Source organism: Acipenser ruthenus, chromosome 22 (assembly GCF_902713425.1).
Source record: "Acipenser ruthenus chromosome 22, fAciRut3.2 maternal haplotype, whole genome shotgun sequence".
Lineage (NCBI taxonomy): Eukaryota > Metazoa > Chordata > Actinopteri > Acipenseriformes > Acipenseridae > Acipenser > Acipenser ruthenus.
The window spans coordinates 7,949,763-8,238,120 of NC_081210.1; the positions used below are offsets into that span (position 1 = coordinate 7,949,763).

The following is a 288,358-nucleotide window of genomic DNA, read 5'->3' on the forward strand; positions in this document are numbered from 1 at the left end:
ACTCGGGCTTAGATTCGTTTAACCGCCAGTTTACATGGTTATCATCCAAACACTGGAGCTGAGACAAAGCCATTTTTAAAGTCTGTAACTAAAACTTGGAAGATTCTGTAAGTAACGACAATAGAAAATCCTATTTAGTAAAATCCAGATGTTTCCCACAGAGCCTAGATTTAATATATATGTATATATTTGCAATTACTATATGTATAAAAAATAAATAAACAAATAAAAACCTTCAGACTGACTGGTTTCATGTACTTGTATTTTTTAGTCGTGTTGTTATATAAGAAAATACACGTTTTCTCTCCAATCTTTCATATTCAACTGGTAATACCAGAGTTTCCCTTGTTATAATTATAATTCAACAATTATTATTTTTTTTTTTTGGTTTTCCCAGTTCCAAAGCGAGCATGTAATCGTCGGTCTTTCCAGTATGATTCAGTAAACTTGCCTCTCACTCACACTAGTGGGCTTGCTGATGTGGACAGGTATGCAAGACAGCCTCGGAGTTGCTGGTCCCTCCTGCTGCCTCGCCCTAATCACATGACTGCAAAGAAATGTCCTATGTTCTGACTCGGCGCGGCGCCTACGGGCATTCAAACGCAAGCGGCTTATTCATTACCTCATCATGCTTAATTATTATTATTATTATTATTATTATTATTATTATTATTATTATTATTATTATTTATCTAAAATGTAGGACAAAATGTAGAACTGCTTGTTTAATAGTCATTTGAGGCACTACTGAAAATAAACAGCTATGTAAGCACATAGTATGCCCTGGAACATAGAGGGACTGGCAAACATCCCACAGTCTGCAATAAATGAATGCTGACTCTGGAAGCAGAGTTAAATATACAGCTGTATTAGACCATCATATTTTTTAGAATGTATCTTTAACAACTGTAAAAAACAATAATTATTTCTGCTGTATTTTTATTTTTATTTTTTACAGACACATTCTTTCCTGTAATTTCAGATTCGGTTGCCTGTGTTGATCCTGAGGAGTGTGTCAAGGTGTGCGGTGCAGAAGTGGGATGCTCCAACATTGCTTTCCCAAAGTTGGTTATTGAACTCATGCCTAGTGGTAAAAAAACTAGTATTTCTGTCCCCTGTAAACATTGAATGGTACACTAATGTACACCTCTCTCCCCACCCCATCTCCACTCACTGTAAATTTTCCATAAGTGGACATGACCAATTTTTATCACCAGACTTGTTTATCACGTTGAGCTAAAGTGCTTCCCTCCACACACACTCTTAAAGGTCCTTTCTTGCACACACTCACTTCTTGTCTCTCTCCCACCATCGGCCCCCTTACTCACTATCTCCCTCTGCTCTGTTCAGGCCTACGTGGTCTCATGATCGCTGTGATGATGGCGGCCCTCATGTCCTCCCTCACGTCCATCTTTAACAGCAGCAGCACGCTCTTCACCATTGACATCTGGAAGAAGTACCGCAAGAACGCCAGCGAGCGGGAGCTGTTGCTCGTCGGGAGGTCAGTTCAGGCACAGCTCACAACATGATCGCCAGGCCCTGAAAAAATTATTTTATTTTTAAAGTTTGTTTTACCTGATGGGTCCATGAAATCTAAAATCATTTATCTGTAGTCTGACATTTAGCCTGAGACTTGTGCATTTCTTTTGTAGGATAGTCACAGTGATCCTGATTGTTGTCAGTGTGGTGTGGATCCCAATCTTGCAGTCCGCCAACAGCGGCCAGCTCTTTGTCTATATCCAGTCTGTGACCAGCTACCTCGCCCCTCCTGTCACTGCAGTGTTTGTTCTTGCTATTTTCTGGAAGAGAACGAACGAATCAGTAAGGCTCTTTTTGACATATATTTTTTATAAATTGCAAACATGCACAAACCTTTACTGCAGTACTACTGTAGTGCCTTGGGCATTATAACTTTGCAGAAGTTACACTTCTGTGCAATACTGTAATATACAGGAAGTTATTGTAAGTATACTGCATACTCACTGCATTATATTTTTGTTAGTGAAGATGATAAACAAGGTGATAAATGCAGAACGCATGACGAAGTGTACAAGTACACTTAGTTACAGCTAATACATTATTTGTCGTTTGTGTTTTTAACATGAAGGTGTGTTGCTTCCACTTGAACAGATGGAGTCATTGAGCAGTAGTGCCAGTGAATTGCAGGCTCTGCTTGAGTCTTTGTGTTGTTTGTTGATTGAAACTGTACCATATCCTGTTAACACTGGATAACAGGATTCGGGATCCAGATGACAGTGAATGACTGAGAGAATGCACTGTATGCAATAAACTGTATGCACCACCATATATATTGATATTGGATAAACAATAAAAGGAGAGGTGAAAAAGCAGCTATACCATATTGATTTGATAAATGTAATCTAGTGTTCAACATAAGTCTGCCCATTATGTCATCCGCACAGTTCCAGGCTTTCATTGAAGCAAGGGAATCTGTACTTGCTTCCAGTAGTATACTCTGAATACTCAACCAGCAGTAAGACTCTATGTAAACAGTGCTGTCTAACTTGATCATTTTGCAGATTTTCAAGTTAGCTATAACATTTCATAAGTAACTTGAACTCTGCAACTTTTAGGAGCTGAGAACAATTAAAAAGGTCTAATTAAGCAAATTATTAGTTCAATTAAGGGGCTAGTTAAGTAATTGAGAGCTCCGTTGGAATGAAAACCAGAAGACACATGGGGGTCCCCAGGACCAGGGTTGGGAAGCCTGGACCTAGAACAAACATTTCCTGGTCCTTTTATAGCATGTGGCCAGGGTTAATTGACAATCAATAGATCAATCAACACCTGGCCACATTCCACACTTTCCCAATCAAACATTCCACACTTTTCAATGAATCAATTCAACATTTAAACAATTAAACAATTAAACATTTCCCCAAACCAATGTACAGATGGTGGCTGTGCAAAGGTGGCCATCTTGGCCCCAGGCTGTTCATTCCCTTCTGAGCCTTCATGTTTGCATTCCTATATTTGTGGGGACTTTTTACTGACTCTAACTATATTTTTATTTACTATTTCTAACTCCAGTCAGACAAAACTCCACACAGGGTGAAAGTCGACAACAAACTAAATATTTTTTTTCTTTTTTTGGAAGGCATATTTAATTCTTAAAAACGTGTTTTACAAAGTGGGGAAGTCCCCACAACGTTGTTTTTTCAGGAGTTACTATCTTTGTGGGGACATTTTCTCAAAATTTGTCCACACATTGATAGTAATACCTGCCCACACACACGCAGCCTCTGCTCTTCCACACCTTCTTATAACATTTTCTCCTCCATTACTCCCTAGTAATTTCACTGACCCCCTTTTTAAGCATTTACTTCTCGCAACCTGTAGCTGAATCAACACTGAGCTTTGGCAGGATCAGACAGAACTGCCAGAACCCAATCCAAAATGCGTGACTCAGTCAACACCTGGAAACATGCTGTTTAGATGTGGCTAGTGGTTAAATGCCAACCTTCAACCTAGCTGCCTTTTCTTGCAGTTTTACCTGAGGAAAGTATGTAATCTCTCATGCAAAATTCAGGTAGGATTTACCTAAGCTGTAAACTCCACTGTATATAAGCAAACAAATAATAAAAAAGTCAAATGTCTGTGACTTTAATTTGAGTTGAGCAGCTCTGCTTTTGCATAGAGAGATTCTTTCCAACTTCAACTTACCAAAACTAAGGTTTATTTATAAAGTAACAATTGTGTGATTTGAACCTTTTGAAAAGTAGAAATGCCCTGCATTCATAAACAATGAGAAACCTGAACCTGTACCTAAGGTTCCTCTTTAAATTAATGTACTGAAAAAGGTTGCACAAGTCTACAGATCTGAAGAGACTAAATGTATGTGCACTATATAGTAAATGTATCATGCACTTAAAACATTAATATATGTGTTTTTATATATATATATGGTCACAGCTGTAGCTACTTTAATTGTCTGTTTTTAAGTCAGAACTCTCTACCTGTGCAGCAATGTTGTGCCATGCTACTGTCTAAAAAAAACACAGCTTCAGAAAAGTTTTCAGGACAACAGAGATGGCAGTTGGCAGTGTTTGGTTCAACGTGAAGAACACTGCATGTAGCCAAACAATTACAGTGTTTCACTTTTAACATGTGTTTAAATTACATATCAACTCATTTTAATATGTTTTAGTTTCTTGTTAGCTTTACATTTTGTAAAAGCCATGCTCATGAGCATTCACAATGAGAAATAAAATAATGAACAAAAAACTAAACAAAAAAGAACATTTACCAGAATGACCAGTTAAAAACCTGTTATGAAAAAAAAAAACCCACTTCTGTTTGAAATGGCCTCTACAAATACTCAAGAATGGGCGTCATTCTGTCAGTGAGGCTGTGATGTTACTTCCTTGTTTGCAGGGTGCATTCTGGGGGCTGATGGTGGGGCTGGTGATCGGACTGACCCGGATGATCTTGGAGTTCATCTACCCTCCTCCACGGTGTGGCGTGTTTGACCCACGGCCATCTGTCCTGAGGAGTGTCCACTACCTCCACTTTGCTATCATCCTCTGTGCACTGACCGCAGGTGTTGTCGTGGTGGTCAGTCTGCTGACAGAGCCTCCCACTTCAGCACAGGTAAGGGAGACAGTCCAGAGGGAGTTACAGGAGCAGAAAGATAACTTAGACCAGTGGTTCTCAACTCTGGCCCTCCAGATTCATTCCAATCAGGTCCTGTTATTTGCCTCTTAGCAGTTAACTACATTAGAACCTGCTTGGAGTAAAAACCTGGACTGGATTGGATCTCGAGGGCCAGAGTTGAGTATCACTGACCTTGACCATTGCATGTCCTGATATCTGGAGTTGAGCATCACTGACCTAGACCATTGCAAGTCCTAATATCTCCAGGTTCTGTTGGGTGTTTGAAGGCAAGTGAAGTGACTGGGAGTATTTATAAACATATTTATTGCTTAGATCTCTAATCTAAGGGTGTCCTATTTTAACATTGCCTGCCTGTCTTTGTATTAGAATATCTGTTTATACAATCAAACAGAGAATACAGTGCTTGTTTAATGTGCATATTGCACCACAGTATCACTGCATGATGTTCTTCATTCACACAGTACCTGATTTTGCAGGTTGACCCTGTCAGACTCAAACATAAGGATTGTTCGCAGAGCACATGTTGGTATAAGCTCTTTCATTAAACAGAGTAAGACAGCTCTCCTGTTAATAACCATTTGTTTTATTTTAGATGAAAAACCTAACTTGGTGGACCCTGTCTGTAGAGAAAGCCACTCCTGAAATCCAACTGCAGAAAATATCACCGGCAAACGTACCATCGGAGCGAAGGAAAAACAGTACGTGTTGTCATTTTATTTACTAGAGTTGGGCTGGAAATTCAGAGTGGACTAAACCAAGATGAAATCCCAATTGAAGACACTGCCGAAATATGGAATATTAAAGGGTACATAAGGACCTTTTTATTTTACTGTGTTACTGTGATGGGGTGCTAGCTCGCCCCTATAATTTGTGTTGTTGTTATTGTTATTTTTACTGTTTTCATTATGTTTATTATTCTTGTTTGGTTTGGATCGGCATGGAGGGGGTTAAATTCCTCCCTGTGAAAAATACATGTGAGAATGTGGCTGGAGCCTTAAGTGCTTAATTGTTAATTATTGGTTAATTGGGCTCCAGCCACAGACTATAAAAGACAGCTGAAACCCTTTTGTTAGGAGAGGATGATTTGGAGTGGTTTTGTTCAAAGAGACACAGAGTAGGTGTTTTCTGTAAAATACTTGTTTAATTTGATGTGTTTTGTTTGGAAGCCTTTGTTTCATGTTTTCTGTCCCTGAGTCTTCCCTCTGCTGCTATCCTGCCACAGGTAGTGTTAGAAGTGGGATGACTCAGGGACAGAAAATGCAGTGAAACCAAAATATTTTAATTGACAAAAGACAAATAAAAAAGGCACAATAGCCAAACAAAAGGTTTCCAAACAAAACACATCAAATTAAACAAGTATTTTACAGACAACAATTACTCTGTGTCTCTTTGAACAAAACCACTCCAAATCACCCTCTCCTAACAAAAGGGTTTCAGCTGTCTTTTATAGTCTGTGGCTGGAGCCAAATTAACCAATAATTAACAATTAAGCACTTAAGGCTCCAGCCACATTCTCACATGTATTTTTCACAGGGAGGAATTTGACCCCCTCCCTGCCGAGCCAAACCAAACAAGAATAATAAACATAATGAAAACAGTAAAAATAACAATAACAACAACACAAATTATAGGGGCGAGCTAGCACCCCATCACAGTTACATGTTCCCATGTGTTGCTACAACTGTTTACGTAAGGTGTGTGTATTGTTTTAATTTTTCTTTTCTTTACATTTTGAGCAAAAAAAAAAATTAAAAACAATACACACACCTTACGTAAACAGTTGTAGCAACACATGACACAATACACAACCTTACACGATAATTATCATTATCAAAATGCAACATATGCAACATAGATATTAATACAGTTTTTTTTTTCAAAGTAACAAAAAAATACTTTTTACATGGAGGGTTACAATTACGTATTTTAAATTTTCTAATATTTAACAGATTCTCTGCATGCTGTTACTATTCCCAGCAGGTGAAAAACATGTTTGTCTGTTAACTGTTTTGCTCCGATTGACTCTCAGGTTTAGAACCAGAAGCCCAGGATCAGTGTTCCTTGACCAGCCTCTTCTGCAACACTCAGCCCCAACCCGAAGAAACTCCTAAACCCAGACCCGTCCACAGCACCTACGAGAACCCGTTCTGGTCGCGGTTCTGCTGCGTCAATGCTATCATACTCATGTGCATTAACATTTTTTTGTATGCGTATTTTGCATAGCATTGCATGTTTTTTTTTGGAGTGTCTTACAGTTTTACAAATTGTTCAATAGAAAAAATGTCCAGATTCCAGAAGGGTGAAAAACCACAGATTAAAGATTGTTCAAGAAATACAGGTGTTTTACCAAAAATTTTACAGAAACTACAGGAACGCCATCATTTTGAGTTTACGCAACATGCTGTAATGCCATTGTTTAATATGTTTTGTTTAACCCCTTATATACACTGGAATTTTTAGGAAATAAATAAAATGTATGACACAAATAAATACAATCATATATGTTTATCATTTACACATTTTATAGTTTATTGCCTACACAGTAAAATGAATAAAGCAAGTAAAGTAAAACTAAGGGTTTTAAGTGGGAAATTAGTCTGCCTAAGCTTAGCTTTAGCTCAGATCTCATCTCTACTCTACTTTGCTAATGAGTGCTCTAGTGCAAAATGAGAAACAGCATGGATACCCACCAGGGACATTAACATTTTGAGTTATTTGTTTCTAGTTTTCAAACATTAACAGATGACTGGTACATAGATTGCTCTGGAATAAACCCTTTGTACAATAATTCATCCCCAGTTTCCTTTCCTCGTCATTTTCACAGGTGAAGAAGCACACTAAGAAGAGTATCTTCATTCTCAACTTAGTTGTGTTTCAGCAAAATATTTACATGTTTTACTACAAATATGAGTGAACTGTTGGAAAGATACCTATAATATCTGGTTTTGTGTGTATCCTATAATATACCACACATAGAAAATATCCAAGGCGATAATGCTTTTATGGCGATTGCCAGGCCGAGGACAAGGCCAGCTTGGGGTATTCTTATTGCAAAGCAGATTACAAAACAAATGAAAAAACACAGTATCACCCTCTTGGGTAAGATTTAGAGAGAGCTATTTAGTGTCTGTACATAAGGAAAAAACAACAACACAATTTTGATACATTCAATAGTTACTGCTTTGAAGGCAGAGGCATCTGATGCATTATAGAAGGTAAGCGTCTCCAAGGTCTCTCAGCAAATCTAGGCTGAGCTGGCGTGGTAACTCTCTCAGTATTACCGTACAACACATGTTTCCTCTAACAGTATGTCTTGCTGTTCAGATGTCCCAATGTTCATCAACCTCTTGCATGTAAGATTTGGGTGTCAGGATTCGGCTTTGTGCACATTTCACAACAGATTTAAGTACTGATGTTTATATCTGCATGTTTTTGTAAATGGATTAGAGGTGCTAGGAAGTGCACTTTGAGTTCCAGTGTTGCGTGGTTAGTGGTAGGTAGGCTGGACGTATTTAGATGGGAATACCCCCACCTTGCCATGGCACCTCCCTTTCCAGCGGCTGGGGTCGGAACAGTCCAGGACCTCTATGACGTCCCCTCTGTAGAAAACCAGCTCCGATAAGTGCTGTGGGGCAAAGTCGAAAAGAGCCCGGGCCTGCTTTGGCTTCTGAAAAGGTGAGCAACAAAAAGGGGATATTGTCAAACACTGCACCTGCCTTCTTTAATATTCTATTGTGATTCATTACCATTTGCAACCAGTATACTTAGGGATTAACATAGAATTTATAAGCTGTGCAGCCTGGACCCCCTTACTACAACAGTCTGCTGCCTTGCGGGAGCCTTTGTCACACACACGACTGAGAACGTGGGCAGACTCCTAGAACGAACAGGAGACGACCTGGTAGTAGTCGTCCACGTCGGTAAAAACAACATTGGAAGAGACAGACCAAAATCCCTGCAAAACAAATTCAGAGAGCTAGGAATGAAATTTAAAGACAAGACCAAAACTCTGGTATTTTCTGGGATACTGCCGGCATCCGACCATCCGAATAGCAGGAAATAATCAATCTAAACGCATGGCTGAAATCGTGGTGCACACAGGAAGGCTTCACCTTCCTTGAACACTGGACCACATTGTACAACAAGGACTATCTATATAGACGGGACAGACTGCACTTAAATAAAAAGGGAACCAATCTACTCAGAGAAAGGATCCTCAAGGAGGTTCAGAAGCATTTAAACTAGAAAGGAAGGGGGGAGAAATCAACAAAAAACAGAAGGGAGACTACATCAAAACAAGGGTAACAACTCAGGTAAAATAGCTATTAAATGCATTTCTCTAAATGCTCGAAGTCTCAGAAACAAAATGTTAGAACTTGAGGCTACTGCACTAACGAGTAACTACGATGTGATAGGTGTTACAGAAACTTGGTTATCTGAGAGTGATGGAGACGCATATAATATTAGTGGGAATACACTGTATAGGAAAGACAGGCAGGACAAAAGAGGCAGAGGAGTAGCGCTATACATCAAAAATAGTCTTGAAGACAAAAATTCAAATGGACCGCCAAATTCAGGCAAAATAATCTGCTATACAATGACATTAGAAATGCGTGCCGCAAAGGAGAAGCCATATTAATGGGAGATTTCAACTTCTCCCATATACAATGGGAAAACCCAGTGGGGAGCACGACAGACAGAATTGAAATGGTAGAAATGACAAATGACTGCTTTTTATTTTATAAGAGCGTTTTTTTAATTTTTCATAATGATGGTACTATTTCAGTGCATGAAAGATTATTAACATCCAACAATGGGGCCATGCAGGTTCAGATTAGTTATGAGTTTTATGGCAGGGGAGGCAACTCATGTATTACAGTAGGACCTGGTTAGAAGTTTAATTGATTCAATTAAATAATCTTAAGAATGGGTGTGGATTAAAGACCGGAGGGCCTATTGAATTGATCTAAACAGCAATTTATTTGTATCGCTAACATTGTATACCAAGGTTATAAAACACCAACAGGGTACTGGTCATCTTCCCACTCCCAGTAAATAAGAGAGACAGACTGGCAGGTATACAATATACTCTTTTCTATTAAATGTTGCATTATTATACTACTCATGAGTTAAGTAACCTTCAGACAATGATTAATAATAATCATTCTATCTCACGCTCCTGCTGTTTGAAAACCCGATGCCAACTTCCTTGAGGCAGTGCGTTGTCTTAACAAAGGTTGTGCTGTTCACCTTGGGCTTGTGTTAACGATGGTTCAGAAATGTATTCATGAAGCTGCACTAAACTGCTGTTAAGCCATCTACTATATAGAATAGTTTAATGTATATAAAAAAAAGTTTTTATTTTTGTTTTTTTACATAATTTCTGTGTATTTTAAGTGAGATGATTTATTCATTTTCATTCTTAAAATGACGTTTTGGTTTGCCTTTTGTGTACATGGACGCAAATTCCTATTAATTCCATCTCCCCTTTCTTACTTTTTAGCTGGGATAAACCATTTGGGGAAAGTACAAATTCATGCATTTAACATGTCAGGCAATATTTATTTGGAGATGTAATTAAACTAAGCCATCACTGATGATATGTTCAGCTAAATATGTGTGGCTCCATGTTGCCACTGTTAAGATTTGCATGATGTTTGCTTCCCATTGAATTCGGCCAGTGTTGCTCTCCATGGCAGCCAAAGGAAATCTCAAGAGCTGATAAAGCAGCAGGATTTCATCTGACATACTGTATCAGTGAAAAAGTCTATTTTGTAATATTTGATTAGTAATTAAATGTAGCTGATTAAACCTGTTGAAACTTTGAAAACTGTGTTTTGAAATGCAGTGCTTGAATACAGTCTGGCGCCACAAAAAGGTATTGCACAGACTTGTTAAAGAACTAAACCATTAGGGTGGCTGACAATAAGTGCCTGGTTAATTGTTTGAAAATAACCTTCCAATTTATAGCCAGTTTTACAAGACTGTAAATAATGAATGGTCAGGAGCAGTTGCAATATCATATGTCACAAGTGACCCTAAAACCCCTTCTCTCTTGTACAAAGTGATGCTCCTTTTGAATGAAAGGCTTATGCTGCAGAAATGTATGGTCCTTAGATGGAACCAACTTCATTTCTTTGGGGGTTCCCCGCTGATGATGGAAATGAAAGTGAGGCATGGAAACCCATTGATCAGAATGAAATGCATGCACATAATAGTTATCAGTCCAGAACTCTTACTTCTTCTGGGAAACTCTCTCTGAAAAGGGGAAAAGCAGGCACATACCAAACCTAAAATGTGGATGTCAGAAGTGTAGAACTGGACTGCCACAAGCAGAAACAAAAACATGCCCAGCCTGTACACACATGGTAAAACATTGCAACATGTAAGGGTGCATCCGCGTGGAGTGCAGGATGCACCCTATAGCCTGGAGATCCAGGCTATGTCATTGCCAACCATGACCGGGGGATCCTAGGGGGCGGCACACAATTGGCCGAGCGCCGCTCGCTATGGGAGGACTTAAGTCAGCAGAGCAATCCTCGGTTCACAGTGGATTGCTCATTGTGACCCCTGTGGAGATATGCAGTGGTGCCATTCAGATCTGTGTTGTCCTCCGGTACAATAGGTCTGGTGGCTTCGCTGTGGATCTGTAGTGTGAAAAATGACGGATTGGCAGAAACACATTTCACAGGATGTGTGTTTCAGCCTCCATTTCCTGAGTCGCCGGGGGTTGCAGTGGTGAACCGGGATAAAAATAATAATTGGGCATTCCAAATTGCGGAGTAAACCGGGGTAAAAAAAAAAACAAAAAACAAAACATTACATTTGAATGCAATGATGTAAGGGAAAAAGTTCGGTAACACATACTTAGCTGGTCCGCCTACTGGAGATCTTCCTGCAAATCTAACTACTGGTTTTGTATTCAGAGCCTGTTAGTTTGGTAAGCATAATTTAAGCGTTTCAAAACAGCATTTCATATGCTATGAAAATTCATGCGGTAGCTTTTACGTTACAGAATCGTGCACCCACCTACTGTACCAGTTAAGACGTGTGTGCTGGAAAGCCTTGTCAGAACAACGGTCAGGTAAGGGCGCAGTGACAGCCTTACCTGACAATTTCCTGTCTTTTTCGGAATTGTCTGCTCTAACCGTCAAGTGAAGTGTTCCTGCTAAACAGCGCGCTCACAGATTGGGAGGGAGATCGTTGACTAGGATTCTTTAGCTCTCTGTCACATATCCCACTGCTCAGAGTGGAGGAGAAGGAACACGGCTGAATCTACTTTCCCCATTACACCCCCCTCCCGGGAAAAGTAATCCGCATTTTGATGATCTTTCCCTGCATGGTGTGTCATAAAATACATGAAAGATTGTAGTGCCAGATACGACCGAGTTATCCAGGTGTTGCTATCCTTCATTGTGCTTAACCATCTGATTGGGGCGTGGTCAGTGACAAGATTGAACGAATGTTCCAATAGGTAGTACCGTAAGGTCTGAGTGGCCCATTTAATGGCCAGACATTCCTTCTCTATGATGGAGTAGTTACACTCCCGAGGGAACATCTTTTTACTTATATAGAGGATGGGGTGTTCCACTCTGTCAACCTGCTGGGACAAGACTGCCCCCACACCGACATCCAATGCGTCAGTGTGGAGGATGAATTCCTTATCAAAATCTGGTGTGATAAGGGTGGGGGCTTGGCAGAGTCTTTGCTTAATAGTATCAAACACCCCCTGACATTCCCCTGTCCATGTAATAAAATTTGGTGTGGTCTTTTTAGTAAGGTTCACTAGACGGTTGACCACTGTGGCATGCTCAGGGATAAAGCGTCGGTAAATAACTGACCAACCCTAAGAGAGACCTCACCTGGGGCTTAGTTTTCGGGATCGGCGCGTCCATCAAAGCCTGGACTTTGATGGTGACGGGTTTCACCTGCCCCATAACAAATCCCAAATATTGCATCTCTACTTTGGCAAATGCACATTTACCCAAGTTGGCTGTCAGCCGGACTACCCTTAGAGACTGGAGGTCGGCCATGAGCCTAGCCAAGGTGGAGCTGTAAATAACCATATCGTCAAAAAATCTTTTTTTTCTGGCCCCACACTAGGTCTGCGCTTGAGTCCCACATGTCCGGTATATTGAGAGGGGCTGGAGTAACATCTGCCCTGGATGGCCCAGTAACCTCGGCCTCTTGGTCACACTGCATACCGACTCCTTTTGAGTGGCGTTTGATACCATCCACACTCTCTCCCACCAGACCCGAGCCTCGTTTCAGTGGTGCGCCTTCCCATTTTTCGGTCCATCTCTCTTTCTTTGTTTTTCTAGGATGAAAACGGGAAGAAAACAAGTCAGCTTGCAGGGGGAAAATCTCACCAATCGTTTTCCCTGCTGTGTCTGCCACGGTTACGTGTGTGGTCGGGACTGCCTTTTTAATTAATTGTTTGAGGTTCAAAAGCGACCAGGTATCACTCCAGATCATCCTCCGTTGTCATTTTCTGCGCCCGCGCTTTAGGGGGCGCCATCACTGGTCCTGTTGGTAGTGGGGAGTTGTTTCTGATGCCGATCCTCTTGATCAGCGTTGCGTACTTTTCCTTTCTCTTTCTCTCCATCTCCTCTCGTCTCTGGTCCAGTGCTTCCAGCAGCAAGGACAGTGCTGTGAGTCCATGATCCTGTTTCTGACACCATGTGTGGCAAAGTAGCTTGCCATACGCAACTGAAGTTGGTGCAGTGCTCAGGAATGACACACACAAGACAGTGGAAGTTCAATAAAACAGTTTCTTTATTTGGCTGGGTTGCGTGTCAACAACACTTGTTTTGCATCATTCCGTGCAAAACAAGGAAACAATAAAACACTAATAATTAACACACAAACACAGACACGGTCACTCCTCCCGATAGTGAGTGATCTTGTGCAGGTGTGGTGAAAGACAAACAGTTCAAGAAACAGTGCTGTAGTGTAGTCCGGGTTTAGTGCTGGCTTGTAGCGACAGCTCCCGGCTAGTGCTTAGCCATCTAACAAAGACAAATGACAAACAGTTTGCACATCAAACAAACAAAACACAAAACTCTCACGATAATTAATTACGTCCGTTTCCTTTTTGGTCAAATCTCGTAACCACATCAGAGGAGAAGATTTCATCGTCACATCCCCAATTATACCCTTAGTCACACCCCCTGTGATAGCTCGTCCAGTCACGTCTCCTCCAATCCATAACTGACACATCGCATACCGCTTTAGGGTGATGACGTCGGGCATTGTGACTCCGCCCCCTTCCTAGCTGGCTGGCTTCCGACTGACCCTGGAATGAACTGCCAGACCAATCAATACGAGGCACTCTGTTCCTGTTAAACAGCACCCTCACAGATCAGGAGGGAGACTCTTGACTAGGATTCATTAGCTCTCTGTCACAGCATTACTGATGAATCGTGAGCTTCGAATTCTAGGGTTCTAACCAGCATGCTGCAATTTTATAAACAGGGAAATATTCATTGAGACTCATAAGAAAGTCATGGTCTGTCTTTATCTGGAATCACTCTTTTCCACCCACCAGAGGGACTGAGTGAAATGGCCATAAAGAATGCTGGTCCTGAGAGCAGGATCTACTCAGTTATCTCCCTTCTAAATATCTTAAATACCTCAAACGTGCGCTCTTCATCCCTCAGGAAAACTGTCTGCCCCCTGGCGATGGATGTAGTTCGATAATAGTCCACCAGCTCATTGAGGGAGTTGAATTGTTCTTCCCAGATAAAATATCTGCCTTGTCCATTGTTCATGACTTTGAAATGCTGCACAAGATCTCCGTAGCTGCAAACAGAATAAAAATCAAGTTTGTTTTCTTTTTGTTTGTTTAAAAAATGACTTTGTACTTATAAATATCAGTACATTAACACAATAATGACATTGTAGTGACATTGTTACAATGCATTATATGGCAAGTGGTTACCAAGTGTATGTTTTTGCAATGACCTTTGCAGTATCAAAATAACTTTATTGTTCTTGAAAAAAAAACAAAACAATGAAGCCACAAGACTATATGCCCTTCTAATAAGAATTTTGCATCACCTAGAATTTTAGGATTGAGAAATTATAAAAAAAAAAATAACTATATGATTATGAACATAATTTAGATATTTTATTTGACATCATGTAATCGAAGAAACCACAAAATAATATTACAAAAGTCTACCAGAAGTCATAATAGTAGAACAGAATTTTGAATTATCAAATTTTTACATTTTTGTCAGTTTGTTAAGTAAATGGAAAACTATGTAATCAAATATGTCCCACTGTGGACAACACCCTAAAACAGAATCAAACCATGACGTTGATCTGTCATCACATCGGTAAGCTTCATATTGTACACTACCAGGAACTATTGTCAACAGGAAATCTCATGATCCAATATTTACTGTTTGTTTGTTTTTTTCTCATGCACTTTGTGTATCCGTACCTATTAAAAAAAGTGATTTATTTATTTGCAAATCAATCCAGCTATTATTTAAGTTCAGTAATTACACAACACATCACTCCTAGAGTATTCCTCTTTCCAATACAGAATGTTGACTCTGAGCTTTATACAGATTTATAAACTGTTTAAGAAAACAAGTAAAAAAAAGTCTAATTAAGCAAATTATCAGTTCAATTAAGTGTCTAGTGTCGAGCCACTGCCATAGAGCACCTAGCGTTAATGTCCTGCAGCTCCCAGGATGAATGAAATAACACCGTGCGTGTGAAGCAGCATTTTCTCTGTACAACCCATTGAGTAATGGGTTTCCATTGCAAATAGCATACGACTTCTACTTTACATTGTGCAATTAAACAGTTAAAACGGTCTCGTGAGGATTGATAGTTGGGTGCGGGGTCAGTAATGTGAACTTGAAAAGTGGAAGATTCGTGTAACAGATCAATTGTGTATTTGGCCAATATTTTGAATTATTTATTTATTTTCAGATTCTGGTACATTAATAATGACATACTGTATATTTAGCACACAAGCCTATGATAATGCTGATTAAAGTTGATACATTAACAATGTTATTTTCCTGATCATATCATTTTTTTTTGCAAGTACGTGTATTAAATAATGTAACACAGTGTAGCTACAGTATAATTCATGTACCAAACAGATTTAACTAAAACCAGTATTTTAAATATGAGAACAGTTGTTTTAAAATATATTGGATTACCAAAAGCGCTTTGTCAGCTAAAAAAGAGAAAAAAAGTTCTGACAACACCCAGTTTCTGCTACTTTGGAACATTTGGGCGTTTTTTTCTTTAAATATTAAGGTAATTAAAACATATATTAGTTATTAATGTGTTGGCTTAACATGGGCTCTGTGCGAGTGCTGTGCTAGAGGTTGTTGAAGTATAAAATACAAGCAAAAACCATCACCAATATTTAAATGTCATCTATCAATAAAAGGTGGCAATGGAAAAGAACACCATACAGTATGTCTACAGTAATGTGTCAATATATTCCGTACATTGGTTGTCTCAATTTATAATATATTGGTCAAGCTGGGGCTATATTTAATATACAAAAAAATACTTACTACAGAAAATCTAATAGTTCTGAAGTATGTTAGAAAGCTATAATTATCTTTAATATGGTGTTTTATAACTACAGGAAAGCTCCACTCAATTAAGAGCTTATAGCTTATATGATTAAATCAACACTGCAGACATCTTTCTTTCTTAAATAATATACATTTTTTTATTAATAATTTCATTTCTGGCTCAGTGTTTCTGGCTCAGAGTATATTTGGTGTGGTAACTTTCCCAAACTGGCTAGAATCCCCATTGTTAGCTTTACCACCGCCATTCATTATCAGATGACACTGAATGTAAATAGATTGCACATATCTAGCAGATATGTGCATCAGAGCTTTTCTAAATACTTTCTCTTTAAGATCTCAGCTGCTTTTTATTATATTTCACAATGTGCGGCATTAAGATACCCTTTTAAGAAGGTTAAAGGGGATAGATATCAGCCATGCCAATTGCCTCTTTACCGTCTTCCAGCTTCAGTGTATTTCATGTGCATGAAATGTTTAACAGCAGACTCCCCCGTCACAAGGATGTGGCTGCCACACCTGGATATTTCCCTTATAGGTGGAGGTTGCTTTTGCATGTAACGCCCCAGGCAAGAGGTGTGACTGAACTAACAATGGCAAAGAAGGTGGTTTTTAAACTCCACAGGGTCATGTTTTACTCCTCAGCACAAAACAACTATTTGGGACGGATTACACATTAAATATCTATTGCTGCTCACAATACAGCTCATCGTCAGTCATCATATTTAATCAGATCCAAACGGATTATAACTAATCCGTAAGACATAATTACTATTAACCATTGTACTTTAAGAAGCTAATGTTAATAAGCAAGGAAGCTATTCAAAATATATTATTCTTTAAAAAAAAAAAAGCAGTTGACAGAAACTGATATCTGATTACGCTAGCGAAAGAATTAAAAGAATGGTTGCCTTCAAATCATTGTCAAAAAGAAACTTGAGAGTACATAAATTCAGATAAATGTACGGTGTAATTTACACCTATGAGGTGAATTGTTTAACTATTTCCCAGGACTCTGTGCTAATTACCGAAGGCTTTTCATTCATAAAGGGTTAACGGCTGTCTTAAGGGGAGAACAGGAGTTCCTGATCGGATTTCGACCATATCTGCTTATTTAACCACCATTACTATTCTGAAGGGACAACTGACATGTGTCATTTAGCCCCTTCGTGAAGGAATATTTTAATCATCGGTTCTGAATGTCAACCTGCTAATCATAAACCTGAACGACAACAAAATGCTATGTGTTAATCTATGTGTTGTTTAACGCTTGGTGCGGTCAAGTCTAAACTAACGACAGCCTCATTTAACAATGTAAAGAGATCACCACTGTCAAAACAAGTAATCTGAATGTTTAAAAAAGGTCACCTGCCAAAAAAATGTTACAATAAACCATGTGAATTTTTTTTTAATACATATTTTGTTATTAGATTGCTGTGCACTGTTATACAGTTTGCTGTCCACGAGATTAACATTTAGAAATATTTAGAAAAATGAACAGTATAAATTGTCATACCGCATCTGTGTTATGCCAGCTTGGACCAACTTGCATGGATAGGTGGGGAGGCACTTCAGTACAGTACCGGCAAGGTGTGCCACATCACGACTGCATGTTGTATCTTGCACAACATTGTAGTCAGGAGAAGATGTGCCTTACCCCACAGAACACGACACAGCAATGCCAGCACCTGTTCCAGCTGATGCGAGCAGACAAGGTAGCACAGAAATACATTCTTTACACAGCTAAAAAAAAAAAAGCAACCAAACCAAAATATTTAAATAAATATCTGTTTATTTATTTAAATGTCCTGGATAATGTAACAGCGTTATTTTTTTATTATTGTTATTATTAAATGGGGGGGGGGGGGGGGGCGGGCATTACCTAATGGGAAAGGAGGACAATCCTGTCAACCAGCATTGCTTAATACAACAGATATATTATACATGGTAAATTCTAGACATTCTGTACAGTACAGCCTCTATGTCACACCCTATTAAAATAGTTAAGATTAACTGAACTTTAATAAAAGTAATGGCTGACACTGTATCCTACAAGATATACACCCAACCTCTTGGCTATTATCCTATTATTTAACTTTGTGAAGTTCAATCCACCAGTTCACAAATGACAGCACTGTCATTGATGTTAAGTTGTGTTTTTCTTTCTAGAAAATTATTTTCAGGTGTCAGAACTATAGCTGTGGAAATCAATTTAAAAAAAAATGATATCAAGGTGGTTCCCCGATTACATCAATGAAATGTGTATTTGCATGTTCAGTATCTGATTGAGGAACACTAATGGGCAGCCTCAGAGAAAAAGACAAGCCGCACATTTTTGCTTACATTTATTGATGCTTCAGAAGATTGATTATGCTGTTGCATCACAATGATTCATTCACTGTTTAAAGTTTGCTTTAGCCTGCTGATCCCACTTCCTGGGTAAGACTTGTTTGTTCAAAAGAACAGGTAAAAATAGATCAAATCTGAAACACGCTGAGTGAACGGCCTTCACACGATTCTTTGATTCAAGCCTAATCCTCTCACAGGCAAATATCTCAAATAAATGAACAGCGAAACCTAAGAAAAGAGCTGTGAGCAATCCGGGAAAATCTATCAATAACATTTATTTTGAATCCAACAACTGCTATCTGAGGTGATTTAAATATACTGCAAGGAGAGGCTGGCAAATATTGAATTTACTTGACATTACAAATGTTATTACAAATGTTTTTGTGTTTGAAGAAAAAATATTTTAGACTGGGGATCACTTGAAATGCAAATTTAAGTTAGATATAGAGAGGACGTCTTCTATAAAGTATTATAATATTTGTTTAATGTTATTACGCATGACTCCAAACTGAGTAATAATTTAGGCTTACATGAATCACCTGAGAACATTCACTTTCCTGAGTTTAATATTCATCAGCTCTAATGACCTCAACCTGCGATGTATTAACCATCTTATTATCACTATAATACAAACAATAGACCACCATTGGTGTTGAGTTAATTAAATTTCTCAGTTTTAACATCTAATTTAATTGTTTATTGATGGATTCTTGTGAAAGCATGTTCTTACATGCTTAATAACAACTGTAGCTTATCAACTGAACTGTGCAATGCTAAAATCTTATTAAAAAATGAAAGCCAACAATAAAAATGGCTTCTTCTCCAGAATGTACTTTCCCATCCTGACATCCTGCTCAGTTCTGTTAAATATGTGACTTGGCAAGCAGTTACCCAGAAACCACAGGGTTTATTGCACCGTTCCAAAAAAATGAAAAATTCCCCTGTTGGACTGGAAGTCTTAGTCACTCTGCTGATTTTGAAAACATTTAACTAATATGTTTGACAATAAAGAGCCTTCATTACAGTTGAGAAATGCAAGTAATACCAAATGATTTGTTGAACGCTGGCCTCTTTCTGTTCCATTTTGGAGGTCCATTCCTGATTCTGTCACTAATGCTTTTTTTAAACTTAATTTTGAAAGCTTGCACCTTATCAACACTGTGCTTTACAATTCTGAACCACATAAAACCATTCAAATTGGGAGCATTGTGCGCAGGTGTTGCGTGGTACAGGTGGTGCGTGGTGCCAGTTGAGTCATCCACAGTAATGTGGTTATTTTTTTTATTTATCAAAGGAAGTCATGATTCAAACACAAATATCATCCTTTGCCCTTTTAGGAGCTCAGCTTTACTCAGGTTTCTGACACCACATGCAACTCCATCTAGACACCATCTAACGACTCTACCAGGAGATTCTGAGCTTACTTTTACCAAAGTTAAAAACACATAGTTTACACTAAATCATGTTTTTCATTTCCTAGTCTTCTCTGAATGAATGCAGCTCGGTTTATTATAAGCCAGCCTTTAGGGGTGCATGTAATTAAAATATAGCCTTCCACTTGCAGGAAAGCTTTAAGGTGCAAACCTACCTGACGGACACAGAGAATTCCCCCGGGGAGCTCTCACTCTCCCGGACCAGGAACGCACCGCATTCTCGTTGCCGGGACAGCCTCTCTTCAGCAACATGTCTGGAGATCCGTCCAGCAAACCATCTGGCAAAACACACCCTTCTACATTAATAGAATTGCTTTTAGTTGCAGCACTAAGCAAAGTTACAGAGAATAGAAAACTAAACAGTTTCACTGTCATATACTGAAAAATACATTTTTTAAATGTACAGAAATATTAGTATAGCAGATTAGCTTTTTCTGTACTACTAGAGAACTCTGCAGTTCTGAGTGGAGTTATCTTTCTGAGACCTGTATACAGGGCTGCATTGTTGAAAAAGTGAAAATAAGGTGTTACAGTATTTGCTTCAAACTGTAATCTTCACCTTTGTATTACACTACTTGTTATTTAAAAATGCCAGTTAATTTTTTTTTGTAGAGCATTGTCTTATTTTATTTATAGTCAAAGATTATTATTATTATTATTATTATTATTATTATTATTATTATTATTATTATTATTATTATTATTATTATTATTATTATTATTATTATTATTATTATTATTATTATTATTATTATTATTATTATTATTATTATTATTATTATTATGGGCAGCAGTGTGGAGTAGTGGTTAGGGCTCTGGACTCTTGACCGGAGGGTCGTGGGTTCAATCCCTGGTTGGGGACACTGCTGCTGTACCCTTGAGCAAGGTACTTTACCTAGATTGCTCCAGTAAAAAAACCCAGCTGTATAAATGGGTAATTGTATGTAAAAATAATGTGTAAAAAATAATGTAATTGTATGTAAAAATAATGTGATATCTTGTAACAATTGTAAGTCGCCCTGGATAAGGGCGTCTGCTAAGAAATAAATAATAATTATTATTATTATTATTATTATTTAGTTAAAGGAATGTTGTAAATGATATGGCTATGAACTGGCTCTGACACATTAGCAAGGGGTTTGTTGAATCCTGTTAATCTGGGATGGGTTCAGTCAACACACAGTATTGTCTGTGTCACCACTTCTCAAAGATACTTACGGGTGTGGTTTTACTTTAATATAATTCTTTGGAATAAAGCCCTTCAGCCCTCCCAGCTCTGCTGTGAACCAGTTCTGATCATCTTCCATGTTTGTGATCTGGAATAACAAAAAGAATTGGGCCAGAATGTTATCTGTCTGTCTTTTTAAATAGGACTAGCGGGGGTCACAGTGACTGTTTGGGAAGTCATGTGTCTGTGAGTGTATTACATTTTTGCACTCTTCCGCACAGCACTGTGAATAACAAATAACATGAACCAAAAACAAACTGTGTTTGCAAGAGGCTGTTACAGGATAGTGACCACATTTATTTCCTTTCCCATTTCAAAGAAGTAAGCAAACATTTAGGTTAATCAAATGCTTATCATATTTATAATCTAGCCCATGGAGAAAATATTGACTTGCAGCTGTTTCCTGTGAAAACTTAACAGTAAAATGCTGCTTGGAAAAAAAAAAAAAGTACACTACATACACAGGCAGACGTCAATATGTTAGGTACTTGCATGATTATTTACTGTTACGTACGTACATACATACATACATACATACATACATACATACAAACATGCATAGAAATTCTTAACAGAAAAAAAAATCGGTTGGTAGAAGGATGGTATATACATGACTAATAATCACTAACACTATTGTTCTTTTATATTCTTTGTAAATGCATTTAACTTACCTTCAGTATATCCCCTTTTTTAAAACTGAGTTCATCATTCTCTGAAGCTTGAAAGGCATACAGAGCTACAGCTTCCATCCTTCAATATGCCAGCTTGCATATGTACAGAGAGGCTGGGGAGTAAAGTAGATGTATAGAGCTAATATATGTCAGCTAAAGTTTGCAGGAAGAGATCAATTCTAAATGTCGTGCCCCACAGAGCTGATTAAGTTCCCGACTCTCCTTTGCTCAAGCCCACACTGCATCGCAATCAGGATACCAATGCCATCTATCTCTGCAGAGAAGTGAGTTCTGCTGACCTACAGTCACTTCCTGTCAGATTCAGCCTCACTCAGTCAGGGACCCTCACACTTTGAGGTTTAGGATGAGAATGTGAACGCGCACAGGAAACATAGAAAAAAAACACACACTAGCTTAAAAATAAGTGTCACGGGCCAAATCTTTTCGCCTGTAAAAACTAACTTCAATAACACTTTAAGTTTTTGTGTTGAATCTGAGAATTAGGACAGCACAGTCACTGCTACGCTTTTTTTTTTGTTTTACTGACTTCCTTTCTGAAACTACGAGTAAAGCAGATTAGGAAAATGTTTATACAATATCTTGTGGAATACATTTCTAATGGTGACACTTTATAGTGAATTTAGGGATAAGAGGGGTAACATGTTTGTTTAGGGGTCAATAATAACCATTTCTGCAACGTTATTAATTAAGCTATTAAAAATTAGATTACACTTTTAAAATCGGTTTTAAGAATGTTATCATGTATAGTATTACAGATCCCTGTTACAGATCCTTAAACTTAAGGGTTACCAATGTAGCTTAGAGAACATTAAATTAAATAATAAACCTTTTTTTGTGTCATCTCTAAGAGATTACAGACACCAGAGCCCTCACAGACTGATCAATGTCTGAATGTACCACAATCACATGCCACAACAGCTTAAGGGCATTGCTAACTGCATAACTTAAGCAAGAGGTTTCTGGTTGTGAGGATAAAGTACCACACATGAAAGTCACAAGGGGGAAATCCTCTGAAGATGTGATATGTATACTTGTAAACAATACTTGCTAGTGTTTTATTTTAGCTGGATACGTGTAATAATTTAGTTAGTTAGTTATTTATTTTTTTTAAAGCTTTTTCTTGAGAAAGCTTTGTCCTCAAATACAAACTCCTGAGTCTGTGTGTAGCCAAGAAAAATAAAGATAAATCCTTTGCAGTGTTGACTGCAAATATATAAAAGTAATTCCATACATGTAGTGTGATTCAAATAAAACAAAAGTTGTGCACGTTTCTCTGTCCAAAAAAATGCAAGCTATGTAATTCTGACCAATCTTGGATGCTGGAGGTACAGAGAACTGCAAAGTACAGCTCATGACAAGATGCAGGAAGCATACTGTAACATTTGTGGGAAATGAAGGCAGGCTCACACAGGTATTTCAGGTCCTCAAATGCAGTGGTTTATTAAGCCGGGACTCTACACTTGGCAGTTAAAGCGTGCTGCTTTACCAGCCAGTGGTACAACTCCAGCTGAGCAGTGTAGTGCTACTCATACTGTGACAAGATAATCATATAAAAACACTGTTTTGGCTGTGTGCTACAGCCAACTAAGTGCAGTCTCTGGTTTCTTCCTTGATTCTCTTTAGACCTGCTTCTCTCTGGCTCTCCTTGGCTGTTTCTCTCCACTCTTTCTCTCTGTTCTTTAGCTCTCTTTCATCTCACCACCAGCTTTCTCAGCAGCCTGCTACATATCCCCCCCCCCCCCCGCCCAAGTCCATGTCAAACCCCCGGTGCACCCGCCACCAATCCCAAGCATACACGGCTTGCCGCTCTTGATCCCTTGTGTTACACCATCTTATCCCCTGATTTGTGACAACAATGTTGCAACCGGGTCCCGCTCTTACGCCAAGCCAAGCTTCTGATTGGTTATGATTCTCCCATCTCTGACATCCCTGAACACCTGCAGTTCAACCTTTGACTCTGGGTCACAGAGCCTTCCCAAACGCAGTTACGGCAGACCCAGGGTCATTACAATACATTTCCTACTGGTGTAGAAATCCAGTAATCAACTGACATGTACAGAAAAAAAAACATGTGTTTTGACAAGAAGTAAACATTCCAGGCTGCACTATACAAATTTAAATATCTGTTTGATGGAGATATTAAGTAGCAGAAAATTAAAGGAAAACTATTAAGGTTTCAGATTGTTAGTGTTTTACCCCTTTTTTCTACTCTCCTTTAAGAATTAAACTAATACCTTTTAAGCCATTTGTGTATCTCTATGACAACTGAAAAATGTGTTAATAGTAAAATTGATTTAATTTACCATTTTATTCTGTGAAACAACTAAATGGGCTTTTAAATCGGCCAAGCCTTATTTTTTTTTTATTTAAGAGCAGAACGTACAAACGAGATCACAACACATAGACTGATCTTTATTAAAGCTATAATGAACAATAAAGTATTTTATGCTGGACACACTTTATAACAATCGCTATGCGTAACTGTATTTACATTTAAAAAGATGAGTCGTGTCTGCTTTTAAATTAAAAACTAAGACTTAATAAATTAAATCAACTATTAACATGTTTCTCAGTTATGATTGAGATACACAAATGGCTTAACAGGTATCAATTGAATTTTTAAAGGAAACTAGAAAAGGTAAAACACAGAAAATCAGAAACCTAATTAATCTTATATTTTTAACTCATTGAACCAACTGCATCCTTTGCAATTTAAAACAGGGTATGGCTTCAGCAATGCAATGCACACCAATGTCACAACATGTTTTATAATTGCTCATACATCTTTGTAACAACCGCTTTTTAAAAATGATTTAAATAAAAGAAAATAGTTTCATGCATGCGTGTCATTCTGCAGCAGCTTTTTGTAAAGCAAAAAAGTTAAAATGTTAAAGAATGTCAACAAGACATACAAACAAAAAGCTTATATTGAGCTAATAAACTATATGAATTGTGCTGTTTCATTGTTACATTGTTTCAATTGATTCATATTGGATTACTTATTTGAATGTCAGATATTATTATCTGTAATTAACTTTGGAGGGAACTAAAAACATTTTTCACAGGATGTAAATGACAGCATATAATTCATCACCCCACTTACAGCTGTGAACAAGTGTTTTTTTTTTTTTTTTAGTTCAGTCTGCAACTGTCAAACAATTGTGTGCAAACATGTTTAGTTAATGATGTCTTGTCCTTTGTCGGTGAGATGAGATCAGAACCACTAATGCCTCTGCCCTGTACCTGAAAATGAATTTCAAAAACAGGAAAAAATTTAAACCTTTAAAGAAAGAGCTGCCAAAATCCTCTCTGGTGTTACTTCTAAACAAGTTCACTGGACTGCTGCCTAGCACTTCTGAGTATTTAAAATACATAACCTGACTAGCACAGATCTTTGATTAAAAATGTATCAACAAGAACAACACATACCTGCTTAATTCTCATGCTGTGTCCTGTCAGCAGCCAGCAGTGCTAGGGCTTGGTACATTTTTCAGCAGAAGAGTTGAGAGGTGCTAGGTTTGTGGTCTTTGGGGTTTGGGGTTGTAAATGTGCATGCAGTGAGCACAGCACAGCCCACACAACACTTTATTTTAAAGGAAGCAACAGAATAAAACAGACATTTTGAGAACAAATAAGGATGTTAACGTAGAGATAGAGATAAATAAAAGTTTTTAGTGCTTGATCTGAATTTACTCATGTGCAGAGTAAAGGGAGAGGACGAGCTTTAGAATCACAGGCGAATAGAGAATGATTTGAACTTGAAGTTTGGTAAGTGAGCTTTCTATTGGTCGTTCCATATATCTGCACACTGTAACAGGAACAAGGTGAAATGTAAATAATCAGACCAAAGCCCATACTGTTTCAGATACAGTGGGAAATTAATAAATACATCCTGAATCTTGGTATAGTCTTACATTCTCTGCTCTGCCTATGGTCAGGTAGGACACACATACATGCATACATATATATTATGTGAGACAAAAGTTATGGTTTAATTGAAAATATAAAATAAAAATAAAAACATTACGAAGGATACGGCCCACAAGAAGGATGACTGCAGTTCTATTTACAGCCCGACTGCCTGACACTGATGTAGTTTCCTATCGATTCAGGGTAGCTGCTGGTTCACATGCTTCTATTTTTTTTCCTCAGGAAGCTGTACTGATTAGCATGGCCTCTCAACCATGGAGGTGCTCACAGCTCTGCAGGGACAGCTGTCTGTGGTTCTGTCAGACTCCAGAAAATGGAAAAAGGGCTAAACGAACATGCAAGGCAGCGTTTGGCTTTTAAGATACTTTCTACTGCAAAAATGTGATTTAGTCAGCTTCAAGTTGACAACACAGAGCATGAAGTGGCAGTGTCTTTCTTTTTCCGTACTAACAAACACAACTTGGTGTCAGAAGTCGCTTGAACCAGCCTTCAAAGAAAAAAAAACGACAATGGAGTGCTTGGAGTACGTCCAGGGCAAAGTAAACTAAGAAAAAAACTTTTTTTTTTGGTATGAAACAAAGACATTATTAAAAATCTAAGCCAATGCATTTTAATGAAAAGGCCTCACTGCATGGAAGGACTGAGCTGCTGGAATTAGAGCTAGTACCCTGCGTTGCTAGGCAACGGAAAAGGACATATAAAAGGGAACACTTTAAAAGCTACCTATAGAACCTACAGTGTTTGTATTTTTTCTCACAATGTCAAACCACGAATCTCCTGCACCTCTGACAACATATCAGATAAAACCACCCGATGCTTTTGATTTTACACGACCAAAACAATTTGTTAAATGGTTTAGATGCTTTGAAAGATTCAGGATGGCTAGCAGCCTTGCTCAGTCCTCTGAAGTGCATAAAGTAAACACGATGATTTACTGCAATTTACTACAAAGCGGATTACATTTTTTGTGGATTTGGGTTGACTGAACTCAGTGTATTCAATACAACACAGTCATAGATCAATTTAAAGAGTACTTTACAGGGAAAGAAACAGCATATATGAGAAACAGGAACCAGACGAATCTGTGAATTATTTCATTACACGTGTATGCTCTGGCTGAACACTGCAGTTCTGGAAAACTCAGAAAAGAGCTAATCCGAGATAGAATTGTTGTTAGAGTTCAATGTGAATTTTCACCGCTCTGATAAATTCATTCTGCTTTCTGTAGACCACACACTTGGCATGTTAGGAGTGCAAGCTGGATGCAAACTCTGGATTCTGGCAAACTCGACTCTCAAAAGAATCTAAAAAACTAACCATATTCATCACTCCGTTTGGTCACTACTGTTTCAAAAGACTACCCTTTGGAATTTCTTCCGCCCCAGAACATTTCCAAAAGAGAATGTGCAGAATCCTGGAAGATGGAATTGTGTGCCACATGGATGATATTCTTATCTTTCGGCACACACGCGAGGAGCATGACCAAAGATTGGATGCTACAATGACAAAAGTACAGAGTGCTGGAATCACCTTAAAGGTGAAGAAGTGTGAGTTCAGCAAGACAGAGGTTCAATTTCTGGGCCACAGGCTAAAAGGAATACAACCGGACCCAGACAAGCTGTCAGCCATTGAAAACATGCCAAAGCCCACAAACATCTCAGAAGTGCGTAGCTTTTTATGAATAGTTAACCAGCTGGGCAAATTTATTCCAGATTTGGCAGAAAAAAACCAAACCCCTTTGTCAGCTTGTCACACAGAAAAATCTGCGGTCTTGGGATACTGCACAAGACCATGCAATCTCATCGCTGAAAGCAGAGCTTGTGTTAACACCCAGGTTAGCATTTTTTGATCCGAACACTAAAGTTGCAGCTGATGCCTCATCCTTTGGGCTAGGGGGCGTCCTCATGCAAAATCACCATGCACAGTAGAAACCAGTTGCATATGCTTCATGAACACTAACGCCTACTGAGTAAAGTTACGCACAAATACAGAAAGAAACTCTAGCGCTTGTATGAGCATGCAAGAGATTTAGTTGCTACCTCATAGGGGAAAAGTTCCTGCTTGAGACAAATTGCAAGCCGCTCGTAAGTTTGATGGGCACCAGGAGCGTCTCATGAAGTATTCTTATGACATAACACATATACCCTGCAAGGAATTCTCAGTGCCAGATGCACTGTCCAGACTGCCTTGGCAAACACCAGTAGTGATTAAAATCTACCAGCATCTACCTTCCAGCTTCACAAAGCAGACTGGACCAGATCCTTGAGAAGTTGCTGGAAGATCCCATCTACAAACAAGTCACAAGAGTTTTTCAACATGGATGGCTGCCGCATATTAAAGGACCATATGAACTGAAACCCTTCTGACTTGAGCGACACACACTTACTGTCTTGGATGGCTTCCTTCTAAAAGGAACCAGGTTAGTGTTACCACAGTCCATGAAAGCAGAGTTCGCATGGCACGGAGTTCCCAAGACAGTTGTGTCAAACAATGGACCACAATACAGCAGTTCCACCTTCAGCAACTTTGCAAAAGCATATGACTTCCGACATCTTACTAGTAGCCCACGACACCCACAGGCAAATGGAGAGGCTGAAAGGGGGCAGAACAAACCGTAAAACAACTGCTCTCAAAAGCAAATGATCCTTATCAAGCACCATTGGCTTATCGATCCACACCACTGGCAAATGGATACAGCCCAGGAGAACTTCTGATGGGCAGAAAGATGAGAACAACTGTTCTAATATTGTCAATACTACTCCAACCCCATCTTCCCAATAGGGAAACATTAGTGCAATTTGAAAGTTGCAGCAGAGCTAAGAGCAAGCAAGCGCATGATCACAAACAGGGAGCCAGATCCTTGTCGCCAGTCACCACATGGGACAATGTTTGGATTTTCTGACCAAGCAATCTCTGCAACAGTGATTGGACAACATGGTCCAAGATCATACGTAATGAGGACACCGCAGGGTGTAATAAGATGCAACAGGTGGGATATTGTGCGCTTAATTTCTGCAGAAAGAAAGGAGGAGGAGGAGGAGAGTGACATGGATGTGCCTTACCCACCAGAGGAAGAGCCAGCAATTCAGGCACACCCACATAAACCTGTTGATCTTCAGCCTCCTGTGCCAGCACAAACCCAGGTTCAGATGAAAGGAACTTTTACAAAATCTGTCCGTGCATCTGTTCCGCTCAAAAGACTGAACTTATAAAGGAAAATAGTTAAAAGGCAAGTGAACAAAGAGGCAAAATAATCCTCTCACTAAGAATGGAAGGCTCAAGCAGTCTACCTTGGCCTCCATAGTTAAAGGTGGTTATGTTTGGTTAGGATAAAAATAATGTTTTTTCCTCTTGTTGTTAGAAGAAGAGATGTAGTGGTAGATTACACCATTTATGAAGCCACACTCCTAGGGAGGGACTTCCCTGGGGTAAGTAGGCAGCAACAAGAAAATAAAGGGAATGGGAGTTACACAGAGCACAAAGTGGCAATGCCTTTCTTTCTCTGTACTAACAAACACATCAAATGTATTGCCCCAAGGTAATTTCACATTTTTTATCGTGTGCGAACATATATCTTAGAAAAAATAAAGACTGTTTTGAGGCAATGTGTTTTACACACCTGTATCCAATAATAAAAACATGCCAGCCACAGCCCTATATAGTAGTACTGCATTTAGGCTGGCTTTTCTATATAAAAAAAACCTTCCCCCGGGATAATGCCAAGTGTATCATATTGTATGGACTTTTATCTCTTAGGAAAAATTGTTGAGATTCGCAAACTACACATAAAGGACCTCACATTTGTGGATCTTTATTAGTGCATGAGCATAAACAGAACATTCTCAAAATATTATTGCAATCCATAACCCAGGTAAGCCTAAATGTTGACACGTAACTGAGAAATTTGCATGTCATACATTTTTCATTGTTTTCTCTTTATAAAAACAGTAAACAAACAAATAATCTAACCGAAAGCCTTGATTCAACACACTACTAGTTAATTTCTCAATCTGGACAGAACTGCCCAGACTGGTCACTAAAACAATGCAAAATGTCTTTAAAACTATACCACACATACTCCATCACTATAAATAGTTTTAAAAAATTATAATTGGCATATCTTTTAATCAATCAAAATGTTCATGGACAAACACAATCCTGCCCCATGAGGACACTAAATCAGTGAGAAACAATACCACACAATTAAAGTATGACAACTCATAATAATTATTATTTTTATTGTGTGGACTAGAGATTTTTCAAGACGTTTTGCATTGCTTAGTGCCCCGTCTGTGCAGTTTTGTCTTGGTGCAGCTTTTACCCTCCCCTTCTAGATCTGTGTGATTCATGTAGCTGCTCTTTCACCCCCCCCAGGTGCGGTTGAGGGCAGGTGTGTAAAACGCATTGTCCCAAAATATTATTTATTTTATCTAAGATATATGCGCACACACATATAAAAAGTGTGAAATTACCTTGGAGCAATACGTTCTTCATATAGAAATGACACCTTTAACAACACACTTATTGACATCATTGGTGACGTCATTATAATGCTTAATAGATGTAAATCATTTGCATTGCTCCAAACTTATGTATGTATTTTTTCGAAGAGACATTTGTCTTTGCCGTATAAAAATGATCAATTTTGGTTGGGCAAGATGTTTTTTATTGATAAATACAGCCTTAATTAAAAACGGTATATTGCCTAAAGCAGCGCTTTTCAACCTTTTTGATTCCGTGGACCGGCTTTTAAATTAGTCAACTCTCTGCGGCCCGGACCCTATTAAGTTCTTAAAAAAACACTTAACATAGCTTTGAAATACATTTTTATTTGCTAATCAAAAACAAACAAACTGTGAAACTTAACTCACCCTCGAATTCTTTGGTGAATTAATGCGAGCTTGTTTTCTTGTTGCTAAAAGCTCGATTCTTGGTTGAATTGTCGACAGAGCCACACGCAGAAGATTTCGGATGTCCACGCAGTTTCTGTCCTAGCCGTCATAGCTGAGAACCCAGCCTCGCAATGATATGCTGATGCGAAGATGACCAGGCTTTTCAGCACATTGTAGCTTAGCTCTGAATATTCAGGCTGCAGTCTGATCCACAATGCAGCCAGCGAGCTGTGTTGCTCGAAGGTTACATTCAGGCCGTTGTCATTGGACAATTCAATCAGCTTGTCACTCAATCCAGATGACAAAACCTTGTTCTTGTGCATGAGGAAAGGGTTGCGTATCCATTCGCGTCCGATGCCATGGTCTTCAGCTTCTGGAAAGTACTCAAGCAAGACGGTTTTATCCAGCTCAAGTGTTCTCCTTCTCCCCTGGCCTTAGCTAAGGTCGGAAACATATTATTCATCTGTGAAAAAATATCAGCAAGATACGCAACCAGATAAATTCGATCATCACTGAACATTTCTGTCAGGGCAGGTTTCATTTGTAACAGAAACACTCTGAGCTCATTTTGAAGTTCATAGACACGAGTGAGAACCTTTTCTCTTGATAGCCACCGAACCTCCGTGTGCAGTAGCAGCTGCATGTGCTCCACTCCCATCTCTTCGCACAGCCTTGCAAACAAGCTAGTGTTCAGAGCGTTGGCTCTGATAAAATGTATAACTTTGACGACATGGTTCAAAACTTCATAAAGACACTCATTTTCTTGGTGGCTAGCATTTCACGATGAATGAAACACCAGATCGACTGACAATTCAGAGCAACTTGCTTCACTCGGGTTACCAGGCCTCAATGACGCCTGGGTCATTGCAGCTGCACCATCTGTACAGATTCCATAACATTTTCAAAATTTCAAAATTATTAAAAGAAAAAAAAAAGAAAAAAAAATCTAAATGAACCAAAAAAGTTGTGTCTCCTCTCATTTACACCGTCAAACATACTGGCAATATCTGTCAGCCACAAATTTTCAGTTCTCTATTTAAATATATGCAATAGCATACAGTAGTTCAGGCGCTGTTGAGTCATAGTGGTCCTCAAGTAGGTCTTGATGCTTCATCGAGTGGAAAAAGTCCTCTCTACTGTTGCTATTGTTACAAATATAATGTTTTAAATTCATGCACATTTTTCATTGTTTCCTTAAAGCTTCTTCTTGTAAATCCTCAAAAAATCTAATATTTGAATATTATTATTATTGATGTTTTACTCTTCAAAGTAAATTATAATTAGAGGTCTACATGTTCTTACAATTTTACAGTGAAATACCTCATACTGTATATCCAAAAAAATGTTCAATTTGAAATGCGACAGAGAAAAAAATCCACACACATGACATTTTAAATTAACTTGTGACACTTACGCAGACACAATTTTGAGTTACTTGGGGGATTCCAGCTTCTCCTGTGGCAGCCGTCTGACTCTCTGGTGTGTCCTACATTATCAGCAGTGTTGATTTTGTGTTTAAAGCCAAAGATAAACAAGGTTTGTTGCACCCTCTCTTTGCTGCTGGGACATATTTCAGTTATCTGTAACAACATGTCATGTATGAAATTATATAATTACCCACAGTTTATAAAATGTAATGATCAACCCAATTACATTTTTTTCCTACTTCCCTCCCTCACAGCCATGGACAGCACAGACATGGCCACTTGACCAAGGTAGGCTTGATCACCTCTCACCCACTGAACAAGATTCATTCCATCAATCACAGTGGCAGAATTTTCTGGCATTTCTTCAGCTGGTGCTACATTCTTCTGCAAGCATGTGGCTAAAGCAGCTTTGTTGGTCTTTTGAAGGACCCTTTCTGGGGTTGCTAAAGTCTATGGCTTGATTTTCCAAACTGCAAGTTCTCTTTTCAAATTCTGGTTTTCTCCAACAACATCCTGCAATGTGACACTATCCGGTACAGCCAATAATTTCCCTTTGTTGTCTGGGAAGATATGAAGACTGTTTCCTAGCTCAGCTTCCAGTTTTCTATGGGCATGCTTGTTGGGTGATTCTTTCAGTCCCTGGACCCCTCTAGATTTCAAAGCATTTCAAGCTTTTCTGTCAGGGAAGTCACCTGGACAAGCAGTTCTAGCAGTTCTAATGTACTGAAACAAGTCATCATAGTACAAGGCCTGCACAAGATTGGATATTCTCTGCCTCTGTATTTTCTTCAGCTTTTGCTTTAACCCTTGTGTAGTTCTTATAGCATGATGCATGGTAATGTGCCTCATCAGCCACTATGTCCCTACCAGTAACTGCTAAAATCCTTGCATCACCATTGCTATCTGCACACTTGTGAAGCCTTTCATCAACTCTTAGCTTTGTAGTCTTGATACATTTTTCACATGTTGATGTTCCCTTGTAGCATTTTACCTTTTCACAAAATATACACTCTTTGTCATACAGCCTTGACTCTGATGAAGATCTCCTGGTTGGTCTTTTAATAGTAGAGCCACTGGTTCCAGCTTCATCGCTGAGACTTGCTTCTGCTTTTCCTTTTCAGAGTCTCCAAGTCTCTCTTCATGGTAAACAGGCTCCTGCATTTGCTGTGGTAGAACATTTGGGGGATCTCTTTGTCTCTCAAATTTTTAGCAATGTCTATAATTTGGGGCATGAAAAGTCTACCATGATTCATAGCTTTGTGAACTGGTTAAGTGGTCCTGTTTCTACCTTTGTTGAAACTTTGTGAATTATACACTGGTTATGAGGACTGTGAGATTTGATTTCTTTTGGTTTCTCCATAGTGAAACTAGAACCTATTGATACTCTACTAAAGTACTCCTACACCTACCTCACTACCACCAAGTTACCTAAAAACAAAAAAAGATTACTAAAGATATACCATAAATGCAAAATATCAACAAATTAAAGTTGATGTGTGCATATGGTAGATGATAAACACCTATTCAAAACCTCAAGATTAACCTTTGCCATTAAACAAGCAGATAGTACATAACAGATGTTTGTATAAGATAAAATAGCTCTCTCATGCAAGCATTTGGAAAAAGTTTTACAGTATTAGCAGGCTAGTGATGCACTTTTTCACTGAAAAGAAAATGGGAGTAGGGGTACATTATCCTATCACAAACTGATTAATACAGCACCCAGAAAATTAGAAAAAGGTCTTAAATTGACCCTGATACATTACTCAATACACAAGTGCACTAAGAACATCTTATAAAAGGAGCTGAGAGATTTAGATTAACTTTTAGCTTGGTTTGTAGTGTAAAAACAAGTGTTCGGAAATCTAATTTAAGATAACATAAAATAGAGAGACTGTCAATGGCAAACCAGTGAAGATAATTGAATGCTGTTTGTTACACTTGCACGTGCAGGTGCTTGACTAGTTTAGCTCTTAATTTTAACACCCTGACTGATTTTATAGGAGATTGATATGGACTAACAGTCCAGTGATACAATTTGCAGTTTTCTAATGTGGCAGTGTAGGGGCTGTGAAATGGCAGGAGAATGGATGTTGGTGTGGTTCAGTTGTGCGTACCATGTGAGAGATTTCTGGGGGCACGCCTGTAGACACATTCAGCTACAGCAATTAGTGAGTGATTGTGCCTTGGAGGTCTCCCAAACAAAGTTGTATCTGAGACCCAACAAACAAGACCATTTTTGCCAAGCTGAAACTATGGTAACATAGTTGAGACTTACAAACTCTTTACACATACCAGAGCGATACAATGGCTGCTATCCATGAAACATGCTGATTGAAAACAACACCCTTGTACAATAATCAGTCCCTCCAGGATTATGTGAAAGAAAAAGAAAAAATATGCAATATGTTTTACATGTTTTATGCATCACATATGACAAATTATGCAATAATTTATACAATATTAAATCTGTTTTATTATTGTAGTAGCATTTATACAGAAAAAGGGAAACATGTCTAGAATATTTATTTTTGGAAAATCAACAAATATGCCAAAAATGCTATTAAGTAGCCTACATCCACCAAATCTAAAAAGGAAAACTAAAAGTTTTTCAGTCAAAAATACTGTTTTGTGACTCATACACGTCATAACAACTCTAATCATCATTCTCATCATCACTATCAGACTTTTTACAAAAACTGGTGTCTTCAATAAAAACTTTTTTGATTTCAGATGGTTGTCAAGTGTCGATTCTCTGATGTGATCCACCACACAGTTGCACAGACAACAAAACAACTTCCCCATATCTTCATAAAATGTTTTTTTTATACTCTGTTGCGTGATGTTTTGCAGGGATATTTTTTAGCTGAATGGCTTTTGTCAGCACTTTTTCTAACTAACAGTGTATCCATTTCATAACTGCTACAGGTTTTCACATCAGTAACAGCTCACACAGTTCGGGTGCAATACGGTGTCTGTCACAGCAACAGGGCATGAGTGGCGCACTGGGGAAGGGAGGACAGAGGTTCTTAAAGGAGCTACACTTGTAATGCTAAAAATACTTAAGCGTCATGTCTTGCAAATGTTAAAATACAGTTTTCATACAGATACAAGATATGAATCATCACAATTTTCAAAATTATGTGCAGGACAACAAATAATGTGATTTATTGCATAATCACATAATCCGGGAGCGACTTAATAATCGCTGTTATTTCGCAGGCATATTAAATCACATTAAAAATAATTTAGTTTATAAAGGAAATCAACACTGACAGTACCCTTAAGTATACCAGTTTTCTCAGGCAGTCAAGAGCCTGAATTGAAAGACTGCTACCCAAACCTATTCAGTCATCCCTCCCAGTCTATCTCTGTCCAGTGGACCTACAGGGATGGGTGCTTGGTTAATTTACCAGTCAGTTTGCTGGTCGAAGGTGACATCATTGCTCTGAGACCAGGCTAGGAGGCTTCGGCATCTCTGAGAGGCACCCAGGTAGGACAATGATAGAATGACATGCTGTCCTTTGAAGTACTTAGATGTTCTTTTTAACCACAGCAGACGTACAATTATGAACAGGTTCAACGTGTTCTTTTTTGTTCGTAATTCATTTTAAGGACTGTTTGCATCAAATGTAATTTACTGATGATCAGGTTTACTGATTGTCTTTCTAATTTGTGTTAGGGAAATGTTATTAAATATGATGACCTTGTTCCACCATTTTAAAGCCTATCCATTCAGTCAGTTAGGCTGTTGGTCTCCTTCGTGTTCTTCTCCTCTCCTCCCTCTCCATTGGGCAGCGAAAGGCCACACCCCAACAGTCTGCTGTGCCCACATCTCTTCAGAGTGACCAAAACACTGGTCGTTGCCAGCGTCCATTGAGTGTGAACACAACAACACCAACACTCCTACCTGCCTGTAGTATAATCTAAACTGCATATTTTTGTAAAAAGAACAAAAATAAACTGTTCATATTTTCAAATAAATATCTTCTTTTTTTATTTCCCATTCTGGATTAAAAGCTTTGTACATTTTACACAAATTATGTTTATTTTCTTTTACATTTTCTACTTCTTCTTTTTCTTCTTCTTCTTCTTCTTCTTCTTCTTCTTCTTCAGAAATCTGCGTAAATAGCATTATTACAGAACTAAAACACACTGTATCTGTTTCAACATCAGGAAAGGCCTGGAAATGGGAAGTCAATAACTGTGCTGGATAACAAGCGCTTCGCTGCCCAGACTAACAGAGGAAGTTGTTGACTCATTTGGAAGATACAAAACCTAATACCGTTTAACACTTTTAACACTTATATCTTAACACTTTTAACACAGGTATCTTTTCATCTAAACTTAATTTTTGTCCACATGCATTGAAAGGTCAAACATTGCGAAAGCATTTTTATCCATGCAAATGACTGATAACCTATAGAGCACTTCTTATTTTAAAACGATGAGCTAAATACAGAGATGTGTGTTTTTGTGCCATTTCAGGAGGTACTCATGATTGTTAACTGCACTTGATATATCCTTGGTATTCCTGGAACAGGGCCCTGATAGGTAACACTGCTACAGTTACAAGTAGGTGAGAGTTAAAGTAAATTACTGTGAGGTTATCCAGACATCAGTACACTGAAAGCTCCACAGGTTTCTGTCTTCTTCATTTTTTGTTCTTTCTTTTACAAGGTTGTTTAATATTGTAACACTGCTATTCACAGGTTCACAATAACCTTTGCACAATGTACAACCCCCATTCTTTAAATTCATCTTGCCTTCTGTTGCTCATAGAAGCACTGTTAGTTGTTGTATTTTCATAATAGCACAAAATGGATGCTCATATTGCCTTTTTAAATTATTATTTTAAGGATGGAAACTTGTTACTACAGCATAGGAACATGGGACTGTTTCTTCTTATTAATAGGGAAGAAACAGCCCTTCTGGTGCTTAAAGAGACACATAAGGACTTTTTGACAAATTCAAATAAATGTTCCACTTCACCGGCTTTACAAGGTCAGCATACTATCAGACAATAAACAAGTAATAAACTGGTACCAACATCAACATTTGTTAGTTTAGAAATTGCAAATGTGCTTTTTTTCACTACATTGAATCAGATTTTACAGATTATTTACTGTAGTAAAATTTGAAAATAATAGCTGCTCTTGATGCTTACAAGCTCCTGAATCTTCAATGAACTGAACTAGTGTACTATAGTCAAACCTACCACCTGAAATGTATACAACTTGTTGGCTGTGATTTAATTAGGTCTATAGTCACCACCTGTCCCTGTTTTCTCTGGACCATCCCGGTTTTGAAGAAGGTGACTCAGGAATTCAATATGCCTTCCCGAGACACTAAATGCTAGTACCATAAATTGAGCACAAGTTAGATAAACCGGGATACAATATTAATGCAAGAGACACACAATAGCAATTGCTTGTCAATACAAAAGTAGTAATATTATCAATGTTTCCTATTGGATGAATATAGGATTTCTAAAGAGACTTTTAAACCCCCCCCCCCCCCCCCCCTCCATTCGAAGACCCCGTTTTATTGTACCTCACAACTGGCAACCCTATATGGGACACATTTATAAATGGGGTTACTTTTTATTTTTTATTATTTTGATCCATGTACAAATATTTTCTTTGTTTTTAATTAATTTTAACACTGAGAATATTTAAACGGGGAATGCAAGAATCAGTTCTGTTCTGCAGTTTGTGTTTTGAAGAGCAGCAGTTACACTTTCTTTATGACTTGTGTTCCTGTTCAAAGCCAGCCCTGAGGACAGGGCCTGGATATAAAGATCTGGCTGACGTTTTAGTGCTGCCTTTTTCTCCTGTCCCTGCTTGAACGATAATTATCACACACTGCTGCTGAAACCTACTGTACAATTACTCAGAATAGTTTGATTGTGCAAATGAAAAAAAAAAATCCTGCCGAACTAAGCCGAAAACTTTCCAGGAGCCGCCTCTGAACCATACTCTACATATAAGCAGTTTCCTGGGACTTCTTTTCACAGCATTGTGAAATTATTGTTCCCTTTTCACAAAGCTTTAAAAAATGTTTATTTAAAGTGTTTAATTTAGTCAAATAAAGTTAGATATTTATGAAACTGTTCTGGACTAATTCATGAATGCCAAACTATATTTCATTCTGTATTTCATAACTCATGAGCTGTGTAAATAGCTGCAGAAAGCTTTTTTACACTAAAAGGGGAAAAAAATCTAAAAGGAAAAGACAATAATTGCAATTGTCCTTTACTTTCCAATTAACAATACACTTTTCAACTAAATTCTTTAGCAATGGAATATTTCATTTTCACAGTAATACAATCTGAAAACTAGCATAAGAAATGTGTTCTGTGTGTGTGTGCGTGCGTGTGTGTGTGTGCATGCTTGTGTGTGTGTGTGTGTGTGCATGCGTGTGTGTGTGTGCATGCGTGTGTGTGTGTGTGTGTGTGTGTGTGCGTGCATGTGTGTGTGTGCATGCGTGTGTGTGTGTGTGTGTGTGTGTCAGCATGACCATTCGCACTGATTGTGAAGAAGGTTCATTAGAATTTTTTTTTCCAATGACAGGAGCAGCGCATTAGCGGCAGGAAGCTGTGGGTGTTTCAGTGGAAATATTCAAGGGAAAGAAACAAAACTTCAGAACGTTAACAATGGAAAAAGATAGTTCATCATAGGCTACACTGTAGATAAAGGTATGGATTCAGCTCTGTATATTGTGACTTAACAACAAACATATTTAATACAGCATATTTTGATACAGGTTTTTTGGCATAGTGGAGGCTACACTAATAATAATTACTATTTTCCTGCAATGGATTTTAACAATATTTACAGTACATGAAGCCCATGTTGTTCACAAACACAAACTGTTATAAACAGTGCAGGTGCTTCATCTCCTACAGGATGAACACTGAGACCCTTGTGTCTTGTAGATTCTTCAGGAACCCTACAGATCTTCTAGTATGGCTCAGTAGATGCAGTTCTTGAGGCCTGCAGCGAGTGCTGGGACAGGATTGGCATTCAACCACTATCCAGTTCCAAAAGGTCTTTATTTACCACTCACACTTTCATGTTTTAGTACCTTCAAATTCAAGCCCATTATTTATTTCTTAGCAGACCCCCTTATCCAATTGTTACAAGATATCACATTATTTTTACATACAATTACCCATTTGTACAGTTGGGTTTTTACTGGAGCAATCTAGGTAAAGTACCTTGCTCAAGGGTACAGCAGCAGTGTCCCCCACCTGGGATTGAACCCACGACCCTCCGGTCAAGAGTCTAGAGCCCTAACCACTACTCCACACTGCTGCCCATTGCATATATCAATCCATACTAAATCCATTAAAACAGACTTCAAACAAAAGAATCATGCTGAATGTGCCCTGGAGATCAATGGAAAGTGTATCCAGCTACCTCACGGCATGTGCCACAGTTACAGAGATCTGGAAGGTAAACCTAGTTTACAGTGATTATTGTAGGTCAGGTATCTCCAATAAATGCGTCTTCTTTGTGATCATCTTCTGGAGTCATAAGACATTCACTGTACCTCATGATTATCTAATGTGTTTCATAGGCTGCAAACAAAGATAACTCCTAGAGAGCTGTGAAATTGTTCAGGTGGTTAATGTTCGCTAGGGTAAGGGTAAGGATCAGTCTGTTTTCTTCATTGCTGATTTAGTGGTTTGCTTTTCCAGGAACAGAGTTTAAACACAGTGCAGGTGAGGAAGACCCTCTGCTTTCTCTCAATGAGCAGGTTTTCCTGGGTTTGGTCTCAACACAGTATCAGGCTAGACCAGAGATGGTGCATTCTGGAGGAGGAGGTGAAGAGCAAGGTAAACTGGGAATTTTGAACCTCACAGATTAAAAAAAAAAAAAAAAAAAACATGCTATTTGAAACATGCTGGAATAAATGGTAAAAAAGGGGCAAAATACTGGTAACATATTCATATTTCTATATGTCACTTTTAATTTGCAACTGATTGCAAATACTTTTATTTCAAAAGAAACAAGAAGGTTTTTTTTAAATGTTCTGAACTATATAGGCAATTAGGAAAAACAGGTAAAAAAATGTACCAATATTCATATTTAAGTCTCCACTGCCCCCTACTGGTAAATTCAAGTCATACTAGAGAGGAAACAATTGATCAGAGGGTGATCAGTGACGCTATGCGGCGAGAGAGAGAGAGTGATCAGTGATGCTGTGCGGCGAGAGAGAGAGTTATCAGTGACACTGTGCGGCAAGAGAGAGAGGGTGATCAGTGACGCTCTGCGGTGAGAGAGAGAGGGTGATCAGTGACGCTATGCGGCGAGAGAGAGTGAGCAGTGATGCTGTGCAGCGACAGAGAGGGTGATAGGTGATGCTGTGCGGCGAGAGAGGGTGATCAGTGACGCTGTGCGGTGAGAGAGAGAGAGTGAGCAGTGATGCTGTGCAGCGACAGAGAGGGTGATCAGTGACGCTGTGCAGCAAAAAAGAGGGTGAGTGTTAGGGTTAGGGTTATAAATACATTAAAAATACATTAAATTAACAATTCTGATATAAAACCTAGAAGAAATGGTAACACTTTACATTACACTTTCCAATTGGCTACTCACTCGCCTTCAATTTTCATGCAGAATACCGTGAACGGCCTCTGCTTGCTTATGATTGGACAGCTGCGTAAAACTTGGCAGATATTTGACTCTTCTATTGGTTAAACTTACTGTCACTACCTGCAACTGAAACAGACAGTTTATGTCCCACCCAGCTAACTTATGCTTGGGCTACCGTAGAGAAAATGCAGATATTCAATTGGTTGATCGTATCGCAGACACCCTTCAGGAAAAAAATAATATGTTGAGTACGTACAAGCACAGTATAGGCTTTTGTTGGAAAACGTGTTTAAAAGGTTTATTTATCTTCCCACGCTATGACCCGCCAGAAATATGTTCATGACCCATAATTTAAGAACAGCTGCCGCGGGCACAATGGCCTGGCTTCGCAGGCACGAATTTGCCCACTGGGACCACTTTGAGGACCACTGCCCTAACTCTAACCCTGACCCTAACTCTATTCCTAACCCTAACTCTAAACCTAACCCACCTAACCCTTTTCTGATACAATTGTGTACTTACATATATCATTCAAAAAGATTTACACACAAAGTATATTGTAACTATGCATGTAGAATTGTAATTATGTGTAAGTGCACATGTATTTACTGAGTAACTACTGCAGTGTGTAAATACACAGTAATTAGAGACGGTTTATGTAAAGTGTTATCGATGAAACTCACGTTAAGCAGAGATCTCAGCTAGTGCTGTCATTAACTTAGGATCACAAGAAGTCTTTTCAATGGTCACCAAACTACAACTCTACAATTTAAAAGATTAGGTAAGGCAACACATTTATTTTTCCCCCCAATCATTTTCATGCCTGTTTTTCTTTAATTTCACCAGAAGAGGGCAGCACAGTGCCAGTCAAATAATTTAGTGTGGAGGTCTCATTCCTACCCATCATGCCTGCACTGGAGAGTTCATGAAGGTTGGAGAGTGAAGGTCTAAAATATTCATCTTGTTTTCAGTAGATTCAGAAGGAGCTTGTCTGCTCAGTGATGGGAAACGGCAGGCTGGAATGGCTTCCTGGACAGTTAAGGGATCTGCCGGAACAGGGTGAGTTAAAATTCCTCATATTATATATTTAATAAATAAGTTTTCCTCGGTTTACCACAGCAAAAAAAAAAAAAAAACTGCAGTAAAGCACAAAGCAGGGTAAATCACAGAGAAGCTGGTAAAGCCCAGTAACAAATAAATAGCAGAACAGATTTGGATCAAACTCTGTATGGTAGTCCATGATACGATAGGATGCTATTGCTGATATTGTTACCTGTTCTGTTGGTCTTGTTTAGAACAAGATACATTTAGTAGCACATCTAATGACTGGAAGCTACTATGGAATTATTGTTAGAAAACATCTGAAGAAACTCTCACTTATAAATTGGCACAATAGTAATTTAGCATTTACCTTACTCTTCCCATGCTTTCAGTAGATAATTACTATGCTCCACTGTGCAATGCTTTTACCAAGGTATACAGTAGCAATGCTAGAGCTAACACAGCAGAATACATTATGCTAAGCTGTACTATTTGATTGTATGTTTTAACGCTGTGTCTTTTTGAAGCCATGTGTGAGAGGTTGCAACTTATACAGGAGTTAGGGGAGGTAGTGTGCTATCTGGAAGTGTCCTCAACTCTAAAAAGCAGGTTCTGGCTTGCTTGTCTCAGCTCCCCCCTCCCTTCAGAACAGACAACATGCTTTGGCTGTCCTGTATCTCTTTCCCCATCCTAGGGCCAGACCTCCGCTGTAGTCTACATTGTATATGGAGTAGAGACTGAGAAACATTTCCCCTCTTGGAAAGCCTCCAGACAACATCATCCTGAAAGTGACTACGGGGAAGAACCTCACAGTTTTACCTAAGAAGGCAGCTGGATGTTTTTTTGTCAGTGTTGATGAAAGATTTTTTTAAATTTGTCATGAAATACCAAAACTGATTATTTAACTACTGTATTTTCTAAGTTGTCTGTGTTTGTGAAATGTATATTTCAGATAAGTAGAGTACTAAAGGAATTACCATGTGTTTCAGACACAGCAGTTCCTCGTCTTCTATTTCCTGGTAAAGTTTGGATTGACCGTGTGCTCTTATTTGGCGTGTTTCGGCTTCATGCTACACCCATTATGCATGAAAACCCACCCCGAGAACGCCACCCTGCCACTCTTATGCACTTTAATGTGGGTAAAATATACGCAAGACTGCTGTGTGGCTGTAGGGAAGAATATTTTGAATAAAAAGTTTGTTTAGTCATTTGTATATAGTCCTTGGAGATACCCTGATCCCACAGAGGAGGTGTTAGCAAATTGTTCCACCATTGTACCACCATGTTGATTGCACATTATTAAAGTAGTAGGGTTTTTTAGTGGCTACAAAGACCACCCAGCTTTGCTATTTGCATAATTAAATTAGAAAAGGTGCCAAATTCAATTAACACTTTAGCCAGAGGGAAGCATTTGGTGAAGTTATTCCTCAAGCTATTGGGATTCAATTGACACATTCACTCCATTAAATACATGAACTAAAATTGGTAATTGAATTAGGGGCAGCAGGAAATAGTTCAAAGAGTTGACCAGACCCTTGCACTTTGTGCCTTTATTTTGTATTCAAACACAGGAACTCGACAGAGACCTCTCCTGCCTGGTATGGTGAATAATACAATGCTCTCCTGCTGGCACATAACATACTAGCATTCTTTATGCTTCTTAAAGCAAACAGCTTTACTGTTGGAGCCTCCACCGGAATCTAAAATTCACATTTTGATTTGCTGGGGGTCTCGTTTCAAAGGGACAGTACAACAGCTTGATTCAAGTAAACGCCCAGCCTCACATTTTGTTTGCAGCATCATGTGACCTGTGGTATGTTATTAACATTTTACAATTATACATAATGAGCTAGATTCACAGTTATTTACTCTAAATCATTATCTGCACCATTTTTTTTTTTCAGAATGGAAAAAACACCAATTAAACATCTAAAATGAACAAAAAACAACTTCATACTTCATTCAAGGTCCTGATTTAAAAGTCTTAGTTGTTTAGATCTGGTTTGGTATCTTTATTGGGTACGTTTCTCCTTTCTGAAAAAAATTGTGCTAATGACAAATTGGAGTAACTAGCTTTGACAATTTAGCCCTACATTTTCCTAGAACCCTATTTAGAGATCAGTTACATTTAAGAATTATAAATCAATTCTCTATGATCGTACAATTTTTTTCTCAGTTATTGAAAAGTCATTCTTTTTGGGATTATAGGCATAAAATAATACCATATTCTATTTAATGTATTTGTGTTATGTATTCAAAAAATACTGGCATATTGCTCTGTGTAGAGAACTGAGATGGACATTTCATGTTGCAGTGTGTACCTCTGTGAGCCACGTCCATCATTAAAACCCACTGTGGAGACAAAGCCTGCTGGTGGTGTGTGGCTGTCATCGTTACGTAGGTATCACCATCATTGTCATGATAATCATCACCATCACCATGGTTGACTCCATGATGTCCAGAACAAGACTGCAATTAAGTGACTATCTAAAATAAGTAACTCATAAAATGCCTGGTCTTTGCAGTTCTTGGTACGAGTAGTCACCGAATCCATGGAAATTCGATATTTCCTCGCCTCATAAGTTCATAAGTTCTACCAGATGCAGTTTATGTTTCATCTTGGTAACTGAATTAACTAGCAGTATTCAGTATTACCAGAGATTCTTATCATTCTGAATTTCTTGTTTTGCCCTTAGGCCGTCTCTCCAAGTCCTCATGGCCTATGTGGCCTACCTCCTGTGGAGCGATCCCAGCAGCCAACTCAACTTTCACTTATCCCATATCCCAGCAGCCACCTGGCTTCTAGGTTTCTTCTGGCTGCTGCCTCTTGTGTTAATTAATGAATCTATTAAACTCCATGAGATCAGGTGAGTATATACTGATGTACAAGCTAACATGCTTGTTTGAATTATTGCGTGTTTGAAGTTATGGATCAGGATACAGTATAACGAAGGTGTAGTGATTTAAGTGTAATTATACCTCTGTTAAGAAAGGGGAACAAGACTAAAAGGCTAAAATATGCACAAGAACACAGACATTGGACTATAGAACAATGGTCAAGGGTGCTTTGGACTGTTGATGGATGGACAACGACACCTGTGCATTCTGCCAGTTCTGTTGTCAATTCAACGCTTGTCTTCTTTCTATTCCTTAAGGATATTATCTTTAAGTATTGTTCATCCTTCTTAGACAGCTTTTTGGGTCTTCCAGTCCGTGGTTTGTCAATTACAGATGATGCTTCTCTGTACTTGTTGATTATGCTTCGGATACCACACCTTGAAAATCAAGTGATGCAAGCTATTTCACTGAATGTTTTTCCTTCTTTATGCAAGTCAAGGTTTTTATAATAGTAGAAAATACTAGTGGAGACTTTGAGTAAATTATTGATGCTCATAATGCATCAGAAAACTGCAACATGTCTAAAACTTTTGCACAGCAGTGTATTTGTAAGGCATTTCTTACTCTGGATTTTAGTGTGCCACAGTCAAGACAGTGTAGAAACTTGTTCTTGGAGTCAGTGAATGGAGAGATTGGATGACTTCCAGAGACAAAGAATCCCTTTTAGCCTATTGTGACACATATTAAGTGGTTGACTTTCAGGCGTCACTACTTTTCTGTATATATCACTGGTAGTAAATGAGAAACACCCCCTAACATACTCAAACAGACACTGAGAATGTCAAGCAAAGGTCATTTTACACATTACATGAAATAAAACAAGTGTTACAATAAATATGACAAGGTGTTGTTGACCTCTACTTCATCCGGTTTTGATTCCTGCAGCCTGTAGCGGTTTCAGTATTTTAGAACATTATTTTATTCTGAGTGGCCTCCTTTGAACCTCATTTCTTTAGTTTCTTGTAAAGGCTTGCAACAGCCATTAGGTGGCATGTGTCTGTGTTATACGTTGTGGATTGGGTTTGATGCGGGTCAGGCCACAAAGAGGTGTGAATGCCAATGCTAAATCAGAATTCACACCTGGCTCCTCCCCTCACTCTCCTGATACTGGGATGTCTCTAAGGTTAACAGTGCTGAGGGGTAATTGCTATATTTAAACACCTTGGCAGCACACAGCTGATCTGTCACAGCGGTCTGATCCCAGCCAGCCCAATGAGCAGCTGCTGAGTCACAGTGAAGCCAGGGTGAAACAAGCGCACCCTGAACTCGCCATTCATTGTGCTGTAAAAATAATGGCTTCACAGTACGAGACTGTGGTGCATTGTCCAGATCAAAATGTGACAGTGAAAAAAATGTTTGCTTTATATTCGCTTCTCAAAACATGAGAGATGTGTTTCCAGCCCTTTTTAAAAAGTTTTTATTTTAGCATCCGTGGAAGGTGAGGTGAGTGTGGCCAGACCTGGAGTCACCAAAAGTGGTTTAAAATACAAGAATAAAGATCAAATGACAAATAAATGTGTAATTGAACTGCAGTCGATCAATTATATGGTATAATCACAATTACAATTAAAATGATGCAGGTTCCAAGGTTCAGCTAAATGAATTACAAATTACACAATTATAATAAAAAAGGCCTATTTAAAAGCATATGAATGGTTTTCTTCTTGCTCTCCTCAGGTTAAAGGTATGGCCTTTAAAAAAAAAAAACATTCCACAGTTACAGACATTTCATACCCCATTCCCGATGTGCTTGTCAATGTATTCAGAACATTAAAAAAAAAAAAAAACTATATTACAGGGGCTTCTTGTGTCTTTTATAGGTGTGTTGATTCAAAATGTACTTATTTGCATATTCCAGGACATTTAGACAAGTTAAACACTTGCAACATACATCTACTAGGTTCCTAAATTCTTGAGTCTGCACTCTGTCAAGTACGATGAGATGTCATCCTTAACACCAAACAACAGACTTCACATTGTTTCTGTATCCGCCTTCTGAAAGCTGCATTCCTTAAAATCACAGGCCAGTGCAATAAAATACCAGCAGTAATCTCTTCCCTTTGAATGTGGCCACACCTTTCGGATGAATTGAGTTTGTTAATCTTCAGTCAGCAAATGGATTGGTGGGGCTTGTGCCTATCCCTGTTAGTGCTGATCATGTCATACTTATAAGAATGGCATAATTTGAGTATGTATAATTTGAATATCACAAAAGTAAATGTCGGAGAAAACTGCAGTCCATATTATATTTTGCATCGTATATACACAGTGTGTGTTGTTTTGGCTTTTTTATTAGATGGTAGAGCCAGCAGTGCAGCCACCATCTGCTTATTAGCTTTGGCTTTGCATCACAGTGTTAAGATTCTTCCTCCTTTCATTTTCACTATTTGGATACTTTGATGATCTGCCTCCAGGAAACAGTGTTATTAGGCCAACCTCTAATAAAAAGCAAGGTCTTGTGGGTGAGTATGATGGAAGGGGATGCCAGTATGAAGGTAGGATTTCCTATCAGCAGATTTCTCTCAACTCCTAACACATGTCATGAACAGGTTTCTTTGCCAGCAGCAGACTGTGTTTCTAGATTTCCTGGCAATGCAATCAGCCCAGACAGTTGACTCAGCTCCTGACAGTGATTGGGATAAGTGTCATTTTCCCCGAGGCTGAGGATGAACACCCTCCTGCAACCCAGCCCTTAGCTTACTCAATCAAGCGTGCAGGGACATGGATAAGGGAAGGATACTGTAGGTGAAACAATTCAACCTGCTGCTTAAATACCAAAACGCTTGAGAATGAGTGTCTTTTGAATTTGTTATTATATCCTGTTTTCCACATTTCTCTCAGTCACTATGCTCTTTTCTTGCTCTTCATAACAGTGCAGGCAGCACTGTATCTAACACCATGCAGTGCCAGTATTCCCTGGATATGTGGTGTGGCTCTAGGATTGGTCAGGAATTTGAGGAGATAACACTGTATGTATGTGCTTGCTTATATGTATGTATAGGACTTAAATTAGATGTTCAGAGTAAATTCCAGCAAGATATTTGGGAAGGTCTGTAATTTGTTTCTGAATCAGGCTACTTAGGTAGAAGCATCACTAGCTCCTCTTTCAACTGCATTTTGTATCACCTGACGTGCACAATAACTAAATTAATACATTGGTAACAACATACAATTCTTCTGTTATGACATTCATCAGCCACCAGGGGGAGTTTATTGTAACCCCAAACTATACATCTTTGGTCAGGTTATCCAATGTGAGTTCTTTAAACCAAATAATCTGCACCAGCTATGTAGATGTATTGCAGCAGTGTTTGTGTCTGAACTACTGTTTTTGTCAAAGCTTGCTATAGAACAATGTGATAAAATGTTACACTTATCAGATCACTTATACAAAAACAGACAATGCACAGTACAGCTAGATGCGAAGATGCATACAGTATTATTTCCTCCTATGCATTCCACATGTGTTCACATTACACCCTACACTTGGATTTCTACAAGAACACATAGCTCTTATTTTAAATAGTTACTTGATGTGTGTGATGGAATGTTGCATGCATTCATGTTCACTTCATAACAATTCAGTATGACGAAACCAGCAATTATATTATTTTTTAAGCTTTTTATAAATGGTTACAGAACCGGATTGGCAAGTCAAAGAGGTTTATCCTGAGCCACAAATAACACTGTAATAAAACTAATTGGCAGCAGCCAGAAAACATCGCTGGAATATTGCACAGCAACAGAATAAAATGCAAAACACAAAGCAAAGGATGAGTTGCAGTGTTCAACCAGCAGTCTGTGCAGATTAATACGATCCAGGTCAAAACGCGTTATTTAGTTTGCGTTTCAAATATTTATACGGGTTCTAATTTGACTTTAGTACGTGTTGTAATTCTAATTATTACACGTCCTAATCAGATCACTGAAAATTAAATGAGAACCAATTAATTTAAAGAAAATGGTATGTGTAATAAATTATCCAAGTAAAAGTCGCCGTACATCTGCCATTCCCGCCCAATTTGTGGCGGTATATAGACTTGGTATTGGGTAAAGCCTAATGAAATATAGACCAGGTGTAGTGTTAGAAAGTTGTACATCGTCAGAATGTGGTACGCTTACCAAAACTTGACCCATGTAACGTCAGAAAGCGATACATTGTCACATTGAAAGTGGTACACTCAGATTTTGGTACAGGTGCAATGAATTGCGATCTGATGGGTGTTTTCCTGGTGTCAAACAGAGGTAGATGTACCATTAATTATACTTTAAATTATATATATATATATATATATATATATATATATATATATATATATATATATATATATATATATTGCAAACTTACACTGGAAACAATCAATTTCTCTAAAAAGAAGAAAAATCATGACGAACAAGACAAAATAAGAAGTCCACCGCAAAATTGCACAAGTAAAAAAATGTACAAGACCCAATGTATTGCATATAATAAATATATGCATACAATTGAATTAATGGTGGAAAAAATATGTTAAATTACATTAACAACGATGTAAAAGACAGAAAGCATAACGTATCAGATTTGAATGGACACTTCGCTGCTTTCTTAGTGGAAGTTGTTTAGGCATTGTTTGAGGAAGCGCAGTGCACTGCATACCAATTTTACCGCGTGCCTGAAAATAACACTACACCGGACCCTCCGAGACAAACATCAACCCGCGGTTTGAGAGCCTTAGAAATCGCTTTAATTCAGTGGTAACCCCACTGTAATTAATATGTAATTTTAAACAAGTGTTGACGATCTGACATGGAATCTAATTGTAAAACTAAAATAAATATAATTAGAAAATAAAACATCTGTGCACATTGTTAATTATTATTTGTTTATCTAGCAAGACACCTTTATCCAACTTACACAGAGACTAGGGTGTGTGAACTATGCATCAGCTGCAGTCACTTACAACCAACGTCTCTCTCACCCGAAAGACGGAGCACAAGGAGGTTAAGTGATTTACTCAAAGTCACACAGTGAGTGATCAGGGATTTGAACCGGGTCCTCCTAATTACAAGCTTGTTTCTTTAACTACTGGACCACACAGCCGATCAACCGTATATTTTTTTGTAAATTCTTTGTGTGTGTTTTGCATTTGTATTGCCTGTAATATTTTATAATATTTGCAATCTGTAATATTGTGTTTAATTTCTGTAAGTCGCTTTGGATAAAAGTGTCTGCTAAATAATAATAATAATAATAATAATAATAATAATAATAATAATAATAATAATAATAATAATAATAATAATAATAATATCTGGAATTAAAAATGTGTTATCCTGAAAGTGACTGGCTACTCTTGCAATTACGCTGCAATTCTGTAAAATGACCAGCCCTAGTTACTTCTGTAAAATGACCAGCCACTACGTAGAACATTTATTTCCTTTTATTTAGAACACATAGTTTTTTTTGTTTTTTTTTTATGTTGTCTATCAATACGTGTACTAAATATTTAAAACGCGTACTAAATATTGCGTTTTTGACCAGGTTGGTTGGCCATCCGAGTCAAAAACGCATATCTAGTACGTGTGCATATATCTAGCGTGCATAAATATTACTTAAACTGTTTAGTTTGAATAGATTTAATCAGTGAACCTGATTTACCTGGAGTTAGTACTGAGAACTGGCCGTGGGGAATCTAGGAAATAATACAGTAATTCCAGGAAGTTACTGTCATTATTTTTTTAAATATGTGAATTAATTCATTATTTGTTTTAACCCTCCATCTAGTGACGTGGACTGTAGCAATAGTGTTACAATAATTAAGCTACATTCTGTGGAAAAGCGCAATTACCATGGCTGAGACAATAATAGTTTGTACAGATCATGTGAAAAAAAGTATTTATTTATGAAGTGTAAAAAATACTTTCTTATTTTGCCACAGGCTGTATCTTGAACAGAGAGGGTCGTTTGGACTGGGGGCCAGTGGTTTTCCACGTCGTGACCTCAAAACACAACCGGTGCTGGCCTGAGTGGAAATGTCTGGAAAAGTGTGTGGCTTTTGTAACAGTGCATAACAAAGGGGAGGGGGGGAAATCTTCCCAGCTCGTCAAGTCGGTCACACCCTACTCCGTTTACCCCCCTTCTTGAGTTCCACCCTGTCAGTGTCTGTCTGTCCGCCATGTTGGATTGTGTGGGTGTCACACAGAGACAGACCACTGCAACGAGAGGCATACAACAACAAAACACCGAGAAACACGCCGAAAACTCAAAATAAACCCCTCAGCCGGCCAGTCTCAGTCTTTAGCACCAAGAAGTGAAAACATTTATATCCCGAGCGCGAAGAATAACTCCTCCACAAAACCCAAGGAATGGTAAGTTTTGTGAGTTTTAAAATATGTTCATGTTTTTTTGTTTTTTTTTAACGGTATTTCAGTATAGTAGGTAGCTCCATTAATTAGTGGGATAAACAACAGCGGCCTGTCGAGCCCCTGGCTGGAGTGGGAGACCAAGACCGATCCAGGGACTGTTTTCTTGGTTTGATTCCTTAAAATGTACCTGCAGCAGATGCATTTCTTTAAACGATAGGAAACAGATGTGCCGGGTCTTTAAACGTGTAACGTTATTCTCTTGCATAACCCGTTTTTAAAAACATTATTATTATTATTATTATTATTATTATTATTATTATTATTAATAATAATTTAAAGCGGGTTGCTTGGATTAAGATGGTTTGGATTCACATTGCATTTGAACTTTGTGTTTGGCTCTACAAGTGTTGCCCCACGTTATATAACGAGTGTATTATATTGATGAGCGATTTAAACAATGACTTAGTTTTCTACGTTTCGGGATTGAAAGTTTGTTCATTCATGTGGGTGGGGGAGTATAGTGCCATTCTAATATACCGGTATATTTCAAAATACACCTTTATACATTTCGTAATGTGGACCCGTTTACTGTTAGAAGCACCTCTATTTTCCATTTTATGGTTTCAACTTCTGTTGAGGAGAGCTATACTGGGTGTAATTGATTTTTTTTTTTTTTTTGAGGTTTCAGTCGCAGATCTTTGTACAAATTCCCTTGCCTATTGTTTTCAGGGCGTGTGACAGATGTGGCTTCCGTATGCCCCCCCGAAGATCAGCTTTGTGTGACTTTGAAAGGACACAAATCTAATAAACCTATTGGTGATGTCAAGGAGCTTTACACATTGCACAATACAAGTTTTAGTTTAATTAAAGGGACCACACATCAATATGCAAAACTTTGTGTTGTATTTTAATTTTACATGGCAAAACCTTGTGTAAATTTAAGTCGGCTACTGTCAGCTTTTTAAAAATTTATATTAAGATTAATGGAGGTATAGTGGAATCATGTTGTGATTTCTAATAAAACAACCTACTTACTGGAATATTAGACTGCATGGTTTGTTCATGAAGTGGGTTTCAGTAAGTGACATTTCCATTACTGCTGTGCTGTATGTTGACTCAGTTATTTGTGTTGGTGAGGTTCTTTTTTTAGATTTTCCATCACTATCAGTGCTTACTTTTATTCTCTGATTACTCTGTTTTTCTTAAATGACAAAAAGCAATTTACTTGTTTAAACATCTCTAAACTAAAACATCTCCTTCAGTTGTGAAGTCACCCTTAAAATATAAAGTCACCCTTCAAATTTAAGAACCTGCAGAACTGAAATCGGGAATGAACCCCATTCATTTAGTGGAACTAGTCAGTAGTAGTTAATTTCTAGGTTTTTAAGTTCGTAGTGCCTTCCTCCTTCTTAATGAGGTGTGACAATCGAGTAAAGTGATGTGTGTCTTGCATCAGCTTGTCAAACCAGATTTTGGCGATTCTTTTGATAGGGGTTGGAAATCTTTAATGGTATGCTTTTTTGGGACCCAATTAGAAAGGCATGCTGTAGTCTCATTAAAAAAAACCAAAAAAAAACCCTGTTGGTACTAATTTGTCTTGGAAAATAACACAGACTTTACAACAGTTGAGAGTAAGAAGTAAAATACAGTGGTTTTCAATGTTGGCCAGAAAGGCTTTTGTGTGACTTTGTGTTTAGTTGTAATAAAAAAGGCCTTTTGGGTGGGATCAGGTTTGTAATTTCTCTAGATTTTTTATGTGATTTGGGGGCATTAATACCCTTCTGAAAAACATGCTGATCATATTGTATCACTAATTTGTCTATCATTTGGAATGTTTGTATTGATAACAATATCGGGAAAACATGTTGGAGCAGTACAGTATTCAAGAAACCAGACTGGTGATTGATCGATAAAAATAATGTAAATGCACACTGTAGGACTAAGCTCCTTCAGTTAACCATATATGATTGTTATACATGTTAATACTGTACTCTGTGTCTATTGTCCTGCAACCTATACATTAGAAATTGGCTAAGTCCACCAAATTCAGTATTTAATTATAATAATAAGTTTGGTACAATTTACAACAAACTAAGGTGGAACAACACACCTTTGCAGTGACTTTGCAGAGGCATGCATTCCATCAGCAAATGAACATCTGTCTAAACACAGCCAAAGTAAGTGTGAGTATGGATGGCCTGTTCCTGCTTGCCATATTATCAAGCAGATGCATGCATTCTACACCATCTGCAGACCATCTTGAATGTGAATGTTTACACGCACCATTATGTGTGATTGTGCAGTGGAAGAATAAGTGTTTCCATATGCCATAGGGTTCCACTTTATTTTAAACCAAGCTCTTAAATCTAGCTCTACAGTACTGTCTTCTTTCAAACTTTTACTTTACCATACATAAGTCAATAGTAAAAACAGCCTAGCAAATTAAATAAAATGCTCCTATTTTATAGCTGCAAAGATTTTGTTCTTTACTAAAAAAAAAATATCCTCAGTATGTGTGAGTTGTTTGTTCTGGAGTGATTCTGTACATGGCCATTCCTCAAGGAATATTGTCTTCAGGGGAGTCCTTTTTTTTTCCAGGGTAGTACATAGATGTTCAACAGCCTTCGTATCTGGGGATTGGGCAGGCCAAGTGAGATGAAGAAAGTAGCCTCAGTGTTCAGATTCGTTTGCATCCACTTGAGCAACGGTGGGATTTTGTCCAGAACATGGTCTGTGTTACAATCAGATTTTGGCTGACCGAGGCCTAGTATTACATTTGTATTCTAGTAAAAAGTGCTGTCTACTGTAGCTTGGTTACCTTTCGCATTCAGTGCTACTGTATGTTTGTGTCATAAAATTATTAAACCTGTTTTGGGGGTGTTTAGTAAACTGTTGAATGTGCTATAGATATGCAGGGTAATGGGCCTGTACAATATACTAGGGCAGTTGTATTTACAATATTCATTCTTAACCACTTCAACTCCAGATGTAAAAATGAAACCCCTTCCCAGGTACCAGATTTGAAAATAATAATATTTTCAAACCTGTAATTGCTATAAAATGTTAACATATGATGAATAAAACACAAATAAATGACCTAAACTGTGTTTTTCATTAACCCTTTATGCTGCTGTGTACTACATACCCATATTCAATGTAGATAAAAACACTTTTTTTTTTTTTTTGAACAATGAAAACAGAAATGCTGCTAATAACAATAATAATCTGTAAACAGTTATTATCAAATAAAAATCAAACAGCAACATCATTATCGATTTATTGAAATGTTCGATACAACAGAACCCTGGGTTGCCTTTGCAACCACTGTACATTGTTCTTGTGTCTTTTCTTTTGTTTTCATTTTCGTAGCAGACCCTGCCTGCGTCTTTGTTGCAGTCTCTTACACAATTGGACCCTTTCTGGTTTCGTCACTTTGTGCGAGAGCTGGTGGTTTGTGAAACACAAAAGGCTTGTGCGAATGACTAGGGTTCATAACTTTCACTTTTAACGAAGGAAAAATAATGCTGGTTGCCCTGTTAATCTAATCTGATGTGAAATGTTATTTGATAGGTATGCTTTTTCTCACATATTTTACAATTGAGGTGGAATTTTAAAAACATATTGTGTGTAAAGATATCGTTCCCATCAAAATGTATGTAAAATAAAAAGTTTGCTGCAAATAAAGAAAAAAGAGAGATGAGTCTCCTATTAAAAATAACAAATTTGCAATAATTGTAATCTTGATGGAATTCAGAACATAACAGTAGATGTGGCAATTAAGATAAGTGAAACAAGTCAGAGTTTTAGCTTTAGCTACATAAATTGAGTTTTTTGTGAATTATTAATATTATCATGGTACATGTGTTTAGACACTAAACATCTTTTTTTTTTTTTTGTTAAAGAATGCATCCTTATTTATCTTAAACAAGCGATTTGCAATGATGTATTTGCAACCTTAATATCTGAAATCTGTCATATTTCAATTTTGACAAAATGTTGGATTAACCAGGTCAAAGTGAACTAGTATTCATACAGTACATATTAAAAAACATTGCAAATCCGAAAGTCAATACATTGAACCCCCTGTGATTTCCCAGCACAGCACTGCACACTGCAGAACACTGCCTGTAGAGCTGAATTAAAGCATTCTGCAACACGTCCGTTGCAGGCAGAACTAACTTGGATGCTGGTATTTAATAAATGGTTCCTGTTTCCGAAGACGCTGCTTCCTGCGTTTGGATTGCAATGTTTTACTGTGTTCTAATATTGACTATGTATCTTTGTAAATAGACCCAACATTGCATCTCAACCTTCTGGGATAAGCCATAACAAAGACACATTTTCCAAGAATAATGTCTACATACAGGTGTGTTAGTGATATGAGCGAGTTTCTGAAAATTTGTTCACAATGATTTAATTTCCTGCAAAGGGTGAAAGGGCTATTTTAATGATATGTCTGCATACTGGGAAAACCATTTGTACGGAGTACCAGGAAAACAGTTGATTTTCCAAACGATTTTAAGAAACATATTTGTTTTTTTGTATTTTAATTACTTTCCCAACTCCCGGCTGCTGCTTGGTTGTCCGGTTACTAATATTGATGTTTAAACCAAATAACTCAGAACTTAATTTAGGTCCCATTCACGTGACTTAGGGGTGGTCGTTCCATAACATTAGCTTTATTCGGTGCAAGGATTAGAATCCTTGATTCGGTGCATGAAGACGCTAAAAAACTATACCAAAAAATACTTGCAGTGGAAACTCTTCCAGCGAGCATAGCTGACTGCGAAAGTGGGTTTGCATACCTGTCAATGTTTAGTTTTCAAAATAAGGGCACTTTTGTAAACTGAAATCTAATGGCCTGGATTTAAGTGAATGCCTACATAACACAAAGGCATACAACTATTCCACTGTATTAGTTGTGACTATTCCACTGTATTTTGTAATAATTTCAGAATACAGTATTTACAAGGCAATCCATAATGATTTGTGGCAAATCGTGATGTGGTCGCATTTTTCAAACATAGTGCATAACAATTATCGGTACTTGGTGATACTCGTAAGCTGACAATTTATATGAAACTGAAGATCTTGTTTGCACAAGGTTTCTGGAAAATCGCATGAGCGAAAACGAGGCCGCGCACAGTGATCAACTTTTCAGATTGATATCGAAAAATGTAAGCCGTTATCAGCAAAAAATGTATAGGGTTGAGTAGAAAAAAATAGGGACGGACGGGTAACCTGAACCACACATTTTTTTTTTTATTTGGCCTAAGCTCAAACAGTGGTCCCTGTAACCCTGCGCCCATGGATACAGACACTTCTTTATTCCTCTTTATGGCCTGGTGGAATTGAATAGGTGATTTAAAACAGCAGATGTTTCATTAGTCCCTGCTATATTCATGTGTACACAGGCTTGGGGTGTATGCAAACAACTGTAGCAACTCTGTAGGACAAGTAGAGTCACATTTCAGTACCTCATAATGAATTCATGGGCTATGCCAGCTCACTATATTTGTTGGGCAGATCCTGGCTCTAATTCTATTTACACTGATGAACAGGAAGTTAAGACTTGTGATGGCCAAGGCTCCATTGGCCTTTTTGGAATCTGAGGCACTTGGTGTTTTAGGACATTTATAAATCCATTGCATTGAACAAAGCAAATAGTGTGTCCTTTTTTATTTTGATTAATCAATTGAACAGTGCTACCAGGATTTATCCACTAGGGTTTAAAGGAATTGGAAACTGCTATCTTGAATAAAAGGGGTTCCTCCAGTTTAAGATGCTGGGCTGCTGAGGCTAACAAACCCAAAAGATTTCTCAACATGCTAATCTGCTTCACGCATTATAGGGTCACAAAGATTAGGTGGTCACATTTAGTATTCTGTGGGTGTGACACACATTCCACTGTACCCACATATGTACTGTACTTGTATTTCCAATACACTATGTTAGTACAGTTTTGTTTACTATTTGCATTTATATTTGCATGGCTTCAATAAAGGATTTGCATGTAATCCAAAATACATTTAAATCGCCTTCAAATTATGATTTTTTTTTTAAATTCTTAAATCGAATTTATACTGAAACCCTCGATCAATTTTTGTAGGACGACTGGTTTTCATTTGTTACAATTATATTACATATCTTTCACTAAAGGGTCTTTTCTAATACTTGCTCAGCAAAACATTACTCATTAAATAGGGTTTTATTACAGTTGATTAAAGAAGTGACAGATTCAGAATGTTTTGCAGGCTGTTACAATCTGTACAATTGTCTGTAACACAATACAGCTTTGAGAGTTTACTGATGGACCTAAATGGTTTTATTGTACTACCCAGTTAAATTAAAAATGCATATATTCCTCCTTCCAGGCATTGTTTCAGTTTTGCTCCATAGATAACCTGCAAGGCAATGTATAGTACAGTGCACTTGATTAAGTAGAAAACTACAAGAATGTTTACAGTAAGACTCAAACATTATTGAACTGTCATTGTTTATAATATTTAACAATAAACATTACAGACATTATCTGTATTAAAAAAAAAAAAAAAAAGATCTTGCACTTTTCTCACAACGTGTCTGCCTTCTATTTTACATGTATGAACAGGAGAGGACTACAATGAGATGATAATACACTGGCATGTAATTTAATATCTGTCATAAATCAACATTAAAATATTTTTTGTCTCCTTTTTACATTCTTGATTTCTTGCCCTAAAGGTAAAGACATACACCCAAATGAGCAGATGTATTTCCTGGCACATTTTTTTTTACAGAGATCTACCAGATAAGTGCTGCTGTTGTAGACAGAACCACTAGAGCCAGGAAGGTGAAATGCTAAAAGTTCAAGTTTCAAACTATTTTATGGACATGATTTCCATTACGTGAGAGTAGATGTTAAAACTTCATGCTGATTTGAACTCGGCTCTCGCCAAGATAAGCACCAACTAAGACGTAGCTTTACAGTAAACTAATGTGATCCATCTGCGTCTCCATCCATTTGCGTTTCCTTCCACCTGATGATATAGATATCCTTCTGCCTGGTGTTGATGGCTGAAGTGTAATGCTGGCTCCAGGGATCAGCTTATTTTGCCTCCCCAGCACATCAGCACACACAACGGCTGCGATGCTGGCTCCGGGGATCAACCACAGTGCGATCTCCCCAGCGCATCAGCATGACAACCATCTGGCTTGAGCTAAGTAGGGTACATCTCTGGGGTCTTCAAATGGGCACCTTCCATCCTCTGTGTGTTGTCGACTAGCCCACAACACCTCAAGAGGGCTCGACGGTGATTCTGGCGTCCCAGCATCACCCCCACTCAACACAACCCAGCTTACTTACCCGTACATCAGTGTTTCTTTCTTTCTATTGTGCTTGAGGTCCCCAACCAGAATCTTTCAGTCCACAGCCAGTTGCTGCTCCTCTGTGCTGATTCAGATAAATTCTTCACTGTGCGACGCAACTCTTAGCCACTGAATCCGATGTCTCTGAGAAACCAGGTTGTAGAGTGTGCCACAAGTCCTCTACAACCCACATCTACTGCGTAAACCCAACAAAGCTATATTTGCTGCTGTTTGATTTTTTTGTAAGTTATTACATACATTTAAGTAATGTAGATGAGCAGGGCTTAGAAACAGCCTCCAGCCAGTTATAATTACTAAGGCACTTTGATCACAGGGGAAGTCAGGGAGCCTTGATGAGAAGTACCCCCCACACCCACACATCTGTGTTACTTAACACATTTGTTCATAGGACTAAAACAGCACTATGTCATTACTATACACACGTGAAGTTACATAATATCATTATTTATGTAAGGAATGGGCATAAACTTAAGCATTTTTGCAATGTTTAGTTGGTTTTAACTGAGCTCCAGTTGACTGCAAGTGTATTGCATCTATGAGGCATTGCTGAAAGGACTGCTTATTATGCTGCTGTATTTAATTTATGGCAACACATTCTAAGGTGTGCAGTACTGTATTTCCCTTTCACCTGTGATATTTTTATGATACTTGGGAGTTTTAATTCCTTACAGTACATGGATTAATGTTGGCAGCGGAATGTTATATGATGCCGAACAAAAACAAGCTGAATGTTCTTTGTTTCTGTTTCAGGTAATGGTCGACCCTACCTTGTAGGATCCCTTGGCTGGGTGGAAATGGTCAGGAGAGCTTGGAAGTACCTTTTTAAAGAAAATACCGTGAACAATTAAGAAAAGCAAAACAATAAACATATTTATAAGTTGTACACTACTATAAAACACCAAAATGCAGACGTCATCTATTCGGCGACAAATGAAAAATGTTGTGAAAAATTACTCGGAGGCAGAAATCAGGGTGCGGGAGGCCACTTCCAATGACCCCTGGGGGCCATCCAGTTCACTCATGACGGAGATCGCTGACCTCACGTACAATGTGGTGGCCTTCTCGGAGATCATGAGCATGATCTGGAAGCGACTTAATGACCATGGCAAGAACTGGAGACACGTCTACAAAGCTCTGACCCTTCTGGACTACCTGATCAAGACGGGCTCGGAGAGGGTGGCTCAGCAATGCAAGGAGAACATCTTTGCCATCCAGACACTCAAGGACTTTCAGTACATTGATCGAGATGGCAAGGACCAGGGCATCAATGTGCGGGAGAAGTCCAAGCAGCTGGTGTCTCTGCTCAAGGACGATGAGCGGCTGAAGGGGGAGAGGTCTCAAGCACTGAAGACGAAGGAACGCATGGCTCAGGTGACCACTGCCGTTGGCAGTAACAACCAGCCCTCATTCGGGCGTGGATCTAGTCAGCCCAACCTCTCCACAAGCTACTCGGAACAGGAGTATGGCAAGTCTGGAGGCTCGCCTGCTTCATATCATGGCTGTAAGTAATATAAAGTCATAATTTTCAATACAAGGTGGGGTGGTTAGATGTCAAATGGATGTATTTTAGCTTGAACATATGATAAACTAGAACCAGCTGTTTACAGTATGGGAAGATAAAAGGCTGATGTTTACTGACCACATCCTCCCACTGTGCACATAAATACATGCATCTTCTAGTACTTTCCTTATGGTCTGTATACTCATGAGACCTTTGGTCAAATTGATTTATTTTAAGTGACTATTAAATAGTTTTTTATTGAACAGTAAATGTACCCGATATTTGATAAGACTTTTGTACACAGAAAGGAAAACAGCTGGGCAGATCACCTTATTTTTAAATGCTTTGATTTAGAAGCTGAATTAGTGACTTATCACATGTATCAAACTTTGAAACATGTTTTTTTCCCCTGTCGTCTTTTGTTAAGCCATAACATTGAAAAATCATTACACACTGGTCTTCAGGTCTCTAATGCTTTGGGGTGAAGCAGACGAGAAGTGAATGGACTTTTGCAGAAATCTGAAGTGGTTATTTTTTTATTCATTAACCTTATTTTATCCTGGAAGTCCCCATTAAGAATCAAATGTGAGATCTTGCCCAGAGGCTGGTAATTAAAGGTACAATTATACAATACAATCAACAGCAAACATCAAACAGATAACATGTCAACATGTTAACATAAATAGAATTTATTTTATATAAATAAATGTCTAAAAATGATTGATTACACACACACACACACATATATATATATATATATATATATATATATATATATATATATATATATATATATATATATATATATATATATATATATATATAATTAGACAATTTCTCTTTTTGGTTACAATTGTACAGAATTAGAATGATTAGTGTCTTGGGGGGAGGGGGGTTTGTACTGCAGCTGTGTGGCAGGAAGCCCTTCACTAAGCTGCTGATCAGATCCCTGGGCCACTATCAACTCTCAGGAAGGCCATTGAAACCAAGCCCCTTTGTATTCTATAGAATTGCTTGTGAAATGTGGAGCGTGACCAAGAAGTTACTTTCAGCTTAATCACGACTGCTTATTTTGATTTTTGTAATACAAATATCATTCTGTACTCTCCACCTCAACTGCAAATGAATGATTCCCAATATCTAGATATGTTTTGAATACATTCAGGTTTGTGGCTGGTCATTAACGGGGTCTCTTTCCCTTGATCTCTTCAGCAGCTCTGTAGCTCCATGATTAGCCAGTATCCTGTGGTGCTGCAGTTTGCTGGGTTTCATTTGTCAAGTATCACATATTTGCAATTAAGAGTAAATAGGGTTGGAGGTACCCAGCGACACGCCTATTAAAGCCATTGCTGGCAGTGATGCATGGAGTATGGTATTTTTTCAATGTCTGTGTGCCTAATCTCCTAGTCAGGAGGTTGACTGATCTGATTGATTCAGATATGGATGTTGACACAAAGTTACTGCAGGGAAGTTTGTAGCTATTTTAAAAATGTTGTCTTTCTGTTAGGATCAGGATTTTACAGTGATCTGGATTGACTGTACTGTACCATCTAGCCTTCTTGATGTATTATAATTTGTCCATGATACTACCACAATAATCCCTGAACTAACTGAACTGGAACTGAACTTTTGTAACGCATGGCAAGAAAGAGGTCCTACTTGAATGATGAACTGATTTATGGCTATGATTTCTTTGCACTTTAGTTTGCGTGTCTGTGAAAACATGGCATTGCATATAGGGCTACAGATTTCTGTCTTTTTCACCTACAGTTTGCTGCAGTTTTTTTTTTTTTTTGTTTGCACTACACCCAGCCAAGTTGAGTTAATTCACCATGTGACTTCACTCGCATGTCTCTCTAAAAACTCCACATGGCGACTGCACCAACGAAAATAAAAATTAAATGTTTCAACAAATGGTAGGATACTATTCTGCAAATGCTGCTGTCATTCGATTGATCATGTACGAGTCAATACCATTAAGATCATATTGGCAGTCATAAACATGTAGAGAACAAGAAAGCAAAAAAGACGGCAACAAATGCTGAAAAGCTCATTTAAATTATATTATCTGACGATGAAGAAACAAGCTCAAAGCTATTTTTCTAGCTATACATTCCTTAACGGAAATTGATCACTTTACTGTGGATGTAGTCACTACACTACACACCGTTTGTTTCATAAAGACATTCTGTCCGGAGCCACACCTCTTCCTAAATTTAGCAAATAACAAGGCAGAATTAGCAAAGAAACAATTGGGATTATTTGTTACGCAATAACAAGGCAGAATTAGCAAAGAAACAATTGGGAGGATTCGTTACGCGTTTACATTAAAAGGGCGCTATTTAAATTAAAATGGGGTGCACAGCAGAGAACCTGGGTAGCAACAAGTCAGTCAACATGCCTATGCCAGCAATAAGCTAAACAGGTCTCTTCAAAACACCTTCATTTGTAGAGTGAACTAGTGTCAGCGGAAGACTTCAAATATTATTCTCATAACAGTGCTGAACATTTGTTTTCTGAACTGTTGTAATATAATTAAGTTTTCCTGCTTATTTTAATTCCAGCAATGAGCCAAGGGATGTTTATAAGCATTATGACATGTATTGAAGTGTCTTCAGGTGCTTTACATACTATTACAGCAAAAAGAGTCTGATTTGAAAATCTTGGATTTAATAAGACGAAAAAAGAATTGTGGTAATATTTGTTAATTTACTTATTTTGAACTACCAACATTATATGTGTGCTCAAATGCCATGTTTAATTGTCACTAAATTGATAAAAAGTGGGAAACGGATTTGGTAATTTTTGAAAAACAGAATTTGGTATTCCCCAGGTTGGAAAATCAGTAGCCCTACAAATATCATGAGGACTGCAAATACCTCAGACAGCTATCTGCATGACCTTGTGGAGTATGAATCAGGGTTTGGTTTCTTCAGCACATAGCCTTTATGTAAAGTGTTCCATTACTATTCAGAACCTTAGGTATGTATTACTATAATTGTGTTGGATAATTGGGATGGGAAGTTTAACTGTATAAACTCTAAAGAAGTGATTAAATGTTGAATAATATGCTAGACGTATAGCCGGTCACGTGACAAATTTCACTAAACGCACATTGTTCATTTTAGTAATTTATCATCATGTACAGTAGTCCGTCATGTATCCGACTGCTGTGGTGCTAGAGTAAGGGCGGATATCATAGAAAATGGAACGGTTTGGCAATTGCCTTCAAGTAGTTTTTCTAATTGGTGCAATAGAAATATTGACACTTGGTTGGGTTTTATTCTCGGTCGATCTGGCACTTAAGTTGCGCACTCTGTGTTCATGCTGTAGTAGGCGTGGAATGGTATCCAGTCCACGTGGTAAGAAAGTTAATGACAACGTTTTTTCTGACATTGGTTATAATTCTTAATAAAATGGCATCTCTAAACAAAAAACTAGGCGATGCCACGTTTGGAAGTATTTTGAGGAACCAGATGAGAAAACCATGGTGTGTAAATAATTATGCCAAACAAAATTGGCGTACCACAAAAACACAAGTTCAGTGCTTAACCATTTAGAAATTACTGTGGATGGAGCTACTGATGGCAGTAAAAAGCAAACATCCATAACATTTGCTATAGTGGGCCGAACAGGGCATGATGACGTTAACCCTTATGAGGACAGTGTGTGAATCGTGAATGCAGCAGTTTTGAAATTGATGTAAGATTATCCCAGTACTGTGCTGACCCATAAAACAATAACAGCAAGGCTGGAAAAACTTGTGCTGCAGCTGTTCATCAAAGCTTTCAAATGTTAACAGTGTAACAGAACGTGTGTGTGTGTGTGTATATGTAGATATGGTTTAAACACTGACATTGCATGGCATTTAAACTTTCATAAAAAATGTACCAAAAGCACATCCCTAGTGGATAACTTTTGTAGAGCATGAATAGAGGAAAAGGCATAGAAGAGCACTTCTTAAGTAATGCGTTACTGTAGTATTAGTTTTGTCAATAACAAGGTAGTATAACGAGTTCGATTTTTAATGGCAGTAGTAATGTTAGTTACTTTCTGCAAAAAAAGAAACAAGTTCTTGTTACCTTTTCTCTGTTGTATACCTACATTAGTGGTCTTTTCTTTTTTTAACCCTGATGCGTCAGAATGTTCTGATATCTGTGCCTCATAACCAATGATGCAATCTCTCTTCCGGGATGTCTCACGGCAATAATAAGCTGTGGGGCAATCAGATGTCTTTTCTGAGCCTTCTATTTGAATAAGGCTAGGCACTAGGAACAAAAACAGTTATATCCCTACATACCAGCTTTGATGATTAACTTCAAAAACGTCATACAGGAAATGCCTCTACCACCGCATATTTTTAAGTTTAATAGGACAGGATTGAGAGGAGTCTCGTACTTGACTATACATACCACTTTTAGTTTTTCTATAGACCTTTTTTTTGTTTTTGTTTCATTGTTGTTTTGTTATTTGTGGTTTTATTGATTTTTAACGTTTGTGTGATTTTTCTCTTCATACTGCAAAATTATTTAGTCAGGAAATACAGTACATTGTCAAAAATTAACTCTGTACTAAAACATTTTAAAAAACCTGTTTGACACAGTTAATAAATGACCCCTTGAGAGTTCTAAATACTGATCTTCTCACTGTCAAGACTGTCTACCTAAAATCCAAGATCTTTTACTGTTGTTTTTCAAGCCTTTAACTGTTCTGCAGCAGAAGAACATGATTAAGGATACGATTATATCACGGTTTTGTGATTTGTTTCCACTCTCTGTGAAAAGAGGAATGAGCTGTACACGTCTTTTGAATTGGTGGCAGTGTAAAGTTAAAGTGGTTAGTAAACATCAAATAAATGTGAATACTTACTCAGAACTACAAAAGAAAAACTAAGTGGTGAAATTGAGCATAAAACCCGGATTTGCAGCTCTTGCAATAGTTGCCCTCAACTGTTTAACACAGTCAACAGTGTAGATGCAGAGTGTTCCTTTTAATCTCTTAACAATGTGCCCCGGGATGAATAACATCACGTGAAAGGTACTTTTAATGTACATTTGTAGTGCCAAAAGCACAGCTATGTTTAAATGGACATGAACGAAAAGGATATTGTTTGTAAAATTCTCAATTTGCAACCAGAACATTTATTTTAAAAATTTAAATTTCAGTGTTTATATACAAAAAAATTAATACAAGGAATACAATTAAAAGGTAAGCATATTCCTGTTCGGGATGTTTGAAAAGGTACTGTTTCCTTTAACCATGATGGAACTTGATTTCTCACAGTTCAGTTTTGAGATTTGTACTGAAATGGCAGTAACTACATAAGGGGATTCTGCCAGGGTAAATAATTGCTAATTAACCTCTTGTGTGCTACGGACGTACCTGGTACATCCAAAAAATCGCTTCCCCAGTGCTAACAACGTACCTGGTACGTCCAATTGAAATACATGGTTTAAAAAAAAAAAAAAAAAAAAAAAAATCTGGATTGCCGTTTTTTCACTCGGGGTCGCAAATCGGGGCGTTATTGTATAACATATTAGGTTGGTGACTGTAATTTCATTATATTATACGGTTAAACTATCTTTGTGACAAAGTTGCTAAATGTAACGAACAGCCTATTTCAATGGAACCGGCGCCCTGTGTTTGGCTTGTACTGTGACACATCAAGTGAATTAAAAAAAAAAAAAAAAGTAATCTATGCATAACTTTCGTTTCCTTTTAAAGATGGATTGATAAAAAAAAGTTTACCTTGGTTTAGTAGCTGTTTTATTGAGCTGTGCAAATCAGCTTTGAAGTAACATCTGACTATTTGTCTAAATCTTGTTTTGTTGATGTTGACGGTAGATACAGGAAGTATGTTGATACTTCCTGTTCCTGACTGATCACATGACACCACTAACGTATCAAGTGTGTGGGAGGTACTATAATTGCAATTTTTTTTTTTGGTCCAGTGCCGTAAATTCAGCGATCAGAGGGTAAAAATAAACATTAGGAACTGCATGTTTTTTGTATAGAGTTACTGTGTATGACACCTTATATCTCAGACTTGTTGTGTCTGGTTTGTTAGAAACCATTAGCATAAAGGTGCACGTATTTTGGCACTTTTGAATTCGGGACACATGGGGCAATTCGAAACCACTTGTCATTTTAACAGTGGAACAAAAGCTGTCAGATTCACAGGTCCAAACATAAGGAACAAGAAGTGATTTTTGCTATATACAGTGGCATTACCTCAAATTGCAGAAGGATTATGGGTAATACACCACTGGCATGCAAGGTCATGTTACCCGTTTCTAAAATCCTTATTTTGTGCAGTTTCAAAAAATGTATACTTGTGCCAGGGTATCTCGTTCTTTGGTGGTGTACTGGGCACATGAAAAATAGGGTGGGTGCTATGGACCGTGGGCTGCATATTTCGAAGTGGAAAGGTCAAAGTGGCATTGTGTCTGTCTAGAGCATGTAAACCCCCCAAAACCAATGCAGATATTTCCACATGGGCACAGACACATCCAGCAGCTTAAAAGTTTCTACATTTTTCATCAAACATTCATGTTATAGTTACTAAATTGTAAGTCGCCCTGGATAAGGGCGTCTGCTAAGAAATAAATAACGATAACGATAACTAAATGTGATGCAGGTATAGTACATTTTATGAAAAAGCAACATTTTTTTTACAATAATAGATGTATTTTGTGGTCATGTGACCACAAATAAACCACAAAAATTTGGCACCAATAGAAACTTCAGTCAGGAAAAAAAGGAGAGTCACAAATTCACAAAATGCCTCTAGCACAGGGAATTACCAGGGCCTTAGCACAGAAGGGGTTAAGTCTGGAGCAGACAAACATCCCTGACAACACATGAGAAAAATGAGTCCTGTTATCCTATTTGTTTTTTCAGCCACATTGCCGCATGCATCCTCGGAGCTGGAGCAGGCTCGGCCACAGACCAGCGGGGAGGAGGAGCTCCAGTTACAGCTGGCCTTGGCAATGAGCAGAGAAGCAGCAGAACAGGTAAAGGGCTCCTCTGCTATCAACCTCAGAAAGTAAACCATGATACATGTGTCAGTGGTTACAATGAGAGGATATGTCTGTGAATCGCTAGCTTTTCCATTGCTTCAAAACCAACTGAGAGAGTTTTGTTTCAAACACTTTTAATTAAGGTATGTTGTACGGTATGTTTTACTCCTTTATTTGTCATTTATATAGCACCTTATGTTATAGACCCCAAGGTGCTTTACAGAAAACATAATACACACAGCATAATAAAACATTAAAATAGCATAAAAAAGATTATAATAAAAATACTATTTTAAATGAAAGTAAACACAGAAATGTTAATAGAGTACCTGAATAAATTACAAGATGATATGTTTTTGCCCTATATATAAAGGTGTGTTGATTATACTAGTAGCCATATATATGACCAATTAAAGGATATACAGTATCTTGCTACAGTAAATACTAGGGGTGCACCGATAAAGATTTTCTTGGCCGATACCGATGATTAACTACCCATATTGGCCGATACCGATAATAATAGATAGTGCAGGTAAGCTGTTGTAAACTTATGCATAGACTGAGCATACACTGCTTAAAAATGCATCACAGCTTTAATTGTTGACTTAATAAGATATAATACAAATATAAAATCTCTGGTTATGAAACTCAGTCAAACTTAAATTTGTTACTTAACAAAAGACGGCACAATAATCAATTTCTGCTCCAAAATGCCGCCGAATACACCCGTAACCAATGCAAATTAAGCAAGATAAGCACAAATTACAAAAGGTAATTGTGAAGTACATTGTGTACTAATAATAAGTTAAACCATCAGTCAGTGCGTTTACATGAGCATAAGAATTCCAATATTTTTCGGAAAACTAATTCCAATATCAAAAGTCATGTAAACACAGTTTTCGGAAAATGTATCGGAATATTCCTTAGGTCAGTTTTCGGAAAACGGCACCTAGAAATTTCCGATTCAATTCCGAAAACGAACCAAATGTACATCATGTAAACGCACATTTTGGAAAACTTATTCTGCGTACTGCACAAGTGAAAACTTTGACCTTCATTCCTGCACATGGTTTTAGAAAACAGAGAAAATAATAATAATATGTAGTTAGTCTGCATGGATCCATTTGCTCCGTTATTGAATCGTATTTTGTCATGTACTTGTACTTGCTTGAACCGAACTCATTGTATTTTATCTTACTCTTAATTGTATTAATACTTGTACTGTGATTCTTGAAATGTATTTTTGTTTACGACTGTAAGTCGCCCTGGATAAGGGCATCTGCTAAGAAATTAATAATAATAATAATAATAATAATAATAATAATAATAATAATAATAATAATAATAATAATAATAATAATAACCATAATAATAATAATAATAACCATAATAATAATAAGTTAGGGATCAAGTAATATTTGTCGTCTTTTTTTAATAGCCCATATTGAAGCAGCACATGTTTTCCAGCATTAAAATTACGTGATAATTTAAAATAATGTCTGCAAAAGAAACCGGTAATATAGAACAGGATGAGCTGTTGGAACGACTGACTGCACATTGTGGGGAATCTGAAAAGAGGTATAGGATAGTAATCTTTGAATTTAAGACCTGACACTTCGATAAAGCACTTGTTATTGGATTGGTCTCCGTTCTATCATAGAAAAAATGTCTGGTCTGTTGAAATCGTACTTAGGGTACAGTACTTTGCATGCGAAAATATCCTGCGTTTTCCGAAAACTTCAATCCATGTATACAGTTGAATTATAATTCGACTTTCTATCGTTAATCATGTAAACACAGAAAAGTGACATTTTAAGAAACCTAATAAAAAAATTTAAAAAAAGCATCAGAATAATATTCTACTCGCAGTTCACCGTTGGATTTAATGTAGTATTAAGTCTGTTCTGCTGCACACAACTGTGTTCTTGCGTCATTAGTAAGCACACCTGACCAAACATTACATTTTGTGCTGGAAGAAATTCAAGCATGAATATTGGTGTATATTGTCAGCTAAATAACAAAAACATTTTCTTACCACTAAAATGACATTTGTAAGAAGATCATGAAGTTGATATGTTGTGCATCAGGAGCATTTCTTCATTTGTGTTGTGAGAAATGAACTACTTTAAAAAGGGTAAATTAATTGTATCCTTTAAAAATAGATGCAGAAGTTTACATACCTGTACAACCCTATCCAGCAATATCCTTTTTGTACAGTTCAAATATTTTCTTCATCCCTTATGCATCCTCCCCTTTCCTGATATGACAGCATAGAGATACTGTTAGTTGGACCCAAATAGTGTATATAGTTTGAGTATGACAGTGGCCAGTGCAGAGCATCATTCTGATAAAGTATCACTGTTGCTGTTTCAGGAAGACCGTGTGCGTCGAGGGGATGATTTGAGGCTGCAGATGGCTCTCGAGGAGAGTCGCAGAAACAGCCTGAAAACGTCCAAGAAGAAGAAAGAGGTATATCTCAACATTTAACTTGTTCTGCTGCTCTGATTTTTATTTATTTATTTTTAAATTTAGTAGTCGCCAATTAATTTTACCCCATTTTTCTTCCAATTTGAAATGTCCAATTGTATTTAGGCTCAGCTCACTGTTACTACCCCTGTGCTGACTTGGGAGCGGTGAAGATGAACACACGCTGTCCTCTGAAGCATGTGCTGTCAGCCGACCGCTTCTATTCACTCTGCAGGCCCACCATGTAGCCAACCCAGAGCTACAGCGTCGAAGGACAACGCAGCTCTGGGCAGCTTACAGGCAAGCCCGCAGGCACCCGGCCAGTCTACAGGGGTCGCTGGTGCGCGGTGAGCTGAGGACACCCTGGCCGACCTAAGCCTTCCCCCCCCAGGGCGGCGCTCTGCCAATTGTGCGCCGCCTCCTGTGAGCTCCCGTCCACGGTCGGCTGTGGAATAGCCTGGACTCGAACAGGCGATGTCCAGGCTATAGGGCACATCCTGCACTCCACACGGAGTGCCTTTACCGGATGCGCCACTCAGGAGTAAAAAATATATTTATACATACAATGAGAGTCAGCATCTTGTTCACAGGAACTCCTGGTTACCAACAGAGGGTATAGTTAAACATCGAAAATATTTTACAACACAATTTGGGCAGTCTAACCAGTCTAAATGGCCAATATATTTGAGAATGTGAATTTACACACAAACTGTTTTGAGTAACCTTCACTCAGGTAGATCATTTTGATACATCAACAAAATAAGCAACACTACTGTCTGTTTTTGAATTTTAAATGCTGATAACATTTTTACAAACGATTTGGAAGCCTGGAGGGGCCAAGGTACTACATGTTCCTTTATAAAGCAGACTAGACATTTTTCCCATAGAAATATATGGCTTGGTTATTTTTGGCTCAACCTCTGCACTATGCTTCTTGCTATCCTAATTTATGTTTCTTAGGGGAGTTCTGTATACATCTTATGAGTATTTCGTTTGAATGTGTTGTTTTGGGCCAAATGGTACCTGGTTCCCATATATACAATGTAGTAAGATTGATTAAAAAAGCTTGGAACACAGGCAGTTTTGAAACATCTCATTAGTCAGGTAAAATGAAAGTTTACCCCAGAACTACTGTAAAATGTCATACATCAGGCAGTGAATCTGTTGCTTTGGCACTGTGTTGTGCATCATGAAACTTGTTAAGGTAATGTTACATAGGTACAACTCAATTTACAGCTAAAGCAAGCTTACATTTATAAACAGATTTTTATTTTTATTTTTTTAAGACGGATTGGTGTAGTAGCAGTGTTTTAAAACGCTTCTTCTCCACCCACAGCCGGTGTCGATGAACCTGATGGATGCCTTGTCGACGACCCCTGCCACCCCAAAGTCTGAGCCCTGGGGTGCCCCTGTTGTTGCAGAGAAGCCGGACCCCTGGGGAGGAGGAGCTGCAGCAGCCGCCCCTGACCCCTGGCAGTCCTATGGTAAGACTCTTGAGTGGTGTGATTCTATTACAAAACCCATTTTCCCTGCTTTACAGGGACATCAACTCCAATTTAATGCTCAGGGTACACAGCAATCTAATTATAGATGTGCTCAGTGTCTGATTACAGTTATCCATTTTGGCAAAACATCAGTAATGAGTTTGCTATGAAGATCTCTGTACTGTATGTACATGGATTGACTTCAAATGTTTAAAATCTCCGTCGCACAGTTTGGCAGCCTGTGTACTTTTTGACAACAGATTTGACTAAATAATGAATGTGGATGATAACTGCACAAAAATAATCCAGAGGTTATCTCACAGATTGTTCCATACTTTGAATGTGGTGTTCAAAAATGCAATAGCTTTTATTTTGCATGGTATATTATACCTTTGTTCCATTTTTTATTTATTTATTTATTTTTTTTGTAAAGCTGCAGCTGTAGAAATGCCTTTTCACTTCACTGCTCTGTTTAGACAGAGCAGCAAGTTTCCCAAGGCTGAGATGAACATCTAAATAGATACATTTGCTAGCTGAACAAATTCAGGGAAGAGTCCTACCTTTTAAGTTCTACCAAGATGTGTTGCAAGACTGGAAGTGCTGCGTATTTATGAAAACAACAGAGCACATACAGGTGGAAATCAAAAACTGGAGATGATTTTATTGTGGAAAAACCCCCCCAAAAAAACAGGTTACACAGTTTTATTTAAGTATGTTTTGGGAGATAACCCTTGTGTATAGTTAAAACAAATGACCCCACAAGATGGTTAGTGATGTACCAGTACTTTTGGGGAGTTACACGAAACATTGGTGTTATTGAAGTGCAGTTAGAAACAATAACTTATTGCAAATATTTAAAGCAGATGAAAGGAGTGGGACCATGAACAAGAAACTATTGTTTTATATATTTTTAGAAGCAAAAATACTTTTTATTGTGTTTTAATTTTTTTTTCAATACACGTTTATTGAAATGTGTGGTTAGATTTTCTAATTGTTATTAACTAATTATAAGCTAATTTTGTATAAAGATTTACGGTTTGGTTTACCGGATTAATACAGTACTTCATATAGCACAATCAACATTTGGAGTATTAACTGCACATTTGAAAGCTTATTGACTATTTTTAATAAACTCGAATTTTAATATGCAAGATGTTTCTACATCATATGGTAGAAAGGCATATTTATTTATTTATTTTTTACTATTGATGTACATGCAAAAAAAAAAGACATTTGAGTGTTGTTCTGCTGTTATTAATCATGGTAACAGGCTGGTCCTGCAGTGTCTCCTCTGATGGGCTGGGAGGCTGTATTGTGGCTCTGCTTCCTATTTTGGGGTAATTTGAGACGCTTGCGTGCATGAGGTCCTGTGCAGTGAGATACAGAATCGGCTGCACAAACCACATTCCTTAGGCAGGAAGTGGGATGTACTGACAGGGTAGTGGGAAATGGGTCTAAGGTCATGGAGTGAACTGTATTTGAACTTGGTGCAGCAACATGACATGTAGTTGATCTACAAAAAACATTTTATAAAGCAGCATGTTATGTTTTTTTTGTTTGTTTGTTTGCCCCCCCCCCCCCCCCCATGACTTAATTTACAGATTAAAACATAGAAGCCTGTAATTGTCTGGTATCCAGCTTTAGAAGTGTTCTTTAATATTGTGTATATTTTTATGTTACAGGTTCTAAGCAAGTAGCCTCTGCTGATCCATGGGGTGCAACATCAAACACAGCATCCCCTCTTAAAAGTGTTGATCCTTGGGCTCAGAGCTCTGCACCCAAGTCTTCAGGAGACCCCTGGGCTTCTGGGCCAGGTAGCAGATCTACTGTTTCATCTGCAGGTGAGATAAATACCTGTTGACTTGTACAATGTGAAATAATGTTTATGGTTTTGCAGCAGCCTCTGCCTTTCCTTGATTACTTCAGTTCAGTTTAGTTTTTAGGTTTCAAAGGACTACTAATAAAAGACCAAATAAATATTCCAGATAAATGGAGGTACCTGTACGTCACACTTTACACAGATTTATCTAGCTAACTAACCAATTGTGATAAAACTTGGTTACAACAGTACTACATTGTTTGTGTTGTTTGGGGGTGGCCTGTTTTACACCATTCAGAATGCTTCCGTACAAAACGTACGGTCAAATTTAGCACTTGTGTATAACATTTTTTTTTTTTTTTTTTTTTTTTTTAAGAATTAAGCACTCAACAGGCTCTTCATAGTTAATTAGTTTTGCTTCTGACTAAGCTACAATTCCCTGATGGATAATTGTTTCTACTGTTTCTTTTTGTTTTTGTTTTTATCTTACAGCATGTACTTTGATGTTCCACAGCCAAGCCACTACTGCATATAAGTGGTGGTGTTGCTTATTGTTCTTTATTGCATTCTGAAGCTATTTTCACATTGCAGGGTGTGCAGTATTCAGTGATGCTACAATTATAGTAATTACATGAAGTAAGCTTTCTCTTTATTTTGTAATCAGTAAATTAACATTTATTGTAATCACTAATATCACTGCATTTATTTGTATTACTGCAAAATTGGTCATTAGTGAGGCTTATTTTACAGATCTACATGATTTTATTCCTGTCTACACTAATTTTATTTAAATGCATCAGACTTCAACATGAAATATTATTTTAATAATGACCTTCTTATTTTGATGCAGGAAATGCAAACTTTGATCCTTTCAGCACACTAAATGGTACAGCAAGGGATGACTTTTCTGAATTTGACAGCCTTCGGACTTCTTCCACAAAGCAAGGTAAGTGTGTGTGTGCAAACTGTGCATATTAGCCCAACCATGTAACTGCATTACTAATATGTTATTGCACATCTGTAGTTACAGCACATATGTGCATACATACCATTTAAGTTAAACAATAAGTCACCCAAACATAAATAAACACATTTCAGTTTGTGGGAGAGTGAAATAGTTTTCAAGGAAAAATAACTCTGCTACCATACTAGGTTATATAATTAAAAATGTAGGCAGCACTACTGATCATTTCTACATTAGTTTTACTGTTAATCTTTTTATTCAAAAGCAAACAATTAAGAGGTTGTGCCTGGTTACACTGAAAATTATATTCCCATGGCCAGCGGCTGATGTTTTACTAAGCTAATTTATTGCATCGTTAACCTGGTGATGCTTCTAGATTATTTCATCTAGCAAATATCTGTATGTAGAACAAAGGCAATAAGGGTACACTCTGGTCCATTGCTGTCTTTGTGGAAAGAGGTATTTTACCCATGCCACTTCTCACTCGCTCATTTACAGACGGCAAACTGGTCCTGCATGCATGCTTGCTCACACGTGCATTTCAAGTCATCTGAATAGATATAACTGCAAAATTGTATTCACTGTAAGTAAAGACAAGCAAAACAAAAACGTAAAAAAAATATTAGAAAGCTAACCCTGCTTCCATCTCCAGCTGTTACTGATACTTTGGACGCTTAGGAAAATATAGCATCTTCTTGCAAGGGCAACTTTTTATAGCGAGAGAAAGTATTTGGAGTAGTTGATTTTTAGATACTTTTGATTTGTAGGTAATGAATAGTTCTGGAGATTTGGAGTATTTTTTATTTTTTTTTGCAGTTTGTTGTATAAGGATTACAATACTTATTTTTTTTATCGGCTATGTTTAGGGTTTGGTAATTTTTAAAGGTTTGCAAATTCATGATAAGTGAGAGAATAATGGAGAAAGGATTTTTATTTTTTTATTTATGTTTTGGATCTGGAAGTAAATGGGTCCCTCACTGAACTTTAGACATTTTCATTTTTGTAACCAGTATACCCAGCATTATTTTCCATGGAGCCTGGTGGTTATTCAGTGAAGATTATAGTGAAAGTTTTTTTTTTTTTTTCATTTTTTTTTTTTTTTTTTTTTTACTTTAAGGTGATTCTCGTGGAAGTGCTGCACTGCCCTCAAGACCCAGTGGTTCCGTCAGTCCAGACTTGTTCGATTCCCAGCAGAACAGTTATGCTTCTGTTAACCAGAGCAGCACTGCTCGAAAAACCCCTGAGTCTTTCCTCGGTCCTAATGCAGCTCTGGTCAACCTGGATTCGCTTATATCCAAGCCACTGCAACAGGCAACTGTCTCTAACCCTTTCTTAGCTCCAGGTATGTGTTAAAAGTCCCGGTTAGGCAGTATCAACTTGTGTTGTCCTTAATAAAAGACCACTTATCTTCCAATGTACAATTATTGTTCTGCTTGACGCGAGATATTTATATCTTAATACACTGTAGTTAATATGAAGATTAATGTGAAAAATATGTTTCTATACATATACAAGTTTCTCTATTCGGAAATACATTTCTTTATTGTTAACATTGTTCTGGTGGGAAAAAATGGGATGTTCAGGTTGGTTGGCAAAACACACAATCAAGCGGTAAATTTCTATGGAAGTTCAAGTCCTTAATTAAGACAAAATAGTAATCTCTGTATGGTACATTACCACAAAAGGGGTTCTGCTGAGATTAAATCTCATTTTATGTATTTTGTCTTTACTTTTTTTAATTAGTCTTACACTTTTTTGTATACTGAACATTTGCCATCCTACTGTCCTCTAATATAACTTGGTATATGTTTAAAAAAAAACAAACAAAAAAAAAAAAAACATTTTTGGTGTAGTTTTTTTGTAACTTTTCTTTTTTGTTTTATAGGAGCTTCTGCTCCAGCTCCAGCTCCAGTCACAGCTCCAATCAACCCTTTCCAGATAACCCAACCGCTGCCTCCAACATTAAACCAGATGCGAGCGAGCCCCATGATGGGCATCAGTCCTCAAGGCTTCAGCACCATGCCCTCTCTGAGCATAGAGCCCATGCCCATCTCTGCCATGGCACCGCCTGTCTCAATGAGCATGGTCCCAATGCCAAGCATGCCAGCCATCGCACCAATGGGCAGAATGGTTCCTGGAGTAGAAATGCACATGGGGGGATCAATGCCCCAGTCATTTATCAGTACAGGGATCCCTCCAGCCACTGCCCAGGCAGCTAGTACGACTAACCCTTTCTTATTGTGAAGAAGGTTCTGTGATGACCTTCAACAAACTCGTCAGTCGTCATCAAAGACAAACACCTCTATAGTTTTTAATGGTCTGTTGTGTGTTGAGACTGGTTTTGTGGAGTGGTATTTCTTTTATTTTTTTTAATGACTTTGGAGTAGATTTGGTGTTTACAGTTTTGACTTTTTGGCAGAAAATCACGTCTGCCACTGGAGGTAGATACCCTGCAGTGATTTTATTTTAATTTTTTTTATTTAATTTAGTTGGACGCTCATTCAGAAATAGTATTTAGACACAAACTTGGTAATTACTGTGTGTAAGTGTGCTTTCCTACTACCCTTAAATGTATAGCAGCTCACCAAAAGCCAGAATAGTATTTACTAAGGTACCCTTTTAACACTTTGCTATCATTTCTTCAAAGGTTTAAAAGTAAGGAATCCCGCTCCCTTTGTTTTAAAGCGAGGCATTCACTTAATTTAATTCCTTTTTTTGAAAGTAACTCATTTTTTTCACTGCTTATGTACTATATAGAGTCTTGTCATAAGCATACACCTCATCTTAGATACTTATGACAAGTCTGTATGTATAAATAAATATAATTATCTATTTTTTATTTTATTGCTTGAGGTTCTACGGAGAGTTTTAACACATGTTTTTAAACTGTTTGTTCACCATTAGTCCTTAGCTAATGAAAAACAAGCAAAGACTGTTCTTTACAAACTGTGTGTTATCCATATCCGGTATAAAGTGTTTAGTGGCACGGTCTGCACTGTTACTGTTGGGACTTTAGTTATGCTAGAGTTTCTAGTTTTGAAAGATTTGGAACCAAAATAAATGGTGGTTTAATGTAGCAGGGAAGTTTTTGAAGAGTTTTTAAATGGTTTTATTTGTTAAATCTGCCATTGTTTTGGAGTATACAATCTGCAAAATTATGTTTATTGGGTAAACATTAAACTAATCTGGATTTGATAGTAAAATGCATACCGGTATATATCGTACTCTCTTGCGCACAATTGTTTTTATGTGTGACTCCATACTATAGTTTTATATAGACTTAATTAGCCTTCTTATATTTTATTATTGCTTAGTTTAATAGATCTTTGAGTCATGCCATCAGAATGAAATATGCTTAAAATCCTTAATAGTAGCTGTTAACTTATAAAGAAATGTATTCATTTTTATAAAGAAGTAACAAAGAGAATTAAGGGAAAAAAGTCTGTTAACACTAAAAAGGCCTGGCCTTTATACTTGCCAATTTTCTCATATTTTGTTGTAATTGCATCACAGACTTTATTTATATTCAGGTTTCTACACAATATTTAATTGATGGATTCAGTTCTACTGCTTTAACTCTAGTTGTTGATGCTAACAATGATACACTGTGTTTGTTTCAAGCCTAAAATGTTCCTGCTCAAAGATTGTAGGCTTTTCAGAAATTCTTATCAAGAATATAGTTTTGCTATAATCCGTCATACGTCACCTGTTATAAATTTATATATGCAATGTATTAGAATGTACATATTTACCTGACTGTTTACTAACAACAAATCAGATGATGCCAAAAGACTTCTTTGTGATGTAAATGGTGACACAATAGTGTAAAGAAGTAAACAATCAGTTGTGACCCAATTTCCAATAACAGCCTTAAAAAAAAAAAAAAAAAGGTTTTAGAGGCTTTTTTGGGGGTAAAGTAAACTTTGTAGAAAAAAACAAACAAACAAAAAAACTAACCCCAGAGGTTGAGAAAACATTGAATCTGTTCTAACTGAATCCTGTATTTAATTGTATTTTTTAAAACAGAGCAAGAAATAATACTTGGCAATGAGAAGTTTAGTGCTGTCTCATTTGTAGACATTTCTTGACGAATTTAGGGTTAATGCTTTTAAACTTTATCTGAAGTACAGAACATTTTTGTATGAAATATTTCTATGAGACATCTATTTGGTTACATCAGTGTTTTTGTAGAATTTTTCTTTCATCAGTACTGTGTGTTTTTTTTCTAATGTCATGTATGTGTCAATTATCACGTCCTTCCTTGGAGTTACGTTAAACAGGGGGTTGTGCTTTCTTAATCTTACTGACCATTACCCAGAGTTTTAAAAAAAATACTTGTTGGATTTTTATACAACTCCTCATTCAGGCGCTAATACCAAGGCATATGTTTGCTTATAGGACTTCACTATGTAAATGTTCAACAAAAACAAAAGCAAAATATTGATCCACAGGGCATGATGTGTTGCTTTAAAAATCAGATGAACAGACTTAAGTTATAATTGTTTAGTTACTTTAATATGATGGGTACGTGCCATGGTTGCATTGGCTTATTTGTAGTATTTGAGCATTTAAATAAACAATGCTTAAAATTAAGTCAAGGGTGGGAAAAAAAAAAAAGACTTAAGTTTATTTACCACCAGGTGTATGTAATATATTAAGGTAACTAATTGATGACCGTTTCTGTAGTTTGCTTTTACGGCTAATTAACAGTTAAATATAAAAAATATTTGAACAACAAAAATCAATGTGTGTCTTGGCACTTTTAGGTAACATCATTTATAAAAATAAAAAAGCAGGGAGATACATTGCCAATTAACCTGATTGGTCATTACAGATAAGACTATATTTGTGACTGTTACCATGAACACATTTATTATACTGAACCTAGAATTTGTATTGTTAATTATATTGATTTTAATTTTGGTGGCGGTATTTTAAATCAAAATATTTGTCCATTTGAGCTAATGGCTTGACCGTGGACCGTTTGTGCTACATGTGTAGTGCTACAAAAATGATGCAGCATGGCCACACAAAACCTACTCAAAGTTGTCAGTCAGTAAATCTGCTGTTGATGATGGGAGAAAAATGGCACAACACGAACAGCACTTTTAAAATCCAAGTATGGCCCTGTATTAAAAAAAAAAACTGTTCTGAAAGTATGTGATCAAAACAATGACTAGGCAGAAAAGAAAACAGACCATATGTGTTTCTCTATTAGACTTCCACTCCCAGTCTGTGTACAACAGTTCCCCCACCTGAACATAACATGGTAGTGCTTAAAGAGAGGTTCATCAAATTCTAGTTGTATTGAGATTCAGTTTATTGTACATTATCGACATTTACTCAGGCATTTTTTTTTTTTTTTTTAAAGCTTTAAGCTTCAGTTTTGGATTAGTGTATACTGATCTGATAAGGATTATAGAAACTGTAGGATCAATAGCTTTGAACTATTTCAGATATATTATGAATACCTGAAATATGTATATTTTAAGTTACCATTGGAAGGATAGTTATGTACTTAGGGGGAAAAAAAGCAAACATGTAGATGCAATGTTTTTAACTACATACAGTAACTAGCTCAATTTTCATTACTGTCTTTGCTGTAACCATTTATAATGTTTCACATACTGTTCCTATGTACTAATGCAATTATTGTGGAATATTAACATTTTCATGGCAAATATGAATAAACAAATTCATTTCTTCATGTAATTGTGTCTGTTTACCAAACTGTTTCATATTACTGGGAGCAGGCTGCTTTTTTATGGATTTGTGCTTGACTTGTTGGCATTATTACTGTATAATATAATTTATCATTTGTACTATTGTAACATATTCTGTATCTTATTTCTTTGTAATGTTTTTTGTAGGAAAGTCACAGTAGAAAAATGTGATTGTTTTAACATCTAAACAGCAGCAAATGATAAAGGCCCTGTAGCTGCAATGGTTAAAAAATAAATTGTATCGCTTAAGAACTTGCATTAGTTTTTATTTTGTATGCTATAATTGCAACTATCTGAAACCAGGTTTAATGAGGTGAAAGTCTAGTGCTGGGGTATTTACTTTATTTATTTTAGTGACTGTCCAAAATTCTTGGTTACAGCAAGGTCAAGGTCCGGAGCACATTTTCACTCCCATCCCATTTTTACTAGTCTGTCTTCTTTACCGACTTGTTACTGCGTAAGTTCTTTCCCTGCCATAACCATAGAATTGTATAGCTACTGTTTTCTTATATGTCTGTGTTAGCAGAGCCAAACACCGTGTTTCACCATTGCAAAAACAAAGCAAATTGTAGCAAACAAATCTAAAGCACAAGAAGAAAAAAACTGAACTGAAAAATCACTGTGCTTTCTCTTTTCAAGTGAATTAAAAAATAATAAATACAGTAATTTTACATTCAGCACATTTATAATCGGCTAATACTCACAGTAAGTGGAAGCAGTGGCAGGTCTTAAAGTTTCTTGAGTTACAGGTGAGCTCATCAAGAGCAATACAGAGATGCAAAGATTTACACGAATCCGAACAGAACGCTGATCTTAATATTAATAATGCTCGTCTTGGAGAACGAGTATCCGCACACATCATGTGATCTGCAGATACTTAAGACAGGAAACATTTTAACTGCATGTGTTGTAAGCCTGACTTGCAGAATCTGACCATTTTAATCGCCAATAATAACACCCCCTGTGTCTGCTGGTTTTCATTCCAACTGAGCTCTCAATTACTTAACTAGACCCTTAATTGAACTGATAATTTGCTTAATTAGACCTTTTTCTTGTTTTCAGTTCTAAACAGTTGCAGATTTCAAGTTAGTTATAACATTTTATAATGAACATACTCTTGTAACTAAAATAAAAACATGTATAGGTCATGTACACAAAATAATGATATACCTTTTAAACCTTGAAGTCTGATGTAAAGAAATCCAACTGTGGCAGTTTGCAAACATTCCTGGAATTTCCTTCTTCAGTGTAACCTACCTTCCCTTCTGCTTGGGCAACAACCTTGGTGTCTGTGAACTTGGGATCTTTCCATAAACCAGCTGAGGAAAACCAGAGATACAATCTTAGATCAATAAAGGAACACAACAACAATATTACAAACTCTTAAAATTGAATCAATTGTTACCGCATGTTTTTTTTTTCTTTCTTACTGGAAGCTGACTGCTATTTATCTAAATAACAAACTGCATTTTATTTTCTCACCTGGTGTATACAATGGGGGCAGACACGGGCAATATCATGATTTGCATGATATTATACATCACCTGAAGATAGAATTCCAAAGAAAAGCGTTTACTGACTTGAAAGTCCAGTATTTGTTAAAGGAAATGACCTGATCATACACCAATCTAACATCTGGGCATTTTCTTTTTCTTTTTAACTGTTTAAGCCCTTTATAAATGTAGAATAAAAATACAAAATATGTGCAAATACATACGTTTGAAGATGTTTTCTCATGTCTAATATAACTACCCTGTGAATTTCTGCAGCCTTGAGATACATTCAGGAACAAACATCGGAGTGGTTCTCTTGTGTCTAAGGATAATCATAAACATACATATTCCTCATATTCATGTGCTCTGCTACGTGGGGAAAGTGCAGCGGTTTTCAAAACTGGCTAATAACTGAACACTGCTGGTAAAAATATATATGCCATGCATAAGATTTGAATTCTCACTGGCCTGGGGTGATAAATCCTCAAACTACTGGTACATCATTCTCAAAGACATCAGAGCCGTATACATCTGGGGCCCTGGAAAGAGAGCGGAAACACCATAAAATGGTTCATTAATCAGCTGCGTACTTGATAACTGCATATTCCTATTGCATATTAACTACATCAAATTGTTAAATTAATTTCTTAAGGAAATGTGCATATTTATTCCTCATATTGTATAGATTAATTGGATACAATAGTTTGACAAAAAAGGCAACGTAATTAGCTGGCATATACTGTATCTTACAATATGTGGTACTTACAGCCAAATAGATTTGCTCTCTTTGACACACAGTTTTGCTGGCTGTCTCTGCTCTTTGAGATGATTTGAGATATTCCCTCTTCAAGGCCCTAAACATCCAGCAACATTACGATTTAGACTTTTTTTAGCAGCACTATATAACTTAAACACAGCTTAAGTCACTTTTAGACGTTTTCTTTTAAATAAAATAATTAGGTTGATCAACAGGATGTGTGTGTGTCCTTAGTCATTTTGTACATAACAAGATTATCTAACACTTTATTCCAAAAGAATGTTTGCACCACTACCACTCCCTCTTCCTACCTCCAGATGGCACCAAAGAACAAGCTATATGTAATGTTAAACCAAGTTTAAATGTACTCTACTGCATTGCAAAAATCTTCACCAAAATCTTCAGCTGGCAAAGATCCATAACCTCCTGCTGCTGCATGTAGTAGCAGGAGCACTCCTGTGTATTGTTGTGGCAGGATTGCATAATGGAGCCAGAGAGCCTGCAAAGGCAGCCACCTTTAGGAAATGTAAGCTAGCTGTAGATGGCACAAAGAGGGGTAAACATGACTAGAGTAAAAGTACCATTTTTAAATGGTAAAGACACAAATATATAAGAAAACTAGACTACAGGCAAATGGCTTATGACAAATATATATATATATATACACCAGGACAGATGTAAAAGTGAGATTCACACTGGATTTCTAAAACAGCAACCTGCTCTTCCTTTTGCTTTTCAGCAATTGGTGGCTTGGCAGAGTGGAGCCCTTGCAGAATCGACCTAAATGCACAAGACCAGAGGCATTCACTTGAACAACAAGGCGTTGTGCTGCTGGCACCCGTGGTGCGATGAGTCAGGCCAGTGTACAATACTGCCGGACAGTATTTTTAAGTGGTTTGTACACGCGATGCATATGGATCACTGTCACACCCCCTGTCAGGTTACTGTGTGGAATCCACAGGAATACAGAACACAGATTGACAATGGCAGCACAGGTCAGCACTACTGTTGTTGAGGAGAAATTAATAAGGTGCAGTAGTCAAGTGATGAAAAATTGTGCAGGAACACATGTCAGCATTATAAAATACATAAGAACATAAGAACATAAGAAAGTTTACAAACGAGAGGAGGCCATTCAGCCCATCTTGCTTGTTTGGTTGTTAGTAGCTTATTGATCCCAGAATCTCATCAAGCAGCTTCTTGAAGGATCCCAGGGTGTCCGCTTCAACAACATTACTGAGGAGTTGGTTCCAGACCCTCACAATTCTCTGTGTAAAAAAGTGCCTCCTATTTTCTGTTCTGAATGCCCCTTTATCTAATCTCCATTTGTGACCCCTGGTCCTTTTTTCTTTTTTCAGGTCAAAAAAATCCCCTTGGTCGACATTGTCTATACCTTTTAGGATTTTGAATACTTGAATCAGATCACAGCGTAGTCTTCTTTGTTCAAGACTGAATAGATTCAATTCTTTTAGCCTGTCTGCATACAACATGCCTTTTAAACCCAGGATAATTCTGGTTGCTCTTCTTTGCACTCTTTCTAGAGCAGCAATATCCTTTTTGTAATGAAGTGACCAGAACTGAACACAATATTCTAGGTGAGGTCTTACTAATGCATTGTAAAGTTTTAACATTACTTCCCTTGATTTAAAATCAATACTTCTCACAATATATCCGAGCATCTTGTTGGCCTGAACAAAGTAGTAGAACTGAACATTTAGAAATACTAGATGAAGAGGGATTTTATTTAATCATCACTGTGTGCACACTATAATTGAGGGTCCATTGAAGAAATATAGATGCAGGCTGATCTATTTTCTCCTAGACCAATTTAAATAATGTTTAGCCATGAAATACTTTGGCTAGATATAACACTTAAATGTCTTTATTAATCCAAACTGAATTACCCAGAACAAGTGTTCACAGTAAGGTTTGCAAATCATCTAGTTTTTAAGCAGACTTGAGAGAACAAAACTGGGAACGTGTTGCGGGTTTTTAAAAGTCCATGTTAAGACAGAGCAAATATTTTAATAGCCGTTAAAATCCAACTTGGATTTTTGCAGCCTTTAGGGAGTGCTACTGTTTTAAAATACAATTTCTTACCTCTTATACCCTTTATTAAAAAAAAAAAAATCACATTCCCTATTAATTGTGCTGACAAATCTTTTGAATGATCTAGGACTGAATGCTGTGAGTCTAAACTAAAACACATGAATAACACATTCAGTGTATACTGCAGCAAAACTAGAAATAAATAATGTACCGGAACAGAATGGTTCTTCATGTGTATGTTTTAAGCAGAACAGCCTGACAATCCTCTCAGTAGAGTGTGGTAACATGTTGAATTCAGGCACACACCACAACTGCCTAATGGAGTGGCAAAGCATGACATACACTATTAGGTCTAATATTATCAGAGAATTGAATAAATCAAATATTTTACTAGAAAACTGCTGTAGTTTGTTACAATATATCTGTAGTGCTGTAGATTGGCCTAGTGTTCAGGCATGGGTGATATCTGGATTTGGGCCCTAAGATGGGGTGGAACTTGATCACAGTGATCTGGGAATCAGATGAATTCTAATAATCACATTGAACTGAGAGTTCCTGTGGCTCAAAGCATCATTATTCATCTGCTGAGACTGAAATGCAAATGAAAGCAATGCCCATCAAAACCCTGTTCTTTCTTTATGACAGACTGAATTTGAATGTGATGCTCTGAATGTAGGATTCGAAAACCTTTCATCACATCTTTCCCCACTGAGGCTAATTATTACAGTTTAGTCCATAGCATTGTATTGCATGGGCTAAAGGTCTACCAGCTAGTGGTTGTGCACTGAATTTATGCTCCCAAACCTTTTCAGAAGCAATTCTACCTGGAATAGCTATAGCAGAGAACACACAAAATATGATATTAAAAAGGATAAGGATAATATTAATACAAATATTAAAGTACAATTGAGTTGAGTCAAGAAGAAAAACAGTAGCTGAAAATACTCATCAATAACACTTTCTCTACACAGTGATTGGAGAAGGGGTAAAAATTTCACTAAGAAATGGAAGTTTGACTAACAAAACACCTTTGAACATATTTAATTATGATTATTGGAGACATAGCAGTGTGGTGTAGTGGTTAGGGCTCTGGACTCTTGACCGGAGGGTTGTAGGTTCAATCCCCAGTGGGGGACACTGCTGTTGTACCCTTGAGCAAGGTACTTTACCTAGATTGCTCCAGTAAAAACCCAACTGTATAAATGGGTAATTGTATGTAAAATAATGTGATATCTGTATAATGTGAAATAATGTATAATGTGATATCTTGTAACAATTGTAAGTCGCCCTGGATAAGGGCGTCTGCTAAGAAATAAATATTAATAATAAATAGCAAGATTACATTGTACTGTACTGCACATCTGTAACTGCTGCCCAGCCAGGCCTGATTGTGAGACAGCCTAGCTTGACAGGTACTGCTTGTTAAAGGCAAGACCACAGACAGCACTTTAGATTGTGTTGCTCTGTACATTCAGCTGTCACTTGTCTAGCATAGCGCGTTGATTGATGATGATGATGATTCTCCCATCATGTCCTCTCAATGACATTCCGCTGTGACGATGGAGTTGCACTCAGCGGATTGTTGTTCATTAAAAGATATTTCACAGGCTGATCCTAATCCCCCTTTGGATTTCTTTTGAACCGATTACATATATATATATATATATATATATATATATATATATATATATATATATATATATATATATATATATATATACTGTCAGCACACAGACAGATAATGGAGCTAAATATATAATTATTTTATAGTTTCTTAATCTCAATCATTAGATCCATATTTATGTGTAAGACTAAAATTGAAACCTTGTTTTTGTTACTTTTAAAAATCCATAAATGCAATAAATATGTATCATTGAGTTTGTTGTAATACATGTTTTCTCCATGTGATGGCAGGGGTTGTAGCTGCATACATTTCTCCTAAATAGAAATATAAGACTCATAAAAGCTGAATTTCTGAAGGTTCTAGAAAAGACTACTACTACAACAACTATAGATTAATGAACAGATAAGAATTTAAATATTAAGCAAACGTAAAGCTGATGCCAAATATCCTTTCAACATAATGCTGTACACATCTTTCCAAAAAGCTGTTTCCAGACCTGTAGTCTGCAGTGAAGAGGGTTCCTTTGTCAACAGCCAGGTAAGAGACGTTTAGGAAAGAACAGACTAGCTGTCCCTGGAATATATTTGTGGACTCTTGCCACTGAGAACAGTTTTATTTTCAGTGCTGAGCTGAGACTGCTCCAAGCCTCTGACTTGATTGCGGCCTCAGGCCTGTACAGACCTTTTCAAACTTCTGCTTCACACAGTGTTAGGAATGTTTTTATTCCTAACAGTCTTAATGGTGTTTTTCTGGTAGTTATACTGAAATGGAAAACATTATAAAGGCCTCTAGTTTTAAATGCAATGCAACTTATTTTTTTATTTTTATTTTGAACAACTTTTGGTCATGTACATTATGACAGTCTGCACATAAACACAAAATACTTCAAACTAGATCAAACAGTGGCTTAAAGAGTAAGTAGTGAGGTTCCGAAATATATAGCATTATACATCCCATCTTTTCAAAATGGCTGCTCTAGTGCACTGTCCTCTAAATGACAAATGGGCAATAATCCTTACACTATCAGTGCACTAGAGCGGCCATTTTGAAAAGACCTTTGAAACAGACTTTAAAGTTATAAGTGTAAAACATTATCAGGATGTTAACAAATGACAGGTACGTTATTTAAACAGTTGTAGCAACACGTGGGCATGTGTGACATTATATTTTTTGGGAACTCTGCTACTTACTTGTTAAGCCAATATCAAAATTCTTAATAGTGACTATAAAAACCCACTGTAAAATGTGCCAGGTAGGATCCCAGAGTGGCTCACCTGGTTAAGGTACGACTGTTAGTTATACAGGGTGTTGTCATGTAGCCAAGTTGCCTATCTTCACTGGACATCCAATATAGAAAGGGCCTCTGATGAACTTGACTGGAACCCTGCAGCTCTGTCCTTCATCCTCCTGGGGGCTCTTGTGCATAACAAGACAGTTGACTTGGCGGTGGCATCAGAGGTCGTCCACTGCCCTTTAGTTCTCCTGAGCTGTTGTGGGGAGTTCCCACAGTGAGAAAGAATATAAATAATATTCTTTATGCAGTATTCAAAGTGCAGGAGTTCCTGGAGCATTTAGCAATGGACAAATCAAATCTATTCGCTTTTATTTTCCTGAAGCATGAGCAGTTTCTCCTGAGCTAATAAAGTATTTTTTATTTATTTATTTCTGTTTTTATGGATTGAATAAATAAACTACTGTATTTTAGCCTTGTTGGTTTATTTAACAACGGCCCAGAAGATGAACTTTATTAATCCTTCCAAACACAAAAATAAATGATGTGATCAATCTTCGTGAATGTCCAAACTTTTGATCAGTATTCTTCAATGTCAAGTATTGTGAATTAATTTCAAGATGCCCTCCGTGTGTCCCAGTTTTACTGGATTATCCACGCTTGTGGAAGTTTGGCACTCCTGGGTCTGGTGGAATGATGTTTGAAACCCTATTAATAGATTTAAACTACTTTCTACCACTTTGTTGTAATGTGAAAACTCTTTTGCCTTTTTTGCTGGGCCACTGTTACTGCATTTAGAATCAGATGGCACCAGTAATGCCGTTAATTAACTTGTTATTATTTTGATCACATCTGTTGACATTTACACTGGTATGCAAACTGGAAGTTATTTTTGACACATAAAAATATGAACAAAATGTCATGTGCCTGGGGGTCATCAAATATTTGAACAAATGGTTCACCTTGTAGACAGTATGCAATTAACCTATAATTGTTTGTCTTGAACCAACAGTAAAATGTCATCTACTGCACCAGGATCTGTAAAGTGTAACAATGCCATGCTTTGGTTACAGTGGTTCTAAATGAGAGCTGTATACAGAGATGGGAATAAAACTCCCATTACATAGCAGTTTGATCCATTCCTGGTTTTACTATGCATTTAATAAAACACACCTGAACTTGTTACCTATACACTGTGGCTAATCAAGATTGTAGTAAAACCTGGAATGAGTGATACTGCTATGCAACAGGAGTCTTATGTCTGTCCCTGTGTATAGGTAGAGAATGATTCCAGTGGTAATATACTGTGTGTCAGTCTGATTTACTAAGCTGTCCTTCAACTAAACTTTGATCCAATGTGTGTACAAAGTTTCCACCACTTGTTTCAGAGCAAGGTGAAAACAACTTAATTAACTGATAATTAAATAGGCCTTTCGCATACTGGAATGGTTTTGTAATCATTTTATAACTAACAATTACATTTTAAAGTTTTGAAGGATGCATAAAATAAATAAGCAATGTGGCTAGTTACAAATATAGAACAAACTGCTGGAACACTGTGAGCTGATATATACTGAAGGGAATTTCAGTTTTAATGAGATGTGTGCGAGCACTCAGGCTTCAGCTCTCTGATGTATATGTCTCAGGAATGTAAATAACATGTTGCTTTTATGCTTGTTTAATATTTATAGCTGCCATAATTAAACAAGGGATTCTCGGCTGTGTTTTATAATCTGCGAGCACACTGAGAGAAGGTCTATCTGCTGATTCTGAAAACTGAATTTGATTTTATAAAGTAGTCAGATGTGTAAATGATACATAGAGCTTCATTGATCATGTCATTTGTCTGTGTACAATGGTGTGCTGTGGCAGCTTGCTATTCAAGTTAAAGAGTAAGTAGCGGGGTTCTGAAAAATATAGCGTCAACTGTTTAAATAACATACCTGTCATTTTTCTTTTTATTATTAACATCCTGACAATGTTTTACACTTACAATTTAAAAGTCTGTTTCAAAGCTCTTTTCAAAATGACTGCTCTAGTGCTTTTAAATTTAGAAGTGTAAAAAGTTGTCAAGATATTAACAATGAAAAGAAAAATGACAGGTCCATTATTTAAACAGTTGTAGCAACACGTGGGGACCTGCTACTTACTCTTTAAAAGCTATTTTATTGAAAATTGTTTTGTAAGTCACATTGGTCCAGATGTGAAAAAGAAGTAACAATGTTGAAGTTCATTCCTTTTATTGGACCAACACTGAGGTTGAAAATATACATGCTTTCCAGCCTGTGTGGGTCCCTTTCTCAGGTATTAGTGGATTTGAGAAGAAATTGTGTAGATTACATTTTAAAGAGTTTTCCATTCAATTTGGCATCATCTAAATCTCTCTTTTTCTGTTTGTGTAATATCCACATTTATCAGGCCTCCCTTGTTATTTTAATGAATTGGTTACGGGATATATATTAAATTATACCTAATGCATTACTATACATTCTATAATTACTTTATAATTTACGACAATATACACAGAAGACAATCTGTGAATAATTAATTTAAAGGACACAGTTCTTCTGTGAAATTCATCAATGTTCCCATCCTTGGGGCCAGTTTACATGAGTAGTTTGTCTCACATGACTTGGCAATGCGTGTGCATGTTGGCAAGGAAAATGCCCAAAAAAACGGTTGCACCATTTTAACGGGAAAGTCTCATTTACTCGTGAGAATCAAAGAAATGCTTGTGAAATCAACGCCCACTTTTACATGGAAACACGAGTTTGTCATGAAAATGTTAATTAGCTCTCTCAAGTACCTTACCTAAAGTCACATGGGAATACCGAAGTTACCATGGTCTAAAGATGGCAGCAGGAAAGTTAATTTTTTGTTTGCAGTATTTCCCATATCAGATTGATGTTGCAGATAACCCCACTTTTTTCTCCATCTTCCCTAAAACTTTGCATAATGCAAATCATGCATGGATCTAAATGCTTTTGTAAAGTATCATACAGATTGTATTTACTAAGTTTCAGTTTACAACTATCACTAAAAATGTTTGATAAACTGCATCGTGGGCTTGTCAATTCAGGTGGTTACAGCTACTGTGCAGTACTTCAGAATACACTTGCAAATAGCTTTCCAAACAACTGTCAAAACTACTTTATTGTAAAGTACTACTAAGTACTATGTTTAAATGTGGATAACTGTACTCCCATCCAGTTTCTCCGAGTTATGTCTGAGCAAAATTCATGTCTACCTTCCACTTAAGTCCGTTGGAGCGATGAAGAGACTTGGGTGTTAATGTCCATAAGGGAAGAGGATATGATGAGGCAGCTTGATATAATGCCAACAAGAAAATTGTTTAGCCAAACTGTTGTGTCTGCCTTACTAAAATAGACCACTAGGTGGCAATGGATCTTTACTCTAGTTGCCTTTGAAAGGCAGTTCAGCTTGTGGGATGTATGTTCAGCATCTGGCTGATTGCAAATAAAGTTTGTACGAGTTCATCCTTTTACTTTTAGTGCTTTGTCCTTCAACACCACAAATTGGCGACGAGGATGGCCACTGCATCTGTACCTCTTCCTGCACCGTTTTTACCCAGCCCGGGTACGCCTGCGATACATTTTCAAACTTGGATGAAAATGTTCGAGAATTAAATGCTGGTGATAAATGCTACTGGGGATGAGTGGCCTAAAGCCTGAAAACGTGCTGTCCTGCTTCATTGCCTCAGAACTGAGGGACAGAGAATTTTCTACTCTCTTCCGAACACAGGTACGACATTTGCCTCTGCTGTTACTGCGTTACAAAATAATTTTATTCCGAAAGTGAATGTTGTGGCTGAGCGGCATAAATTTAGACAACGGGAACAGAGGACTAATGAAACTATTATGCAGTACCTCGCAGCACGCCATGAACTGATAAGCCTGTGTGATTTCAGGAGTAAAGAAGATGAAATGCTGAGAGACCAAATTGTTGAAAAAACTTCTAATTGTAGAATCCACGGAAGGCTGCTGCTCGAGTCAGACTTAACTTTGGATAAGACCATTCAGATTGCTTGTCAGATTGAATCAGCTGTTAAACATGCAACCGAACTCCCAAAGGGGGAATTGCTACCTGTGCAGACATTTCATGTCATGCAGTTTAAAAAGAAATTTGCGCAAGGAAAGAAGTAATCGCCTCTGGCTGGAAGCAAAGGGAAATATGCTAGTTCATCTGGGAGTCAAGCTTCTAGTAAATGTTTCCGCTGTGACTCGCCTTCTCATTTAGCAAATGCACCGTCATGCCCCGCATCTAAAGCTAACTGTAAAGCTTGTGGGAAACACGGCCAGTTTGCAAAAGTCTTCCGTTCAGTTCAGAAGCATCACGTCAGAGAGATCTTAGTACCAGAGCTCACTGTATTTTATTTGACTGACTCTGCCTCTAAATCAGATAAGATTGTCTGCACTTTGAATGTGGGAATGTCTACTGCCAATTGCCACAGTATTAAATTGACTGTTGATACTGGTTCATCTGTTTCGCTTCTGCCTGAATGTGTATACAAGACTTATTTTGCTGACTTGCCGTTGAGAAATCCAGATATCCGGCTTATTCCAGAGATGATCTTCCAGTACTTTTTTTTTTTTTTTTTTTTTACAAATATCATGCATGAGGGAATTTCTGCAGCAGCAACATTTTACATAGTGAAAGCAGGCACATCATTATTAGGAATTGATTTATTTAAAGCATTGCGCTTCTGCATCTCTGGCAACATAGTTTGCAGCTTGCTCCAACCACTGCCTGTGCTAGAAACATCTACAGCTCCTCTACCTGTCAGCGGCTGTGCAAAAGGCTTTGCACACAAAATGAAAAAAAAACAGACTGTGTTACTCAAGTACAGCAAAAGCTTTGAGACTGCCTCTTTTTGTCAGAAGTGCTGTATCAGCAGAACTACATCAGCTGTCAGAGGGTGGCATAATTGAAAAAACAGATGCATCTACCTGGGTTTCGCCAATTGTCATCACACAAAAGAAGGAATTCGAATCTGTGTAGATTTGCGAAAGCCAAACAAAGCGGTAATTATTGACAGTTACCCAATTCCAGTTACTGAGGATTTATTTACAGAACCGAGAAGTGCTACTGTGTTCTCCACAAACGACCTCGCTAGTGCATACCATCATGTGCCCCTGCATGAGGATAAAAGAGATTTGACTGCATTCATCACGCATGAAGAACTGTTTCGATTCTGTCGAGTGCCATATGGTCTAGCTTCTGCTCCAGCTGCTTTTCAGAAGATGATTTTAAAAGACCTACCTGGAGTACAGAACTATTAAATGGCATATTGTGTATGGACGCAACCCTGATGAGCACAATTCACACTTGTGCTCAGTTATACAGAAATTACTAGATGCTGGATTCCAGTTGACTAAAACAAAATCTAAGTTTCACCAGGAAAGCCTACGTTTTCTAAGTCACGTGATATGGAAAGACTGTCTGCTGCCTGACACAGAACACATTAGGGCTATTTCAGATGCATCTGCTCCTAAGGATGCTCTTTCAGTCCGCTCATTTTTTAGGCCTCACTGCTTGGTATGCCAAGTTCCAGTCCAACTATGCTACAGTTGTGGAACCAATGAGAGCACTGCTGCAATATACAGTGCCTTGCGAAAGTATTCGGCCCCCTTGAACTTTGCGACCTTTTGCCACATTTCAGGCTTCAAACATAAAGATATGAAACTGTAATTTTTTGTGAAGAATCAACAACAAGTGGGACACAATCATGAAGTGGAACGAAATTTATTGGATATTTCAAACTTTTTTAACAAATAAAAAACTGAAAAATTGGGCGTGCAAAATTATTCAGCCCCTTTACTTTCAGTGCAGCAAACTCTCTCCAGAAGTTCAGTGAGGATCTCTGAATGATCCAATGTTGACCTAAATGACTAATGATGATAAATAGAATCCACCTGTGTGTAATCAAGTCTCCGTATAAATGCACCTGCACTGTGATAGTCTCAGAGGTCCGTTTAAAGCGCAGAGAGCATCATGAAGAACAAGGAACACACCAGGCAGGTCCGAGATACTGTTGTGGAGAAGTTTAAAGCCGGATTTGGATACAAAAAGATTTTCCAAGCTTTAAACATCCCAAGGAGCACTGTGCAAGCGATAATATTGAAATGGAAGGAGTATCAGACCACTGCAAATCTACCAAGACCTGGCCGTCCCTATAAACTTTCAGCTCATACAAGGAGAAGACTGATCAGAGATGCAGCCAAGAGGCCCATGATCACTCTGGATGAACTGCAGAGATCTACAGCTGAGGTGGGAGACTCTGTCCATAGGACAACAATCAGTCGTATACTGCACAAATCTGGCCTTTATGGAAGAGTGGCAAGAAGAAAGCTATCCATAAAAAGTGTTGTTTACAGTTTGCCAAAAGCCACCTGGGAGACACACCAAACATGTGGAAGAAGGTGCTCTGGTCAGATGAAACCAAAATCGAACTTTTTGGCAACAATGCAAAACGTTATGTTTGGCGTAAAAGCAACACAGCTCATCACCCTGAACACACCATCCCCACTGTCAAACATGGTGGTGGCAGCATCATGGTTTGGGCCTGCTTTTCTTCAGCAGGGACAGGGAAGATGGTTAAAATTGATGGGAAGATGGATGGAGCCAAATACAGGACCATTCTGGAAGAAAACCTGATGGAGTCTGCAAAAAACCTGAGACTGGGACGGAGATTTGTCTTCCAACAAGACAATGATCCAAAACATAAAGCAAAATCTACAATGGAATGGTTCACAAATAAACATATCCAGGTGTTAGAATGGCCAAGTCAAAGTCCAGACCTGAATCCAATCGAGAATCTGTGGAAAGAACTGAAAACTGCTGTTCACAAATGCTCTCCATCCAACCTCACTGAGCTCGAGCTGTTTTGCAAGGAGGAATGGGCAAAAATTTCAGTCTCTCGATGTGCAAAACTGATAGAGACATACCCCAAGCGACTTACAGCTGTAATCGCAGCAAAAGGTGGCGCTACAAAGTATTAACTTAAGGGGGCTGAATAATTTTGCACGCCCAATTTTTCAGTTTTTTATTTGTTAAAAAAGTTTGAAATATCCAATAAATTTCGTTCCACTTCTTGATTGTGTCCCACTTGTTGTTGATTCTTCACAGTTTCATATCTTTATGTTTGAAGCCTGAAATGTGGCAAAAGGTCGCAAAGTTCAAGGGGGCCGAATACTTTCGCAAGGCACTGTACATCTAATTTTACCTGGACTGCTGAAGTACAGGACAGCTTCCACACTGTCAAGAAGCTTATCCATGAGAGCCCATCTCTAGCACAGTTTGACCCATCATTGCCTATCTTCATTTCAACTGATGCCTCTGATTATGGCATTGGGGGTGTACTAACACAGCTCCATCCTCATAATAATGAGCGTACAGTTGCTTTCGCTTCCAGGACCATGCCTGCGGCAGAAAGAAAGTATTCCACTGTCCAAAAAAAAGCCTTAGCTTGTGTATGGGCCATTGAAAGATGGAGAACATACCTGTGGGGTAGGTACTTCATCTTAAGAACAGATCACCAAGCACTAACCACTTTGCTAGCAACAAAAGGATTAGGTCGTGCTAGGATAAGAATCGCCAGATGCTTACTCTGCTTCACGTATGACGTTATCTACAAACCTGGATCACAAAACCAAACAGCTGACTGCTTATCGAGATTGCCATTGCCTGACTCCACACCTGTCAATGGTGATTCTGAACCTGAATTAGTTGCTGCTATTTTCACCTCATTGTGTGCTGTTCCTTTGTGAATTTACTTACGTCTGCAACACCTGCCCTGAGCTGACGAAACTTCGAGCTCAAATTGAGGGAGGTTGGTCTAAAACTGCTAAACACCTGGCTTCAGCTATTGCTCCTTACTTTCCCATTCGACATGAACTTACTATGCAAGACTCATTTGTGAAGTAACCGACTGGTGCCCCCTTTGCTGTTCGACCAAAGTTAGTGAACTCAGCTCATGAAGGTCATCAGGGAATAGTGCATACTAATCAGCGTCTCAGAGACCTTTACTGGTGGCCGAAGATGGACTCCTTAGTTCAGTCTGTCATTTCTTCCTGTGTACCATGCCAGTTGAATGATAAGACTGCAAGGACCGCGCCTGCTCCATTGATACCAGTACAATTGCCAGAAGGACCTTGGCACAAGGTCGCAAATTGACATTCTTGGACCGTTCAAAAGTGGCTCTTGGAATTGCAGATAGGCGGTCACTCTGCTGGATTATTATAGCAAGTGGCCAGAAGTTGCATTTGTGTTGTATGTCAACACTGAAACCATAATTTCTCTCTTTACTTCCATTTTTAGCCAGAAAGGGAATCCATGCTAGATTGTAACTGATAACGATCCTCAGTTTATCTCAGTGGTTTTGCTTCATTTATGAAAGAGAGAGATATCAAACACATTCACTCTTCAGTTTACTACCCAGAAGCAAATGGTACTGTTGAAAGATTTAACAGAGTGCTGAAAGAATGCACCTAACTGCAGAAAAGGAAAGCAAGCATTGGAAGCATTTCGTAACAGATTTTGTACAAAGCTATAGAGCTACACCACACGCTACGATGGATATTTCTCCACACAAACTGATGTATGGAATAAAAATGAGAACAAAGCTAAATGCGCTACCTGTCAAGACAGAATCTGATGTGATTGAACATGTACAAGAGACCGTGCAGAGAAAACAACAAAAGAAAAAAATGTACACTGATGTCAAAAGAAGTGCAGAGAATCCAACCTTCAAACCAAGAGACATGTGAAACGCCTAGTACATGTCAACAAAGGCAAACCAAAGTTTACAGGCCCCTTACAGATCCAAAAGATGAAAGGCACAAATACTTACCTGTAGACTGATAGAAGAATGTGAAATGCGTCTCATTTGTCAATATACCCTGACGTAGCCACGGGCCAATTAACTCTATAGGGTCCGCCCAATGTTAAATATCCCACCGGCAACCTGGCCCTTTAACTCTTTATACTCAGGCACTGTGAGAGACAGCCCTGCGTGCATCTCTAATATTGCTGTTGTGCAATTCTTGCTAGCGGCTGAGGTAGCTGTTCCTCCGCTTCGCTCACAGTTAGCAGCCACTGATGACTGAACACCTTCTTCTGGTCCCGGTGCAGTGCAGGATACAGCAGGCAGTACTAATTTGGCGAACAAACTCATGGTCAACTTTAGTACGCTTCAGTAGTATCTGTCACCGCCCTGCTCAACCACCACTCGGATTTGGCCCAGTTTATTATTAATAAAGATATAACCCTCCACAGATTATGTGTGAAAAGCAGTGTGGGCGACAACACTAAAACAAAGTATTAAAAAAAAACAGTCTATCCATCAGCAAATCGGATCGTTAATAACCATTTACGTCAAACACTATGACTCGTGAAACAGTTCTCTGCACATGTAAAAAGTATTTTGGGGACTTTCACGGTAAACATCACGAGAATTGAACTTGGCCTTACATATAGCTAATTAAAAATGACCCCTCACTCCCCCTTTCCTTCATTTGCATAGCGTTCGGGGAAAGGTTGGCATTCCCAGGAAAATGAGAGGCTTTACATGTAAACGCAAAAAGGTACCATGTCAATGTTTCTTTCACGAGACAGAAATGTCTCGAGAAAAAGCAAACACTGAAAATTAGCCCCATGTAAAGCCATCACTATTAGTAGGGCAGCAGTGTGGAGTAGTGGTTAGGGCCTCTGGACTCTTGACCGGAGGGTCGTGGGTTCAATCCCCGGTGGGCGACACTGCTGCTGTACCCTTGAGCAAGGTATTTTACCTAGATTGCTCCAGTAAAAACCCAACTGTATAAATGGGTAATTGTATGTAAAAATAATGTGATATTTTGTATCAATTGGATAAGGGCGTCTGCTAAGAAATAAATACTAGTAGTAGTGTTCCAAGGATAAAAAAAAAACATGTATTAAGACTCCTGAATGCAGGAGAAGAAATGAATTGGAAGGCAAGGAGGTGAAAGGGTGAAAAGTTTTTGTTATTTATTTCAGCAGGTGAGGATTTCTGACATGACCCTGGTGAAATGATTGATCCCCCAAAGTCAGTGCAAAATAGGGCTGTAAATAAGGTATTATTGACTAAATAGGATTTCCACAGGCTAGGTCTCAGTTAGACATTGCACCACCGCATGGGGAAAGCAAGGTGAAAGGGTTGTGGCACTGTGTGAGCTGTGCTTTGCATTCTGTGACCTGTGGCAAGTTTGGAAAATTGAGCTTACAAGACACACACACACAGAGGCAAGTTCTGGCTCATGCAAAAGTATTGAGAGTTTAGTCTGTCCGGAGTGATGAATGTAGTGTTCAGGTTGGCTTAAACGCAGAGACAATGAATTTGTCTCTGCTTCTTCACTTTGGTGACAAACAGGTGTAGGTGAGACAGAATCTCACTGTACTAATATTCAAGATCCGGCCTGAACTCAGAGCATCTGAGGTTTACTGGATTAACATCTTGGGTTGGTGGAACAAGGACTATGAACAGACAATCCATTGCCATCAAAAGCATGTAAAGATACACTGCACAAATAGAGCTTCCTTAGGCCTATTCTCAAAGCGTTTTACTGCAATTTCAATAATAATTTATTCTGTTAATCTGCTTTATCACTTCAAATTATTTTTAAAACATCACTAACTACAGAGACCCAGATAAAGCCAGATAGCTTCCACCCTGGCATCTTGCTAGTGACACCACTGTCAGTTGCTGACTTGGGGGATGTTTAGTGAAGTTTGCACATCACACACCATATGCAGCATTATACCTGTGGCACTGCCATTCTGTAGCTAGGCTGGAATATAACATTCTCATCAACATTCTCATTAGCAGTCTGAAGAAGTAGACAAACGTTTCTGCCAGTACCTTCATAGTGTGAGTTTTCCTGAGTTTCGAGAAAATAGATGGCACCTTGTGATATACTGTATATAAATAGGGTACATCACATGATCCTGTTACACAATGGATATTACTGAAACTGAAGATAGCTGTGTTTCCTTCCTGTACTGCATCTTCACTCTTTAGTTGAAAAGGAAAATGCATCCCTGGAGGTGCGCTCCACACCAGCAGATAATTACTCCAGCCACTGATTTAGTGCTGCCTATTACAGGCACAGATGAATAAGGTTGTTGCTTAAAAGGCTCTGGCTAATAACCACAGGTTTGTGAAAGCACAACATCCCACTTCAGCTTGTAGGGAAACAATGGCCTGTCTCAGATCGCTTGTTAGTCACTTTGCTAGTGACCTTTGCTTTCCAGGTTGTAATTTATATAAGGGGCTCCTGCTTGGTGCTGCTCCAGGCTCAGGGGAGACTGTAAATACTTTATTAATACCGTCTCATCCAGCTTTGCGTTTGCTGGCAGAGTGAAAAATGAATGCAATCTTGCAAATAACATGAGAGAATGTGCAGTTTTGAACAATGAAAAGACGTCAGAGGTACAGGGTTGGATTAGAAACAAAGATTGTTCGGAAAAGATTATTTGCTATAAAATGCACTTTGTCAAATGCATTAGAAGATTTAGCAAACTGCTAACAGTAAACAGTGACATCGCTAGCAGGTTCAATTGTTAAGTATACTGTATAGTTCCAAACCATATACGAGACAAGGAACACATTTAACCTTCACTATGTGTGTGAGCGCTTGTTAGACAAACGTCCTTCTAGTTGCATCTTTAAAATCAACTCTAGTGCCTTAATGCTGTGGGAGTCTCAACCTCAGCATTGATGCTGCAGTATGATGCTTTCAGTGAGTTGTTTTTTTATTTTGGGGGGGGAGTTCTGTAAGAATATTTTAGGACAGTCCAATGTCCTTTTTTTCTCGAGACCCTTTAAGGTAAAATATTTATAAAACTAAAACAAGATGATCCCAGGGGACAGCTGGACTTTGTAGCAGATTGTTTACACTGCCTACCCAAGTCCTCCAATCCACCCGACCTGTCAAATGCTTTTATTAGGTTTGGACTGCCGGTCCCATTGAGGTCCTGTCTTATCGTATTAGCACAGCTTTGAAAGCCAGACATAAACTCTCTCTTCACTTCCACTGGATTCTACACCATTTGTAAAACACAGCTGGTCAGGGCTATACTATGCATGTACAGTACAAGCAAAATGAAGAGCTTATGACAGCAAGACTCCTACTTGGTGATCAATATAAGATTTTAGCGACACAATATATATCACAATAGGCATGTTTTTAGGCGGTCTAAGTATATTGTATAAGTTTAATTTTGTAAGTGAAATGCACTGTATGGAATATATATACAGGCCTGCAGTTTGAAAAGGTAAGCACTGGCCATTTCCCTGATTTTTACATGTTTAAATTTAACAGAAACATTGACTTTGAAATTTCAACATAACATTTATTTTTTAATTTTTTTTTTTAAAGGAAATTTATCGCTTAGCTTTCAATTAATTATTTTAGAAGGATCATCATTTGAAGTCCACTTCATTTCCAGGTTGCTTAGCAACAGCATATGAGTTGTTAATCATTGGAGGGAATCTTTTCCACTGCACTTGTTTTGTTCTGAAGACACTGTGTCGTGTAACAACAGTTATTCCTTTAGAAGATTAACCTTCAGTGGATTAGCGTCCCTTTTGAAAGCCAGTCCAAATGGTACCAGAATTTGTATGAAAGCCACACAGTTTGACATGTCGCCATGGTTTTGAAACTGTTCTCATTTAGCATCACTGAAAACAGATTGAATAGGAAACTCAGCCTGCTATATACTATGTCTGTTTATATTCATTATCTATTTTGAACAAAACAATAATATCGTTCCCAGTTTTAGACATTTTTTCCTGGGCGTGCCTGCGCTTCAGTGCCTGGTTGATGGGAGGATCAGCCTCCTAATGTGGGATATGTGGAGGCAGGTAGGGAACATGTGTAGTGGTAGCTGGAGAAATACATGTTTAGACTGTTTTTAGTCTTCATTGCTGTAGTGTTCCAATACAGAAATAAACCATTTGCCCACCCACCTCAGAAAACCGCTGCACTGTATATGGAAGTGAAATGGTTATGGCTTCTCCTGGTTTGACCTGATGACTAATAGAATCGATGAGTTATTATTGGTGTAACGCTCCAGGGACAGCTTGAGGGGGAAGGCGGGCTGTGTTTTCACTCTGAGAAACAGGCCTGCTTTCCCAGGCTCATCTGTTTATCCCTTTGTGAGGTTTAGGGACCAAGGCCCCTGGAGGAAACATTGCAGACCTTTGTAATGCCAGGCTTGTTTCAAAAAGGTCATTTCCCACAATCAGCCTCTGAACCCTTGAAATCGCTATACGACTCACAGGCAGCTATATAAAGCACTGGGTTACATGCCTTCCATACAAGGAACCGCCACAGAAGGTCTTTTGCATTAAAGAAGAATACAAATGAGGAATGCCTGTGTAGCAAGAAAAGCCCTGCTGTTTAATCATATTGTTTGTTTATTTTTAGAACGGAGTCCCCTCCGCCCATGTGCAGTGTATTTTGTATTTGTTTTGTTTTATGATTTGTTTTATTATATTTGAATATATGCGAGCGCCGCAGGATTTATTATTGATGTATAGATGACAGCGTAGCCGTTTTATTTAGTAACGTGGATGGGAAGCCCCATCCACATGGTATTTAAAAACTCGTGCAGAAGGTGGCCATCTCCCGAATTAATTAGGTGATTTAATTTGTTGCTAATCGGGAGATGGTCACCTGTTATAAAAAGCATGCAGCTCTCCAACTCAAAGTGGGTGTTGTAGGTGCGGAGAGAGCAAGAGCGAGAGCGAGAGCGAGAGCAAATTAAAGCAGATATAGGTACAGTGAAGGCTATAGCCCAGCCTGACCTATTGGTTTTGTGTTTGTGACTTTATTTTGTTTAAACCTTTTGTTTTGCTCTGTGAGCAAGTGTTTTTCTGTTTAAATATTTTATTTGTTTTTGAATTAAAACGGCGCAAGCCTTTTTGAACTGCAGTAGCTGGTGTCAGTTGTCCTTCCTGCTCCTGCCGTGACGTCACCGCTCAGCCACCCTGTCACAGCCTGATACAAAACATATACAATTTACTAAAACGGGATTGTGCATTCTACTGTCAGGCTTTTAAAAATGTCCCTGAAGCTTCTAATCCCTCTTTATAAAGTAGAGCCATACCCATTCTGGACTGGAAATCGTATACTGTAAATCCTGTTCAACAAACCTTGTCAAAATAAGAATTATAAGAGGTTCATTAGGGACAGACTAAAATGCTGTTAGTTGGCACGTTTGACTTTTGAAAATACAGTCATTTAGTGACCTAATTCAGTTTTTTACAACTATTTAGCAACCTATTTTTTTTTTGGGGGGGGGGGGGGTTGCTCCTTTTAAATACCGTGCTGCATGCCACTTTAGCTTTATATTGGTGTGATATTTGGGGATGTAGTAAAAGAGGCTATATTTGGGGTTTTTGAAGTTACCAATCTGATCAACTGAACTTAAAGAGTAAGCGGGGTTCTGAAAAATATAGCATTATACATCCCCACGTGTTGCTACAACTGCTAAATTAATGTACCTGTAATTTTTCCTTTCATTATTAACATCCTGACAACGTTTTACACTTACAACTTTAAAGTCTGTTTCAAAGATATTTTTAAAATGGCTGCTCAAGTGCACTGGGGTTTCAGATCTGTCCTCTAAATCACTGCAGGAAGAGCAATAAAAAAAATAAAAAAATACATAACAAAAAGTGCTCTGGCTCTTCTGTTCCGTACCACATCATGGATCGTTATTGCTGTGTTAACTGTTTGACAATGTGGGCAATAATCCTTACACTATCAGTGCACTAGAGCGGACATTTTGAAAAGAGCTTTAAAACAGATTAAAGTGGAAAAAGTTGTCAGGATGTTAACGAAAAGAACAATGACACATACATTATTTAAACAGTTGTAGCAACATATGGGGATGTGTAATGCTATATTTTTCGGAACCCCAATACTTACGCTTTAAGATTTTATTTTACTTAAATGAATTGATATAGAGTTTCTTTAACTCTGTGCATTCTGTACCTAACAGACACATGACACGGCATGACATGTGTCTTTTAAATATTGTTCACTTGGGCATCTAAAGATAGTAGTATGTTGTAGGTTAGATTTTCACAGAGCAGCCATAGGCACATGAGACAGTTCAGTAGCAGCAGACTTAGATCTCTATAGCACCCTTCATAACTGTATATGGATAAGAAAATAAATGACACAATATCAACTTATTACACGGCAGTGAAAGGTCATTATATAAAGCTGTAGCCCTTGAGTCCAGTTCTTCTCAGGCCCAGAGCAGAGATACTCCTGACAGCTCCCAGCGGTTTGTTTAGGCAGCTGAGATGTCAGGTCGCTGGAAGAAACTTCATCAGACAAGAACAGAGCTGAATAAAACACCCTCTCCTTAAGCACTCCAGAGAGCTCAGATCTTGCATCTCAAATGCATTTTACAGTCCGTAAGCCAATTTACATGCTGCCTCTCTGTATCAAATAAAGAAAGAAAGAAATATACGTTTTTATATTCAAATCCAGCATTACATCTCCAGTGACCTAAACCTGATATCTTGAAGCATCTCACTGTTTTGGATGTAGCCTGTTTTATGACAATCACCTTCACAGGAAAGCAGCCGCAGTTGTATGACAATCAATCGCTCATTTAATGATATTGTGTCTAGTATTTAATACACTATCACCGTATATATTTAACAAACAACCATGGAAATTATTATAGAACTACCCACTCAAAGAACATCATAGTTGTAATGCCCTATTTCATTGACTGCAGGAAAATGTTGACTTCTTAGTGAATAGCTTCACAATCCACTTATCAAAGTTTCATTACTTCATTTCTAGAGACTGTTACATTTTATTTTGTGAAAATATTATTGTAGCTGCTTACTCATTCATTTACATCCGCTGGAATCGAGTGGTAGAGAACCAGTATTGGGTAAGCAGCACAGTGGTTTTCTTGAACAGATTGTTAGCTGTTAGACCTCGATTAAACTTTTTGCAATACCCCAAAGGGGCCAATTCAATTGACTTTTTAGCTGAGAAAAATATAATTCTATTCACTGTGGAGATATTAAGCAATGCACTTCATATACAGTCTGTGTAACAATGTATTTGAAAAATAAATACTGGTAAAGCAAATTAATAAGGAAAGCACTGTGCTAAACTGACCAATCCAGAAGCTTCGAGGTTTGTCATCACACCACCCTACTATCCCATCCATCTTAAGGACAGGCAATCGCCATCTCTCTGTCTTAGCTAGTGGCTGGCAGAGGCAGGCTGGGGCAGCAGTATAATGCCACCGCGCTGAGCAGTCAGGCAGGCTTCCATTATCTGCCAGTTTCCAAAGGTCACCTTAAACATGGATTTAGTTAACAGGGTCTGGGAAGAAGAAGGTGCATCTAGGAGTCTGCCATTTAGAGCATGTTAATTTAACAGGGATTAGGAAGCTCCCTGCTTCCCAGCGGGTCAGGATTGCAGAGCTGTATAAGGTGCTGTGAGAGGCATGGGTTTGATACACAATTCTGAAAAGCATTGCCAAATTTTATTCTCTCATGATTATTTTGATTTTGTTACCTTTAGACAAATAAAATAAACAACGCTTTGATTGTTCTATAACCCATACCGTAAATCTTGTTTCATCATGTCCCATATACAGCATGTAGAAACACAAGCACTTTGCCAAGAAGTCTTTATCATCACTCCATACGGTTATATGCTTGTGTCTGCAGATTTATCTAATCATTAGCGAATTTAAAAAAAAAGTCTTTTGTTGAAGACTTAAGTATTTGGGGGCAAAGAAGTGATCTTTTGGTTTTCACAGGCACAGCCTATGAGAACAAAATAAGGGATTTACTATGTGAGTCTTGTAACTGTCTCTCAGGAATTTCTAGTCTGTCTTCCGACTGCCTGACAACCTGATCGCCGTTTCCTGCTTTTTACAGTCAGAATGGATGACCCCCTCACCCCCAAAATGCTGGTCTCAGTAGCCCAATGAATTGTGGGTTTAAATCCTAGTTTTTTTTTGTTTGTTTTTTAAGTCTCAGCTCTATACATATTTTATACTGCTGATCTCTTTATTTTATTATTAGTTATTTTAGTATATTATGTACATTTTAAATCTTTTATATCTACAGTAAAGCTTGTTCCCGCGACCCTATTACAAATGTTAGCTGTGGTTATAAATTATTTTGAAATACATCACATTGCTTGCTTAAACAGGTTCATTGATAGCAGATTGCAATTAACATGCTTTTGCAAATGTACAGATTGGCAGGCCTTTGACAATGTGTTCCTGATTGATTGAATCCACAGCCTCATCAGTCACTGGGGGAATGCTAACTTCATAAGCACTTAACATTGTACACCCCATCGTTAGTCATTGTACATTTCCCGTAAGGCTTTCTAATAGCAGACAGTATTCTGTATCCAATAATATTGTGTACTTAACATGGCAGTTCTATCAACAGGTGAGTCTTAATACTGATGCAAGAAAGTGTGCAAAGGTCATTTTGTGAGGATAGGCCATAGATAGCAGCGTATGTTTCATTATTTTCTCACTTTCATGAATGCAGGTTTTCTGTACTAAGAGCCAATGTGCTATTTTCACTATTCCCCTGATTGTTATGGATTTCAAGTTTTTATGTTATGCGTTTTCAGTAGCTTTTTGTGGTTCTGGTCATGTCTATGGAGTTCTCTTGACTAGTGTGGTGGTCTGAATCTAAATTAAAAACTGCAACTGCACAACATTTGTGGGGTAGAAAATATTTAATTAGCTTTAGCTTGCGTATAATCATTCCGATAAGGCTGTTGGTATAATCACTCTAAATTTGAGTTGGCTTAAAGTCTAACAAGGCCAATTAAAAGTCTATTTGTATTATTAATAATACAGTTGGTACAATACCTGTTTAACATGAATATGATCATAAAGTAAGTGAGCTGCTATTTGCTGTTCATGTATTGTTTTTCTCAAACTCCACATGGCTCTACACTTCTTCATTAAAGCTTAATGATCCTGATCTTATTAGAGACAGCTGTAACTATTTCAATCTATGATGATAAATAGCAATGAAAATGCTGAAATCACAGTGATACTCATATAAGCTGTATTGGAAAGGTAATCAGTCCCATGATATAAATCAATCTTTTTTTTACCCCGTACCAACCCGAAAATCATCCATGATGATATGAGATGCACAGGTCCATCAGTTATCAAATTGAAAGTAACAAACTGTCAAATAACATACAAAAGATAACACTAGACCTTAAAGTAGTCACTGAAATCAAGGTTGCTCTTGAAAGTGAAATGATATTGTATGTGTGCTTTACTAGAAGTTTGCACAGTATTTCCTAACACAACAGATTGTTAGATTCTTTGATGGGTTATTAAGGGTTTAGGTTCTTGCCACCGGATTGGTAGTCAGTCCTGGCTGAGTGATCGTGCTGGGCAATACCTTGCATGCTGTTCTGAAGATAAGCCAAGGCTTCTTAATCCGTTTTAATTATGGCTGAACAGCTGATACAGGCACATTTAAGTCCAAGATTGTTCAACATTGTTCCACATTTCTGAAGAGTCTGAACATATGGTTATTATTTTAATAAAGGACAGATACAGGGTGGGAATGACAGCATTATATCTTCACACCGCACAGCAGAATGGGGTGCAGGCGTGAGTGCTAATATTAAACTGGACGGCACTCACAGGATGCTTGATGATCAGCAGGTAGGTGCAAAAGCAATTTCTCTTTAATTTGATCTTTACGAGATTTAAACATAATTATTTAATGTAATTCTGATTATACCACAGTGTGGTTTTCCATTCGGGTCCATTCGATTTTGCCTCATGCACATACATAATAGATGTACAAGCAAGGCATGCAAAATTTAAATCTGCTAACCTTGTGATAAAGGCAAAATGTGCTCTTTCTGTGCTCTACTTTATGAAATGCTTTTGATATGGTGCATACAGTGTAAAACATATAGCAGACTTAATGCACAGTATACTGTCCTTAAAGGACATAACCACAGAATGAATCATGTACTACTGCATTGGCAAGCTATTAATTAATAGAATTATGCACACTAGGAGGAAACTGTGATTGATTGTTGTCTGTGTTCAGAAAGAAGAAGTAACTTGTACACACATTTCTTTAATTATAGAAGCATTGTGGTATCTCTACACTGTAAAGCAACAAAAACATTTGTTTGGTATAATCTGGTTATCAGCAAGAAACCAAAATTCAATACAGAAACAGGCAAGCATTTAAGTTCAGTTACAGAAATTGTTCCACCGTTATACTGTATTAATTGTGTGACTCTAGAAATGTTTTTGCTAGTTTATTAGGACCACAGTGAACACCACTTAGGACAATTATTCAATCATTACAATAGTATTAATTTGAATGTAAAAATACAATTGAATAATTTAGTAATTTACCTTTTTTTTCTTCTTTTTTTCTTTCACTTCCTGGCCATCTATTTATTACAAACTGTATCTGTGATTATTGCACAGTTAACCTGGCTATTATAACAAGCTTATTATTATTATTATTATTATTATTATTATTATTATTTTATTTGTTATGTATAAAGAATAACTATGATTATTATTGCACTGGCTACTGCTCATTAGGGGTTTAATTCTCATTGGATTTCATTTAAATTACAAAAAAATAAATAAACAATAAGTAAGCATAGGTAGGCAGTCAAAGCAAGCCAAAGTTAAACAAACTGTTGCCAAATTAAAAATGCATTCAGTAAAGCACAATAAAACACGAACCAACTTGGATTTCAAATTGATGTGTGCAAAGATTACAGTTCTATATAAAAATATGTGCATATGAAGACATTTATTTTCTTCACCAATGCTTCATTTTTTTCTCTATTTTACACAGCAAGATATATATATATATATATATATATATATATATATATATATATATATATATATATATATATATATATATATATATAAATTGTACAGTTTGTTGCACTTTTTCATACTGTGCATCTGAACAATATAGTGCCAGTAAATAAGTACACATTTTAAAAAATGACAAAAAAACTGAACCCAAATCAATGTGATTGAGCTGTGGGACGGTAACCCCAGTTCCATTCTGAATTTTTTTTTTGCATATCCCATTTTTGTGCTCCCTTCATGGTAACTTATTTAAAAAAAAAATACTGGTAAAGGGGTTGGACAGGAGAACAGTGGGGTCCAGTAGTAACACCTTATTTGCTCGCATACAGGTTTTTGCCTTAAACCCTATGACGGCTATACGACTGAGCCGTCTGTGTCTTCATCCCTTGTGCTGACCATGCGGACGAGCCCGTGCTTTCTCAAAGGGCTTCTCATTACATTAAGCAATCCTTTACTGCTTGTTTCAGGATTGTCAGTGTGCTGAACTTTAAGGTGGTCGGGTTTCTTCAGTTCTGAGGCCGCCTCCGTTTCGTTTTTGGAGTCAAAGGAAATGGAGGAAGAAGGGGTGGATTGGTCACTATCAGACAGGATGTCCGAAAGGCTGCTCATAGAGCCGATGTCTGATTGGTCGAAGGAGAATTGGGGGATGGAAAGGTGCTCTTTCAGGCAGGAGATCGAGATCCGCTTTTCGGATTTTGAAGGTTGGTCCGCCGTGGGCTGAGCATCTAAAAGGTCCAGGGAGTCCCTGTAAAGAGTGGACTCGGAGGACGGTGTCCTCCTTCGCAACAACATGCTGTTTTCAGATACTTTGGTTAGAGACGCAGCAGGGGCAGAGTTCTCATTCTCTAAGGGAGGATCTATAGAGATACAGGGTGGGCTCATCTTTTTCTTCCTCCGCGTGCCCAGTGAGTATGGAGATTCTGATTGGCCGTGCAGAGAAGAACGCCTCCTATCGTCCGAGGACTGGTCAAAGACAGAGTCTCCATCGTCAATAGAGGGGCAGATCTCAATGGAGTGCCTGCGTGGGTCATCGGTCCATGATGGTTTAGCCAAGAACCCCTCGGTGTCAACGCTGTAAAACTTCTTCAAGTCCTTGTCCTTCATGTTAGCTCCTGCCAGGCTGGTGGCACTGCAGCAGTTCTTCAGGGGGACTGGCGACTGGGTGGGGGAGATGAACGGGGACAGGGAGTGGCTCCTAGCCTCTGACTGCTTGCTCCAATCTTTGGCTGAGCTGTTGATGTGCTGCACCTCCTCATCCGTTTGATCCACCGAATCGAACATGGAGCTGACCGGGCTGGCGCTGCTGGTCTGGCTGGAGGGCCGACTGGGAATGCTGTGCTGGCTGTACACCAGCCTGTGGGTGTGCACGCTGGAAGTGCGGCTGCGGCGGGGCAGGAGGGGAGACGGCTGAGGAGTGCTGTGGGCAGAGACCGCCATGGGCCGCAGAAATGGCAGAGTCAGGCTGCTCTGGACCGGAACTTTGAACTGTAGACTGTCGCTGGACTGGCCGTGAAGGTTGTCCCTCAAATCGTCGCTGTGTGGGTCAAAGGAGTCATGTTTTATTGCCTCCTGTAAAGAAAACAAATAGTTATTTCCTGGAAACTGAAATATTTTATAACTAAAATACAGATGGATTAACAATATACAGAACAGGTCCCTGTTGCAAATGCAATGCATATGCCGTGCAGAAGTCTACCTGTCTTTGCAGAAGCCTGTTGACGCTGGGAGATCGGGAAGCAATCTGTTGGGCTGGGATCTTGGGCAGGCTGCTTTTCTCATGGAGAGGAGATGCAGAGTTTGAGTGAACAGTCGTCACCGGGACCTGGAGCAAAGAATCCACTTCAGCTGCTTCAAACTGCATTGATATCACAGACCCTAAACAAGGAGAAGATTAGAATACTGAAATACCTCTATTGAATGTGTTTAGTTTACCTGGCATCAATCATATACAGGGTGGTGGTGGGGGGGGGGGGGGGAGTTAGGGAACTCTGCACATTAGGGTTATGGTTATAATTGTCCCTAGTACCTGACTGCAGTTCTCCATCAAAAGACTCAACCTCTGTCAGGGGGTAAGGGGTGTTAGCTGACTTCACCGGTCGGAACATGTAGCTATCGTTGGGCAGAGAATGCATTCTTGACACAGAAACTTTCCTCACAGATAGAAGATTCTCCTGCCCATCCTCCTTCCCTGGTCTGCCACACCTAACTCCATCCTGCAAATAAAGAAAGAAAATGAAATGTTTATTCTCCATTGTTAATGCGTTTTATGCATGAACCCAATCACTCCAAATGAAGGAAAATGAGGGTTTAAAAAACTGTAATCGTTTGCATAATTGATGACTTTCAGAGCTAACAAAGAATTCAAGGCTTGGATCCTAGTAGGAAGTGCCACACGCAAAAGGAATGCTCAATAACTATGGAAAAGGATTGTCATGGAAGAATGGAATGTGGATTTTAAAAAACATTTTTTTTGGCTTCATGCCTTTTAGGACAGGTGTTTAATCCCCCAAATCATGACCTTTCCCAAATGTTTAGCTTCCAGTTTGTGACTCAGCCTTGCCACACTTTTAGGTATTTGGTGGAATAGGAATGTTTACATTCTTCACTACGAAATGACTTACTTGTAACATTAGAAATATACTAATACACCATTCACTAGTACTAAAATAGAAACCACCCGCTAGTACTTATTCTAACATTGGATATGCACAGGATAACAAGAAGCTGTTTAATTCCTAAGGAACAGAACCAGGGACTTAAAAACTAAAAACCTAGGGCTGTATTCATAAAAGTGTGTATTTCTTTTAAGCATGTTTCTATTATTATAATCTGTACGACACACACAATTACAGTGTTTTAGCTAGCTAGTAAAGAAAATGGTAAAAACCTTTTAAACATATTTAAGACACCTGTTTATTTTAGAAAAAGTGATTTATAAGGAGTTAACCCCAAGCAGCTATAACTTCATAAAGCACCATTCTTTTTCCACCTGACTCCAAGATGAAGCTTAATGGTGCTCCCTCTGCAGCAGGTCCAGTGAGGATGCTGAACAATCCACTGTAAAATGACTCCGCCAGCAAACTTTTCAGAGGCAGCCAATTATATTACACATTTCCCACTGGGCCATTTGCTACTAGGAATCCAGCGCCTTGAATCCATCTGAAAAACTCAACGGGAGGTTCTCTGACAATCCACACATTAAATGTGCATCTGTTTTCATCAGCCTCTTGGAATGTTAACAGGAGAAAGGTACAGACTTCACATTCTCACAGTTGAATGTGTGCTTCGCAGGTAATTAATTAAGTTTATTGTACAAAAAATGGACATCACTGTGAAAGCTCAAAACCATTCACTGCACCATTAACAGTTAGAGTTGAGAGAGGGGTAGAGCCACTGAACTGAAACAAGCACAACCAAGAGTGTTGTTAAAAATGCAAGACAAACTGATCAGATGATGATCTCTTTTTTAAATTAAAAGTCTGAACTGTAGTGGCATTAAGAATGCACATGCACAGAAGTGCGAACCACTTGCATAATTCACATTAGCATAAACAAATCCAGGCACTTGGAAACACAAGTTATTCCACTATCAGCAGCAAGCCACTGTAACATGATTTCCAGTTTACCATAATGAGAGTGCCCTAAATCTGTAATTCTGAACACTGGGGTGTGAATTATCAGTTCCTGTATTGAACCTAAAGTCTTACTTCTGAGTGTTTTGATACACTAATACACTAGAATAAAGGTCTTGAAACTGTTGTCATGGCTTCTAGCTGCTCAATAAGCAATTATCACCCTACCTTCTTTACTCACCACAGTGTATCAATAGCTTTTCTAAATCTTGGCTCAGATGTCATTGACATGGACATTTCATTAGCTCTCCAGGCTAATTCACCTTGTGCTGTCTGCACAGCCCCCAGAGCAGTGGATGATCCAGAGATCAGAAGGGTTTCAGCAGGCAAAGGCAAAGTGTTTGTCAATCACTCTTGCAGTGGTGCTGCCCTGGTCTGATGCGATCTGTCAAGGAGTTCAGCGGCTGAACAACCTCTGAAAATCGACTATTTTCAAATGCATCAGAAACATCTGGCGCTGCATTTGGCCCTTTGCAAGCTATTGTTAATAAAGCAAACAAGTAGGAATCTGTACAAAACCTGGGAGTGGAAGGTAGATGCAGGTTGTTTTGCTGGGTCACAGTGTTAATGTTTCATTGGGTTTCAAGTTCAGCAGTTAGCTTGTAGTGAGGAATCTAGTTTTATATGTAAACAGGACTATGTTACTGGATGATAAATGGTTAGCTATAATGTGCCCAGTGTCTTCCTTTACCTGTACTGGGGAGTCTGGCCTTGGCCCCACGTAGCTGGCCCTGCTATCAGGGCCGAGCGGCCTCCCCCCTGTTGAGGCGCTGAGCCGTCTCGAAATCTCCATCTCGATCTCAGCGTCCATCTCTGCGTCCTCCTTGGCCTCCTTGTTGCTCTCCTCCAGGTGCTTCATGAGCACGGCCACCACCACGTTGACCAGCACGAACTGTGCAATCAGCACGAAGGTCACGAAGTACACTGGCGAGAACAGAGGCAGGTAGCTCAGGCAGTGCTTGTCCTCACTGCTGCACTCACGCAAGGTGTCCTGGGACCAGAGGAAAGAGAGCAGAGGTTCTGTACCTTACGGACACCACTGCATTCATTGTGTAAGAGGTGGGTGGAGAATTACACTCTAGCAAGATCTCTGGGCTGGGTCATGCTCACTCAGGGCAGACTCAGTTTTGAGTGTGTGTTGCATTCAAATTATCAGCAGTGTGCACTGTATTGTACATTGCATTGCTACATTATTTCATAAAAAAAGGATAAACGATGAATCACCATGTTTATTCCACTTACAAACTTCAATATTATGATAAAAAATTGGAAAGAGACCCATGGTCAGAAAAATCTCACATTACCTGTTTACAAGTAATGTCAATGAGCTGCCTCATAACACGAGAGGCAACGAAAAATAAAAGCCAAGTCAATAAGAAAAATAATTGAAGATTTAAATTCTTACCTTCATTATGCCGTTCCAATTATCCCCAGTGGACACCCGGAACAGTGTAAGAAATGCCATTCCAAAGTTCTCAAACGTAGCGTGTCTGCTTAAACCTTCACAAGGGTTTTCATCATTACAAACTGAAAGAAAAGGAAGAGTCATTTTTTAAACCAGTACACTGGTTTAACATTTGGGTCCTTGTTCAATTAGGCAGTATCAGCAGAGTTCCTAAAATGTCTGATAGTTCTGACAAAGACTTGAGTTTTACATTAAAATAGAATTTCAAGGTCAAGAGAGTTCTGGTATGTTTTTAATTTTTAAAGAATGACCTGCTTTCTGAATTGGAAGGATATTTGTCACTCTGCCGCCTTCACTGATCGCTTTTGTACTACAATGAAAAAAATGACTAGCATAAAAAGGACAGACATTTTACAGTAATTCCTGCTAGCATTGAATAGAGCACTATCACAGTTTGCTTCCTTTTACTGCACCCTTTGAACACCCCAATAATAATAGTTTAACCTACATGCTCAACACTATGGCGTTAGGAGGCAGTTTTAATTCCTTAGAAAAGCTCAGTGCTGCTGCCATTAGATTTATTTTTATACACAGCAGTAGCAGTGGCAGTGGGCTGGTTGAGCCTCTTAATTTTTTCTGTGTTACTCACTTAACTTCCCGAAGAGCTCCACTCCCAGAGCTGCGTAGATGAAGAACAAGAGCATGAAGAGCAGGCCGAGATTCCCCACCTGGAGACGAGACAACGAGGCTTAAACAAGACCAGACACATTCCTGCCTTTCTTTAGCTGCCAGCAGTCTATGTAAATAGGTCACTGTTAGGTGATTATGAAGAAGGAGATAGCATTTGAATGATTTGCAATTTGCTCAGTTCGGGAATGGAGAGGAAAAAACTAAACAAAATTATAAAAGTAATAACAGGGATGGAAATAAGACTCCCATTGCACAGCAGTTTGATCCATGTCTGGTTTTGCTATGAGTTTAATAAGACACACCTGCTTGTTACCTCTACAATGGGGATAATCAAGAACATATTAAAACCTGGAATGGGTGAAACTGCTGTGCAATATGAGTCTTATTTCCATTCCTGAATAATAATAAACAATTCTCCCAGAGAAGGGTGTAACACATATAATTCATACATAATACATTTAATTAAATTCATGGATCCAGGAAGATAGATGAGCAGATAACAGATTAAAGCAGCTATCCAGTACTTTGGTGCTATATTTTCATCCTTCCTTCCAGTTCCATAGTGACATCAGGCCTGGTTAATACAGTCTATGTTTTGTCTCGGTGACCTGACATTGATATTTTCTGCATCATGGTCCACACGTTGACATTTCAGCCATCCGTGTAAACAATGTGTCAATGTGCCTGTCAACAACAATGCGTCACTGGGAGCATAATCAAAGCTAAAATGTAACCTTTGTCTCAAGAAGCCTTAATAGAGTAGCACCTGCTGGGGACTGCAGAGTTGGAAGCCTTTTAGAATCAGATTTTCAGATACCTTATTTAATCATATTTCCAGTTACCGTGAATTAATTTAATCTTGCTGTTCATTATTCAACCCCCAAAAAATCAATATCTCTACATCACACAATACACTACAGAGGATGAATAGACAATAATAATAATAATAATAATAATAATAATAATAATAATAATAATAATAATAATAATAATAATAATAATAATAATAATAATAATAATAATAATAATAATAATAATAATAATAAAAAAGCCAGGTTTACCAGGATCAATTTCACCTCTGCCCAAAATAATACTTCTGTGTTGTGTTTTATTGCCAATAAATAGATGAAAGTTGGATGCATAAACAGATAAAGCTACATATGTTTCGTGTTTATTTAAAGATTTTGCATGGTTAAACTGAAGAATATAGCAAAGCCCGCATTCCAACGTGTGAGCTACAGATTCTGTAGATACATTCAAGCGATCATAGAGTGACAGACAAACACACCTTTTTCACAGAGCATGATCCTTACCTGAGGCAACGCCTGCACCACTGTATCCAGCAAAGCTCGCATCCCAGTTGCCATCTTTAATAGCTTCAGAACTGAGAAAACAGGAAATCAGAAATCCATTACTGCATGCATTGTGAAAAAGGTTTTTGCCAGGGTTTATGTTCACATTGTTATTTTGAGACTTTGACTGCTTTGTGCAAAACCAATCAACTCTGAGGGACACAAGTGATATACTGCCCAATTCCATCAGAAGAAATAATGATCAGAATGTGGCCAGAGTCAAATCAATATTATTATTTGCAATCGATTCAATAAGTATTCAACCCCCCCCAAAAAACACTTAATCATGGAGTAGTGCCCTGCATATTTAAAATGTAAAATTGCAATTGTTTAGTTATATCACATACACAAAGTTATTGCTTTTGTTTAGTTTGGTCACTCACTTTGTTAATGCTGTATTTTAAATATTAAGCATGCTTAAGTCAGTTAAAGCTCTTATACAATGTGTATTAAATGTGCAAGCAACACATATATTGATGTCAGTGTGCCATAATACAAAACTCAAATAAGGATGCCAAACAGAAAAATAGCAGATTAAAAGCTGTACCTCTTGCGATTCTTAGCACTCTCATGATGCGGATGATGGTTGGGTTAATTGGAAGAGAGGCATTCATTTCAATTTCTTCCAATGTAATTCCCATTATGGACAGAAGTACAATGGACAGATCCAGCTGGTTCCATCTGTCCAAAAAAAAAGAAAAAAAAGACTAAATGAAGGAAGCTAAACTGATCAATTCTACATACATGCGAAAATTTCCTAACATATTCAAAGAATCATTCAATAGAAAACAATCACTCCTAATTAATCTTACAAAATAAATAAATAAAAAAAAACATAAAATCCAAATCAAATCAATCAGACCGACACTGAATGGATCTGACATTCTCCCTGCACTCAGTCAGTGTGGCACTTTGGAAAAGGTAATTTCTAGGAATTTCTAAATTCAGATTATGCCAAGCGACGACATTTGAATTGAATTCTGAGGATCTTGGCTTGATTCCTAGTAAAGTCCATAGCAATTATACCATCATCACAACTGGCACGGAAATAAAATATACTAACGTTACATTTGCACCAGTTCCCTTCACCTTGGCCTGTCATTCACATGCTTTGTAAAGCAGCTTTGAGATGCTGCTGTACTTCAAAGGCATTGCGGAGTATTGAATTAGATTGCCAGGGCCACTCAAAGACGCCGCTCTTGTCATAGCTCCCATTCCCCCCAGTACCACTTTTGACCCGAGGTAATTTCAGACATTCATCACATTACTAATAACAGTCATTCTTGTCATTTTGCCCCCTCCATAGTTCTGAGCAAAATTAAATATATGGCTTTAGGGCAGCAACAAGAGCAGAGCAGGTATTATTATAAGCTGTCCTTTCATCTTGTCGCCCTGAGCTGTCCAAGATGGATTTCTTTACACTGCTATGAGCTGACCATGCCCAGGTAATGCAGGTAATACATACAGTACACTGGTTAATTTACTTTGTAATGTGATACTTTGTAACAACTGTAAGTCATCCTGGATAAGAGTGTCTGCTAAAAAATAAATACATAATAATAATAATAATAATAATAATAATAATAATAATAATAATAATAATAATAATAATAAAAACCCCTCATTTCCTCAAACAGGACAGCCCTGTAAAAAGAGCTGCATGTCGACTTATATGTCCTGCATAAATACATTCAAATGTTCTGGAAAATGATTTTTATATTCGTCTATCTTATTAACCTGTTGACACTTCTATTTCTCAATCAGCAGTGTTGTTCAAACCTGTGACATCACAGGCCAGCATGTTGTATGTGTAACTACACTGTGCACATGATGGGTGCTGGCATTTCTCATATTTACATTTAGCACACATGTATGCGCAGTTCAGAACAGAAGTAAGAGGATGTATGAATACATACACACACACACAGTGTTAAGAAATATACCATCCATCATGTACTGTACCATCAAACTAAAAATACATTAGTATAAACCCTCCAAGGGCACAAAGAGAGACGCCTGTAGTCAGAAGTGAGAGGCAACAAACTCAAGCCCTGCGAGAATATTTAACTTTCTTTCTGTCGTGATCCGAAGTAACTGTCAGTTCAGTTGAGTATGGCTGAGTAAGCATTGTGTTTTAGGCAACACTTTTATGTAACACTAGTCAAAACACATTATCTGCTTACAAATATATCTTATCTTTATACACTGTACATGGCAATTTAAAAAAAGCAAGGTGTCATATTTCTGACCTCTGGAAAACTGTGCAGTGGGTTGTTTAAGCCATGTTTTCCCCAGTAGGACGACTGAAAACAACTTAACCCAATCTGAACCCTTGACATGGATGAAATGTTTAGACCTTCAAATGCACTTCTAAAATGGCTCATAACTATAGGGAAATCTGAAATACCCTGTCTCCATTGGAATTGAAGGGGTCTCTGTCATTCACTTGTATTGAAAAATGATAATTCTGTTCCAGGATTACTGGTTGTTAAGCACGGGTGACTATAAACACAAGGACGTTCCTGGTATACATCAAACAAGAATAACCCTTCCAAATCATGCAGTGTTTATTGCTTGCTGTCTGTTTGACACAGGAGTATTAAACTAAAAATAAATCAATTTCCAAGGTAGAACACACATTTGAATTGATCTAATAAAGTGCCTTCCATGTACTGTATGTGTGTGTCAAGGCCCTGTGTAGATAACAAAAATAACGACAGCTTAGGTCACAGTAACTAGTCTTAAAAGCTGGAAAGAGACTGCTGAGGATCTGTCGGCAGAGTGTATCTCAGATAAGTAGTGTAAAAGGAAAAGCCCTGCTGCTTAGGGACCTGAGCTGAGCTGAGCTGTGCATTGGTGTGGATGAACTACTTTGGATGCCAAAATACCAAGGGCCTGAACTTACAAAGTTTGTAAAGAAGTTTACTCTAAACAAGCCTGTAAAAAAAAAAAAAAAAAAAAAAAAAATCAACCGGTTTACTTAAAAGAAAAAAAAAACCTCCTCCGATAACATAACATGACATTTTACCTGTCTTTAAAGAATCTTCGAAACCCAAATGCCACCAGTTTTAAGATCGCCTCGAACACAAACACTATGGTGAACACGTAGTTGCAGTATTTCAGGGCCTCATCCAGGGACTGTGGGGAAATACAAACACAAAAACTGTGACTGTACCAGAGAACTCAATAGCAGAGTATCAGTGATTAATCTGCATACAGAACTGTGGCGCCACTGGCATTTTAATGATTGCATTTAATGTCTATTACCCCCCAGTCCTACAATCCAAGCACACCTGCTGGACACTGTCCACATTAGATTTTGTCCTACTGCCACCGAAATGTTTGCAGGGTATGCTGCACACCGAATAATCACTACAGTCAAGCAGTGTCAGGGTTACAAGGCAGACTTACAATACATATCTTTAGGGCTTGATTAAAATGACCAGAGCTGGGATTAAAATTGTACATAGTTAGTACATAAAATAAATAGAATAAAATAAAAATTAGAATGGATGTATCCTTCAAGACATCACAAAAATGTACTGCCCTGAACAGCTGCTCTTTAAAGAGCTAAACCCTCACCTTGAACACTAATGAATGACCTGTCCATTGCTGAGGGGCTGTGGTAGTTTCTCAGGGGAATGGACTATGGAACAGGGTCAGCACCTCTGGCCTTTGAGAAGGGCCACCGGATCTTTAACATCCATAAAGCACACAGGGAATTAGCTTGACGTTTCATGTATCTTGTCAGGTCCCTCATAGACCTTTTGGATTGTTTGTTTGATTTGTGTTTCCCTTTAAATATAATCAGCACCTTTTCCATTAACTCACTTAGCCATGTTGCTAAATATAAATCCATTGGTGGTCAAACACAGTGGTTTCTTAAATGTATGACACTTTTAATTACATTGTACTGTGGTAAATCTGCATGCTTTACTGTGGTACCTTAGCTTGTTTTGCTTTACATTGCATTAGCTATATATGCATCATCTTTTCCTAAGAAACTGCCACAAAAATTCAATGATGATGTTTTAATGTAAACGGCTTGCCGTATGCTGCACCACGCCACATCACAGTTCACTTTTTCACAGCCCCATTTTCATGCAGTAGCCACTGCTTTTACCTTTGGCTGATGGTAGTGCTCCATGGACATGGTGACAACATTAATCCCAATGATGAAGGTGATGAAGAGGTCCAGGTAGTGGCTGGTACACAAAGTGTGGATGTAGAGTCGGGCAGGAGAGTAATTGGCATAGTACGGGCGGCGCTGGGCTTCTATAAACAAGAAGACACAGCACAGGACATCAGAAACCAGCAGTATACTGTACAACAGAGCTGGCTCTGTGACTCTTAACAATAAGCGGCTTCCCATGTGAATTCAGCTTACACTGCAGTTATTGGTTCTAAGTGTGGAATGCATCAGGATTTTCCTCAAATAGCATTTTGACTTAAACAAATTTGATGTACAAATTATCTGTAACAATGAAGTTCATCTTCAGGGTTTAGTTTGGGAATATTTTAGTGCCAAATTACTTACACAATAAAAAGAGACTAGCAGAAGATTAATATTATTATTATTATTATTATTATTATTATTATTATTATTATTATTTATTTATTTATTTATTTATTTATTTATTTATTTATTAGCAGACGCCCTTATCCAGGGCGACTTACAATTGTTACAAGATATCACATTATTTTTTACATACAATTACCCATTTATACAGTTGGGTTTTTACTGGAGCAATCTAGGTAAAGTACCTTGCTCAAGGGTACAGCAGCAGTGTCCCCTACCAGGGATTGAACCCACGACCCTCCGGTCAAGATGCCAAATGGATGGATGATTATATATATATATATATATATATATATATATATATATATATATATATATATATATATATATATATATATATATATTACGTTTAAACATTTCCTGCCCACTTATTGTGAATTTCCACCTAGCATCCAGCAAGTACAATTGGGAATATATTAATTTCACCACCTAGTTTAAAAAAAATAAAATAAAGATATGAATAGGCAAATCCTACAGCATTATTTATCACTTTGTTAAACTTGTAGAGATTGGTTTGTGATCCTGGGAATGGAAAAATAGAAAAACAGCTCATTGTAGTTTAAAAAACCCAAACTACCATAGCTCCTGACCAAAAGGCTACAGTTTTATTACTACTATTCAGCCATAATTTTAAATTCTATTAAGCAAAATCATTATTCAAAGCACTACTGTTTGTCAAATTTTCAAGCAAACAGGCCCGGGGGCTAATCAACTGTTGTAATTACTTTATTTAGATTCCAAAACAGTAACAATAAAAGTACATTAATCTCTTGTACTTATTTTTTGTTGCACCATTGCCTGTCAATACTTTCACTAATCATATTTGCTTTGCTACTTATTTAAAAGATCATTAAAGCATAGCCCAATCCAATTCTTATAAAGAAACAAAAATTTTAATTTCTAAAAAAGTTATTTGGTTACATGTTTCATGCATCTGTCCCATGCATTTGCTGCATTTGTTGCATTAAGGCATGCAATATTCAAATTAACATGCGTTGCTGCCTTGCAAGTTTAGGGCAGATGGGAATCTTCAGGTAATACAGTAAAAAATAAATAAATACATAAGAGTTCTCATCAACACTGAACACACTTCACAAACCATCTTTCTGAGTCTGCCACTTATAAACAGATGTTTAGAAAAATGCAATTTCCAAAAGCAAACACTATTTTTGTTCTTTAAAGTCAAAATCTACAGCTAATATACAGGATACTGTGGGAGGATGGACAAGTGATACACAAGACCTGAACTGCCACACAATACTACACTGTAATAACTGTTCTTTTACTATACTACTGTAATAATGACCATACTCAATCAGTGTTCACAGAGCTTTTTATACCACATTTATATTTTATTTGTTTTTTAACCATTATTTTTATTCATTTTCCAATTTTCTCCCAATTTGGAATGGCCAATTATTATTCAAGCTGGCTCACCGCGGCAACCCCTGAACTAACTCAGGAGAGACGAAAACGAGTGCCATCCGCTTTTTTTTTCACTGTGCAAGCACGCCGTACAGCCATATTATACTGCTTGTTTCTTTCAATAGACAGCACTGTTTCTTTCCAGTGCTATTGACTGCAGTGGTGGAATAACTCCTTCAGTGGGATGTATAGTGCTACAATGGAAGAGCCTATAGGTGATTAATTTATAGAATTAACTAAACCTGTGGCCAAAAGTTTTGCATCATCCTATAGAATTAACTAATTTTGCTTCATAAAGTTGAATGAAAACCTGCTGAATAATGTTATGTTAACATATTGAATTACATGCCGCTTTGTAGTTTTCCATATACTGAAAATCTAGCAAATACTGTACTACTGTTATGGCTTCTGGTAGACTTTAGCAATCTCATTTTGTAATTTCTTTGATATATTTCTATTTATGTTGTTTACCTGCTTCCTGACTCATCTAGGGGATTTCTCTTTGATATGTCAGTTTCTGTGATCCTAGTGTATTTCCTGGGGATGCACTGGACAGCATGTCTGATCATGATCTTCCCATGAGAAATCGACTAGCTACCAAGATGCAACACATCCTTAAAAAGTCCATCATGTACATTTGGACACCCAGATTAGCGTTAATCTTGGACTACCTCACCTAAAGTCTGTGAAACCATCTGACTGTATTTAATCCGGCACATTTTCTGCTGTTTTTTTGCATACTGTCTATATATGCTATAAAGCCTTTATACAGTCCTGATACCTGAAGCTGTTACTAAAGTGCACTGCTGGCAGATCAGCAACTGTGATGGCAGACTGACAGCTTCCAGCAGCCTGCTATGAGGTTCAACAGAAGCGATATTAAAAACAGCAGGGCTATGGGGATTCAGATACATAGCTTTTAGCTTTTTAGATCTTCTTGGTGGACTCGCTGACACAGGGAAGATGGAGAGAGAGCTAACACTTCAAATCAATTAATTATGTATCTGCACAAGCAAACTGAAGGTTACTCAGGGTTTTCAAAAAACCTTAGGAGAAACTTTCACTTCACACAGACCAGAAGGTCATCAAATATCTGCACATTCTTGACCCCAATGTGCTTGGGTGTTCTTTTACTACCTTACTGGAAAAAAACCAACACACACTTGAAAACCTACCATTAGTATTCCATCCTGGGGGCCTGTGTGTGCATTAAAATACATGTAGGGGCTAATTTAATCTACATTACCGGTTGTCACTTTGGTTTAAATTGTGTGGAATGAGCTGTTTCTTAAACACATTAGCCTACCGTGGAACTGTCAATAAAAGCAAAGTTAACTCTGCAAACATCTCTCACATGTATGGCAACAGGAACACTGTAAACATTAGTATGCTTACCTTATGTATGGAATTTATAATAAAAAAAATTACAATAGGGACATAATAATGTAAGCACCCACTGCCCTTCATGGAATAAATCTCAGCTCTCCCCTCTAAACAGGAAAGATGTTGCAATGTGGTTCACAGTGACCTGGCTTTCTGAACTGAACGGAGCACTGTCACAGGCATGATTAAATCACCACCTGTATAATTAGAAGAATTAATTATTTTAAGTGCTGTGCATACAGAGGACTGCGTCAGGATGTATGTTTGAAGCCCATATCGATCACAAGTCTTGTCACTTCAAGGTTTAAGTGTCTTCATCAGCAAACACTGACAATGAGCAATGTGTGCTTTTATCTTTTCCAGTTTATAAACCATGCATAGAACTACTGAGGGTTCCCTTTTTCTCAGTTAACCAGTTGTGGTTCTTCATTTGTGATTTTGTCACATCTGTGAAAAAAATAATTGTATTTGCTATGCTGTGGGTGCTTGTAATAACTCTGAAAAGTCCAAACTAGCCCAAGGCCTTAATTAGTTTTTACTGTGTTTTACACTCAGGAGACTGAGTGGTATCATTTAATTCTAGAGCCATTCAAAAGCAATTCCATATAAACTTTAGAAGTATAGGCCACATTTAGAAGATAGCCTTACCAGCTATCTCTAACACTCATTTGCAGTAAACAAATGTAAATGATAGATTCCACATTTTATCCACATCCAAAACCCAACATTAATTCAGGTACAGAACCATCATAATTAGCAGACACAGCCTGGCCAATATGAAGAACTGTTGAATGCCTCGTAAATTATGCTCTCTTCTCCTATCAATTAAATAGGAAATCGGCAACAGCCTAATGGTAGGAATGGGTTTTGTCATTTTCTTTTCTTTCTAAAGTGTGAAAGATAAATCAAGCCAACTGTTTTGTACATTAGATTAGGTTACTGTATTTTGTAAGAACCTGGGATTGCATGACCTTTTTTCCTGTTTTCCTGCTCAGTAGTGCGTTTTCAAGCCAGCTGCTTTGCCATGCCCTCATGCAGCATGTGTGTGGCATGCAGGGGCATGCTTTATGTTAACATGATGAGAAGATTCTTATTATCACTCTCTTTCATTCTCTATCTCTTTCTCTCGGCACAGTTCTGACAGATTACAATTGTTTTATTTTCAGATTATGGAAGCAGGCAGGGCTCAGAAAGATATTCTACCGACCAGACACGTATATCTCCTTACTCCTGCGCTTTTTCTCCAGCCGCCGGAGACGTTTCTCCTCTCGGAGGCGTGCCTCCTCTGCCTCCTGGTGCTGACGGCACTTGTGGAAGTTCTCCACCACCACGCCCACAAACATGTTGAGCACGAAGAAGCTGACGATCAGCAGGAAGGAGATGAAGAACAGCAGCATCCACGGGTTGTGGTTTCTAACAGGCTGTCAGAAACAAATGAGGAGAAAAACAATTCTCCAGAAGTGGAATAGAAGAAGTGAAGACAAGTGCAATTTTAAAGAAAAAGGTAAGGTCTATTATGTTCAAGGACATATTGCTGTCAGTAGGTGTTGTATTATAGTGCATTGATTTTTATACACAGATATCAGATCTGACAGTCAACAGACTACAGGGAGTTCCAAATGTCTCTCCTATCAGGTGGTGGATACTGGGGGTATGACTTAGCAGCAGGACTAGCATACACAATACTAGAATATAACATTCTGCAAGACTCGATTCATGCATTGCTTGCCTACTTGCTAAGCTGATGAAAATACAGAACCACAGGCCCCTTCATTAGGAATGTCTTGGTTTGTATATGCATTTTTTTAATAAAATCATTACTTTATAATATAAGGAATGAATGACATCCAAGTGTAAGGCAACTAAAACATTGAACCAGGACTGAGAAAGTTTATAATGTCCCATATAATGAGGGATAATTAAAACAGTTATGGCCACTAATTCGGTATTTTGGGGGCCAAGTTGCCATCGGAAAAAAAGCTAGAATGATAAGGAATAAAGCCTAAGGAGAACTACAAATACAAGAACAGAACAATTTGAACCCAAGACCGGACACATAACAGCCAACTTTCTAATCCTAAAACAATGTATACATTCGTTGTCCTTAGAGAAGAGCAGCATGAAGGAGATGAAGCTTGGTGTGCTCTAATTGGAAGCAGTGTGGGAGAGAAGAAATAGATATGACACCTAAACCTTGAAGGATTTTGACCAGTTTCACAGCGGCATTTCCTCATTGTACTTGACTCAAACAACTTAAATTAAAACTGCAGGTAACTGCAGTTTGGTAGTCTTCCACATCAGCCCCTGCATACTGTATTATTCATTATCTTGTTAGCCATTTATAGATTTAAAAGGTCATTACACAATTAAAGAAACAATCCACTACAAGAGTAACAGCACTCTAACTTCCAACCATTTTGGATACTATAGTCTGTCCAGAACCAGGCAACAACAATACAATGCATTTACATTCCAACTACTTAAATAAAGGCAGTGTGAGGCACAGGCGATTCAAGAGGTACAGTAAAGGGGTTATGTTATTAAACATCCCTGACTCTGAATCATCGTACCTGCTGATCTATCCCCACGGCATCCAGACCATCGTACATGATGTTCACCCAGCCATCCTTGGAGGAGAGCACGAACAGCGACATCAGGGCCTGCAAAGCAAAGTTCACACATATATACTCGCTTCCTTAGAGCTTAGCTCATAATCTTATAATATACTGCAACTGTTTCAGTTAAATGAACAGATACCTTGATATGGGTATGAAATAGCATAGTTCTCTTGACTAATGTATTCTACTGTACTTCTTGTTTAGATTCACTTAGTATATCATTTACTAGTCCAGTCATCACATTCTGTTGTGTTTTTCTTTATTACACATTTCACATTGATAAATCATTCCATATCCCCCATACCTGTCCCAAGTTGTCAAAGTTGTACTTTCTCCGAATCCACCGGTAGTTTGTTTGCAGGCAGTCAGATTTGTTGGTTATGTTTTTTGTGTCAAATCCATCACAGTAGTAAAATTTTCCTTTAAACAGCTGCAAAATAAACGGTAATTCAACTAACAGCTTGTAAGGTTTTGATTTTAAATACTATTGCTGGTTAAGTAAATCCAATGACAGCTGTTGAGGTTGTAATGCAAAAAAGAAAAGGACATGCCTAATGCACATGCCTAAAATGATTTGTGTGTTTACAAACTGTTAACCCATAAACCATTTACAAGTAGTTAAAACGATTTCCTATTCTGGAAGGTCACATTGAACATTGTTGAGGTTTAGCACACTGACCTCAACAATGACAGCTTGAAAGAATGAAAGAAAAAAAAGAAAGACGCTGCTACAGTGTATTCCTGCTAGCACTGTAAACTTGACTTGAACCCCATAGTTAATTAATGCTTATTGGTACTGTACCTGCACCCCGAGGATACCGAATATGATGAAGAATGCACAGCAGATCAGCACGATATTACCAATGGGCCGAAGAGACGTTATTAATGTCTCTACCACCAGCTTGAGGCCTGGAGCTCGGCTAATGACCCTGCAAGGAATCACAATGCCACAGTGTCAACAAGTGCTCATCGTGTACAGAAACTGAATGCTGCTTGACATGCTCAATAGTTTGTTTTGATAATTTGATAACTTAGTTATTCCACACTTATTCATAATAAACCCCAAGAATTACAAGAACAGGGAACGCCATTATCATGAGTTGATAATTAATCATTAATGTTAATAAAAGTTTTATTACATCGTTACTAGTTTTATTTTCCTTATGGAAATATGATACATCTTTGCATGACTACAGCGTAATCATTGTTTAATATATTTTTGACATGTTTTATTCATGTCTAACACAATTAATATATCAAATGAGAAAAATTAAATTAGCTCTCTGCTAAAGTTATTTTGCAGATATAGGAATCCTTGAAGGCCTGAACCAACTCTCTCTCGATGGCTATTTCCTTGCTGAACTTTCTTTTCATATTGTGTCATTTTTTTAAAATAGTGGAAGCACAATACATTTTAATGATCAAAACAGAGACTAATGTGGCTATGACATTTAACTAATATATTAAAATAATACAACGTAATAAAATCAGAATTGTCAGATAAATCACCATTATGATGTGCACATCTAGATGTGCCAATAAACACTGAAGATACTATGTACTTTCTCATTTATCTGTCATCAGTTCCCTTGTGAGCTACCATGTGGAAACAGAATAATGACTTGACACCAATATTCTCAATAAACAAAGATTATGAAAGAATGTACTCCTGTGTCCTATTGACCAAACTAATTAAAAAATAACAGTAATTTATTTTACTATAGTGCTTAAAAACTGAAAACATAATTTACTCCAATCCTTTACTAATAATAATCAAAACTGTATTAGGCCACTTCCATATAAGGATCACCAATCTACAGTGAGCACTCTGATCAATCCATGACCCGTAGTTCTGCTATTTGTTTTGCTGACAGGAGAATTGGGATACTGGGCCTGTGTACTGTAAGAAATGATAGTAAGGAGTAAACAAAGTCTTGCTTTTCCTTTGCAATACAGAATTTCTCCTACTTAACTAAGATTGTTGTTTGAATTGTCTTCCATGTAATGCATGCCTTCTCTGTATCACCTTTCAATGAAAACACCTTTTCCAGTGATCACAGTAAAGCATATCACACGTCCAAACATGCTTTTAAAACTGACTGGACGACAACAGGAGGCTGTGATCAGGGTTAAGAAGGTATTCCAGCCATGCATGCCATGAATGGAGTGGCATGTAAAATTAAGAGCGCTTAATAAATTTAGTCCAAAGAAAACTCCATGAGGAAAAGTGAGGTCCAGCTCTCACCTTAGCGGCCGGAGTGTTCTCAGCAGTCGAAGAACCCGAAGTATCCCAAGAATCTTTGCTCCCCCAGCAGAGGCCAAGGAGACAATGATATCAATTACTGAGACAAAGACCAACACCCCATCCAGAATGTTCCAGCTGCTCTGGAGGTAGGTATTCTCACCCGAGAAGAATCCCAGAGCAACAACCTGTAAGCATGCCAGACACCGATGAGAAACATTGCACTGCCAGTAGGTGTATGAGGAACAACACAACCTCAAGAGACACCAGACCTTTAAAATAAATTAAACAATCGCTATTCAAAGTGGATCAACGATAGATTTAAATCAATTATGTTGCACAGGACATAATAGCCACAAAAACGTATGTTTCAAACAGAGAACACCCCCCCACAAATCAATGGTTCGGGAGGGTGGGAATAAGGAAATTCACAGAGATGGACAGCTCTGACCAGTAGCTATTTTTATTCTCCACTTACAAGCATCTGACTCAAGAGGAGGTCAGTCAAGAGTCTGAAAGCTTGCATTTAAGGTACTGTGATAACGAATTAAAACTTTTAATTAGAACAGTGGTTTTGTGTTTCTACCTACAACATGACCTGAATGCCGTAGATCCTGAAAAAATAATTGGGTTGGTGACAGTTACGTTTGTGTGAGCCGTGGCTGTAGTAATCCCATTGTGGCACTGGTACAATGTCGCACTGGTGTATTAGTTGCTCCCCCCTTTTTAGGGCCCCTGAAAAATGCCTAAAAATCGACTTATACAACGTTTTTTACAGTAATTTGAAAAGAAACGTAGTCAAGATTAAACTGGATTTAGAGTTTCAATTCATGTTACAGCTGATTTTGCTTTTGCATTTCCATTAAACCTAGAAGCCTATGTATCTGTAGTTTTGAGTGGAGTTATCTTTCACAGACCTGTATACAGAGTTAAAACATGTTTTATATCATTTGGTTTCAGCTGCAGTTGAACTTTTGCTCCTATACTTAGTAATCTAATTGTATACTAAGTGGTATGCAAATTCAATTTAAGGGTGCTTGTTTTCTTTGGTAGTCAACTTCTCACATGAGTACACAATGCAATTTCCACGCAGAACATGTCCTGACACATTGTTGTCCAACAAAATATATGGCATTGATACAAAACCATTATATTGAGGGAATGCTGCCAGGAAACACTATTCAATTTGCTACACTTATTATATCTAATAGAGTATTTGCTTTATACTTGAGACTCTTGTGAGAAGATGAGAAGAACCAACAGAGGAATTCTACCTTGCTAAATGAGCTGTGATGCTATTGGTTGTTTGGTATCTCCAGTGAAAGTCTAACACTTTCTCTAGCTGGAGGAGACAGCAAAATCAAGCACTGTGTCTCCCCTGTCCCTAGATAAACCTATCTGGGCTTTCTCAAGCTGGCAGATACTGATATACATTTTAATTCTTTTTAAAACGATCATCATTTCAATTTTCCCCTAGTGGTAATTACATTCACCAAGCCACAGGAGAGGTCTCTCAGTAAATTAGAATGAACATTTGCTGTTTGCTCAGCTGCCAAGTAAAACATTAACTGTTACTGCATTAAACATACAGATATGTAAATGACAAAGGTATGTCAGTGCTATGGATAATATCAACACATAACACATTATGACATCATGAAAAAGTAGGTCATCATGACCTACATCTATAGCATGTTGAATAGCGCATCATAATGTAACCACGTATTTCAATACCAGACCTCCAAAGGCCTTCAGTAGTTCAGCCAACAGTGATGGAAATAAGACTCCTATTGCATAGCAGTTTCACCCATTCCAGGTTATAGGTAACAAGCTCAGGCGTGTCTTATTAAACTCATAGTAAAACCAGGAATGGATCAAACTGCTATGCAATGGGAGTCTTATTTCCATCCCTGAGTCAATCAGGTGTTTCAGTAACACGAATCAGGAGGTCACCGTGACCTAACCTCAAAGTATAACTTCTTTTGCTATACCTTTCAATGCAAAGTTGAATCAAATTTGGGCAATGCTGTTCTGAAAATCCCAATTTTTAAACTGTAACAACCAATAAGTAAAACTACGTTATAGGAAGAAAGACACCTACCTTAACTGTCGTTTCCGTAACAAAAATGGCAGTGAAGATGTGATTAGAGACACTTAGAAACACCCTCTCCTTTATAAACAAGAAGCATGAAAAAAGGATGAAAAAATCATTATAACATTGGTAATTGTAGTTATGTTCAATATCTAGAAAAGCTACCAATCAAGTTATCACATACAGTGCTATTCCAACTGCACCACTGCTCTTTTCTTAAAGCAGAAATCAATGTTCAATTCAATAATTTTAAATAGCAGATAGCTCTATTTGATTGTATTGAGGTTCTGCTGGCAGGAAGCCAAGAGGCAAGCTTATCAAAACGTCTTTAACTAAATTTGTCATTTTGTAACATCGAGTTAATGATAGACTGGAGTACACTAAATCTTGAAGCTCATCTGAAAAAGCATTCCTCTGGAACATGAACCAAGACAACAGTTATGAAGGCTTGCGGTGTGTCATGCTGGAGGTCAGAACTGGGGAAAGAATTATTAAAGTAATACTGCTTACTGTGCTGTGAGGTTGAATATCAGGCCTCTCCAGTGCAATGGTGATACAATTGAGGAAGATGAAAACAAGAACCACATAGTCAAACATCTTGTGGGAAATAACCTTTTGACACATAACGCGAAACCTGGGAGACAGAGAGAGAGGAGAGAAGTGTGATAGCTTGTGGAATTGTGGAATTGTTTTGTTTGTGGAGAGGGGGTCTGGAGCTCTGAACGCCTATACATTTTGAAACTGGGTATATTTCAATAACTGTCTTTCTGCTTTTTCTGTGATTACAGCACATTCAAAATGTGGAGTTGAACTTTATTATTTTGACATCAAATATAGATCAGCTCTTGTTTCTTGAGTCTCTATACCTCTCAATTATTAATCTGATAAGAAATTGCCTATGTCGTCAACTTTATATTCCAGTGATCATAAATGGAACATGTGTAAAACCAAACTGAAAATCAAAAGTGTGACTTTATACTTTGAATAATCTTACAACATTTGTGTTTTTAAATTGTGTGCCTGATTTATTTATAAACTGGTAATCTATAACATACCGCATACAAGTGTATAAAGGTGTGCAGAAAACATGCATTTAACCAATAACCACTATCTCTTTAAAATAATAATAGCAGCATAATTACAATGTTTCCACACCAGGTGGTGCTAACATAAATGTAGGGTAGGGTAGGAGCGGGTCACCTATTAGTTCAGGTAGTTGTAATTCCTCTTCACATTTCATTACAGATAAAATGGGAATTGAATTGGTACCTCAGACTCTATTTTCATATTGCGGTTTCTTTTAAGGAGGGAGATATCTGATTATTGCCCTAGGTTAAGAGCCTCCTGTTTCAAAGCAATGGGAAAGGAGATGCAAGTACAAAAGCTGTTGTTAAAAGATGTTAACATTGCATTCTCTTATTGTAACGATTTCTCATCATTAGAGACATCTTGAATCTCTTGAAAACTTAATAGCTCTTATTTATGAATACTTAAAAAGTCATCCAATATCCCATTGCTGCATTGCAATAAAAGGTACACAAATAATAGCCTAGTCAAAGCTTTCAGATCAACTGGCACTCTTGCTTTGAGTTTTTCTTCTTCTTTACAGGAATTAATCTTGGTTGTCCTTTGTGAAGAAAGAAAATGCTTAACAATTTAAATAATATATGCCTTTCTCAAATGGTGACTGGATCTGTTTTTGAAAAGATCCAATTCAATTTATATGGTAATTTTTCTTAGCCTTCCTAAAGCTGGTAAGAAGGAACAGATCAATACCAGGGTTAAACGTGGGTCAGAAGAGGCGAGAAAAAAGAACCACTTACTGGTTCTGTGGAGAAAACAAATATAGAGACCAGTCCTCGTGATCTTTACACCACTCAGGTTTGTACGGCTCAAGCAACTTCCTGATCCTGAAGCAGTAACTCTGTAAAAGACAAGCCAGTATTGCATAAGTAAGGAGCCCTACTATACAGCATGCCATTCCTGCGCAATTACAAACCCTGTTCCAAGTCATAACTGGATTTGTTGTACAGTTGTTGTGTTCCATTTCACCTGATTAATTAAGTAAAACACAAATGTCACATTATGCAATTATACACATTTTAGAAAGAGCTCAATTAACCATAATTAGGAATACAAAGAGAATAGTGAATGGCATCATTACACTGAAAGACACCCCACACTGATTCTTTGCATACACTTTAATCCATTAATTTTGTGCTAGGCTGTGACCTGGAATAAGCTTAGCTATTATGTTTAGTTTATTTACTTTGTGCCAGCATAGGTATACCTCAATAGTGCAAGCACTAATACAAAGAGAGACTTACGTAAACCCCACTCAATAAAATAACAATAAAATAATTCCAAACAATTACTTTACATCCAAAAAAAATACAAATACATATATATATATACACACAAACTCACACATGTATATATATATAACAATATTATGCTATTGTAAAGCTAGAAAGTGCATTAACATTAACATTAAAGCATATTAAAGCTTTGCGAATCAAAACGATAGCAGATTTGAACATGCTATTCAGGCCCATTGGTCTCATGCCTGTAATCCTTCACATTGAAATGAGGAAATACACATTTGAATTCAAATTGTTTTCAAGAGCCTTCTAATTAATTTGCATCTGTTGTAAATGTATTCCAACACACTGCCTACTGATGGCTTGAATACTATTACTGAATTTAAAAGGTCATTTCCACCCATCAAGCCACCAATTACTGTCAGAGTATACCTTTATTAAGTCAATTATACTATAGCATTTGCCTCTTTTCAAATACCCTCCATTTAGATAACTCCACAGTCACACATGTATGTGAATTTCAATACCTCCTTCATAATGGGTGTTTGGCTGCAATAACTAGCCACACAGTTTACACAGTGAAATAACGAAACAAATTTGGTATCTCCACAGATTTTAAAGATGGCTCTGTTTTTGTTTCCCACAGATACCATATGGAATTTGAGCACCACACACACAATTTACTTACTAATTGCGTGATAAAACTACATAATAATCTCCTGGAAAAAAAACAAACAAACAAAAAAAAATCCATGAATACCTAATAAATTCACTGGGTGGTGTTTCTGAGTTTCAACATAGTGATTAATAACAATTTATTAAGAACATAAGAACGTAAGAAAGTTTACAAACGAGAGGAGGCCATTCGGCCCATCTTGCCTGTAGCTTATTGATCCCAGAATCTCATCAAGAAGCTTCTTGAAGGATCCCAGGGTGTCAGCTTCAACAACATGTGCCCTGAGGCCAAACTGACGTATCTCACGAAAATCAAAACGTTATTTTACAGAAGTTCAGAGAAATTTCTGTATCGGTCATGTTGCCTTTCTAATCTAATCAATTAAATAAAATCTACAGAGGCCATACCTCTGTATTTCTCGTTTGTGAAATGTGACAGTGTGTCTGGGTATAAAGCTGAACTCACATCGTCAATGTCCTCATCGTAGTCACTGGGCTCGTCCTTGTGGTTATCGACGCGAAGGAAGAACTCGTGAGGGATGTGGAGGGCCTTGCCGTTGCAGTCTTGGTGCTCGACCATGCTGTGGTGGCGCAACATTGGGATCTGCAGGAGCTCGGGTAGGTCGAGAGAGCCGCGGGCATCCAAGGACTCCGCATGGTGCTGCAGTGACGCACCACAGACACTGCCGGCTTTACTGGACTTGTCACCATCCGAATCCTCATCCTCGTAGCTGCCCCGGCCCTCCCCAGACAGCAGAGACTCGTGCTCCCCGGAATGGTTCTTCCGCTTGAGGCTGGGAGCCCGGCCCAGGCTGTTCCAGCTCGAACGCCGGCTGCCCCAGTTACTGGCCGAGCCCCAGGGGGCACACGGGGAGCTGCGGGTGCTGGACTGTGAAGAGAAGGAAGTACATGCTTTTCAATAGGCATGGTTAAACTGCTGCTCAAGCATGCACGGTATCTCCATGAAGCTTCCCTCATGTGTCAAAACTGAAAATGAAAATGACTGCATAAGCTTTGTGATTTAAGAAATAAATAAATAACGCTTCTTTTAAAATAATAACTTATTGTCTTGCATTTCTATAGCACTTGTTCATGCACTATGGCCTTTCAAATCATTTTGATAAACCAGTGAATGCCACTGCCAGGTTATTTTATTTGATAAATGTGGTTGTCATTATGTGCTCAACGGCACAACAATAAACTGTTAAAAAAAGGAGATTTGTCTACCATAATATAAAAGATTCACATTTTCCGCACCAAAAACTGCTCTGAAATCAAATAAGCCATTCTTGGGGTCTGTTTTAAAGATCTTGCCTTAACCTCTATATTAGTCCCTTTGGTCCTGATTTATTGTTGGTTCTAATCTTAATTATCATGACCGATAACATATAAATAGGTCTGCATTAGAGGAGGTTTATGGGCTTCAGATTTAGAGGGGACGGTATAAAGATTCACCACTTTTTAAACATTATAATATTATATACTTCAAAGCTAGCTTGTCCCTTTCTTTCAGTCAATCATCAAATGGGTGGTAATGGAGAATGATAGTATAAAGGCCTCTGTAATTGAGCTCCAGTTAGACAGCTTTTGTTGGGCCAAGCTTAGAGCTTCATCTGTGACTGAGCTTTCAGTACGATCCAAGTCTAGGAAACACAACAGAGATTGAAAAATGTAAAACTTGTATGAAAGAACACTTTATAATAAGTGTCAGTGCTATGCAAACATAATGACAACTCCCAGTCACAACAGCCTATTAAACATCCCACATCTTTCTGACTCTACTTGGAGACACATGAGTATTAACCAGCCCAGTGGATCTGTTTCTCACTCACCAGGGACCTCTGGTCGTAAGCGTTGGGGTCGATGGAGGAGCTGCTGGCCCGTCTTGACTCATTGAAGGTGTGGACGGAATCCATGAAGGGCGAGCTCTTGGGCGTCGGTATGGGTGTGGCAGCAGTGCGCATGATGATGGGCGGGGCTACGCTAGCACGTGAGTCCACATGTCCGTTAGGGGTCATCATCAAAGAATACATCTTCAATTCTGGAAAACAGGGAGCCCATTACAGCTGGCAACTCCTCATTAAGGGACAGTAATACAAGTAAAACGTGGGTACAGAGAAAGCTAAAAGTCAAAAAGGTCTATTCAGTGTATCTTAACCTTGGTGAATCTGAACCATTGTCATTGAAATCACTCAATAGGACAATCTCTGGTGTTTTATTTATTTTTCGACAGAAAGTCACCAAAGTGATTCACATGCACTGTTTGAGTTTTATTTTATCAGTAGCAGTATTTAGATCTGACACTGTTTAATGAAATATATACAACTAAATGTTAAAAAGTAAAGGGCTATAGTTTAGAAAAAAGCTACATTCAGAAATCAATAGTTTTTGTAAAAGTAAAAGATGAGTTGTACTTTTAGAAAATAGACAAACACTCTATTGATCAAGAGCACATAGAAATAGAATGCCTCAGCTGCTTCCCAGAGCTACGATCGAACCATAGCAGAAACACTGAGTGATGGAGACTAGTCAATAAGAGAACTGAATGAAACAAGCATTACAAAACAATTAGGAAGGGTCTGTGTGCAGGTTTTTGTGGTAAGACTCCTATTCGAAGCAAAAGTCTTTCTGAACAATTAAAAAAATATATATATATATAAATTTAGAGTGCCCAATTATTTTTCTCCCCAGTGTAGAGTATCTAATTATTTATTTTCTCCTCACCACAGCAATTCTCGACACAGCTCAGGGTAACTGATGGTTCAGTGGGCGTCTTCCGATCCCACGACCAAGCCAGCTTCCTCTTCTACACCCAGGAACTCGAAAGCAGATGTCAGCAAGCTACCAGCCTCTGGAGGACAAAGGCCAGCCCTGCTGGTGTCTGCCTGAGCTCACTAGGCGCCTGGCCAAGTAGGGTCTGCTGTGGTGCAATGAGGAGAAACAGTTCAGATTTTGCCTCCCTAACCCACTGGAGCACCAGAGCCAATGCGAAGCTCCCTCCAGAATCCCCAGCGAAATCCAGCAACTTCGCACTGCCAGAACGTGAACCTGCGCTCCCCTGACTGCACAACTCACCCTGCACACCGCACAGCCATGCTTTTATTAGGTGAGCCACTTGAGGACCCCTCTTCAGAACGATATCTAACCTTTTTTGTGATAATCAAAGGCAGTCAAACTTGACTGTTCTGTCTTTGCCAAACAGCACTTAAGAAGCACCATTATAGAAGACCAAACGCATATATATATTCTTTTTTCAATATCTATCTATCTATATATATATATATATATATATATATATATATATATATATATATATATATATATATATATATATATTCTTTTTTCAAATCTCTCATTGGCTTTACAACTACCCTTAGTTGTATAGATAAACTTGCCCCATTGCTGTACGATATAGTTCATTTTGAAACTTAGCTTGCTTACTGTACCTGATGAATGCAAGTCCCTGCATTTGTCCTCGTCATCAAAGTTTGTTGACATTTTATCTTCATCTGTGTCAGACCGGTTTGCATCCCCCTACAATGAAGGAGCAGTTATTTAATGACAACTGCATTCAGAGTGAAGGGATAAGAAGATGATAACTGCCGGTGAATATTTAATTAAAAATAAATAAATAAATAAATCTTACCTCTGCTTGAAACCCTTCCACCAGAATAGCGACCAGCAGGTTAAACAACACATAATTTCCAAACGTCATCAAAGCCACAAAATACAGAGCAGCCCAGGGGGAAGTGGATGCCATTCCATTATAGAGGACCACATTCCAATCTTCTTGAGTGAGGATCTGCAAAATCAAATGTGAATGAATTAACCGGTACAATAGGAAGCATTATTTTTAATTGAGATATATACACCCTTAAGTACAACAGGATATTTGACAGGATGGAGAAGGCAAAAGACTCCATATATTCCACTGGATTCATTGAAACATAAATGTGATGCATGGGAGCTTCAACTAGCTTTTTAATACATTTATTGAACTAGAGTTTATTTATTTATTTTGTATTTCAAATTAGATCTCTTTAAATACAGAGATGTCTTTATGTCCTTGACCAGGCCATTGCAGACTATACATATCAAAATATCGTCAAGCAGGGCTCATGTGCCTTATATTTAGAAACGTGCAGTAATTTATGTTTAAAAGCAAGACGGAAAAGAAAATCCCCTCTCATAACTAATCAGCTCTTTGATGCCAAATGATTATGGAATAGCTTTGGGCTAATTAAAACTAGGAAGCCAAACCTTTTATGTAAATACTATTTGTTACAAACAAAAAAAAAAAAATCTCTGCTATTCAAATAATCTTAGCCATTTGGTTACACAGCAGTGTTGAGTGATACTAGATTGCAAGCGCATCTTGCACAAGATGAGTGTGTCTCGTTCAGTTGATGAATCCCTTTACTATCAAGCAATGGAAATGAAAAGCTATTTGTGACTTGAGCTCCCAATTAATCTGATTGTCTTTTCTAATGTTAGTTCTAGGTGTTGGTCTAAGGGGACATGACTCTTTTGTTAGAAATGTTTTCTTAGTACTGTAAGTGTTACATCGTAAGCTCAATCAAAATAAATGTACATGCATGTGCCTCTACTATACAGTACATAATGCTAGTCTTAATAAAATGGATATTTATGCATGGACACTGTTCTATCACAATGCAGAGGTTTCCAGCAGCACAGTATCGGTCTTTCCTTTAGTGTTTTCCCACCTGCTTGTTGCTGGTACTGTATAGGGTGGACTTACAAAACTAAATAAGCCTTTAAGTTATCATTCAGTTGCAGTCTTCTGGGCATGAGCCAAACAGACTAGGTTCCCAGCTGCAAGCAGCTGCCATCTGTCTGCAAACACAAACCGGTCCCTCGACCACGGTTTCAGGGCACATGGCCCTTTTTTAAAAGTTGCCATAGAGACTGCCAGTTGAAAAAAAAAGTGAGGATTTGAAACAACCGATATGCAGCTCAACGAGTCAATATCTATGACTCTTTATACCAGCTTGTCTTAGGATTCTAACAACCAACAGTTTCCTGTATAGCACTGCAGCACAGCTGACAAACAAACATGTATATTGACATTCTGTGTTAAGTAATCATAACTGGAACTTTTCCATTCCATAAACACATGGTCTTGTAGATGTTGACTTATTATTTGATTAACAGAGTTGCTCGTCTTACCTGAAACACAGTGACGATCGCCCACAGCAAGGAATCAAAATTCTTTCTGTCTGGAATTGTGTCTCCGTTTTCCATTGTCAGACTAAATTTGCATCCAAAAAGATGCATTCCAAGAATGCTAAAAGAAGAATGCATAACAGATTTGCAACAGAATTGCCCAGGAGTTTCAGAAACTCAGATGCATTGAAGAGCATGAGGAGCATGCAGAAAGTAAAATGTACAAAATGTTCACAATGTTCATCTGCATTTAGAAATACCAGCAACCTACTGTAAGAATGTTCATTCCATTCTTTTAGTTTTTTTTAACACTCTTGTAAATCAAGGGCATTGCAGCTCAGTACCTGAAGATGAAGATGAAGAGCATGAGCAGCATGCAGAAAGTAGCCACGTTGTCCATGGTCTTCATCAGAACGACGAGCTGTCTTCTCAGCGCAGGCAAGAAACGCACCAGTTTGAGGACCCGGAGCAGCCGGAATGTCCTGAGGACCGAGAGGCCTCCATCCGACTGCCCGATAATCTCCCACACACTGAAACACAGGAAGAAACATGGGTTATAAAGATGACACACAGATGTGACAGCTGAATACTGAGTCTGGCTATTGCTATTGCAGTTGTTATGTGCTCATAGAAGCCCTTTCATTTCAACATTCTCCTTTACAGATAGTATGCCAGATTTATACTTCAATTGCTCTAGACTGTGTTGCAATGTTCAATATTTGTGTCATCTGTTTGTGAAAGCATGAAATTGACTAGTTGGCTCTGAAAGAATACCCCACAAAAGTGCATCACATGTTTTTTATAGATGACAGACCACCTCAAAAATAGGTTGTGCTAGACTTAAAGAGTAAGTAGCGGGGTTCCAAAAAATATAGCGTTATAAATCCCCACGTGTTGCTACAACTGTTTAAATAGCGTACCTGCAATTTTTCTTTTCATTCTTTTCATCCTGACAACTTTTCACACTTAGAACTTTAAAGTCAGTTTGAAAGCTCTATCAAAATGGCTGCTCTAGAGCACTGGGGTTTGAGTTCTGTCCTCTAAATCACTGTAGGAAGAGCGATTTAAAAAAAAACCTAAAACATAACAATAAGTGCTCTGGCTTTTCTGTTCCGTACTACGTCATGAATCGTTATTGTTGTGTTACCTGTTTCACAATGTGTGGGCAATAATCCTTACACTATCAGTGCACTAGAGCGGCCATTTTGGTTTGACAAGGAAGGACTTTGTATTTTTCTCTATATTAAAAAACAAAACAGTTCAATATGCTGTTCTAGTAAGGCGCAAATAAACAGCGCTCCAGTAATTGTGATGCAGTGCTGAGAGTGCATGATTCCTAGTCCCCAGAGCCAGCTTTCTGAAACAACTGAAAAATAAAAAGCAGGCAGTGTAAATGAACCTGATAATAACAATGATCCCATCGAAGATGTTGTAGGGGTTCTTAATGTATCCAAAGAGGCCGAATGCCAGGAGCTTCAGCAGCATTTCCAGGGCGAACATGCTGGTGAAGACAATGTTACTGATCTCCAGGGCATCTGTCAACTCATCTGGCTGCAATAAAACACAACAACAACTTTAAATAGGATCCTTTCACTGAAACAAAGCCTACACACGTTACCACTATTATGAGTGGTGTAGATCCAAAGAAAACGAATTACATTTAACTGGAAAGCCAACCGGTTTTGGTTCTTACCCTGTCTTGATATGAAAATATTTTGACATTTTCAGGTTTATGTATGCAGGAGTATAATTTTTTAAATCTAGTATAAAGCTGTTTAAAATATCTTAGAAAAAAGCAAAAGAGTGATGATAATTTCCCTGTTGAATCCCATAGCTGATGCAGCAGGGGGTGAATGTCTGGACACAAATTAAAAGACAGAGTAAATAACTTGCACACTGTGTTTCCAGCTGCTACCCTCCATCTACGAAGTGCTGTATTTATTTACTGAAGCAATTCCATATGAAATCCAAAGCTGTGTCTTAGAGAAGAACCTAATTGTTTCAACACCCTTCCCCTCGTTTCCTAAAATATATGACCCTTAAAACTGTGTTTTAACATGATCTTTTATTTCCAGAAATATCCTGTACTTTTTTGGAATTTAATGTGTACAATGCACATGACTGATCATCTTTGGGTTGCAGACATTGTATACAAACACAGTATACTGTTTAGAATACTATAAACTAAGCATACTAAGTACTATAGCCCGAACATACTGTGGCACACTCCGAAATATCAGAAAACCAGTTCCATTATAAAATCTTCTTAGCATTATAAGAAAAATTGGTGCTTTGTGGGTTTAACAGACAGTATTAGTTAGTTCAGAGTGACTGAAGAAAAGGTTTGATCACTTGGAAAAAATGAGTCTTATGCACCACGCTGTCATGTGAGTGTAACATGTAGGGAAGTTAAAAAATTCAAAATAATGATTAAAGGTTAAGCCAGTTCTGAGGTTTGCTTTAACATAAGGAGGCTCCCTAATTATTTTTTAACCCACCTTGAAACTTGGCAAACTCTTTTGCTGGAATTCAAAGGATATCTTCTGTCCTCTCATTACGTGAGCCCCTGCTATGAGTTGTCTTACAGTGAAATGAATCATGCCTGGGCCTTGAGAAAGCATATTATTAGAAGCCTTAATTGCCAACTAGGAACCGTTCAAAAAATACAACCGTCTCATGGAAGTACTGCAGTTTCCTATCTGTATGACCTCATTACATTTTTTTGGAGATGCCTCAAATTAGGGATAAAGTGAGTTATCAAGTATAAAAGGAAGCTTATCACCCAAAGGGATCAGATCCCAATATAACCAATGGCGGTACAAAAGTAATTTATTTTATTTACAATGCGAGCCAAATTGTCTGGTTTGTACTGTATATGAACACGTCTGGAAAAAAATGAATCTGCACAGAGACCAGAATCACTGTCTCTTACTCATAAAATACAAAACCTTTATTTTACACAAGTTTGTGCAACATAACAAATACAAACATTAAGAATCAATGGAAATAAACCATCATATACTGTGCATTAATGAAAGGCCTTTACAAATATGGAGACCCAATGTCCAAAAACAATCAGATCAGGTTGGGATAGATTTCAGGATTATGGTTATGTCTCTATGTCTTTGTCAATTCAATGTAATCTATATCTATACCACTGAAATACAACAGCAAGCAAAGAATGCCTTAAAACCAAAAGCTTGGTTCTCCGAGAGGCTGACCATCTGTACAACATTTGGGAATGAATATCAGCTTTCAGAGGCTGTCACTTTCACTGCTAATTTCTGCTGTTTTAAAAAAATGTAATTACTTTTAATTACTCCATACTGTTTTCTGGCAATTATGCTAATTTGTGCTTGAAAATAAACAATCTCTCTTCGTTCTCTGTAGCTCCAAGGCTATGGTCTTTGTTCAGTATCTCTTGGGTTTAATTCCCTTTACTAATTAACAAAGACTTATTGCATGTGAGTTGCACAGGAAACAGACATATTAATAAAAAACAAAATAGAATGCCTCTCATATTACAGTGGAATCAATCAACAGATTCCTAATGAGCCATATACTACAGATAATGCTGTACTTAAATGATTACCGTCATTCCAAGTGGCGCTTTCTTTATTGATTATGGAAAACAATTAAAATCAAGAAACCATCAACTTAGGTTGCGGATGAAAAATGTTTGCTGTATAAAAAGCTACGGTAAATTACTTAATCAATACGCCTGACCAATTAAAGCTTACTGGTTACTCATTTGTTATTATTGCTCCAAGTGCTTTTTTTTGTATTGGTGTTGATTTTATTTTTGTTTTGCTGGGTTTGTTGTATTATTACTGTTGTACAGCGCCTTGAGGTCTCTTGAAAGGCACTTTATAAATAAAAATATATTATTATTATTATTATTATTATTATTATTATTATTATTATTATTATTATTATTAATGGTTCAAACAGTGATAAATAGCTTTGTACAAGTATCTTTATCCCTCTTGTTATCCCATATGGAAATAACTTATATTTTACTTATATTAAAAGCAATATATGTTACACTTATATGGCTTTTTTCATTTGGTTTTTATGTGTATACCTATATGGATTGGTTATGAAATTGGGACGATTTTATAGTATTTTCAATATAAAGATTTTATGTGTTAGTATATGTAACATACATTTCTCTCCATATATGTTTTTTTATACTCCATATACTGTATGCGTTTTTATACTTTATATATATATATATATATATATTGTGTAATCTAAATGTGTGTTTTTATTACTTTAAATATATATATATATATAACAACACAAGATATATAAATAGGAGTTAATAAGGACTGGAGTAAACGCTTTGAAAATATGTCCCAAAGTATTGTAGTGACTGACAGAAATTCTAATATTTATTCAAGGGTTGTTCCCTGGTAAAATGTTATAATACGATGGTATGTGTGTGTGGCGGGTTGCCCCCGCCCTTGTGCATATTTTATGTTTTATGTTTTGTTCAACCTTTTTATTTTACAATAAACCGGCGCAACAGCGCAATTCATTCATTCACCACTCTGTGTGTTTCTGTTCCAGGTCTGACGTCACCACTACAGCCGTCCTTGTGACAGGGTGCTAAGGTAGCTTTAATTGTGTCTTGTGCAACTAAGGTATCTTGTATCTTATATGACTTGTGGGTGTTTGATATATGCTTTGCAGGTAAAAAGCTTTAAGTAGAAAGTGATTTTATCAATATTTAATTTTGATCATGCATGTTCCTATTTTGCTTATATTTAAAACATATTTCGAACATATGTACATCAATATATGGATATGTGATGTATATATGTAACATATAAAAATGGTATTGCAATCAGACAACAAGTCTCAGTGGGTGGGGGGGGGATGGGGTTGATAGACCTGTTGCAACAGGGTTAGGATAGAAATTGTAACGGGTTTCCCCCTGTTTTGAGATTACATCAGGGAGATAAGAGGGGCTGACTGTGTTTACTGTACCATTACAAACTGACCCGAGTCAAATGCACTAAATCTTAATTCTTTGAATTCCAGTAAGAGAGTACCAGTCCTTTATCTATTCTGTTCTCCGGGGATACGTTTAAAATCTACAAATCCCAGTTTGGATAAATTTTGTTACTGGTCAAAGGGGCACTCTTAAGGTTCTCTGTGCCATAACTGGTGTGGTTGAGTAAGGATGCTCCTTCAGAACAGGATGGTCTCTGTTTGATACCTGGGCTTGTGCACGAATCTAGAACCTGAACCCCAAATCCTATCAGCTGCAGTTAACTTCAGCTAATTATTTCTAACACTATGATGAACAAACACATATAACTCTGCAGCTGGTTGTGTTAGACAACGACGCAAACTGTTTTGTTCCAGTTAATGATGACAAAACCTATTTGTCCTGTAGTAAACTACATGCATTTGTTTAGATGTAAAGAACGACTAAATGTACAGTATTAACACACTGCTCTTTAATTCACCATTAGTTTTATTTCATTTTTTCTCGCACTCATAATAGTACCTGGTTAAAACAAAAACCTAGGGGGGTACTTGAGGACCAAATGCTCCAAAATGTTCTTCGTTATAAACACATTTTTCCATCTGTTTTAAGAGAAGTAAAGAAATTATGACTATGGAAAAGCATAGCCTTCCTTATGTTCACGGAAACCCTGTCAGTAGGCGGGTATGAAGCTGTATTTTCTTAATTGCTTTCAGGGCTGAGTGCTCCTCTTTCCCTGGCAGGAGTTTTCAATGTCTCTGTTTTATTCCTCCAGGGAAAGAAAGCAGAAACATTTGCCCTGCTGGAACTCCTCAAAGAAAATGAGAGGAGATAATACATCTGGGAAGGTGATATTGAATTATGTCCTGATGTTGCAGTGTGCCTCGGGTAGATGCTGTATTTTGAATAGTAAAACCGTGAGCTAGGGGAGACATCCTTTGATCTGTTAATCTGGTGATAGATGATGTTTTCAGGCAACCGTGGAGACAGCAAGACTTTTGAAACAAGGAATAATTCCCCCTTGAGCAAGGTGGAGAATAAAAACTAATGCAAATCTAATTAAAGAAGACGCAACAAACAATGTGTACAATGCACAAGCACATTTCAATGCATGAGCCATATTGCCACCTAATGAACCTTACATCGGACAAAAAGCAAATTGTGTACAAGCAATTGACTTCTGTGCCTTCTTGAAGTTTAATATTAAACAAGGTACAAAAATCTCAATAGCTATCACAAGCAAGCAAAATATATTACCACTGCAATATTATTTAAATATGAATCTACATTTTGAATAATACAAATGTCAGCATATTCAAACTCACAGAAACTTTTTATTTAAAAAAAAAATTTTAACACAAAAGGATGAGTGCCAATCTAATCAGGAGGCCATTGAATGGGAGCAATAGTCCTTTAATTCATGAAATGAATTGCTTTTACAAATGTAACTGGACACAGTCATACTTGGCTTTGCTAATTGTGTTAAATTGAAATGATACCGGTACTTATTACTTTTCAATTCCTATGCTTAATTTGCTTTCCTAATATATTGGATGCATATTTGCATAAGCCTTTAGGCTTTATCTATGAAATTTAAATAAGTAAATCAGGTATGTCAGGAGGGGTTGGGAGACAGAGAGAGAATATAAAGCAAACACGCTACCTTAACCACGTGCACCAGGGTATTTCAATGCAGTTTCTATGGTGATTTTAGAAAATCAAATGCAGCCTCTGGAACTGAGGTTGTTTTTATCGAACCAATATGAAGATGCTGCAGCTGAACTGGAAAATAATGCGATCATTTACTCAGCATGAATCTTACAGAAACTTAGCTGGAACAGAAGTTTTGAAGAAATATTAATTGTATCAGGAAGAGATTCTGAAAAAGAATATATATATATATATATATATATATATATATATATATATATATATATATATATATATATATATATATATATATATATATACTGTATATATATTTTTTATAAGTCCTTCTTCAGCTGGATGGAAAAAGCAGTGATGTAAACAAGTATATATAAATATATATATATTTTTCTGTAGTTTGCAAAATTGATGACCTTAAATATTCAACCTACTTTTTCCTATTGTGCATATACTTTGACTTAAGCATTCTAAAGCTCATTTAAATTGGAGCAGGGGGTTCAGTCCATTGTGACTGGATTGTTCAGGAGCTTTCCTCACGATGAATCACAATGAATGGCACCATGTGCCACTTGTAATGTGCTGTCATCACGCAGATGTATCACAATGCTACTGCATCTGCTTTCAACTGCGAAATGTTAATTAAAAAGTATTACAAAACCGAGACTGAAATTAACGGAGAATCAAACTGGGTTGTCCACAGTATGACTTTTAATTAAGCACAACATAATCTGTTCCAATTATGGAATGACAGTTCTTGTGCTCATTTGCTTAAGGGGGTGTCAGACAATTCTTTTAAAAATATTTTGTTGCATGGCATTTTCACTAATGATGAATATAAATTAATGTTCCAGACCCATGTTATAATCAATGCCTCATAGTTTGTTGTTTTGTATACAATTTCCAGGAAATGTATATGTGTTTACTAAAAAAGAAATATAAAAAATGGATGAAAATCTGTTTCTGTTTTTCTGTCTCACTAATGGATAAAAATAGTCCCATTGCAGTTTGATCCATTCCAGATTTTACTATGAGCTTGATTGAGCACCATGTATAGATAGGTAACTCAGTTCTGTCTAAGTAAGCGCTCAGTAAAGCCTGGACTGGCTCAAACTGTTAAGCAAAACAAGTCTTATTGCCATTCCTGCACTGACTGGATTATATGCACTACACTGCTGCAAGATGGAAAGAATATCCTCCATGCAGTGAAATTAACTGATATAAACCCACAAACCCAACACTGCTCCACTATTAAATGTAATCAGTCTTAATAGAAGCAGTCACGCTTGTAATACCACCACTATGCATATTTTATTGCTAATTACCCAAAGCCCACAGGCAGTATACTGGGTCCTGCACAGAATTGCACAGTGGTTCCCGTGATAATACTTTCTCCAGCATTTATTGCATACCTAAACACTAATATTCCTTTTAATGTAGCCTCTGATCACTTACCATGGATAATTACCAATTCAGACCAACAGAATTAACATAATTAAATATGCTCCTCATAATATTGTATAGTCAAACAAAGAGCCAAAATGAGATGCAAATTCAGGCAAATGTTTGATTGTGGTAATAATCTGTTCATTTTGAAAGAAAAGTTATATTAATAACTAGGTTTAAGCATATTGGAAGCCAGAAGCAATTCATTATTTGTCTTTTAATGACATATTTTAAATGAGATGCACAGTTCATTGTAACAATTACTTTAATGCAGACATTTTTATTTTTTTCATCTTGTTCTTTTCAAAAGGGAACCAAGATTTAGCCTCATAATTCTGACTTTTCATTTTATAGTAACTCTAACTCCCAGAGGCCACTGCGACACTTCTTCACATCTCAGTAACCAGTCACTGCTTTTCTTGCACATTTTTTGAATGTCACTTTAACCTTAATGGGGCTCGAAAATGCAGCATTGAAATACGGTATATGCAAGGACCACTCAGGACATTTTTCTAATTGCTATATATAATCTGTTAAAAAAACAAATACATTTTTACCATAATGTGTCCATCTTGTATGAACATTTGAGAATTTCAAAGCAACGATAATATACATTTGGTAAGATTTACTGGAATTATTTGATGGTTTATCTCATTCCTTATTACATGATGAAAATCTGCAAATGAAGCCATGCAATTTGACTTTCATGAGCAGCTTGCACATTTGAAAAAGATGGCTTTTCCTTTTACGATTTTCATTGTGTAATTAATTTAACAACACCTCATTATATCTGCAGCTTTCACACTGCCACAGCACCACACACCCTGGCCATATTTCAATAGAAAAATGGTGCAAGGACATTATTATTGGTATTCAAGGGGTATATGAGCTAGTGTAAGCTTGATGATGGAATAAACCAATTTGTTCGGGGTGGATATACAAGTTAATCTACTAATTGTTTGGAAACAATGTAATTGCTGAATGATGAATGTTCAGTGTTGAGAAATTTGCTTGTTCAGATGAGAAGATTTATTAGTTTAACAGTAAAGAGAGTTACCACTTACTGGATGCTTAGATGAATATCCCTTGATGACAAACACGATAAATTATCAGCCATTCAGAATTAAAAATATAAACTGACATCTGCTTTTAATTGCTACACTGTATTACAAGCAAAAATAACATTGACTTCAGTTGTAAATTGGTACCTTTACAATATGCAGTTACAATACCATTATTATCTATGATTTACTATGATAGAGTACACAGTTTTCTCACCCAGGGAAACCTTACAGTCAGCTGTTCACATACATTTAAAGGGAAGAAGGTACTAGTGAGATTTTACCTGGCACCTTTACAACACCCCAAAAAACACGGTGTAGTGTAGTATATCAATATTTATAGAACTACGTTTATTCTTATCACCCAAGGTTCACCTGCAGTACGGAATGACACCCATTGAAAGCCTACCCCACATCTACCTCCCTGATGATAACTGAGAAGAATTAATGAGCCTCCAGAGAACCCATCCTCCTTCACAAGCACATAATTAAAAATACAAGCCATTCTGCTGAATTATTCATCACCAACCTTTTCAAGGAAATCAAAGCAGTATTAATATGGTCATTATTTACTATATAGGCTGGATTGCAAGTCATATTAAATTGAAATATAGCAGCCACTTTAAAGAATAGGAGGATGAACAGTCCTAGATCCAATTTAGGTGAGCCTTTTAAACTCTGACAAGTTTCTTTACTGATTTCATTGGAGAACCGATGTCAAGATGGAGAATTCAAATTGGAAGCTCTTTACATTTAATAATGCTTTTTGTCTCTTCAAGAATTAACTCCTTGCTTGCTGCTGTCTAAAGAGAATGAGGCCCAACTTTACGTTTTACCAGCTGTTTGGTTTAGCTCCTTGTTCTGTTCATGATTTTGAACTTGGCTCATTTAAAGAGTACAATCACCAATTTATTTTTAAACAATATCTAGAAATCTTAGTGGCATTTATTCTGTTCCTAAAACCAAACCAATACAACCCAGAGCCCATTCATTATTGACCTAATTTATTTTGTGATTCTTGAGAAATGCTGCCTTCATAAATGCAACCAAATATTTCATTTCATACTGTGCATCACTCCAAAATTGATTAAAAATGACGCGTTGCATTCAGGTGACATATGTATTTCATTTGTGAAGCACTCATTCTAATCAGCCACCTACAGCGTAGCTGACTCATTAAAACACATTACAATTAGTCTGGGATGCCCAGATGCAATTACAGATTTGTAAAAAGAAAACACAGCTCAGGAGTTGTGCTTACAATGTGAAAAAATGTCTGAAAACTATTTCTAGCCTTTCTTTTCTAGGTCTCTCCAGATTCACACCGCAAGCATCTGTGTGCCTCTATCAAAGGTATTTTTATTTACAGGAGTTTTTCTTCTCAGTCTTTTCATTCTTTCTTTGATTTGCTGGACTCTGGTGTGCTCTATAAAAGCTCCAATTTGACACTTTACAGTTGATACTTTGCTTTAGTAAATACTTATTAGTTGTTTCCTTGGCCCTCCTCTGATCATTTTTTTAAATATGAGTTAAATCTTTCATTCAGGTCATACCCATTCAACAAAGCTACTCGTTTTACTGTCTGGTAAGGCACAAGGTAATGGATTTTAAAATGCTAACAAGAGCACCAATCACACCTGTGTCTTGCTTCTAAGGTTTATTAACAGTTCCCTGGTATTATTTTCCTGTCACTATTTGCTGTTAAAATCAAAATGAATTTCCCATGAAAACGTGAAATGCTGGCAGAGTGAACACTATGTACAAATCATAACCTTGACTTCAAAACACAATCCAAACAATACCAACCTTAAAATATTCAATATACAAATGATTAAGTAAATTACAACTGTGGCATTTGCAATACCATGTATTCAGGACATTTATTACTGTGCAACAGATGGTAATTTGCAAAATAAATAAAACCTTGACTTCAATCATTTACTGCCTGTAAACACCAGGCATCTAATTTGATATTTTTTTTTTAGATGGACATCTTATCAAGGGCGCAGTAACTAGGGGTGCTGGGCCATTATAAATCCTGCTAATTTCGTGATTCTTATGAGCTTATCGCGCAGTGCATTGCGCCTTTTTACATTGCTTTGGAGCACAAATGATAATAGACCACTCAGCTCTGACCTGTCACAACAGGGGCGGGATATTTTACAAATCACATGGTTGCATTCTCACAAGAGTTTGTTAGTCGTTGGAACACATTAGACGCGAGTGTATACAGTAGAACGGTTATTGAAAATGTCCCAAAAAAGAATATAGATTTTTTTTTTATTCAGTGGGACAACCTGCTGCTTTGTGGAGCAATACTAAAGGCAGACGTACACAGTGACATTTTGAACACGCTAGATGTTTTGAAAAAAATCTGCAGCATGACACCGGTAAGCAAGTCAACCGCTTTGGAGCCATCTGTCTGTCCTTGTCTACAACGACTACAGTACATAAAATACAACTGTTTTTACAAGTAAACAAGCCATTTCTATATTGCTAAATTTATGTGGGTCATAACATTATACACTACTTTTCGATTTGTGTGTCCTAAACAGTTTATACTTAGCATGTTGTAAACATTAGAGCAAGGACTGTGGAATTTTTGTTTTTATTTATATAGATAGACAGGTTTTGATGCTGGCTTCATTTTATTAACATGTTTTAACATAATAGCAACCGAATGCATGGCTTCTATCATATACAGGGGTTACAGTTATAGTTTTGTTCAATGGCTTTCACCACCACCCCTATAAACATTGTTCCAGCACCATTGCATTTTATGCATTAACTCAGAATCTAAAACCTTAGGCGGCCAATTAACCTTGAAACACAACACGTGTATCATTAAGTTCAAGGTACCCTGCCTACTTTATAATTAGAAGTCAATTTACCATAGAGTCATACAGTTTATCTAAAAGAAAATGAAAAACTTGTTTGCTTCTGTTTTACTTTATTGTTTTGTCTCCTAGGTATTGTTATAGCTTAGCACAACGTAACTAGCAGACAATGATTAAACTCATGTTTATTACAAGTGTCTACCATCCCTATGGGCACAGAAGTAAACATCCTTAATTTCCAATACAACTTTTGTTCATAGAAGGCAAGTTTCAGTTTGTTTTCTTCCTATAAACACTGGGGGTGGCTAAACATGTTAACCAGCAATGCTTTTAACTTTAGTCTTTTGAAGTTTGCAGCAAATAATTATGCACTTTGTTGTTTTTTGAAAAACTGCCAAGACAAGCTTTCGACTTAAAATAACCTTTTTATAAACCAATAACGATTCCAAAGTTCTCAGGGACAGTTCCATATCTCCGACACAGATTATCAGATAGGAAACACAGACAGTTTGGTATCTCTACAGCAATGGGCTTTCAGAGTATTGCAGCTTCTGAACAGTTTTAATTCAAACAGAAATAAACTTTTCTACTTTCATTTAAATGGCAGGAACTGGCCCGATGGTCCTTGCTTTATATGTATCTGCTAAGTACAGAATACACACCACTGTGCAACCACTCATATCATTTCCAAAATGTTAATAATAATAATAATAATAATAATAATAATAATAATAATAATAATAATAATAATAATAATAATAGAAAACATACCTGCTCATGGTACTCTATCCCCATGCTCAAAGTGTTGATCAGGATTGCTATCATAATCCCACGATTAAAATATTTACTTTCCACAATCCTTTTCAGTTTCTGGCAGAATAAATCCCAGCATTGTGCAAGCTTGTTTTTTTCCTTTGGTTTCTTTTTTCTCCAGGACTGGCGGTTCGTGTGCTCTGTGCCGCGCTGCAGGTCCTGTGTGAATTCGTAAACAACGTCAGAGTCGCCACTGTCAGAGTCGCTGAGATCTAACTCAGGGTTGTCCAGTACGCTTGCACAGTAGGGGCATTTGGCCAGCTCACAGGACAGTAGGCTGGGCTGATTGCTCGTAACTGCACAAGGCATGTTGAGGCCAGAGAGGCGGCTGGGAGTCCGATACACACCTGAAAGACAGAGGCATTATCTAGTATTTTTTCGCAGATATTTGACATGTTCTATTCAAATGATGTCTACTGGGCCTAAAAAACTGACGATAATGTTAACCATTTTCATTTGTTTTATATACAGTATTAAAGGCTGTCACACACCAGACGCGATACAATTTTTTATTGGGCGACAAGATACTTTCGTGGCAACGTGACTATAAACAACAGAAGCGACAAATACGCAGTGACAGGTTTGAAAACTGCCAGATCTATAAAGCTATTAAAAATTACTTTTGACAAAACTATGATCAAGAGTGGTACATATTCGTCAACATGATGTTGAAAGTATGAATGTCTCCTCTGATGGTATTTCAACATATATGGCAATAAATCTTACATTCAAGGCTTATCAAGTTCCTTCAAAATGGACTCCCATTTATTGTCTTTCAAATCTGTATCTTTATAATTGCGATGACCTTTGTCATAAAGTTCTGGGTATTTTTTCAACGGCAAGTATTATTGTTTCCTTCATCATTCTGGATACTGCTTCACCCTGCTGGACCACATGCATTGAGGCTGTTCTCTGATTGGTTAATTTCATAGTTGTCGCACAACAAATCACAAAAAATAGGATTCAATACTATTTATTTCGCTTCGTTCCATGTCGCCTGTGGTGTGAAAGATACTTATCAAAAGTATAGGTTCTATTCATTTTGTCGCATCACTGCACAGTTTCACTTGTCGCCTCTAGTCTGGTGGGTAGCAGCCTTCAGCGTACGCATTATTTATTTGTTGGACTTGCACAGAATATCTCAGTTTATCTACACACAGCTGGGTTACATTAAACCATGACTTTGCTATAATTTACTGTTGTTTAATGTAGTGTGGAGGGATGATTTGTATATGTTGTGTTGATCTAGTCCAGATTTGAAAACCTTTCCTTTCCCAGTATTTGTGAACTTTTAGCTTATGCAAATCCAGGAGTGCTGGAATTTTCCTGTAATGCATAAAGTTATATATTTGAACTTGTTGGTGGGTTGAAACTTCAAAATTTGAGGAATCAATTCCAAAATCCTTCATAGGCTTTGAGAGCTTTAATTGGTTTTAAGTTTGGCATGGAAACAGGTATTGAGCTACTTCAGAAATTCAAGTTCTAGGCTGTGCTTCAGTGCACTGTCTCTGCACAAGTCTTTTTGCGGAAGCCGTGAGTTTCTGCACAATCACATAAAATGAAACTCCTTCTTGCTCGAGTACATGATAATGTGCTTTCTGTGCCAGTCTTAGCTCATTAAGGTTGATTTTACATATGTGTCTTCTTTGCTGATTTGTGTGGAAGCCTATGATTTTGCTTCAGGGCACTATGAAAGCAACAAACTAACAAGTTGAGGAGATAAATGAGTTAAGCAGCAAAGGAGACGAGTGACTGGAAAGTTCTGGCTTGTTTCCTCTTGATTATGTACTATGAGTACAGAACACATTCAGTACCAATAAGAGCAGGGCAAAGACAGAACATTAGTACAAAAGAAAATGAATCAGTTAAAGCAGTGTCTAAATTAGGACAATTGACTGCTGCACCCTGAAACCAATATTGAGATATCTGCCTTAGTGATCATGTAACTAATTAAGAGCAAACAACAAAAACATTTCTTGTATATAACAAGATAAATACATAAAAATATGGTAACCAAATTGAGCCGCTCTCTGTGTACTGAGGCTTATGCATGAGTTTCAGAAACGTCTATATAAGTGACCCCCCGAACGACAAGAACAGATAAATGTGAAGCCAACTGGGACAGAGTGATGGAAGGCAGACAGAAGCTAGAAAATATGTAGAATTGTCCTGTAATGGTAATCATAAGCACAACGCAATAATTAGTCCAACATCTAATCCCATCATTACACCTGCACAGAAGGGCTTGCAATTACAGCTGTCCCCACAATGTAATTTGTTCTGGTGGTGAGACTAACATGTGCTGGGCTGAAACCTGGCAGCTTATTAAGTTCACTGATAATGGTACGCATTATTATTCTATTTATTTTTTTGTCTAAAGTGCTTACACTAAAAGTTATGAACTACATATACAAATGCAGTATGCATGTGTCCTCTTTGCAAAAATGTAGTCAGTCTGATTCATATTCTACACAGTGGCCAAGTAACTGCTAAAAGACAGCTCTTACCATGCTCTCCCACAAACTGGTGCATCTTCCCATAGGGATCTGGGATGCTGGTATGACCTGCTGCCCTGCTTAGACTCATGGGGTGATTGCCATTTCTTTTCCCCTTGGATTTTGGCATTGTGCTGGACCTACTATTGGACATGGAGGAGACGATGGTGGGATAGTTCATGCCTCCGTTAATCCCGCTGATCAGTTTAACATTCCCTGCTGCATTGTAAGACTTGCGTCTGACCTGTGACCCTTGGAAATGGCAGTCAGCGTGGTAGATGCTGTGAACCGACTCTGTGCCGGGTGAGGGGCTTTGAAGATTGGGGGAAGGCGACTGAAGCATTAACTGACTCCCAGGTCTCATGGATCTCATCTCCATGACATCACAGATCTCAGAGTTCCCTCTGAGGCCACGGGGGCTGCCATTGCTGATGTGGTAGTGATGATGGTGGTGGTGGTGGTGATGGTGAATCAGATGGTGGATCGATCGGATTCGGCGCTTGTTTCTACACCTTCTGCCTTGTCTGTTTATACCGCCACCACTGTTGCTACTGTTGGGGTTAACTTTCTTCCTCCTCTTGTTCTGCCAGTTGCTGTACAGCCTCCCGACTCGTCGCTTCACCTTGCGATAGAGGTGGCTGATGTACTTGAGCAGCTCCTCGTAGCAGCTGCCCGGCTCCGAGTAGCTGGCCAGCGTGCTGTCGTTGGAGAGATAGCGGGCGCGCTGCTCCTGCATGAGTTGGTTTTCACGCTGCTTTGTCTCCGAGAACTGGGTTGCAATCACAACCAGGCACAGGTTAATCATAAAGAACGAGCCCACCTGGAAAAAACAAAACAAAACCTCAGAACTTCACAATTACATTCAACAAACCATTGCTCGCATTTGTAGCAACACTCTGCCATGTACTTAAAAGGGCCTGTAATGACTTGTTGTGCACCAATGCAACTTGTTTATTCTGTGCACTTTAATAGTTTTGTGGGCAAAGAAACAAACAAGCTGTATTAGTTCACTGATGCAGGAGATCTTGCTGTAATTGTTTTTCTATAAACTTTATTATTGTATTAAAACAACATATTCTCAGTTTATTGCTACAGAGCTGTTTTGATAAACATTTTAGCCCCCGTCCTTTTTCTCTAAGCACTGCTCACTTTACACCACAATGAGTAATAATACAGTCACCAAAGCTGGGATAGCCACAGGGCACTGTCTATCCTGGCTCTCTCTTAATCATCTGTAACAAACTAGGGCATCTCTGCCAGATTATAGGCACTCTAGATTTACTTCTTCGTTATTAAAAAATACGATCCTCTTTCTTGGTAAAGTACGAAAATAATATATCCAGAAAGATATTGGTGTAGGCTTCTTCAAGTATTGTGTTTATAGTACGTTACCTATCTGAAGACACTTGCACATGTTTCCTACATTAGTAGTTTATATTATGCTAAGCTGAGCATTACTGAAGGTGATTAAACTCAGTATTAAAATGTCAGGACAGTAATGATGTGCATATTGAAAAACAGAAATATACTTACTATTATAAGTAATATAAAATATATAAAATTGTAAAAAGAATGTGCATCCATAACATAATACATGATATCCACCCAGCCTTCCAAAGTTATGACCTAGAAAAGCAAAAACAAAAATTGCCATTAGCACTGATAGCACAATATGTTTGAAATCTAATTAGGCAAAAGTCAGTAGCATCTTCCAAAAAAGGACAAAAGTGTTACAGTTAATTAACATTTTTTTTTTAAATTTTCAATTCAATAAGATATTACTTTCATATAGAAATGTTGTGTGATTGAATTGAGATACCAGACACACAATTACTAATTGTTTTTCGACAAATGGACAGAATTGTTACAATAGTTACTGTGTGTGTGTGTGTGTGTGTGTGTGTATCTTAAGTTATGCCTTTAGAAGATCGATCACAAAGTGGGGACAATGGCAAACCTTTTTACGTTATAACAGAATGTGTATTTTAATGAATCCTGTTCCCTGTTTGGGCGCCACTGTAATGAATTGGCATCTAATTATATTAAATGGAAAGGCAAGGGCTGGATGCGAATCGCAAACCACACATTTCGAAGATGAACGTCTTACCGTTCAGATAAAGAGCAAGTTCTATAGTCAAGAGGCATGTACATGTCTTATGCTGAGGTCAGTATTATTAACTCATCAGCCGCTAGGAGGAGATTCATTGCAATATACTTTCATAACTTTAAATTAAAAAGTTAAATGTTAAAAAAAAGCAACTGGCATGAAAAAAGAAAACGTTTGTATTTAGATGAATGTTCTTTAAAAACTATTTGTATTGCTATTTCAATTAAGTCTAGATCCATTACTGCTGAAGAGCCCTGATGATTCACAATTAAATATGTACCTATCCGCAGCAGTTTAAAGGCCAGACTGATTCACAATAAAATTAATATTTACCAATGTTCATTGAATTCTCCTTACCCTTGCATGCTCATTCTTTCTTAGGAGAAAGAGTCAAGATTAAGAAATGGCCTGTTTATGTAGATCTGGTATACGGTAAAGCAACCATGTAACGTTTTATGACAAAAAACCTATTTGATATATAAAAAAAAGTTTTTCATGGTTTTGACCAATTTACTGGCAATGATTTTGAAAATCAGCATGATTATAATAACTAAAGGATAGACATGTATATAATCTGTAAATATTAAAATAGCTGCTGTTATTTGATTTAATTTGACACTCCTTTTCAGAAGCCGATATAAAGTTTACATCCAGTGTTAATCTAATAACAGTCTAAAAAAAACCCTGACACGCCTACAGTACATACTTTCATTCATTATTTATTTTTTAAATTCATCAGCTCAACCCCAAACCAAAGGACAGTATTATTATTTTGCTGAATGTATTTTATTCTTTTAACCAGTGAAAATAAGATTTAGTTAGATGCACTGCTTATGTGGTGGCGGAGCCTAGGAAATGGCTGGAAGATTCAATTAAAATGATGGGCAGCTCCCTCCTGAGGGCACCTCCAGCAGGCTGGCTTATCATCAGGATTGGGAAGCAGAGACTCACAGCTGCGTGTCTTTTTCTGATCACAAACTGAAACTCAGAGCAGCTGATTCAAATTCAGCACCGTTCTGAGACAAGGGGGAGGGGCGGAGCTACCAGCACAACAGAACACAACAAGGCAGTTCTTCCAGCTACAGCGTGGGAGTGACATTGTGTGAGAAGTGCTTCGTTGAAAAGTGAAAGCAGTTAGAAGCAGTTTGAAAGCAGACTGACAGCTGCAGAAACTAAACTTAAACTTACAAAAAAAAATAATAGTAAAAAAAATAATAATAATAACATAGCCTTCAAGCCAGTAGTCTGTGACATCTGCACGATGTGGGAAATCCGAGAAAACCCAGCAGAGCTAAACCAAGTGTGTGTAAAGTGCCGTACGATCCAGAACTTGTTTAAACTAGTAAGTATGCTAGAAATGGAGCTGCAGGAAATGAGACAGCAACAGGAGCTTGAGGAGCTGGCACACCCACAATTCTTGGAAATCTGCACCCCTAACAGACTGAAAGCTACCAGGGAGCTAGAAGAGGGTCAAAACAGGGGTCAAAAATTTGAGCCACTTCAAAATTTAGATGATCAAAACCAACATCAAGAGAACGAAAGGAACACCATCCAGACCCTATTAACAGTGATGGCCAGACAGCAAAAAGAAAGGAGGTCATGATTGTTGGGGACTCCATACTGAGAAACACAGCAAGTTCAGTTCGCAGTCTAGACCCCTTTTCCACAACAGTGTGCTGCCTTCCAGGAGCCTTTGTCACACACATCACTGAGAACATGGACAGGCTCCAAGAACGAACAGGAGACGACAACATCTAGGAAGGAAATTAAAAGACCAAAACTGTGGTATTTTCTGGGATACTGCCGGCACCTTGCAAAGGAGCATATGGACAGCTGGAAATAAATAATCTAAATGCATGGCTGAAAACGTGGTACACACAGGAAGGCTTCACCTTCCTTCAACATTGGACCACATTCTACAGCAAGAACTATCTATATAGGCGGGACAGACTGCATTTAAATAAAAAGGGAACCAATCTACTTGGAGAAAGGATCCTCAAGGAGGTTCAGAAGCATTTAAACTAGAAAGGAAGGGGAAGAAATCTACAAAAAAAACAGAAGGGAGACCACACATGTGGTCCAGTGGTTAAAGAAAAGCGCTTGTAACCAGGAGATCCCCGGTTCAAATCCCACCTCAGCCACTGACTCATTGTGTGACCCTGAGCAAGTCACTTAACCTCCTTGTGCTCCGTCTTTCGGGTGAGACGTAATTGTAAGTGACTCTGCAGCTGATGCATAGTTCACACACCCTAGTCTCTGTAAGTCGCCTTGGATAAAGGCGTCTGCTAAATAAACAAATAATAATAATAATAACATCAAAACAATGGCAACAACTTAGGTAAAACAGGAATTAAATGTATTTATCTAAATGCTAGAAGTCTCAGAAACTAAATGTTAGAACTTGAGGCTACTGCACTAACAAGTAACTACGATGTGACAGTGTCACAAAGACGGCCGGAGTGGGTGGCGTCAGACCAGAAACAGGAACACAAACGACAGAGAGATGGGGTTTTGGTGAGGCTGAACGCGTGATCGCGTTCAGCATTTAATAAACAGAACAGAAAATAAAAGGTTGGAACATACAAAAACACTGGACACGGCACTTGTAGCCAAAAGAAACATATAAACAAAACGGACTACCACTAAACAAACGGTGCACGGACAGACAAACAGACAAACACGGTGAGTGAAAACAACTACTAATTCTTACTCTTTTCATTAACATTTACCTCCGCTCCAATCCCGTTCTCCACTCACCGAACACCTAACCACGAGTGACTAAAAATGTGCCTATTTATACTGTTGTGCTGGGATTCAATTACTAATTAATTATTCACTTGAATCCCAGCACGTGAATTAATTCTGTGCAACCCCGTGCTCACATATTACATTTAACCAGCACGTGAAGTGATTTGTGCTCTCCTCGTGCCTAAATACAAATCTACACTTTAAATACACGTGAAACACAGACCCGTTTATATCCCGTGTACCAATCTATACACGCAACATACAACACATAACACAAATGCACACAGGGGCGGGGCGCTTTGCCACATATACCCCCCCTTGTGCGCAGCACACATGGCCTCAACGGCCACCTCCCCCCTTAAAAACCCAGCAGTCCAGGACAAAGTCTCGGGCTGGGAAGGGAGGCTTCAGTGGGCCCATGGCTGGCCATGCTGTCAGCACCCCTGCCGGTAGTGGCACGGCTGACAGCCTGTTGGTCCCGTCCTGCAGCGAAAAAGCTGCGGGGGCAGGTGGTCCCCCGACCTCCCCCTTCTTCGTAGCCGGCAGCTCCCTCCTGTGGGGCTCCGGCCACAAGAACTCCTGCAGCGAAACTGCTGCTGGGGAAAGTGGTCTCCAGACCTCCTCCCCCTTCTTCGTGGCCGGCAGCTCCCCTTTCTGGGGCTCCGGCCACCGTACTCCCTGCGGAGGTACGGGCAGCAGAGGCAGCTCCTGCTCCTCTGCTCCGGGCGGTGGTGGAGGCAGAGGCAGCTCCAGCTCCTCTGCTCCTGGCGGTGGTGGAGGCAGAGGCAGCTCCAGCTCCTCTGCTCCTGGCGGTGGTGGAGGCAGAGGCAGCTCCAGCTCCTCTGCTCCTTGCGGTGGTGGTGGCGGAGGCAGAGGCAGCTCCTGCTCCTCTGCTCCTTGCGGTGGTGGTGGCGGAGGCAGAGGCAGCTCCTGCTCCTCTGCTCCTGGAGGTGGTGGAGGCAGAGGCAGCTCCTGCTCCTCTGCTCCTTGCGGTGGTGGTGGCGGAGGCAGAGGCAGCTCCTGCTCCTCTGCTCCTTGCGGTGGTGGTGGCGGAGGCAGAGGCAGCTCCTGCTCCTCTGCTCCTGGAGGTGGTGGAGGCAGAGGCAGCTCCTGCTCCTCTGCTCCTTGCGGTGGTGGTGGCGGAGGCAGAGGCAGCTCCTGCTCCTCTGCTCCTTGCGGTGGTGGTGGCGGAGGTAGAGGCGATGGGGCTGATGCTGGCCACTCAGAGGGAGGCTGTGGCGGCTGGGCATGTGCGCGCCGTGCTGCCTTCAGCAGCATAGCTCGAGGCTGCTGGGGGACACCAGCATCCTGCCCTTCTCCCCCCCAAAAATTTTCAGGGGGTTGAGCCTGTAACTCCTCCCCTTCTGGCTCTTGGGACGGCACCAGCAGGTATTCACCCTCTGCTGGTGGAGGTGGGACCAGCAGGCATTCTCCCTCTGCTGGCAGCTTGGGTCCTACGGCTGTGGAAGCCCCGACTTCCCTCTTTTTGGGCTGTGGACGCACCGACTCCTCCCTTTTGGGCTGTGGACGCACCGACTCCTCCCTTTTGGGCTGTGGACGCACCAACTCCTCCCTTTTGGGCTGTGGACGCACCGACTCCTCCCTTTTGGGCTGTGGACGTTCGGGCTCCCCCCACTCAGGCGTAGGACGTTCGGGCTCCTCCCACTCAGGCGTAGGACGTTCGGGCTCCTCCCACTCAGGCGTAGGACGTTCGGGCTCCTCCCACTCAGGCGTAGGACGTTCGGGCTCCTCCCGCTTGGGCTGTGGACGCTCAGGCTCCTCCCATTTGGGCTGTGGACGCTCAGGCTCCTCCCGCTTGGGCTGTGGACGCTCAGGCTCCTCCCGCTTGGGCTGTGGACGCTCAGGCTCCTCCCGCTTGGGCTGTGGACGCTCAGGCTCCTCCCGCTTGGGCTGTGGACTCTCAGGCTCCTCCCGCTTGGGCTGTGGACGCTCAGGCTTCTCCCCATAACTGCGGAAGGGACAGTGGGCGAACAGGTGATCCTGGTCGCAGAGGAGGCACCCCGACGATGGCTTGTTACATCGCCGTGGATGCCTGGCCCTTAGGCGGCACTCCTCCTCCCTGTCCTTCACCTCTTTATCTGTCTCCCGCTTGGGCTGTGGAGGCAAAACCAGCAGGCATTCACCCTCTGCTGGTGGAGATGGGGACAGCAGGTACTCCTCTGCTGGTGGTCCTGCTACCTGGGCTCCTGTTTCACTTATAATTGCCTCCAGGTAGCTGAGGACCAACCCCACACCTTCCTCCCAGGTGCTTACAGTCTGTTCCCTTGCATATGCCTCCCATCGCTCTCTGTCCATAAACTGCAGGAACTGGACGACTACTGGTATAGACTGGGCCTCCAGCCCAGCATTTTCCAGCATCCAGTCCCGCACTTTGATGGCGTCTTCTGCCATTTTTTTTTTTTTTTTATTATTTTTTTTTTTTTTTAAATCCAAAACTGCGGTTCCTGCTCTGGCCTGAGTCCTGGAGGCGCTGTCGATCCCATGCAGGACACCACGTGTCACAAAGACGGCCGGAGTGGGTGGCGTCAGACCAGAAACAGGAACACAAACGACAGAGAGATGGGGTTTTGGTGAGGCTGAACGCGTGATCGCGTTCAGCATTTAATAAACAGAACAGAAAATAAAAGGTTGGAACAGACAAAAACACTGGACACGGCACTTGTAGCCAAAAGAAACATATAAACAAAACGGACTACCACTAAACAAACGGTGCACGGACAGACAAACAGACAAACACGGTGAGTGAAAACAACTACTAATTCTTACTCTTTTCATTAACATTTACCTCCGCTCCAATCCCGTTCTCCACTCACCGAACACCTAACCACGAGTGACTAAAAATGTGCCTATTTATACTGTTGTGCTGGGATTCAATTACTAATTAATTATTCACTTGAATCCCAGCACGTGAATTAATTCTGTGCAACCCCGTGCTCACATATTACATTTAACCAGCACGTGAAGCGATTTGTGCTCTCCTCGTGCCTAAATACAAATCTACACTTTAAATACACGTGAAACACAGACCCGTTTATATCCCGTGTACCAATCTATACACGCAACATACAACACATAACACAAATGCACACAGGGGCGGGGCGCTTTGCCACAGACAGGTGTTACAGAAACCTTTTTATCTGAGAGTGATGGAGACGAATATAATATTAGTGGGTATACACTGTATAGGAAAGACAGGCAGGACAAAAGAGGCGGAGGGATAGCGCTATACATCAAAAATAGTCTTGAAGCCCAGGTGTTAAATCTGGAAGAAAAAAACAACGCTGAATAAATATGGGTCAGAATAATGGACAAAAATTCAAAGGGCATAATAATAGGAGCATGCTATAGACTGCCAAATTCATGCACCGAGCAAAATAATCTGTTATACAATGACATTAGAAATGCGTGCAGCAAAGGAGAAGCCATATTAATGGGGGATTTCAGCTTCTCCCATATAAAATGAGAAAACCCTGTGGGTGCATGACAGACAAAATTGAAATGGTGGAAATGACAAATGACGGCTTCCTTGTCAAGGCACCAACTAGGGCAGCAGTGTAGAGTAGTGGTTAGGGCTCTGGACTCTTGACCAGAGGGTCGTGGGCTCAATCCCAGCTGGGGGACACTGCTGCTGTACCCTAAGCAAGGTACTTTGCCTAGATTGCTCCAGTAAAAACCCAACTGTATAAATGGGTAATTGGGTAATAATGTGTAAAAGATAACACCGTGTACAATTTTTTTTTTTTTTTGGTTCCTGGGTAGTAAGTGTTATTTCCTAATTGCTTATGCCTCAAAAGTATAGAAAATGGCTATTATTCCCCACAAACTTTGCTTTTGTGACCAGGACAGTGATATTTTGAAATTTACCTATTTTCCAGAACATTCTAGATAGATTCAGTGCGGAGTAAACTTGGAGTAACTTCTAGAACTTTCTAGAACTTTCCAGTAATATAAATAGTAGTATAAATACAGGGGCCTTAAGCCCACCAGTTCAGTTTAGTTCCAGCTGCCTAAGTGGATACATATCTGCATTTTTCTGAGATGGCATCAAGGTCATAGGAGACTTCAAAATGGTGGCATTCCTGATGGGTCTCCAAGGCGGTTTTACCAAGTTTCCCTGCTATCTTTGCCTTTGGGACAGCAGGGACACCAAGGAGCACTACCACAGGCGGGATTGGCCACAGCGGACCGAGTTCTCTGTGGGGAGGAACAACGTCAAGTGGGAGCCACTGGTGGACCCCCGGAAGGTGCTGATGCCACCACTGCACATCACATTGGGCCTTATGAAACAATTTGTCAGAGCTCTAGATAAGGAGTCGGCAGCCTTCAAGTACCTTCAAGACTTCTTCCCTAAGCTGTCTGAGGCAAAGGTCAAAGCCGGTGTCTTTGTCGGACCACAGATAAAGAAGATCCTGGAGTGCAATGAATTCCCCAAGAAGCTCACTAGTAAGGAGAAAGCGGCTTGGAACAGCTTTGTCGCAGTGGTTCAGGGCTTCCTGGGCAATCACAAGACCGAAAACTATGTGGAGCTGGTTGAGACTCTGGTGAAGAACTACGGCACAATGGGCTGTAGGATGTCCCTCAAAGTCCATATCCTTGATGCTCATCTTGATAAATTCAAGGAGAACATGGGAGCGTACTCGGAGGAGCAAGGCGAGCGCTTCCACCAGGATATACTGGACTTTGAACGCCGCTACCAAAGACAGTATAATGAGAGCATGATGGGAGACTACATTTGTGGGCTGATTCGTGAAAGTGATTTACAGTATAATCGTAAATCTCGAAAAACTACTCACTTCTAAATCTTTTGTAGACATTTTTGTATTACTTTAGTATAAATACATGTTAATTTGGATTCATATGTTGTTTTTTTCTGACTTTATGTGAACGAAAAGACACAAATTCGCCCGTTTTCTCATTGGAAATAGGTACATTTCAAAATATCACTGTCCTGGTCACAAAAGCAAAGTTTGTGGGGAATAATAGCCATTTTCTATACTTTTGAGGCATAAGCAATTAGGAAATAACACTTACTACCCAGGAACAAAAATTGTGTTACATAGTGTAATGTGATATCTTGTGACAATTGTAAGTCACCCTGGATAAGGGTGTCTGCTAAGAAATAAATAATAATAATAATAATAATAATAGAGGGGAGGCATGCCTTGATTAGTCTTTTCAAATAATGAAGACAATAACTAAAACAGAGTTTAGAGAATCATTGGCAAAATCAGACCACAACATGGTCTCAATTGAAATGTTTTTTAAAACCCAAAAGGTAATGACTAAAGCTAAGGTTTACAATTTTAGAAAAGCAAACTATGAAGGCATGAAACAGAGACTAACAGAAGTAGATTGGAGTAAAATAGAGAAAACATCCACAGAAAAAGTATGGCTATTTTTTAAAAATGTAGTGCTAGAGGTGCAAAACAATTACATCACAAAAGTAGACAAATCTAAATTTAAAACAAAATGGCCAAAATGGTTTAATAGATCAATTTAAAAAAAATATTCAGTGAAAAAAGGCACTTTACAGAGCGTCTAAAAGGGACCAAAAACAAAGTACACAGAAAGAGTACTTGAAACTGCAAACGCAAGTCAAAAAGGAAGTTAGAAAGGCCAAGAGAGAGAGATAGAAATGAACATTGCTAAGGGGGCTAAAACCAAATCCAAAATGTTTTCCAATATTATAACAGCAAGAGAACATTCAACAAGGAGGTTAAAAGTCTAAGAGATACAATGGCAAAATCATAGACGAAGAAAAAAAAATAGCAAATAGATTAAATAATATACAGGTTTTTACAAAGGAGGATACGCACAACATGCCCCACATGTCGACCTGTTTCTATCCAGTGTTAAATAACTTTAACATAACAGAGACAAAAGTGTTTAAGGGACTAGGAGGTCTTAAAATAAACAAATCCCCTGGGCGGGGGGAAGTAAACAAACTTGTTAAATTTGCAGACAACACAAAAATAGGAGGAGTGGCAAACATTCAAAATGATCTAGACAGCATTCATAACTGGTCAGACACATGGCAAATTACATTTAATAGAGAAAAGTGTGAGGTACTGCATGCAGGCAATAAAAATGTGCATTATAAATATCATATGGGAGATACTGAAATTGAAGAAGGAATCTATGGAAAAGACCTAGGCATTTATGTTGACTCAGAAATGTCTTCATCTAGACAATGTATTCAGTCTTGAACAAAGAAAACTATGCGGTGATCTGATTCAAGCATTCAAAATCCTAAAAGGTATTGACAATGTCAACCCAAGGGACTTTTTCGACCTGAAGAAAGAAACAAGGACCAGGGGTCACAAATGGAGATTAGATAATGGGGCATTCAGAACAGAAAATAGGAGGCACTTTTTTACATAGAGAATTGTGAGGGTCTGGAACCAACTCCCCAGTAATGTTGTTGAGGCTGACACCCTGGGATCCTTCAAGAAGCTGCTTGATGAGATTCTGGGATCAATAAGCTACTAACAACCAAACGACCAAGATGGGCCGAACGGCCTACTCTTGTTTGTAAACTTTCTTATGTTCTTATGTGTCCTGTAGCCACACCGAGAATGGAAATGCAGGATTGAATCATCTTCAATGGCAATATATTTGCATTACTATGTTAATGCAATGGTTCTCTACCAGAGGGCAAGCGCAGCTATAATGGTATGTGCTCGTGCTGTGTGGTGGAGTGCAGTGCAGGAGCTACTTCGTGCAATGTCAGGAGTTCAATTCCACATTTTCTGAACCTAATCAAAAACCACTCCAATCAGATAGTTGTGTGGACAACGGCAAGCAGAAATGATTAGTAATCTCGTAACACAAGTTCACAATGATCTTATACACAAGATCATTTCTTTTTAACAAAAGGAACTAGGAGTTTACAGAATATGTCATATGTTTGTGGATTTTTTTTTTAATGCAGAAGGTCACTTTAAAAAAGGGAAGTTGTCAATATTAGCTTCTCTGTAGGAGATTTTATTTTCACACTTCAAACTACCAGTAGGCCTGCCTGGAAGCTAATGTACAGTGTCTCACAATAAAAACAACTTTAAGACACAATTATTTATTTACCTGAAATATAGATTTTTCCCATTCCTATTGCACTGCAATCACAGATTAATTGAACCAACCACATTATGTAATCAAAAACTGCATTTCCTTTGCTGCTAAACCAATACAAATTACAAACAGTAAATTATAAACCTCACAGAATCAAGTTCGGAGTAGAGCGGTCATTATCTTATAGGTAGATGCCCTCTAAAAGCTAACAGGACCTGGTTTTGACAGAAACATAAATGTCATGTTGCTTAAGTGATCCAGACTAAAATATAGCCTAAAAATACACCAAATACACAGCATAATTCATTTGATATGACCAAAGGACATTGCAGCTTTAAGCAATAGTGTTTTCTTTGTTTGTTTGTTTACAGATTTTGTATGTCTGATCTCTTGGTGTGGAGCTTAATATTGCATTCTCGGATTAAGAAAAAAAAAAACCTCTCAACTTCCAGCGCTCGCATCCCCCACCACTGTATAAAACGTAACCGATTTCATTTTTACACGTATCTCAACGCTTAACTTTAATCATATATTGCTGCTGCTGTTAATGGAAGTCTCAAGTATCTGGCTCTAGGCACTCTCCTGTTAAGACGCAAGGAGATAATGGTGGGCTTCCCCTCCTCCATTACACTGATAACTGTGATCTCCAAGGAGCAGCATCTAGTTTAGCTTATTCAATATGCCTCCCTTTCAATGCAGGTATTCAATCTGTTCAGGGGAGTTTCAGATGTATGCGCATTTGTGGTAAGCATGAGATAGCCTCCTACAGTTTTGTTGCAACTGTGTAACTAAAGGCCTCCCCATGCATTCATTTTGAGAGAGTAGAAATATTTACACTGAAAATGAAAACTACGTTTTAAAGCAAAGTCTGTTGATGTATCTATGTCACGTTGTAAATATTAGAGTAACTTTGTGGTAAAGTGAAGTATGAGGAATAGAAATATAACATTTTAAACAAAATACTATCAAATCTGTCACTGATCAGTAAAGCAAATAGTTTACCAGTAGTGTCAGGGTGCAGCAGTCAAAAAGGGTCCCTTTCCTTTATTTTCCTTTATATTTTTGTTCCCTATCCAATGTTAAAAATCAAAGGAAGGGACCCTTCTTGTGTGCAACACCCAAGGTGCTGCTGGTAGGCTCTCTAATTAGAAAACAGGCGCAGACTGGAATCATAAGCCGTATAGTACAGCAAACACCCTGACCTTCCATGAGAAGTCCTTTAGCATGCTACAAAATCAAATAAGGCCAGCATTTCAGCAGCTCCTTCTTCAAAGTCACCCAAATCGGATCATCATCATTCAGATCCTACACCTACTGATAGCTGCAGTAGCAACACGGTCTGGTCCTGTTAGATTAATTAAGTACGTTTTAAAGAACACCCTGCAGAGCGGTTAACTTATCATCTCTGCTTCAACAATGTCTGTTTGAGAAGAGCCTGAAGGCAGAGCCACAAAGACAGGTAAACAGATAGCCAGCCATGTGATACCTGGCTTCTGGGAAGAAAACAGCCTTAAAGCTCAAGCTTTCACAACCAATGAATATTAAAATGAGTAAATATTATAGCAAATGAAAACCAACTGATGGCTTTGTTCATAGGACAGCTGCAAGATGTTGACCATGTGTGCAATATCATTTGCTAAGTTTGCTACATTTTTTTTTGTAAAAGACTAAACTAAATTATTATATTACTGTGAACTAGCAAGAAACGGCTAAGATGTAGGAGGTCTGAAATGAAGCTCCTGAGTTCAAGATCAAGCTTGTGTTTTCTTTATAGAAACTACAGATATTTACTGACTGTAAAGTTGAGAACTTAACTTAAGAACTTGCGATCCAACTGCTTTTCAATGGGTTTCTGGCCCTGGGTTGTACAGTTTGTGACATAGTGGTATGGTAATTTAAAGAAGTGCATTGAAACCTACCTGAAAAATAGCGATCCAGGCATATCCAATATTATCAAAGTTAATAGCTCCTTTGTGTGGGTTCAGGTCCCCAGTCTTGCATACATTGTAATATTGGTTCCAGTTTATGCAGCCATTTATGTTTCCCACGTCCATACTGTTGTGTTGGTGGCTGTCGTAGAACATGCTGAGAGAACACTCCACTCTATTTTCCTTCAAGCGTGGGATGTCTGGACACCTAACCATCCCGTTGTCCCTATTGGTGGAGCAGATGAATGGGGTTTCTTCACCCTCCTCTTGTTTGTAATATGGGGTTAAAAAAGATAGATTGTAAGTCCTGCAATAGAACAGCAATGTTTCGTCAGTGTCTAGGTACCAACAATATTTAAATACATCATACACTACAGGCTGGGTGGCTTTCATTGTAGGCTTTTTAGTAAATCAATTCAGTAGGACAGCAAATTTATTTTTTCTCTCTTGGCCTTGAAAGATGAATTTATTAATAAGGTATAAATCCTTTATAATAGTTGTATAGGCAGGCATGACTCTGTACTTTTACTGCATGGCTTGAGTTAAAATATTACTGTACCAAGCTGAAAATGAAACTACAGATGCCTCTTAACTTCCCCAGAGTGAATTCTGAGTGTATGGAAGTACATTCTGCTGTCTTCAGTCACTTTCTCAAGTCTATGGTAAACATTAGTGTGAGGAGCTGCAGTCACACAACTGAAGCAATAGAAGTTGACATAAAAAAATTCAGAACTTCACTGTGAACCAGATGCTCAAATGACAGAAACTGTCAAGATAGTCCTCATTAGGGACTTTCTATACTTTGCAGATTTGCTGAATACATAAGACTTTCCCATACCGAAGATAGATATCTTTTCAATGCAGAGTTTATGTAGCAATCGAGTATTATATTAACGACTGTATTTAATAATGGATAAAACTTTGTATTAGGTTTGATAAATGCTATGGGTTTTTAGAATGTAATAATTTGTTTGCACTCCCAAACCTCAGAAGACCGTGTCCATGATGTACTTTACGGCTTACATCAAACACAACACATTTCCAATCTGTTGCCAATTATGCTTTTCTGTCCTGTGCACTTTCATGAAAAGGCTTTCATTGCATACAAAGGATGTTCAATTCTGTTCATTATCCCTATAAAAACTTGTTGTTGCACATCTTTGATGAACCTCCACCTTCGTACTTAGAAGATAGCAAATTGGACACAGAACGGGCTATATTTTAAAAACAAACATGTTTAAGTGAACTTTTTTCCTGAAGCCTTTTAGTCAGGAATAATCTGGATTTGCAAATCACTGAAACTCAATAAAATTACTCATGAAATTAAAATAAGTAGTAAATTAATGTAGATAAGTGCATCTACACTATCCTGATGATAACCAGGCAACCAAGATTAGAAAACAAACACCACCAACAGGCACAGTGTGACGATTTATTGATTACTGTACCAGTCAACAACCTAATTATCAAGCTCATAAACTGGTAATTCTGCTGTATGCATCTATCTTACAAATCTTTTCCACAACTTTCTCTTGTTTTTGACAACCTCAGAATGTAGGATAATCTGTAGTGATCCAGCCAATGCAATTAAAATGAGTGATTTGTGAAAATGTCTCTATGTTGCTGTTTCTCAGATTTTTTAAAGTACATTTTTTGTGTTGTTCTGCTGGGCTGAGGTGTTTATTTTACAAAATCCTCAGCTCTTGAAAAGTCACTTCTGCTAGGAGCAGTTAACTGCTGCCACTTAACTGCAGAAACACGTACTTACGTTTTAAAATTGTCTTCTAAGAAACACCTGTTCCTCAGCAGGCCAGCCCACAATTGCACTCCGACAATCCCAAATATAAAGAAGACAAAAAAACAAAGGAGAAGGACGTTGCCTAGCATAGGCAGAGTATCTAACAGCAGGGTCACCAGTATTCTCATACCTGCAAGAAAGAAACATACACAAAACCACGTCATGATATAACACATCCGTCTGCCTTCCAGACAGCACACTTCTTCTTCACTTCTAAATCATGTCCCTTCATTTACTCCAGACTTGACCAACGAAGCAGCTTTCTGCTTTGTTGTGCTCATGTCAATGGATTAGGGCCCTTTATTCTACTGGCATGGCAACAACAACAACATATACACAGCTACCTGGGGTCAGGAGGAAACATAGGAAAGGTTTAACTTACAGAAGGCATGTAATATATACAGTAGAAAAGCAAGCACAGGAAAACTTGTAAAAGCCACATTAAAAACCAGGGAAATCATTCTTCTTTATTTTGTAGTTGATAGCTTCAGCAGTGTGTTGTGAGATATCTAATAATTCTTGACATCATTACAGGACCACACCAGGTTTGTTGGCCCCGGCAATGGACCTCCAGTTGCATTTTATCACATTTTTTTTTTTTTTTTACTGTAGAAAACACCCACTTTACAAAAATAATAATTTTTAAATTCACATAGAAAATTTGACAGTTTGCTTATTGCAGTTTTTTTAGATTTTCTTTTTTGTAGTCATTTCCCTCCGTTTTTGACATCCAGATTTGTTGTTTCTTTTTATTTGGAGGTGCCCAAGGTTGGGCAGGTTTCATTTTTCATGGTTTAAAATCATATAATTATAATAGGCGTTATGATAATAATAGACGCTAAGATAATGAGGCTCGACAAAACACTTGTCAAACGAAAGTCTTGATTGTTGGAAAGTAAATGTGCCAATTGTAGAATGTCTTTAATTGGCACATTTGTATAATTGAATGTCGAGATCAGCCAATAGCTTTCAGCTTTATGAAGCTCTGGGGAGGATGGAAGCCAATAGGGAGTGAGAAGAGGCGGGACTAAGGGAACAGCACACAAGCAGGAAAATGCTGGAATGTTTTACTGTACTGCACAGTGGCGCGCAAAATGCAATGGGGTTCCATTATGCTAAATAATTCTGCAGATGTTGGTTATTAGAAAGCCCAATTTGGAAGAAACATATAATTTGCTTCCAGGGGCGCTGGGGGGGGGGGGGGGGGGGGGGAATTGTATCAACATTGAACATTCTCTGTCCCAAATAGCATCATGAATGAGAAAAAAAACAGACAGTAATTGGGCCAGTTTACAACGAGATAGTGTGCTGAGCTTTGTCAACATCGCTCTTATTCTTAAAATAAATTATACAAAAAGTGCAGTGCAAGTATATTTAAAGCATGGCACTGGTTTATAACAAACTCAAAAATGTCGTTCCACTAAGTCTCATTTTATAGTAATAAAGTGCGTAACGTTATGGTCATTGATTTCGCCGAAACTTTTGTGTTTTAAAAGTGTGTAAGGCTTAAACTCTAACCGAATTGCTCTGCTGCCAGCTTCCGATATCCCAGTTAAGTAAACATTTCACAGTTACATACTGTAACTCTGCTACATTAAACAAACAGTGGTACAACATCATTTTTAAATTGTTTTACAGTAGCAGCTAGAGACATTATTTCAGATCATTGAATGCAGTTTAACTCTTTATTTTAGAGCATCCATCCGACCAGATTTGATACATACTTACAGCCTCAAGCTATTATTTCACCTGCTTTCCACAAAGAATGACACTTTCTATCAAATATAAACCAATGAATATAAACTGCTAATTAAGCACCACATTCCTGTGAATGCCGAAAGCAGCAACAAGTAGCAAAGTTTTAAATAACATGTTTACACAGATAAAAAATAAAAGAGGGTAGCGTCTCGCTTTCATCTTGGCAAATTCTTAGCTTTGTCCGATTAGCTTGCAATAACCAAAAGATCACTCAATCTCTCATCTCCAGTAGCTTTACGCAGGTATGTTTTGACCCTTTTCATGCACGAAAAGAACTTTTCATTTGCCATATACATGCATGCCATATACATGCATATTTAAGCAATGTAACATTTTTAAACAGTAATTATAACAGTGAATTTCAATCAGAATGTATCTAATTCAGTAGAGAAGCACCTTAAATATAATTTTTGCCGATCCACTGTGAAAAAGACAACGATGAGTTGATAGAGCAGCTGTGCATTGCAGTACATTCTAAACTAGTGCAATGTGATGCCACGCTATATTTGGTGTTTAAATTATATTCTGCGAGAACTGCAATACCAAATACTATTTGTTTTTTTTAAAGAAAACCGAAATATAAAGAAATGACAAGAATCCAAAATCTAAATGAGCCTAAATCTCGTTTTCAAATCTCTGGTACCTTTTCTTTAGAGCATGTATAAAAAATGGTACCTGGGCGTAATCAATATTATTAGTTTCTTCCACAGGTGAATCCCTCGTTGTTGTCTCGCTGTGTTTCATTTCTTCTGTTTTCCACCTGCTATGGCAAATATATTCGACATATCTCTTTGACTCATCATGATATCGGTAATATTATATTATTATAGAAATAACAGAATGCAATGTACTTCTGTGTTATCGATATAATCACTGCACAACAATGAACTATCAAGTACAAATGAATGAATTCCGCCAATGCCTTGAGACTCTGAGTGCTAGCAATTACATCACATAGCAACTGTTGCCGACTTCATTCAGATCCGGGTTAGATTACAAAAGAATGATGTTATGATGTTTGAAAAACATATTTTATTTGTTTCTGAAGAAAACTTCAACCACCTTATATGTGATTATATTATGTCTGGTGGGGGGTGGTCAAAAAGTGGAAGACATAATGCCATATAGATCATCTATGGGGGAAAGCCAAGGTCTGGGGGGGGGGCTGCCGTTCCTGCCCCATAGCAAATGACGCCCCTGTTTGTTTCAGAAGACATTATGATCTCTTTCTAGCAAATTCTTGGTTTATTTAATTCCATTCAACAGCTACCTTTAATTAATATGTGGGGATATTGTGGTCCTTTTTTATATTGACCATGGCCTTTATCTTCCAGCTACAGAAATTCAAACAAACAAAAGAAACTTTGAGTTGTAAAGCTGCATCCCCATTGTTTCAACCCCTCACCTGTTGTGCCTCTGAACCTGGATACTGATAATGGTTTCCCAAGGCAACGGTTTGATTTTCTTCTTAATGTTTCCCACTGAGAAGACCAAATCACAATAAACTGTCCCGCAACCTTTTTTGTAGCAGATTTTTTTTTTTTCTCATACAATTTGGTAGGGCTGAGGCCCTGCACCTGTATATAATGTGTTTTTGTTTGATTTATAAATACAATTGTTTAATGTTAAAAATTAAATATGTGCTAGACATGGTAGGACTTTGTTCTCCACAAGCCAAAGAGGAAGGACTGTGAAATTTGTGGTGATCCCGCACAACTGCAGGTATAGCCAGGGTGAGCAACCAAAAGAACGACCGTCTGTATAACAGGGTTCTAGTGTTTTACGTAGGGATTAATCTTGGACTCGCACCCCTCACCTTCACCTTAGGCTCTTTAAGAACCTGCAGGGTTGCAATGAAAATACATGTCCTATTGTTTCGTTGCCAACCAGCACAGCCCTCTGCAGAATTGATCCTTGGCACACACTGTATGGATTTTGATTTTAATCAGACTTTTTGCTTAGCCTTTTAGGTAATTGGTCTTTGCTTGTTTCTACATAATAATATGTTTTTTCAGTTCAAGTTTGTTTGCCCTTTCATCTGCCTGCCGTTATTGCTTTCCAGCTTTGGTAATTATTGCTTGTGGTGTTATCTTTGCGATGTACCCTTGTTTGCACTTTGTATTTTTAATACGGCATCTTCCTATATAAATTATTGACTCTTTAACCTCAAATCCTTTTTGACTAGTTATCTTATGAGGACTAAGTAACAATGTCATCAATCTGCAAAGCCTTCTGCACATTATGCAATATGTTTAATGGTACTGTATGCATTAGTTACAGTGTTTTCAAGGGGGTCATGGTAGGATTGTATTAGTAGTGTAGTTGAGGGTAAACGTGAGTAAACTCTACCACTCTGTCACTGTGAGTGGTGACGTCACGGACCAGAAACAGGAACCAAAACAAAGAATGGTGGTGGGTGAAACTGAACGCTACGGCATTCAGTGCTTTTATTAAATAATAAATAAACAAAAGGTTTAAACAAAACAAAACAAACACCAAACAAAAAGGCGCGATGGCCAAACAAATAAACAGAAACAAGTATATTTAAATATAGCAATTGTTTTCCGCTCTCCTTGCTCGCTCTCCCGTACTCTCCTCTGTACACTCTCCCCCTTAGCATGGAGAGCTGGAGGCTTTTATATTCTGGCCGAGGGGTTAACTAGCTGTTAATTATCTTATGCATGAGTTTAGCAAGGATGCGTGACTGTCAGCTAGTTAAATAACCAGTAGCTGATCAACCAAGCATCCTCAGGAGGTTTTCAAAATATAAATACAAAACAATAACAAATACGCGGTGCTTTGACCTGCGCCGCAAACAAAAATACAAATAATAATACAAATATATATATAGGGGCGGGACACTCCGCCACAGATGGCCAGAATCTTTTCCAATGAACCTTTAACCCATAATTCTGCACGATCACCATGACTGATATGCACATAACCTACTAAGAGCATATCTGCACATCTTTAGTGCCTACCATGCAACTGCCCAGCGTGAAACACCAAAAAAAGGTTAGTTTACCCACTACATCACTGACAGATTGCTATAACAGGGGAGCAGACAGGAGTTATCAATTAAGGGCAGTTCCAGAGGTAGGGGGTTCATAAAGTAGAAGCAGAGACTGAATCGTTAAATTTATCTTTCCAGAGCCTTTGTGCTATTTGCAGGATGAAAAATAAGGTTACAGACAGTGGTGCCCAATATCCGGAGAAGTGATGGGAAAGCAGTCTTGCATGTTTAATAAAGACGAGAGACACTGAGATGATCATTTTTTTTTTCTACTGGCAGCAGGGAACCACGCTGAAAATCAGTTGTCTCATCAAGTGTGATACCCAAGATTCGCTCTATGCAGATGGTGAAGGTAGATTTGTCAAGCAGTCAAAAAGCTTGTATTTAAAAGAATTGCAGAGTTAGTGTGTATAGTTCTGAAGTCAATGCTGTTTCATTTGTAACAGTGTAGAAAGCACCTTTTTGCTGGAGTTTGCAGAGTGTATGTTATGCCCGCAAATTTTAAAGTTTGTGGAAAAAATTCATCCCAGAGATATACACAATCCATTAAGCGGTGGCTGCAATGATAGGTATGGAAACAGTGGCACTTCTGCATATGATAATCTCACAAAGGGGAAGATGATGCTATTGACAGCATGTAGTCACAACTTTGAACAAAACAAAAACAGACCACCACTCGGTGAAGAAAAAAAGACTATTTTCATAACATAGCAGGTTTAAAACTTAGCAGTTTCTTTACTGGCTTTTAGAAGCTACTTTTTAGCATGAGAAACTAAACTGCTATTCAGATCAAACGTGTCTGTGATATGAAGCCGATCAAGTAGAGCGTGTAAGAATCTACTTCACTCAACACATATAATTAATTCCCTACAGCTGAATTGAGAAAAAAATCCATCTCTGTACCAGCAAGTCTTTTCTATACATATTGGGTTAACAGATGAATATGATTAAACCGAAGCACCTCAGAGCAGTGTTACAAAAGAAAGTCAATGCAGCAGCAAAAGACAGCAGCTATCTTGGTTTGTCCCCTTACAGTACCATACATCATTCCTTCTTTATATACTGAACTTATTTATGTTTACCTAGTTTATATAATAAATTGTATTTAGCTAACACCATTCTTCTAGGATTGATTACTGCAATGCCATGTTCTCTGGAATTCCAAACTGTGTTCTGTCACGATTGCAGCTTGTAAAACATGCTGCAGCCAGGGTGCTACCAAAACAAAACAAGTGAGCACATTCCCCCAGTGTTAGCAGCCCTCCACTGGCTCCCGGTGCTGCCCAGGATTGACTTTAAGGTCCTTCTTATCGCCTATAAAGCCCTAAATGGCTTCAGCCTATTTTTTTTTCTTAGTCCCATATGCCCCTGGCCGGCTACTCTGCTCACAAGATGCAGGGCTGCTATCTATCCCAAGGATTTTAAAGCAAAGGACAGGTGGTAGAGCATTCAGTCATAGGGCACCTGAATTCTGGAATGCTCTACCGTGCACAGTGAGAGACACACTGACATTGGCCATTTAAAAAAAAATTAATAACATACTATTATAATAGGGCTTTTATATCTTTATAATATTAATATTTCTTTTTTGTATAGTTTTATTCATATTTATTCGGTTTGAGTTTCTCATCTGTTGCTTTTATTTGCTTTCATTTTAAAATGTTGTTTTCTCTTGCTGTTTTTATTGTTTATATTGTTTTTATTGTACTAAAATGTACTTCTGAATGTCCTTTTTCTTGTTAAAAGCGCCTTGGGATGGCTTTCTATGAAAGATGCTTTAGAAATAAAATTTGATTTGATTTGATTTGATTCCCACTAAAAACAGTATAAAACAATTCAAGGGCGCTAAATGTTTCAAGTCTGCTGTAACTTGTGCCATTCACATATCAGCATGGTTTACTGTCCACATTCCTCTTTATGGGACCATTAGGAAATCATTCACACTGTACCACTGTAATCCACATCACCAAGTAGTATAAGTATGTAAGTATATGAACAGAATTCCAGACATTGTGATATACTTCCAGTCAAAACGTTTGTCATTGAATTAATTTAGGGTGTGCTCACGCTGGGTCCGTTTAGAGCAGGGGTGGGCAATTCCGGTCCTGGGGGGCCGGTGTCCCTCCTGGTGTTTGTTCCAGCTGACCAATTAAGCTTCTAATAAGCACTTAATTGGTCCAATTAAGTAATTTAGGGTACAGCTGGAACAAAAACCAGGAGGGACACCTGCCTTCCAGGACTGGAATTGCCCATCTCTGGTTTAGAGGGTTTGGTCTGCACTCGGTACGGTTTGGTATATTTGGTGTTAAGTGTGAACAACAAAGTCCGCTAAAGAGGTGGTCTCAGTCCGTTTGGTAAATGCACCGAATAATGAGTTGTTATAATCTAATAAATTCACCCGATGTTTCATTTTTAAACTATTATTGTGTTATTTTATATACTGTTATTTTAACAGCTTCAGAGTTGCTACGGCATCAGTAAATTGAAGACAAAAAAAAGTCCCAGTTTTTCACCGTGGATATCTGGACAGTGGGAGAAACTGAAGCTCTGACAGAAATTTGGTCAGACACCAAAATCCAATCCGAACTGGACAAAACTCACAAAAATAGTAAAATATATATGGTGCAGTGTGTTTTTTGAGCCATCTATGGTTACAATATATATAGCAGTGGAAAAGCGTGTTTTTTTTTATATTCTCATCTCTACCACATATAGTATGCACATATAGTATGCACATAATATGAAAGGACATTTTGTGGCCTTTCATTTGACAGAAGTTATATGCATGTTGCACAAACTACCCAGTAGTTAAACATACATAAATGAAAACAGTGAAAAACAGGTGGAAATAGGGCTGTGTAAAGAGTTAAATTACTTTGTTAAATGCCAACAGTATGAGAACTGTGCAGAATTGCATAAACTGCATTATTCTCCTATTGTAGGCATTCAATGCATGTATTAATTAAACCAGAAGTGCTCCCCCAGTGCTTTCTTCTTCAGCTAATATGTAAGAATCTAAAACATGCTATATTAAAAACCAGAGCAATACATCAATAGCTGCCATCTTTCAATATGCCTTGCAGGATATTGTAAACATCCAGTTCACACACCATATAAACAAACCAAGTTCACTTGAAAACTGCATTGTGAAAACAAACGGACTCAGTCCTGAAAAAAAAAATGAAAAAGGACAAACAAAACTAACTTTAGATAACATCCAAACAAACTCGGTCCCTTTGCTTGCAGATAAGTGTGAACAGCAAGCACATTGATACATTGTTTCAACTGAAAAGAACCAGACCAAGTCTGTTTGAAATGGACCCAGTGTGAATGCAGCCTTAATATATTTTTTGTATTTTTAAATTTAACACTATTCACTTATATCTGATTGCTGAGAGACAACAAACTTGAGTTATACAGTTTCGCTACAGGCCAATACAGGCTTTCAGAGTTGAAGCAATACATATGGTCCATAGGAGTAAGGCAGCTGCAATATGGGTAATATTTCTCAAACACATATAGACACCATTGTAGGGACATTTGACAGAGAATGTCCCTACAGGGATTGGTTTATAGAGAAACAGTTTAATTTCCAACTATATCTATATATATATATATATATATATATATATATATATATATATTTTAACTCAAAGAGCCAGCTGCCCAACGTTTCGATATGTTGTACATATCTTTCTCAAGGGAAAGACCAGAATTAGTTGTTTACTTTTGAAGATGGAGATTGATTGTTGTAACCATGTCAGAAAACAGAATCGCAAACCCTTAGCTGATTAGTGTTGAACATTCCTTGATAAACTGTCACAAACCGTATCTGTCAAAAAACTTTTAAAAAAGCCCTGCTGTCTATAAAGTAATGATAAGGCATGCCCAGAAAGTCTCCAAACATGTGCCCCATTGCATGTCAAAATATATCCAGCAGTGTTAGGACTAATGTGAAGTTACACTTGGTTTTAGCCCCAGTTTTAATGCCAGACAGTGAAGAAATATTTAACAAGAAAATATTTTCTAATCAGAGCACCTAGATCAATCACTTGTAAAAGTGTATTGTCTGTGTTCTAGGTCCACGTTAAATCACTCACACACTGCATATAAGGGGTCATATACTTAAACCTATCAATAACTGTACACAATCATGTGTACAAACATATGCATTGCCATACTATGTATATTTACAACTGAGAAAAGATACAAGACAGATTTTTATGAAAGTGAGAGTGGCTGCTGACAGCCATGTCTGGAGCCCTTACTGTGGCGATGCAGCATATCCTAATGAAAGGATTACTTGGTAGCATCACATTAACTTATTTTAATAACGCTTCAACTGAGTATTTAGAAAGATTTATAAGGTTGGGTTAGTATTATAACCCTGGTTCCCTGAAATAGAAATGTAACCATTACCTAACGTGTGCTTCTTTCCTTAAGACCTGAAACCTGAATAGATATACCAAAGCTGCTAAACGTAGGTTTATGATAATAACCCAACGTTCCCTTTCAAGTACGAAATGTAACCATTATCTAATGGGTGAGCATACCTAAGCCGTCGCAAGGGCAATATTGCAGAACGACTGGAATGCTACAAGGCTAAGCCCCATTTTTTCGCCCAGCTAGGGCGAAAAAATGAGGGAGAAACTCATCTGTTATAAGGGTCGACTCGGAAGCTGCCCTTAACACTCTAGTTCCAAAGCCAGGGTTTGAGGATCCACAGCATTAGAACATAAGAACATAAGAAAGTTTACAAACGAGAGGAGGCCATTCAGCCCATCTTGCTCGTTTGGTTGTTAGTAGCTTATTGATCCCAGAATCTCATCAAGCAGCTTCTTAAAGGATCCCAGGGTGTCAGCTTCAACAACATAAAGTCTGTAGAACCTAGTGAAGGTATGGGGAATAGCCCACACCGCTGCATTGCAGATGTCCTTGACAGATGCACCCTGGAATAAAGCCCACAATTCCACCATGCTCCTGGTGGAATGGGCAGTGACCTTTTCTGGAGGGAGCAAGTTGGCAGTCCTGACTGTGTCTGTTATCCATTTGGACAGCCTTGCTTAGACAGTGCTTGACCATGGGACTTCGCCCCATAATGGATAAAAAATTGTTCGGACTGCCTCTTTTTGTCCTGTCAACATAATACGCTAGGGCCCAAACTGAACAGAGCATATGGAACTTCCTCCAATTTCACAGACTGGTTGACATGAAATGCTGAGATAGTCTTTGGCAAAAAAGCAGGTGGTACGGAGCGTAACCTTTTTCCTGGCTTCTGCAAAAATTAAGCAGGCTTTCGCAATTGAGAATGCCTGCATCTCACTCACTCGCTTTGTGGAGGTGATTGCAAGCAAGAAAGACGCTTTGAGTGATACAAATTTCATCTCAGCTGAATGCAGGAGCTCAAATGGAGGCTTCATGAGTGCATCAAGCACCACGTTAAGCCTCCAGCGAGGAACAATATCCTTTCAAAAATTGCCCCGCTGGGAAATTAAGTCAATTTTGACATGGCCAGCTGAAATAGCTGCCAGATAGACCTTTAATGTAGAGTGGGATTTCCCCTCGTCAGACAGGTCCTGCAGAAATTGCAGTATAACTGCCATGGGACAGTTTGTGGGGTCGAACCCCAGAGGCAGACACCACGTCTGAAAGATGCCCCACTTATACCGTCAATAACCCTATTGGACAGACCCAGACGGCTCAAATGCAGTCATTAAGGGGACAGTCCCATGTGCCTGACTGAGCAGGCCACGGCGTTTGGGCAGTCTCCACTGTTGGCCGCTCAGGAGCTGCATTAGGGCTGAAAACCAGAGCCTCCTAGGCCAATGAAGGGCTACTAAGAGCACCTGCCTGATTTTCTCCAGACACAGTGGGAGCATGGCGAACAGTGAGAAGGCATATAACAGTTGCCTCTGCCATTGGTGTGCCATGACAGTGGGTCGATTCCTGGGAGGCAAAGAGCTCTATCTCTGCTCTCCTGAATCACTCCCAAATGAGGCTCACCACCTCAGGGTCTATGGAATAATGAACTCTAGATGGCCTAGAAAAAAGTGACTCAACAGTTACTCCTGTCAGTAAAAACAAAACTGCCTTTAGTAGGAAACAAAAAAATATCTCAAAATATTTGTTCTTTTTTTAAATGTAAATTAGCATTCTGCATACTTGGCTGACACCCACTGTATACAGTATGTACAGAGATTAGTGTCTTGTTATTTTTTTAGTAATGCTGCAGAGTTTTGTCATGTCCTCTTATGTCTGTAATATGAATAACACCAAAAAAGCAAATAAATGACAGTGTTTTTTTTTTTTTTTTAAGAAACCCACTTATAAGAGGGGTAGAAAGTGACAAATAGGATGTCAGAATGCTAGTTTTGGCTTTTATGGTCAATTGATGATCTATTCAACCTCAGAATTGCTGTTTGGCTCCAGAGCATAACAAGCAGCAGTGCCATCTAATTATCCAAGTAGGGAATTAAACTAAACCCACACAATGAAGACAGCATCATAAACCCAGATGAAAGCTGGAGAGGTGTGGCGGTGCATCTCAAAAGGGAGTGTGCAGGAGCTGTAACTCATAACGAGCTTGTGAGGTAGAGGAGGGATCTCGTCCAAAAGGACTGGGCATTGCTGTGCTGCACAATAGCATAGGGCAAGGCAGCAATGAAAAGCTTGCCAAAAGAACAGAAAAGCAATGTATTTCCTTTCTGGCTAGTCAGTCCTTGTGTTCTGGAACGATTCATGATTTAACTGAATCATCTTGAAACAGCTCAAATAATATGTGCTGTTAGGATGCCAAGTTTAAAATCAAAGACATTGTCTAAAACCTAAAATATTAAATTTACAGGCATTTGTAACAACCATCTTCATTGTGCAAAAAAATGCTATAGTGTTGTTTACAAAGAACGTAACAAAATAACTAATATAATGAAAACATATACAACTGTTATTTATTTATGAGTATATGTTTAATGGCATATAGTGCTTAGTTATATCGATTAAACCCTGGCTTGCCATAATTTGAACAACCCTCTTTTTATAATGTCTTCCAAATGAAGAAATAAAGAGTAAGATTAAAATAGACACAAACTTAAAAAAAGCCAAAGGTGCTCTGAGCCTAACTATCCCTAAAGTTCATACATTAAAGTTCTGTTCCAGTTACTGTAAATAATTCAGTTTAACAAATAACATGTGATGTTGTCAGCCGAGCAGTCTGGGTGCACTGTACTTATACCGCTCATTAAAGCAGAGAGATTGAGCAGAGAAATTGTGAGGCTGTAAACTTCAGTATTTTCTCAGCAATGACTTGATTAGAAATGTGTTTTTTTTTTACTTACTAGGAACTCTGTTAATAGCTCTGAGAGGCCTGAGGACCCGCACAGTACGAATAGCAGACAAGCTGACATTGTGCCCATCCAGTGAGTACTCCAGCATCCTGCAAAAGAGGAGATAAAGCTGTGCTGGAATTTATCATATTGAAGTAGCATTCAATACCGTAACAGGCAATGTGAACAACACATTCAAAACATATCCAGTACAGTAGGTGTAACACCATAGGTTTAAGAACTTTAGAAAGGTTTATGTTGGAATGTTGGGATGCTGAGTCGGATTGGCCCAGGAAAGGAAGACGGTTATAAAGGAGGCATTGAGGAGGAGGAAGCAGAGAACAAAAAGGCTTTTTGGAAATGGTAGCAAGTAGTAAAGGAGGCTCCACAATTACTACAAGTAAATGTTTTTAATATCGAAAGAATGTTCAGGTTCAGGTTTGCTTCTAAATCATTCAATATCACCCCCCCTTCCCACCCCCACCCCTTCCCCTCTCTGTATGTGGCACTTCTGCCATAATCAATCACAAGATCTTCTTCTGCACCATGGGAGCTGTTTAACAGAGGGAACAGAAAAAAGTATCTCCTAAATACAATCAGAGAGGTGTCAATTAAAAAGACTCAGAAGTGTGAAATATGCAGTACTGAAGTGCTAATAGACCAATATCCATGACATTCTGTCTTGAAAAAGATAAATGAAAACTTAATGATTCAAGCTGTAAACTCTAGCCAAATAGTTTAATGGTTCAATCTCCGGTCTGGAATTAAAACTAAGCACAAAGATAGGGCCTGCTGAGGGTGAATATTGTTTAATATCAATGTAGTAGTATTTATTATGTAACTACAATAATAAATCACATATGTTCACAAGGGCATTTACTAACATTGAGTAACAGAGACATTAAACACAACCTCCTGGGTTAGGGTTAGGGTTAGGATTAAGATTAGGGTTAGTCCTGCTGTATTACATGGTGTTGAATTTCGGGAATGTTAATTAGAACAAGTTAATTTCCTCACACCTTCCAAAGCTGATGTCCATAGCTGGGGACTTCTGTTATTCCAATTTTTAAAAGACTGGTGTTTTGGTCCGTACTGAAACTATGCTATGAACCATTAACTGCTGTATGTGGATGCAAGAGGTCTATAATATCAGTTTACTAAATTTCACTAAACCTGATCTTTAGGACCCAGTGGGTTTTGACCTTTTAATAATTAGTATTTTGGAAAAAGCAGGGCAACGAGACATGTTACAAGACAACTGTTTTCAAAGAATGGCAACTAAAGTCCCTGTGGTAAACAGCGGTTAATAAAATAATCAAATTCAACACAAATAATAATAATAATAATCATATTATATTAAATTCCATTTGACAATGAATTGAATATTCAACCGTCCTTTGTGCCCTGCTCTCTACCACAATATCTCAGGGATTTTATAACCCTAACCCTTTCATGCAGTAAGAATGACAGCCAAATAAACAGAAAGGTCGTTAACGGAGCCAAGCTGAAGTATCCCAGCTATATTACGGTTGTCATGTCATCAGTGGTACTGAGTGATAAGCTTCTGTGAGCCTCATGAATAACTAAGCCAGGCAAGTGTTTTCTCATGCTTAAAACTGAGCATTGACTTCTCTAGTAGAATCTGGTCTCTGGATTATTTTTGTAAAAAAATAATAAAAAATACTGCAATGCATTTGCAAGCCTGTGTTTTAAAGGCTATTCCATTGCTCAAATACAACTGGGGCTGTAATGAATGTTGGTTTCTAGGAGAGATGCTGACCCTGCCATCACAATGAAGAAATCCAGACGGTTCCACGTGTCTCCCAGGTAACATTTCTGTCCAAAAATCCCCAAGGCAATCATCTTGATGACCATCTCAACAGCAAAGAATGCAAAAATAAAGTCATCAAATGCCTGAAAAAACAAACAAGCAAACAAACAAACAAACAAACAAACAATTAAAAGCAGATCAATGTTATTTTAATAAAAAATAATATCAGATATGTAATACACTTTCAGGCTAAAATCCTCAACTAAGATTGAAAGTTATACAGTCCAATGGGAATGCTCTTCATTCTTCACAGTGTATAAAAACAATACTCAATGTTAATTATGCATTTCCAGTGTGACAGGATATTGTACATGGAGTTGAGAGAGTATCAGCACTATAACATGCTCATCATTATCAGATTGTGTGTGCTCTTGGATGTATTTTCGAATCTGACCTGCATGTGTGGGCAGGCAGATCAACTAAACTGTGATCTGTGAATAGTCCCAGTCTATACATCAAGGCACATCTGGCTTAGGGCCAAGTAAAAACCCTTCATCCACAAAACAGCTGTTAAACATATTTTAAACGAAATAGCCAAATCATCCAATATCAGGGGACAAGTCCATATTTTTTGTTATAGCTGATGCTGTTTGAGAGTGCTTTTATATGCTACATTTTGCACTGTGAAACTGAGCTGGAAGAGATTTCCATTGTCAGACTGTAGCTGCCCCTGGTCCCATGTGCAGTCTACAACAAAAATGGTCCATTCCATAAAAATGTTAAGGTTGTTACATTGGACAAGTGATCAATATCAGACTACTTAAGACTACTTTTGTCTATTAGGTTAGACCCATCATCACAAAAGGGTAGTCTGATATCGATAACTTTTCACATGTTCTATTTTAATAAAATGGTTGAATCACACAACAGAGCGTCAAAATCAATCTGCTGCCAATGGAAAAGAACAGGACACTTTAAAATCGCTTTCAGCTTGGCTCTACTGGTATTTGAGGCCTTATGGGCACTAGAAAGCAAAGCAGATTGAAACTTATACAGCCAGGAAGGATAAAAAAAAAACTTGGATGCGCTGGCTCTGTTGAAAATAAGACAATAAGGCAGGGGTTTTACCTGAAGGATGGTGCACCACTCGGACTGACACTTGACATCTTCACAGGGCTGGAACATCCCCAAGGTGGCACAGTTCAGGAGGATTACAAGCATGCTGACATGCTCAAACCAGGTGAGGTGGAGAGTCAAGGAAGGGTGAATCACGAGTGAAAACGCATTACAAAGTTCAAAAGAAATGCAAGTCCCCCGTCCCCCCCCAAAAAAGCATCCTTACTATTTACTGAAACAAGAATAACTTCAAAAGAGAAAAAAGATTTTAAAAAAGTACAGTAAGAGCTGTCACAAGCAAGTACTAATGCCTCTAAAAAATGAAAAGCTTCTCTGCTACTCAGCGTTTAGTTAAACATCAATGTAATGGTTCTCAGTGTTAAACCTATAGGAATGATGCATAGGCATTTACAGTACAGTACTGTTTTAATAGGATTTAGCAGTTTTTATCTGTAACCCAAAGATTAAAGACCCTCAGTGTTAACCTAATGGAAAGGTATTTTATCTGCAAGATTAAAGTGGTTATTCAGCCTGATCTCTGGCTTACTCCCGCACATTATTTTCTTTAATAAATGTTTCAACTTCATTAGTGCTGGAAGCCACTGGAGCTAGCCTTTGGATGATTATTTAATTTCTAGGCTGAATCAGTGTAATTATATATATTAGAGGTTTTAAATTACCCAACATTACCCGGGTCTCTTTTTACTACTCAGGTATCGATTTATTAATTTGAGAATTTTTTAAAAAATTAGAAAATATGACAATACAGTTGTAAGCGCAGATCTCTGGTCGGCGTAATATAAAGACAAGGTTAAAAAAAGCTTTTGCTTTAAGCCTTTTGTTAACTGACAGGATATCAATGTTTTACAGAAAACAATAACGCACAGCGAGCGGCAGGTACACCTCAATAATAATAACTGCGGCGACTATTCTTCTCAGGAACTAAATCGGAAAGAAGACAACATAACAACATCCTGTTGGGTTTATGTCAGTGATAACTCTGTGATCCATTAATAATAATAACCATGTGGCTTCCAATACGGAATGCTTTATCTACAGTTATTGCGCAGATATAGTTTCTTACCAAAAAGATAAAATAAGTAGCCTTTATTTAAATATAAATAAGCAAATAAATAAAATAAAAATAAAAAAAGTAAGTGTGCTTCCTCCTTTGAATGAAATATTTCCTTGGCAGTTTGCAAATTTTGTTTTCTCCTGCTTGGTAAAGACATTCCACACAATGCTTTGCTTGGATGCCATTGCTATGTATTCACAAGACAGAATTTAGTAATCAGGAATGGCACTTTATTTTAAAGTACAACCAAACAGATGCACTGACTCGTCTCTTTTGGGACTGCCGTCAAAACCCAGCTGCCTCAATTTACAGTAGCTATTGCGACAGTCCATAATGTAATAGCAGTGCTGTACTACTGCATTAGTTTAAAACTCAACACAACAGCCATCTTAACAACAACAACAACAACAACACCAACAGAATATGACCAATATATACTGAAAAAGGTTACACAAGTCTGCAGATCTGAAGGGACTAAATGTATGTGTACTATATAGTATTTAAATATGTACCATGCACTTAAAACATTAATATATGTGATTTTTTTCTTTCTTTTTTAATCATTACCCGAAAAAAAGATCTGGGTACCCGGTTCCGGATTTTCTATCCGTACTGACCTCTAATATATATATATATATATGATGTAAGGTAAGCCTTTTCTTACTTTTACAGTTGTCTCTCATTCCATTAGACTAGAACCAGGTGATTCCACTTCTGGCTTAATAGCAACCCCATGGCAATCTGGTGGATGTAGTTCTCTATCACACACTGCTGGACTACATTTTCCTCTCTCCTCCTCCCTATACTGCCACTATATATATATATATATATATATATATATATATATATATATATAAACTGCTGTACAAAAGTCTTAGACATTTTGCATTTTTCTACTCTGATGCATAAAGAAACTAAAACTTTGTGTTCAATGCAAATACACCTTTATGAAAAACTAAAATCTTATTCAAATAACCAGGTTTATACACAATATACCTTAATATAAACTAATAGCTTTTCTTTCAAAACCACTGAAATTCTTCTAGGGACACTTTCAAATAATTGTGTTATAAACTCTTGTGGAATGGTGCTCCACGCTTCTTCAAAGACCTTCCAAAGATCATCTAAGTTACTGGGATTCTTTTTTACTTGTTCTTTCTCCAAATAGTCTCAATGATATTGAGATCTGGGCTTTGAGGGGCCATTCCATGCGTTGAAGGACTCCTGATGTTAATGATGAAGAACACCTGACAATGAGTCATCAATTAGATTTGATTGGTAAATGTGATGGATTGGCTACTACAACATATTATCTGCTCATGTATAGTTTACGTTGAGTTGTTGGGATCACAAGTTTTTGAAGATTCTGATCAATGTGCATTAAAGATTGCTAAATGACCAGCTTGGTTTCTACTCACTAAAACTAAACTATATTAATAACTATATTATAATAGTTGTTATAATAGTAGAAAACACTAGTGGAGGCTTTGGGTAAATTGTTGATACTCATAACATCCATATATTATAACTCCTGAATGTGTCTACGGCTTTTGTGTGTGTGTGTGTGTATCTATCTATCTATCTCTCTCTCTCTCTCTCTCTCTCTCTCTCTCTCTCTCTCTCTCTCTCTCTCTCTCTCTCTCTCTCTCTCTCTCTCTCTCTCTCTATATCTATATATATATATATATATATATATATATATATATATATAAAGCACACACACACACACACACAACACAGTCAGTCAAATACCACTCAGGGAAGCATTTACTGCCATTTCCCTACATTATCTCTCCTATTATTTGAATATTAGAAAGCGTCTCTTTGGGGGATACTTGGAAACAAGCTCTTGATGAAAGTGCTGACTGCAAGGTATTCATGGCGCAAAGAAGGGTTCAAATGCACACATAAAACAGTCAATTAACTCTAGTCACAGTAAATAAGCTACTCCTGTTTTTATATAGCAGGAGAAGCAGGGCATTAAGCTGCAGCGGTAGAAGGTGATGAGAGTACTGACCTTTTGCAGTGAAAGAACAAAGGGTATTTTTATAAGGCTGGGATTCAAAACTGACCCAGTTTATTGAGTCTGACCAAGCACAGCAAGTCTTGCATGCCTGTGTGACAGGGAATGTGTGTATAGGTCTTTGGGAAGGACATCTTATAATATATAGTATCTATGTAGATCTGGCCAGAGCACAGCTGGATGCTGATCCAAAGAAAGCATTCATTAATGCAGTTGCTTGAGCCAGTGTGGTACAGAGAAAAGGGAGGACCCCCTCAAAAAGACTAATTAGTGCAAATCAGTCAGTTGTTTGTTACTCATCATAAAATAGTACGGACCCCATAAGTAGCATGTTCTGGATGAAGACACATTTGCATTTTGTTTTTCGAGGTATAGGACCATTATCCTTGTGTATATGGATGTTGTTGTAGAGGTTCTCAATATTGTATATTATATTATGATATATACTGGCCACAGAGCAAGATGTGATATTTGTAGGTTTTGTTTTTTGGTTTTTTTTGGTGCAAAATAATGTATAATCTCTTTCAATCTTTTGAATGGCATCTCAAGGGTTGAACATAATAAATGGAAAATAAAGAAAGGTAAAATGTTCCATTTAACAAACAACATTGTTAGGTGTAAAATTGTTTTTTTCATGTGGGATTCACATGTTCCTTACCTCACTGTCTCACTGAAATAGCTTGCTCTTCGCTCAGCATCAGCTGACTTCTCCTGAGAGATGGATGCAATAGCTTCTGGCTCACTTGTAGTGAACACTGTGCGTGTCAGCTCCTATAAGTTGGTCAGCAGCTAATATTAAGGATTTGAGAGGACTCAAGACAGCGCACCACCTTAGAGCCAGTAACTTAATCAGTACCAAGGACAGCGACATGATCAGTCTGGTTGGTGCTATCATGAAGACACAAGACCTTCCCTTTATTATTGGGTGTGATGCAAACCCAGCTGAAAGCCCCATTTCCTATTGTAGCTCCTGCGATGAAATGTCCCTGTCAAGACAATCTGACTGTGCTGCTAAATGAGGTAAAAAAGCAGAGCTTGTATATAACATCACCCAAGTGCACAGATACAGCATCTGCTCTGTTTACTTCAAATCACCCATGATGTGATCTTTGAAGCAACAACACTAAAACCAAGAATACTATTCCTTTTTAGAGCCCAATCAATTAACTTGGACACCGCTGAGGAGTTTGAATGCATATGTTATATTTTATTTGTAAAATAATACATTTCAAGTAACCTGAATGCACTTTAAAAAATATATTAAAAAAGTATAATCAGGTATATAGATAATTATAGAATTGTTAAGTATAGAATTGCAGACAGCAACTTAAAGAATTATAACCGATTACATCACGTTGTGTTTTAACCAATCATGCACCAGTTCTGAGCAAGAGCTAAAATGTTTTATTTAATCTAATTAAGTACAATTTTAACTCATTAACAATGATATTTGCATTTGTGAAAAATGGTTCTACCACATCTCACTATGAACTTATGCAAGGTAACGAGACTATGTATTTATTTATTTATTTATTACTTTGTCACATGAAAGATCCATGCTATTGGGCTTTTTTCATTTATAATACTGTAACACATGTAATTACCTCCCTCAGACTGGCTCACATAATTACCTCCCTCAGACTTTGACACACCCTTGCTGTGTTCTACAACAAAACACCCTAACAGCCCTCTATAATTAGGAGGCAATTACAGGGGGCATCAAGTGTTTCCCCCAGGAGACTTTACTCAGCAGTTCTGATACAGTTATCCAGAAACCTTTTCTGCTAAAAGCTGTTAAAAGTACTCTTGCTAGGTGTCTCAGGAGGTGGAAAAAGCAATCTGCCTAGGGTTAAATAAAATTCTCAGCAGACTTTCACCTTTTTCATTTTATTTTTAATTTTTTTTTTTTTTTTTTTTTGGACAAAACCAGATTGATGCTGTTAAATTCTCAGGATATCTTAAAATGCCAGTTTAAAAAGAAGACTTTTTTTTGGCAGTAAGCAAGTACACCTTAACAATTCCTATGTACAGTTTGACTCAACCTCTTCTGAGATTTCTTTAGCCCTGACATTGACCTGACCCAATCAGTTCACATTGTACCCTGAATCCTGAAGAATTAGTCATGAATGGAACAAGATTTCTGCTGTTTGTTATTAATTTCACAGCAGATATAGTTCTGCAATGCTCAGGTCAAAGTGTCCTAGAAGCCTCATTACTATTTTCACATTAACAATGGCAGCAGAATGCATTAAACAAATACAGTACCTGAGCCAAGAAAATATCTAATCGGGTGTTTATACATTGCATTTTTTGTATCCATATTAAAATTTAAAAAAGGTAAAAATATAGGACTACCTGATTAAGCTAAAATTTCACATAATATTAAGCTTCAGTTTTGTTGTTGTGATGTTTCTTTTAATGCAGAGATGCCAAGTCAAGAGTGAAAGTTAACAAAAAAAAGGGGGTGAGATTTGACACTACTCCATTAACTTGTATTTCTTCGTTCTTTTAAGAACGAGAATACTAAATCTGATGCCAAAAAAGTCCCTGAAATGTTTCTAACGTGAAACTGGAGGTCAACAATCGATACAGAAAAAATGGTGAACAAAAATGTTAAAAAAATAAATAAAGGAAATTAAGTAAAAATGGAATCATAATCCAAATCCATGCACAACTCCAATGAGTCTGACTAGTTTAACGGAATATTTCCTCAAAAATATTGCTTTGTTTAGATTGTTTCAGAATAGAGTAGTGTCACTGTGATATCCTTTAGAAAAATTTGACTTGTGATGTCATCTGTACAGGCAACACAGTGTCATTGCATTTCTCTGAGTCAGAGATGTATCTCATGAAAAACAAGTTGAAATACCTGGGACAACAATACTTGTGTAGCTGTGCTGTGCAAATTTCATACTGGTTTTTGTGCTGCACATAGCACTGAGACGGCCCTTGTCAGAGTTGTGAATGATTTGCTGATAAGCTCTGACTCAGGCTTTCCATCAGTATTAATTCTTCTTGATCTAAGTGCTGCCTTTGATACTGTAGACCATTCCATCCCACTGAATTGTCTTGAAAGCACAGTAGGACTGTCTGGCCGTGTCTTACCCTGGTTCAAATCTTATCTTTCTGATAGGTTTCAGTTTGTCTCTATTGGGGAGGTAAAATCAGCATTATCAGATGATGTCTACGGTGTTCCACTGGGCTCCATTCTAGGTCCCTTGCTGTTTTCATTATATATGTTACCGTTAGGTGACATTATCTGTAGACTTGGAGTGAACTTCCATTGCTATGCTGATGATACCCAGCTATATTTGTCCCTAAAGTCAGGAATTTCTTCTACCTGGGTGTTATTAGCTACTTGCCTTACAGACATCAAGCATTGGATGTCACAGAATTTGCTAATGTTGAATTCAGATAAAACAGGTTATGCTAGTGGGCTCACAGAACCAACTAAAAAGAAATGTGGGATTACATGAGCTTGATTATGGAGTTATTTTGCAATAAAATGTATCGTATTATTTATTGTTTGTTTAGATAGTAGAGAGACTGCATTTATACTTATTTCTTACAAAGCACAGCAGTCAGTACTGAATCCATTATGACACCAAGGGAAGCAATAAAGAATAGATTTTCCAATATAAATGTGTTCTTGGGTGGGTTGAACATGAGTGTTGTTATTGCATTTGACATTTCTCCCTTAGGAGCTGTTTTATTTGTATGCTACTGGAGAAAAAAAAGAAAAGCACATTTTACAAATATGGGCTTTCTGTAATATATGTGCTAGTTAATGGCAAGTAGAAATGTAACGTTAGGTTACTCACGTAACCCTGGTTCCCTGAAAGAGAAGACGACCACCAACGACATTATGCATGGGGTATGCCTGCCCATTGGGTAGGTATCGCTGAGCTCTCTATATCAGAGCTGCCGATAGGCCCCTTCCTGGGATGACGCACTCGGTCCTGCCCACTGCTACCCTCCCAGGTGGGGGCAAGCCAGCACCATCATACGCAGATCTCCTCCACGGCTGGCCGAAAGGTATGTCCTGGGGATAAGGCGGGTCTATCAGCGCGGCCTTATCCACGTCAGGAACTCTAGCTTGTTACGGCCACAGCTGTCTACAAGCCACCACAAGGCTAGCCAGGCTCCGGCCAAGAGCTTGCCCTTGAAGGCCAGATATATGTAGCAGCGTGCTGGACAGGAGGCATGGTTCGGGAGCGTGTCCTCCTGTGCCGGCTGGGGCACTTCTTTTCGTTCACCCTGATCTCCCCTGGGGGAGGGAGGGTACGGTACTTGGGGCAGGGTTGGAGCTGGGGCTGTGGCTGGAGCTGCAGGTGCCTGTCGAGACAGGAGCTCCAGGACCGGAGCCATTTGTGCCTTGAGGTCCATAATGTCCCTGGCCTGTTTAGACCGCTTCACCCTTCTTGCCTGTGGGGATGGGGAGTGGCTATGGGAGGCTATGTCCAGCAGGGGGTCCTGGGACAGCTCATGGAGGAGGGGCTCTGGGGACATGGAAATCACCCTTGTGGCCCTCTCCTACCTGTTCTCCTTCACCCAGGGCTGAAAAGCCACGCAGATACTGCAGGCCCCCTCTCTCTTGAGGGCCAAGGTGGCATGCTGGACGCCCAGGCACTGCGCACAGAGGGCGTGCCTGTCCTCCTCAGGCATGTTGGCCCTGCAGGACGTACAGGCATGGAACCTGGTCTTGCTCGACATCATATTGGTGTGTTCTGCATCGACTGAACACAGCGTGCACAGAACACTGCTTGCACTGGGTACAAGTTATAATATATATAGCACAGTGCGATCAAGCAATGATTGCACTGCGTGCACCAAGCACTGTGTGCACCGTGCTTGCTGAGCACCTTGCACACCAAGTACCGCGAGCACTACGTGCACCGTGTGGCGCCGTGTGCCCGCGCACTAGTGCTGTATCACCGGGCACTGTGCGCACCGAGTACCATGAGCACTACGTGCACCGTGTACCGTGCGGCACTGTGCGTCCCTGCACTAGCGCTGTAGCACCGTGTGCACTGTGTGCACCGTGCGTACTGAGCACCGTGCGCACCGAGTACCGTGAGGCACGGTGCGCCCGTGCACTAGCGCTGTAGCGGTGAGTACCGAGCACCGTGTGCAACATATGCACCATGTGCACCATGCGTATCAAGTACCGTGTGACCCGAGTACCGTGGGCACTATGTGCACCATGTACCGTGCGACGCCGTGTCCGTGCATTGGTGCTGTAGTGCTGGGTACCACGTGCCATCTGCAATGAGCACCATGCACACCTAGATACCAAAGTACCAAGGGTTATGCGTGCACCGCGGTACCGAAGTACCGGGGGGGCACTATGCAATGGTGTCTACCCTACGCAGTCGGCGAGGTCTACTCGATAGCGGGATGCGGCAAGGCCTAGCCCTGTGGAGGAAACACACGGCTGGAAGGGTCACTTGACAGCGGGGATGCGGCAAAGCCTGGCCCTGTGGAGGAACTGTGCTCTCCCAAGAAAGAATAGACAACCACTCACGAGGGTGACTGCACAGGCAGTCGCTCACAAACGACAGACAGATCATAAAGAGTGGCCTATCACGCAAGCGAGGAGGTTGCTGAAAGACAGAAAGGCAAAGGGCTCTGTCTTTTTCAGAGTTGTTGATTCTGGAAAAGCGGGAAGCCAGCTTTCAGCACGAATGCAAGGGAAATACAATCAGCTCGATTCGACTTGAGAAGCTCTTTTCTATCATCACGCTCAGCTGAACACAGAGGTTCTTACCGTACCGTCTTGAGAAGGAAAAAGAGAAATGGCTTCCTCAGTATGACGGTTTTAATGCCTCGGTGGGTGGGACCGAGTGTGTCATCCCAGGAAGGGGCCTACCGTCAGCTCTGATATAGAGCTCAGCGATACCTACCCAATGAGCAGGCATATCCCATACATAATGTCGTTGGTGGTCATCTTCGAATTGAAAGGGAACAGATTTTTAGACAGAAAAAAATTAAACAAAGGGACTATATTAAAGCAAGTACAATGGCAAAGGCAAATTTACTAAGAGGAATTTTATTAGCATTATTAGCAGGAAGAAGTTCAATGTTCACAGATGTTTACTGCTTATTTTATACCATTAGAATAATGTATTCCTCTCAAAAAAATTGCCTTATACTTTTTTATGTTTTATTTAACAGGGACAATGTAACATTTATGACAAGTCACAAGATGTATTGTACCCAGACTTAGCTATAAGCTAATTTACATCGGGAGTCTTTGGGCTCATAAGAAACCAATATATATACAGTATATATATATATATATATATTATATATATATATATATATATATATATATATATATATATATATATATATATATATATATATATATATACAAACAGCACATTACAATAAATACAACAAGATTAATAGATTAGTTGCTTCACAACCCATAATGTTTTATAATTTAAAAAATATTATAAAATCTAATAATCTCCGGTAGGAGGAGGGGAGGGGGTATGGCAAATGAAAATGAAGGCTGGATGATTAGAAAAATCTAAGCTTTTACTGTACCGGTACTATTATTACTTTTAGAACTTAAAAATAGCTTATTAATACTAAACATGTTATTAAAGTGCCTTAATCAATCTGTATAAAGACTTTGATTAATGTTGACTTTTCTACTCTCAGAAAAGAAAGATAACTCAGTAAACACTAGGCCCTGTTGTTTCTTACTAACACTAATAGGATATTCATAATACTATTATTGGCATCTGTATAAACAGTTTAAATAGGAGCACCTCAGAGAGAGAGACAGCGAGAGAGAGAGAGAGAGAGAGAGAGAGAGAGAGAGAGAGAGAGAGAGAGAGAGAGAGAGTAGGGAATACATGCAGCTGTTGCCACACAGATAATGAAATATAAAGTTTATTACAGCAATAAGCAGTTACAGTTTTCCCAACCCTACTGTAACCGCATGAGAACTAGGGAAATGCCACTAGAATAATGTATCATAGCAATATTTTACAAACCACTGTTTATTTATTTAAAATCTTTTGAGAAAACAAAGCACAAGACATCTAATTTTCTACAGTGTACTTTAATGGCAATACCTCACTACCTAATCAAGTATATCTTAGTTTAAGCAAAGCAACAACACGTAAGGTAACATGTTGTTTAATCATAGTCAACAGATCATTCGATACCTGGTTTGCTAAAGTTATTGTAAGCATATACGTAACAACCAAAAGACAAGGAACAGGTCTCTCAAAGCTGGTTCATAGAGGTTCAAAGGACTCCCCCACACTGTCTGGCTTGGCAAAGGACCTGCATAGCGTTTAACTTATTATTCAGCTAATGGTCGGGCCTCTCTGTTCTCACACAGGCCAACAATGTGCCAATTAATGCGGCTCTGGGTTCAGTATGATATGGATTTATGTTTGAAGAACCCCATGCAAGCATTCCTGAAATATAAACTATGCAAAACCTTTAACGTACAGGAGAAAACGCTTAGCTACTGTAGCTAGCTAGTGCCATTCACATTCAAATATGATGCAGCATCATGCAGTAACTGCTCCCCCTTCTAGCAGATTGTGAGACCCTTTCAAGTTTTTGGATCTTATCCTAGGTCAGCACTTATCCCCATTTACTACCACATCAGTGCTACAGCTCCTTCTAATATTGCATCGGGGAAGGCTAACATCATTTATTTGAATTCCTCCCATGAAAAGCTGAAAATGGTTTTGCAGTGGCTGAGTGCAGCTCCAATATTAAGCCTGCAATGTATATGCATCGATCACTGCCAGGTATCAGTGCCCTCTTGACACCACATTGATTGATTTACCTCTCTCTGTCAACCCTACCAAATCCCTTTTGAACAGTAAAACTGACAAATACATTTAACTATTAAGGTCAAGCTCATCTCTCATCAGTTCAAAAAGAACTTCACTGGACAGGTGTCGGACAATCAAATTGAATTAGGTCAAAACAATATCTTGAAGCGTTAGGCCTTTGTTACCTCCATATGATGGTGTGGCAAAGTGGTAGATAGTACACAGGTGTACAGGTGATGCAGGGTTTGATACAACGCCAGACAACAAAGTACTGGTGAAATGATGATTTATTTTTGTAATCCAATGTCACTTGATAACAGTAAATAATCACAATGAGAACTAGCAATACACCCCTGGTATTGCACAGTTTAAAGGGGAAGGGAAACTGTGTTTTTATGTGCGTTAAAATGATTCACAAAGTAATAAAAAATAACATTTGCCATACAAAACACGTCATATTTATCATATAACACAATAAAACAACTTTTAAAAATACGGAAACCGGCATTTTCTGTTAGCATGTTCCACCATATTGACAGTGAGGCATTGAAACTTTGCTTGCAAATTAAACAAAACACCCATTCTTTTCCAATGATTTTTCCTTCAGAGTAATTTATACCCAAACCTAGGTATGTTTTCTGTTCGGTTCGTAACCCTCCATTTTTTGTTCTCAGCAACTATCTCCATGTGATACCGTTTGTGACGAGTCGTGCAATTTCCCATGTGTTATTTACTTTGGATTTTAACACTACAATGCCAAAACAGAAAAAAAATAATAAAAATTCTGAATTATATCAATAATATTCCCTGGGGAACAGAACCGTATTTGCTTGTAGATTAGCTTGTATTTCTGCCTCTTACTCAGTCAAACCTCTGTGAATTAATATTTACACCAGCCAATAGGCTTTCTTGCATATAACATATTCATTTACCAACTTATGCATTCAGTACCCTGTAAAATTCAAGAAAATGTGCATTCCTCAGAATGAACAGAATGCTTTTGAAATTGCTGGTGGAGAAAGCCAGGATTCCTCACTGGCTAGGATTCCTCATCAATCTTGCAATCAAGCTTGATATCAACATGATGTTCCCCTCTTTCTCATCAGCTGATTGCTCACATTTATAACTGCAGTATTGATCTAAAAATTTAATCAGAGGTTACCCATCTGAAGAGTCACAGGCAACAGAGGTTATGACTGAAATAACAAAATCTGAATCAATACCCTCCAATAAAGAATGACAATCCAACTAGTGTTCTTTTAGGGAAAGCTTGTAACTGAAGATAGAGGGGATTTAATCAAGACATGGGAACCTTTACTTGACCACAATAAGGGACCAATACTAGACAGCACACTCAATAATAAACTAAATCGGTTTCAGTGGTCCAGCTGTGACCTTATTTTGGGGTCACACAATCATGTGCTACTCAAAGGGTATACAAGGCTTCACCAATAAGACTTCAAAGGAATAAAAGCCTTCATAACCAATATACTGTTTGGAATTAAATAGCAGGGGCTCGGATGATGGCTGCTTTAAATGTAATGCACAATGATCTGGAGAAAAGAAGAAATTTTTTTTTTTTTATCAAGACTATATTCACCAAGGACAAAATGAAACACAATGAAGCTGACTGGAGACACGAATCCCAAAATGATTTGAATGCTGACTCATATCTCAGTTAGCCTAGCCTAGGCAATTTCTCCAAACAAATTCAAATCTAAAACAAGTAAAAAAAGAAAAAAAAGAAAAGCAGAAATAATCTATTGCAGTTTAGCTGTAGCTTCACCTGAGTATTCTCTAAAAAAGATAATGTATGCTGTATGAAATTGAAAATCTTGGGAATTCTTTCGGAACATATAGACCAGAAGACCATATTTGGGTATGGGTTATAATATGCTGAATGAGGCTTGGTGAGTTTATTATTTTTAAGTGACAACCCACAGCTCATTCTCTGTACAGCCTCACTATTTAAAACCAACATCTCAGCATTACAGCAGCTGGAAAGCAGTAACCCACTGTCAAAGTGATGAGGATTTTTTCATAATATGGAGAAAATATCAATAATTTAAAGGGTCATTGCTAAAACACACATTTTTTCAGTACTCCCAGACAATTAACATTTCTAAGCAACTTGGATAATGAAGGCCTATCTCTTAAAGCATGTACCCTCTCTCATATTGAATGGCGATCTCAGTACATTTTCATTTCACACCCCATATCTCCTAAAAAAGTTGCTTGCTAGTTTTGAAAAAAGCGAGCAGAGCGAGGTTGGGTATCTCCTGCAGTTGAGCTTGTCTCTGGATTGCCAGAAATCTCCTCCTCACCACCCACGCACACTGCCATTCCCTCACCTCTCAGCCAAGCACAGCCCATGGAGTGTGTCACAGGAGAGGCAATTTAGTGCACATACACACACACACACACACACATATGCATATGGAAGGCCATTTGGGTAAAAAAACGCCTTATTTAGTACACATTTCAAATACGTGTTGTAATTCTAATTATTAAACTTAGTAATATGGCCAATCAGATCACTGATAATGAAATAAGAGCCAATGAATTTAAAGATAGTATGTGTAATAAATTATCTAATTAAAAGTCCTCTTGGGGGAGTTCCCATGTCTATTCTAATTTTTCTCAAGACACTGTGATCGATTCAAATGAAAAATGACCCTATACATTTCAGGTTTCCATTGGCTCAGTTTATTTTACTCGACAAGACCCTCTTTTCACCTGACATTATGCAAATGAAGGGGAAAGGAGGAGGTTGATATGGAAATTAGCCATGCGTAGACTTCTCATGCTGTTTTCGGAGACAGCTTGGGAAAATGTGGCTTTCATGCACAGAGAACAGGTACACTAGATAATCTCACCTGGAAATGCATGGTTGTCACTGTTTAAAGAACAGTGTTAAGCTCATATAACCAGGAGGTCCCCGGTTCAAATCCCACCTCAGCCACTGACTCATTGTGTGACCCTGAGCAAGTCACATAACCTCCTTGTGCTCCGTCTTTCGGGTGAGACGTTGTTGTAAGTGACTCTGCAGCTGATGCATAGTTCACACACCCTAGTCTCTGTAAGTCGCCTTGAATAAAGGTGTCTTCTAAAATAAACAAATAATAAAGCTATGATTTGTAAATGCCTGGTTGTTTATTATTATTTGTTTATTTAGCAGACGCCTTTATCCACGGCGACTTACAGAGACTAGTGTCACTTACCACTACGTCTCACCCGAAAGACGGAGCACAAGGAAGTTAAGTGACTTGCTCAGGGTCACACAATGAGTCAGTGGCTGAGGTGGGGTTTGAACCGGGGACCTCCTGGTTACAAGGCTGTTTAACTACTGGACTACACAGCCTCCTTGTTTAATAATATGTTTTACTGCTCTTGCCCAAATTGTTTTTCAAATGTCCATTGGTGGGGTGGCATATCGTTAGTAGTGAATCATATTTCAAATAATTTATCAAACGACTTACTAATTAAAAAAATAATAATAATAATTAACCCGGAAGTATATAATGAAACTGTTCAACCCAGCTATTGCAGATCACCATGGCTGAAAACTGGCGAAGACATGGGATTATAGAAATCTGTGCCAGACACCTTCCACGTATGCTCCCAAGGATTGGGAGCAGTGGACGTTTCCACGTTAAATGTGGGTTTCCATGTGAAAACGGGTGTGAATTTCCCTTGTTTTATGTCATGCTCACAGGTAAATGAGATTTACCCTATCCTTCCCTGTGGCCGTTATTTTCGTCCACAAACCTGATTCTGTCGTGCTGTTCTCCCATATGTGCACGTGCATCGCCACATCACATGTAAATAATCACACATGGAAACTCCCCCATTGCCAGTCTCAAGAAGTCAGCATTTGGTTAACAGAGTTCCAGATTGAAAAATTTGGACAGATTTCTTTTCTTCAATTCAATGACTCCACAAAGCAGTTAAAATAACTGTATATATCGTAATTTAAAAGTTAAACACAAGGTGTAATTATGGCAGATCGTAACAATTCATAGTTTTTTATTTTTATTGTTATCTGACTAAAATAGTACAAACAAAAAACATAGACATGGTGCAGGAAACTAAACAGATTGTGAAACACATAATCCATTACATTGTTTATTTGATTTTTGAATGCCGTTAACACACTATAGTTTTGTACGGTACTCTAAAAATATGTACAACAGCAAAAACTGGGAACATTTTACAATTTTAATGTTTCCGACCAGGACAAAATATCTGGGCTGAAAAACTGTGACAATCCCATTTTTCCATTTTTTGCCTGGTAACCCTAATTGGCAGCACTCAGCAAATATATATTTGCAAGATAGAAGAAAATCTCTCGCCACGGTATTTTCTAATTTCCTTATTCTTGATGTTATCCCGAAGGTGATTGGCTAGTCTTGTAATAATGCAGTGAATACGACAGCATGACTAAATACTACTGTAAAATGACAGCTGTAAATTAATGGAGATAGTATTAACAAAATAAATCGCAGGAATACGCAGCAATTTATTTAAATTATTTTAGCCTCTGTAGAATTCCCTGACAATATGACCAATAAGAAAATAAGCAGGTATTGGGAGCACATGTTTATAACAACTACGAAACAGAATGTCCACTGTGTATTTTTTTTTTTTTTTTTTTTTTTTTAACATATAATAATTTAAAGAAAATCTCCTCCAGTGCACATTGGCCTAAAACGCATCTATGGCAATGTGCCCCGCCCCTGTGTGCATTTCTATGTTGTATGTTGCGTGTGGTGTGTTAATGTTGGTGTATAGGCATTGGTACACAGGATATAAACGGGTCTGTGTTTCACGTGTGATTAAAATGTATAATTGTATTTAGGCACGGGATTACACATCACTTCACATGCATTTAAAGTATATAATATGTGAGCACGAGGTTGCACATAATTAATTCACGTGCTGGGATTCAAGTTAATAATTAATTAGTAATTGAATCCCGGCACAACAGTATATATAGGTGCACGTTTCACTCACTCGGGGTTGTGTGTTCGGTGAGTGGAGAACGAGTGTGGAGAAGGAGAAACTAAAAAGTAAATAACAATTGCTATCGCGTGCTGGTAGGACCAGCACGATACTTGTTTGTTTATATAGACTCACCGTGTTTGTTTGTGTGTCTGTCCGTGCACTGTTTGTTAAGTGTTAGTCCGTTTTGTTTGTCTGTTTATTTTGGCCGCAAGTGCCGTGTCCTGTGTTTTGTTAAACCCTTTTTATTTATAATAAACCGGCGCAAGCAAGTGTCTTCATCATTTCACCTCATCTGTCCTGTGTGTTATTCATTTCCTGGATCTGACGGCACCACTCAGCCAGCCGTGTGACAGCATCCCAGCTCAAATTCTGTAAATTTAATATATTAAAAAAAAAATATCTTTAAATAAGAATTCTAAAATTAACATTACATTTTTTTTTTTGCTTTTAGACCGCCTACATAGCCTATTTAGCTTTAAAATAACACATTTCTGAAACAAACAAAGCCATACTAAGTCAAAATCCTGCTTTTGCACGTTTTTTTTTTTTTTACTTCTTTACTTTACCTGATGAGTAGATAACTGAGAAGCAGATGCCAGAGATTCTGCATGGATACTAAATGGAATGTATCTTGGGAGATCCAATGCCCAGTTTGTGTTCAAACAAAGACATATGACTGCGCGAGTGTACTAAAGAGGGTGTATCCTGTGGTGCACAATATCACTTTTAATACTGTCACTTAAATGTCATAAAATGTCAATGCCCTAATAATTATTATCAGCTTCTCCAGCAAATGCACATTATTATTATCCTGATCAAGAAACGTTTTATAGTGAAGGGTTTTTATTATTCTCAACAAAGATTATTACCAATAATGACAGATATGAAATTAAAACCTAAAAAAAATAAAACAAAGTTAGATGGTATGCAGAAAGAATTTTAACTGTAATTTGGAAGCATAAATAAACAGACAGGATAAATCAATGAATAATAAAACCTGATTAGTGCTGCATCTGATTAGAACTTCAGTTTCAAGACAAATCTGATCAACAACGACGAGGGGTAAAATCAATTGATTTATTTTGTTGACAAACATGTCAGGAAGCTATCAGCACATGACCGCACTGGAATAACTAATAACCATTTCCCTTTCTCATCATTATGTCATTTTTCAGTTGCTTAGTAACAGTCGTTGCCATCTTTGACTAAACAATTCTATAGCAACCTCTGCTGCAGCCTGCAGACTAGAGCCAGCCAAGATGACTAATGTGAACTAAAGTGAAGACGAAAGCTGTATGACAGTCAATTACCGGCTTACTGATTAACTACCTGAAAGCTGTCTGCCCAGGATAACAGTCAACAACTGTGTACAGAACACAGAAACATGCATCCAGTTATGCCAAAGTGTTTGGGTGCAGGGTTTTATCCATTATCTGACGTATATACATGAACGCAGCTACTCGTTCTAGTGACACGTCACTCTGCAAACTGGCCTGAATTAAATCAAAGTTCATGACGCTGCCATAGCTATACTTCATAATGGATATGGTGCCACCATGATTTTGATTTAACCCAAGCTCCTGTCTCCCAGTTTACTTGGGTGCAGTATTAACCCCATGAAACAGAGGGGTAGATGTATTAAAGTGTTGCGCCTGTCGCTATAGTCGCAACCCAGTTGCAAATGAGTCAAGTCTAGGGTGAAATGTACTAAATAAGCACAATGCTGTTAGCGACTTTTTCGGGAATGCTTTGCGGCAGCAGTTGTTCTTTGCAGTTCAGCCATAGATAAATATGTAATTATGGGCGTTCCTGCATATATTTGCAAAAATGTGGTGGAGATGAGGGTTCTTAAATATTATAATGAGATGTGCTAAAGCTGCTGGCAATTGCTACACTTACAATTGCATCACTGTTGCACGACTCTTGCAATACTAGAGATCGAGCTAAGATGACTCAACACATATTTAAATTAATATATTGCGGCTCTCTTTATTAACATATTTTCTCTTAGTTCATACGACAAAATGTATACCTTGCGAATTGTCGCAACAATGCGACTGGCCCATCTTAGTACATCTACCCTAGAATGTTTGTTCCAAGTCTAGCACTCTAATATGCAAGTACATGTTACAGTTGTGCCCAATCATTAATTTAGCTCTCAGAATTAAATAATAGTTTAAAAATGACATTTGGTGCGTTTACATGAGCATAAGAATTTTGCATGCGAAAATATCCTGCCTTTTCCGAAAACTTCAATCCATGTATACAGTTGAATTCTAATTAGACTTTCTATCGTTAATCATGTAAACACAGAAAAGTGACGTTTTAAGAAAATCAGTTTTCTGAAAACATTAGTTTTCGGAAAACACTTTGTTATGTAAACGTACTGTGCATGCTACAGGGAATAATTGTATCAATATTTCTGGGAATCACCGTACATGACCATAATGACCAAGCATTCAAAATATTTATTACTTTAACATATATTATTAAACTACACTCATAAAATATGATTTATTTATTTATTTATTTATTTTTTTAAGTATTTGCCAGAAATTGTAAAATAGCATGTTCAAATTTAAAGGGTTTAATGAGGAACCTTCATTGGTTCCATGTTTGTTATAGTACTGTTGTAAAATAATTAACTAATAATTAAAACTTTGTTTTTATACACACCAGTCTGTGCTTGCATGTCAGCTGTTTTAAAAAAAAATACTAATTTAAAATAAATAAAGTCAAGATGTGAAGTGAGTGCTGATCTTCTTGTAACTAATTTCATGTATCTAATTTCAGTAACCAAACATTAATGAAAAACTGTACCGTATTTGTTTTCCCTCTATGGTGAAAAGTAATAACATGGTACCTAGAGGCCAGGAAAGGCTTTAATTAGTTCTTGAGCAGGCACTTAGACCAGGTGTAATTACCTCTGCACCCACAATGTCCCTTTGACATTCAAAAGGAAACAAGCTGCCAGTGTGGTGCCGATTCCTTTGTAACAACAATAGCAAGCTAGTATCCTTTTTATGGTTGTTTTAAAGGAACAATTTATATACAGAAACATCACACTTATATATGTTGTGGTGTTTTCCCTGCAGCATTATATAAGCACTAAATAGCCTTCACAATTCTCAGTAAACCTAACTAAGCTAAGAAAGTCAACATCCTAAAGGCTCAGCTGGGTTTCTCGGCAGGCTATAATTTTGATTATTGATCTGTGATCTCCAGCAGTGCTTGTGTGTTGTTCAGTAGTCCTGGATCTATTATTGTTTGATTTAGTTATTTTTTAAACAGCATACAGTACTGTACATGTTACATTAACACAGATACAACACTATAAAAAAAAAACAATAAAGCCATTCCCTGAGCTGTAATTATAGAAACCAGGCATTAGTAACGCAAAGAGCTTTCAAACGTATTGCTGCAGTATGACATTATGGTATGGCAAAACATACTTTTGTGAACATTTCATAAAATGCTAAAATGCTACAGAGAGTGTACAGTGTATTCTGGTATTGTACAATGTTCTAGCTCATTTCAGCCAATCGGAGCACGGATAGACATTCGTTTACTACACAGCAATAGCACAAGTCTGACCCAAACGCTACAGTCCCGGATGAAACACTGCAGGTTTTGCAGGTTCAAGTGAAATGAATTCTCCGGTCACTGAGGAATCACTTCAATGTCAGAGATCCTGGTACACAGCGACTGCAGAGAATTAACAAGCCTCTTGTTCTACAGCACCAGGGTAATTAAAGCAGGTCAAGGCTGGAACACTGAGTAATGGAGGGTCACTCCTGCCTTCACCAATGCTGCTCAATCCATCATCACTCCATGACTGCAACTATTCAATCCATCTGAACTACTATATTACAATATCTGATAGTATGATTTTGTTTACTCTAATTGATATAGTATATATATATAGTGTGTTATATATATAGTGTGTAATAAAGTGTTGTGAGACTGATGGCTGTACAGTAAAATACATATATGTGAATTTTGCAAGTCAATTTGTTGCTCATTGATGAAGTTGTTTTCTTAAGGAGGCTACCAGAGACCCTCGGCAGGACTGTGTGCACGTCTCATTTATTATCCTCAACATTAAACAGGGACCAGACCTTCCCTGTGCGTGCAGAACTATGTTGTCTTTTCTGTTGCTGCCGTGCAGTACCGCTTCACTAAAGCGCTTGCTCATTACAGAATGTTATGTCTACAGTATATAGTCTACATGCAAATACCAAAGGGTTGCCTTCAAATGTAATGCAGACATATCTGTATGAACATTTATTTGCTTTTTTTTTTTAATAAAATCCATGTGTGTTGATGTGCTTGCTATTTAATCAAAATGTCAAAAAGCTGCTCGAAAACCAGTATCATCAGGCCTCTGGCTGAAATAAAAATGGTTCCCATAAAAACTATTTAGGAAACACACACCAGGGTTTTAATTTAAGTAACTCATATTTTTGACAGCAGCGCTCATAGTTTTGTTTTACAGAGATAAATGATACCTTGATGTAAAGCCGTTGTGCTCACACACACAAAGCAAAGGCAGTGCTTTGTAACTGTGGATGTCATGACATTAAGCCTTTGGAGAGAAATCCATCTCTTTCTTGTATTAGTTCTCATATTGCTCAGGCATTGACCTCTCCTTCCTGGCTCCCACACAGTGAAGAAAGACTGAAGTTCCTCTTTTTATCCAAATAAAATGTGTGAAAATCAATGTTTGGCTTGAAGAGAGGATTAAAATTACATGGCTGGCATTTTAGATTTGAGCGATGCACCCTGCCTTGGAGTCACAGTTTGTGACTCTTGATTTCTTTTTCATGCCTGTCATGATAAATGGACATCCGCTGAGAACTCGTCCTGTCAGAATTTACAAAGAAATAATATGTGAGCAAACAGGGGATTTCAAATGAGGAGGGGCACTGTGTGGATCTGTACTTTGGAATTTGTTGTGAAAATGTTAAAAATGACCAAAGTGTATAGAATACATGACCCTGCTATGGATTAACATCAGGGCTGAAGTGTCCCTGTATTTAGAGGAAGTTATAGTTCTATTAGATAAGACAGCTCTAAATACCTTTGTGGATAAGTTTTTTTTTTGTTTAGTGCCAGGTTTGTTAATATTTAAATGTGCTTAGTTTTGCCAGTGGCATTACAGCCTAGGGAAGCAGAGCCCTGTGATCTATTCACAGCATATTTACATCAAACTAAAAATAATGTAAACCTGTCACCATTTCACCCATACAAGTTTTCCCAAATGTCACAGTTTTCTACCAATGTTTCATTTCACACCTACATTTCCCCACCAGCTTGTCACATTTCATTCTTCAACGCCTAGTGTCATGTGGAACACTAAAGCTCAGTTTAATTAATCAAAACGCTGCTTGATACTTTGATAGCAGCATTTTAATACAAAGTGTTAACAAATGGTTCCTGTCATCTACAATAAGGACCCTGAAAAGACTATATTAAAGGTATCCAAAACGCATTTTGTTATGTCAAATATTTTAAAAGGATAGCAATATATTTTGATTTGCTTGCTCTCATTAGCTCCTGATGAGGGTTGCTGTTTTTGATAGTAAAATGGTAACATTTTTTATTTCAAAGGCACCTATTATATAGAATGCTTACACATGAATCGAACATATTGAACTCAAATTCTGTCTGTTAGGATTTACGCATTAACAATATTACTTTTTCAACACACCACTTTCTTGGGCTTTATTATATTGAAAATCTAACAAAATACCTCTGTATAATGAACAGGTCAGGTGTTATGTTTCACCAAGGTTTAGAGATACTAAATGCTGACAGCAGTAAAAATGAAATGAATACAATCAGTTTTTTTTATTATTAATTCTTAACATCAAATGGATCTTTCCGGAAACCTTAAGGGTATATTTTTTGTATTATGCAAATGGAATATATCCCTTTTCTCAACATTCTCAAAGGTGATGTAGTTTTTTATTATATTTAATACATACACATTTGGCTTTATTAAATAATTTGGTGATCTGCTATTGGTTATCTGTGGAACAGTCCACAGTAGAAAACCACTATACCAAATTTATTTATTTATTTTTTTAACTGTCAGTCTGTTTTTGGAAACAGCCCAAAACCATATGGCAGGGATGGTCCTCTAGGGGTGTTTGTGAATAAGCCAGCAAAGCCCTCCCTGCCTTCACTGTGCCTGCCTGTAACCAGAAGAGTGGAAATTGCCAAAAACAAAAAATGGAAAATTAGTCTTTTAAGGTGGCAACAGGCTGTTTATGGTGCTAAAATATAGATAGTCTTTTACTTCCTGTTAGATAAAAACACATCACTGTCTTTATACCTGGGACATATGTTATACATTTACACCAGGAATAAACTTTAAAAATGTAATTCAACAATTTAAATGAGATTACTTTTGAGTCAAATTATGTACATGTTTTGCTAAAAACGCACTGTTGAAGGTTTATGCAACGCTTGAGTTAACAATATCTTATAATGAGATGTGGAAAGAAATTGTGTGCACAGGGTTATGCTTTGCTGTCCCTTCAGGGTTCTCAACAAGGACACGGTTTCAATCAAATCTGGATGTATCATTTATTGAGAATTGGATAGAAGGACAATGAAACAAGCAGCTTTTTCTAATGAAATCTTGCATGATTGAGCTTTTTGTGAGTGGAGAATTATTAACTACTGTACCGCCATCTTGAAATCAGGAATACTTCAAACTCATTTCCTTGCTTGAGTGAATGGATCACAAAAACAGGACATCAAATAATGTTAATTAGGATTCGTACACATTCAATAAATAGTCTCTGAAAATACAAGCAATGTAGACTTGTGTTGAGAGGCAGCTATTCATATTTTATAAGTATATTCAATCCTCCCTTATCGTTGCTAATGTCTTGATCCATAAAAACCAAGTTGGTTTAAAACTAATCATCTGGCAGAGTGAATTACTAATTGACTGGACTGAGGTATTGTAATGTAATATTGTTTCAGACAGCTATGATGGTAGCTTGTGTGCTGGCATTAAAACATTTGGAAACTTGCAGATTCCTCTTCCAGAAAGAAAAAACTGTGCATTAAAAGATTTACGATCCTCAACTCCAAAACCGTGCAATCTCTGAGAACCAAAACACAGAGACTCACTTTGAAGGTGTTTGGGTTCTTTCTTATCAAAGTGACATTTTCATGAGCAGAAAAGCTCACTGACACACACACTCTTAGTCTCCATATTGGTGTTTTTCAACCAACAGTTTCCACACATGGCAGCTGACATTTACTATTAAAAGCCTAAAAGACAAAGTCAGAATGTCTTTGCTGAAGCTGAGGTCAACAGCAAGCATTAGGAGAGCAAGTCCCTGGGGTATCCCTTTCACATTCCAAGTGGGTAAACACGTGTCTCTTTATACTGCATGCTACACACAGACACACACATCACTTCCGCACATAGCCTTAATCTGGTGCAAAACATAGAATTGTTTACAGCTAAAAGCATAGCAAATGTCACGCAAATACAGCAAACCACAAAAAATGCATAGTATTTGAATTGTCAACAAAAGGAGATAACTTTTTTTAAATCATAAGTTCATACATTCAAAGTATAGCAATTACAATTTTCACAACACAGAACATTCCAGCATGACCAATTGTCTTTAGCACTTGTTCTCACAAGCTAACTGATCAAAGTTAATCAAGAAAATACATTCTATCTTCAAACTAGTACCAAGCAAACCATCACAACTTGCCTTTTCAGATCTAGGTATATCATATTTTAGAGACCCACATGTGTTTTTATTGCATTTATTGACAATCAACCACACCCACCCCTCCCCCTTCCTAGTTTGTGTTCAACTTTAGCAAAATATAACTTTTATACTTAATTTTAAAATCATTCCTTTTAAAAGTTTCACAGTCAGATAATTGTAAAAGAATAGTGCATATTCCATGTCAAATAGCCTACACAGTACCTTATTTTTGTTAATCAATATCTTTCATGTTCCACTGTTTTTCTGTCCCTGTATTATCGTCACAAACATACACTTGGTGCAAACTGAAAGCAGGCTCCAACACTTTAAATAAAAAGCTCTTATCACAGACCACTCTTGTGCGATACGGACAGTGTAACAAGATTCTTCTTGTTGCATTATATTGCAGAAGGGCATTACTTTATAAAAGAAAGATAAAAGTATCTTCTCTTGGTTTAGAATCCAGGATTATTCAATTTGTGACTCAGTTGTTCTGTAGAAAAGTCTTTCAGGGGTTAAACTTTTTCTGTCCCTCAAAATTACTTTTTACACCAACTATAATAATAAATAATAGTAATAATATATAAAAAAAAAAACAGCTGGCATCTAACAAAACAAGGAAGATAATTATCATGATGTATTTGTTTAATTTGAATTAATATTGCATAAACTGAACAACAATAACAATAACAACATTATATAGTTTGCACGGTGTGTGGTAGGAAAACGTTGCATAATGTCGCTTTGAAGCACCACCATTCGTATGCAGCTGGACAGAATAAAATGAATGCAGATTTGAAATGCAGAAAAGCACAGGCACAAACAGTACTTAAAATCTCCTCCTATCTGAACTCTTAGACAGGCCTAATAGCCTAATGATGTTTAAATGCCAATGTCATTTTACTAGCCAAGTAAGCAGTGTCTGTCTTTATACTGTAAATAGGCCAATATAAAGTATTTGTGGTTTTAATGGACAAATGGTATTGAGAATTTAAGACATCCTTTATATAGCTCGCTGGATCAGAACACCATGTTCTGCACACATAACGAAAAATAAAATGCACTTAATATTGGTGAGCACTCTGAACCTATTTACAACGAGAACATGATGGGAGACTACATTTGGGGGCTGATTCGTGAAAGTGATTTACAGTATAATCGTAAATCTCGAAAAACTACTCACTTCTAAATCTTTTGTAGTCATTTTTGTATTACTTTAGTATAAATACATGTTAATTTGGATTCATATGTTGTTTTTTTCTGACTTTATGTGAACGAAAAGACACAAATTCGCCCGTTTTCTCATTGGAAATAGGTAAATTTCAAAATATCACTGTCCTGGTCACAAAAGCAAAGTTTGTGGGGAATAATAGACATTTTCTATACTTTTGAGGCATAAGCAATTAGGAAATAACACTTACTACCCAGGAACCAAAAAAAAAAAAAAAATTGTTACACGGTGAAATCAAACCAGCCTACTTTTTTTTGTTTTAATTTAGTAGTCGGAATTTAATTTTTACCCCGTTTTTTCTCCCAATTTGAAATGCCCAATTGTATTTAGGCTCAGCCCACTGCTACCACCCCTGCGCTGACTCGGGATTGGTGAAGACGAACACACTCTGTCCTCTGAAGCGTGTGCCGTCAGCTGACCGCTTCTTTTCACTCTGCAGGCCCGCCACGCAGCCAGCCCAGAGCTACAGCGTCGGAGGACAACGCAGCTCTGGGCAGCTTACAGGCAAGCCCGCAGGCACCTGCCCAGTCTACAGGGGTCGCTGGTGCGTGGTGAGCCGAGGACACCCTGGCCAACCTAAGCCCTCCCCCCGGGCGGCGCTAGGCCAGTTGTGCGCCGCTACAGTTAAGTTATGGAGGATTTAAAACTGAATTGTGGTGAAATGTAAAAAAAAATGCCTACACACAAAAACCCCAGAAGAATGTGCCCGTGACCATAGGGATTTTGTTACAAACTTAAGTGGGCAAGTACTGTCAAGTTACTATACATATTTTGACAGAAAAAAATGCTCAAGCATTTTGGAAAGTAACTGAAAACACTAATTTCATACAGTATATCAAAAACGAAAGCCCCGAAAAAAACTATTTACATAAAATTCGAAAATAGCTAAAAGTAAACTAAAAAGAAAAATACAATTAATAAAAACCAAAAACAGAAGACCTAGTTATAAACCAAACTGAGGTAATGACCACTGCCGAGGGGCAGCAGTGTGGAGTAGTGGTTAGGGCTCTGGACTCTTGACCGGAGGGTCGTGGGTTCAATCCCCAGTGGGGGACACTGCTGCTGTACCCTTGAGCAAGGTACTTTACCTAGATTGCTCCAGTAAACACCCAACTGTATAAATGGGTAATTGTATGTAAAATAATGTGATATCTGTATAATATGTATAATGTGATATCTTGTAACAATTGTAAGTCGCCCTGGATAAGGGTGTCTGCTAAGAAATAAATAATAATAATAATAATAATAATAATGACCAAAGTGAGGTAATGACTGCTGCCGAGGGGATTACTGACCAAATTCAGGTAATGACTCTGTCGAGGGTTTACTTCTCCCAAAAATATATATAAGACATTTAAATCGACTATGTTAACCAAAACTGCAAGAATCCGTTCGTAACTGGAGAATTTCACTCTTGGGAAGGAGACTCCTAGCGACAGATACCAGCAACTGCTTGACTTACGATGGGGACAGTAAAAAAAAGAAGGATAGGACAATCAAATCCATGGTTCACTCGTGCTATCCCATGATTCAATGGGCGTATTACTACGGGCGCCATTATTGGAGCCCACTCGCAGATGGAGGGCAAAGCACTGGACAGACAGCAGAAGACTTTCCAACAATTTCTAATTTTGTAAGATAATATATTACCAAAATTGCATAGGGAAGTATTACAAGCCACAACGAGAAAATGTGGTGAATCCATGCTGCCATAATGAGTGTAGACAGGACAAACTCAGTCGTGAGCGTAGGGGGCACGGCGGTATTGAAACACCTCAGTAAGAATGAATGTGTTGCTACCAGTTCTGAAGCCCAGATGGGTCAGCGGGACCGAGGTGACAGGCTCGGGACTGTACAAACAAGTAAAAGCACAACAAAACACAGAGCACAGCAGAATATAAGTGATTCTGTAAAGCCGAGAGAGGCCCTAAACAAAATGCACGTAGACAAATCAGGGCGAACCGCTCCTGCAAAGTAAGGAAAAGCTGGTGACTCATCGGGGACTGCATTAATAAAATGACAAGTGGTGTAGGATTACAATTGGGACTGTGATGGCAACGCCCAGGTGAGTTTACCTGAGATGTATATAACATACGAGGAAGTGATCTGATGAGAGAGCAAGTATTCAATAATCCTAATGAGAGAGCAATCATTCAATAATCCTAATGAGAGAGCAATCATTCAATAATCCCTCCTCTGAATTTCAGCCTAAGCTTCTAAGATGTGTATTTTACTGTCAGATGTGTGGTTACAGCTTTTAAAACATTTTGTTATAATGGGTGATGGTTTAATGATTTAACAGCTATATTTGAACTGTCTAATTATACATTTTTCATCCAATTACTGAGCTCTACCAGGAAAAAGATCTGAAGCTAGAGCAAAAATCAACTGCAGTCCAAAATCTAACTGCATCATCTTTTATCATTGCAGCTTATGGAAGAATCACACCTGGTCTGAGGTTTAACTGATTCAATTGAATACTTAAGAATATGTTTTGAACCTGCATTGGACAGGCTGTGATTGACTACACTGAACTAGTGTGCCATTATTGTTTATTATTGTATTAAAAAACACATTTCCAATATAGATAAAGTGTTTTTAATTTTGTAGATTAAATTTAAATCTTTATTATTGGTGTGATGCATTTGTATCTCTGTATTAGGCAAATAATAAAAATGGTTTGCTCATGAACAGATTTCCATGGTAACACAGTACAGGGAGAGAGTGAGGGGGACAGCAATAAAGTTACAGCAGGAGACAGATGGTCTGAACATTAAGGTTAGCAACATAAAAGTCTTATTCAATCACCAAGTATTTATCATTGGAAGAACATGTCCCCAATGGAATCATATAAATATATAAATTACCATATGGTAGAATGTTTTAGATACTGTTAGTTGTAAATATTTTTCTCACATTTATAGTTAAATTACAAACAAATTAACATAAAAGTGAAACCCCAGAACACATCTTTTTTTTTTTTTTTAAATGAATGAGACAGTTTGAATGTTGAACCACCTGTCTCAATCAAACACTCACCGCTCAATTCAGTTTCACAGCCATGTATGAGTAATATTCCGATAGCTCTACAGTCTGTGTCTCACACTGTACTGTGTGTTATGAACGCTTTGTAAGGTATTCATTTCCAGGCTTATTTTATTTTCTACATATTAATCATCTGTTGTTTTTAGATGAAGTATATTTTTTAACATGAGTAAAGCTCAGGTAGAATTAAAGAGATCAATCTTTGGTTTTCTCAGCAGTAAATATATTGCATGTGTCCCACTCCCAGGGGCCTGAAGCAAGCCTGACACATAGCAGAAACAGCTGCTTGCCTGATATATAGATTTTTATTTCAATTACCACCTCATTACTGTTTAATTTTCATTCCTCTTACATTCACAACTTATACTCTGTATGTTCAGTAATAAACTGTAGTACATATTTCATTTTAATAACTCCAGTACTGAACAGCTTTTTTCTATCCATTATTCAGGCACATTTAGTATTTTATGTTTCAGGGTGATTTGTTGCACAATTTGCCTTAAGTCTAGCATAAAATAATATCCTTAGCTGTAGGTACTTTACATTGCAGGAAATACTTCATCACAGGCATGTAATAAGGCTTGTCAAAAAGTTAGCATCAATTTAATACAAGGTATTACAATATTATATTTTACGTTCTGAATTTCTAGAATCACCTTCCATATATTACCTACCATCATGTCTCCCATTACAATCCATCAAGGTCACCCAGAGGTGTAAGCTTTAAAGTTGTAAGACCTAGGAAAAGAATCCAATACAAATGAAAAATCTAATACCAACATAAAATGTAATAAACATTGCTGCAAAATGTATTCACCTGACATAGCAGTTTATTGAAATATAATTACATCATTATCTTGGACTCAACGAAGCAAGCGATGGAATGGAATGCTCTTTGGTATGTATTGCTCTTTTCAGTTACCGGTATTACGTTGGATGGTACTGTCTCTTTGCTGTCTTGCATTAATCTTAATGAGTGAAGGGAACAAAAATGAATGCTGATTAATTCTAAAGACTTGTATAAAGATAAACTGGCTATAAATAAATAAATAAATAAATAAATAAATAAATAAATCATCATCTTAAAAAACTTCATTTTAAACTGACATTTTAATGTAATGTTATGTTGTTTTTTTATGTCTTAGGTCATTTGAGGATATATATTCCATGCCAGTAAATTCCAGATGGAGATTAGATAAAGGGGTATTCAGAAAAGAAAATAGGAGGCACTTTTTTACACAGAGAATTGTGAGGGTTTGGAACCAACTCCCCAGTAATGTTGTTGAAGCTGACACCCTGGGATCCTTCAAGAAGCTGCTTGATGAGATTCTGGGATCAATAAGCTACTAACAACCAAACGAAGAACATGGGCTGAATGGCCTTCTCTCGTTTGTGAACCCCTTCTTCGGCTGCCTGGAGTCCAATTAGGAACATTCCTCTCTGATTTCAGAATCTCCCCGTCACAATTAAGAGTCAGCTGTATTCAGAGCCCTGACAGCACTGACAGTGTGGAACAAACATGCACACTGGAGCATACTGGAATCTGAAGCAGACCAATGGAGATGGAATCTTTCTTTATAAAACATGTAGTCTTGCAAAGAGAAAAATAAAAGTACAGCACGAGTACTACAGGGATTTAAGAAAAATGTACATAAAACAAAATACTGTGTACTGTATGAGGATTGTCAATTTAAAGTTTCCCAGTTTTACAAAACTCTACATCCCTATCATGTCAGTTATATCACAATGTCATTATGCAGCTATAATCAAAGAACAACAGATGTTTGTTAATGCACTTCCCTAGGCATTCATCATAAATCATTTTCTGAAGATAAGGTATACATGCATTTTAATTTCTCCAATTAGGAATATTCAAAACATGTTAATTTACTGTATTTGCTAACTTGGCTTCATCTAATACTAAGACACCCTAGCATCAGCTTAGCTAATAATTCTAATACAAGATAATAGGATTGTTTCATCTGTGTTCTGCAAAATACCATAGAATACATATCAATCGAGTTCATATTACATAAATTATGCATTTTACTGATTCAAAAACACACAAATAGAACATGCATATACATTTCAAAAAACATGAATTACCACAATTTGATGCTTTGCTTTATGGTTTCGTTATTCCTGTTTAACCACCTGGTCTTTGAAATTATCTTCAATTGCTTTAAAGACTACATTTTAATTGTATTTGCCTGTTCTATACACTAACCATATCCAACCATAACAATGGGCAATCAGTTATAGATCTAACTTTATAATTCTAATTACACTACAAAAATCTACTCATAGGGTTAAGATGGCATGTTTCTGTGTTGTATGTCCAATATGAACATATGCAGAGAATATATATCTTTTCTCAGTGCTCAGTTAGATTTTTGAACTCTGAATCTGAAGTGCACCAAGCCACAATAATTATAGAAAGTTCAGATGTTATAGCCGTGGTCTTATTTACTGAACGATAGTAGGTATTCCAGCATATTCTCTTGTTTTTATTTTATTTTTTTAAAGTTTTGTTTGCATGAAACGTTTATGGAATGTTGCTAATAAACGTCTCCAAATGTCTTGGTCACTTTAATGAATATCAGACTTTTCTTAATGTCTGGGGATGTCTGGGTCAATTCCCAATTGAAGCCAACATTCCCATAAAAATGACGAGTAAACAAATAAATGACAGTGAATAGGAAGCAGTAGTGGGGGGCTGGTTGTATGATGAAAGTTGGCAGCTTTTAAAATGACATTACACTCATTATAAGCAAAATTAGTTATAAAAATCAAAAGGATACTGTACTTTATAAATACCTCATGTTTCTAAATAACTTACAGGGCTAGAAGCTCTTCATAAATAGAAACCATGCTGTGATTTGTACAGCAGTGTTTACCCAATGCCCACAATCATTTTCTTTATTTTGTGTAATATTTGAATATCTGTGTAACCAGAATACTACACACAACTGACCAAAATATATTGAAATTATGTGAAACTGAGTTGAAAACATTCAGGGAATAAGTCCCTAAAACTCTACCCCACTTTACGCAGCAATATCAGACTACACAGCAATGCTTTTAGTTTTAAGTCGTTTTTTCTATCTTACCGGTATTTAAAGTGAATACTCACCTTTACCACTCAATATCTCATAGCAAGGTGTGACAGAGAAAAAATGAATCTTGGTTATAAATGTCCCTCCCGACCTTTGAGGTTGCTGCATAAAGGGAACAGAGTGCCCCGGACTGGATGATCAGACAATTCATTCCAAGGGTTAGGTGGAAGTCGGCCATTTAGAAAGGCGGTAGAGCTGCGGTACACCAAGTCATCACTGCAGAGGGAAAGCGATGTGGCAACCGTGGATTGGAGGAGAAACGGTTGCACTCGCTAACCAATGGGACGTGACTGACAGTACAAAAGGGAACGTGGCTAGGTGATCTGTTCCTTTGTAATGGTTAAGAAAGAACCGTTGAAGGACAAATGTAAAATAACAGTGACTGTTTTGTTTGTTGTATCGTCTAATTGTACTGTTTGTTATTTATCAGACGGCTCACACGATCTGGAGCTGTCACTACAGGCCAGCACAAAACTGGACAACACTTCACCACTGTGCACAAGTAAACTGTATTTCACCACGAGCACGAGAGCACTCACTCTGGACTTGTGACCGTGTCTGTGTTTTGTGTGTGTGTTTAATACTGTGTATATTATTTCAGGACTGAACCCCATGTTTATTGAACTGTGCAATACACATCGTTGTGTATTGCCAACCCTCCATTTATTTACTGTTTGTCATCACACTTTGGATTACAAATAAATCACCATTTCACCAGTACTTTGTTGTTTGTCATTGTCTTGAGCACTGCATTACCTCTACACCTGCGCACTGCAAACCACTTTGCCACACAAGGCTATGGTTCTACAGAAGAGCTGTGATTGATTTTTCCGACATTAGGGTTTCCTGTTCATCAATTAGCCGCAGTCACACTGTAACAGGATGGACATTACATCAAATTAAACTCATCATTAACAAACATATCAGCATGTGTCTCTTATATTACCATTTCCCTTCCAGACGCTCCACTCAGCAGTAATTACAGATCTAAATTGGTCAGGCAGCAATAGCCCTATATTGTGTTCCACGGTTGTGTTTCATGTGTAGGGAAACAGATCTTTTGTGTCGGAAAATAAAATTTACCACATTTCATAGCATGCTTAAGTCCCAACCTGTACAACCTGTGTTAACTCTAAATTATCTTCTGTAATTATTTCACCATTATCCATGGCTAACATTTTAACAATGATAAATTAAAACAGAAATAGATCCACATGTGCTACAGTATGTTTATTCCATGAATGTATGTATATATATATATATATATATATATATATATATATATATATATATATTCCCAGCTGAGTTGAGTTTTCAATAGCATCTCCCTGTCACTCAGCTACAGACCTGGAAGATAGAACTGTGTAACAATATTACAAAGGATATATTTAGTACAGATAAAAAAAGAAAGGTTCTCACAGTATTAACCCAGAACTAAATCATACTGCAGAAGTGTGCATAACAATAGGGGCTGGTGTATATGTGTGTTTAACAATTAACATACAAACTGTGGCACTGTGGCATAACAAATCACTTGCTAATAAACTGCAGATGACACAGGAAATATGTCAGCTGTTGGTGTATTCAAAAATGCCATGTAAGCAGATGTCATGTCCTCCCGGAGAATGCAATGCACCATGGGGGGAGACCACAGACACAGTTGCTGAGATCTCAGACTGTTGTACCTGTTATTTTTTCTTGGTTGACTGTTTACATCAGGAACCATGGTGATAACAAATTAAGGGCCATATTTTGTTAAGTATTTTTTTCTCACCTTTCCATCGATTATAATCTCTGAAAATCTGTACAGTACACATCCAAGAGCCATACTTACTACACATTTTTTCTTATCTTATTGGATATGCTGAACAAACAGCATTGACTTCAGCAAACATAAATTAAGGCCTTGTCCACACTACATAACCGATCTTACTAAAAAATGTTTTAGTTTATCCAGCGAAGCCAAATCAGAAGTAGGCCTGCTGTATTCACATTTTCTTGATTTAAAAATGAAGACAATTTTTTTTTGTTTTGTTTTAAATGGAATCATATTGTCATAAAGAACAACTGTGGGTGCGTACCAGTTGCAAGCCAGTCACGTACCAGTACTGGTACGCGTACCACAGGCTGAAAACCACTGGGATAGAGTACACCCTATCAAGCCCCATATGTATATTACTCTATTCAGGACTATCTTCAGAGGCAAACTGTGCTGACTTGAGACTGAAAATACTGAACTCAAATTATTTCTAAATGTCACACATTTTTTGATTGAAGTAAGCTGTATTATAATTAATTTACAAATAAATTGGTGTCTATTCAATTAATCTAAACACTGGTGAATATAAATACTGCAGTCTTTTATATTATTAAAAGAAAAGTTTCAGAAAACTCACATAATCTAACAGCATTTGCCATTTTTTGAAACTGTCACGCAAATTCTAGTCAGACGGTAAATAAGTGCAAGGTATTTTTTATCATTTGTAGCGAATATGAACACCTGATTTTTGTATCCGAATACATGTGAAAAAATATTTGTTCGAATATTCGGATATTTGTCCCAGCACTATGAAATATATTTATGCCTTATTTATGCCAGTATTGGTTATATTGTAATAATAAACCGGGTATTTAGATCTGTTTAGAGCAATAAACACCATCATCCTTACCAGAATGTACAATTATATTTATAATAGCTGGGGCTACTAACTTAACCTGCAATAATAACCCATGAGATCTCATATTTCTCCTGGGGCTACTAGCCTGGGAGAAATATTTTTAATTAAACAATATAATATGAGCTGGAAAGTCTCCTGAAGGTCCATCGGACATTTATCTTCCAAATCCTAACCCTAAAACGAATGTGGCAGATTGCTATGCCCAGAGGCACTGTGACTGAAATCCTGAGAATGGGTTGGCCAAGGTAAATGTGGCAATCCCACAGAACCTAAATATCATGACTGATGTAGTTCTGCCAGCCTGCGTTATCTCAATCCTGACAGGGACAAGGTGCTACAGAAAAAACTCCCTTGGCGGACTCTGTTCATCTGAAATGACTGGATTATTCAAACAAATTACTTGACACCAGGCCTGTACAGTTAAGGTATATTCAGTGAAACAAACGAGCAGGCAAATGTTTCAGCAGTGTTGACATGAGTTCAGCTGTTTTATGATACTGTTATTATTATTATTTATTATTATTATTTATTTATTAGCAGACACCCTTATCCAGGGCGACTTACAATTGTTACAAGATTTCACATTATACAGATATCACATTATTTTTACATACAATTACGCATTTATACAGTTGGGTTTTTACTGGAGCAATCTAGGTAAAGTACCTTGCTCAAGGGTACAACAGCAGTGTCCCCCACTGGGGATTGAACCCACAACCCTCTGGTCAAGAGTCCAGAGCCCTAACCACTACTCCACACTGCTGCTAGGAAGGTTATTACGCTGTGTGATAATTGGGTGTGAATGACCCTTGATTATCAAGAGAATGTTGCAGGTCGAGGTCCTCTGCACACCTCTCCCTTGGGCTGCCCAGTCACTGGATCTTGAGGCCAGTTAGGATGACCTTGACCCAAGACAAGGGAACAATATTTTTTTCTGCAGTACAGTTTCTATCAGGTAGGAGAATTTAATTAACTGTATTGCCATGTGCCAACCCTGAAAAACCACCCCCTATGGATCCATTAAATTACTAGGCTAGTGACTGAAGGTAATTTACAATTGGTTACTCCTATGGCCTTTAAATGGAAGACCTTTTGAATGGGATCTGTAGCTTGATGAATTAGTAAATTAAAGTTTTTTTTATGATTTTATAATAAAAATCCATTGAGTGTTATTGTAAAGTGAAGTCACAACACATTAAGAGTAATGACTTTCTAAATTATCATTATTCTTTCCATTGCACCAGAGATAATGACCAGTGTGGCTTTAAAACGTTGAAATAATTACACTTCAAATATTAAATGCTGTTTTATAAATACCATTTTAAAATCGCACGCCCAAGCTATTACATTACATTCTATTAAGCTGTTTAGCAGATAAGGTTGAAAATGCTGCATTCGTGTTTCTGTGCCAGTGATACAATATACCTAAGAATTGAAATCTCTTAGTAACTGCTACTTGGTTTTAGAATCCAGTGGTTGTGGCTATACTGCTGTATTTAAAATTATGAATACATTAACTGCCCAAATACCATATATTATAAATATATCTTGCCACTATGGCATCTCAATCCCTATGTACAAATCTAGTCTCTGTAAGTCGTCTTGGATAAAGACTTTTGCTAAATAAACAAATAATAATAATGACAGCAGTGCATGTGGAGGTCTCCCTACAATAGATATAATTGGTTGTTGGTATTTTATATGCATGTAACAATGGATCAAATCAAAATTATTTGGTAAGCAGGGTACAATAACAATATGTACATGATTGTATAAATAATAAAGATTCCTCCAGAAAGAGGCAAACACAGCAAGCTGAAAATGCATCAAGATTTTTTTTTTTTTTTTTACCACTATGGAGGCCGACCATTACCAACATTACCCCGGTCAGATCATATTATGCTGGAATTAACTAGCATGCTGAAAACTTGTGCTGACTGGCCTGTTCTTCCAAGGATTGCAGTTTTCTATATCTTTGCTTTTTTTATTTTTCAGGAAGCCTGTGGGTTGATCTGGTTACCAAGGGAATGTATGTGAAGAAAACGCATCTCGGATTAGTCACAGTAGATCAAGTTTTTTTTGGCAGAAATCTTGCACTAAAAACCTTTAAAGTCATATTTTTTGTACTCAAAAACCTGGTCTCATAATACCAGAGAGTTAAATAATGAATAACATTGTCTTTTCAAAAACAGCATGCTCAAGATGATAGCTCTGTACATTCTGCTGAAAAGTGTGTGGTTTGCACTGGTTTCTTAGCAACCAAGCAGTTACTGTAAATGCTTTTCCTATGAAAAATCCCCACATACTGTCATTTGCCAAAAGAACTAACACAGTATCTGTCAGTAATAAACAGTTCAATAGAACTTATAGTTACTATTTCAAAAGAGGGAATCAGCATTTTGAGCAAATAATAAAGGTTCCAACTATAAAGATTACTTAATAAAAGACAATACTGTAAATGGGAGCAGCACTTTCTACTGTACTTTAGATATATAAACTAGAAGCCAAGCTATCCAGTACTCTGAAGAAGGCACTAGCTGAAACAATTGTCTACTTGACTTACCTTGGATAAGCTGAATGCACAAATGGCACACTATAAGGGTTAATACATGTTAAAGTAATGTAATTTACTGTTGGGAAGAATACCTGTTCTGCTACCTTATCTAATTAACGTTTCGTTAAACAAAACAACCTAAGACTAATTGTTAACTTAATAAAGGTAATGCATTGTAGGCCATCTGGACTGCCATATGCATCAAGTCCTGCGTATTGTGATATAAATCGAGGCTAAACCTGTGAGACAGCTGTTTGAAGAACTATAAGATACAGGAAGGCCTTGGCAGGAGGGATAGGCTGGCACAAGGCAGACTGGAGTAGAAAAAGATTCTAAATGCCAAGTTGCTGAGAAGCAATTGAAGTATTAAGTAAGCTGACATTTGAAACACATCAAGACAAACTGAGTTATGACTTTCTCTTTTCCGTGGGATAAGGTTTAAACAGCAGCCACGCGTGACTCTTGTCAGCCAGTTAAATTTGTTCTTGTGTCAGAAAAAAAGAGCAATAACAGAACTCAGCAAATCAGCCGAAAGGACTAGTCCTACTGAAAGTCTGGCAGGAACACTGTGAGTAGAACATGAAGAAATGAGTTGTGACACTGCCAGATGCACAAGCAAGACAACACGAGACAAACCCTGATTATACACAGCCAAGAAGTGCTTTTCTTATTCCCAGCAACATCCTAATATTTGTCTTAGCCTTGTTTAATTTGTGAAAAAAATATGCTGTAGGCATGTGTGTTCGCTATTTGTTTAAACTACAAATACTGTATCAACTTCTGGATGCACTGTACACTGTAGACTGCAGTTTACACATTTTATCTGCCAAGATTCTATCAACATGATGTAATTGTACTACATAAACCTTAATAATGAGTAATGTTAAGTGTGCAACGTTTCCTACATCTGAAAGGTACCATGTTAACGAACTGATGATGGTTTATCGGTTTGAGAGCAGATATAAGCCATAGGCAACAGCTCTATCAGAGGCAATGTCATTAAAGTAATAGAATTTATAAAAACAAAGAAGCCTAGAATTTCTCCTTCTGGCCCTGTCACAGCTGCACTCATTGGAGGTGAGACATCTTTCTACCAAGGCATTTATCAGACGCTTTTATCCAAAGCGACTTACAGAGACTAGGGGGTGAACTATGTATCAACAACAACTGCTGCTGCAGTCACTTACAATAGACCTTGGTTTTACGTCTCATCCAAAGGACAGAGCACAAGGTTAAGTGACTTGCTCAGGATCACACACAGCGAGTCAGTGGCTGAGCCATAATTGAACCGGGAACCTCCTGCTAACAAGCCCCTTTCTTTAACCACTGGACCACTAAGCCTCCTACATGTGTTTCTGCTTCCTTGGTTCTTAGAAAGGCAAGTTCCATATTTAAATAACTAGAATGTCAAGAATGACACGACTCTGATTCAAAGTCACTTACTAGTCTATATTTCTGCAATAGACTATAACCCTGCTAATTAAACAGTATTAAAAAAGTGAAAACTACAATGATATCTGACTTGACTCAAAAGCAGTTGTGCAGCGTACACTGTTCATTAGGCTTTGTAAATCGACACCTAAAAACCTCTTTCTGCTGCCTGCATTGTCAAGCTTGCTCTGAAGTCTGCCCTTTTCGATTTGACAGCCACGCTGGTCCGCTGAGACCACACTCCATGATTTGTCATTCATGCCTACCTGTTTTCCAACTTCATTTCAAAACTCCATGGCATGACTGCTTACCTTAGAACACACTAAGTCCCCTTGGAGCTTTACCAGTGCGCTGCTGTCTCTCAGTCATCTCCTGCTGGATGGCTAACTTGTCTGACCTGTGCAGGTGCTGTTACCTGTACCTGTATTAAGAATAGAGTATATTGCAGGCCTAATATTGGTTATATCATATATGTGCTGCTGCATACAGGATGAATATCATGTCTGGTAAAAGGAAACTCCCTCAATAGTCTATAGACCTAATCAACTTTAAATGAGTTTAGATCAAATGTCTGATAATTAGAGAAGTAGTAAAGAAGTCATTCTGTTTATGGTAGTGAATCAGACTCAGATTAAATAAAATCTGCTAATACTGCATAACGTTTATAGAGACTGTCATCTTCATTTACCCTGGCCTGGACATGTTGGTTTCCAGAAAGCTACAGACTGGCTCCCAATTATTAGGCTTTAACAATCTCCTGCCTTACGTATCCTAGAAACAAAGGTATTTAGTTGCAAACCTTTGGAAATAAAGGTAAACTGTATTGCTTAACAATTCACATGATGGCCTAAAGATTAACCTAGTGATCAGTTATATTCAAGATCCATTACCACAATATAAAAAGGCTACTCCAGCTCACATCTCCCGGAAGGATGAAAAAGTGCCTTGTAAGAAACCATTTTCACCTCAATGGATTAAAAAAAAAAAAAAAAAAAGAAAAAATCAATAATATTGATTTAGCTACAGGACACTCTATTCGTCTGAAAGACATCCATCCAATACTAATCCAATATAAAACTAATCTCCTTTTATATTATCACTTTTATGTATTCTAAATAGCTCAGTATTGATTACTGGGATATCCAGCTGTGTCACAAATTACTGGGCTAGTCTAAATACAAACTCCACGTCACGAAATTCTGTGTTGCCATAGTGCCGTGTTGCCCTTGTGCATGATTCTTGATTAGCATTCATCTTATTGAGTCAACAGTCCAAAGTACCACTAACTGTGTGTAACTCCAAGGTGGAGCACACAGCGTTACTAGTTAAAAGCTAACTGCAGTAGACCATGCTAAAAGCATAGCAGAGTGGAGTTAAGTGTAGTAAAAGCATTGTGAAAACAGTAATTCACAGAGATATATGGTAAAAGCATGGAAAAAACTTAATGTTAAGGTTATATAGGAAGTTAGGCTGGACATGGACACCTGTGATGTAATTTACTCTGAGAGCTGGCTCAGTCTGCTTTGAGCATGCATCACTAAACATTCTTATGACCTGAAGAAACCTGCCCAAATGTGGACACTCGCTAGAACAGCAAAACACCACTGTAATTGAATTCCAATGAGAATTCAAATCACAAACCAAATTATCTAACACTTTCTATAGAACCAAGATAATGATTCTTTTTTTTTTTTTTTTGCACTGCACTTAAACAAATTCCTGGTAAACCTCTGGATACAGAGATGTAATTCTGTCTAGTTAGAGGAATGTAAAAAAGCATATTTGCCATGAACAGAAAAATAACTATTGATTCTTATTATTAAATTTAGAGTGCCCAAATATATTACAGACGATTTTCTCCCCAATTTAGAATGACCAATTACGTTCCCTCACTGCAGCAGTTTCCCACACAGCACAGGAGAACTGAAGGTTCAGTGGACATCCTCCTATCCCAGGACCAAGCCCATTTCCAGCCTCTGGACAAAGGCCAGCCCTGCGGGTGTCTGCCTGAGCTCTCCAGGAGCCTGACTGGTAGGGTCCACTGTAGCGCGATGACAATCAGTCCCTGCTGGTTGTGCCTCCCTAACACGCGGGAGCGCCAGAGCCAATGTGACACTCCCTGTGGAAACCCCAGCGAAGACCATCGACTTCATACAGCCAGGAGACGAACCAGCACACCCCTGACTGTATGACTCACCATGCACACCACGCGTCCGTGCCTTTACCAGCTGACTCACTCAGGGGCCCCAATAACTTTGTAAGTAATTATACATCACAGAACTGTCAAGATGCTAGGGACCCCCATGAAAATCAGACAAATAAAACAGTAATGTGGTGAACTAACTAACTAAATAAACATGGTCAGCAACAATGCTTTTTTGACATTTCTCAGAGGCAGTGCACATTAATCTGTTATAGATGTGTGCATCGCTTTGGCATGTAATTTCATTTCCCACACCTTCAGGAACCTCATCAGGCTGTGACTGCAGCCCACCAGAGGATAGCCTGTTTCTTTAGTCTCACTGTCCCTCCAAGGCATTGCTTCCCTGCTGAGCTTGTAAATGCCATCCTTTCTACTGACACCCCAGGGTAAACTTCACAGGGTAAAAAAAAAAAAATGTGATCTATAAAAATCAACAAGCACACATAGGGAAATATGTATTGGGGCTAGAGATACATTAAAGAAGCACTGACTGTTACATTTTCCAATTGCACTATGTCATTTTCCTGTAATTTTGTTTAATACAGACTATAAAAATAAGTTAGCCACCAAGATATGTATACTGTATATACAAGTATATAACCAGATCAGTTATATACAACCTAGAATGTATCTGGCGCTTGAGCACAGTCTTTGTGCAATGTGTGAATTCAATGTGTTAGTTTTAGAGGTCAGGGCTGTGCTTTTATTTTCTGCTCAGAACTTCATTAAGACTAAAATTCGTTAGAATGAATAATGATGAATTTATCTGCCAAAGCCAGACTTAAACATCATAAAATGTGACCCACTAAAATGGGACTCTGGCCAGGAGAATTTAGACTTATTCAAGTTAACTAAGGATGGCTTTGATCAGTCTGTTATATTTTATTGCCTGTCAAGTGAAATTTAGCCTGTTAGAATGATCGTGGCAAACACATTACAGCAAATAATGTCTGCAGAATTGATGTCTACTGTATCTAAATAACATTAAAAGGTTAGGAGTTAGGACTGACTTTATGCAGAATCATTTTCAAACCATGGTATTTCATTTTTTAAACATCATTGCTAAGTTATTTTTTTTTTTTTTTTATGCATAATTGTAAAATATTGTACTTTATATGTTAGTAATATATATTCTACAGACCTATAGACCTATAGATGGCATTCTGGTACAATCTGACACATTATTATTTATTTTTTAAATATCTTTTTCAAGTACAGTATTGTGAGATTATTTGGTCCGTACATGTGTGCAATGCTTTGCTTTGGCCCCGGTTGCACAAGCAGGTAGCACTAACCATTCAGTTATGAAAAATGTAATACCAGTTACGGTGTAAATCATGCTTTGTGATCTGTTCTGGTCCCAGGATGATGTTTAATAAAGAAATTAAGGACAGGAAAACAGAGCAGGAACAGAAGGGCAGCATAGTGCTGGCTGATGAGATGAGGTAGTTAATTAGAGATGCATGCTTCTGCCTCTGTATTAGGCACTGGCAGGCAAAAGCTGTGTTCTCAACACTGTTTCAATTTCAAATCATCTTCTATGGAACATCAACTGTTTCTGTAATGAGCAGTGTTATACTCTACACACAGCTTGGTACATCGCTTTCTTTAGTTAATAGCCAGTCAAGGGCATATTAAGTGAATTAGGATCTGACTTGACATACAGTACACACATGCAGAGGAGCAGAAGTCTTGAATGAACCATATTATCTTTTTTGAAAAAGGAGCGGTGTGTTTTGCTGTTGTGCGCCTCGGTTGTGGAATCCGTTTACCATAAGGCAGGTTGAAACATTGGAATATTTTAAGTCAACCAATCAATCAAACTTAGATTTATATAGTGCCCCCGACACATCTGCATGTATCGGGGCGCTTTACATCATCATAGAACAAAAGCCATATCAAATAACAAGGTTTTAATCTTCGATTTGAACATGGAGATGGAGGGCATGCCTCTGATATCCTGAGGGAGAGAATTCCAAAACAAAGGGGCTATATGACTAAATGCCCCAGCATCAAATGTATTAGTACGACTATAATGGACCACAAGGAGATCAGCCTCAGCAGAACAGAGGCTTTGGCCGGGCGTGTATCTTTGAACCAACTCTGTAAGATAGGGAGAAGCAAGAGATTTCAAAGTTAGAAGGAGTATTTTGAATTCTATTCTCTGAGCTACCTGCAGCCAACAGAGCTGAGACAGCACAGGAGTGAAAACATACTTTAAATGTGCTTTCATATAATTGGTTGTAACTGGTGTTTTACATATTGAGCTATTTTGTTTTGTTTTTACAGTGGTCTGGGTGCCATGGCAGCAGTGTGGAGTAGTGGTTAGGGATTTGGACTCTTGACCAGAGGGTTGTGGGTTCAATCCCGGGTGGGGGACACTGCTGCTGTACCCTTGAGCAAGGTACTTTACCTAGATTGCCCCAGTAAAAACCCAACTGTATAAATGGGTAATTGTGATATCTTGTAAGTTGCCCTGGATAAGGGCGTCTGCTAAGAAATAAGAAGGGCCCTATATAAAAATACATTTGTATTGTATTGTACTATTTGAAACCACTATAAATAAAGATATTACAACCACATAACAATCATATCAATTATTCTGCTGACATTACACAGAATCAACATTTCATGATACAATCTGGAGTTATCTTTCGGTTTCATGTTCACTCCTAAAGAGTACATAGCGGGGTTCTGAAAAATATAGCGTTACACGTCCCCACGTGTTGCTACAACTGTTTAAATAACATTCCTGTAATTGTTCTTTTCATTGTTAACATTCTGACAACTTTTTACACTTTAAAAGCTCTTTTCAAAATATCCACTCTAGTGCACTAATAGTGTAAGGATTATTGCCCACATTGTCAAACAGATAACACAGCAATAACAATTTATGATGTGGTACAGAACAGAAAAGCCAGAGCACTTGTTATGTTTTTGTTTTTTTTGTTTGTTTTTTTAGTTGCTTCCTGCAGTGATTTAGCAGACAGATCTCAAATCCCAGTGCACTACAGCTGACATTTTGAAAACAGACTTTAAAGTTAAAAGTGTAAACAGTTGTCAGTATGTTAACAATAAAAATAATGATGACCGGTGTGTTATTTAAACAGCTGTAGCAACACGTGGGGGCGTATGACTCAATATTGTTCAAGTCCACAGTCACTCTACCCAGGAGCGGTCATCCTACCAAAATCTCTCCAAGAATAAACCAGAAAATCATCAAGGAAGGCACAGAGAACCCCAGAGTAACATCCAAGGATCTGCAGGCCACTCTCGCCTTGGCTAATGTGAGTGTTCATGACTCAACTATCAGAAAAAGACTGATGTTCATGGAAGGATAGCCAGGAGGAAACCACTGCTCCCTAAAAAGAACATTGCTGCCCGTCTGAAGTTCGCCAAAGAGCACATAAATGATCCACAAGACTTCTGGAACAATGTTCCCTGGACAGACGAGTCAAAGGTAGAACTTTTTGGCCTCAATGAGAAACGTTATGTTTGGCGTAAACCAAACACTGCGTTCGAACAGAAGAACCTCATCTCAACCGTTAAGCATGGTGGTGGGAGTGTGATGGCTTGGGGCTGCTTTGCTGCCTCAGGACCTGGACGGCTTGCCACCATTGACACAACCATGAATTCTGCATTGTATCAGAAGATTCTAGAGGAGAATGTCAGGCCATCCGTCCGTGAGCTGAAGCTGAACCGAAAGTGGGTCATGCAGCAAGACAATGATCCTAAACATACAAGCAGATCTACAAAAGAATGGCTGTAGAAGAAGAAATTCTGCGTTTTAGAATGGCCTAGTCAAAGTCCGAACCTAAATCCCATCGAAATGTGGCAGGACCTGAAGCGAGCTGTCCATGCAAGGAAGCCCTCAAATGTCACCGAGTTGAAGTAGTTCTGTAAGGAGGAATGGGCCAAAATTCCTCAAAACCGATGTGAAAGACTGAACAACAGTTACAGGAAACGCTTAGTTGAAGTCATTGCTGCTCAAGGGGGTGCCACCAGTTACTGAATCTAAAGGTTCACATACTTTTTCACACATGGATATTGAATGTTGAATCATTTGTGGATAAATAAATGTTGAAAAAGTATCATGTTTTTGTGTCATTTGTTTAATCAGGTTATCTTTATCTATTATTAGGACTTAGATTAAGATCTAATAACATTTTAGGTTTGAAATATGTGAAATATGTGAAATATGCAAAAATCCTAAGGGGTTCACAAACTTTTTCTCGGCACTGTAGATATGCTTTTTGTTTACCCAAATATAACATCTAAAACAAAGTAGGTGAGATGTTTACCTACAAAGAGAACAATAAATAAAAAATGTAAAAAATGTAAGAGAATGTTCTAGAAACAGAATGAGTGAAAGAAGATTATACTGACCAAAAAGAACAAGCTCAGTTATAGTTCAAGATTTGTTTTAGCACATATATATTTTAGCTCTGGATATTCTGCAAGTCCTACATTAACACAATTCGAATGATTTATCAATATGGCTCTCAGGCTATACTACACGTTTGACAGCTACTGAATCATGATCTCGACATCTTTGATAATAAATCACTATAACAATCTGCTGCATAAAGTATACAAGCAGATGTGATTATTAATTTATTTGCTTGGCTTCATGTTTGTGTGAATGTGTGTCTTAAATGATATTAAAATGGAATTAATGTACCATATCGATATTAAAACCCACCACCACCTCAGCACAAACAAATCCATCTTTGAAGTAATTGAGAAACAGTACTGGGAGAAAGGATTTATTTTATCTGCTATAGTCACAGACCAGAAACTGTGAATAGCGCTCCTTTCACACTGGCACTCCTATCCGAGTCCAGATCCGGGTCACAGTGCTGCGTAGTGTGAAACCACGTACCTGGGTCATACCCGGGTAACCCAGGTCCCAGCGACCCACCTCAGGATATGGGTCTACACGCTTTGACCCAGGTTGAGCGAGACAAAATGCTTGACGGCCACGTCTGCGTGAAAGTTTCAATTCTGCAAGTTACATTTCTGTTTATTCTGTTTAGCCATATTTTTTGTTGCTTGAGACACACTTTTGGCCAGATTGCAGCAGGGATCAAGAAACATTTGCTCTAGTTCAATCGACGGTTCAATCCAGAGAAGCATGGATGGAATTGTCAGTAACAAGCTGCTTCAGGGTCAACCCTGCCAGGTCAACCCTGCTTTATCGAATGCAGTGTGAAATCGCATACCTGACCCTAGGTTCTGAGTCGGGTAGATCATGCCAGTGTGAAAGGGGCTTAAGATATCTAGGAATATCCCACTGCAGATATGAGGTCTTTAACCAGGCCATTAGTACAGTAGAATACAGTAAATAAACCAGTGTATCTAATGAGGTTCTCCGTCAGTGGTTACGTGGGTGAGCCTGCCTGGGTATTAGGGACTCTCGTTGCCTTGGTAACTATTCCTGGTACCCAGAGATGCTGCATCTAACTGCAGTGACAAGGTAAAGGCAACCCTAGAGATTCATTAGCAACAAGTAACCCAGGCAACAGCACAAAACTAATTAATAAATAGTTCTTCATTCTTCGTGTGGGTGTCTAAATTCTTCAAGAGAGGCTAGTATCCAAGAGGGGAATTTCTTTAAATCCTAAACCTACTGTTGAGAATTACACACTTCTTAATGCCTCAGCATGAATAACAGCTCTGCTAAATTGTCTGTCAGCTTGGTTAACTGTGCACTAAATATAAAAGAAGAAAAGCAAAGGCATGTGATAAAGCAGATTATGACAGACTGCTTCATGAAATAGACTGGATCTCGCAAACCTTCAGATGTAAAAACAAAAAACTTTAAACTTTGAACACAGTTGGGCTGAAATAAACAAAAGGGAATACTGGAAATACTGTGTATTACTGTGTACTCGCTAAGGACCATCACGCCACAAAGAGAGCAATCTAAAAGGTCCAATGCCAACATGTCAAGGGGTGGTATTGATAATAACAAGCACTCAAAATGCACACAAGTAATACTATAATGACAGAACATTGCAGAGTCATGACTCAGGGGGTACATTATATTCAAGGAAATGAGAGAGAAAAAAACACCTGCTACTTTAATTGAAAGTGAAAATTAAAACGCTGGCTGAAGGGACTATTAATTCTGAAAAAAGGTCAACAGTAAGTTTGTTGTACTGTACAGTTCCCATCACATGTCAACTGATGGACAGCATGATCTTCACAGCACTGGGAAACTGGATTGTTAATTGTTATAGACCATTCAGAATATCCTTAATAAATTCAGGAAATCAAACTTACTATGAATTACATCACTGAGGCATTTTCTTCCGAATGCATCAATGTGTTCATGATCAAGTCTGGCTCTGACAGCTTTGATTTCAGCATTAATACACTACTACAGACACTGGTACACTTCAACCCCCAAACAGCACAAACAGATTCCAATCTGAGATCACCTCGAAACACTGCTTGATTGAGCCTCAGTACGCACTAAGCCAATGATTGTAATTCAGCTCTTGCTGCAACATTTTGCTTTTGGGCGTAATTCTTCTTGTATTGTGTAAGTACTTGTGTTGTTTTGATTGATTTTTCAGACCTAATAATGAACAGCTATGTTGTAACAATTGCTACTCTTTGGCATAAGAATCTTTACCAGTTCCCCAGCCTCATCCCTCTATATACAGTGCTATCAAACAACCTCCATCTGCCTGCATTGAATGTGTGATAGCAAGTTCTTACTTTTTTTAAATGAACCGGAATCACAATCAGGGGCTTGGGTATCACATTCTGATGGATCTACAGTAGGAACTGCAGGGATGGAAGTAAGACTCCCATTGCTTAGCAGTTTGATCCATTCCTGGTTTACTATGAGTTTAATAAACACAACTGTGCTTGCTACCTATATACTATGGCTAATCAAGCTCATAGTAAAATCTAGAATGGGTAAAACTGCTATGCAATTGGAGCCTTATTTCTATCCATGAACTGAATCAAGACAGTTCTATTCTATTTATTACTGCAAAACAGAAAATATGCAAATCGTCAGCAGTATTTGTAAAAAGCCTGGAAATTGCTGGTAAATTGCAAGTTAAATAATAATATTATGCAACATAAGATGAGCAAAAGAAGATTTTGAAAGGACTCTTGACTTCTATGATAAACCATCATGCTTCTTGATACTATGAGACAAATAGAAATATACAAGTAACTGATTTGTAAGAAGAAAAAAAAATATTTTGATAAAAAATAAACAACGATCTAATGAACCTGAATCATGGTGGCTTGAAATGCACTATCACAGAATAGAACACAACAGATGCTTTGCTGTCTGGTAACACTGGCTCAAAAATAACAATTGTAGTTTATTGTGTATATGTCCCTAGAACAACATAGGGATGCCCTTACTTCTTACTTAATGGCAGCTAACTGCAGATACAAGTGAATATTGTATTTTTCTTTAACAAGTAGTACCCTTGAGATATAGATTTCCTTTACAGGATTTCAGGACAAGAGGTGACAAGCATCAAGTATGCAACTTGAGAGTACAATATGAGGCACAGCCAAAGAAGATACTATTTTTTGTAGTACTCTATGGGAATGCAATGTGCATGAATAAATGTTTTAACATTTACAGGATCGCCTCTTGTCCTGAGATACTGTAAATGTAAAAACTGACCGTACAAGGACACTTGCTACTCAAATTGAACCTCTTACTAAAGTTTGTAACCTAGACAGTATATCACTGTATAACTTAATTACACCTTCCATGTGATATTTATGAGCAAGTAAACACTAAAATTATTCAAATGATTACATTACACGCTGTAGGGTAAGAGCCTTGACATATGTTGAAGGATCATATTTTTAATTGGTCAGAGTGTAATGTAGCAGATAATATTCATGTTTAATGCTTAAAATAAACCTGTATGCACAGTCACATGGTTAACCCAGGCACGCTAATCAGGTAGGGATATTTAATGATCTCAAAATCAGTTAACCAGACAAAGATGAGTTAATACATTATTTTAAATACATAGGAGATACATTTGGAACATTGTTAATTGACTAGTTACCAGTATATGAATGAATATGTATATGTTATAACAGAATGTGAATCACAGGTTTTTTTTTTTTTTTTTTTTTTTCAAAACACGTGTAACACATAAAGAAACAAACCATTATTAAGTCTGTATTCTGTTCTTACCAAACTGCACACTTTATTTTATTGCCAAACTAAAGCAGCTGAAACAAATAATAAATGTATTTGTCTAGCAAAATCAGTACTTCTGAGAACAACAGTTGCTTCATAGCACTGTGTATCAATGGCAGAATAACACAAGACAAACAGACTCCACTCTTCATAAACACTTTAAATCAAGTGCCTTCACTTAAAGCAACATTCATTAAACAAATGTAGACACAGCCAAAAGAATAACCCCATGTTCAATGAACAAAAAGAATAAAACATGTAATAATATTTAAAACAATACATAAATATAAACAACCTCATAAACAACAACATCATCATTATCATAACCATAACAACAACAACAACAACAACAACAACAACAACAACAACAACGATAATAATAATAATAATAATAATAATAATAATAATAATAATAATAATAATAATAATAATAATAATAATAATAATAATAATAATGTATTATTATTAGTAGTAGTAGTAGTAGTCGTAGTAGTAGTATTATAACACTTTGATCACAGGCTAGAACATCTCGAACCTACAGAATATTCCAGCTGTTCAAAAAGCTAATTATTTCTAAAGTACTTTTTCAGCACTGCGTTTACATCCAGCCTCAAGGCAACATAGTTCATAACAACAAAACCAATTATATGTTCCTAATCATCTTGTTAAAAAAGAAGATGTTTAAAATAAAGAAAAAAGAAACACTAAAGATGTTTAAAATAAATAAATAAATACATGAATAAATAAATACGGTCTCACAGCTATTGTAAATAATAATAATAATAATAATAATAATAATAATAAACTGATAAAAAATGTTCCTTGTTAAAACATGATCTTCAAGCAATAAAATCAATTATTCCTCCCCTCTGGAAAATGGTGCTTCCAAAAACACGCATATGTAGTTTCCACAGCTAAGCAATTAAAGCGCAGATCCACGTACAATAGCCACTAAACAAAGTTGTGCATGCATTGCCATCGTGACATTAATGGATATCCTATTAAATGTCTTTAAAAACAAATATCAAACCTTCCACCAATTGCCCTTTGATGATTTTCTGTAAAGCATGATTACAACGCACACTCTTAATACACAAGAACACGGGGTACCAAATACACCTTTTCTTCTAAAAAAAGCAATACACCACAAAAGGTGCATAACGCATGCACAGAAAATGTATTCCCATACAGATTTGATATCCACTTTGTGACAGCACATATTTTTGTATTGGAAAGGATATGGATTACAAACCAATCTGAGGCACCAACTGCGGGGACGCGTCGTCTGCTTGAGCCAGAAAAAGACCACGGGAGCCAAAACTGGATGCGGGACCTGTTCCTCATCCTCGGATACCAGGTCCGGAGCCTTGTCCCGACCACCGGACTCCCTTGACCCCACACTCCCCCCAACTGGTTTTCCAGCGCTGTCTCCATCTTCCTCATCCCCGGGGTCCTCGCCCTGAGCCGGGCACTGCCCCAAGTCTGAGATCGGGACCTGGACGTCCTCGCTACCCAGCGGGTGGAACTGCTCTCTCCCCTCGCCATCAGTCATGGTAGCGAGACTGGCAACGAGATCCTACAGAAGGCACAGACAGAGCGCTCGTGTGGGTTACCTTCAGGTGCTCACGGTGGGGTTTAGTCGTATTGCACTGCGTCCAGCACACAGCACATCATTCAAAAATTGTATTTTTGTTGTCATCTTAGATGTTTCACTGAAGTTAGTTAAAAGCATTCAATCGATAGAAACGCGCGTATGCTATGGAGACATGGAAAAGAATGCACTGAAGTGAAGATTTTAAAATAAAGAAAGAAAGAATACAAAACCCATGTCATGTAAAGATAGTAATGCAGTAATCCATAACCTGACTGTATGACGCTGAAATGCAGACCACGACTTCACAAAAAGTTATATATTGTTAAACTAAAAAGAAAAAAAAATCCATCAATTTACTATTTCATACGAATTAAGTGAAAAACGTGTATGATTTGTGTTTTAAAATACTAAATAAAACAAACTGACAAAATACAGCATTTACGCAGTCGCTAAATACAGCCTACAATACAGTCACTTTACGCATGTAACAATACAACATAAAAAAAATCCTAAATTTCTAAATACATGTTTTAAAAAAGTATTTAAAATGATCTCCAGTTCATTTTCGTTTACCTTATTGTTGAGGACTGCTGAGTTCCCATAAGCATAGCCTTTACTTCCAGCATATATTAGTTAGTAAATGTCCTCGAGAAACAAACCAGGTATTTGCAATCCATCTGACTGATTAATTTCCCCCTTTGATCCAGCTGAAATAACACCTATATTACTCAAACGATGAAAGATTAACCACAAAACACTAACGATGAGGCTTCTCTCCAGCTGGATTTAGAATTGTTTTAAATACAAAAGCCAGGGAACAGTGGTTGCTGCGTCTCGAGACGGCGAGGCTCAATGTTGCTCTGAAATGGCAAACTTTTGATTTAGCAGGAGCTCCGTGTCATCAGCATCAGTTGCTATCCCAGCAGCGAGTCAAGACGACCAAGCAAAGCTAAAACGCATCTGCTTATTTGCTCTCAACGTCAATTTAGAGAGAGTATGTTTGTGATATACTTTTACCTGCGCAATTGTCAAGAGCAAATACTGCAACGAAGGCAACCGGCGCAGCTCAGGTGGGACTGTACAGACAATGCAGGAACCGAGAGATTCGGTAGAATGTGCGGTAGCAGAAGCCTATAGATAGCCTATATAGTATTAGTTCTGCATTTACCAGTTAAAGGCTGTGCGCGTTGTCAGTATTACCGTATTCCTGTATAATGTCTTGTTCCTATGTGATCACCTTAGATTTTGTGTTAGTAAACGTTTTCTTTTTTCAATTATATTAATGTAAAACGTGGTTTTTCAGTTCTATCTTTAACCTTAGGTGACATTTTGAAATTAAATATACTGTGCGTTGAATCCGGTTATAGCTAGCAGCAGGAAATAAAGAAAGAACGATTTAATCAGACTCCGAAATATAACCATTTCATAAATTATCATTATGAAAAATGTATGATAAAAATGTCCATCTTCGTGAAAGAATGTTGCCCCGTTTGCAAGATCACCTCAGAATGATTTAGCAGTAGTCTGTGCAAACTAATGGATGTCAATCATTGCTGGCGTTCTTTTACGCTCAAGTGTACCACACCATCTGTTGAAGAGATACCTTCAAATTGCAGTAACCTAATTTTGACATCATGCTTACATGAAAACAAAAACAGTTTTTGTTTCACCAAGAATTGTGGTTATTTAGAGTGTTGAAGGACATATCCTGACATCTCTGTTGCAGAAAAGAACACTATTATTCACTTTAACAGCAACGTGTTTGCCAGTTGTTAACAAATGGTCCCATCCTACCTGGTAAAAAATGCTGTGGTAAACATTAACCTTGAACTACTGTTTCACTGGGCGTGAGTTGGGGGGGAAAGATAAGGCAGAAGAAGCAGCAAGGAGCAGTTAGTAGGACAGAATGTGGTCACCGACTGGGGCCGACGCTGTCGACATCCCAGGGGCGGAGGACCCGGCAACCGGAAACAGGATAGAAAAGAGGTCGTCGACTGGGGCCGACGCTGTCGACATCCCAGGGGCGGAGGACCCGGCAACCGGAAACAGGATAGAAAAGAGGTCGTCGACTGGGGCCGACGCTGTCGACATCCCAGGGGCGGAGGACCCGGCAACCGGAAACAGGATAGAAAAGAGGTCACCGACTGGGGCCGACGCTGTCGACATCCCAGGGGTGGAGGACCCGGCAACCGGAAACGGGATAGAAAAGAGGTCGTCGACTGGGGCCGACGCTGTCGACATCCCAGGGGCGGAGGACCCGGCAAACTGAAAACACATATGTTAGACTTGAAAAGCCACCCCTCGGGAGGAGATGAGAGAGGTACCCAGCATTTGAGGCTTATGTAAGGGGCGCTCGTAAAACCCCTGATTGGCCGAGACATCACGCTGCCTGGGACCTGAAAATAAGGACAGAGCATTGAGGTTAATATAGGACTCGGCACGAGTGACCACGTCCTGAAGAGAGGCAGAATAGAAGAGAGCCTCGAGTGAGATGAGCGCAGGAGCTGCGACAGGACAGAGTTTGGCCGGGGGTCCGCTCTGACTCACGCGGTGAGAACCCTTGAAGGTAAGGGAGGCGGCTGCCCAGCCCTGAGGTCGGGGAAGTGAGCCTCACTTGCCCCCCAGAGATGACCGATGCGAAGGCATGTAGAAGGTGGAGGAGGGGAGGAGGAGGAAAAACGAAACACTAGACAGAAAAGGTGCAGGTGATCAGGTCTTAAATAGTAAATAGAACTAATTAACTGGAGATTAGAAAATTGAAAGATTAGAGATTAGCGGCCCCCCCAGCTCCACGCCCCCCGAACCTCGCAGGCTAACATTTAATATAACTTTTTAAAAGGTGGGTGGGCACAAACGTTTATAATAGGGTAGTGTAGGGCTGCTTTGTTTCTGTAGTGCACTATAAATACTTATGCATAAACCAGTGGCATAGCCAGGATTTTGTTTGGGTGATGTTTCTTAAGTAAAAATTAACTATGCTACAAAATTGCCCTATTAAGAGCTGTGATGTTTCACCTCACGATCACATTTAGAGAGACTACTATGCAGTTATCAAACATACAAATTAATAACCTTACCTGATGTTTAGATCCTCAAGTCTATCCTCCTGTTTTTCATTGCAAACGTGTTGAGTATTTATAGGTCTCGGTCAGTGGTGTAGTGGTAAATAAAAAAGTGGGTAAACTCCCCTGTTTGGTGCTCCAGGCCAGACAGTGGCATAGTAGCACCAAGGTTCATCATTGTTTCCGTTTCTTTAATTGGGTTTGGAGGACATCAGGGGCAAAAATGAAAGCCATTAAAAGTGACTTTCTGGCACTTAGTTCCACAGGGACAGTATCCACACTGTTTTAAGAATAATTTTGGTTTTGTAAATAGCACGAACTAAAGAAGAGTCTTCAAGGCATTATAAATGTCACAACTCTGGAAACCCTTGTTTAAAAAAATTGTTGAAGCCCCAAAAAATAAATAAACCAATGATGAAGGCTACTAGCACTGCCCTACAGGTCCAGTGTGCCTAACAACAGAACAAGGATTGTCAAGTGATTAAAATAATTAATTGTGATTACATTTTTTTTTTAATTTCAGTTAATTTTGGTTTTAATCATATATTTAAATGTATGCAATGACCTCATCCATCTCATTAAAATGTGTTTTATTACTGATATTATTATTATTATTATTATTATTATTATTATTATTATTATTATTATTATTATTATTATTATCCAAAGAACAGCCCATCATAAAAACCCTGTTTTCTTATTTCTGGATTAATATTGTTGGCCCCTCCTTATTGTTTTATATTTATTTACACAGAATGACAGGACTGCCCAATCACAACTAGATAATGTTTGACTGTATCGTGCTTAGGCAGGCAGCGAAGCAGATGGCTGAAATTCTTTTCTCTCCCACGTTGTTGAATAATGAATTTCGGGGGGCTCCAGGCATTTCAAACTGTTTAAAAATATTGATGGAATTAAAACCATTCATTCCACATCTCAATGTCTTATGCTATATTTATTGCATACTTTTAATAGGCTAGTGTCACCTGATATGAAATAAGGTTAGAATGAAGAATTATGTAAGAGCTGCTTTACATAATATATGCAGGCATTTTCTTTTGTGTTTTAATTTTATTCATCCAAGGGTTTACCATTATTAAGGCTCAAAGAAGGCACTGCATTTATTTTTATTTTTACTATAAGAAAAAATATAACATACCAATAACAAAACTACCCAAATTTATGTAAACATGGCAGAGGTGTAGCTAGGAAGAAAAACCGTTATTTAACTGGACTTTTTCAGATGTATTGCAAGGAATAATAATACAGTTATTAAAACACAAGAGGGTTGTTAGCAGGTGGAGAGATTTTATTTGTTTCCCTTTATTTAACATGAGTTAATCATCCAGTAAGTATGCTGTAAATATAACATAAATATTTTAAACAAAAAGATGGATTTTCAGTCAGGACAATCTTGTGTTAAATAACCACCTTTATTATCATACAACATCTTACAGATTTCCAAAAACATTTAACCCAAACAGTGAAGAAAAATAAAAAGTAGAATAGTTGGAGCACAGCCTCATCCTTCGGAGCATTACGGTACCGTCTGCTAAAAAAACAAAGAATAAAATAGTAATTCTATGCAACTTGTTCAACCCGGTGAACAAAAAATATTAGGCAAAGGACCATCGCATACTCCCCTCTCCAGACGAGGCTGGGAGTGAGGTGGTAGGTTTATATACGTAATAGGTTGATGGGAACTTGCCGGTAATTGGCCTGTAGTTTGAGCAATGAAAAAATGCGATGTTCAGGGAACTGTATTAATGATATTTTAAATTTCATGCCTGAAAACCTTGCAAGCTTTATATTATTAATCATTTGCTGTCAATTTCAAAGATTTTTCAAATTAAAATTTATTAAAATTGCTTATTTATTTAGTAAAAAAAGAAAAAAATCACATCACATATCCGCCTTAACTGTTTATCCGCCATGATCAATCTCTTCAGCATATTGAACAGAGACGATTAGTTCAGAGATTGTAGATCCTACTAAAATTTTAATACACTGTGTTGTATGTACTCCATGTGCTACCATTGCTGGTCATGTCACGTGAACTGTTTAGTGTGTTGATATGTAAATAAATCCTGTTCACCTGTGGGGCCTATCAACTTCAACCTCCATCTCGCTCTCCTGCCTGTCACTCAGCAGCGAATGACCGCACCCACACAGCAGACGACTACTCTGTCACAAGCATTACTACCCTGTATCTTTCTAAACAAGAGATTTAGAGGAGTTCCCTAATAAAAGCTTAAACTTAAAACAATAATTGTGTGACTATATTAACTGTTACAGCTGTGCCTAATGGTATTTAAAACATGATTCATGATTCATAGTCAACTATAAATACCGGTGAAACTACCAGGGAAGCAGGCAAAGAAAAGATAGACAGAGAGAAAAGAGAAATAAAAGAAATATGGAGTGCACACTGGATTAATGTGATACGTTGTACTGTGATTTTGTAACAATTGTAAGTTGCCCTGGATAAGGGCATCTGCTAATAAATAAATAATTATAATAATAAGTAGAATTTCTACGTGGCCAGACAAAGAGAGGAGGAGGAGATGTCCCCAAATATTTTCTGAGCCTGTCTGACACACAATGCATGCAGCAATTTCGCCTCAACAGACAAACACAATCACTGACATCTGCCAACTGCTTCAGGCTGACCTGGAAGGAGACATGCGGAGAGCTCACTGTTTGCCTGTAGCACTAAGGTACGCGCATCAAGGCAGAGACACCTCTACGTAAATCGTAAGGGGACATATTCTATCAACGTGCAAGTAGTGTGTGATCTGTGATGCCAACAATTACATAACAAATGTGTATGCAAACTATCGTTGCTCCGCTCATGACTTGTTTATCCATGCTAATTCGCAGGTGGCAGCTGCGTTTCAGCAGGATGACAGTCTGAGAGGCTGGTTGATGGGGGACAACAGATATCCACTGAAGCGGTGGCTACTGACACCACTGCTCAACGCCACGACCCCTGCCGAACAGAGATATAACCGTACCTTTAAATGTGCTCGTACTGTAATTGAACTACATTTGGAATCCTCAAAATGCGATTCTGATGTTTGGGTGTCTGTGGTGGAACACTACAGTACACTCCTCAGTAGGTTTGCAATATCATCCTGGCTTCTTGTGTTTTACATAACACAGCTCTCCGTAATGGATGTTGGACTTACAGAGGAACGATTACAGGGTTTGAGGGAAGCAGATGCCGAACTTGAAGCCCAGACGAAGCCTTTTAGACAGGGGTTCCAATACAAAAAAATGTGGACTCAGTTATTGTTGTTTAAGATGCAAATGCGTACCGTCAGTACATTTTTTTTAACAGGAAAGCATTTATAATAAAGGCAGACACGGTGTTCACGGTTCAATGGTGAGCTATACATGCCTAACTTAAAGAAAACTCCTGATTCAAAATGTTTCACCCCTTTTTTGCGCTTTTGTCTTCCTTCTTTTTTTTTTGGTTTAAAAATATCCTCCATTCGCTATTGCAGATGCACAGGTGCTTTTAAAGGGAATTTTGAATCCTTATTTGTTTTAAACCCATTGTGCTTTGATTGGCTGGCTTGCATTATTCGCTATTTGATGTGTGTTGGCCCACGTATGAGACCAGACTTCTAAATCACGTTTTCGTGCGCTATCACAGTGCTGATATTTCAGGGAATATATGCAGCTGAAACATAACATCATTTGAATTATCTTAACTGTATTTTTGTTATAGCAGTGCAATTGTTATCCCACCCTGTTTATCTGTGGAAGGAAAATAATTGTGTGAGATGCATTCATTTAGAGGCATTGGGATTAAACATAATCAGTTATCCTTTGTACATAACCTACATAACATACTTTGTACATAACCAAAGCTATTCATTCATGATGTTGAATAAATCATACTTGAGTGGGTGACTATCTAAACTTTTCAAAGCCCATTCTTCTCTGTTGTCTCCATAGATCTCAAGGAGAAACATTTACTTCTCAGAAAAGCACAGGCAGGTGTCATACTCTCTCTTTCACAATGCACTGCTGTTCTATTCCGGTGAAACCACATTTACATTTTTCTATAGCAGAACAAATATGATGGGACGATTCTGCGATATCATTTTTTTTCATTTGCATTGAGACCATGGTTATTAGCGTGAGCATCATTATCACTAGCACTTGTGTTAAAATTCATATGCTAATTTGCATACAAACAACCTAGATAGGCATTCTACTGCACATTTGCATGGAGTATTTTTTTTTTCAATTAAAAAATGTATGATTATTTTAGCAACACTAAATAGCTACTGCAGCATTTAAACACTTGAAACTGTCTATATTTGAGGGTAATTTGCTCTCAAAGTAGCAAATAAATCATTCATGGTACATGCTTACTACACTGCAATTAAATGGAAGGAGTTTCATTCTATATATATTCTTATAAGAGCTTGGGACAGGCTTTTCTAACAAGACAGCAGAAACTAAATGCTGGGAATTCATTTTAATGCTAGAATTTTTTTATAACTGTCATTCATTAAAGCTGTACACAAATGGAACAAGCACTTCAGAAGAATTAGAACAAATATCTAATTACATTTTCCCAGTACCTGAAACAGGCTTCAGTTACAGGCCAATAAATACAAACTCATTATCAATGTCCTTGCCTCTTAAAAGGCAATAAATGTAATCCAGTATGTGTGTTTTCTGAGAAATCGGAACGCTCCCATTCAATTCAATGTAATTATTTATCATCAGATTTTCTCAGCCCTGCATTTCAGAAGCACAAACTTTAAGTAATGAAATCCAGTTACATTACTGAGTTCCTGAAAGCATTGCATCATGGAAACTTTTGTCTTCTCTAAGCTATCCTAACAACCAGTCTGCTCTCAGTCTGGATTGCCTTCATGCCTATTGCCAGATCCCAATTAAGACCTACGTTATTTTCCAAGCATTGCGATGCCCAGTTCTTTTCACATATATATTTTTTCATTTTAATGTAGTTTTTTATTGCAATAGCAGCTTTGATCATTTGCCCTACAGGTAGTCTTTCATTTCTCCACCTGAATCAGACACTGCAATACAACCATAGCTGATTTTCACTCATTGCAGATCACAAAACTTAATAAGCTAATCTGCCACATTCTGATTCCATGCAGTGCTGGTAACACTGAGGATGTGACTGCCAGTGGCTATTTTATCCTTTTAAACCCCATGTTCTTGATCTGTCTATAAGTCCTGTGTGGTGGTGAACTAGCCTCTCAGATCACCAGAATGAATATCAACATCCCCTTGCCACAGCAGACCTGCTTCTCGAGTATGTCGTTGCCCGGATCTCCAGTTCCCGAGTTTTACTTACACACTGCATTTTCAAACCAGCTCAATCCCCTCAAATTCTGGACTGAAGAGGCTCCCAATCATTCCTAAGTATGAAAGAAGTACGAAATGACAAAAACAAGCAATGCATTGTTACCCATGTTTTAGCGTAAAGGCTCCTGCATGTTGTACTTACATTGTTTTACAACAGATGGGGTGCCAGTGTGCCGTGTCAGTAATTCAAGAAGACGTATTAAGTTCCTACATTCAAGTTGTTGTGTATGGAAAGATATGCATGGACCAACAGCATTCATTGGAGAGGCAAAACACAGGCTGCAAAAGAAGAAGAAAAAAAAACAAGCGTGCAAAGTAATTTACTGTGAAAAGAGATTTTGCCTGATGTTTGCCATGATTCGTTCAACTATCTTATTATCTCAGCCTCGACCAACAGTATTATGCAAGAATGGATTTGCACAGTTGTAAACAGAATTGCGTGTATTGTTTTATAGTTTATGCTGTATTCCTATTCTTTTATTTATAAACCGTGAAAAAACCTGAATATAGTTTTAAACATGATGCTCTGCCAAGAGCTCGTTTCCATAGCAACAAAGTAACCTCATAATCTGTGAGAAAGCATTATATTAGGCCTAAAACAACAACAAAAACACACATTAAATCCCAGAATATATGCCTAATAATTCTGCATTACCATATCAGAACGGGGAAAAAGCTCTAAGATTATCACCCAGCCTCATTTAAAGGATCTTTGACTGACAGTTTTTGTGTAGGTACAAAAAATACCTTTGGAGATTTGAACTCATTGTTCCATCAAATTAGGATCTCAAATGTCCATTATTGCTATGATGGTAACCTGGCAAATGAATGGGTTGTCCAAACTGACAATAGTAATAAGACAGTAAATATGATACCATGTGATCCAGGTATCATGAGATATTGACCACAGGGCAGTGTAATAACAGTTGTATAGAGTGCTGATTAAAAGGTAGTGATGTCTTTACCCATACGGAAATAACTTATATTTTACATACAGTTACACTTACATGCCTCTCATTTTTCTTTATTTGTTTTTGTATGTGTATACATATATGTTCATATATAAATTATATGCAGATTGGTTGCAAAATGGGCCTGCTTTTATAATATTTTTCATAATGATTTTATGTGTTAGTATATCTATCAGCACTCGAGAATGCATAACCCACACATTTCTGCCACAGCTGACAGGGTACCATTATTATTGGGGTGTAGAATTAATTATTTTTGGTCAAAAGTGCTTTAGAAAGTTATGTGCAGCATTTTTTTTTTAAGGATTACTATTACGTAACAATTACCATGTGTATTTACTTGATGCAGGCTGTGGTCAAAGCAGCAGGGCTTCTTTCAAATAGTATCTGATCAAAATATGAAACGTACAAGAAGTTTGAAAAAGTAGCAGCCCTGAACATACCTAAAAAGGGACTCATTAAAAGAGTAAACCTGTATTAAATGGCTGAGTTAAACAAGACAATTGAGGCTTCTCTTTCCCTGCCATCATTCTTAAGCACAAAGCATTGTAGTAACTGATACAAAATACAATATTTATTCAAAGGTTGTTCCTTAGTAAGATGTTAACATGAGATGGTATGGGTGCTACGCAAGCTTTAATTGTGTCATGTGTAACCGAGCTATCTTGTATCTTATATCAGGACTTGTGGGTGTCTGATATACGCTTTGCAGGTTTTCGTGTACATAGTTTAAAATGCAGTCTTAAGCAGAAAGTGATGTTATGCTATTTACAAAAATGTTTCTGGTGTCTGATACAAATATGAATTCAAAAGTAGACATTGGATGTGTATGTGTAGTTATTTTGTACATATTACACATTTCATCATTACTTTTTAAAATAAAGAAAACAAAATCTTCTAATTTCGTACTCATTATTTTTGTTTAGAATCAGCGCATTAACATGCATTTTGTATATAAACGTGTAAAACATTTGTGTACATTTTTAACATTGTCCTCATTTAGTGCATCTATCTATCTATCTATCTATCTACCAATCTATCTATCTATCTATCTATCTACCAATCTATCTATCTATCTATCTATCTACCAATCTATCTATCTATCTATCTATCTATCTATCTATATATATATATACAGTATATATACTGTATATACAGACGTGCTCAAATTTGTTGGTACCCCTCCACAAAAAACGAAGAATGCACAATTTTCTCTGAAATAACTTGAAACTGACAAAAGTAATTGGCATCCACCATTGTTTATTCCATATTTAATAGAAATCAGACTTTGCTTTTGATTTTTTATTCAACATAATATTGTAATAAAACAAATGAAAATGGCATGGACAAAAATGATGGGACCGCTAACCTAATATTTTGTTGCACAACCTTTAGAGGCAATCACTGCAATCAAACGTTTTCTGTAGCTCTCAATGAGACTTCTGCACCTGTTAACAAGTAGTTTGGCCCACTCTTCCTGAGCAAACTGCTCCAGCTGTTCCATGGACCTTAAACTTCTTAATAATATTTGCAACTGTTGTCACAGGAACATCAAGCTGCTTGGAGATGGTCTTGTAGCCTTTACCTTTACCATGCTTGTCTATTATTTTCTTTCTGATCTCCTCAGACAACTCTCTCCTTTGCTTTCTCTGGTCCATGTTCAGTGTGGTGCACACAATGATACCAAACAGCACAGTGACTACTTTTCTCCATTTAAATAGGCTGAATGACTGATTACAAGATTGGAGACATGTGTGATACTAATTAAAGAAACTAATTAGTTTGAAATATCACTATAATCCAATTATTTATTATCTTTTCTAAGGGGTACCAACAAATGTGTCCAGGCCATTTTAGAATATCTTTGTAGAATAAGCAATAATTCATCTCTTTTCACAGCTTCTTTGCTTTATTCTATGACATACCAAAGGCATGCAAGTATACATGATAAAATAGCTTTTAATTTCATCACTTTTCAGGAGGAATGAAGCATTATTTCAATGAGCTGTAAGGGTACCAACAAATTTGAGCACATATGTATATACTGTATATATATATAGAGAGAGAGAGAGAGAGAGAGAGAGAGAGAGAGAGAGAGAGAGAGAGAGAGAGAGAGAGAGAGAGAGAGAGAGAGAGAGAGAGAGAGAGAGAGAGAGAGAGAGAGAGAGAGAGAGAGAGAGAGAGAGAGAGAGAGAGAGAGAGAGAGAGAGAGAGAGAGAGAGAGAGAGAGAGAGAGAGAGAGAGAGAGAGACTATATGTTTTCTTTCTGTATGGATACTGGGCTACCTGGGCAGCTATCAAGATCATGCTCAATAGTCAGGGTTTTATTGCAACTGGAAACTGATTCCTGGGATGTACATTTAAAAAAATAATCATTGGGTTGGTGTCATTTAGAACAGTTGAAATAATTTTGTTTTTAATTTTAAAAAATATAATTCTTGGCTGAGCTATTATTTAAAACTCTAAACGCAAAACTGTAAAAGTTTTATTGTACAGGATGACTTGGGCATAGTATTTCAGAAATTATACAGTATAAATCCAATTAATTGTTTTAGAGGACATTGCTGTTATAAAGCCTAAGTCATATTATATTATTGTGAAACTATAGTGAAGAATAAATATACAGAACACAGACCATAGGTCACACAAAGGTCAGTCAGATTGAAGATCAATCACATTCAAGCTCTTCTCCGTCTTTACTCAATTCATTACCCATCGCCACTGTGTTCAGTGCTTTCACCCAATGGTCTTTATTAGGGAGAAATATCTACCAGTGAATGCAAAATAAAATAAGAAAAGAAATAATCACTATATTTTAAATTTGGAAAGTGTGTACCTCAAACATTTGAAATGTATTTATGCTTGAAGGTGCAAGTTCAGTCCAATTACAAAGCACAACACATTGACGTGCAGCCATCTGCTGATTACATGCCTTCTCTCAAGTGCACTGGTCTTCTAAAGGACGTTGCCGTTCTTCCTAGTCAACAGGGTGTGCCAAACAAAGCATGAAAAGAGGAACTTGTCTGTGAAATACAAGACAGATCCCAGAATTGAACTGTCATTCTTGGTTGAGAACTATCACTTCAACAGCATTTACCAAATCTTAGTTTTGTGCCTTCAGCTAATAGATATAACTACCATGTCTTAAATGGAACAATCACCTTGTATAGGTAATAAGTGGGGTAGTGTTATTTGGCCCTGAAGATGATGAAGCTACATAGAATGTTAAAAAGTGGGCTCCCGGGTGACGCATCCAGTAAAGGCGCTCCACGTGGAGTGCAGGATGCGCCCTATAGCCTGGAGATCGCTGGTTCATACCCAGGCTATGTCATTTTCCAGCTGTGACCATAATCGGGAATTCCCAGGGGGCGGCGCACAACTGGCTGAGTGCCACCCGGGTAGGGAGGGCTCAGGTCTGCAGGATAATCCTCGGTTCACCGTGCACCAGCGACTCCTGTGACTGGCAGGGCGCCTGCGGGTCTGCTGTGGAGCCATTGACATCTGTGTTGTCCTCCGGCACTATAGGTCTGACGGCTTCACTGTGGAAACAGCCTGGCAGGGCACATTTCAGAGGACGCGTGTGTCTACTGCCGTTTCGCGAAGTCGGCATGGGGATTGCAGTGGTGGACCGAGATCAGTAGATACAATTGGTGATTCCAAATTAGGAAAAAATTGGGTTAAAAAAAAAAAAAAACCTCCATTGAGCAATCAATGCAAGGAAACCCTCGACTGCCTCTCTAAATGACAAGTATGCTCATTCAGCTATTTTAATCACTTTTGGAATGTTGTTTTTGCAGCACAAGGAGCAAAGCTAACCAAGCAAAATATTTATATTGGAACAAATGGTTCTACCCTAATCCCCCTCCCCCATCTCACACACAATATTTTCCTAAGATTTGGTTTTAACATTGGCAGAATGTATTCAGCCACCAGTGTTGCTAGCTCCCCAAGACCAAGGAGTGACAAACCTAACAGGTGAACATGATGTACTAATGAGCAAATCAGCAACTTACAACATTATGAATGCTATTGGACAGCAAGTAATAAATATATTTTAAAATACATACTGCCTAGTATTTAGTTATGCACTACATGTATTTACTGTTCTGCTGCTTACAATATTATATTCAAACAAGGCACTCAGACGCTTTACATATTAATGAAAAGTACACCATGCATGGATTAAACCATCCTTGTTAAGAAGGAGATCAATTTCAAGCAGCTTTACAAATGGCTGTGGATGACTGATGGCTCTTTTTTTAAACCAGTTTGTCTTCTGTCCCGGTGATGAAAAAATACAAGACTGCACAGCCTTTAAATTGTTTATGAGACCATTATCTGCTCACTAGATCTTCGTATCTTGACAGAGAAGCATTTGGATTTATTTTGCAGTCCCTGAACAATGTCTATCACACACTGCAATTTCTTTAAGAGTCACACAACTAATATGGCAAAGATTAAAAGAGCCACCCGCTACAGCTTGTTAAAATCAGATTATCTCGATGTAACCAGCCCTATCGCAGTTTGTTATCACAGATTCACAACAGCTAATTGTTAAATATGCATATTAAAAAAAAGAAAAAAAAAACATGCAGTGCATGCGTTAAAGTGTAAGATGTCAGTTAGACATAACCCTCACTATTGTACAAAATCTTTAACAAACTAACAACTTCAGGTACACTAATGATCAATATTTTTACCCCAGCCTTCATAATAACTTTAGATACATATGTAGAAATATAGCCATTTCCATCTGATACAAACTACATTGTGCAATCCATCTGATGCAAAAATTTGAATACAAAGAAATTTCAGATGGTTCACACCAATATCAGGGTCTGCTATAAATTATACACGCTCATTGCAGTAGGTCTATATCACAGCACAGAGAACGCATAGAAAAGCTCAATTTCACAGAAACACATGGTAAAATGCATATGTCATAATGCACAAGATGTTAGACTTTAGTTGAATTTCAGTTTAGCTGTAAACTTTTAAAAGGGGTGTCCATGGTTAAACTTTTACAATATACAGTTTGGAAAACAGGTAGCCCGGAGAATGTATTGAATCAGCTACGTCAGAGCCGAGAGAGGCAAATAAAAAGCTTTTGTATGCACATAAAGTATATTGGCTAAGTGTGGACTACTCTATTCATGAATTCAAGTTTTTGGAAAAGTATCTTCAGAATGATCTCTGCCGCTGGGGAGAAATTGTCAATCCTCAATTTGTGCATGAATTCTCTGCATTTAGTAATTTAGTTACCACTCGTTCACAAAATGTAACACTCAAAGGTTATTGGCTTCATTCCCCCACATTATGTTTTATTTATTTTTTTACATTAAATAATTAAATATAAGTTAAAAATCTAATTTCAATGGGCATATGTGTCCTGGGCCTTGTTATAATCACCAAGGAGACAGAATAAAAAGTTCACTTGTTTTTCATATGTAAGGTTACTGAATATTTTGTTCTGCTGTAATTGAGTTAAACACAATGGAGAATGCTCCTAACTGCATTACCGTTATTATAAATGGACAAGTTCTCTTAAATTACTGAGCAGAAACCACCGGTGGGGAAGAAGAATTGCTTCATTATGTAAATAGATTTTACCTTGAAGGCAGGCAGATCACATTTCCGTAATGTTATATTACCTTACATTCAACTGCTATTTCATCAGGACTTAACATACAGTGTAGGCTCATGATGATTTCACAGTTTAGTATTTGACCTATTTTATTGTATATGCAGAGTTTCAGTTAGATGTCTCAGACAGTATCGATATGTGCCTGTTGGAGGATAGGACCATTGTTGCTCAAGTCCTTTTTTTGTTTTTTTACCCATTAATACAGTATCCTGACTTGATATTGTTCAAGGACATATAATTCACAGCATCAGGAACACTGGTCACATGTCCGCTCTAACTGTTTACCTGTCATGATAAACCTCTTCAGCAACAGTAGTATATTATTGAACAGAGATGATCAGTTCAGAATATTGCAGATCCTACCAAAGGTTTTGTTGTATGTGCTCCTTGCGCAATTGTAGTTCCCCCGCCAACGGCCTGCTCTCAATACTTAATTGGATTAATTCGTGTTAAATGACTACACCAATTTGGAATGATTCTTCCAATTAATTATTATGCAGATTCTGTAATAACCAAGGAATAAGTACTGGTGTGGAGGAACACAATGCAAACCAAGTTAAAATAATTCCACACTACTTTTATTGCACATATATATATATATATATATATATATATATATATATATATATATATATATATATATATATATATATGCAGTATAGGTTATTATAAGCATGTACTTTTTATTTCAATTGTAGTTGAGGAAGTAAAGAAACAATGGCCTAACCTGGAGACACACATCAGAGAAAGAAGCGTGACAGGGCAAGAGTGCTCAGGGCTACAGTCAGAAAAGAGGGGCAGTATATGAAAGTGATGGAAAGTATTTACGGTAGCTTATTGCTAGCTTCCCAACTTTTAGATATAAGTTTATTACAGTAGCGAGTGTTTGAAAAATTAAATCTTGTTCATATGGTTCCTGATGCTATGACAACCGTGTTATGTAATATCATATGTTTTTTTTTGTTTGTTTGTTTCCGTAACAACATTATTGTAGTCTAGTAGAAACGTAATAATTAGCAAACATTTTCCATCAGCGTTTGTTGATTCAGGTTATATTACATTTAACATTTTCTTGTGTTCAAAGTTATGCAAGAATTAACAGAATTGTATTTATTTTTTATTAAAATACTGAAACTAGGTATATTTACTACAGAGCCTCTACTGCACATCAGCGCTCTGAAGTACGATATTAACGCATCTAGTGTGCAATGGATTGACGGGGATGACCGATTCTAAATGATAGAACGGACATAGTGTGCAAAGGCCTTTACTCTGTCCCACCACAGTCAGATACACAACGGACTAATGTACTTCAGCATGTTTTGCCAAACCCAGCTGTCAATGTTGCCTATTTAATAAGACACATACTGATTTTCAGGTAAAGCACCCACTGCTTTCTCTCTCATAACTTGGTCCTTCGAATATTTATGAAGTTCAAATGTTTTTGTGGAGGGTAGGGGGATCCTGGAGGTTTGGTTTGATTTAGTTTTATTTTATTAAGTAAAGTGTTTAAAGAGTAAGTAGTGGGGTTCTGAAAAATGTAGCATTACATGTCCCCATGTGTTGCTACAACTGTTTAAATAATGTACCTGCAATTCATTGTTAACATCATGAAAAATGTTTACACTTATAACTTTAAAGTCTGTTTCAAAGCTCTTTTCAAAATGGCCGCACTAGTGCACTGATAGTGTCAGGTTTACAGAAAACAGAAAAGCCAGAGCACTTGTTATGTTTTTTTTTGTTTGTTTAGAGGACAGATCTCAAACCCCAGTGCACTAGAGCAGCCATTTGGAAAAGAGACAGGGCATACATGTCTTGTTTCCCCACATCAAAGCAATCAATTTTTTCAAGGGCATTATAATGAAATTTGTAAGGAATACTAATTATTCCCAGTACATTGAATACGTATTTCATATTGCATCTTTATTATGATATGCGAAAAGAAGCTTCTCATATCCAAATGGTATATTATGAAATACACTCTAGAAACTCTTAAACTTGTTGTATGTTAGTGTATTTGACTAGGGGTTTTTTTTGTGTGTAAATGTGATCTAAATCATTTGTAACTACTGATGCACTCACGAAAGAAACAGCAATAGATTGTGGTTAGCTTTTTTCTTTTTGCATTATTACTTCTTTATATTTGCTGAAATATTTTTTATATTCAGAAAACATGTAAAATATTTCATTTGTATTCAGAAATGTTAGCATCTGATCTTCATATACCCTAACCTTGATCCCACAGTAAAGGTTTTGGCTGACCTGAAGACTGATTAATTGGAAAATGTTTTTGACTGTCTTTATGGAAGAGACCTCTGCACATTCACAGCCTTTGAGATTACTGCACATAAAGGCTGTATATCAACATATGATTATTATATTAGATGGGTTATTTGAAATCTCATTTAGAAATAACTGACAATATAAAAGAGTTCCGAAAAGGCACATTTTAGAATATGGAGCTTGAATTATAAATGCTCAAAGATTATGATGGTTGATCACTTGTGATTGAATCACTTGTCTCAAAGGGGGAAATCGCTTTTGACAGAGCCTTTGTTTCTTTAGGCTGATTCTTAAATTTATACATGAGATTCTACTGTGCATATGTATATACATCTTTAAATACATCTATAACTTTTAAACATTAATTATACAGCAAGATTAAAAAAGATTGTGAAATAAAAACTCATGAGATTTAAATTTCGCAACCAGAGGTTTAATTAACATGTGCTCCTCTACATCAGAGATTTACTTTAGATAGCTTCTTCTTGAATGAGAAATCGCGTGTGCTGCTACTACCCACCCTCTCCCAAAACACAGACACAGACACCTTCAGAAATGTGAAGTGACAGAATATTAAATCTACCTTTAGAAAATAACACAACTGGAATTAACCAAATCTCTGGTAAGCTGATTGTTCCCCTGAATCAGTTGGAAATCCTTATGGGTCAAGCTAGCATTGTTGTGGGTAACCTTTTAGTCTATTTGTGCCTTTGTCTACTGTAACCTCAACTCTTTCCTTGCGGGAGGAGAACCATGTGGTCTATCATTAAGGAATGTCCATATCCTCAGTGATGTGGTTAGTAATAAGACTTGACATGCAGAATGCTAGTGATGATGACCTTGGAATCCTGACAGTACACGTCAATCCCCAGCATCAGCAATTTAAATGATCCATCTGAGCATTCAGCAACGGACCCGAACTTCACTAGACAGGAGCAGTGTCTGCAAAAGCCAGATTTCATTGTGCTTGAGTGGGAGGAATGGTGGGGTCAAAAAGTGCAATGGAAAAGATAGGGTGCCTGACTACAGGTTTAAATGGCAAACTGATTGAAGATTTGAAAGGGGAGGAGCCACACCATTGTTACAATTATGAGCACACCTTTTTACATGTCTGGCAGATTTTGAACGCATGCTGTACATCCAGTCTAGCAACAAAGATACTGTTGTATGTGCAACACCACAAATTGCAATAGAATCTGAATGTAACTGGCAGGCTGATTACTATGTATAGCAAGTACTGAAATCACAGAACATAGGGCAGACAGTAAGTGCAGTACTGTTATTTTGTTAATAATTAATACTTATGAGAGGATTCATGTTTAAATGACGTGTGTATGCAAGCTACATATTAATACCAACATTAAAAATACAATCTGGTATTTTCAAGTAGTTGAGTTTTGATCTGATAAAATGAAAAGGTTAATCCTCATTCTTATTGCTACTGAGGTTAAATTGAAAGGTTATTGCTATTACTCCTGTAATAGATAAGCTCATGTCTTGCAGTAAAAGTATCACGTGTTATGTTTTTTTCTTCCTAATGCTGCACTTATTTTTCGCAATCCTGGTCATATTATTTCACTGAAAACATGTTAAATAACTCATCATAAAAGTACTAGAAAAACATGATTTGTAAATGAAAACATACTGTAAATGCAACTAATAACTACTGTGTTATTTATGTGTGTGTGTGTGTGTGTGTGTGTGTGTGTGTGTGTGTGTGTGTGTGTGTGTTTTGTGTGTGTGTGTTTTGTGTGTGTGTGTGTGTGTTTACTTACTACACCTAAGATAAGAATGCACTGCAACTTATTTTATGTGTAAATTACCAGTAATAATTCAAGTATAGTTATTGATAGTGTTTTGTATTTGAACTATTTGTACCGTAAGTACAGTCATTTGCATGACGTATAGTAAAGCAATGGCGATATTCAAGGCTCAGTTGTTTGCTTTCAAGCTATGGTTGGAGTTTCAAACTCGGTAATGTAATACCCAGAAAAGCAAATGACAACGGTGTGAGTACATTCCTTACTGCCGAATCTTCCTTTACACAGACTGCGTAGCTCATTGTCTTTCTGTCTCAATTCTGAAATGTTTACAGCAACTTTAGGCGGATGTTTTTTTGACTATTAGGGTGGTATGGGGCTATAGCCATTGCAGGGAACGACTGCTTTTCAAACCCTGGGGCAGAAATATATTATTTTAAATAACTTTGACCAAGCATTGCAGTCTCACCTTTTTTATTTGTACATCTTTAGTAAAGAAAATATTGCTTGAATATCATAGTTCACAACTGAAATAGACCATTTAAAAAATGTGCTGTTCTATAAATATTTGCTGATTTACACTAAGATCATCAGGCTCTCAGGTCAAAAGATTTACATATCCCTGAAGGTTTTAAAGTGAATGAAGAAACATTGTCCTTTACATCAACGTATATCAGCCTGTTTAATTTTTAACTGTGTGCAAGCCTAGGGTTAAGATAAGTAAGGTGATGGAAAAGAGCCCTTGTCTGTTTTTATTAATTGAAACCATCAGTGCAAAGTATCAGTCTTGCAAGTACCTCAAGGCTGCAGTGCCATCATTCACAGTGGTCAGCAGTCAGCTGCCCATCCCATAGCTTTCTGTGACGGACGGATGGCCTCGTTGAAGGTGGTCCTTTCAGCTGTGACCAGATCAATTCTGTCCACCAAGCTGTCAAGGAGTGCCTCAGGGTTTTCATCTGTTGAAAGTGTTCCTGATTACTGCATACTACAAACCCCTATTCAATGGTCCAGTGCTCTGACACACACATATATGATGACAGGGTCAACTCCTGTAAAGCTTTGTAAATGAATCTGCTGTAACATTCACCCACTGCGGAATGAGATGCATTTCAATGGTACTCTCCAGGCTTAATAAATGTAAAGTGTTAGTCAGCACCCACCAATTATGTACAAATATAGCCTTTTGAATTAATGATTGTGCATGATACTCCTTTTGCAAGTCTTTTATACTATGCTGAGAACTATAGTACTGTAATGGGGATCTGCATTTGTATCTGATTTTTCACACTTAATTATCAGTCTTATCACCAATTATTGGATTTTTAAATTGATTGTTAATATTGTATGTACTTTATTACTAATCTGATTAATTGGATTGGTTTTAATTGTTCTTTTGTTAAAACTAGCTGTTGATTGGTGATTTGTTCTTTAAATTGAGAAGGTTGGTAATTGCAGGGTCAATGCGCATAAGAAGGCTGTGTGCTCTGGGTTGGACTATTAGAGATGCTGAAATGCATATGACATTTACTGTATTCATCTTACTAGCATATGAAAGTGTGGTATTCATGTTAGTTTCTGATCTTTCTGAAAGTCATCAAGAGGCCATTCTGCGAGTTACTACTTTTTGATCATGCAGGCATATGTGGCACACTTCCATCGTTTTTCAGAAACACACATTTATAATTTCCAATTCAGTACCCTTTAACACAAGACTATTTATTTGCAGTAAATTAATCAAAGTGATGGTTCTGGCAGGGAACTCATTTTAACTTTAGATCAAATCCAATACCAGATCAAATCATCAGTCAAATAGCTAGTATTTGTCCTTCGATCAACAATACCTCCAATGATCAGCAAGGAAAGGATTTACATCTTACCTCAATCCATTATGTCCCTACTGTGCACCAGAGTTCGTCCTCTCCTCCCCAGCCTCCACCTGCTTTTTGGTTTTGTCTAATGGGGAGGGAAGCTAGCCTGCCCCCCTGCCCATGGCTTCCCTATGGTCAGCCTCTCCACTTACCTGTGAGCTGATTTATGGGCAGGGGTACCTTAAACGCAAGGCCAAAGGCCAAAGAATGTAGAGTAAAATAGGTATAATGTAGTAGTGTTGTCCAGTCTAAGCTTTAATAATCTATTGAATTAGTTTACTGACTGAATGACTGGTTCTGTTTGTCACTAGTTAAAATACCCAAGAGAGTTTATGATTATGACATCTTTACATTTCCTTTTTTTTTTATTGACTATCTGAAGTTACTGGACTTATGTTGTATATAGATACATTTACTGAATCAATTAATTGACACATTTGTATAAGGGTGTGAAGTGGCTCACTTTATGAGTCTGAACTAATTAACATGAGAAGTTTATTGTCTGACGTGAGAAGCAATTATTTACTGTACCAAAACTCAATAATAGTATCTAGAATAAAACTAAATACTATTCTTTTTGTTTTTCAAATCCCCCCCCCCCCCCCCCCCACACCTTGATTTTAATTTAAACAGATTTGACATTATATCTACAGAAGGTTGTTACAATATCAAAAACAACCAACTGAACTCACCACACATCTTAATCACCCTACCAAATTTTCAAGAAAAAGAAAAAATACCAAATGATATTAGGCTCTCGCCATTCCCTTTGAGCACTGGGAGCAGGAAAGGTTGTGTTAGAAAGACCTTCATCGTCTTGTGATTATTGTGTCTGATTTTGAGGTCTATTGAAGCCAGTTTATTGGCAGAATAAAGGTTTTCTATCTAGTCTTGAAAGCTTATAGTTACTAAGCAATATGTGCTTAATTTGCATTTTAATTGCTCATTAAAATAAGGACACATGCACTCAAAGCTGGATCATTTCTATTGGGAAGGTCAGGTGTTTTATCTGTGCGAGTTAGTAATGCAATGTCCCTAGTTACTGGGTCTCACTTATTGACAGCATATTAACTTATGAACTGTGCAATTGAACGCATTCTGAATATTTATTGTACAGTGTGAAGCTTAAGCAAAAGCTGAATTTCCACAGTGTATTTAACAGCATATTTTTACGATTATATTTAATACTGATACTTAACTACTAACTTTGCTTTAACACTAGAGTAAACTTGCATAAGGCTTTGCAGAAATCTCTCAAGAAGGTGCACTGAGATCAGGTATGTAAAACCACAGACAGAATGTGACATCAGTGGCACAGCTGAGCTGTCAGAGGGCACTGAGCTGTCAGAGGGCACTGTATGATAAACACCAAATATCTGCAAACACTAAAACTTCACCTTGAGTAAAAGTCCAGCTGCAGTTGCTAAGCAACCTTTGTCCTTGACAACAAGCCCTGTCTTCTTTCTTGTATGTAAATGTTAAATGTATCATAAATATCAGAACATAAACAACGTCTAGCAGAAAAGGCTAGTTCAGATTTAATTCAACTTTTCTGCTGATGGTCATTGTTTTAGTAAGTGAGTGAAAACTATATTAAATTCACTTAAAACTACAAACGTTGTTGTTTTGAGGGAACGGCAATGTTCAGACATACAAGCTAATGCCAGATTCAACAATTTTTATCTGGAGGGAAATATTTAATTATTTAATTAATTATAATTGTAATTACTGCAGCATATTTGTAACTGTAACTGTAATTGAACAACATAGCATTGTAATGGTAATTGCAATTTCAGTAAACAATTCTGCTGTAATTGTAGATATAATTATAATTGAGCCGAGGTCTAGAAAGCAGTATGTGGTGCAGCATGTTTTAGCATACCGTACTATAATCTTTATACAATATCAAACTTCTTTCGGACATTGAGACAAGGTATTGCAAAAGATACAGTATACCTTTTTTAAATGGTTACGTGTGTTGTAATTTGATCTATCTGGGTACCTGACATCTTCACAAGCCTACAATAAGGAAACACAAATGACTGTATCATTGTAGAATCAAAAGGAAAACTGGAGCTGTGAAACTCAGGACTCCAGCTATTAACAGCACCCTTCTGTGAAGCGCTGAAGTAGCTGACACAGTTTTGTATGACAAAGAATCCAACATATACCACTAAGAGTTCTGCACATAGCAAATATATTTCAATTCAATCCACAGATAAAGCTCACATTTCTTGTCCCATTATGTGAACAAATGCATGCATTCTTGATTTAAAAAAAAAAAAAAAAAAAAAAATTATATAGATAGATAGATAGATAGATAGATAGATATTCCCTGAAGTAAAATTCTGTAAAAGTGCATGACTCTTGTTGGATACACATTTGTGACCATATGTACGCATATCATCACAGACCATCATAACATCCCAAGACTTTTATAGGATAATTGCTTTTGAGACACTACAGATCTTGATATGCTTTTTATCTACAGACATACTTTTTCAGTCATATGATTAAAGCCTTTTTGTTGCCAATCAAAACGCATGCTTATTCACAGAAGAGTAGCTTTTATGATGCTCAATACATTTAAATGTGTGTCATTTTATAGGGGAATTACAATGCATAAAACCTGTCATAGTAAATGCTGGCCTAAAATAACATTTGGAAATGAATAGCAATAAAAAGGTGAAGTGAAAATGCTGAATTGATTTTTTGTGGTTGCAAGGGACTGAAAATTGCTTTGAATTGAAATTTCCAAAAGTCCCAGTCCATGTTTACAAAAAAAAAAAATGCCTAGTATGGTACCACAAATAAGTTGAGCTCCGTAGTAAATCAAAGTGCCATTATAAAGATGTCAAACAGTAAACAGGAGCCTTTTATATCAAAACTGAATTCTAGCCCTTCATCCACAAGCGCTACATTGTTTTAAACATAGCAGAGGACAAAACAGAGTACTGCACATGGGAATTCTTGTTTGCTGTTTATGAATTATTGTGCCTCGTATCAATGTTTATCTGTTTTTAAATAAATAAATACATTCACTAAAGGATTAAAAAAATCTTCCTTGGTCAACTAATTCTATTCAGGTCATTGCTTTAATCCTTAGAATAATCAATATCTGCTTGTAAAAGCATTGTATAAGTATATGAAGCTACATCAATGAAGCTACCTATTGTAGTCAGGAGGCAACTAGGTATCTCAATTTAACTTAACAGGAGACATTTCATGCAGAAAATCATAAGAACACTACATACTATACCATGAATAACAAAGTTAATACCTTACTTGCAACTCCCCCTATTTGTGATGTTAATACACAGTAGGTACAATTGGTAGTTTTTAAAACTTTTTTCCACCATAAGTTATTGGAGCCTGGAGCAATACCCAATGTTATGAATACAAATATATAGAAATGATTGGCAAGAACCAGAACATATATTACCCAGAGCTCTTGTTTTTTTGTTTTGTTTTTTCTTTCTCAAAATGATATATATAAAAGAACTTTGTTACATACAGTAGTATATGATTCTCTGAGGGCTCAGTTTAATAAGATCTGACACTGTAATGAAACCTGTATGTGATCCCCACCAGGGAATACAGGTAACTGAAGCAGTTTGCATTTGAAATATTTTTCATAAAAATATTTTTTTATGCTAGTGTGATGATTGAGCCACCTATGCGTTAGAATTTCATAAACCTGCTGTATTGGGTTCTGACCTATTCTATTTTGATTTTCCAATTTATATTAACATTCAAACAAATAAGTAAATAAACAAAATAAATATACCAAATACTAGTGCCGTTTCTGAACAGTCAGTACACTGTCCCGAAGCAATGTTATTGTTCAATCTCTCTCTATACATATATATATATATATAAATAATAATTATTATAGATTGATTATACTTATTATAATATTTTTTACTTCAATTTGAACATTTAACCAGTGATACCTATTATTGACTAAAGCTGATTTTTTAATAGCATACACTGCAGTTGCTATTAATTTTACTCATTAATCACCACTTCCCCTCCCTCTCCATCAGCAAAATAAGGGATTTTACTTTATCACAGGGAAATCTGCAGCTCTGTCAGACACACTCGTGAAATGTATCTCCAAACACTATTTTCCGGGAAGGATTCTTGCAACGGAAGAAGTGTTCCCTTTCAATTCGAGAACGACCAACAACCATACTTTTGGGATATGCCTGCCACAGGTCAGGTGTTCACCGAGCATTTTATGTCAGAGCTGCTGATAGGCCACTCCGTGGAGTGACGTCCTTGGTCCCGCCCACCAAGACATTAAATGGTCACTCTGCGGAGACCTCACTCTCTTTTGCTTCTCACATCCAGGTAAGTAAGGTAAGTATAACTAACCTCTTCCAGTTGTGTGATCGACTCTTTTTAAAAGAGCTCTTTCTTTGAGTTTTCTCTAGTTCCCTGGCAAATTATTGCTGGAAGTCGGCTTGCCACTTCCCTGGAATCAGGACTCGACAGCTGAAGCCCGAGCTAAATGCTGCGCAACGGTGCCTACCGATTGTAGTCTGCTTCACTAACCTTGCAGCTTGCTGCCTGTGTTTTGTTTTTTTCCCTGCCTCGTGCAGCTTTCAAAAAAAAAAAAGAAATAGAATCAGAGAGACGCTATCCTCCAGCGAGACCCAGCTCTGCTGCACCCGCTGTGGAGTTGAGGACTCTGGGCTACTCACTTTTGAAGGGTGCTCGACGGTTACGTCCCCTCCTAAGAAGGACGTTCTCCCCGAATGGAGTCTAGACATGGTATTGGAGGCTCTCACTAAGGCCCCATTTGAGCCTATACATTCCAGAGAGTTGAAATATCTCTCTATGAAGACAGCCTTTCTATTAGCCACCACCTCCGCTAAGCGGGTCAGTGAGCTACAGGCTCTGTTAGTGCACAGTTCCTGTATGCGAATTTGGGACAATGGGAACAGGGTATTGTTGCGCATGAACCCTGCTTTCCTCCCTAAGTTGATTACGGCCTTTCATTTGAATCACTCAGTAGAGGCTTTCCATCCCCCTCCCTTTGCGGAGGAGACAGATCGGAGATTGAATTCCCTTTGCCCTGTTCGGGCATTGAGAGGTTATGTGGATGGAACGAGAGCGCTGTGTCAGTCTGACCGGCACTTCGTCTAGTCATGGTGAAAGGTTCTACCGAGTTAATGTGGTAGATCCTTCTATGCCTTCATCAGGCACAAGAGTCCTTGAAGTTGCACGCTCACACCATGACGGTAGAGTGATGTCCCTCATATGCTGTCTGCTCATAATCCCTCGCGACGGCTTTGATATACTTTCCCAAAAGTATGGTTGTTGGTCATTTTCAAATTGAAAGGGAACGTTAGGTTACGGCTGTAACCCTGATTCCCTGAAAGAGAAGACGACCAACAAACCTTGCAAGGTCGCATCACTCGCATTCGTGGGTTCGATGCAAAAGAGAGTGAGGTCTCTGCAGAGTGACTACTTATTCCCTTGGCGGGCAGGACCGATGACGTCACTCCACCGAGGGGCCTATTGACAGCTTTGACATAAAATGCTCAGCGAATACCTGACCTGTGGCAGGCATATCCCAAAAGCATGGTTATTGGTCGTCTTCTCTTTCAGGGAACCAGGGTTACATCCGTTTTGTATTGTGAGAACTAGAATAAAAAGGTGAAGCTCATTAAATAGGACATGCACCTGCTTTACAGCTTTGCTAATGAACCAAAAAAGTATTTTTTTGATACCATGAAAAGAGACCAAACAAACACATAAATATTTTTTAAATAATTGGTAACATTTTAAAATTGATAATGAATTCCAGTTGATTACTTGCACTTCAGCCCTGTTCATTCATGTGGATTTAATTGCCTGTATTCATTCCTTGTTTCTTTGTAACAAATGATGTTGAACACGTGGGTAAAGTCTGCATTAATATCCTCTTTCATGCCCACCAGGGGATTTTCAGAAATATTCATTCATGCATGAATGCATGCATCATACTTGTGAACAACATGATTTGTTACAAAGAAACATGGAATAAATACATGTAATGAAATTCCACATGAATTAGCAGGGCTGAATTCAAAATAAATTAGTTCAGAACTCAGAGGAAGTACATAAGATCCAGGTTGTATTCCTGTGGTATTCAATTGGAATTCAATATGAATTTGCCACCATTATTTTAAAATAATTAAATAACAAAAAATCTCCAGATCACGGACTGAGCCAAATATTCCAGTACACAGGCCCATAATTCCATGTGGCATATATGGGAGGGACCCTTCACTAGAACAGGTCTCTTATTATTACCCATAGTCCCTCTGGTTGATAGGATGCAGATTAATTCTGCTCAGAGCAACAATTGGATTACTTCCCTACTTATAGCATTCCAATAATTACATCCCTGAAAGGGAGGAAAACCCTTCTATACATCAAATGTGAGTCTGTAACTGCACCTGAGCGCAGCTGCACACAATTTCCATTTAAAATCTCTAGCAATTGAAAAGCTTTGGAGACAAAGAATCATTCTTTTGTCATTTCATGGATGAGATGAAGGAAGCAAGATGGGTGATACATTTAAAACAGATGAATATACTGAAAGAACATGTCAGGCTGGTCCCCTCACATTATACTGTGTGTATGTGTATATATATATATATATATATATATATATATATAGACACATTCACACACACACACACACACACACACACACACACACACACACAATGTAATACAATTGCCATTCTTGGAAGCATTTTTCATGTTTCACCTGCACTGACACCACATTCTCCATTTTCTCCCAGCAGGTATGTTTTTTTTTTGTTTTTCTTTTACTGATGCATCATGACACAAATGTACCCTTGACTTGGAAATAAGCATTGTTTTTTACGGCACGGCAATTCACAATGTAAATAGAAATAGCACATAGAAACCAATTGTTTGGTCTAAAGAAAAAGAATATAGTATGTTAAAGGATATTAGACACAATGGGATCTAGGTTAATGATCTAAGCAGTGATGTGTCTAAATACCTTCAGATTTCCTCCTAATGTGTTTCACTTTAAAATACAGCGCAATGAGGCCTACAGAAAATCTGATTTATACATTTCAGGGTATGAAGATCCAGCACTGTTCAGATTGTTATAATAGAGATTTACACTGAAGTAAAATAACTAAATATAAGTATCTGTTAACTAGAGACTTAAAATCACATGCCCTGTAGCAATGCATGGTGCATAGATTGTTTTACTTGTGGGACTAAATGCCCTGTACCACATCATTTATAATTAGGGCTTCTGTTTTTCGGGTTTTATTAATTTTATTTTTCTGTGCTTATTTTTTTTTAGCTATTTTCGAGTAAATCGTTTGGTTTTTTTCCAGGGCTTTCGTTTTTGATATACTGTATGAAATTAGTGTTTTCGGTTACTTTTCAAAATGCTTGCACGTTTTTTTTTTGTGTTTTTTTTCTGTCAAAATATGTATAGTAGTAACTCGACAGTACTTGCACACTTTAGTTGTACCTTCTTTCCTTTGCTGTCTTCCACAACGAAATCTCTATGGTCACGGGCACATATACTAATATATTATATTAGGGGTGCAACAATTAATCGATGCATAAGCCTAGCTGTCCTGTTTTATAGTTAGGGGGTTCCTAACAAGATTTAGTTAGTGCGCCGAACTGAGTTAGTATTTGTTTTTGTTTATTTATTTTTGTGTGTAAAAATAAAACAGCGTAACAGTGCTTTAAAAATCATTTTCTGGTGTGTGTCAATCTCTGAGTGCTGAGAAATATATACTGGATCTAGGCGTGACTTTGAATTTGTTAATATTCAGTGTTATGTGTTCATATATTTGCTCTTTATTTACACACCCTAAATTAATCATGGACATGTGAACAATCCCTACCCTTATCTGGACCCTTATCTGTTTTTTTAATTTACTTAATAACAAAGCTGCAGTCTGCAGTCCTCTTTGGAAATGTAATTAATGCTCCTGGGATATTGAGAAAAAAAAAAAAATTCTCTGTATAGGCGATAATAGCCGTTTCATACGTCAGTCTGTTCACAAAGAATAAAGGGAAAACTGAAATTGAAAGACTTGTATTTCCTGCTGTAAAGCATGGATCCTGCTTTGCTGTCACAGACCAAGCTCATTAATAACCAGAATTGCCCAACAGTAATTCGCTAATCATATTCAGACCTGGGTTCAAATCCGGCTCAGTTCACAACTGAAATGATTTTCATGGTCTCTGAATTTTGGCCACCAGTTGACATTCGTCTGCACAATCAGAATGGAATCAGAATTTAGTTATAAAGTAAAAAAAAATAATAAAAAATACTCAAGATATATGAAACAAGAAGAACTAGTACAAATTAAAAAATAAGGACATTTTTGAAAACTTTATTTGCTCTCTAGTTTTACTTTTATATTTGAATTACGCTCAAACACAAGCAACTGCTGGGCCTCAATGACAAACACCTGGTTGAACCTACTGAGGCTTAGCCCCAATTTAATATCAACAACCCCCTTTAGTGTTCAGTGTGTTTTCAGCTGAGATACTTTGCTGACACATTCAATCCTCTTAGTGTTACAGGATCCACAGTTCACACTCTCACACATCACCACTCTCCTCTTGAACATTGTAGTGCCCTTCATTATACCCAGTGGTACTTGGTGTCTGGAAAGTGTCTGTTAAGATGAGTAAACAGTATTCATTCAGCAAATGTACATTAGGTTATAGTCATTAAAGACGATAACGACATAATAATATGGGCAAATGTTTTTTTGGCCGGCAATGTCTTGGCACCCTCAAGCAAATTACATGATAAAAAGTTTATGATGTAGCTGTAGTATCATAAGTTAAAACCTTGTGTACAGCTTATAAAATCATTACTGGGGTGCAGAGGAGCAGTCATACTTGCATGGGTACTCGTTACATCAGGGGTGTCAAGTTATGGTCCTGGAGGGCCATCCCACTCCAGGTTTAAAAGGTAAAATGATGTAATTAACTACTGAAGGGTCTGGATTGAGGTTTGATTTAAAACAGAGTTGGAACAAAGATCTAGTTGCTATATACCAGTACAATGTCGTATCAGGCTAGTACAATATCAGGAGCAGAATATACGACAGAAGTAGCCTTTCTATATAACATCAGAAGATATGTGCACATCTTGAAACACGACACCAACTACGATTAGACTGGAATATAGAAACAGGTGATTGGAATAGCAGGTAATAACTGGTCGAAAGACTTACCGTATTTTAACTTATGATCTCACAATATAGAAACAAGCTCCAGGACTGGAAGAGCCAACACTGACCACCCTTACATTACATACTGCATTCTGGTTACGGATACATGTTCACACGTGGTACTCAGAACACATCTGAAAATAATGAATTAAATACTACAAATAGTCAAGACTTCTCAAATCCAGAACACACCATGTATTGGAGCCATGCATTCCCCTCAGCAATAGCAGCAGTGTAAGCATTCAGAAGCAAGACAGAGCAAATTTACTAGAACATTTAAAGGATGAATGATGGAAGTTATTGTGGTATACCAGTGTCCTATAAATGCAGTAAAGTACAGTAATACAACTTTATTTTCCCATTAAAGTGTCTGGAATCAGTAAATGTAAGCCTGAAGTTTTATTGAACTATAATACAACATGGATTCATAAAAAAAGATATATAATTTTGTCTGGTTTTACAGTAGTAATACTGTTTAATTACTGTATTACGCATACCGTAATATAAACTTAGATATCATAACAAGCCCACCATAAAATGGCTTAACATGTCTTACCTTAACTGCTACTCCAGTTCAGACAGTTAGTGTCAAACTCAACTAGTGTCTGTGCAAGATAGGCAGAGAGGTTAGTTGCTATGCAACTAGCTTATCTTTTTAAAGCATTAATATCTTCCATGCACTCAAACCAGCCATAATAAACACTGAGATAATAGTACTCTACAAAGAAAACATAACACATGATATGTTCCCTGTTTCACTGGAGCTATCCTTTGTTACGTTCAATATTGCAATTTAAGTACTGCTTGGTACTGCTATACTGCTGGTGTACTACTAAGTCAAGTATTCATTGTCAACATTACACAGCCCAGTTGTATCGTTCTAAATACTACTGTGTTAACTACTTTAGTTTGTGTGACTGCCAGAAACACACAGTAATACATAGTTTATTAGGAACTGGTAAGTGGTACACTGTCAGTCATTTTCAATTAGTTTAAATAGTACTTAAGCATGATATACTGTAGTAAATGTACACTACTGGATAATGCTTACTTTCACAATCAATTTACTTGGCAGTAGTAGGTGTGTTGTACAAATCTTGCAATTACTGTTAGTTGCACGTTTGTAATATGTCTTGTGTAGTAATGTCAACGAGTCAGGGGTGTAGCAATGTCAACGAGTCAGAAAGCTGAGAATCCGTTCCCCGCCCTTTTTCCTAACAAGAAAGCTGCACCACTTGAGTCAATGGCAAGTTTTTATTCAACGGATCTACCAGCAATCTGTTTGACAGACTAATTAACATCCATTCCTGAAATATAGCAGAAGTGTTTGGCTGGCTGTAGGTTGTTTTGGCCTGCCATTTAAGAGTTAGGGGATTGAATAAATGAGCTCCATCTTTCAAGCTTTTCCAAAGATGTTTAAAGATGTTGGATATGCTTTGTCTAACACCAGCATTATTCATTAGCAGTGAAATCTACTAGTTGATAGATACCCAGAATTTTTTTAAAGGAACTTGTCAATTCACCCCATGCAAATAAACTAATATTTTAAATATATTTATGTTCTCACTAATAAACACATTTTGTCCATTATTAATACAGCTTTAATTAACTCCTATTTAAATTAAACACCTGTTACTTTTACAAAACTAGACCCAAACAATTAAGTAATACATTTCAAGTTCTTTTAAGTGCTCTTGTGGTGTCTTGTTATTTATTTTGTAATGCGATTTTATCTTCTTTTCAAAAATATTAGCTGATTAAAGAATCAAGGAAAAGCTTTGAAAATATGTCACCTTGTTACTTATATCTAGCTTTCTTGTCTTTCCTTCTTGCAAACTTCAAACAACAAGAATGTTTGAAGTTTAGAAGTTAACAGGTGTTCAGAGTAGAGTGGCCAAAACCTAATATACCAGCCAGAACCTAATATAGCAGCCAGAACCTAATATAGTGGCCAGAACCTAAATGAAACAGACAGGAGTGGCTTGTAGTAATAATTTTTGGTTTTAAAATTTCAAATCATTATGTGGCATAAACTCTCGTCACAATCATAGGGAATCAGTGAATGATCATTTGTGAAAGAACACATTATTGATCAATAATACAACCAATAAAATAATTCGACATAATTCATGAATAGATGTATTTTGTATCATTTTAGGCTATGTTAATAATTCATGATTGTCAATGTGTTAATGTGGATAATAGCCATACAAAAATATTACATTATACAAGCTAGTTGCCACAGAAATAATAACAAAAAAACAACTGCACTTACTATATTTGTTGATATTCATTGTTTTAGGCAGCTTTTGTTCATGTAGCTTATTTTAGATAGATTATGTTTGCCGTTTATATAACTGTTTGAGGTAGGCTCGCTGAAGGGGTCTCATGCATCATTTACATCACTCCAGGTTAGCACTGATACACACACACACGCACACACCCACACACGCACACGCACACGCACACACCCACACACGCACACACACACGCACACACACACACACACACACACACACACAAACACACACACACAAACACACACACACACGTGCTGAGCGCTCAGGATCATTATCCTGCTGGATGGTGAATCTTCTACCAATTAGTTTCAGCCCAGAAGGAAGTGTATAATTCTACAATATTGAATAACGCTGCTCACTCCTGCTCTCTGGAGTGTCATTTTAGTTTTGCACTAAAGATGCCCAAACCTTCAGGGATTATCCACTTGTTTTTACTATTGCCTTAATATAGAGGCCAATGAAGCCTACTTGCTTATGTCTCCACATAAATATTTGTTGATTGTTTCATATTAGTTTATTTATAAATCACAAGCATGACCTATAATTCAGTACTCATATATATATATATATATATATATATATATATATATATATAACAAACCAGATTAATTAAATAAAGGGTTATCAGTTCATTGCTTTCATCTGTAATATATTCATTTGCAGTTTTTCTTTTCATTGACTATAGTATTCAAGATACATTAGAAATTGTAGTTTGCATGATTCTTTTTTACCTAAATAAAGGGTATTAATTAATTTCTTTCACTGTTCCTGGAGCTAATGAGGTCTGCGTAGGCGAATATCAAGTGAATGCTATCAGAATCCACCTCGCATGGATTTTCACATGTGACTGAGGCATATTCTTGCATATTCTTAGCAGTCTGTTTAAAACAGGGTTGTGTATTGGTGCTTCTACAGTGCTGAAATATTTTCCTTTAGGCTTGGAAAACTAAATAACTTAAACTTATCATGACTTTCATGCTATCATACAATATGGTTACTAGCAGTGTACATTGTTTGTTCAGTAGGTCTGCCTTTATACTTTTGCAATAAATGTACCAGCTGAAGCAACTCCTCAATCTCAATTCTGTAAAATAAATATTTTACTTCTATGCCTCAATGTATCTTTAAGGCATCGCAATCTGAATGATTTGTAGAATGTATATTAAAAATGAATCTCATTTAGAATAAAATATTCTGTTCACTGCATGATGCATCCAGAAGAGAGCTACGATAAAGAAATTAAACTGATTGGGAAAAAAACTCTCAAAGGCAATTGTTTATCCCAGATTTGGGGATAAGGAAACTTTCAGTGAGGTGACTTGCCTTGATTATACTGATTCATATATAGAACTACAACAATCATTATTTCATGTTTCTACGGTTGAGAGCAAAATCTGTTTAGATAAACTGATCTTGAGAGCACTGACTGATTACATTTACGTTACATTTGCAAAACTGTACTTTGTTTGACCTAGATGGCGTGACTTATTGAATTGAATAAAACTTTTGAAGAATATAATTTTTTGCTGCTAAATACAAAGCAATGTGACGAAGGTCCGCACTCATAAGAAAAACAAATAAATTCCAAAAAGCCATTTTCATTATTTATTCTTCATTTCACAGCTTCATTTTGTGAAGAAAAAACAAATTAAAATTATACTCCATAAGAAAAGTCACAAACATGTTTCAGCCAAAAAGCCTTTTTATCTGTTGGTTTTTTATATACAGTGGTACTCAAACTATTTATGTTCTTATGTAAATAAACATCCAAAAAACGTATCTGATTTAAACTTTTTTTCTACAGTGAAAGTGATTGACTCAACTCTTGTACTGATGTAGTTAACAACATCATTTAAATTAACTTCAGCATCGGACCAAATTATAATGATATCATCAATGTACCAAGCCCAATATTTTACAAACCTTTATAGGGATTGTTTTTATAAATGTACCTGGACCACGGAGAGTTGCACAACCCCTTTCATCAATAACGTATCAAAAATTATCTTTTTTACACTAAAGCTAGGTTATACAGTCTGCGTCATGCTCAAACTGTGGGGTGCATGTTACACAGCTCTTCTAATATTGTGCTTGCATGGCGACCCGTCTCTTGTTTGCTCTAAGCTGCTCCCGTCAGAATTAAGGAATGCATGGTTGGTTGGCAGGCAGCATGATGCAAGCTGCATTGATCCCTCAGAACACCACTCTTATCTCTTATCCCCTGGTAATGCATCCTCCTGTGTGCAATGGTCTTCAGGATCACTGTCAATGAGGATCTTCCAATCAACCCTCTATATGTGCTATTTCCTGAGCAGTACAGTATTGTACTGTATATGTTTTAAGGTTAAGGGGCTTCATTATAAAATAAAAAAGGTTTCATGACTGGGAATATGATATTAGTAATGTTCCAGTTATAATTCCATTAACTGAACAAATCAATTTTACCAACACCCACTGGTCTCACTTAGTTTGGATAATGGAGGTTATACTACAGTATAAAACAGATGCAGATAAGTGCATATACTCTAAGCCACTGATTAATTTTATTTCCTGTGTTTTACCATCCTTGGCACCTTATACAGTATAAGACACAGTGAACTAATATTATACAATGTATAACAATAATGACAAGGAGTTGAGTAAAGACCTTTTTAAAATTCTAGGCCATGCTTTAAAGACTGAGTCCCACTGCAAAGACAATCCACTTAGACAATAGCACTTAACTTCAGTTCATTTGAGGCAAGGGTTGTCTGTTCTTCTACACAGTGCAGCACATGCTTTTGTGTACTGACACCCATTTATCAAATAATGCTTTTAAGTGGGTTATCTATCTTTTTTTCATCAATTCTATGATCCTTGTTATATTCAGGGCAATAATGTTTAAAGCAATCTATTTGAAAATAATAACATAAAGTAATTTCAACCTAGCGTCAGTTGAGTGGACTAGGTGAAATTAGTTATCACCATCATGTTTGCCATTGAATTGGACTTTCTTTTAGTATTTCTAGATATAGAATTCTTCACCAAAAATATGTGGTGATGTGTTCTTCTGTGGAGATGTGCATGGCCATATTATATTGATAATCCTGTCTCCTTCCTCAGTAATGTGGATTAGTGAGCTACTCTGCCTTGTTAATGCATATTGCTGCCATCAACAATGAGGTATAAACGTTGCATAAAATAATAATTAATACATAATTTGTGCAAAGATACTGTTCTCAAGACTAAGGCAGTTCTCAAGGGCCATGATCTTCACGTCTGCCTGTAAATTCCTGTAGTGCTCCCCATTTCCGCAACCTAAGCTCTGATCCAGCATTCACTATTTATATCAGTGCCAACCTGTACCTACTGAAATTCCTCCCAACTATCCCTTCCAGTCAGAGAGCGTTACAGATTATTTTGTATCCACTTTCCATTTTAAACCCACTACCAAAGCATGTGAGAGAAAAGATTCAGCTGTGATCGGTAAGCTTCAGTCGTCATACAGTTTTTAATCTGATCTGGAATGCATTTTCAGCAAGAGAGACATGGCTCAGTCACTGCAAAGAAAATCAATATTCAGCTATGTCAACCCACTTAAATAAGCCCTTACTTACCCTTTAAAAGAACCAACTAAAATCCTAGAGAATGAGCTTAACTTATACTCAGTTCATTTAATCAGAGAAGACTGATGCATAAACCTATATAAAAAAACATTTTTTTTAATGATGCTATTACCTATTTAAAAAAAAAAAAAAAGATAAGCAAGTGTATGTAAACGAAGCAAAAATAAAGTATGTCAGAAAAACAGAGAATATTTTTTTTTTCCATTTCTTGAATAGACCTACTTCATTAACCAACCCTATTTAAAAACCGGACAGCTAAGCTGTTTACCGGTAACTAGCACTGTAATACCTTATCTCAGGTCTGTCTCTGCAGGCTTCCTCCAGGCCTTAGTCTTCACACAGACACTGACGCACCTAACAGACCTGTTTTTATACACCTGCCTCGATTACAGGTGTGCCTACTTAAATTAATAAAACAATTACATTGTGACTGTGCAAAGCAAAAGCAGCCACAAAACACGCCTTCCCAACAGTTACAGTGCTGCTGCTTTTGCAATGTATTATTATTGCCTGTGGAATATTGTCTGCCTTCTCTTATATTATGCTATACACTTTTATTGTCCTTGGTCGTATCAGTAGCTTCATATATATATATATATACTTTTTTTTTTTTAAATAAACTTTACCCTAAGGCACTTTCTCTATATTATGAACTTATTTATACCCTAACCTCCTGATGTACATTGCTCTTTTGAAAGAGAAATGCAATTTATACTACTGGGGCTTCATGGAGAAGACTTACTTGAATGATTAGATTTTTGATAGGACAACTTACACTTAGAGCACCCACAAAGGGTTTTAACCGTTTCTAAAACACATATCTGCTGATAAGTGTGCAACAATAGGGGTAGATTTTCAATTAGATTTACATTTTCTAGGGAAAAGTAAACAGCACAAGCAATAAAAAGAAATAGCATGAAAACAATGCTCAAGGCTCTGTGTATAAATGATAATTGGCTTAATGGGACTTCATTAAAATAAGTCCCAAAATGATATTTATTTAGGAAATATAGCGTTTGTTGTAATGCTATCTTTATTTTATCTGCTTAATCTTATGACATTTGACTTTAGAGGGAAAATCTTGCATACAATTAAAAATATAATGTGTAGTCAACAAACAGATAATGATTTCAGGCACAACTTCTGGTGTGGTACATACTGGCCACCCTAAACAAAACAAAACTGACAGCCAGGCTAAAGACCCCTGTGGTGTTCATGAATCTGTAAAGTGTATAACTATAATGAATGCTGTCTTCTATAAACTAGGAATTACTAGGAGTGTAAATTGTATATACACTGTCTTTATGTCTTTATTTACAATTTGATTAATTTGGCCTTACCGAAACAGCACAGAACCATCATGTGATTTGTTTATCCAACTCATAATTCAACTCATGTATTATGCATTGTTTCACACTCTCTTGTAAAGTGCTTTGTGATGGTGGTCCACTATGAAAGGCGATATAAAAAATAAAGATTGATTGATTGATTGATTGATTGATCGATTGATAAATCAGTGAGCACAGAATTTTTAAAACAACCATAAAAAAATTGTAACAGGAACTAGGAAGCCCTTTCACTCAGACATTAATGCATGAAGTGGGTGATGTCATGGAGGCTAAAAGCAATGAGGTTGTAACAGTAGACATTGGCTGGCAGTGTAAAAGAAAGAAGTGATCTGTAACAAGTTGAATGCTTCTTCTCCAATCTCCCTCCCAACATTGTTGACTTTCCTTCCTTATTACACAATCTCTTTGTATTAAACATATTGTATTATTTAGTTTGTTTTTAGTTATTCCAATTCAGTAAGGATTAGTTTTGTGTGCCTGTAATTTATGTGTAAAAAAAGCATCAACATTTTAACTTTTTTTGTTAACGCTTTTTTTTTACACTTGCCGCCCCATAGTAATTACACATTAAGTACAAGTACATTACTATTAACTGCAGCGTTACTTACATAGTACTTAATGTGCATTAGTATATTTTGACAAATTATGTTATTACAAACAGTGCATTTACTAATACTGTACACATTAATACGATGTAAGAGCATATAACATAAATGATGCTATTCCAGACTTTGGTTTATTTATTTATTTATTTATTTACAATGGCTCTGGATCATTTGACTACTATTATTATTATTATTAGTTTATTTAGCAGATGCCTTTATCCAAGGCAACTTACAGAGACTAGGGTGTGTGAACTATGCATCAGCTGCAGAGTCACTTACAACTACGTCTCACCCGAAAGACGGAACACAAGGAGGTTAAGTGACTTGCTCAGGGTCACACAATGAGTCAGTGGCTGAGGTGGGATTTGAACCGGGGACCTCCTGGTTACAAGCCCTTTTCTTTAACCACTGGACCACACATTTAAAATAAGGAATGAACTATACTATATTTGAATTAATTTGTAACACCATTAGATTGTAGATTAGAACTGCGGTTTTGCTTTGTTGATGGTACACCGTTATACAGGATTGGGGATTTTTAAAATTATTTTTAGCTTGCTAAATTTCATCTCAATCAGTCGTTTCCATGGTTTCTTCACCCAGCTCAGACCCCCAACTTCATCCATCAGCATTTCAGGAGGATAATATAAAACTAACTCTGTAGTCACCACTACGCATGTTAAAATTGCTTTATTTAAAAACACATTTCCTGTTTCCTTTTGTACTGTCCTTGAATCTCTGACAATCAATCAAAATGCATAACTGTAAAATAATAACAGCACTACATATGAACCATTTAAAATATGTTGTTGAATAAGTTATTTCTCGCAAACAGAATAAAATGGATGTTCTTAACTGTGTCAGAGCACACCAGGCACGTGTGTAAATAAGACAGAAAGTGCCATAAAGATCCATTATTGTGTGGCAGATTATGGGTATGACTAAACAAGTATTGAGTTGTCAATTCTGGTAAATAAACCCAAGTGCATTACTTTTTTTTCACTTACAATTCTTTAAAAGCTATGTTATGGTGTTTCCTGGTAAAAGGTTAAATAATAATAATAATAATAATAATAATAATAATAATAATAATAATAATAATAATAATAATACATTTAATTTATAGAGTGCTTTTCTCAGACCCAAAGCACTGTCCAAGAACAACAATACAAACATACAATATACAAAGGTACAGATAAAATATCAGTTCAATAAAACAAATCAAAAGTTAAAATAAATCAGCAAAGCTATCTTAAAAAGGTGTGTCTTTAAACAAGATTTAAAAATATCCACAGACTCAGAATCTCGAATAGATCTGGGCAGCATGTTCCATAGTCATGGGGAGGCACTACAAAAAGCTTGGTCTCCCATAGTACGGAGCCTAGTCCTAGGTTGAATAAGACATCCAGCATCCATGGATCTTAAATTGCACATTGGAATGTACTTTTGCAATAGATTAACTCAAATAAACTGGAGCAGCACCATTTAAGGCCTTGTAGGTAAGGAGCAGAATTTTTTAGTCAACCTGATACCTCAGAGGGAGCCAGTGCAGTTTATACAGTACAGGTGTTATGTGCTCACAAGAAGAGGTATGAGTTCAAACCCGGGCTGCAGAATCCTGCACATACTGAAGCCTATTGAGTACAGAAACCACAGACAAAAGAGCATTGCAGTAGTCCAATCTTGAGGAGATGAATGCATGAATTAATTTCTCAGCAGACGATGAGGACAAAAATGATCTTAACCGGGCAATGTTATGTTATATTTCTAACATGAGCTTCAAACGATAAGGTGGAATCAAAAATAATACCCAAGTTTCTCACTTGAGGTGACGCTCTAATGTCAGTGTCTTCCACAGCCAAACTGAAATCAATGACCTTGCACAGCAGCTGTTGGGAGCCAGTTAGCATAACCTCAGTCCTGTCACAGATTACAGGTTACATTTGCACATAATTTTGCTAATATCATGCATTTACTGTTACTGTACTATACCATGATTTCAATGTGATGTTACTCTATACTTTGCTATTCTTTACTATTCTATACTGTTCTAATATTTTATGAAGATATTACTAGCCTTGTGTTCTATTCTCTCCATGATGAATAAAGACAAAGAACAATTGTTCTGTCTAGAACTTTTCTTTTCTTTATTTATTATTATTTATAAAAGTAACAATAATGTATGGAGTAACATATTGCTTCAGTGGCCCATGTAAATAGATTTGAGATATTTAGAGATTGCCAGTTATTTTAATCTAAGGGAACCGATTTGGTTGGGCCATGTGTTGTTCTATATGTTGCTGCTGCCCTCCAGTGGATCCCTAAAGCACTGCAGTCTAAACCAAAAGGTTCCTGTTGGGTCAACAGGGGTTTATCTTGTGTGCAAATACGATCGTATCATTGGGTCTGTGCTGCTGTTTCCTATTTTTATAGTTGTAATACATCATTAAGGAAACCTGATTATAACAGTAGTACGTTCATTTTGGAAACCATTTTGATTTAGTAACATAAACATAGTTGTCAAAAAATTGGATTCAAGATGGCTCTATACTATAGCCAGTTATTTATTTTAACAACATCTTTAATTGTATCTTATGTCTGAGAATATGAATCTTTTGTTGGTGTTGTATTTTAGGAATGCAGTTTGAAATACAGAGATACTAACTTCAATGCCTTACACCACATACTCTATCGTGATTTGATTTACAGCAAGTAGACCCCATTGTGAACCAACAACAGGACTCAAACCAGTTACCAGCACTCCTTCATTTACAATGTTAAACAGTGTGGTTATAGTCATCTATGTACAAAATACACTGAGAAAAAACTAAACAAACAAAACCATTTGTTTTGACAACTTATTTTCCTTGAAAGGGAAAACGGTTCAAAGCAGGAATACCTGTTGTCAGTTGAACAGATGGGGGAATGTCAAGTTATTGTAATTACCTGTCATCAGTCTCCTTCAGTGATCGGTCACCTTTTGTTCTTCTGTAGCTTACTGATGCATCGAGAGCTCTGCATAAAGAATGAGCTGCTTGTTTGTCTGTTCATCCCTGTGTTACACGATTTTACATTTACCAAGCAAAGTGTTATTCATTAATTTAAAATGTACTTTTACACTTGAATGTAAAATAAACACAAGTTAAATAATACAGCACATAAATGAACATTCAGAATGGGTCCTTTCAGGGCTTTTTTTAACAAAATGGCAGAAACAAGATTCACTAGAGTCTGTTAATATTATCATCTATTAGCCTACTGATTATACAGACGTGCTCAAATTTGTTGGTACCCTTACAGCTCATTGAAATAAAGCTTCATTCCTCCTGAAAAGTGATGAAATTAAAAGCTATTTTATCATGTATACTTGCATGCCTTTGGTATGTCATAGAATAAAGCAAAGAAGCTGTGAAAAGAGATGAATTATTGCTTATTCTACAAAGATATTCTAAAATGGCCTGGACACATTTGTTGGTACCCCTTAGAAAAGATAATAAATAATTGGATTCTAGTGATATTTCAAACTAATTAGTTTCTTTAATTAGTATCACACATGTCTCCAATCTTGTAATCAGTCATTCAGCCTATTTAAATGGAGAAAAGTAGTCACTGTGCTGTTTGGTATCATTGTGTGCACCACACTGAACATGGACCAGAGAAAGCAAAGGAGAGAGTTGTCTGAGGAGATCAGAAAGAAAATAATAGACAAGCATGGTAAAGGTAAAGGCTACAAGACCATCTCCAAGCAGCTTGATGTTCCTGTGACAACAGTTGCAAATATTATTAAGAAGTTTAAGGTCCATGGAACTGCAGCCAACCTCCCTGGGCGCGGCCGCAAGAGGAAAATTGACCCCAGATTGAACAGAAGGATAGTGCGAATGGTAGAAAAAGAACCAAGGATAACTGCCAAAGAGATACAAGCTGAACTCCAAGGTGAAGGTACGTCAGTTTCTGATCGCACCGCTTTTTGAACGAAAGTGGACTCCATGGAAGAAGATCCAGGAGGACTCCACGTTTGAAAGAAAAACATAAAAAAGCCAGACTGGAATTTGCTAAAATGCATATTGACAAGCCACAATCCTTCTGGGAGAATTTCCTTTGGACAGATGAGTCAAAACTGGAGCTTTTTGGCAAGTCACATCAGCTCTATGTTCACAGACAAAAAAATGAAGCTTTCAAAGAAAAGAACACCATACCTACAGTGAAACATGGAGGAGGCTTGGTTATGTTTTGGGGCTGCTTTGCTGCGCCTGGCACAGGGTGCCTTGAATCTGTGCAGGGCACAGTGAAATCTTAAGACTATCAAGGCATTCTGGAGCAAAACGTACTGCCCAGTGTCAGAAAGCTCTGTCTCAGTCGCAGGTCATGGGTCTTCCAACAGGATAATGACCCAAAACACACAGCTAAAAGCACCGAAGAATGGATAAGAACAAAACATTGGACTATTCTGAAGTGGCCTTCTATGAGTCCTGATCTGAATCCTATCAAACATCTATGGATAGAGCTGAAACTTGCAGTCTGGAGAAGGCACCCATCAAACCTGAGACAGCTGGAGCAGTTTGCTCAGGAAGAGTGGACCAAACTACCTGTTAACAGGTGCAGAAGTCTCATTGAGAGCTACAGAAAACGTTTGATTGCAGTGATTGCCTCTAAAGGTTGTGCAACAAAATATTAGGTTAGCGGTCCCATCATTTCTGTCCATGCCATTTTCATTTGTTTTATTATTTACAATATTATGTTGAATAAAAAATCAAAAGCAAAGTCTGATTTCTATTAAATATGGAATAAACAATGGTGGATGCCAATTACTTTTGTCAGTTTCAAGTTATTTCAAAGAAAATTGTGCATTTTTCGTTTTTTGTGGAGGGGTACCAACAAATTTGAGCACGTCTGTGTATATATATATATATATATATATATATATATATATATATATATATATATATATATATAATACTCACAGGAGCTCTCGAGCAGTTGTAGAAGTGACAGTGTTGTGCCAGAGTGTTCTGAATTGTGCATCATTTCAATCACCTTGTGCAGTAATTGAAATGGCTGTTGGGAAATGGCTGTTGTGCAGACAGCTCTGTGATTAATCGCGATTCTGTATCACTGTCTCACTAGGGCTCAGTACTTTGCCATGACTCACTGTTGGCTACTATGGAACCCTTTCATCACAGTAGGCTGCAAAGCAGCAGGATATAGGCTAATGAGATGTTGCTAACTGCAGAATACCTAATGCATGCCTGAAACCAATGACCAGTTAGGTGAGCTTTGAATTAAATGTACTTTTTTTAGAGAGGCACACAGATATATACACACAGCAAGCCATTTACTGTGCCGGGCTGTTTACTGACAGAAAAGGGGTCCCTGCGGTCATTAAAATGCATTTGGGGTGAAGTCTTACGTCTGAGCCACTCAGAGTCAATAATATCTTTGTTTAACACTTATAATTTTTTATATGTGTTTAACAGGGAGATATTTTATCATATTGGTTGCAATATGGACTTTTCAAATCGTGGTTCCCATTTGTTTATGGGATAAAAAAATCTGTATATTTCCCACATTCTAGTATCTACTGTAGATAAATAGTAATGTGTTGTGAAATGCACTAAAATGCCATGTATCTTTGCTGTACTCCAAAGTGGTTATAGTATTTGGCAGCATTTACATTACAACTATATTTTAATGCAGTGTTCTTCAGTAAATCCTACAATTTACTATAGTAATTTGCTGTAAAATATAAACTGGTACATTAAATAAAACACAATAACCACAGTAAATACTGCAGACTACTATAACCCCCTAAAAAGTAAATACTTCAGAATATGATAACCATCAACACGAAGTGCACACATGTGAACTTAAGTGACTGTTCATCTGTTATTTCCTCTTTCAAAAATGTCACAGGATTTAACGTCCCTTGTTCAATCTTATACTTTACCCTCTTCAGACTCACCTGCAGTATATTGTAGCCTACAATACAAAGCTGTACTTTGGGGCCCTGAGAAGAGTGTATTGTAAATGAAAGCAAAATACTGGCCACTCACATGTCCGCTCTCTGTATCCAAAGCAGCGATTCTAAGAAGGAGTAATAACTGTGATAGGCTTGGTTATTCATTAGCAGGTCTCCGGCCTATGTACACGACACATTACAATCTTTCCTGAAACACATTAAAACAGTCTTCTTAAAGTGGTTTGAAGCGAAAGGGATTCGTTTACTGCCTCAAAAGTCAATCACGTCAATAACTAGACCGTAGAATGCATTCAGTAAAAAAATAATCAAAGATCAAGTGGCCTCAATTATTATCATCTATTAGCAGTTTCAATTTCTTTCACAGACCGTAAGAATGGAATTACTCTGGAAGCTGTAAGTAAATTAATGATTAATGAAAGATTAATGAAAGAATAATCGCCCTTTACTGATCTGTAGAGGACACCTTGGTGGATTATTGAACAACCTGGTCGGTTGAATACTTCCCTGTTAACCAAATGGATATTTGAGAAAACACAATTTCTGTTACTAACAACTGTTTTTATTGATTATTTTAGAAGGATGTTGCTGCAGGCTTCTGAAGCGTTTTGACTGTTTTAAGATGGATTCGTATTTTACTAGTAACTGAAATATGCCTGCATTTAAGAGATTCCGAAAAGGTCAGGAATCTCCAGCTTTAAACACAAACCGACAGTGTCTGAGGGCCAAAGACCTTAATTTATAGATTACAAGAGCTAACAGAACATACATAATATAACACAGAATGTATACAGGGCTGATCCCAGGGTCACCAGTGCTTGAGCCACCTTGGTGGCCAGATCCTCAGTGGGAGAAGCATGGGCCTTGTAAATGAGGATATGTAGGCATTCGCAGATAAATCCACGTCTCTGGGCCACTTGCTATGTGTGAATGTGCAAACAGCCCCTCTCTTGCCCTAAAGATTTATGAAAAGAACATGAATGTGGTGGAGGGGAGGAGGAGGAAAGGGAAAAGATAGAGACAAAGCAAGTGACAATAAATGTAGGAACCAGTGTAGTGAGGCCTGATTTACTTAGCATAGATAAGAGGGAGGATAAATTGCCTTCTTCCATCAGAACTTCAACAAGCTTTTAATTAAATACGACCATCTTCATTGACATGAGCGCTACATTGCCAGTTAATTGTGTTTCTAAATAATTACCAGTAAGCTCCTTGTTTGTCTAATGGCAAATTCACATCTCGCTGCTACCCACATAGCCGTTCATTGTTTTACCAGCTGTGCCGAGTCTGTTGTTGCTTCATTACCACCATTAATGGTTAATACCTCTAAATATATTATCCAGTAACAGAGGTTGTACTGTATATGATGAAAGGCCCATGGCCTTGTGCCTAATAGTCCACACAGTGCAGCCTCATGCAGCACAGGTCATAAGTAATAAGAAAACCAAACGTTGTTGGTCGACCGCAATTATAAACCCAATCCAACCACGGTAGACTGAAAAATGTGAGCTAGATACATAATGGGAATTTTAAAAAAAATTAAAAATTGGAGCTCATTTAAATATTTGGGAGTTCTTAAAAAGATGACCGTTGTTTTTTAAATACCATTGTGACAGAAAGTGCTGAAATATAAGCAGCTAGCAGCATGAAAAGGATGTGAATTGCAGTTTAGAACGGTCTGAGCTGCGTTACACAAGCACTTAATTTCATGCAATGTTTTAATACTTTCCAGCAAATGCAAGTAGGATTGACAGCTGGACACAGAGATGCATGAAGAGCAAGGATAAGCTTGGGTTAGCTTCAATAAACCCGGTATTATTTCATTAATAATTACAAAATTATGAAGTCCACTGATTTTAATTTAAAAGTAATTGGATTTTGAATGCAAAAAGTTTAATTACAGAAATCTATTAGTTATCTGTTGATTAAAATTCAAGTAGGCGACAATAATACAAGCATGAGCTGTCGGGTCAGTGTTTAGATCAATATGTATTAAATTAGAGGGGTTTTTAGAGATGTACTGAATAATTAGTGGCAGTCAGGTTACAACAAGAATGACAAACAAGGTTAAACAGTTTACACTTTGAAGTTTGGTTGAGTTTACTTTCACACAGTTATCAGGAGATTCCAACATATTTAAGAAATACATCTTAACTGATAAAAGTAGTCGCCAGTTTGGAATTAGACAAAACTACCTGGCCTGTGCATTACAGCTCAATACTATAAGCTTAATTTATTTGTTAAACAGTTCTCATGTAGATTACGGTATTACAATTTTACAAACATTCACAATTATTATAAAATGTTTAAATGCTGGATGACTGAAGGGCTCCTTTGCCTCATGTTTTCTTAAACAGTATTTATTATAGGACTCACCAAGGCTTTACCTTTAGTGTTTCCCATGTGCTTTTCAAAAGAGATGTATCCATATTCACGTATCATATAAAGAACAAGGGCTACTAAAAAAAATCAAAGGATTCATTGAAACAGCAGATTCAAAGATGACCTTTCACACCCCTTGGCAGCTTTGCTAGTTAGAGATGAATAAGACATTGTGAACATGCTTAAAACCCCTTGAGCTGCTTTTCGTGGAAGGATGCATCAATTAGCTTTTACTGTTGGAAATTGTCTGGAGGTTATAGACGCACAGACAGAAGTTTGCAGTCATTTCTTCTTCACAAGTTTTTACAGGGCCACCTGCAGATCACATGGCTGATATAAATAGCATTTTACTTCTCTTAAATTATGGGCCTGTATTTTGAAGCAGGTGCAGAGGCAAAAACCAATATAACAATTTCAAACTAGGAACCACATAAAATGCTGTTAGTGTTATACTTGCTTCAAAACAGGGCACTGTTTGTTTCTTAATTTTGTACTGTATGCTAAAACCACTGAGTTTTAATTGTGTGTTGCATCTGCATACTTTCTAGTGCCAACTATCAGCCGCCAAGAAACACACATTTGTGTCTCTGGAAACGATAGGAAATTGGTTAAGAGCTGAATGTGAAGCTTTCCCATTCGGCAAGTCCTCCAAAACCTGCCATGACAGAGCAAACGGCTTTCACAGAGCTTGCTGAATAGAATGCCAGGTCAGAAGCCAATTGTAATCCGGTTTTATGTACCTCTGTCCATCCACGAGCCAACAACCAATCTGGTTTGCTTTTTATTTACTGCAACACAAATGATTTAAGATTTATTAGTGTTATATTTATTTAAATGCATTTTAAAATATTGCAGTATCATGACCAACCACTATATCTATACCCACTGCTTTAGGATTGTTCCAGGGGAGATCGCAGTCAGATGTCCTGGGGCCATTTTTTTGAAACTTTGGTAATAGGATTTCCGCGTTTCATCTGGATTATATTGTGCAATTGGAAACCACGTACTAAGTGGTCTAGCTTTAATAAGAAAAAAAAAGCATACGCATACGCCTTGACATAAGCCTCCTTAAAGCTCGTCTGAGATGTTGGACTCCCGACTGACGAGGAAGACGATGAAGATGTCTAAAAACACATATACTTTTTCAAAAGTTTTATTTTTATTCAATTTAGATTTAGTTATTTAATTTTTGTTAAGTAGGCATAAATAAAATAACAATTGTTTGCATGTGTGATATGTGCACCAACATTAAAAGTGATTTGTGTGATTTTTGTTAAAAATAACGTATATAGAGCAACATAAATAAAGTTGTGTATTACTCATTATTACCACACTCTTATTTCTTTTGTTAAATTAGGCTATATCATAAATAATGGCCTCGTAAAATATATATATATATATATATATATATATATATACACACACACACACACACACACACTATTAAGAACTAGCCCACTTCAAAAAACTGGATTTCATAATCGTGATTATTTGTTATCTGGATAAAATGCAATCCAGCAGTGACATTTTCTGAAACACCAGATCAAAATGATCTAGATAAAAGTAATCTCGATCACAAAATACAGAACTACAAAATCAGGATCACTGTTACCCAGATTAAAAGTTTTGAATAACCGGCCCCTGGTTATTTGTTTCAATGTATTTTATTATCACAAAAAAAATGTTACACAAATGGTATTCTTACAAAAGTGAGGGAGACAATATTATCCTCCTTTAGAATGTATTCTGGATTAATGTGTGTGAGCTGGACTGCTTATGCTGTGCAAATAAGATGCATACAAGGAATACAGACTGCAGGGTGATTCACTTTACATGCCAGCAAAATAACACCTGCCATACGCAACATCGGAAATCTTACTACTTTTTCAATCTCTGACAGAAGTACTATGTTAGGATATCCCTATAAACTAAGGGTGTGCCAATACTTATAATTATCTTTAACACATGTGAAGTTCTTAGATGTTAAATTGAATAAAACATGTTACTCAACACACAATTATTGAGTATCAATAACAATCTCACAGTGTTATTTAATATAGAGCCTGTCGTTATCAAACTAACTAAAATGTATACTTAAGTGATTATTTGTCTTCCCTTTCATTTACACTTTTGATAGGAAATCATTTTTATTTTCTTAGAAATGCGTCATCTCTGCAGTGAATCGTGGAATTGTAGTCCTGGGCAAAATGTAATCTCTGATTAAACTCGACGAAGAAATACTTATTCCAGTTTCCACAGCAGTAGCTCAAGTTAGGGTTAAGGAACTGTTACACCTATGTGACAAATCAGTTCCATTTGCTAGCTTTGTATAATTTTTATTGTCAGTTTATGGCCTCGGTAAGGCAGTAAAATTGTTATATGAGAGGAAATTTTGCTTCCAACTGACTTGTAAAACACTCAATGCGGGAAGTTAATTGCCATTGAGTAGTACTCAATTGTAAAGGTGATGGAAGGTCAATTTTTATTGTTTGGAAATCAAAACATGAATGGATGGATTTATTAAATACCGGCAAAGAAATCATTCTCAGAAAGGTAAATTACTAAGAAAATACCGGCAGTATCGGCACACCCCTACTAGAAACTGAGTAAAAGTCCTGCATTTAAGCTGTGTGTGGGCTCCAGAGAACTGTGACAACGCCGTTTTTGGCCTCATTTCCAAACAGGTATGTAGTAAACTGTTGGGTAAATAAGTGCAAACCAGGGTTGTTGATTGCCACTTCAACCTGGAGTTGGTAACCACAGCCCATTTCTTTGAACATACTGCCATCCTGTGGTTAAATTGGTATTGCAATTAATCAGCTGTTTATATACAGGCTTTGGAATATCACTTGGTACAACTGCTGTGAAAATAACACTGCCTACTGGTCAATGATATCAAGCATGCAATTTAACACAAACAACTATGGTCCACTTCACTAAAACCATCAATACAAAAATACTTTTGTATGTTACCCACCCCAACAGGATGTTGGTTGCATGGCATTTGCAAAGGGTTTTTAAAATGCCAAATAAAATACTTACTATATATAAACCTCTTAAAATATTATTTCAAAAGGCATTCTCTTGGTTAATGTAATCAAGATATAAAATATGTACACACAAAGCTTTTACAAATGGTAGGATGCGTATAGCTTCAAGTATAAAATGTACAGAATTTTATATTTACATAATATATATACATAAGATTTGTATATATATTATTTTATATATATATATATATATATATATATATATATATATATATATATATATATATATATATACACACACACACACACATATATATACACATACACATACACACACACACACTATACAGAGCATCAAAAACATATCACTATTATAACACATTTATTTTCAAAAAAAATATAAATGGACATTGACAAAATGTTTTTGGTTTCTTTTCAATTACTCAATCATTCATCCTTGATCATGACATGCTTGAGTAATAATGACTGAAGCATATGCACTTAATTACCTAATTAGTGAGGCAGTTGATTGGACACTGGATATGGAGTGATTTCAGCTGTTGAATTGCAAGCTTGAATAGAAGCAATAAAGAATCACAGAACAAAAAAAAAAAAACAAAAAAAAAAAAAAAAAAAAACCACACACAACAAACCACACACAATATGCCATGTCTGTCAAGAAAGCAACGCCTTTGTGCAATCGGCATGTTGGGGGCTGGATTAGGGCAGCGTACTGTGGCTCGCCATCTTGAGTGCTCGCAGCCAGCAATTTCAAACCTGGCAAGATGGTATAACCAGGCCACGAACTGGGAGGCCAAGAGTCCTAACACCTGCTCTAAAACAGTTTGTCATTTTTCGATCACATCTAGTGAATTGTATCCAAATGTAAGCGATACGTTTCTTTTGATGCTCAATTTAAAAAAAAAAAAAATAATTAATATAATATTTTATATTATATATACACACACACACACAAACACACACACAGAGCATGCTTTAACATACGTGTCTCATAAACCTGGTGCTTGACAAAAAAAAAATATAATAATCATAATAATAATAATTTCCTGCATTTGTCTTTTTTAAAGTGAAGACATGATTGGTACATGGTATAATACAGTACATGAGGCAGCTTTACAAAAAATTGTGGCATTAAGACACACTGCAGTTAGACTGTTTGGGTTCCCGGCTCTGTGAAAACAAATAGAAAGAAAAAAATGAACACAGAACGAAAACATGTTTAAAATACGCATTTGGTCATTTAAGGAAGTAGCCCCCTCTAGTGGTATTTGAAAGTTATGCATCAACACGTAATAAAAATGGACCGTATTATCTTCAGGAGCATGTTGCACCATTTCACTAAATCCTAACTGTACATTCGAAATAAAGACATTCCAACTAAAGGGCAAGTCATCTGTTTTACATGTTACCAAAAATAAAACAAAAGCACTTTCAATACACTGCCATTACCCATTGTTTAATATACTGGTGACATTTATACTTTTAAAATTAAAATGTCCCTGGGTCCCTATAAAAAAAAATTTACTTACAGAAGAAATTTGGAAATGCCCTAAAAAAATGGCCTGGATTTTAAAAAAACTTCTACAATAAAAACGTATTAATTAAATGTTAAACTGCTTGTTGTTAGAAAGCAATACATAATATATTTCAGTTTTACAGGAGCAAAGTTCCAGATTTATTCATTCTTTAAGCAGGACAAAACCCATTGAGACCAAGGCCTCTTCCACAAGAGTCCTGGCAAGATGACCAGAAACTGACATCAGGAATAGCCATATTTTTTCTGCAGTTGCTGCTCCTGCCATCTTTGGAGAAATAACTTATTGGTTCACGTGCGTGTGTCTGTCTGTCTGTCCAACCTTTTAAATGGCTGAGAATCACAATAAAGTACCTATTTCAAGTCCTGTTAGCATGCTACTGACTGGTAACTGTTCTGGATACCTGTGGTCTCTGCTGCTGTCTGCTGAACTCCTCTTCACTGGCAGCTAGTGCCTGGGCCAGTGCAAGATCCTCTTGTTCCTGAGGACTGAGCACAACAGATCACTTCAAAAAGCTGCCCTTTCACCTTCTGGTTCAGTGGGAGGGGCCAAACCCCCCCATGATGACTAGAGGTCAACAGAAGCAGGGTAATAGAGGACCACCAACCTGCTTCTGAAAGATGCGTCCAGCCTGGATTTGGAGAAATGAGGTGGGGAAGCACATGAGCTTTGCTCACAAGTAAAACACTGAAGCACACTGAAGTGTGCACTGAAGCCTGTGCAACATAAATATGCTTCCCCAACTCATATACCCATAATTGCCATTGAGGATTTTTTTCATAAGCATTTTTGCTGGAACAGTATAGGATATTAAATTCTGGAAAAGGTAGATCCAACGCAAATAAATGACATATCTTTCAGATGTTTATTTCATAAGGCAGTTCTCTCTTGCTGTATCATGACCCATATTCCCAATATAAAAGCAGTTACCTGAGCGGCTGCTGTATGCTTCTTGCAGATTCTGCTAAAGACATCTCCAGAGCTCTCTGCAAAGCCTGCTCCTCAGTCTGTTGTAGGAATGATAAAAATGTGTGTTAGCGAATACAAACCACTTGCAAACTTAAATTAACTTCATACGTCAATGCTTTACACTGCAAGACATCTGATGCAGAGGAAGCAATATATTTCCTATATTTTAGAGCTCACAAAAGAATGCTGGCATACGACAGCTTGCAAGGAAGTAACATTGTGTCTGGCTTGACTATGTCACTGTAATGACTGAATAAAAATGCTGGCAGCATCAGCAATACTACTATTAGTCCACTTTCTTTATGCAGACAGCCGGCAGAACAGCAGGTCCCTTATGAAAGAGGTTAGAGGTCAGTGGAGAGATGCAGCAGGCACTTCCACAGTGCCAACACAGCAAACAGAATACCCCTTTATTAAGAACAGTAGCTCCCTCCTCAGATAAGCAATACTAATAGGACTTACCATTCCTGCCTGTAGAGATGCAGAGGGAGGAATTACTCTCTGCTGCTGCTGATGTGGTGGTGGCACCACGGTCGCACTCTGCCTGCATGTGCTGTAGAAGAAAATGAAAAAAAAAAGTTTCCATTATTATCTAAGGTCACCACCGCTCTAAAATTCATAAGTGCTCCATCGCAGACATTTATGTTGAATTTAGTACAGGCATCAATAAATCACATCTATATCTTAAAGTTGAGTGCAGCACTACATCTGTTACATGATTTTACCATTAATTATTTAATAGTTGAAGCACAAGACGGACTTCATGAAACATCAGTTCAACTGCCTGAGACTCATAGCTTGCATGTACGAATACTCATCAGGGTTTAGACCACCCTCTGTCATGCCACCTCTGCTTACCATTGTGTTTGACATTATAAGAACACAGATGTCAAACAGATAGGAAGTTGGGAAAGCTGGTTTACTGTGTGTGGGTAGGGGACATGGAGACTGAGGCCCTTATGGATCGCTGTACCTGCTTGGTTGTGATCGTGCATTCCCACTTAGTCCATTCGGTACAGATCTGGAAGTTCCTTTACTAGAAGAAGCAGCAGCTGATGAGGTAGAGCCATGGGATCGCATTAAAGCAGCATGACTGAAACAGAACAAAATCCTTTATAACCTTCTTTAAAAAAAAAACTACTGAGCTTAATGAAAATTGCATCTTGGGTATGACTCAAATATTTTGATCACAAAAATTAAGTGACTTACAGGCATATTTTTCAGCACCCAGTCACTTAGCACTTTTAGGGTGTTATTCATTAACAACTTTATTATTAAATCTGATAAACTTAAGTGCAGAAATTAATAGACTTTTTTGGGGGGGGGAAAGTAGCCCCATTTCTGGAACCGTTAGCTCTTTTTTGGAAATTAGCCCTGTGTTTGGAACCCTTGCATTAACGTTGGGCCAGTTAAGGACTTAAACTTATTGTGGTAATTATTCCATGAGTCAGGACGGGCAGTTAAATTGTTTCTTTATTAGTTTACATCACTGTACTACCCTATTTTCTTATGGAAAGTTGGTCTTTAATAACACAAATCCATCAAAATGTGTTGCATTTAAAACACTACTTCCATGTGTGCAGTCATTATACTACTAATCCTGTATGATGAACATAATGCAGAATCATGGAAATTAATGCATTGGTATTTTGTTATGTATTTCTTCACTTACCCAGATTTAGAGACAGGATGTCCATCGGCTTTGCATTCATGATCTAAAGGGTGCCTGTGTTTTAGGCAGAAGTTCAAGTGACACTGGTCACATGTCACCTTTATCATCTCTTTCTGCTTACACCCCCCTTTTGAACATTTATTTGTAAAAATCTAAAAAAAAATTTAAAAAAAGGACAATATCAGTGACGTTCATCTCCCCAGTAGGCTGTTAAATAAATCATTCAATCAATCAATCAATCAATCATCACAAATAGATATTACATATGCACGTATGAAACGACATATGCTAAAGAATGTCTTGGTAAGTTTTAATCACAATTGGATATGGAGTACTCTAGATATATGCAAAAAAGTGTGACATAATAGAACTGCCATACCTTCCTTTTCCTCTGAGCTGGGTCAGATTTACAGTCCCCATCAATGTGTTCCCCAACCTTGATGTCTGGCATTTCTCCTCTCTTGATGGGGATTGGGGTGTTACAAAGTGGGCAGACAGGAACTTGAACATCCTGAGGCAACAATGGCATTTCTGTTTATTAACTTCGTTATCTCCATTCAGATTATAAACGCAAATATTCATATTTCATTGAAGATGCTATTTTTATTTATGCTATGGTCAATTCAGATGTTTCTGCCCTGTTGCTTATAAGACTGTATGCTGGATTCTCTCATGATTATCAGCCTAGCTTTTAATTTCTCATTGTAACTTGACCATGTTAAATATTTGAGGCAATTGTCCTTTTAAATAAATTACTACTTACTTAATAATGATGTAAACACAAAATGTGCTAGATTAATAAAGTCCCTGTCTACTTACATCTTGAGTGAATTATTGTGTTAGGGCTGGGAAAGAGGATACCGACACCACACGAAATCTAAGGCCCTGCCCTAAAGGATCGCCTTATTAATGCCAAGAATAACTCAAAACTTGTGCCATACCTTTTTGTAGGCAGATGTGCATTTGTGGTTTGCGTAGGTGATGTGATCTTTACAGAAAATGTCTCCACAGGCATCACATTTCATTGGAAGAAAATCTGTGGCAGTATAAAAGAAAAAATGTTGGAAATGTTTCTTTAAAAGTGAGCTCAATAGAGTGTTCTGTTATCCAGATTTCTCACCCAAGCGCTTGCAGGTTCTCTCAGTGCAGTGCTCCCCCAGGTCAGGAAACTCCATTATAGAAAAAGCTGTGCTCTGCAGTGCAGTCAGGAAAGCAGGGAGTCTGCGTGACAAGTATTACAAAACACAAATCTCAAACTTGAAACTCAAGCCATCCCGCACATATCTACCCACAAAACACTTACACAAGCGATTAAACTTTGAATACATATTGTTCTTAATCACTGATAGACAGTACACTATACCTGTAAAACGTGTCGCCGTTATTATCGTGGTCTATTTTAATCTGTATAGCATCATTTACCTGATTAAATGTGTTTTAAAAGATTACCTGTTGCAATTCTGACTGTCATTTTAATAATATGAATAAATATATTAGCATGATCAACAATAAATTCCTTATGTTGCCCGGACCCTGAAGTTAGTCCTTGTACAATACCTATAATACACTACTTCTGTATGTGTGTGTGTGTGTGTATATATATATATATATATATATATATATATATATATATATATATATATATAGCGCTGTTGTAAGATTATTTTTACGATGCTTGGTGGCCTATACCTCACACTGGGGTTAAGTTTATCTTCTTTCCATGGATATAAATACAGCACTATCACGGTCGTACAAAAAAAAAAAATACGAGTACACAGGCCTGTACAGTTCCGTTAATGATTGAAGGATTGTTGTCCACTTCCGACAAATGACACAATTCAGCCAACAAATTAGACGTTAAGTTCTTACTGAAGAAATTATTCGTGGAACGTTGTCTCTTCAGATGCATATTATTATTAATGTTGTATAGACGACTTGTGATTAATATCACGACACAACAGTCCAATGCCAACACACACATATCGGGATCTCAGCCCTGTTGTATATAATGTACTAAATACATACAGTACATAAAAGCAACTTACCAGATCGTTTGTTTTACTTTTCTCTTTTTTGTTTTTAGTAATCTGAAAATATCACTATAATTCCAATGTATGATCGCGTGGTTGTATACCTTCTGCTTACAAGTATAAATCCCTTATGTTATAAAAATAACAACACTGCCTCGACAGCTCTTTATCGTCTCTGTACGTTCCTATTCTCCAAGTGCTCCTCCCTCCGCTACAGACGCACACGTTAGTCTGTCATCACGCACACTGGTATGCTTCCTGCGAGTTCTAAATTCTATTGTGTTCCTCTGCTTTAGACTTCTTTTTACAAAGTTTGAGTGCAATTTTACGTGCGACATAAGGCTTTCCACCAGTTTTGGAGCGTGCAGTAGTTTGAAATCTGTTTCCCGATAATGCTTCCTGGCAATTTTTGAAGAAACATGTTTCCCCGTGTATGCTAGGACTCAACAGAAATCCACACAAAACTAAGCAGCTGTTCCTTTACGTGGAATAGTTAATTAGCCTAATCAACACTCGTGACCCTCACCTGTGGAGAACTTGATCTGAATAATCGGTAGAAATATGGTCTGGTCTTGATTTATTTGTTGCATCTTTTTAGAAACCGTTATTGAATTCCAAAATTGGGTGTGTTTCTTTCACTGTAGTGTGAAATGTTCCAAACACTTTTATTCCACCTGACCATGAGTTTCCCAACTCGGTTTAATTTGACATGGGGTAAAGTGAAGATACCATTCACATCGTCCACTATCAAAATGTCTTGTTTGGTGACCTCATTGATGAACACCCTCCCCTCTATGGAGGGGAAATTTGCAACTCAAATTCCTTCTCTCCCGTTCGAACTCTCCCCCATCAACTTACAAAAAGCTGAAAAAAAGGCATAGCAAGTTTATGTTTTTTTTTTAAAGACAATTTAAAATTTAAAACTTTAAAAGAACCCTAAAGTTGCAGAACATGTTGTACTACCACAGTATGAATTATTCTATTATTATGTCTA

The 288,358-nt window shown here is 37.7% G+C and overlaps 7 protein-coding genes across 13 annotated transcripts in view; 3 read left to right on the forward strand and 4 right to left on the reverse strand.

Annotated features, from left to right (window-relative positions):
- LOC117431057 (protein FAM83G-like) overlaps positions 1–591 on the reverse strand; it is a 12,602-nt gene extending 12,011 nt beyond the window's left edge. For 3 of the 4 annotated variants that reach the window (XM_034051652.3, XM_058995942.1, XM_034051654.3), the window contains exon 1: positions 1–591. This exon is cut by the window's left edge and continues 389 nt beyond it. In XM_034051652.3, the coding sequence (XP_033907543.3) occupies positions 1–73 (73 nt within the window). In that variant the 5' untranslated portion in view covers positions 74–591. The other variant, XM_034051651.3, reaches the window with a different exon arrangement.
- The window catches only part of slc5a10 (solute carrier family 5 member 10), a 28,728-nt gene extending 21,301 nt beyond the window's left edge, over positions 1–7,427 (forward strand). The window contains exons 10-15 of the mRNA XM_034051655.3: positions 983–1,090; positions 1,351–1,501; positions 1,653–1,821; positions 4,396–4,611; positions 5,228–5,333; positions 6,665–7,427. Of these exons, the coding sequence (XP_033907546.3) occupies positions 983–1,090; positions 1,351–1,501; positions 1,653–1,821; positions 4,396–4,611; positions 5,228–5,333; positions 6,665–6,858 (944 nt within the window). The 3' untranslated portion in view covers positions 6,859–7,427. The remainder of the gene's footprint in view (positions 1–982; positions 1,091–1,350; positions 1,502–1,652; positions 1,822–4,395; positions 4,612–5,227; positions 5,334–6,664) is intronic.
- Positions 7,403–22,240, reverse strand: LOC117431032 (GRB2-related adapter protein-like). Of its 2 annotated transcripts, none has more exons than XM_034051612.3 (5): positions 21,887–22,240; positions 21,206–21,303; positions 20,143–20,283; positions 14,268–14,436; positions 7,403–8,302 (listed from the first exon to the last, which is right to left on the reverse strand). In XM_034051612.3, exons 1-5 carry the CDS (start codon positions 21,962–21,964, stop codon positions 8,123–8,125), a joined length of 666 nt encoding a protein of 221 aa, XP_033907503.1. In that variant the 5' UTR covers positions 21,965–22,240; the 3' UTR covers positions 7,403–8,122. The 2 variants fall into 2 exon arrangements, with proteins under 2 accessions (XP_033907503.1, XP_033907504.1); XM_034051613.3 differs by having other exon boundaries at positions 20,143–20,265; positions 21,887–22,238.
- Positions 22,241–49,628: 27,388 nt separating this feature from the next.
- On the forward strand, positions 49,629–79,365 carry LOC117431591 (epsin-2). Of its 2 annotated transcripts, XM_058995943.1 has the most exons (10): positions 49,629–49,699; positions 50,611–51,040; positions 59,156–59,906; positions 66,807–66,919; positions 69,299–69,394; positions 70,728–70,875; positions 72,558–72,716; positions 73,545–73,640; positions 74,776–75,000; positions 75,544–79,365. In XM_058995943.1, the coding sequence occupies exons 3-10, from the start codon at positions 59,309–59,311 to the stop codon at positions 75,900–75,902; spliced, it is 1,794 nt and encodes a 597-aa protein (XP_058851926.1). In that variant the 5' UTR covers positions 49,629–49,699; positions 50,611–51,040; positions 59,156–59,308; the 3' UTR covers positions 75,903–79,365. The 2 variants fall into 2 exon arrangements, with proteins under 2 accessions (XP_058851926.1, XP_033908583.3); XM_034052692.3 differs by lacking the exon at positions 49,629–49,699 and having other exon boundaries at positions 50,570–51,040.
- A 27,171-nt stretch (positions 79,366–106,536) lies between these two features.
- LOC117431071 (voltage-dependent T-type calcium channel subunit alpha-1H-like) lies at positions 106,537–233,283 on the reverse strand. 2 transcript variants are annotated; one of them, XM_058995945.1, is made up of 35 exons: positions 232,312–233,283; positions 231,386–231,720; positions 182,047–182,158; positions 180,928–181,061; positions 179,160–179,257; positions 167,025–167,184; positions 165,248–165,563; positions 152,918–153,010; positions 151,397–152,204; positions 148,848–149,236; positions 137,471–137,622; positions 136,416–136,601; positions 136,075–136,192; positions 134,534–134,689; positions 134,334–134,421; positions 132,720–132,928; positions 131,354–131,776; positions 129,715–129,815; positions 128,402–128,525; positions 127,901–127,969; positions 125,803–125,987; positions 124,360–124,486; positions 123,862–123,987; positions 123,510–123,599; positions 122,168–122,360; positions 117,676–117,827; positions 116,581–116,690; positions 114,100–114,233; positions 113,514–113,584; positions 112,160–112,238; positions 111,511–111,632; positions 110,797–111,096; positions 108,500–108,686; positions 108,170–108,348; positions 106,537–108,042 (listed from the first exon to the last, which is right to left on the reverse strand). In XM_058995945.1, the coding sequence occupies exons 2-35, from the start codon at positions 231,694–231,696 to the stop codon at positions 106,828–106,830; spliced, it is 7,317 nt and encodes a 2,438-aa protein (XP_058851928.1). In that variant the 5' UTR covers positions 231,697–231,720; positions 232,312–233,283; the 3' UTR covers positions 106,537–106,827. The 2 variants fall into 2 exon arrangements, with proteins under 2 accessions (XP_058851928.1, XP_058851927.1); XM_058995944.1 differs by having other exon boundaries at positions 122,147–122,360.
- Positions 233,283–237,816, forward strand: LOC131699399 (SUMO-interacting motif-containing protein 1-like). Its single transcript, XM_058995946.1, has 2 exons — positions 233,283–234,304; positions 237,681–237,816. The coding sequence occupies exon 1, from the start codon at positions 233,645–233,647 to the stop codon at positions 234,005–234,007; it is 363 nt and encodes a 120-aa protein (XP_058851929.1). The 5' UTR covers positions 233,283–233,644; the 3' UTR covers positions 234,008–234,304; positions 237,681–237,816.
- A 44,351-nt stretch (positions 237,817–282,167) lies between these two features.
- LOC117431808 (AN1-type zinc finger protein 2A-like) lies at positions 282,168–287,830 on the reverse strand. Its single transcript, XM_034053112.3, has 10 exons — positions 287,380–287,830; positions 286,455–286,555; positions 286,276–286,370; positions 285,714–285,845; positions 285,335–285,486; positions 284,636–284,755; positions 284,125–284,215; positions 283,624–283,700; positions 283,097–283,181; positions 282,168–282,328 (listed from the first exon to the last, which is right to left on the reverse strand). The coding sequence occupies exons 2-10, from the start codon at positions 286,507–286,509 to the stop codon at positions 282,290–282,292; spliced, it is 846 nt and encodes a 281-aa protein (XP_033909003.3). The 5' UTR covers positions 286,510–286,555; positions 287,380–287,830; the 3' UTR covers positions 282,168–282,289.
- Positions 287,831–288,358: the final 528 nt, after the last annotated feature.

Coding starts and splice junctions, on each gene's coding strand:
- LOC117431591 (XM_058995943.1), top strand. CDS start 59,309: ATGCAGACGTCATCTATTCGGCGACAAATGAAAAATGTTGTGAAAAAT. Junction 69,395..70,727: donor CGTCCAAGAAGAAGAAAGAG/GTATATCTCAAC, acceptor CTCCACCCACAG/CCGGTGTCGATGAACCTGAT. Junction 73,641..74,775: donor GACTTCTTCCACAAAGCAAG/GTAAGTGTGTGT, acceptor TTTTACTTTAAG/GTGATTCTCGTGGAAGTGCT.
- LOC117431071 (XM_058995944.1), bottom strand. CDS start 231,696: ATGACTGATGGCGAGGGGAGAGAGCAGTTCCACCCGCTGGGTAGCGAG. Junction 179,258..180,927: donor TTCTTCATTGTGATGGCAGG/GTCAGCATCTCT, acceptor CCTCTTTTGCAG/GATGCTGGAGTACTCACTGG. Junction 122,361..123,509: donor CCGTGGGGATAGATCAGCAG/GTACGATGATTC, acceptor TGTTTCTGACAG/CCTGTTAGAAACCACAACCC.
- LOC117431032 (XM_034051612.3), bottom strand. CDS start 21,964: ATGGAAGCTGTAGCTCTGTATGCCTTTCAAGCTTCAGAGAATGATGAA. Junction 21,304..21,886: donor AAAAAGGGGATATACTGAAG/GTAAGTTAAATG, acceptor TTGTTATTCCAG/ATCACAAACATGGAAGATGA. Junction 14,437..20,142: donor GAATTCTCTGTGTCCGTCAG/GTAGGTTTGCAC, acceptor TTCTGTTTGCAG/CTACGGAGATCTTGTGCAGC.
- LOC117431808 (XM_034053112.3), bottom strand. CDS start 286,509: ATGGAGTTTCCTGACCTGGGGGAGCACTGCACTGAGAGAACCTGCAAG. Junction 284,756..285,334: donor CATCCTGTCTCTAAATCTGG/GTAAGTGAAGAA, acceptor GTTCTGTTTCAG/TCATGCTGCTTTAATGCGAT. Junction 282,329..283,096: donor GACAGCAGCAGAGACCACAG/GTATCCAGAACA, acceptor TTGTTTTCACAG/AGCCGGGAACCCAAACAGTC.
- LOC131699399 (XM_058995946.1), top strand. CDS start 233,645: ATGTGGTCACCGACTGGGGCCGACGCTGTCGACATCCCAGGGGCGGAG.